The following is a 259,296-nucleotide window of genomic DNA, read 5'->3' on the forward strand; positions in this document are numbered from 1 at the left end:
CTAATTTATCAACAGTTTCCCTGGAGGTGGTAATTGGTAGCAAACTTTCCAGAGACTTCCACGAGCAACTGGTATTTTTCTTTTCCCAGGCCAATTGTCACACCAACCTCTGCTAAGAGGGAAGCAACAAAATGTGCTAAAATGATCCATAATTATAGATTGTGAAGACGGGACTAACTTAAGGAAAGTTTTCCCCTCAAACTCAGTATTGCATAAACATAGTCATGGTTGAATAAGTTACTACTGTTGAATAAGCTATGGCAGTAACTTGGCTTCCAAGTAGCAAAGCTTTTGTTTATTACTCTACAGTTACAAACTCTAGTTTTTACTATCTCTAGTTGTATATATTTCTTTAGTTCCTCAAGTTACAAAATGTCTTCATTTTTTGAAGGTCTGAGGCAACGAGAAAGAACAAGACAGAGACATTTAAATCCACCTTCCTTCCTCTGCGAGATTGTGTCATGCCATTAGCTTTCTACTGCTGTCTTGTCATGATGTAACTGGCAGGGGCACTGGGGTACTCACCCCTTCTTTTGGGGGCTTGTCGGTATCTTGTACAGCAAATACTATCAGAAACAGCAACAAAAGGCAATGGCAAAGGACCAGCATTATAACTAACAAAACCTGTGTCTTGAACACCTCAGATCTTGCCTGTTCTCTGATTACATTTACTAGTCTAAATATAAGCACAGTCTCTTCCTACAAACCTTTTTTCTATTTTGCTGGCATTTCCACCAGCCCTGATTTCTCTAACTGGTTTATATATTTAGTCCAATTAATTAATTAATTATGTTGCGCTTTGTCAACAGCTTTCCCCAAGTACCTTCCTAAGCCAGTAGCTCCCTAAGGGTTGTTCTCTCAGGAGTGGTTATGAGCCCAACAGCTCATTTTTGGAGAGGAGGATCTTGCAGTGAGAAGTGGAACAGAGGTTGTGTCACCACCATGCTAAAGTGATTTGGTGTGTTTTCCCTTGCTGATTTTTTTTTTCTTTAGCCTATGGAAATCCCTACTAAGTGGCTTTTCAAAGGCAGCTTCAGAGCTATTGCCTTGATGCTATCTTGCCTAATTTTCATTTTGGGTCATTTTTATAGCAAATGCATTTATTTGATATGTAGTTTTGATGTGGCTTTTACATTTGTTTCTGGGCGAGGTTCATATGATTAGCAGTGTAGTGTGTGCTGTTCCCTGGAAGGAGAAAGTCACCTTTGAGATTGCAGTGCAGGAAGCTACGGAAATTTGTATCATCAGGTCACTTCTAGCAAGAGAAATATGAGTGTGTGCCCTTCTCATGCCTCTGAATGGGACATAGGTTAATTCAACAGACCCGCAGGCAGCCATAGCTTCCTTTGCTTTGGTATCTCATTCAATAGAAAGGGCATGAATGCTGGAGAAATCTATTTACAGATTTTTATTTAATCTGTAAATTACAGAAATCTGTTTAATCACTGTACCACAGGACTTCACAGAGTCAAATAATCCTGATTCAAGCAATTATGAAGTAGGACCTGTGGGGTCTATTCATAATGAGCCACAGTAATTTCTGGTTATCCTTACCTGAGGTGGAGGCAATTGGCTGGGATCCTTTATCTAGAGATCTGGTGCTTATTCTGTCATCTAAGCTATGGTGTGTCAGCTAAGGACTGGCTGTCATATATTATTACATCATTTTCCTTCTCCCTGACTTGTTTCTCTTAGAAAATGAATAGAAATACAATTTCCCTAGTTTATTAAATTGATTATTTAGCTCGATAATACTACATCATCAGAATGTCAGAAGAAAACTTTTAAATCTTGAAGTCTGCAGGTTGACCTTTAAGTTTTTGTTCTTTAAAATGAATTTGAACTTTCTTGCTGATACCTTTAATTCATTGATGCATTTTAATGGAAAATTTTAATGGAAAATTGATTTTTTTTCTCCCTAAATATCACATTTACATAAAAAAAAGGAAAATGGTATTTTTAAGGAAAGATTTGCTAACAAAATGAAAGCAACGACTTTGATGTATACTCTGGGTTTCAGGATTTGAAATAGTTTTAATTAAGGAAAGGCTCATGATAATGATGTGACGTTTTCTCTCATTAAACTCTTTGCTATTGAAAGGAAGTGAGACATTATTACTAGACATTTTCTATTCTTGCTGTACAGAAGGCCAACGTCATGAGGTGCATTGTCTGTCCTTTATTTTCAAAACTAGCAGGCTGAAAAGCTTATCCAACAAACAAAAAGCCCTCAACATCTTTCTCTTTTCTTATTGGACTAGGACACATAGTATAAATCCTACAAAGCCTAAAGAGAAACTGGCAAAATTCCACTGCGATGAAAGAGCACTGCTATAAAGTCAATACCAAATGCAAGACTGCCATTAACTTCAGAAGAAGAATGAAAAATTATTTCTGTCTGATCTGAATAGCATAGAGCAGATTTTGTTTTTATGCTGAATTCTGTTAGGCAAAATTGGAATAGGGTTGTGGTGGATGTAGCAGTAGCAAGAATTTGATGCAAAGGTTGAGGCAAAACCATGTCTTTTTTTTCTGGAATCCTTCAGTACAAACAAGGGCAGCTCCCCTCTTGTTTCTCCCCTTACCTTTACTTTTGCTTTAGCCTAGATCAAACAGCTATGGACCATCAAGAGGATATTCCTGGGACAAGCTCATCCCTCTGTCTTTTCTTACAGTGAAGCTGTGATGAGCAGTTTCCTTCTGATCTTGGCCCAGAGACACCTCAGGGCCTCTTCTGACCCTCGTCTCTTTCTTCCTCTTCCCTGATACAGAAAATACTCTTATTATAAAGAAGCTGTAATCAAAACATTTTGAGGCTTGTGTGGGAGGTGGGGAGAAAGAATGGGTTGTGAAGAGAGAGGAAGTTTGGTAGCTGCATGGCTTTTGGAAGAATGCAAAAAAAATGTGAAGTTGAGGAAGCAGACATGTTGTTGGGGTTGGGGACAAGGGAACAAGAGAAACTGGCTGTCTTGGCAAAGAGAAGCCTTTGAGAAATGTAATGGTGAGGAGTTGGCCATAGCGGTGGTGTAAGTCCAGTTCCCTTGCCTGCAGCAGTGGATTAAGACTGCAGAATTTGTGGCACCCATACTACATTATGCACACATACACACACATGCACAAACACACAAGTGTTTCTATGTCTGTTTAGCCTATGTTGTTGATAAAAGGTCGCTGTCTGTATTTGCTAGCCCTCTATGTGATGCACGCTCGTGAGGTCACTACTGCCACAGTGTTTAGGAAAAACTGGCCAACTGCTGGTGAGTTAACAGGCTGCTTGTCTGGTTATTTATATGGTAGGAAGAAAGCCTTCTCATCTGGAATTAGTCATATGTGCCAAATACCACCCTGATCCTCATGCCTTTTTTTCAGAGTTGGTCCGTTAGTTTCTTTTTTTGCTTTTATTAAGGTATTCTTTTAAAATTGTTTTTAAAAAGCCTTGTGGAGAAATTAAAAAGAACAAATGTTTCTGGTTTGGCAGATTAAGACTGAAATGACAAATTTTCTACAACAAATATAATTTTTGGAAAGGAGTTAGTAGAAGTGATTTCTGAGTCTTGATAAAAACATTTTTATCAATAATACCCGGTGGAAGTATTTCATGGTGTGCTTTTTGAAAATAAATTCTTTTGAAAGCTAACAAATTGTTACAGGTTTTTAAAATGTATGATATTATTTATTTATGATAATGAAATGCTTTTTTTCATGAGTAGTGTTGGACAGAAACTGAGAAGTACTAGTACATCCACATTTAGCACCTCCAAGACTTGGAATTTAAAACCAGGCATTTTTGAAACGCATTTTAACTTCTAGAACTCAAAATAATGTCTGAAAAAAAAAACCCTAAAGTTTTTGTCACTGAGTATGTATGATTTTCAAAATTAGGTAAGACATGGCTTACTTTTGTACTGAAATTAAGGCAGCTCTGCTTATGTTTTCAGTTAAACTATTTTCCCATTACATCTATTGGCAGTGTATAGCCTGCCACTATTTGCAGCACACCTGCTCTTATATTTAGTTGTATTGGCAATCAATATTAAAACCTCATTTGTCTCCCTATATAGGGATTTGGCTCTACTCAGCTTACATCTACCCTCTTTCCCTGCCTTCCAAAATTCTGTGCGTCTGCATGTGTCTATGTGCACTCGTGTGCTCAATCATAGATATATAAACCCCAAATATTTTGACCAGTCCTGCCTTGAGACATATGTATAATATACATCGTATTATGCAGACAGGTATCTAGGAATATATACACGTATATACTTATAACAGTAACTGTTTCTGAAAATGAGTTTATTGCGAGGTATTGCAGCCAATAGAATTAAAATGGTAGTACTGAAACACAGAGCAATTACAGTTTGCTCTCAGGAGGTCTGATCCTGCTGTGCTCCTGCTGAGCACTGGAAGAAGCTTAGGTAACGTTTCCATCATAAATTTTCGTGAAGCAATGGAGAAAAAAAAACAAGATTCAGTAGAAGAGCTAGAGGTGATATGAGTGGACTTGTAGCAGGCTGTGCTATGCATATGCATTTGAAAACAAAACAGCTGCTGCAGCCAAAAGAAATGGAGTTGTTTCATGCTCTCCCAATGCAGGTAGCTGGAAACATCTACTAGACTAAAGCTTTAATTCTAAAATAGGAACTTCCCTTCCCCCCCTCCGAAGATTTGACAGAGGAAACCTCTGAGGTATGTGGCATTGTTTAGTCCAGAGAAAAGGAGACTGAGGGGAGACCTTATCACTGTCTACAACTGCCTGAAAGGAGGTTGTAGTGAGGTGCATGTTGGTCACTACTCCCAAGTACAGGCAATAGGATGAGAGGGAATGGCCTCAAGTTGCACCAGGGGAGATTCAGATCGGGCACCAGGAAAAATTTCTTCACTGAAAGGGTTATAGTGTCCTGGAACAGATTGCCCAGCAAGGTGGTTGAGTCACCACCTCTGGAGGTATTTAGAAGACCGGTAGGTGAAGTGCTTAGGGATACGGGTTAGCAGTGGACAGTTATGATTGAACTTCATCTCAAAGATCTTTTCCAACCACTCCATTCTATGATTCTCTTTATCTACCAACACACTGACAGAATGCCTGGAGGCAGACTTTGAGACAGTGTCTTTTCTTTGACAGCTGGAGGTGATTGATTATTGAAGTTTTCAGCTGTGAAGATTTTATTTCAGCAAGAAATTTTTTTTCTGGCCCAGAAAAAGTTAAGAACTGTTCTACTTATAAGGTAGATTTCCTCATCTTACTGTACCACTGCTTCCAAGTAGCCTTGGAGACATCATATGCCTATGCAATAACATTCTTTAACTTTTTTTCACTGTACAGTAGGGTCTTGAGGTAAAAGCATATCATGTTTTTCTGGAATTTAACAGCTCTTTATGCTAGAAGAGCATTATGCTGTTAGCATCAAATGTAAATTAAAGTCCTTACCTTGTAAAACTAAGAATTTGGGGTAATATTCTCAGGTGACAATGGTACATTGTTCATGAAATTGGTCAGGTTATTATGAAGTTGCTGTTGAAGACCCTTCCCTATCACTTTCTCAAATACATTTATCAGAGATGGACCCTTCTGGGTCACAGCATCTCACCATCATTACTTTCTAAAATTTAGGATGGTCCCCTCCTTGATTTGCCTGTGCAGCAGGTCCCTGTGCTGGCAGCTGCCTATAGGTGGGGCTGCCGTTCCACGCAGGCTGGGACACCAGCATCTGTGGTGCACATGTACAGATGTGCTGCAGATGCAGCCTGTGCTGAATAGCCAGCAAGTAATCATCTCCCTTAGCAACTTAGTCCATGCAAAGTGACCATAGTTTTAAAATATTTTGTTTTATTAAATGTTTAAAATAACATAAACATCATATTAACAGTTTTATGGCTGAGGTTGTCATAATTTGTAACTTTACTGTTTTATCTGATTTGAGAGCTCAGAAAGATTACACCTTAACATTAGAAACTTTGTAATTAAGATTTATAACAGTAAGTTGTTTCATAGCTAACAAGAATAGAAATAGCAGATAGAACCATATAAACTTTGGACAGTGGCAGAGTATGCATTTTACTATAAATTAGGGTCTGCCAAGATTATTTAAGAACAAGAAACGTTTTACAGGCAGTTTCATGTTAATCTGAACAAACCAACTCAATTCATAGTTGACTTTTAAGGAATAGAGAAAAGTGGGATAGCATATTTTAATTACTCCCCAAATTCCCGCACGCCCTCCCCCCACTTTTCTTTAATTCTCTTGTTTAAGCCTGTATCACTTTCATACCAATATTTAGCACCATGTAATCAGATATTTACCATTTAGCTTCTGGGGAATGTACATTATGTTATTTACTCTGCACTAGAATAAAGGGACCAATTGTATTAAAAGTTCATCCTTGCTTTCTGCAGTAGAACGTCAATGCTGGAAGAGCAACAGCATGCTTTCAACCATGAAGCGGCAGCTTATTTACAAATAAAAGGATGCCCCCCCCCTCTTTTCCCAGTTGCTTATTCATGATGAGGATTTGATTAATAGTACTACAAGTTAGGTTTCCTTTATACTGGAAACTAGGATAGGTTTTAATCACTTCATCTTAAACTGAATTGGAACAGTGCATACCAAACAACCACAGCCTGGCATGTAAATGTGAGTGCCACTATTTTTACTGTCTCCATATGTTGTATGATAAGACTGGTAATGAAAGATGTAACTATATACACAGGCATATATAATCAAGTTTTCTTAGAAAATGTAAAATAACAAATTTCTTGAGGAGATGGGTAATGTGCTGGCTACCTGTAATATACCAGCATGTCTGTTACACAACAACACGCACCAGAAAGAGTTATATTTTCATAACAAAGTTATTGGAATAGAGGATGGAGAGGGAAGAAATTTTGTTTTCTTTGTAACAAACATGCTGGAGATAAACAGGTTTTGTTGCCACTCAAAAGGCAGTTCAAACTCAAATGAACTTTAGGGATTTTTATTTTGTTGTTATTGCAAACCAATAAAAAAAGGAGATACTTCTTAATTGCAAGCTTATGCCCATTGCTCTTTGAAGTGAAATGATATTCAGTGTTTCATTGCTATCGCACAGCAGTTCATAGCTATAGCCTACAGACTAGTGTATATGCATAGTATTAACAACCAGTATATCGCGTTCAGCAAGGGTCCATGTATTTTCTGTAGCAGCGCTGCAGGCTTCTGACACTGTGAGTGGGTAGATACACTGGAATTTCCCAGGGTACAAAAAATTACAGAGGATAATCCCATTTTTCTGTCTTGTGGCAGATATTTTCTTTGTAGCTGTGCAGAATGCCTGCCAATATTATTCTCTATGCTGCCTCTTGGTCGCTGGGGAAGGACAGAGGAGCCTTTTAGTTCCTATGTTTTATTACAAGAACCCGAACTGACATAAACAAAATGGAGATGGAGCTCTTCCCCTGCTTCTTGGGAGGCAGAGTTCTCTGAGTTTGGCAGCTCATACTTCTTTAATTCCCAGTCTCCCTTTGCTGGATGCTCTGTGCCTAGAAATGCTTCTTGCAGCCTATGCGCAGAAGCTACAGGAATGTTGCTCCTCCTTCTCTCTCCTCCCCATAGCACTGACCATGCTACCTCTGTAGGAAAAAAAAGAAACCCACTTCGAGTCCTGCTTCAGCATTAAAAACTCCATGAGTAATATCCACTCCCAAGTTGTCTCTGTTCATTTGTGTACAGTTGCTGCAGGACCTCCAATTTAACTTAATAACAACTGCATTTGGCTTTTCTTTTGTCAAAAGCTTGTGAGTATACATGAAAGAGCAGGAGATAGAATAGGGAAGAAAAGAAGTGGCTGTCACTCGGTGGTTTCTTTTCTTTTAGATATTTTCCCCAAGGCTTGGGTTTCTTCAGAGCAAAATACAAATACACTGAGGAGCACACAGTAAAACATCAATGCTAAGTCACTGAATTAGGTGAGAACAAGTTCTTATGCCAGGTCCATCTCTCCATGATGACAGTCACAGCTGACACCCAAAGGCCATTGCCACATGTCAGTTGTGGTTGTTCTTAATTATTTCTGTGGTTCAGATGACCACCTGAAAACATCTCAAGCCACAAGAGAATGGATTAAAGATTCGTGTTTCACTGCATGTTATGTCTGTGTTAAGAAAAGCTAACAGATTGATTCCACCCCCAGTAAGGCCAGAACTCTGGAGCCAGCTGCTGGCAATGCTCTATGGGCTACAAAAGGTCTCCAGAAGAGCATATACCCTCTCCAACAGCTATGTTCCTCAAACATCCCAAGCACCTCCTGCTGTTTTTCAGCAAAGTGATGGCTTTAAAACATGACACCACCATTGTTCTGTGTGAAACCTGATGCATGTGCAGAAAACTGATCACCACTCACAGTAAGCAAAGATACATCTCAGACTTGTTGGGACAATGGAGCCTGTGCAAGTAACTCTGAATGCCCACAGACATATGTGAGGAATGCATGGCATGACTAGCATTGAGGAAGGGAAGGCAGGACACTCTACTCACAGTTGGGCTGATCTACATCAGTCAGCTGTTGTAAATGTAACAAGTCTGCAGTATTTAACTTTTCTGTGAGACGAGTTTTTCTCTATCATGTGCACAGCATAAGAATTCTGATCCCCTTTGCTGTTGCTTCTCTTTGTACATAAGGCAGCCACTTAAAAAGACTTCTAGGATAGCAGTTAAAATTCTTACCTACTTTTATAAATAAAGTTTGTTTCAAAATAATCTGCAGTTTTGTTTTGTTTTTCAGCCTTTCATATGAGAAGACTGGAAGCTGGCTGATGACCTGATTAATTACTTGAGGGAATGCAGTCTTTCTAGTGGAATCCCTACAGCAGCCTGCCTTGCTCCACCATGGTAGCCACAGTCTCTGCCTAGCCAAGTATAATGCAGCTGACCTTCACCATATATGCTGCTACAGAAACACCATACATGAAATATCTGGTCTGCAGTGCCCGAACCTATAGCCCCTACTTTCTAAGGTGGGGACACCTTGCTAACGTGCAACGTACAGCACACACTGACAGCTTTCTGGAGTCGGAAAACATAGCTGACAGCCAGCATGGTTTCATTTTGGAAGTATGCTTTCAAGGCAGGAGCTTAAAAAACTTGCACCTTTGCAAACTGGGTACTTGACCTAGTTGAGCACAGATCAAAAGTAATGTGGGACAGATAGAGGGGCCGTCTCTAAGGAATGCCAGAGCCTTACCATTCTGGGCACCGTGGTTTGGGTCAAGTTCTGCTGCAGGCATCTTTTGGCAACTGATTGAAACCAAACCTCTGGGGCACAGGGAGGGAGATAATTCATTGCACCTTTAGAAAGACTTTTGAAATAGCTTGGAGGCCTAACATATAAATGTATTGTCATCTTAAATTGCTTTTGCCTTCACTGCCAAAAAAACAAGTATAATTTTTGAAGAATGCCAGCTTTGTAAATACTCGGCTATTCACAGCTCTCAAAAGAGCAACTGTGTCAGTTTCTGTGATGTAGCATCACTTATTCAGACAGCTAGCATGACATGGGACTATTGAAACTGATGTTGCATTGTTTCAAAAACTAGCTGCTTCGAAGTCTGATAAAATGCTTATTCAGTGTGATCTGAATAAAAAAATATTCCAACATTAGATTTGACTCAAAATCTGATAGCACGATAAATTTGTTGCTGTTGCACTAAGGCCACTGTTGCACCAACTACTTTGAAAAAAGCTCTCTCTTTCTTTCTGTCCCTACAGAAATTCATACTTCATTAGATGCAACAAGTGCATTAGATGCAACAGCAATGAGTGTTAGGAAGATCCTCGCGTTCCTTTCTAAACTGCACTGTAGGACAAAATGTGTTACCTTCACAGTGCATGATTGTTTTAACAAAGAAGTCAATGAAACCTTTCCTATTCTCAACAAAAACAATTTTCAGGAGTGGCAGCAGAACTTGCCTGATGGCATTTCCTCCATACATGTCTTTACACTTTGCCAGTGGAAGTGATCAACTGCAAAGTGAATTAGCTGTAATGAAAGCATGAAGGACAGTATCAGGCTACTTTTGACCTACAGGGAGATAAGCTTTTTGTAGACAAATCCAAGGGGGGAAAAAAGACCTATTCTTCAAAAGTAACAAAAAGAATTTCTGAATGCTTCTTCAGTCTTTTAAGAAGTCTTCTCTTCATTCTCAGAGTAAATATAGCATTTTTCAAGCCAAAAAAAAATGTTCCAAGCAAATGTGATAACTGCAAGAACAGTGTGTTTTAATAGACTGAACCTTAACCACAGAGAGGAAAAAATACCTCTCCATAAGAAAGCAGCTTGTGTGTGAGCAGAGTTGACACAGGTACATGAATTTTATGCATGTCTTCAGCTATGGCTTGAAAGTATCAGTCCTCAGTAGCAATACAGGACAAGATCTGAAAAGTGTTCTGTGTATTCACTGGCCTAGTGTAACTGATTCCCCCCGTCCCCTAAGTTCTGAAAAACTGAAAATGTGAAATCAGTTTGTTACAGTAAGGTACCATTTCACTGAAGGAGAATGAAGAAATAACCTCTCTAGGAAGACCTCTTACAGTTCATTTCCTTGGCTGGGTCTTCTCTAATGGCATCCTTTTCTTCCAAAGGAGTATCCTTTAAATTTGCCTCTTATGAGAAACAAAATAGGATTAATATAGCCTAGGTAGTACATGGGAGGACAATGACTTTGGTTAATCTTTACTCTTGCACATCAGACTCTGGATGAATGGTTCCAGCTTGACCTGTTCCTAAATTTTCATTTATGGCTTTAAAAATTCGCCTGGTCCTATGGAAGAAAGACCACCATGTATTAAAGCATTAGTTAAAATCAAAAAGGTGAACATATAACAGTTCGCAATAAATGCAGGCTGCTGTTGGAGGGAGTGGATTTTTCTGCTACTTTCAGACCTCGATGCCCATAGTTGCTGATTAGAGGAGAGGGAGATCCCTTCTGGAAGAGGCTGGTTGCTGATGGACGGCTTCAGTGCCTGAGGGTGCTGGATGCCCTGAAGTAGGAAAGGAACTTGTAGCAGAGGCTCACCACAAAGTACCAGATGTTTCGAGCCATCTGTGACCTTGCAATGAAAATGCGCCAGATGATCACAAGGAGGGTGGTGTTGAATGCATATCGGATGTTCCTCAGCCTGAGAAAGAGAAAGAGGCATCAAATTGAGAAAAACAACAAAAAGCTTAGCAGCTTGCTTCATTTACTACAGGTAATTTTGTAAGGAATCTTGCTTAGAAGTGAGCTTTTTGCCATTCCTATTTTGGTGAAGACACTATGCCTAAAATGTCCCTACCATCTCGCCAAGGGCTGTGTGGAAGTTTCATTACAGTGAACAGTTAATGGGATAGGTGTATTGCCAGCGTCTCTTGTTCCATGTACTCTCATTTCAGACCAGAATAGACACTGAAGACATACTAAGAGTAGTTTTCTTAATGATAGTCTAGGTCCAAATATTTTCTGCTTTGATTTGGTGTATTGGCTACTTTTTACTTAGTGGGACTGGTGACAGTCCGGAAGACCTTTGCAGGAGCTGATGAATAAAGTTCTCCTTTTTCGGCTGAAACGATGCCCTTAATGTTAGGAAATCATTCAATAATCATAAATGGTAGAGGTTTTCAGTACTACAGCACTGAGTTGTTTGTTTTTTCTTTTTTTTAAAGATTCTACATTTAAATGGGATTATTGGGTCTGGAAGATGCTAATTATCTTGTCCTTTTTCTGTCAATTAAAAACTTAGGCAGTTCTCCAATTCTCACTTTCCCAGGGTTTGAGTAAGGAAAAAACCATCATTATGTACATAATGTGCCTAAGACAAATTTAATTTTTCTGAGTGTTCTTTTTTTTTGTAAACTTTATCACTGCATTATACGCCACAGTGCCTATCTGGGCTCTGAGGTAGTCACTGGCCTGTTACAGAGGTTCTCATAAAACCTTTAAAAATGAGCCATGAACAAACAACTTGTTAAGTTTTCCTTGCTATGACAACAGGCTATTTTATGATTCTAAGATTTACAGTGCGCAAGAAGGGTTCTTCCTAAAGGAAACAACCAGTTTTTTACTTCAAGAGAGCTACTCTTTCTCCTTTTGCCTGCACTTCTCGGTAAAAGGGTTGGAGAAGACAGGAAGAGCACAATCTTTAACTGAATAGGAGAAGGACAATCTCAAATAGCTCATTTGGACTCTTTCAAACTGTCAGCAGGGATTGAATGCACAAGGTCTGCACTGATTTAGCAGGAATTTTGCCCATTTCCCCCAGGGAATTAGAAGCTTCAACTATAAAATGAAACTTACAATCATACAAATGCTTAAAGTTTTTATACAGTGTCTTTGAATTGCTAAAAACTTCTAGGAGCTTCACAAAATCTAAATCTGACCCTTATATTTTTATTGTAATTCTGAATGATGAGGATGTTATGCTTTGTTACCTGGTCGTCTTCTGGGAAGGCACTATATCTAGCCCTTGACTCTTAGTGCCATTAGAAGCCCTCTTTCTCTGACAGGATGGAAAAATGAAATACTGACAACCCTCTGCCTAAGAAATAAGCTAGGCTAGGTTTCTCTCCATATTATTCAACAATAATTATTGCGAAGTAAATAGAATAATTTTCCTCAAAAGCCATTCAAGATAGCCAGGAGCTCTTGTCCCTGTCACTGGGTATGACTTACTTTCTTAAGTGCTGCTTGGCAGCTGGAATGCCAGCCATGTCCTCATTTAGCAAGTACTTCTTAGCACCTAGGCAGTAGCTTTCAATGTATTCTGACCAGTGCAGCTGACGAACATCGAAGTTGTATAACTGGAATTTAAAGACAAAGAGCAGAATTAAATGACAGACTTTGAAATAAGTTCACTTTAAGCACCAAGTCTTTGTTGACCTCCATTCCTGAAAAGGCCCTCTCTGTTCAGATCTTAAAGCCACCAAGTTTCCAAGAAGACATGAACACCATAGTTCCCAGGTCTCAATTACTAACTTACAGGGTTGGGAGTTCAGGCAAAGACGCAGAAATTTGGTGCTAGCTGGCAGGAAGAAAAAAAAAGATAGATTTGTCTTTCAGGTGACCAATGGTGCATAAATATGTGTACCCACACATACACATAAATATATTATATACACACGCACACAAAGAAGAAAAATGGTATTCCACTTAAGTAAACAGATTAATCTGAAAATTTCCATGCAGTTTTTAATATGTTATTAGAATTATGTGTAAATAAATTAACTGGACATTGAAACAACACGTGCTTCTGCATCAGTATTAACTCTGTTGTGCTGCATTCCCTCTCAGCACCTAGACTGACAGCAATCCAAGAAATGGGTTACTGGGGTTTTTTTTGGCATTCAAAAAAACTCATTATAGAGCTAATTAACCCAGTTAATTTGAAATGCTTATACTGGAATAACTGTCAGTGAGCTCGCAGGCAATTGTCTGTCTATTAAAACAAAGAAAGGATTTGTAAAGAGAAAGAGGTTTTGTTGTAGAGAATTTTTTTTTAAAATGAATGAGTGAAGTGAATCACATTTCTTATTTACAGGGTCTTACAATGGAAGATACTCAGAAAAATACCTTCCTTTCACACCCACGCCAATCCAGGGGGTTGGCTTTGGTACAAAAGCTTTGGTATCAGACCTGGAATAACTTGAGCAGAGAGGAGTTAGCTAACTACCCCAAATACAGGGGGTTAGCTACTGTGCAGATCCCGTCTGTCTGTTAGATATGGATGCAGATCTGTGCCACCCACAACTATTTAGCTTGAATACTGCTTATAATGCAGCAATGGAAACTTCAGATGTGGTGCACCTCACAAAGTTCTCTTAAGCAGCTTGGTAAGACTAAGCTTGCACTGAATTCTTCAACTCTCCTCTTTTTTTTTTTATCTTCCTCATAACTAGCTCCTATTATACCATTCAGGTTCCCTCTATATCTACTATAGACACAGTAGTGCCACTGCCCTTAGAAGTTAGAATCTGCCACATGGACTCTCTCTGCAGACTAGGGAAGGAGACTGCTGGGAGTCTGAAAGAATTTAATGATGTGAGTGAGAATGGTTTGATGTGAATTCCTATGTATTATATCTCTTTGCAAAGAGACACTGACCGAAGGTGCATTAAAGCTTATCACAGATTTACTCCTTGTATTCCTTCAGTCTTTCAGTTACAATGCCATTCTTAAGGAGCAGTATTATCAAATCTATAAAGACTACAACAGAGCTTGGCATCTGCAAAGTATTGCTCTCAGGGGACATAAACAGGAATATTTTCATATTACCTAAGTAACTTTCCCTGTGCAGTGCCCATTAAAACTGATGTGGATGAACATCTCAAAAGCTTTCAAACGATTCCCATCTAGATTACCCACCAAAAGCTGCAGACTGCCAGAAGAGATAAGGGAGAAACCGATGTTTTAAAGGAGCTTCCTTGTTTTCCAAAAGTGAGACACTTAAGAAAATTAGGATAAGAAACACTGGGAATGCTAAACAGTTTTTCAGTAATTAATTACAATGAAAATCCCCATAACACATATTGCATTACCATTGATACTGTCTTTCTGGGGCCTCTGTACAGCACACTAGTTAACATGGTCATTTCAGCCCATGAAAGGAGATGTCTGAAATTCTCAGGGCCCGGAGCTGTGATGCAAAAACTAGAACTGGCCTTTTCTTCTTCAAAAGACAAATATCACATGTCCATGAAGAAAAGAAATGTCCTTAGCTTTCCTGTCCACTGGGTATTCCAGTCTATGTAGCCATCCACATGGGATGTAGTAAAGTGGCCCCTGTTACATATAATACCTCCAACTTCTTCAACTCAAAGTGCTGAGTATAGCTGCGTCACTGAGGCTATAGATTTATGATTCCTCTGTACAGTCCAATTTGTCTGTGGAAACAAATCTAGATTGTTTATTGGCCAAAGAAACCTGAAAGCAGTCATGTTAATGGGAAAGACTCCAGTGACGGATGTGTCTCAGAAGAAAAAGCAACATTCTCTTATAATAAACAGAACGTTCCTCACAAGTTATTTAATAAAACAAGGAGGAAGTAAAGCCAATTGAAGTCATCTAGGCAGATGCCCACTGAAAACTCAACAATACACCAAAAATAATTGCTGTAAACGAACAGAACTGGAGACTACCTTTCCATATTCGGGACATACCTACCTTTTTGTCCTCTGTGCTAAGCTGACTCAATAACATATTCATATTATCTGAAGACCAGTCCCAGGACTGGGTGGAGAAATACTGCAGAAGCATCATAGATTTGTGCAGTCGATTGATAATCTTCATCATTCTGAAACAGAGAAGGGGCGTCAGAGGTGGATTATGACCTTATGCAAATGCTGGTGGTTTGCTCTGTAGGTGTTTTCACCAATCCAGATGAATAGGTATCACAATTTCTGATGAGCATTGCACTGATGCTCACCAGGCTGAGAACTTGCTCAGGAAGTCCAGCTGCTCCAGCTGTCTTAAGCCTACAGCTACCCAGCTGTTATTGTTGATTGGACCAAAATGCAAAAATGTATTTCCCAGGGCAGGACTGATACTTACTGGTCAGAAATAAACTAGGGCTGGAAGCCATATCTACATCATGTACCATGTGTGAGGTGAAAAGGCTGTCCAAACTAGTATGTATGCAACAGCTTTCAAAACCACAAAGGTATATTGCTTGCCTCCCAAGGTAGATAATTATCTTTGTACTGTCCAAATTCTCTTCTATTTTTGAGCCTGTGTTGGCTCCCAAAGTAAGGCTCTGACTTTTGGAGTTAGCTCCAGTGCAGAGGTGACTGCATCTGCAGCACGGACAAGCTCTGAAGTCAATTATTTAACTTCAGTTTTCAGCTAACAGCATGATTTTCATGACTCTGGGCTTCTTGGACTCTCTCTAAAATAAAAGAAAAATACGTCTTGCTTTTCTTAAAGGCCACTTCTCTCCCTGTATAAGAAAATGGAAGTTTGGAGGATTATTTTGTGTCCTTTCTTATACAGGAAGTGTCTGATACCACACACTTCTGGTGGATGACATTGAAAATCATCCAGTCCATATGCTTTTTGTTGTCTGTGCCTGTATGTATAATTCTCTGAATGTCTTCCTGGAGCATGAGTTCCTGGCAAAGATAAAAGCTGCTGCAGGGGCACTGCTGCTAAACAGGGACTTTGGAAATGTCAGTTCAGGTCTCTTACGTCTTGGCCTTTTTTATTATTAATTTGTTATATAAAAGGGGATGACAGTAATGCTGCGCTACCCCAGAGGATTATTTTACAGTTGTCACAATGGTCATCAGTACAAAAGGCCTCTGGGAGGCAGCTGTTTTAAAGTGTGATGTACAGTGCTCAGTCAATTTTGAGAGAACACCATGTTCTCTCATACTGGATGAAGGCAAGATAAAGCATTAAAAGGTTGATTTCTGTGGAAAACAGCGCTGTTTTCATGAGAAATCTGGAGCTGCCCAGAGGGTAACACAGTCACTGTGACAAATAAAAGGCGGCAGTCTGGGGAAGAATGGTGCCAGGCTGGCCTCTCTCCGTGCAGATGTGACTGCCACAACAATAAGCACTAAGCACAGCAGAAAAAGACACAATGAGTACATTAATTCAGAGAAGAACTGTGCAGCTTACCCAAAGAGAATTGAAAGAACACTAAAATCTTACATAGGTCCTCATAATTGTAATTAAACTGGCTTTCATTTTAGAAGCAAAGCACGCCATCAGAGTAAGCAAACCTTCACACATAGATTGAACGTTTATCTACACTGCTTTAAAATTACTTTAGATTAATCTTCCTGATTTTGCCTGTGTAGGCAAGTACAAACTTTATGAATATTTTATATTTCTTTCAGGAACTTGGCAAACGAAGTATATGGCTAGACTGCAGAGATCTGAAACTAGCCCCTCAAACTAGCTCCCCGAAAGCCACCAAAATCTTCAAAGTGCTTAGGGCTAATGGAATCCATCAGAAAAAAATAAGTGAATCAACTGTGTGTTCCTACTTGTGTTTTGAAAATGGGCCCCCCTCATGGCCTCCTGTCAATGTGGGCAGAATAAGCTCTGACTGTATATCTACCAAAAGCAACATATCTGAGTGGCTAAAGTAAGGATCAAAAGAGAAATAAAGCATCTAAAGAGGCACATATGAAAACTATGTTTCATATTAATGGATTGAGCTAAAATCTTCTGACCACATTCAAGTTATTCACTAATTTGGATGGAGGTAGGGTCCATTGAAAAACATCAACCAAGTAGAAACATGCTTTTCTGCAGCCTCTGAGATGCTATGGCAAAGATGTCTTATAGAAAATCTCATTCTCCACTGTGCAAGGACTGAGAGGAAAAAATCAAGTATTAGCTATCATCAACAGCCTTATGAGTTACACTTCAGAAATGCATCTTGCCTTCTATAAAGCTGTTTACATCAATAATTTCTTTATTTGCTGCCATACTGAGCCTTGCATGAGCAGATTCTCAGGTGTGACAGATTTCCCCAAGAGACTGCTAGTGACATAAACTGCATTATTCTCTAAGTCATGGATGGACGTACCGCAATAACAGTAAGCCATTTAGGGCAGTTTTGCTACACATCTGGCAATTTATGTGGAATGAGCTAACACCTGAAGTAAGCTTCTCAGGAAAGGCAGTATATAAAAGTCTAAAGTTGAAGGAGATGACTTATACCTACCTTATGGTAGATGGGGTACTGCGTGTGGCAGCTACAGAAGGAACTACAACTGAGTTGCCCCTAGTGCTCTGCAATTCAAATTAGTGCAGGACATAGGCAGGTCTTGAATAAATAGTAGTCTTGTGAAATCATAAGCAGCTCCCAGATGACCTATTCCATATGATAACCCATGACTTTATGATGAATTGAGTGTAGATACAGTACAGAACAGAAGCCCGAGTCTTGGTCCTACCAAGGAAGCTTCTCCTTTCTGCTTGCAAATATGGCATAGAGTCAGGGAGACAATTCATGAAAATGCTGTGAAGATGGCTTGATCAGTGGGAAGACAGTTAATCCTAGGTGCTCTTTTTGAAGCAGAGGGAAAATTTAAAGGGAAATATTAAAGTAGGTTCAGTTACACATTCAACTTTTTCATTTGAATGTGGTTTACTGCCCTTAAGAGTGTAAAGCCCTGATATTTAGGCAGCTGTAAAAGAAAGGAAAGAATGAGCTGTTACTGTGCTTTTGACCACATTGCAGGAATACCTGCATGAGCCTAAGTAGCATGCAAAGAAAAGAGAATTATATTTTAAAAGGGAAAAAAAGGACTTGGTGAACTCACAAGTTCATTGCTGTGCTGTGTTAGTTCATGTCAGAAATCTGAAAGTTCAGATTGGCTACCTATGTCAATCAACTTTATGAAAAAAAAAGTCTATCAAGTGTAATGGCAATGCCAAGATCTTGCTGCTGTCTGTTTCAACAGAGTTTGTAAATTCCAGCCTATTCTTGCCAGATAGTCAGTTTGCCTCTGCTTATAGGGTAGTTGTTGCTTCCCACATAACTGGAAGTCTTATTATGGATCAATTTCCCTCTGTAGCAGGATGTCTGAGAAAAATCAGAGCAATCCATCAGCTAAGGATCTCCCTGCAAACACCTGAAGTGAGATTTCTAACAAGGAGAGGAGCACAGAGCAGCTGACATGGTAAAGGAGGTCTTGGCTTGGTTATAGTATTTACACCAGGAATTATGCCTGTGTTCCTCCAAGCCATGACACTTCCAAGGCTCAACTATCAATTGCAACGGTAAACTGTTTCATAAATACAATTCAGTATTTATTCATACTCAGAAATGGTCTAAATTTTAGGGTTCTGAGCCAGTGCTGGCAACTGCCTGTTATACATCTGATTTATTGCACAAAAATACTAGAATGTTCTAAACTTCACCAGTCTCCAGTCTTGCACAAGCTTGAGTCTTTACTCATGACAGATAGAGGCAATAACAACAGTTATTATGGTGGAAATCTTCCTATACAGAGCACAATATAACTAGCAGTCCTCTCCTGCTGCCTTGAGAACCTCTGAAGTTTGCAAAGCTGAGTTTAAAATATGTGCTGTCTCGCAGGTACTGGAAAGGGTCGCAACCCTAGGCTACGCTTAGCTATGGCCATGCAGTTGCTTTTCTTTTTGAGCAGAGGGACCTGGACAGGCTGGATCGATGGGCCAAGGCCAACTGAATGCAAATCAACTAGGCCAAGTGCCAGGTTTTGCACTTCGGTCATAACAACCCCATGCAACACTACAGGCCTGGGGAAGCACAGCTGGAAAGTTGCCTGGTGGAAAAGGACCTAGGGGTGCTGGTTGACAGCTGACAGAACATGAGCTAGAAGTGTGCCCAGGTGGCCAAGAGGGCCAATGGCTTCTTTGCCTGTATCAGAAATAGTGTCGCCAGCAGGAGCAGGAAAGTGATTGTGCCCCTATATTTGGTGCTGGTGAAGCTGCACCTTGAATAATGTGTTCAGTTTTGGGCCTCTAAATAAAAGAAAGATAGCGAACTGCTGGAGCATGTCCAGAAGAGGGCAACGAAGCTGGTGAGGGGTCTGAAGCACAAGTCTTATGAGGAGCAGCTGAGAGACCTGGGATAGTTTAGCCTGGAAAAGAGGAGACTCACTGCTCTCTACTACTACCTATAAAAGGAGGTTGTAGCGAGGTAGGTGTTGGTCTCGTCCCCAAGTAATAGGTGGTAGGACAAGAGTCGCACCAGTGGAGGTTTAGATTGGATATCAGGAAAAATTTCTTTACTGAAAGAGTGGTGAAGCATTGGAACAGACTGCCCAGGGAAGTGGTGGAGTCGCCATCCCTGGAAGTATTCAACAAACACGTAGACGTGGTGCTCCATTTTTCACTTTAAAAAAAACAAATTTGAGAGTTTTGACATAGATCTGTGCTTATATTATAGTTTGCTCTATAACTAGTAACTAGTGTTACAAATAGAAAATGCAGTAGGCATGTTGGTATTGTGTTGATGGTTGGACTTGATGATCACAGAGGTCTTTTCCTTAACAATTCTACGATTCTGTGATAATCTCCACAAGACTCTTCAAGACGTTTTTAGAGATCTGCTTTCCATAACAGCAGCAGGCATCTGGAAGGCTGAAGACATGCAGTTTCTTACCTTGGCTTTCTCCCTGTAAGCCTCATGTACAGGTCATAGAGTAAGGCCGGTGCCTTGTGATTAACAGTTATCCAGTACTGGTTTATCAAGTAGTTAGATGTCATGTGAGCTTTGGGTGTTCGGAAGGCCTGCTCCAGTGGGTTCCTTTTGAATGTGGACATGGCATACTGCTCTGTAAGGGAAGAAGAATTTTACTGTAAAATTAAGAACTTAATTTCAGTTGAGTTGGGCACAACCATACCAACATGCTCCAGCAAAGCTCAGGTTACGGTGCTTGACATGTGTAAACTACAGTTCTGCAAACTACGTCTCTGGGGGTTGGACGAGATCATCTCATGGTCCCTTCCATCATTTAAATTGGTGACTCCATCTGTTGCTTATTTGAAACACAATCTAACTCTAGACATAATAGCAGCAGACAAACTTCTTATCGAAACACCAAAATGTAATAGAGGAAAAGCAGGCAGTTGTAGCCTGAAACGCTTCAAATCAAGGAACTGCTGTTCCGCCATCACCTACAGTAGATGTAAAAGAACTCATGTCAACATATCTTCAGATTACTGAAAGCAAACTTTGATTTGCTAGCATAAAACTAAAATAACCTTTCTAATTTCTAATCAAAAATTTCAAGAGGGCTTGATGTCAGTACTAGTCTGAGTCAGAAACAAGTTGCTTACACACATAGGGTGCTGCTACTAGAAAGTCTTCATTACATCCTTTGAAACCACATATGACCTACAACACCAAATACCTCAGCTTGTTTTCAGAGTAGCTCTGGATGCACTAAAGCAGTAAACTGTCCTGCATTCTTAACTTGAAAACTAATGATAGGCATTCCCTCTATATGTCAAGGCACAATATATGTTGGGCCTGATTTTGAGCCCTTGCAAGGGCACACTTGCACAGAAGCAGGATCTAGATGTGCATATCTGGGGCATTTGCCTATTGCAAAGGCTTAACAGAACTGCAGTTGTTGAATAAAAGACTGTCATCCTAGGGACTGATAAACAGATGGTGCTCCTATTCCTGATCACCAGTGAGCTCAAAGAAGAATATGTGGGCTTTTTTTACTTCTAAAAAAATGAATTTGAGAGTTATGATATCAATCTGTGCTCATATTATAGTTTACTCTCTAAGCTTGGGTTACAAATAGAAAATCAGATGAAAATTTGCAAGTCACAAGAAACATCCAGATCATCCTTAGACAAGCAGATTCCAATCATAACATTCAGACAGGCCTCTCATGTATCTGCAGTCAGCTCATTACTACACTTCAAGTAGTCATTTTTGCCGTATTTGTTCTAACAGCAACTACGGAAGACTTGTTAGCCACTTAGCTGCTAAGATGAGACAACAAAGACTTTTAAAACAGTACAATTTATTTCTAGTGCAAGTTCGTTGTCAATTTTTGTGTCCCATACACTGCAATGGCTGAAGATCAGTTCTCCTGAAACTCATCTTGCATGTGAATAGCTAGAACTGACTGCCATCCCTTCTGTTTCATGTAGCCACACTACAATGATGTGGCTAACTTGTGGTCACCTCGCGGGCTGTGGTATGGAAATCTTATCCTTTGCAGCATGTTCTCTGGAAATGGAAAGCTTTCCTATGCAGTTGTGCCTGGCAGGGAGGGCTTGCTAGATGTATCAAATCTTACTGAAGACTTGGAAAGGTGTTTACTTCTGGCAGGGGAATCGCGATAAACAATTTGGGATGGGCTACTGGGAAGGAAGTCACTGTCCTGGCCCAGCTCTTGGCAGCATTTGTGTCTCTTTAAGCACTGTGTGAGGAGCTTTTTGCCTCTGCTAGCATGGTCACTTACTACAATTATACTTTGACAAAGCCCTAGCTGGCTTAAATGTAAAGAGATCTGCTTCCAGTTTGTGAGAGCTGTATAGCTATACCCATTAAAGTAGCTCATAGATGAGGAGAGCAATCCCATAAACTGGTTATCCCCTTAAGGAAGTTTTTCCAAGAGGCACTCTAAATCCCAGTTTATTTACAAACTCTACTCTGCTTATCCATATTTAAGTTGATTTAGTTTCATTTGGTCACTTAATTTCCTAATGAAAACCTATTGGTTAACTGGGAACCACTGATATTTTGGAATTGTGATACTCTTGATATTGTCTGCAGCATTCATTTATATCTCTGCTTATTCAAATCTTAATGTTAATATACTGCCGATCCAGTCTTCAACTGTAAACTGGTGGAGAAGGTTTCCTTTTGGAAATGCAATAAAGATGTAATTGCCTTTCTCCCTTTGGAAACACAATAAAGATGTAATTGCCTTTCTCTCTTTGTATTTTTGGCATCTTTGGGCAGGACAGCATTAAAGACCTAATCAATAAGTGGAAAATGCAGCTTTTGTCATATCAGACCACTGGCCATACATCAAAATCACACCAATCAGCAACATCCTCATCATCTTGGTTACTTAAGGCTTGAAGTGGAAAATACAGCTGTAGTATGAAGCCCTACCTCCTGCCTCAGACTGTGACAAACCACAACGTTAGGTCTCTCAGTAAAAATATGCCAGGAAATTGGTGTGATTTTCTTATTGTTCAGCCAATTGCTGAAATCTCTTTCCTACCAGATCACTCTTCCTACTAGAACACTTGATTAAATCTAGTGGTAGGCCATTAGTACGCTTTTCAGACAAACCCTGTTCTATAAAAGCAATTATGGTCTGATTCTCTGCATAAGTAATACAAAGCAAAGGCTGAGAGGTGAAATACCAAAGCAGTGTTTTGCCAGCATCCTGTATTTAAAGCACAAATATATGAATTAACGTATAACAGAAAGCAAATCAGGTCCCACATATCTCTCCGTGAATGTACTAAATGTACGCAGTACTCCTGCTTGGCTTCAGCACGAATTTTCCACTGTATGGGTGTCAGGATTTGCCTCCTTGCCTTGGAAGCACATTCACTTGAAGAGACGTCAGCCACAAAAAGAATATGAATTCTTCTAGTGACAAAATTAATGATCAAAAGGTGAACTTTTCCTGAAACACACCTATCATTTCAAGGTTTGCCTTCTCTTATTAGTCTGCACTAATTATTTTAGTTTAAAATTTTTTTCACAGAAAGAGGAAGAAAGGCTCCTCTAATTCCTTAATATATTGGTTTTCTGTGTTGTGAAAGTTAGTACTTCCATTATAAGAACACAAAATTTACTGTCAAGGTTCTCCAAGTGATATCAAATCACAGAATAATCCAACCCAGCAACCTCAGCAATCAGAAAAGGAAGATGTCCTGTTACAGCTATGCTGAGTGTCTTCTCATAAAATTAAAAGCCTGGTTTTCTGTTCCTTTTTCTATCACTTTAATACCTCAGTGTAGCAAAGCATGTACTTTGCTGAGTTGTTATGTGATCATGCTTACAATGAAAACTGAATAGATCCTTTCCTGAGCTGAATGTTCAGCTTTTGCTCACAGAACCCTCACCAACTGCCACTGGGCCTTCCACATGCAGTTTGAATGGTGGATGCTGAATGCCACCTAAATATAGGAAACCACCTTTTCAAAGCCTGGCTAAGGAATGCCATTAAGGATGGACATGTTCTAGGTTTAAATTAGACCTTACCCATTTCTCCCCAGAAGAAAGGGTTGATTCCACCTGTTGTGCAGTTGTACACCAACAAGTTTTTTGGTCTGAAAAAGAGAAAGAAGTATTATTTTAAGGTGTGAAGGAAAGCGTCTGAAGATTTATTATTTGAGCATGAAATCTAACAGCTCAAGAAAAAGTAGCATCATCTCATTAAAAAATGTATAAGAGGTCATTTTTCATAAATATGAAAATATAGTACAGAACAAGAAGTTTTAATAAGATTCATTCAGATTCTGGAAAGCATAGGAAGTTAATAAAGACAGATGTTTAAGAAAAATCATCCATATATCATGTAACTAAAATAATAATAAGCAATAAGGAAAACATGGATATTGACAAATATCTGATTTTTTTTAATAGTTAATAGTTTCTTTCAGCATACATGCCCAAGCCAATCTCAGAGAAATACTGTGTATTCTGCAACCATTTACTTAATGCATAAGATTTCTATTACTTTTAAACTCCATTTGTCGGGGTGGTTATTACAAATCAATCCATTTCAACAAAACTCTCATTTTAGTACCAAATAAAGCTTGGTTGTTATTTGCACATGAAACTAACATAGATCACACTGGTTCTGTTTCTTACTTCGATACAATTCAAGAATTAGTCAAACAGCACAAAGGGTGCAAGTGATGCCATCAATACAGCATTTTTCTTAATCTGCCTTAGCAGCTGGAACTGTCTGCCAAAATGCTAAAGGAGCTGAAACCTGGCCCTAAACAGGGGATAGCAGCTTGGCTGGAAGATACAACATTTCAGTGTTTCTAGGGTGTTCAAAGTCTTTCTCCACCGCAGCAGGCTGCCTATGAGGAGCTTTTGTTTTCAAAACTCCTGTGACTGAAGAGACCAGGAGACAGAACTTCTAAATCTGGGATAGGATATCTCACTCAGTAATACCTGAAAACAGTGTTTGGATACTGCACGGTTTAAATGGTGCTTTTTTTAAAAAACAAAAAATGCTTTGAAATCATGGCATTTGACTGTATATTATCATAATTACTAGCAGACTTCTAGGGATGGTTAGGGCTAATAAGAAATATATCAAGCTTAGAATCCATGATCTCATCTAACTCTTAATTACTGAGTACAAGCCTGACAGAGTGTTAAACACAAAAATGTGCAGTGGTGTTTAATGCAGGAAAACTGTGCATTAGAGAAATCAATACGGCAACTTGCTAAGGACTAAATATGTGCCCATACAGAAAACTCAGCTAGTGCTGAGCCACACACACAGAGCCTGTTGCGAAGTGCACTGAAGTGAAAGCACAGGCTTCTACATACTCCAGTGAGTCAGGCCGATTAAACACCAGCTTCTAGTGAAGCACCATCCCCTGTTGATTTTTTTCTGTTCTCAAGCTGAATGGTGACCTTGATAGAGTGTAGAGCTTTGTAGAGCTTCTACACCATGTCACGAAGATTGCAATTATCTGTTAAGTTTTAGGATATAACTTCCCACAGTAATGTCACCTGCCCTGAAGAATACTGACTTTCTAATTAGACGATCTGGGAAAAAAAAATTAAACCATACGCATGATTCTTCAAGAGAGCACCTGAACCTGAAACTCTCTCAGAGAAATTAAATTTACAGAAGGCTCAGCCTCTTGAGTTTTTGTTTTAAGATTGCTAACTTTGGGGTCATGCTTAGCTACACAAAGCTTTAAATCAAGTTCCACATTTGCTTCTTTAGCTTAGTAATTATTTGTGAGGGAACCAGATTAAACGTATGTATCTTTTGCCCATGAAAAGTTAGAAAAACTGGCACTTCTCCTACCACAGCAAGAGCCAGGAAGTCTATCTGCATGCTGATATTCTGCTCATCAGCACACATTCATTTCCTTTTCCAGCTTTACATACAGACTGTAGTCCTCTTCATCTAGAGGCTCTCATGGCTGCGCGTGTAAGGGGACGTTGTTCTTATTTTCCCCACACTGTGCTGCTTTGTCTGTTGCTGATGGAAAGTCATAAAACTATAAGAAAAATAAAACCGAAGAGCTGGTGATCTGCATTTTAAAATCCTTTTAGGATTCCTGTGTTTAGGTTACTCTAAGCAGCTCTTCTCTACCCTCAGCTCAGAGGGTTTACTCTGTCTTTCAAAATAAAATAGTTCTGCCATTTATCTGCCTGGTATTGATTTCTCAGAGTTGCATAGACCTCTAGAATAGTTCATGCAGTTTACTCTGTAGCACTTCCTAATATTAAAGGTCAGAGACAGAGGTTCACAGGAAAATATCTTAAAACCTTAATGTCATTTATACATACCCTTCTTAACAAAGGGATGGAGATTTTTTAGATCATCTCCAGTATTGTATGAGCCCATATAGTATTTATATTGTGCAGTGTTTTCCCAGGAAAACATGCAGAGAATTTTCACCAAGAAAACTCCAGAAGTCACTTGAAAGTGACTCAGTGTAGCTGCCTGAGAAAGGAGACCCAAAAACCAGCAGCTGGGAAACTTCAGTAAAGCTCTTGGACTTCAGAGAGTGAGACCTGTCAGGTGAGCTTACATATACTGAGGAACAGGTCCCACACACAGGTCCCTTAGAGATTTCCTAACTCTATAGCCTGCATTTCTTCCTTCTGATAAACTCTTAGTCCTTGTTGACCTGGGGAAGAAAATATGAATGAGACAATGAATCAATGAGACTCTTGTACAGGTTTTCAATTAGCTTCTAGTTCTCTTTAAAGTCCTGGTGCAGGCAGTAAATGCCCAAATTCAGCAGAAAGAGGGCTGCCTTCCCACCTGTGCACAGCAGTGTACCACCCAGCCACAAGGGTGAGGTTGATGGCAACATCTACTGGAACCATATCTGCTACTGCTTCATTGTTAGCGATGACGGTCCGCAGAATCCCTTTGCCTGCCTGTGGGACAAAGGAAAACAGACAGTGACAGTAAGACCACGGTAAAATTTCATCAGCTTGGAGAAAGGACAGACCACCACTTACTGCAGAAGATTATTTGGCTTCTGTGAAAACAAACATAGCCCTCACATGGATCTCACTAGTTTGCATTTTCAGATGAAGTCTAAAACACGATGATGTGTGTGCTCCTTATAACGAGAAAAGCTGTGAATCTTAGTTAACTCAATACAAAATACTGTAAGAAAGAAATATATTAGAATATCTATTTTAGAATATATAGAAATACATTAGAAGTTACTGCAGAAAAATTCTCAGTGATACCTTAAGTTTTATTTTTTAAATGACACAAAGAAACAGAAGTGAGAGTGTCCCTCAAAAAACAACAGGCACTTTGGAAACAACAACAGGCTTTTTGAAAGTTTTACTCTCTTTCCTTTGGAACTATTCTCAACCTCCTCTCTTCCAAAGCTATGTCAAGACATGGCCCCTGCCCTGAAGAGTTAAATTTGAAACCAGATTCAGGATGTCAGTAAGTGAGTACACCAAGTACAGACAGCCAAAGGAAAAAGGCAGGCAAGAAAAGTAAGATTTTTATTTTGCTTTGTTTGGAAGTATCTTGCTTTGTTTTTTTTTCAGGGGGGTAGGCTTCCCAATATATATACACACACATGCACACATACACAGTTAACCTGAATGCTTATCAAAAGTTACCAGTTGGAGGTTCCACAGAAGAGAGATTGCTGGGAGAGGCTTATGCGGTCAGATGGCAAAAACATGGGTGACTTAATCAGACAGGACAATTCAGCGATATAGAAGTGGGGAGGTGAAATGGGGCAAAGGAACTTAACTTCATGTGTCAGATATGATGGCTGGATAGAGCAAACAAAAAAGAAATTCTCAATGGCAGAGTCAGGGTTGTAATCAAGTTATCTAGCACATGGAAAATAAAATGCAATGAATTTGAGTCTGATGTAGAAGCTGGGGACCCAGTGAAAAAGCTGGGAGGATGAAAGTGCTAGTAAAGCAAACAAGTAAAAAAGCTGCTTATAATTTAGAGCCATGTAAAACCAGAAGGAAGAAAGGAATGAAGGGGCAAAGGAATATGCTCTACAAAAAGTCATGGCAAAGGAAATGTTATAGCATTTTTTTTTCCTTTTCTTCCAACGTGAGAGTCCTGTGAAAAAGCTCTTCAGCTGTGAAAGATGAAGTTTTACTACAGCAGCTAGACAGGAAGTACCTAGTTGTGCAAAAGCTCTTGCCTGAAATCTGGGGAGAAGAAAGATGGGATCAAAAAACCATTTAAGACTTGATACTAACTTCCAAAGCACATGTCATTGTCTACTGGTCATTGGTGGATTTTAAGGGCACCCCCTGTTTACCTGGGTTATTTTGCTCTTTCTCTCTCCCTCCTTTCTCCTTCTATAATCAGATGATTTTGCTACATTTCACACCTTACAAGTAAGGGAATACCACTTATGACTCTAGTTTTCATGATATAAGGCTCCTGAGCAGTTACATCTCATTCTTGCTGCAGGTGGCAAATGGATTATAGATGGAGAGACTTAAATACAAGTAAATGTGTAAGTTTCCCCACGTCTCCATCTTCTTCAAACCAGTTAACTTTTGCTGCCCTAAGCTGAACCTCAGCTGAACCACATTTTTGTTTAGACATTAAAACCTTAACTTGTAACATCTCTATGGTTTTATTTTACTTCTTAATCAACGGGGAGAAAAAAGCAAAAATAACCAAAGCAGCAAATCAAGCTCAGCTATGAATTTTCCACTGCTGTGAATACACGCACACCAGAGATCATTGTGTGACCAACTCTCATGTTTTCACAGGTACACTACAGACCTTGAGGTCTTCAATATTTTGATGGATGTGCTGCAAATCTGCCTGTATTCAGAGTAGCATGTGATGGTCATATACACAAGTGAATTAAACATTTCATTTATTGTGTATTTTATAAAGATTTCAGGTTTAAGTGTTTCAAGTTACTTTTTACACTGGAAATGGTTTGGTACTTCTTTATGAAATATGGCTCAATTTCTGTTCATAGTTGCTGATTTTTTCCTCTTTGGTGAAATAGAAGGTACCGTAGCTGAAGCTCCTGAAATAATTTCCTGGTCTAAGTCTGATGTTTCTGGACAGCCTCCTAGCTGAAGTGCTTTGGAGCCAGACCCTGTCCAGAACATGAATTAAAGCATGGTTCTGCCCTACAGCTTCACTGCTGTGCAAGGAAGATGGTCTTTACATGTAATAGGAAACAGTGAGAAAATATGCCTCAATTACAGTCCAGCAGAAATATAATTGCTTTTCAGTCAACAAAGCTTCTCCACACAGCAGTTGGAGCAATTGTATGTGAAAGAAGCATAATAAGACTATCTAGAATTACTTGAACTCCCATATTTCATTAATATGTAAAATATATGTATTTGTTAAATGGGACTCAAGTATTGAGGAAAAAAAAACCCCAAACAAACTACTTGGCAAGGTTCGGAGTTCAGATTCTGCCCAGAGGATCCCAAAGATCACCTGAACCAAATCTGAATCTGTGCGGTGTTCTCCTTATAGGATGAGCTTGGGTTAGAAGTGGTCAATTAATATTTTAGTATGGGGAGGGACTTCAAAAAAATACACAATTTTCCTTCGCTTTTTCAATCCTTAATTAAGGCTAATAAAGCTACTTCACTAGTAAACACATTTTGAAATACAGTTGGCCAAGACAGTTGGTTGTAACCACACAACTTCCAGGTAATCAAGCTAACATGTAAATCACATGCTCAAGGGTTAATTTTCAAACTACCAAACAGGATTTACCAGTTCACTATATCCGAGCACATTAATTCAAAACATGTTTATTTATTTTCCCCCTCAGAGGACCAAAAGTCTCTTGGTCTCCCAAGAGAGAGATACCTTTCACTTCCAAATAACTAGTAACACTCCAACCAAGCTGACCGGGCACGAAGACTTGTGGTAAATAGAGTTAAGACCAGTTGGAGGTTGATCACAAAGGGTGTCCCCAGGGCTCAGTGTTGGGTCCAGTTCTGTTCTATATGTTTATCAATGATCTGGATGAGGGGATTGAATGTACCCTTAGTAAGTTTGTGGATGACACTAAGCTGGGCTGAAGTGTCAATTTTCTTGAACGTTGGGAGGCTCTTAAAAGGCATCTGAACAGGCTGGATCGATGGGCTGAGACCAACGGGATGAAGTTCAACAAGGCCAAGTACCAGGTCCGGCACTTGGGACACAACAACCCTGTGTGGCGCTACAGGCTTGGGGAAGAGTGGCTGGAAAGCTGCCTGGCAGAGAAGGACCTGGGGGTATACCTGAATACAAGCCAGCAGTGTGCCCAGGTGGCCACAAAGGCCAATGGCATCTTGGCCTGTATCAGAAACAGCACGGCCAGCAGGACCAGGGAAGTTATTCTGCTCTGGTACTTGGCACTGGTAAGGCTGCATCATGAATAACGTGTTCAGTTTTGGGCCCCTCACTACAAGAAGGACATTGAGGTGCAGAAGCATGTCTAAAGAGCAATCAAGCTGGTGAAGGGGCTGAAGAACAAGCCTTATGAGAAGCAGCTGAGAGATCTGGGTTTGTTTAGCCTGGAGTAAAGGCAGATGAGGGGAGACATTTTCACTGTCTACAACAACCTAAAAGGAGGCTGTAGTGAGGAGGGTGTTGGTCTCTTCAACCAAGTAACAGGTGACAGGACGAGAGGAAATGGCCTCAAGCTGCACCAGGGGAGGTTCAGGCTACACATCAGCAAAAATTTCTTCACTGAAAGAGTTATCAGGCACTGGAACAGGCTGCCCAGGGTGGTGGTTGAGTCACCATCCCTGGAGATATTTAAAAGACAGGTAGATGAGTTCCTCAGGGATATGGTTTAGTGGTGGACAGTTATGGGTAGATTTGATGATCTCAAAAGTCTTTTCCAACCAAGCAATTCTATGATTGTATAAGTTCAGTAGCAACTGAAGATGGTACAAGACAAATACTATCTGTGATGTGAATGTTGGCAATCCTCTCTCACTTCTCCACATCATGGAGTCTCTGCTCCTGACTGATGCCAGCCAATGCTGCTGCCTATGGGGAGCGATTAGACATGGACAAAAACCTCTGCTCTACACCCTGCACCTACTGGCATTGATTTTTGTCTTTTTCTTAGTTAAGTCTTGATATAGCTCCATATCAAATTGTCATATTTCATAACTGAAGAGCTCAATGCAGATGACACAAATTTCATTGTCTCTTTACTTCCTACACTGAAGAGCCTCAGAGCTTCAATCCTGGACTAAAAAATAACATCTCTATTTCAAAACTTGTTCAGTACAAGCCAAACTTTTTTACAAAAGAGAAGGGTTACTGCAGTGACCCTAGAACCTCAACATTTTTACTTTCCAAAGAGTTAATTTGGAGCTAAAGATACAGGCTGGTATCTGGGTGTGAAATGTGGCCAAAGTGAACACACTGTTATGTGTGCTATTGCATTCAGTAAGGCTAGAAATTTTTGCTTTGAAGAAAGAAAATTCCAGTTACTTGTATGAGTGGCAAAGGATAAGCATATGAAATACATGCAAGCTCCAGTGTAATATCCTAAAGTGGACACTATTAAAAAAAAGACTGATATATGTGTAACATTTCTGAACACTTATCCATGAGGTGTTTTTTACTTGTTGACAGATTAAAAGAAAAAATGGAGGGAAAAGGTGCTTTTTAAATTTTTTAAATTGCTTTTTTAATTTTAAATTACATTTGATTGGCATGTTTTTATATGTCTGAAAGCATTTAAGTGTTTCATAATATACTGGCATATGATACATGTGTGACAGCAACTTGTATTTTGTTATTTAGGTGATTTGCTTGTGGGGAATAAAGAGCAACCCAATGGAAATCTTTTGTATTGCATCTTTCTTGTCACGTAGCTGTGGACAAAGTTTTGCAACAGATATTTTAAATGCTCGAAGTAAACATAAAGAAACAAAAAATCATGAATATCATTACAAAACACAGAACCTATCACATGGAAGTGTAAGGAGTGGATCTGCAGAACTAAGGAACTGCAAAACCTTTCTTTTGTCATTATAAGAACAAAATGTCATAAGAAAACACAGAAAATTCCACAAGATGCTATGAGTAGAGCAGAGAGAGGCAGTACAAGCTTTATGAGTAGTCAGCAATGAGTAAAAGGCCGATAAATTATTGTTTTAAAGAAAGTGTGATATGAATAGGAACTAATAGCACTTTGTGAACAAAAATAATGTATTTGGAGGCTTTTGGATGTCTACGAAATGGGTAACTGGGGTTTCAGATAAAAGCATTAGCTGGGACATACCCAGTAATTTCACTAGTCCTGTGGATTCCAGAAATAGCTCTTAACACTCTCTATTTATGCTCTACTTCAGGTACAAATGAGATTTTTTTAACAAGATGATATTTGGATTTTGGTCTCCTCTCCTATGATTGTAGACTACTAATCCTCTTATACACTGCATCAGGCTGATTACAATACATTTTTTAGAATGTAATCAAGTTGGACAAATCATACATGAACAAAAATATCTGTCCACAGCTATACAGCATTGTGCATTGACAAATAGACCTAAGGCAGTGATTTTACTACAAAATAAAAATATATGCCAGGAGAAATGGTATGACCTTTACTGTTTTCATATGTTAAATTGTAATGATTGTTTTCATATTACATTGAATATTTTATCAAGTTAGTAATTATATTTCTTATGGGTTTGTTCCTCACCGTTTTGCACAGCAGTTATTTACATCAGTGTTAAGCAAGAGTATAGTGGATTATCCACATGACTAGCAGAATCAGAATTCATAGTTGCACACGTTATTTAGATGTATTCTGCATATGGAGAATTTCTGTACAAAACAATGGCAAATGAGACACAGAATTATTGTTATTTCAGAACGGTCACAAACTACAGTAGTGGACTTAGAAACAATAAATACGAAGGTAAATGAAAGTGTAAGTAATGCTGCCTTGTAGCAGTAATCCAGCCTGTAAAATTAAGTTCTGTTATAAGATTCAAATTTCGACATCTGTGAATTACCTCTACTTACAAGGATGCATCTTTTGCCCTTTCTTTGAAAATTTGGCCAAATTTGTCCAAAACTAAAAACCAGAATTCATGTTTAGTGAAGCTGCAACATGAATACTCTTTCAATGTTCTTTTATAAGTGCACCATAAATACACAGCCTTCTAGGTCCTACAGGCATATAGGTGTACTGCAATCCTTCTACTAGGTTCAGAAAATTGCGATACTTTTTTTTGCGCGCAGTTTCTAAGTGGAGCTTTAGAGTTACTTTAGAGTTGCTATTTTAGTAACTCTAACTCCACTTTAAGGGGAGCTTAAATAGTAACTAGACATACCGCAACAAGTATTCCACTTGTCCCATTGAAGCTGTCAATCCAACCCTGCAAAAAAGAAAAATGATTACTATTTCTTTCAGTGACATATCGCTTATATAGGCTTTGAAATGGTGAAAGGGCTACAAGGCTGTGGCGTAGAAAAAGAAGCAATGAGACAACAGTTAAGATGCATGCCAGCCTATCTAGGACAACTGCCAACAACCTAACCACTACAAAGTACCTAATTGATTTTAAATAGGGGATGCATTGTATGATACCTCGTACTGTCTGCAATTTACTCATCAACAACAGAAACAAATTCTGGTTTTAGAAATCACTTCTTTCCTATAATAACTTGGCTACAGGAATAAACTCTGGCTTTAAACACTATAGTGTGTTGGTGCTGTCACACTTCTCTGTGTATTGCATACCCTCTGACACACAACATGAAGATGTCACTGAGACTGATTTGATTACTCCAACTAATTTTTAAAGCAAGGCAGAAAAAAATACCACTCCACTTTTGAATCTCATCCTACTCTAGGTCTGAAAAATGCCACTTGTCGGACCTGGAATTAAGAGCTGTAATAAGCTGTCTGACCCAGAACAAGTTATGACACCTAACAGAGTTCATTCCATCTTTCCAAGATGGGGAGCTTGGCCCAGAGCCTCGGTTGTATCTCACCAGTCTTTGGCACGCTTCCAGGTGCATGAAAGAACCAAGGTGACTTTACGTTGCTCTGCCAATTTGGCTGCAATGGTAGGGCATATTATTCCTACCAGTATATTTAGCTTATTGAATTATTTCAGTCCAAAAGTACAGTTGCATTTAATTACTGTGTGGCTGACATTTGTATTTGCAACAGGCCCACACAAATGTGAATCCAGTAAATTCAATGACTACCAGTATAAGACAGAGATACTGCACATGACTTTATCAAATGTTTTCAAGGACCATGTAAAGTCTAGGGTGCTCATCAGGACCTCATTAAGATGCTGACTAGACCAGGGAGAAACTCAAACCAGAATGTATCAGGACTATGATCGACCCTCAGATCTTCTGTTTCTCCAGCTAGAACAGACAATTCTCTGTGTGTCTATCTGAGCACAATCCTCTGCGTGTAAGACTGTCAGTTGCAAGGCCAGCACCTCACACCACTATTATCCCAGTTCTTGTTATAATTCCTTAAATGAGTCCTTTTCACTTAGAGACAAGAGTCTTCCCTGAAGATGGTTTGCTGCTCTACTCCAGCACAGGTCCTCCACTTCTTCCATATGCTTCCCTATGAACTGGAGTACCTGTTTCACAAGAGGACACTGCTAAAAGCAGGGAGAGATGCTGCAGCTACAGCTTTATCAAAGGTCTCTTGGTAGGGAATTGCTATGTATGCATGCTTACTGGGAAAGGCTCATGCCAGCTAGCTCCCACGATGGATGGCCTGATGATAGCAATGTTCAAGTTTCCTTTCTCTTGCTGAATCAGATACTCTGACAGGGCTTTGGTGTAGGTATAAGTGTTAGGCCAGGCCCCGAGCAGCTTGGGTGTGATGTCTTGAATGATAGATTCATCCAACCACCTACAGGAAACAAGAGAACATCATTATCTGCCACGCAGAGAGAGAATACTGAGGCAAAAAAGACCAGTGAGACAGGAACCCTCATCTGAAACAAAGCATAAGCAAGTCAAAGCCATTTAAGACAAAGCAAGGAGCAACCGGTTTGGATTTGGAACAGCTCTATAGGGAAAAAGGGTTCCTGTGGTCTTCAATGAGCAAAATAATGCCGGTGAGCATCATGCTATGATGTCTAGCTCAACTTCAGGTATGTATACAATATCATTTAAAAAAATGTCTTATGCGTTTTATACTTCACGTCAATCTGTAATGTAAATATAGCCATGGTCTGCAGATGGAGCCTTCCAACCTATTACTTTCACTAGGCAGCACTCAGCCAACACAGTCCCTATATACTCCCAGTTACATTTCAGGGATATTATTCCAGTAGCACTACTTAGTGCTGGAAATTCCTTTCTCTTGGTTTTCTGCAGGCTTGTTCACACAGAAAATCAGGAAACTGTCAGTGCTAGATGCTTAAAAAAAACCCCCAAATAAACACACACACCCCCTGAGTATTTTTTTCAAAGTACTAAAGTATCTAATCCATGAGAAATAGTTATGCATATACCTTTTAAAAAGTTCCCCATACCACTGCAGCGCTGCAGTGAGGGCCCAAGGCTCAAAGGCTCTTCCCTGGCACACCATCAAGATTCCAGTGCTCCTGCCAGAATTTAGGTCTAAAGGACAGGAACTGGCTGTACTACCAGAGCCCTTGAACACCTCTGCCAATCCTTGACAGGCTTTCAGTAGTCTGGTGTTACACCACAGAATCGAAGATTAACTCCTATAATCCAATTTGTAATTAAGTCAATGGACTTATCAGACTGAATGGGTGTGCGCTTCACAGAGGTGTTGCAAGGATACAGTTTCCTTTAGATCCTCATTTCACCCCTCTTTATCTTGAATTTCAGAGACAGGTATAGGTCAAGGGGAGGGCAATAAGGTGGAGGTTGTCACACCTGGAGAATTACTTGATCACATAAACTTAAACAGGCAAACAGCTCATGACTGGCTGAAGCAGCACAACCCTTTTCAGATGGCTCTCATTAGACACATACAGAAATACTACTGGAAAAAATGTATGAGAAAATACTGATTCACTGGAACTGCGAAAGAGTTTGAAGAGGAAGGCTGAATTCACTGAATCTCTCCATTTTGGAATGAGTAATAAACAATCTGTCAGGTTTGGGCATAAGGATTTTTTTATTTTTAAATTTAAGAAACGCTGTATGGAGGCACAAATACTTTCCTTTGCAACCCTAGTCCCATGCTTCAGAACCAAGGCAGAAAAATAGGTTTAAGCATAAGATATGAAGCTGAACTATGCAGAGGTTCTAAGCAGCACACTATATTGACTTAACTTACAAAGCCTGTTTAGGCAGCCCTCTCCAGGGCTTCTTTTAGTTTGCCCCTTTAGGGTCTCACCTAAATTGCCATTGTTTGAACCTGTTGAGTAATTAATTATCAGCCTACCAAAAGGAGATGTCTGTTTTTGTGGAGCCTGGAGGAAGACTAGGTTCATTTGGGAACTCGGATTAAACTCCGCATAAATCTCTTTTCCCTCCTCTTCCTCTCTTTTTTTTCTTAATAATAGAGGCATACATGTTAATGTTTCTCATAAAGCAAAAATAGGTGTTGAACTACAAGGAGAAGCAATTTCCTCTTGTTCTCACCCTTCCAGACAGACCTCTGCATTACTTTAAGTAGTTACCAAGAGGACCACGCTCCTGCCTGTCTCAAGGATACCAGCTTCCCAGGTGATTTCATCTACCAGCATTACCATCACAGGAGTGTTGAGCCAACAGTTCAGCAAGGTGAACTGTCCCTACTTCACTCTGACTTTGAAGATTTTAAAATGCTAAATCACAAAGCTACTGCTTTTGTTCACTGCTTCGATAGCACTGTAGAAACAAGAGATGCAAATTAAGCAATTAGTAACCCCTTCTTTCACCACAGATACGCACCAAATTATTCTGCCATAAGAAAACATAACTTTCTGTGTTAATCATTTTGCATTAATAAGACACTCTCTTTCTTGTAAGTGATGACGGATCCACACTTTCTGCAATAATGACAATCATTCTGCTTCAGCCTACACTTCACTGTGTGCTGTGTTCCTTGCTTCAGCACACCCTTCAAAGCTGATATACCTCAGCTTTAGATTAAGGCAAACCTTTCTTGAGGTAGCCGATTATATGTTTCCTCTATTGGCCTGGCAGCAATTGTAAGTGTGACTTTTGGTTTACACAGGTAAAGCCAGTGGCTTTACTTGCAGGTTAAATATCAAAACACTGGAAAGCAGGGATGTAATAGAAAGACAAGAGCAGAAAAGTTACAGCTGGGAGTCCTACCTGGGATATCAACTGAATAAAGAATCATAAGCATATTATCAAGTGCATGACCAAAAGCATCATGAAACGGATCTTTTACTGCACCGAGTTGTGTGATCCTGCCTCTTAATGCACTTGCAGAAGAGCACTTTAACAGAACTGTTGCCTGTGAAGGGAAGCTTTCACAGATTATACATGCAAAATGTGACCTGTATTTCCTCATCCCCACTTTGGAAGGGAGTTTATATTTCCTTGCTGCTTTTTTCCCTTCGCACTTTTGAAGGTAATGTTCTGATACCTGTTAATCTCCTTACTCTAAAACGTTCTGTAACCAGATATCCACGTATTATTTCTTCCACTTGCATTGTACATAATAAAGGATGCATCTCTCACACTTCCTTCCAAGTCTACTTTGTCTTCTCTTTCTCCCTCCCTCTGTCCCTCTCTCTCTCTCCCCTCAAGTAATCCCCTACCCTTCATAGCCTCACAGAATTTTTTCTATCCCATTCTGCTTATGTCAATTCCCAACATCCCAGACAATTTCTCCATCCTGCTCCTACACATGCTCTGTAGCCCCACTGCCTTCATCTAAGTCTTTTGATTTGGGGAACACTTTCCAAATTAATGACCCTGAAGACAGTGATTTTTAACAAGGCCCACATGATTTCAGTGCCTTTGAAAGCAGCAGTTGTCTTTGCTGTGAGCAATTATAATGCTACCTGCAAACATTATAAAGAAACATATGCCTAGCTAAGTGTATGCTGTGATTTCTGACTCACTGAAAGTACTAGAAGGTGATAAACTTCTGGAGCATGAGGCACAGGAAAAACAGTGAAACAAATGGGCAAATCTAGTAAAAAAGCAAAAACCCCTAATCTTTAATTATGTGGCTAAGAAAAAAACAACCAAACATACTACTCAGATAAATACATCAAAGGACACATCTGCATGACCATCCTCTGTCACTCAACGTTTCTTTCAAACACCACCCTTTCTAATAAACCTATAATAAATATGGTAAATGAATTCTTAGTGTCTTATATGAAGCCACCGAAGTAGCAACTGCTCAGGTAACCAGGCACTTCTGCAAGTTTCTGATTAGCATTCAGTTCTTTGCTGGAGTCTCTTTCATATAAGCTATTAACATTAAATGTTTCCAAAGCTGCAAATGATGGTAAGCTACTGCGGGCAGTGAAATGTAATATTGATAGCAATGAACTCCAATAGATGTTGTAAAACTGAGTTAGTGGGCAAAAAGGTGACAGATGAGCTTCACTGTAAATAAAAGTAAGGTGAAGCATCAGGCAAAAGCAGTCTAAACTGGTCTTAGAGGCTGCTGAACTCAGAACTGGCAGTTGCAGCTCAGCAACAGCTCTTAGAAGCAGCTGACAGCTCCATGAATCTTCGGGTCGATGAGCAGCAGCAGACAAAAAAGTCAGTGAAATGTTGGACATCATCAGGTACTCAGAACAAGAACAACGGTGTAATTTTGAAGTTATTTCAATAAAAACTGGAGTGACTGCACCTAGGGTACTGAATGCAGTTCTGTCTAGCCCCTGCATCTCAAGGAGAGAGTGGACTTAAAAAAGACAGATGAAGGGCAACTAAAATCATGAAGGAGACAGGTCAGTTGGCATATGAGGAGAGAGTAAAAAGGCTAGAACTCTTCAGGCTGCAGAAGAGAAAGTCTGAGGTGAATGTAATACAGATTTACAGAAATGCAGAGGCAGTGAATAGGGCAAATGCTGCTGCAATGCTGCAACTACAGGACATGCAACCAAAGTATTAGTATGGAAGCCTGAAACAGGTAAAAGAAAGCCCATCTTTACACAGCAGTCAGTAAGCTTCTGGAACTTGCTGCCACAGGGGGTTGTAAAAGCAGAGTAACAGAAAGTTAAAAAAGGGATTAAACAAATGAATGAATTCAAAAATTGATCAAAAAAAATAGGCTCTAACACCTCTCATACTACAGTTCTGGTTTCTGGGAGGCTACAAGGGGAAGGGAGTGCAAAAATTATCCCGGCTCATGTAGTTACCTTAAACAGTACGTCCCATTGCTACTGCTGGGGCCAAGGCATTTGGTCAGACAGCCTACTGCTCTAATGCACTAGGGCATTTCTTATGTTTTTATCATGCTTCAGGTGCTGAATAAATGACGAATGACAGATGGCTACTAGCTGGAAGTAAACATATCCAAGAATATGGGCTACTTGAGAAATTCAAACAGAAAACTGAATATATACTGAATATATACTGAATTTTCTGGAGTAGTGCTTAAACAGTGAAATTATTTCTTTAGACAAACAAATTTTTTAAATAAAAATGAAATGGTTCTCCTAGTGCACGTTGCCAGAAGAAGTGATACAGTTCCTACTTACTCTACTAAATCAAAGAGCTTCTTGGGTTCAGCTGGGGGTGGGTAGATGACTTCATCTATGCATTTCCGGACACAGTTTGCATAGGCGGTGGAGATATGGATGAACGCTTCAAGATTCTGCATCTGCCGGGCCAGCTCAAGAAGCCGCTGTGTGCCCACTGCATTCAGTTGCACAGCATGTCTAAAGAGGACAGGGGAAAAGAAAGAAAAATGCATTTCACTGGAAAGAATAGATCAAAGCTGAGCATTAACCAAACCTTAAGTAACAAAAAGGCAAGTAAGGGAAGAGATGGGGTCACAGCAGAGCAGAAAGCTTCAATAAAATTGCATTCAGAGTGATGCTGTTGGATTCACAGATCCTGCCCTTGGAATGTCTCTCAAATATTTTTACTCAATTCAAAGGATCCAAAGTAACATTTCACTAAAATCTCTACATCTGACATACTTGCGATCCCTTCCTGGAACACGTATTCGCAACACTCATTACCACCGAGGGATTATGGTTCCTATGGAACCCATTCAATTTTCTCCTTAAGGGTCCACTGCTAAACCAGATAAACACATGGTTTCAGTAAGCATCAAAGGGTCCTTGGGCCCAGAATAACAGATTCATTCTCAAAGAAGACACAATTAGAGATAAATGCTTAGGAAAGGGAGAAGAGAACTGATAAGCCTAAGAGAAAAAGAGTCCTGGTTAGCAAGGATGAGCTTGAAGCACCCAGCAGAGCTAGAAGTTGTCCTAGAGACTATCTGCAATGGATCTCAGTGAAAAGACATTCAACTTTGTTGCACACTTCGTACTGAAAGAAAGACACTTTCCTGCACAGAAAAAATAAGACTAAGGAATATGCCATATGTTCAGCCCAAGAGCAGAAGCTTTCAAAAACATGCAGAAGGTTATGAATAATGCTACCAAATAGAGTCTACACTATAGAAATTAATTACACTAACATTGAAGAGAAGTTGTAAATAGTCCAGATGAATGAAAACAGAAGCTAAGAGTATGATTAATGCTTGGATCACAATACCTAAAACCAAAGATACTTATTTCATCATGCTGCTATTAAAGAACAGTATTTTCTATATATTTCTATTACCTCCTGCCCTTCTAGCAGGATGAATACTTTTACTTTAACTATTCTACATATGAAAGTTAGTCTTCTATGTACATTTCTACTTGATTGTATCTCTTCTGAGAGGGGTGAATAGATTTGCACTCAGAACATGGACCCAGCACAGATTCTGTCGAGACATTCAGACTTCGCTCAGCCTTCCAGGAGAATATAACTTTTTGTTACACTTTATTTTTTCCATTTATATTAAAACCACATCTACTAATGTTTCAATATAACACAGTGCCTCAGATTTCTGCCCTCGAGTGTTCCATCTGGAGAATTCCCTAGACGTACCGCATATTGATGCCAATAATTCATTTAGTTTCTCTGTTGCTGCTTTTGTAGTATCTTGATAACACTGCTTTTGCACCTCTCTTATCTAACGGTTTTATACATTCTGTTGCAGGCTTCGGATTTCTGCTATATATAAAAAATATTTTCATTTTGTTTTATTAGAAAGTTGCTGCTTAAAATTCTTATTTGAGCAGTAAAATTTTGCTTTCACATTTAACTTGCTACTTGCTATTTTACCCATACAATATATTTTATTATTCAGACAGGAATAGCTTGATTTCAACAACTTCTCATATTTTGCCATTTAATCATACAAGATCTTCCTTGTTCTCTTAGGGAGATTTTGACAGATCACATGCAGTCAGCCTTTAAATAGTTTCTACACTGCCTGCAAGCAGAGGACCACTTTTTCTTTTAACTCTTTTCTAGCTATCCTCCTTTTCTAAAATTTAGTTTCCCTTTGCTGTTACATGCCACTGCAATGTAATTTTATAGCACATTCATTCATGTATTGACTTAAGGCCATTTATGGCTACTAAGGCAGTGCAGCTCTTTGCTACTTACATCTCAAGACAGGTCCTAGGCGTAGCTCAAGATTAAATCAAGAGCTGCTTCCTTTCTGGTGTGTTCTCTAATTAGTTGTTGAAAAAAAGCAATTATTTATGGAGGACACGGTGGGTAAGACTGGTACTAACAATTATGTTTTCTACTCTCACAGCTTTAGTGTTTTTCAAAAAAAAAGTGAAGACCTGACAATTCAGATCATCTGTGTTGCTTTGTTGATCGTTAAGATTTGCACAGAAGCATTTACACATCTCATCTTGGTTTAGCGGCTCATTTTTGCTGTTCTTTCTTAATGAAAAACCCTCCTGGACAGGCACTCCCAAGGGAGTTCCTTCAGAAACTGAGCTTTTATTGTAAACAGTTAATCACACCGAGTGCTTAGTATTTTAAAGCTTGTGATAGGCCATTTTCATAACATCTCATTTCCCTCTTCAGTTCCCAGTAACAAAGAAAGGCCATTAACACTAGCTTTAGAGACAGACACAACATAGTTTCACTTCAAGCTGTCTCCAGCTAGTTCTGCCAAAACATCTCCCTCTTGACCTAAAACACACTTTTCCCTATTCTAATTTTAGGTCATACTTAACTCCCTTACTATATTACAACCCAGGCTTGTACTTCCTTCTGTTCCCATGGAAATCTGCCAAGATACTTCACTTTTGACGTGCATATGCACATGACATTTTCAGAACATTTACATTGTAGAACCACATATAGCATGAAAAAGTAAATGGAGAACTATTACTGCAGCTATATAAGGGTGCATTGAATGGTGTGTTATGGGCTACTGTGCATTCTGAATCATGCTTAGCAAATACAGAAAGCAGGACATACTTCAGGGGTTCATCAAAGCGAACTGTTGCTGCACAGTGGAAGACAATATTGACCCGGGTTAGAAGCTCCTCCTCATCTTCAGCACTGATGGCCAGCTTGGGCTGAGTGAGTTCAGCGTTAATAGGCTTAATCTTCTCGTGGAAATTAGGGCAATCTTCTCGGACCCTGTCAAAGACCTAGAAGCACAAACAGAGAGAGATCAGGTACAGAATTAGGCCACCAAGATCACTTTGATTAATAGCCAGTCTGATTACATCAATCAATGAATCTGGCACGAAAAAGAATGCCTGGTTCTTTCAGAGAGAGGATATAAATGAGATGATAAAATAGTTAATTCACTTGTTCCCTCCCATGGGAAAAACACACAGGGGAAACAGAACAAAAATATGGGAAGTAATACATTGCTTTGAAGAGAAGAATAAATCTTCTCTGCGCTACTCATTTCCTGGGACAGACATTGAAATTCTTTTATCTTCACATCTCTTGCAACCACTCTACAGGGCTGCTTACAGGACCATAATGGAAAGTAAAGGAGAGGGCAGAGTATGGAGTGGGAAAGACTGTGAAGTGTTAGACTCAAGAAATTTCCTTAGCAGTTCTATGAAGAACTTGAGAGGAGGGGAGCAGGGCACAATCTGGCTTCTCCTCTACTTTATGCTATTCTTTGCCTACTGTCAGTCTTTGTTTATGTCAGATGAGACCTGTGGTGAACTGTTGTTGGGATGGAACCTTAACAAACCTGTACTGCTAAAGCTGCTTTCTGCCACCAGCAGTTTTCCATGACTAGACAAGTGTGCAGCTAGCTGACTTCTGAAGGTGTCTTACAGCCCTTTTTTTCTATGACTATGATCCTTAGCTCTTTCCAATAGATCTTTTCTGCCTAGTCTTCTGCAGAACAAGACTGTGCATCTGTCCACTAAAAAGATCTCTGATTCTCTACACATTGTTCTTTCTGATGACTTGTCCAAAACCAGCATACGGCATCCTGCTTTGCCTAAGATCTGAAATAGCAAGTACTTTGAGAAGCAAGACAACTGTGCACAGTCCTGAAAGGAAAAGTCAGCACCTAAAAAGTTTCTATGTGAAAACAACAGCTCCTTCAGTTCCTATTTTTACTCTATGAGTACCTCAGGGTCACTGATAATAGTGCAGTGAGTTCTGCTTTTGCCATGAAAGCAGACAGCTACTCCACGTTTCACCAGGAGACTTTTTATTCGGCAAATCTCACAGGCAAAGAAGATGAGAAGATTTCAAAATGCTGTGTGAGTTTGCTGGAGTAGGATTTGAAAAATATCTGAAGATATATTAACGGAAGCATCTGTTCTAAACATTTTGCATTGCTGGACAGCATTATTGTATTTGACCAACTCCCAACAAAAATAATAATAAAATTAAAAAAAACCCTCTTAATGTTCCCACTGCAGATAATATCTCCTCTAATATTTCAATGCCTTCTGCTAGGTATTGCCTGCTACCACATGCCGCTTAATAGCTGTAGGTTTTCACCCCCTCCAATGATTCACTGCATTTCTCTGAAGGATGAAGGTAATTTCTAAATGCAAGCTCACAAATCAGCATAGCGCTTTGAAAACCTTCTGGATCACAAGAACATTCAGTTCATTGTCACTGTTAAATCAGATAACATGAGCAGCTGTTTCATCAAAGTCTGCCACCTCTTTTATGGCATCTGAAGATTTCAGACTTGTCAATGCTTTACAAGAAAGTGCAAGAAGATTTAAAGACAAAACAAATAAATATAAAGCTTAGACTGCAGATAAGCAATAACTGCATCTCTAAATTCTTATTAGCTCACCCAGAGCATAAATTGCTAATAACTGCATGAGGCCTAAGGATTGTTCTCCATTTCCCTTTTAGAGGTCATCTGCCAATATCAAACATATTGAATGGATAAAAGTTGGCTGGTGTGCTGTATTGTTCAAAGTGTTTGAAAACACTGGCCAAGTCAGCAATAAACCACAAGTGATACATGAATTGCCACAGAATTATAGTGAAGAGAAAGGAAAGATGTTTGGCTTCAATTTGTTTACTACTAATTAAACTGAGGGAAATCAGTAATAACATTTTGTGCTTTCGGTGTCCTTTTGAACACCCTAATGCATTCCAGGGGCAATACTGCTGCCTTGGCCAAAACAGCATAAACGAACCTAACAGCTGCTATTTTCATTTTAATCCTCAAAATAGGATGCAAGTTCTGCATAGACTGTGCTGTCCCTCAACAGAGGTAAGAATTTCCCTCTGAAATGTGCTGTATTCTTCTTGTGTTATAATCAGGTAATTTTAATTTATAAAATAATCTAACCTCAAGCACTTACTGTGAAAAGAGGAATTTCTCCCAACCTTATATTTGAGTGTGTTTGACGGACATCTCTTCTACTATTCCTCCCCACTTAAGCTTTGACCTCCCTTCTCAGAGGACATCTGTAACTCCCTGTGTTCCCTGTTCTTGCCTTAACGCATGTAATAATTCAGACAGATTTCTGCCCATCAATCTTTCAATTAGAATTTTTTCTATACCACAAAGATACAAAACCCTCAAAGAAACAGCAAACTGCACATCTACGTAGCAGCACAGCTGAAAAATAAGGGAACCACTGAATCGTCTAATTGCCAAAGGTTTTGCTTCTTCCTCAGGAGACATTTTCAGTGACGCAAACACAGAAAAATGAAAAGTAAGAGTGCCTAACTTGCTGTGGCTCATTTCTGCAGCGAGCTACTTCTTCAGCAATACCTCTCACGGCTCTCCCTCTGCCAGATCAGGGCCATATGGTTTGGTGACTGACCCAGAAATCATCCAGTTTTTAAGTGTGACTTAGGAAGGTAACCTTTTTTTTACTCCTGTGGTACAAACCCAACAAATTAAGGCATCCAAATTACCCTATTTTAACCAGATATTGCCAGCTTTTTTATTCATGAGCCCACTTTTTTATTCATGAGCCACTGATCCACAGTGGGGGCGGGTATGCTCAATACGTGCTAGGTTATTAGGTTTAATTCTAGGTTATTAATCCCTAGGAAGATTAGCAGAAGATGGTAACTTGTATTACCCTATGCACATTTCAAGGCATTACCATATGGAAACATTTAAAATGGAGAAAAATCAGAGAATTTCCCCCAAATGAATTTCATATCTGAGGAACTACTGAGAAGATGAAGGTTAAGAGAGTTCAATTAAAAAGAAAAAAAGCAAAAAGCTTCCAGCCTTTCAGATAAAGAAATGGAAGGGATTGCTTAGCATAATTCAGGATGATATAAGCGTGAATTGTCTCAATAAAGGAAATAGAATTTATTCTAAGTAAGGCATAGGCCAAGGGGTAAAAATTGTGGCAGTAATTCCTTTAAAGAACAAAGTGTGTGGAATAATTTTAAAATGTCCCTCATCTGAATAGAGCACTGGTGCTTAAATACTAGGGAAGAGGCTATATATTGATACAGAGAGTAAAACCCTTTGTGATGTAAATGGCAGTATCATAAATGGACAGGAGTGATCACCACAAATATAAAATACTGCAGGTACCTAAGTAATGAAGATAACTCTTTACAAAAACACCTGACCTCTGCAGTTTTATTCTGATGAAAAGCCGTATCGCAGTTGTGTTTGCCACTGATAAAATCTTCCAGTAAAGTCTTAAAGGAAGTAAGGTGCATAACTGCATTTAGAACTATCATTGTAACAAATTTGAGAAATAACTGGGCAGCTTCTTGACATAAAGTAATTAGCTTGCAATTAATTTTTATCCTGGCACATTCCCAGCGATAAGCATTAGGGCTCTTCAGTCAAGAAATGAGTGAGAATGCAACAGAGGCAGCATTAATGGGCATAGACCTTTTTCCCCCTCGCCATTGTGTTCTCTCTGCCTCATTTCCTCTTCAGAAAGTTAGCTTTTAAGTATGGTTCTTCTCAAGGCAAATAAAGCATAATTCATCCAATCAGTTAGAAAGCATGCAGCAGTGTTCCTCATTATAGGAAAACAAATGGCTTATGCTTCAATCTAGAGCTATTACTTTCCCCTGACAGAGCTAATGTAGTGAAAATACAGTACCCATGACCAACATCTAGTAAACAAAAGAGCCGATTATTTAAAGATAAAGACTACAGAAACAAAGAGATGAAAGACAGTAAATTTCAATCTAAGTCAGCTAAGACTAATATGTATAGCCAGCTACTTAGAATGTGGTTTTAAACAGTCAATTTCCTTGAAAATTGGCTGCTGACAAAGCCTGCTGTTTTCTAGCAAGAATACTTGGGTTATGTGTCAATTAATCTGGAACACTAGAAGGAGCTGCTTCAGAGACAGGCACTGTAGACAGAAGGATCAGGGACTTAGACATAGAAAAGCTTCTGGTAGTCTCTAGTACTACCATACAGGTGGGTGGAGAAGCCACAGACAGAACATGGAGCTTTCTTAAACTCATCACAGACGTCTCTTGTGGCTCTGTGTGGTACTTGGACAAATATCACTATCAGCATTTGATGGCATGATTAACATTTGAAACAGGGGAAGGAGGCTGGTCACACTTGGAGCTTCTCCTACAAAGAACCATTTAACATGTTTCTTCCCATGCATTTTCCAGAACTGTTTTCCTTCTCATCCCTCCTCTGTATCTATGCCCCAATGTGGGCAGACCTGCAAGGAGACTCAGTTGCCAAAAGATTACAAGAGCACTTGGCTACGATCAGAGACCCATCCATTTCCCCTTCCTCAATTCCTGCCATGCAGAAGTCACTTCTCACTACTTAGAGAATCACTCTATGTACTTGGAAATGTTGATAAGTACAGTTATCCAGACTTGTGATCTGAATCTGCTTTCCTATACCACTGTCTTAACTACAGATCTTTGAAGTTTCTCTTTGAGATTTGCTTGGGCACCAGGGAACTTCAGAGGTGTTTGCTGAGTCCCCAAGACTAACTAACAAGGAATAAAAGCTGTGTTAATTGTGTCTTTGACCTCTTCCTAAGGCATAAAGTAGAGAAGGACATCATGAAGAAGATCACGGGTAATGTGGGCAACAAAATTCACCCTGATTAAAAGTTGAAGGGAGGAAAAAATCCACTGATGTCACACATAATACAAGCTGGACAAATTGAGATGAATGACTCAAATATTTAGACCTACTGAAATAAAAATTAAAAAAAAAGAAAAAAAAGATTATTTAAACATTGTAGTTAGATGGTACTCGAGCACAGACAGCTGAACATCTGGAAAATTAGTACGGTAGAAGTCACTCTTCTCGCATGAGCCACATTAGGAGATTCTCTACAGTTAGCAAATTTTAGGACCCTTGTGCTCAGTCTCCACCACCCAAGAGATCTAATGAATTCTGTGGCAATATGTATACTTGTAAATTAAACTCTGGCAGGTTATGTCCTTGGCTCTAGTACTCAATCATCTCTATCGGTCCACCATTAGAAGGTTCTTAGCACAGTTTTGGTCTGAACCAACCTGAAAGATGAACAAGTCTTTGGTCAGAAATGAATAGTTGTCCTGGGACAGTGGCTTTTCCCACCTGAGATACCACATGCATCCATGATGTTTTGGAAGGTAAGAAAATTTAATGTCATGAGTGCAAGCCAATTCATGACAGCTCATCTTGGTGTCTGAAATTCATCCCAAGAACATTCAACTGATGCACCTTGTCAAACAATACAATCATTTAAACATGGAATTTTTGCATTTACCTAGAACAGTTTCTAATTTCATAATTTTTCTTTCATGCACACTGTGTGCTAGTATCTGCTCCCACCAGCCAAATCATACACAGAAGAAGCACCTTTTTCTGCAGATGTTCCATGGGGCTACCAGCTACTCAAGCAAGCTGATCCAAATCGCTCAACCTGCCTTTGCTTTCAATTTGCCTTCTGAGTGCTACTTCCCCACAGTGCTAAACCCTGAGGAATCATTAGCAGAAACATCTCTATAACACAGATCCCAGTTTGTTCCTTCTGTAATTAAGTCTGACAGAAATACTTTGGCCTTGTTATGCTATTGCACGTACATTTCTGTTATGCTCATCTTCACAATGTAATTTTTTGGTTGGTTCTTAAAAGAAAAGCACTAAGCCCAGGTACCTCATTTTGTCCAATAGCTGCTTCCTTTCCTTGCTGTCACTTAACTGTAATCACATTCTAATAGAAAAGCTACAGTCAGCACACACAGGAAGTAAATAAACTGGAAAATTACTGGGAGATTATTAAAAGGTAAAGCAATCTATGAGACTAATAGGAAGAGCAGGGACACTAAAAGAAATAAAGGCACTTGTGAAAAAAGAGTCTGAGTCCTGTGAAGAAAGAAACAGTTGAGATTCTATGAAAACATCTAAGGATGACTTAACCATTATAAACCGATTTTCTGTAGTGTCACTATTCCAAGCAAGTAAGGAAGTAGAGTTACATGTAATCCTTGATTTTCATCCAAGTAGCCTTCAGCTTAGGGAATTTAAAACTTCTTTAGGAAGATAGAACCATCTGTCCAAACTATGTCCAGCTACTTAGAATACAGTGTGGCTCTGCAAGTACCACTCTTACTGGTGACCAGCTGTAATTAATGTCTCTGATTAGGACTAGTTCTCCAAAGAACGCCTGGAAAGCCTTCAGAAATGGTTGCAGAAGCCCAAATACAAGACTGATATCTGGATTCACAGATCAGACCTTCTCTCTGAATGCATCCTATTTGCATGTCACACAAAATACGGACACCTTTCTGAATTTAATACCTCTTTTGATAGTGCTTGAATCAATTGGTTCTGCCTATAATCAGCATTCCTAAATTTCACCTCTTTGTGACATGGGGTATACGTAAAATATAAGGAATCCCACTGAACTGTATCAAATTACAAATTTGTTCCATGAAATCCACACCAGCCTTTTGGCATGTGTACTCCCTTTATCACTAGCTTGGGTCTCATAAAGCAGGAGGTGTACTCTCATTTCAGAACAAAGATACCTGTTTTTAGGAGGGCCATTTAAATGTCAGCTTGCGATAGTAACACTTCTCCCAGGAACAGATGTTGCTAACTTCCCGGTACAAAGATCATAGCCTTGCCACAGATGGCTCAGTTACACCACGTGAAAACCTTCTCCCTACCCTGCCGTCACAGTTGTGCCTGACTAGAATGCTCCAAGACTGTTGATGGTGAGACAAGCCAGCTGATGTTTCACACGCTCTGCAAGACTTTTCCTCTTTAAGGCAGTAAAAGATAAGAAAGCCATACCAAATGTCCTTAAGCCAGGCTCACATTTTAGATTGTTCTGGCATCTCTCAGAGATTGTTAGAGGGCAATCAATCAGTATGAGGCTGACTTACCATCTCCAGAACTCCTATTAATTATTCCAGCTAAAGCCATACTGTTAAAACTTTCTGATCAGAGGACCTGTGGCTTAAGGCATGCAGTCTTCATGTCACTCTCAAAATACCCTGAATATGGTACATATTAATAGAAAAGTTACTTCTTGCTGCAGTACATTCTCAGCTCATACTCCTTCCAATTGTGACCAAAGAGGAGAATTCATGTAAGCTGAAACAGCATTCATGTTTGCTGCAGCCCTGCTCTTACCTTCTAGATCTACATCTCACAAAATAGTTTCATGCTGCCCAGCTCACATAAGGCAGAAAAGTGAACACTTCAGCTAATTATGCTTCAAGTATAACAAACCACTTTCCCATGCGTCACCAGCATGAGCAACGTTTTCAACTAGGTTGAACAATAAAAAGTTGTTTGTACACAAAAGTCTCCCCATCTGTCTGAGTAGGGATTACTGCTAATGAGCCTATGTCCTTGGCCCTGGTCCTATGAGGTTATAAATTATTTTAATGCTTTAATCTACCGGTGAAAAACCTTGGCTGAAGAAGTGGAGAAGAAACAAGCATAATCTACCATAACCAACTACGTGAACAGAAATACATTTCTCATCCCACACAGTGGTTTCACAAGTAAGAAATAGACAATGTTCTGCAAAGGACTGCTTGCATGAGGCTATACATTCTAACTATTTATTTAACTGAGGGAAGTACAACCCATCTCTATGTTAAATCTCCACCTGTTCTGCCATATTCAGTGGAGACAGTCCATCAATTTTCCAGATTCCCTGGAGAAAAACCCTAATGCTTAAAGATTTAGAAACTACATAGCCCTTAAAGTTAGTATCTTCAAGGCATACAGCTTTCTGTAGGCATTACTACAGAGCAATAAGCTTAAGCAGCAGGTCCTGATGGAGCACTAGGCCTCATAGTTAGGGAAGGTCCCTACTGGGATTGTGGAAAGTGTAAAAGAGTTCAAGGAAAACAAGGCTACATGAGCACCAAACCACATTATTCTTGTGCTGTGGTATGCTGATTGTGCGTGAGAGAAGAATTGCTTGTGCTTAATTGGAACTAGGTAGAAGAGTTAAAATAAAATGATCTGTCTTAGGTAAACAACGTGATGCTCATATGAACTGGATACTAGTAGGAGAGTTTTGGAGTGCCAGGTCTTGCAAAGTCACCCGTACCTAGGCATTTAACTAATAAAATACAAAGTCAGGATTGCCTAAGTAACAGCACTGGGAAAAAACCCACAAACCTTGGGTATGGATACAGCCAACTAGGGACCAATTAGAAAAAAAGTAACTGGGGACAGACTTTACTTGGGAGGAGTCTGCATGAAGAAAGAGAGGTGCAAGTGTGGTGAAAAGATGCATCAAGAAACAGAAAACTGGAAGATAGACATAAAATCAACTACAGAATAAAGGAAGATGGGATTTTTTTGTCAGTAAGAATGTAGACACCTACAGATGGTGATGAAGCTTATCTTTGACTCTTGGTCCACAATGATGCTGGAGGGACCCCCATTGGACAATCTGCTGGAGCCCCCATCACATCTTCATGTGTGAGTGAAAAAAGGAGTGATAGACTTGCATCCTAACGCTAAATACTGGGAATGGAGGTAGAGTTGTAATTCAGTAGTATTCAAGTGTGATTCATAAGACTTAAGAATGATAATTAGTAGCTTTATAGTCATGTGTGCTTTTAGATTAATTATCATTTAATTGCTTTATTAGTCTCTTAGTAGTGTACTGCTTAATTTAAAAACATCATCATAGTCTCCTAATTCAGTTATGTTTTGAGCATGCAAGCTGAAGTGGAGACTCATATTCATAAAGAATCACATGGCTACCACCTTTGGCTCATCATCCTTAAAGTCCACACCTACCGATTAATCAACAGCGGCAGCCTTCACCCCATCTCCAGATGGATGCTCAGAATCCTCCCCAAGCAGTCTCCATCTCTTCCTCCGACACCTGTTATTCACAGGCTCCAAAGCACTTTTAATAGAATAAGAAAATATTGACCTTTGTGTTCTCTGACATTGTATATGAAAAGGGCAAGTGTACTGGTACATTATGATCTCAAAGAGTTTTTGGAATTGTCTCATGATGTCATCCCTGTAAGCCTAAAGGAAACCTGACAGCACAAACAGATCATCCCAACTGAGCTTGTAACTCTGATGGAGGGACTCTCTTAGCCTCTTGGTCCCTTGCCTTCCTTCATGCTTTCTGTTTTCAGTATCTTTTTCTAGTACTGTGATATCACGCACTTTCCACCTCTTTGGGGCCCGAAGTATTTAATGCAATCTCTGATCCCCTGAGCAGTGATATGGGATGCCCAAGCAAGAAAGTGGAAGTACTGCTGTGCTATACCTGCGGAAAATGATCTCTGAGGTGGTACATGCCCTAATGGTGAACTTGTGTCTTGGATTTTCCAGTAGTATGTGGTCTAATGGCTAAGTATCTCATGGATACATTCCTCTCACTTCAGAGGTATGCGGTTTTCAGACTCATTTTTGCAGCAGAAGTGTTTTTAACTCACCGATTTAGTGGGGCTCTGAGGAGAGAATAAGGACAATCCTAACCCATGCAATTTTCCCTACAATGAACATTTTATGGCAGCTTGTCCCTTTCAAATGTAAAGCATTCAGTTTTGGCATCTTCTCTCCAGGGATGATAGCGCAACTATTACCTCCCCATAATTTACTCAATTCATCACTCAGAGCATTGCAATTTTATCTAATTCAGAAACAGTAAAAAATATACTAAAACAAGAAGATCTTCTTCCCTTTTATACTGGAAAAGATGACTCTCCAAAATACTGTTTCCTTCCCTCCCACATGCCTAAAAGCATCTCCTGAAGAGGCTCAAATTATATAACAATACCTGATCATCACACTATGAACTAAAAGAAATAACGACTAATGAACAATGACACTAATAATGCTGGAGCCATCTATGTCCTGTGAGGTATGGAGATCAGTTAATTGGCATTACAGAAAACAAGCTCGGGATATCATCTCCAAGATAAAAGCTCACTTCCAAGGGATACTTATCTATGTTTGGGATTGCAGCCATGAAAATACGCATTTCTTTGCATGTTGGTCAGAAGACCTTGCCAGTTCAGATACGAATTTACAGGGCCAGATGACAATTCTGAAACATTACTGCAGGATATTTTGTATCGATAGCCTTTAACTCTGCACTTAAATATCAGTTACTGTAGCTAAGAACAGTTCAGAGTACATATAGTCATCTACTAAAAAAATGGAGATTTTTACTGTAATGCCAAAGGGAAGTAGAATTAAGTCTCAGACTGCTTAATACTGGTTCTATTAGACCCAAGTGAAACTGTGTTGTCTGCTTCGTATTTAGTAGCAGCAGTGGAGTATATTGGACAACTGTTTCATACATCTGATTGAGAATTTCTCAGCTACACTGCAGTGAGCAATAAATTAAAAAGTTCACTGTAGATAGGGTCTTTAAAATAATCTCCCCTGAGTTGTGCTGGGTGTGCAGATCTAACAGACCTAAAACTGCATTTTGATCAAATGAGTCCTGAAAAAATACTGCCAAGTTAGAAGGGGTCACTTATTTAAATGCTTTCAGCTCTCACACTGGTAAAATTGAGATGCTGTTTATCTAATTCCCAGCTGGTAGGATGCTTAAACACCCCAAAAATGGAACACCAACATATCAAACGGCTGGCATGGAGCTATCAAATGATTACTCATGACCGAGCAAATACCCCACAGTACAGGTACTTCTTTTGTAGGACCTTGAAGGAATAAGTATGGTTTTATCCACACTAGTGGACTGAAATGAGCCTAACTGAAGAATCTGTACATTTTAACAGTACATATTGGTGGGTCTACAGGATGATATTTTCTGAAACCTTTCTTTACGCGAACTACCACCTCCCAAGGGAGCTAGAGAGAGGGGCACTTCTAGCCTCACGGGCAGGTAATTACTATTACACCTTTGTGGTTCCCACTGCTCTGCAGCAGGACGCCCCTTGGACAGATGTGCAGCACAGTCTTTTGCTATTTCAATTCCTCCCACGTCTGAGGATCCACATGACAGGGCAGTTGCTTAGTGGATAGATCTGTGCTGTTGGTCATAGCAGGCAGCGCAGGCAAGGCAGTCACATCTGAATCACTACCAATGTCTCAAAGGTGACCTACCAGTCATCCCTGGTATGGTTTATCACTCTTTTTTGTCTCTCAAGAACTTTGGAGATGCTATGTAAAAACTAGAATTATGTTGACCTCCATCAGAAATTCTCAGTGGTTTCCCACACCACTTTCAAGTAGATAGATGTGAATCTGTAGAGGTAAAATTTCTGCTAGTGCAGAACTCTTTACTTTTGAGTTTCAAGTGCCTGGTTTTCTGCCCTCTTGTGCTCAATGATAAATACATCAGTATTTAAAAAAGAAACATTTCAGAGAATCATTTTGATAGGACAGCTACTAAAAAGTAATTTCTTTACCTGTAAGAAATGCCACTTTCAATTATACAACAGGTAGCCTTGCTTCGTTGTTCTTTTTGTATTTATATTATGGTTATCTTTCATATTTCTGTTCTTCAGCGAATCAGCTTGATAGATGCATTCTTTTTTGAGTGTTGGTCTTAGTCACTAAAGTCTGTTCACCAAGAACCAGCTGTACCCAAAGATTTCCCTCCCACACACCACGGCAGAATTACGCCTACGACGAGTTTCTTCTACTAAGAAAGAAATGACTGTAACAAGCTGTGTGACAAGAGTCCCTAGAGGCAACAGAAGTACTCATAATTATTATAAAGCATTTAAGACCAACACTCATTACTCAAGGACTGAATCTGGAAGGTAAGTGAACTTGTCCCTCCCAAAGTCAGAATTCAGTGCTAGAAATCATGCTCTATCATATATATCATATATTATGTATCACCATAAGCAATAAATGAGGAAATCTGTCTGGCTTCAGTTAGTCAGTCACCTGAGAAGCATTTAGGAGAGGAAACTCTGTGTTTTGATTGTCTTTCCCTTCATGAGCACTGGAGAGAGTCTGATCACACAGCCTCTGTCAATGTTCAGTCAGTGCAAACAGGAATAGCTCCACTGACACCATGTATTTCAGCTGAAGACACAGTTCTTATTTTTTTTAATGTGAAAGTTCATACTGAAGGTTGCCCTGCAGTAAAATATCCACAGTTCAGTCAGGGATAGCAGCTGGCCCAGAGGTTAACACACTGACCTGGGTTTTACATAAGGATTTACCAGCTTCATCTCCCTCCATCGTACTGATTGCTGATTCCCACTCTCTTGCTACAGCACCAAAAGCTCAAGACCTGTGCAAAGATGGGGATGGGAAGTGAGTGAATGATGCTGTGCCAGCCTTCCAACCCCTTCCACAGTCTGGGCCCTAATTTCATTGCGTATGTTTATGTGTGAGCTAGGAATGATGCCCCTCAAATTCCTTCCTTTGCCTCTGACCTTTCTGCATTCATGCAGAAGTCATCTAATCTTTCTGACAGACTCATCCCATCTACCTTACCTAAGTAAGTGTAAGGATGGGTTTAATCAGATTAAACTGAAAGAGCTAATAAATCTATTATGAAGGTATCATCTCATATCAAAGCCGTTACATCTGTCAAATAACAACAATAAAGTGTATGCCTTATCTTGGGGGCCTCACCCAAAGTACAGGACCTAGACAACAGACAAGAAGCTAGACTGCAGCCTGTGCTACACATTCATGCTTCACCAAATACCAGGATTAAGTGCATCCTGGGTAGCTGTCACCTTCAGTTATGTCACTCAGGAAGAAGAATTCGACTAATGCCCGGCTCCAAGCCTGGTGTGAGGAAAGGGGCTTTGGCTTCTTTGATCATGGGGTGGCTCATGCACCCCTAGACTTTGTTGCTAAGGATGGGACACGTGTGTCTCCTAGGGGCCTGAAGTCCTTGCTAAAAACATAGCTAAGCTCATAAATCGAGCTTTAAACTAGATGTGAAGGGGGACGGGGTTGAGACCAGGCTAGACAGTAGCGAGCCTGGATGTGGGGCAATGGTGATTTGGAGAGGTTGTGCTGGTGAGGACCACCAGTACATTACCACACAGAAAGTGGGGGAGAACACACCTGGGGGTGCTAAGGGAGATACTGGCACTCTGGTGCTAGCTACTCCAGTTACCAGGCAATTGGGAACGAACTCTGTTCCCTCTAAGAGGGCGGAAGGTTCAGCAGCTCAGCTGAAGTGCGTTTACACCAATGCACGCAGCATGGGTAATAAGAAGGAAGAGCTGGAAGCTGTCTTAGGGCAAGGAGCCTATGATGTCGTTGCCATCACAGAAACGTGGTGGGATGACTCATATAATTGGAGTGCAGCTATGGTGGGGTACAAACTCTTCAGGCGGGATAGGAAAGGCAGGAGAGGAGGCAGGGTTGCCCTCTGAGTAAGGGAGGACTTGGATACCATTGAGATGGATTGTGGTGATGAGGAGATTGAGTGCCTGTGGGTTACAATCAGAGGAGCCCACAAGAAGGTAGATTTTGTGATGAGAGTCTGCTACAGACCACCCAGCCAGGGAGAAGCAGCTGATGAGCTCTTCTATAAACAGGTAGGGATAGTCTCTAGATCGATGTCTCTCATTCTTGTGGGAGACTTCAATCTTCCAGATATCTGCTGGAAGTACAATAGAGCAGAAAAGAAGCAGTCTAGGAGGTTCCTGGAGTGCGTGGAAGACAACTTCCTTGCACAGCTGGTGAATGACCCAACAAGGGAGGGTGCCCTCCTGGACCTGCTGTTTGTGAACAGAGAAGGCCTTGTGGGGCATGTGGCAGTAGGTGGACGCCTAGGACAAAGTGATCATAAGATGATAGGGTTTTCTGTTCTAGATGAAGTGAAGAGGGTGGTTAGTAGGACAGTAGCATTAAATTTCAAGAGGGCAGACTTTGAACTCTTCAGAAGGCTGGTTGGCGAAGTCTCATGGGAGACAGTACTTAAGGGCAAGGGAGCCCATGAGGGCTGGGAACTCTTCAAAAAGGAAATCCTAGCAGAAATCCCCATGTTCCGGAAAAAAAGCCGGCAGGGGAGAAAACCAGCTTGGTTGAACAGATAGATCTTGAGTCATATCAAAAAGAAGAGACGCAGAAGGAACAACAGTGACAGGGGATGAGGAAAAGGCTGAGGTACTTAACGCCTTCTTTGTCTCAGTCTTTAATTGTAAAGAAAGTTGTTCCCTCTGTGTACAAACCCAGGAGCTAGAGGAGCAAAATGAGGCTCCCATGAACCAAGAGGAGGTGGTCAGAGCCTTGATAGACCAACTAGACACTCACAAGTCTATGGGTCTGGATGGGATTTATCCAAGGGTACTGAAGGAGCTGGCGGATGTGCTGGCTAAACCCCTTTCTGTCATCTTCCAACAGCCCTGGAAGAGCGGGGAAGTTCCACTGGACTGGAGGCTGGCTGATGTTGTGCCCATCTACAAGAAGGGTCGCAGGGAGGACCCAAAAAACTACAGGCCTGTCAGTCTGACCTCAGTGCCAGGGAAAGTCATGGAACAGGTTATCTTGAGAGCTATCGTGAAGCACATGCAAGGGAACTGGGTGATCACGCCCAGTCAACATGGGTTCACAAAAGGCAGGTCTTGCCAAACTAACCTGATCGCCTTCTATGACAAAGTGACTCGCCTACTGGATGAGGGAAAGGCTGTGGATGTGGTCTTCCTGGACTTCAGTAAAGCCTTTGACACAGTTTCTCACAGCATTCTGCTTCGGAAACTGTCAGCCTCTAGCCTGGACAGGCGCACACTCTCCTGGATGGAAAACTGGTTGGATGGCTGGGCCCAGAGAGTGGTGGTAAATGGTGTGAAATCCAGCTGGAGGACAGTGACAAGTGGCGTTCCCCAGGGCTCAGTGCTGGGTCCAGCCCTGTTCAATGTCTTTATCAATGACCTAGATGAAGGCATTGAGTGCACCCTTAGCAAGTTTGCAGATGACATTAAGCTGGGTGGAAGTGTTGATCTGCTGGAGGGTAGGGAGGCTCTGCAAAGGGATCTGAACAGGCTGGACCGCTGGGCAGAGTCAAATGGCATGAGGTTTAACAAGGCCAACTGCTGGGTCCTCACTTGGGGCACAACAACCCTATGCAGTGCTACAGACTAGAAGAAGTCTGGCTAGAAAGCTGCCTGGAGGAGAGGAACCTGGGGGTGTTGGTTGACAGATGACTGAACATGAGCCAGCAGTGTGCCCAGATGGCCAAGAAGGCCAATGGCATCTTGGCTTGTATCAGAAACGGCGTGACCAGCAGGTCCAGGGAGGTTATTCTCCCTCTGTACTCTGCACTGGTGAGACCGCTCCTCGAATACTGTGTTCAGTTCTGCGCCCCTCACCACAAGAAGGATATTGAGGCTCTGGAGCGAGTCCAGAGAAGAGCAACGAAGCTGGTGAAGGGGCTGGAGAACAGGCCTTATGAGGAACGGCTAAGAGAGCTGGGGTTGTTTAGCCTGGAGAAGAGGAGGCTGAGGGGTGACCTCATTGCTCTCTACAACTACCTGAAAGGAGGTTGTAGAGAGGAGGGTGCTGGCCTCTTCTTCCAAGTGACAGGGGACAGGACAAGAGGGAATGGCCTCAAGCTCTGCTGGGGGAGATTTAGGCTGGACATTAGGAAAAAACATTTCACAGAAAGGGTCATTGGGCACTGGAACAAGCTACCCAGGGAGGTGGTTGATTCACCTTCCCTGGAGGTGTTTAAGGGACGGGTGGACGAGGTGCTAAGGGGCATGGTTTAGTGTTTGATAGGAATGGTTGGACTCGATGATCCGGTGGGTCTCTTCCAACCTGGTTATTCTATGATTCTATGATTCTATGGTTCACTCAAGTAAAAAGACAAATTGCAGTGGAGAAGTGAGTGAGTAAATACATGCCATGCCTTCAACAGAAAACAAACTGGGACTGCAAACACCACCTCCTGTTTTCAGATTAAAGGGGATACTATCAAAGAAACAGAACTTTGTTTCCTACTTTACCTATACAGTATTTTCACTCAGTCCCAAAAGCAACCTGCTGAACCAGTCTCTAGGAGGTGTGTTGCTGTCCTTAAGAGAAAATCTAATCTCTTTTAACAAAATATTGATGTTTTCAGGTTAGAAATGGCATTTCTTGGCACTTCTTTCCAGTATTGCAGCTGAGGAACCCTAGCATCGTACCAGTGCATGGACTCAACCATGCCTTTGGAGCTGAAATCCATCTAGCCTTGCTGATGAAAAGGAGCGCTGAGTAAATTGCACGTATCCTGCCAGAGGACAGGAGCACAAAACAAGGCATAGGCAGAGAAATTACACAGGGTCCCAAGAACTACCGTGCTGCAGCAGACCTAAGGTGTATTTGTTCTTAGCCTGACAAGAACTACAAGGGATGTTTCAAATAAAGATGTGAGCTTCAAGCAGCTGGAAATCACATGTTCCCAACTAGGTCTTATCTTGATTTATAGGAGGAAGGGATTGTTTTAAATGTTTAAGCTATAACACTATTTTTCTCTATATATTTTACTTATAGTATATTTTTTATCTGTACAGCTTGAAGCCTCATTGCATTGCCTCAATAACAACATTTGCAATTAATTTCAAAATCTAGTTACTCTTTAGTAACATAGTGTTTCCTTCTTCGGCACTGAATTCGCTTTTACTTTCACTGAATGCTCCCTTTTCTAGACACTGAGTTTACCTTATCTTATTTTGATTTTATTTACTTTTAGCATAGATGCTCTTAGCCACTCCGGTTTCATGTTCTGCTGATTGTCGGGATGCCTGAGATTTGAACATCTGTTAGTGTATGAGCAATCTGTAACCAAGCATACAAAGCTGATTGCTTTCCTAGACAGCAGCTGCATTACAAGTAACTCACTGTTTCCACAGGCACATGGCCCGTAGAAAGCAAATTTAAAGATGGTCTCAAAGTTATATGAGTGGCCAGGGAACGACACTGATCAAATATCCCTGAACCTTCCAGATTAAGTTTGAGGCAGAAGGGACAGAAGGACAATTAAAGGCTCCAGACACATCTTCTGGATTGTAAATTGGTTTTTTGATTAAATATTCCATTAATACCTAGCTATTACATGGCCTTTTTCTTCAGTAACTTCCTTATAAAGAAGAGCCATATAATTCTTCAGGGGAGGAAACAGACACATAGATTTGAAGTGACTTACCCAAGGTCATATAACCAAGCAGCAAAAGAACCGGGAGTAGAATCTAGTTGTTTTAAAGCCTTAGAAGAGGAGATACTCCTTCTTCAACTATGTGCTTCTTTCCTAAGAGCTGCTATTTGAATGTCAAATTAACATTAAAATTATGGCACTGACTCAAAGTAAAACTTAGAAAAATATAGGTCACACATTTTAGGATTAGGAAAGTTTTCTCTCTGTAACAGGAGCATAAGATATTGTGTTTAATAAAGGCAGGATAGATTGGTGTCAATAGTAACAAACTTAGGTGACAGGCCTGTGAAAGAACCTATTCTTTTTGCAGGTACCATGTGCTCTCCTCTGTCACTGTTCATTGCTTTCCTGTTCAACTTCTGGGACACCGCAGGTTCCCCAGGAGAAGAAAGAGGGAAGCACATGGGTAAGGTAGAGTAATGCCAGTCTGAGAGAGCCCTCGGAAAAATATGTTAAGGTGGTGTTAACTGGAGAAAGCATCTGCTTGCCTCCAAACAGGCTGGGAAGATTTTTCTTTCCATGTTCAAGCTTATAAAGAAAGAGGGTACAAATAACTGCCTCCACCTTCAACTGGTTTTGACCCATTCTAATCCAGAGCTAAAATCTATCTGTAGGAAAACTGCCTAGAGGCAGCAACCCTAATATGCCCTACAGAATTAGTATAGTTAGGAAATGAAGGAATAGCCACACAGTGATCCTGGGTTTTCATCTAAACAAAAGGAAAGCAGTGAAAACTGTCCTCAGAGGACACATCTGAGAGGGACCGAGGAGTGACTAACACATGACTGAGGTCAACACTAGCAAATAAATTAAGCATACGTATAGCAACTAAGGCAGAAAATCAAAAGACTCTTCTCTACAATTCACAGATCAACACAGAGGCAGCTGTGTCAACTCTCATTTGATGCAGTACAGATCCCAAATCAGCACTGAAGTAAGAAGTATAATGGTACACAAAAAACACTTACAGAAACAATCTAAACAATTTCAGATCTCAAAAGCACCTCTTCCAAGAGCTTTTGATAATGCCCTTTCTATGTAAATGGATGGATAACATGCAATTGGATTAGGCTAAATGTATGTTAGCGCTATAAACAGCAGCAGGGAACTGCTGCCTTCGGATTGCTAGAGCTTGTTTTTTCATGTTCCCTTCAGCAGGAGGTTAATCTTTGCACTTTATTACAGACTTAAGTAAAGTTTAAGTTTAGCCACACCTTTGGGCCTCTAGCATCAAAAATGAATGCTCACTCTTGCAATAATTGCTCAGCCCCCTCACTCTTATGCTAAATAATTAATCAAGCACACTCTCTAAAATATCTTTTTAGAAACTCCCAAGGAAACAAGCAACACATTTTATTTTGACAATTTACATACAAGTGTATTTCTTCTGCAACTGATTCAATCCAGCACAAGTGGTAATTCAACAGCATGTTATTTCTGTGTAAAAGGTGTGGCTCCTACTTAAATTATTTGCTTTCTTCTACTGCCACTAAGGAGATGTTCACCTTTGAATCAAGGACAATGTACAGATTCACAACAAGATCCCCCCACTTATGTGCACCTACTACAGGTTATTCACTGCTATTTAAAATACACAATGGCACACATGGAGAGTTAATATCACATACAAACGGCTTTTGAGTTAAATTGAAAATTTAATATGAGAGAATTTGGGTTTTAGCCTAGTTTCCAAGGAAATGTTTCCAGCAACTATTGCTGGAGGTTACAGGTTGACTGTCAAGCCTATGCTTTCCTTTGTTCCTGGTCCAACAGTTTGACTTCTTTTATCATCTGATCTTACCTACTGAAATACTTGCTACTATAGGGAGAAGGCTTTCTTAATATATGCAGAATAATCACTATTTCCCAAACATCCTCCCGAAAGAGAGACACTCAAGGAACACTAGCAGAGATTAATGGAGAATAAATTAAATTAACGTATTTGAATTAGTTTCAAACGTGATATCCATATTTGTATATATACAAGTCTGTGCAATGTTGATAAATATCTACTGTAGATAATCCACAATTCTACTATTTATCCCCAACAAGCAGATGGGCTTCCACATTGCCATTTTCAGGAGTACAAACACACTCTGAAAACAAAAATGAAATAAGGAAGAGTTTAAGAATATGCATGCAGGTTTTTAACAAATTGTGTCATTACTATTTTATAAACCTTTAGGATATTCACATTTTCTACAATTACAGCACTAGGAGCTGATGAGGACCACAGAAAATTGATTTAATTGCATTTTGAAGGCAAGGGTAATACACATTGGAGTGCATATATGGGACAGAAAAAAGGTCCCAGCCCCATGAGCAGGTAATGACCTGGGCCAGTGGCAATTTTTATTGGTCTGATCCCTTCCCGGCTTTGTTTCTTACCAAAAAAGTAGTTGCTAGAGAGGAAGAGCGGGTAGCTGTATATCTTCATGCACACAGAAATTAAGCCTTGCTTGTAATGCTTAATGAAATTATACAGACTCAAAAGATTTATCACTGCTGCTGTTTCTGCTTTTGTCCCTGTGTTTCTGCTTGCTTGCTATTTCTTTGTGCCTCAGCAAGGAAAAACATGAGAAATCATGGTGGTTCCCCTCTTATTTCCAGGAAGAAGGGGGCTGAATCCCCCTCTTCTTCCCAGGGCATTCACATGAGCCCAGAATCCAGTAATTTTGCTCCTCTTTTACGTATCCCAAAAGCTCTGTAGGGGAAGAAGGTTACTAGAGCTCTTTTTAAGGACACTATTACTATCTTTGGACAAGAGACTTCTAGGAACCACTCCCTCTTTGCAGAAATAACACCCAGTGTCCCTTCTATTGCCATGTCAGTAATAAAATTAGAACATCACTGTAACTTTGACAGCACAGAGCCCACATCTGGAAGCAGCGCTGAAGGAAAGTTGCTTGTGGATGGGGACCACTTCATGGCACCAATGTTCCCACCTTCTACCCTGCTGACCTGCGTGGGCTCAGGAGACTGGGAGCTGACCAGCCCCACCCTTGGCACTTCCCCAGTGCCACCCAGCCAGGTCCTTGCCAGCACAGGGTGCTGAGGCACCCAGCACCCTCACTTGTGGGTGGTTATTATTCTTTTGTTGTTGTTCCAGGATACTTGTCTCTTCCTGTCCTTGTTACTGCTTTATTTTGTGGTAATAAACACTACTTTATTACCCATTTCCTTTGCAGTGGGTGTGTGGTGGTGCTGGGAAGGCACAACAGACACGGATGCAAGAGGGCTGGACCACGATGTGGATAGGGTAGGACATTGCTCCCAGGGCTTAAAGGCCCATGGTCTTGAGGAAGACAAAAGCAAAGGAAAATGTCTGATGGACAGGATAGTCTATGGTTCCTTGTGATGTTGCTTAGAAACCTCTTCGCTTTTAATTGGCTACCTAATGTTATCACTGGCAGTGCCTAAAGCTTGATTTGCCCTTTTTTGCACAATGAGTTTTAAGTAACCTATGTGGGTCTAGGGGCTTATCTACCAAATTCTGACACGACATCATGGCAGCATAATTAAAAATGGAGGTCCTCATAAATTCTCACATTGCTCTAATTTTATTCTAATGTGAATGTATCGAAATTGATCCAATTTAGATCACCCGGGATAAAGGTGAAACTTTTCTAATCATGTCCTTCAAGCAGGAATGTCAGAACATCGTAAAGGCTCATCCTCCTCTGCTGAACTGAACTCAATGAAGATACTACAATATTATGAAAAAACTGTGGATTGGGTAAGAGCAATATAATCATTTGATACTAATCAAAACTGAAATTGCTAGAGAAATAGGAAGCTGTCATGTTGCTTAAAGCCTGCAGCAGAATTTGCTTAGTTGATAGTAAAGTGAACATTACACTGGGTTATTTATTTTATGCATTTCAGTTCTCAATGTGACGTGCCATCTATCCAGAGATGGGAACATGTCCATTAAAAAATTACATGGCAGTTTATTTACTGTTAATATTTTACAGCAAATTAACATTAACTATAGTCATCTCTGATAAGATAACAATCTGAGGGCAACACCTTCTCTTTCAAGGTTCCCAATACAATTATAACCTTTGAAACATGTCAGCTGCCTGATGTAAAAACTGAGAACTGTCTCCGTCAGGCAGTTTAACAACTGATCTGTATCTTTATGACTACAGTTTCTCATTATACAGATATATATAACCTAAACACATCCAGAAAGACATGAGCAAAAGTGAAAAATTTGTTCTAGGCCATCAAGTGGGGTTAGTTCAGCATATCAAGATACTAATGTAGTTCTGCTAGGAAGTCTTCCTGACTGGACAAAACTTGAAACACACAATATTACTCTCATTAGTCACTGTGGACTGCATGGCTACTATATTTTGATAGGTGATTCTGTCCCTTTACCACATTCTTGTGAGAGCCCACCTGGAGTAGTGTGTCCAGTTCTGGAATCCTCAACATAAGAAGGAAATGAAGTGTTGGAGCAAGTCCAGAGGAGGGCTATAAAGATGATGAGAGGTCTGAAGCACCTCTGCTATGAGGACAAGTTGAGAGCGTCAGGGTTGTTCACTCTGGAGGAGAGAAGGCTCCAGGGAGACCTTACAGCAGGCTTCCAGCACCTGAAGGGGCTACAGGAAAGCTGGGGAGGGACTTTTTACAAAGGCATGTAGCTATAGGGCAAGAAGGAATGGCTTTAAGTTGGAGGGGGGATGATTTAGACTAGACATTAAGAAGAAACTCTTCACAATGAGAGTGGTGAGGCACTGGCACAGGTTGCTCAGGGAAGTTGTGGATGTCGCATCCCTGGAGGTGTATAAGGCCAGACTGGATGGGGCACTGAGCAGCCTGGGAGGTGTCGCTGCCCATGGCAGGGGGTTGGAATTAGATGATCCTTAAGGTCCCTTCCAACTCAACCCATTCTATGATTCTATATGTGCAGTGCACTTCAGCTATGTGTTTGACTTGCTGTTTTGTTGCTTTCCTTTCCATGGTGCAATACATTTTACAAGTTACAATTCTCTTTTGTCCCCTAGATCCACTAAGGATTCTCAGATTAATATTATGGCATTCAGGTAAGTGACACAGTATCTTGCATAAGGTAAACTGAAGCCCCAGTGTGCACGTTTTCTTTTAAAAAGTATAGCATTATTGACCATTCATAGGCAAAAATGAAGAAAAACATGATTGGAAGGATGATCTGCTGTCCCAATGAGATACAGGCTGACACTGTTTAGTATGGGGGTTCATGTAGCAGTTGCAGTTGGAAAACACAAATGTACTTGAGATGGTTGTTTTGTTGAGATTACAGTGGTCATTGAAACCTCACTCTGTTCCGAAACAGTTTTGTTGTTTGTACTCTGTAGTGAAATACACAATTACAGGAGGTAAGCTGTTCATACAGGTTAGGCAGCCCCAGATCATAGCAATTAAAACAGAAACTAAAAGAGAAGGACAAAAAGGAAGGTGAAAAATGAGTTTCTAGCATGGTTGCCCACATACCAGGCAGAAAGGCACACAGAAAATTCTTTACCTGTGGGAGGGAGAAAAGGAGAGCTAATAGTTAATCCCATTTGGAAAAAGGCGTGCATTCAGGAGTAAAAGATGTGTATCATACTGAGAGGAGAAAAGAAATACAAAGGCATTTGGAATAAAGGACTTTGCTTCTTAAAGGGAGATTGCCTTATTCGGTATACATTTGATCAATATCCATGAAAGTAAATATGAGATGAGTTAACACTGCCTTACAGAAGATGTCTGATACAGCTGTTAGAAAGACCTTCTTTCTAACAAGGGACTGCTGTTGAATAATTGAGGCCATTCTCCCCTTCTAATAAATGTATTGCTTTACTGAAAACTCAAGAGAGATCAATGAAGATAATGGCTGCCTCTTGCTTTGCAAACTATTATTCAACATTCAAACATTATTCAACACTCACCAGGGCATAGGCACCTACTCAAAGAAAACAGCACTCTCTCAGAAAGGTGGACAGGGTGATGTGTATGGACCAGAGGACAGTACACTGCCAAGCAGTACGTTTAGAGCCACTGTTCAGCTGCCTTACTTCAAGCGTCACATACAACCAGCCATATGTGCAGACTGCACCAGTTGAGACAACTGTGAAGTTGAGATAGGACTAAACATTCTCCTGAATATCCTTGGCCAGTAGCTGTTCCAGCATTGCACAGTCAGCTCTTTGGGGAACTCTCTGGGGGCAGGCATGCTCAGATTGGCTAGCCCTAAACTAATCAGCAGTGGCTGTGAAAGCTGTCTAGCTATAAGTGCATCAGGCAAGCTACTTTATTTCAGTTCTTCAGACTCTGCATGTGAGTGAGCAAGCGGGTGTAAACCATCAGTTCTGTACGTACAAAACTTTCCAGCCCAAATCCAAGATATACACTCATTTCTTCTAACTTTCAATTAAAACTCTGTGTTGCTGATAGGCAAGCGTGCAGCTTTTCCACCATGTTTAAAGGATGATCTCCAAAAGCACCTGCATTGTTGCTAGTGGGAAAAGTGAGCTGTGGAAGCATAGCTAAGTGAGGAAAAGAAATTTCTGGCCATAACCCAACTGCAGTGATATGCTAAAATAGCAAGTACGTTACTTACTGTTGACTATCATTGCTGGAGTATATGGGAGGGAAAGGACGGAACAGATCGCCCAAAGCAGTTGAGGATTCCCTCTCTCTGAAAGTGCTCAAGGCCAGGCTGGATGAGGCTTCAAGCAACTGGATCTAGTGCAAGGGGTTGGACAAGGTGATCTTTAGGATCCCTTCTAAATTAAACCATTCTGTGATTCTACGACAGGTGACCTGGCAATGCTGGGAGCTGGAGCAATAATGTGAAGAAGGAACTGAGCAAATGATGGCTGTAACACTCTACAATATCATTAAAGAGAAAACAGAAGTAGAGCTGGACACAGTATTTGGGTCAGGGTTGATTTGAAAACAGAATGCTGCAGCTAGAATCACCCATGTTAGAGACATGTTGTGATTAAAACCTTTCCTGGAGATTTCTGGGGCTAGTGAGAAGTAGGGAAATGGGTTGTTAGGCCATGAAGCAACAAACCCTGCCTGTCAGAAGGAAATGGAAGAAGTAACAGGTAAAGAGTGGAAAGAATTATAATTGTCCAAGCTTCAAAAGGAAGGGTCTAAAGGAAGAATTTTAGAAGGATGACAAAATGATTTACTGCTTCAATGCCCTACTGAAGGTCAAAAATCTCTGTGCTGCTAAGAATGGGATACTGTCCCCTCACTTCAATATATTTTATACATGGAAAAATCTGAGAGATCTAATTACCATTCCCTAAAGACTCAGAGAATTCCCATTGATAAATTACCTTCAAAATCATACAGCTGCTACAATAATAATTTTGAATTGCAGTAAACTTGAGTTATTCTTTATTTCTTTTGGCTACAGTGTACAGAGTCATGATGTCCTTTGGACAACACTACCAAAACTAGTATAATGCATTGACTTTGGTCACAGTTTTTATCTCTGCTCATGCTGAAACAGAGACAAGCAAAATCAGTACTCAGGATTTGCAGCAGACACCAAGCTTATAAAGGATCAGATATACTGGGTTAAAATATTAGAATGAGAGTAATATCTAGAGAGAACATTCCACAGTGTATTTTTAGCATGTATAAGTGTTTACACAGAAGATTTCCCACCCCCGAACTTCCATACCTTGATGTCTTGTGCATTCTTTCTCAGTGCAAATTCTTCAAATAGATTATATTTAAATAATTAATAATTTGATGGTTGGAAGAGATGATAAAGCAACGTTTTAGCACATATTTATGAAGTGATTAAAACCTTCTATTTTTTCCACACAGATTAAAGAAAAGATGGTCAAGAATTTTGATAATTGGTGTGAAAAGGTAAGGACTAGTACTTTAAATCAGTGGAAAGATAGCAATCAAAACCTAACTGTCCTTTCTTTAATGAACATAGCATAGCCCTGTGCAGATCCTTGAAGGGATTGTATAATGGTGTACGATGAGCTGCAGCAAATGGATGAAACAAAAAATGATGGGACATAAAGAAGACAGCTTTGTCTCCCAGTCCTTTGAGCAATTCTGTATTTTGTCTGCTTATCTTTCTGGATATTCCCAGTCATTTTACACAGCCCTCTCAAAATTCTAATCTACAGATTATGTCTGCAGAATATTTCTATATTTCCCCACACTCTTTATGACAAGCAAAATTAATAGTTATATGTACATGTATTTATGGTTCTCTTTTCAGCTTTTCTACTATCTTGAAACTAAGAAAACAACAAGCCCTATTTTCACAGAGAAATCTTAAAGTAACTCAGAGGAAGCAAGTTGTGGGTTCAGGACCCAGTTCTCAAAAAGATGTACCATTCTTTTAATATCACAATATGTGGAGAGTATGTGACATAGCAGGTAGTCAAGTGATAGTCAAGGTATAAATTAAGATAAAATTTCTGCAAGGAGTTACTAGTTCCACCTCCACATTCTTAGAAACTTAGGTAGCATCCTTTGAATACCGTACCTAGAAAGCTGAGTTGCATCTTGGGTACTTAAATAAGCAGCCACATGAATGAACTCTAAAACACATTGTGGTTATCTGTGCAATGTGGAATACTGTGGGGAAGAGTTCCCATTCACAGTATATGGAAAGATGTCACAGCTTAATATTCTTTCATTGGTATATACTTCTCTTTGTCTCACACACTTGTAACACCTTTTCTAGCTTTAGGCATCCAAGAACTAGGCATTCAGTCTAAAATGCTGCCCAGATTAGGCTAAAGACTTAAGATTAAATGCATGTGTACTTACCCTCCCTCTTTATGAGAGCCTAAGTCCAACTCTATGTTGTCACTAGCAGTCCAAGTCTCTCCTGCCTTCCTGTCTGCTGCCACCAATGTCTGATGGCCACATCAGGACCTGAACTGCTACAGGCCAGAATTAGATTTTCAGCCAGAGGGTTTGGGTTTTTTTGGTTATTGCTGCCAGGTTTTCAGTCAGACCAATTGATTACTTCGTTTGCTATAGCTGTGTATAAGGGCCAGCAGCATTATATGGGAAGTAGCCAGATAGTGGTGGTATGTGGTGAAACCATTCTTTTTGCTGGAGCCAGCAGGGACTTTCACTGTCTCAGGTCAACCATGAAACTGCTCATTTAAAGTAAAGGTCTCTTTTAGAAGCTAAAGCTAGGGAAGATTAACCCTGATCTTAAAGGTCTTTGGTTTAAAGCCACAAATCTGAACTCATGAGACAGAAGCTCCCTTTCTTGCATTCTGCTGACAGGCTGTGGACCTTGCCACAGGTCAATTAAACCTTGCTTCAGGAAAATGCCTAAATAGGTATTATATTTAAATGGACGCTCATTGTAATGGGAACTCACTGCAAGTTTCATAATAGGTCAGCTTTTGCCACACTGGGTTTGGGAACTGTACATCTATTTTGTCCCTCATTATAACATGGAAAACAATATGAAATTATTTGACGGAAGAGGTAAACTGAAATTATGGTTCATCTAGATAATTAAATAATTGTCCTGAAGGAAGAATATGAAGTTGTATGAAGCTGAAGTATATCTCTCCCATCTCTGTATCAAAGCAGGTGCATTCTCTTTTCACTGAATTAGACCTTTAATTACACCAAATCTTTAATCACACCAGGCCTCCAATATGCCACTGACACCTTTGGTTAGAAGTTACATGTTATTGTTACTGGCATTGCATCTATTTTAATCACCTTGCTGCCAGCCACTCACTCTTTACTATTACCAGTTAGAGTAACTCCTGTGACTTAAAACATCACAGCAGGATGTGCTTGATGCACTTACAAGTGCTTATCTGACTAAAGTTTGTTAACTGAGTGACCTCTTGCACACATAAACTTCCTTTGTACTAAACACTGTGTATCAGTGGCAAGAGAATAAAATCCAAGAGACCAGAGAAAGCTACCAGCCCTCAGCAGGACTGAGATGCAGAACAGGTACACTCCTGTTTCCCCTCTCTAGCTTCCTAAATACTATTTATGGAAACACTGCCAGCTATCAAAAACCCAGCACAAAGAACACAGTATAGCCTGGAGATCATTTTTTCAAGGTATCAATCAGGGCAAGTCCCTAGAAAAACCTCTAGAGAATTCTGTTTGTAACTGGCCTCCTGGGAGAACATAACCAATTAAACCTTTGCAGTCTGACTGCCCAGCTAGGTGTCTTTTCCCCTTCTTGACTCTAACATCGCAGTCTGGATGTTGGCATATTGTTGGAGACTATCCGGAAAGTTTTGCTAATGTGAAGGTAAACGGTATCCATGGCTTTCCCTTCAGCCACAGACAGAGCCATTTTATCATAGAACATGATCAGGTTGGTCAAGGCAAGGATACCAAGGGTAAATCCACGCTGACTATTCTTAGTCACCTTCTCCTCCACACAACCATAAATGTACTCCAGGGAAAGTCACTCTGTGATTTTTCCAGGGACAGAAGTGAGTATGTCTGGTCTATAGCCACCTGAATTGTCCCTCTTGATCTTTCTGATGGTGAGTGCAATATTTGCCTTTCTCCAGCTGTAAGTGTCCTCTAGAATCTAGAAAGTCTGGTGGCTTCTCAAATAAATGAAATACATAGATTTTCATATTATCTTTGCCCTGAAGGCAATGAAATTTGCTGCAAAACACACACACGAACACACATTTAATAAAGACAACCTCCTGGAGATCATATCAAGGACAGCAGATTGGGAACTACTTACATACAACAGGGAGGCAAACAGGGAGAAAATGTGCCTTCAAGCATGGATACAGCACACTAGGTAACAGACCAGATTTTTTAAAAGGCTGTTTTCTTTAAGCAAAAAAGTATTTTCTTTACACATAAAGGTGTTTTTCCTACTCAGGTTATTCAGGTGGTTAATTCCTTGGGTGTGGGTACACATGTAATGCCAGATGCAGTACAGCTGTATTAATCTGGTCTTCTGAAACATTCAGGGGTAGCCACTACAGAAAGCAGTATGGTGAAACCTTCTGTTACCCTGCTACAACCCCATTGTGTGTTCTCACAGCCTAGATTACACTTCAATACCTTGAACAGTAAGGGAAGGACTTTTACACAGGTTTAAAGAGATCAGACTCAGACATTTGCAGACAGGATCCTAAAGCTTTTGGAATGAGGAATTTACCGTGTGTGTCAACTTTCATACAGAAAATGTTAGTTTAGACCTGAGACTACTGTGGAGGCCACCTAATTTTTCAAGATACTTTCACTATCAAAGAGAAAACCCATATAACTTAATTCTTGCTTGAACCAAAGGGGAAATTTTCAATGAAATAAAAAAATGTCACTGACTAGAAATCTTTCCTGTAATTTTGACCTCTATGTTCCAGCATTTTAAAAATAAAATTCTCAAGTAATTTTCAAAATTAGAATACCTTTCTGAACTAAAAATGGGAATTGTAATTTTAGAAGACGTCATCGCAAAATATTTTGGTTGTACCCACCCACTCCCCCAGTCTTTCTATGGTCCTGGTGTTGGTGTTCTATCAAAGCAGGTAGTTCAATACAAAAATACATTTTGCTTGTTCTTATCCATGTTTTAATTGCCAAAATACACTGGAGAGGAGAGGGGGATTGTTTTTAACTTCCTTACTGGGAAGATAGTGACCGTTCACCATAAACAATTCGCTTATATTTATGCAATACTTGTAGTATTATACAATTGTAATTCCTTGTAATGCCCAGCTTGGAACCAGATTAAAGTTCCTGTTTTGCTCAGCATGGCAATAATACAAAGGCTTGAAAATGGAGTTTAGGGTTTTGCAGATACAAAACTAAAATAAGAGACCTTGCCCCCAAACTAAGCTCTAGAATAGAACCCCACTTTTAAGACAAGATGGCAACAAAAGGAGACAAGTAGCAGAGAGATGAGAAGAAAACACAGATCAGATATACACACACAGTAAGCTAGTATCAAAGGTTTGTTTGGTTTTTAAACAAGCAAAATGCTTTTGTTTATTTTTGTTATTATAATTTTCTATTTGTATTGCAGCAGTGCCCAGAAGTCCCATTCAGAAAAAAAGCACATCAAGCTCAGTCCCTGCCTTTAAATCTTGGTGCAATCAGAATTAGTAACTTCTGTTCTCAACTGCACATCGCTAGCACACGTGTAGAACCATGGAGACAACAGATTCTTGGCAAATTCGTGGCCAAGAAGGCCAATGGCATCTTGGCTTGTATCAGAAATGGTGTGACCAGCAGGTCCAGGGAGGTTATCCTCCCTCTGTACTCGGCACTGGTGAGACCGCTCCTCGAATACTGTGTTCAGTTCTGGGCCCCTCACCACAAGAAGGATGTTGAGGCTCTGGAACGGGTCCAGAGAAGAGCAACAAAGCTGGTGAAGGGGCTGGAGAACAGGCCTTATGAGGAGTGGCTAAGAGAGCTGGGGTTGTTTAGCCTGGAGAAGAGGAGGCTGAGGGGTGACCTCATTGCTCTCTACAACTACCTGAAAGGACGTTGTAGAGAGGAGGGTGCTGGCCTCTTCTTCCAAGTGACAGGGGACAGGACAAGAGGGAATGGCCTCAAGCTCCGCCAGGGGAGGTTTAGGCTAGACGTTAGGAAAAAATTCTTTACAGAGAGGGTCATTGGGCACTGGAACAGGCTGCCCAGGGAGTTGGTTGATGCACCTTCCCTGGAGGTATTTAAGGCACGGGTGGATGAGGTGCTGAGGGATATGGTTTAGTGTTTGATAGGAACGGTTGGACTCGATGATCCGGTGGGTCTCTTCCAATCTGGTTATTCTGTGATTCTGTGATTCTGTGATTCTAGGGACCAAACTTTTTTTCACGTTATTATAAGTACAACGTCTTGTGCATTGAGGCATACAGCTGCCTCGGTCTCAGTCAAGAGCCTCTATCCTTTGTTAATGGTCCTTGGTGCATCCTCTGTGTCTCTGCTATCCTCCAGTTCTACATTTTTATAATTCCATGCTCTTTTAAGCATTTCAGTATACTGCCATTGTGGGAGCAGATTAGCAGTGGCATCAGCTGGTTTCCCAATTGTGATTTTTCCTTAATGCACCTCACATTAAAAAAATTACTGATTCTCCAAACTCATGCTTTTGACCCTACCAATTACTTTTTTGGCACATCTGAACTCTTCCAACACCACTGTCCACCACATGCCAGTTAGGATATTTTAAGAAATGACAGACAAACTATTTACTTAATCCTGTGATTAACCCAAAGCGTATGTATGAGAAGGAGATAATTCTAAATTTTCTCTCTATCTAAATCATGCCCTTAAGTAATGAGCCATACACTTGGAAAAGCCCACCCATTTCAGTCTGTAGCAAGACAAAATTCTATTAACTCTTCAGTGGCACCTGCTTCAACACAAGAGTTTAGGATAAAACAGACCCAAACTACAGCACAAGTCTGACACACCAGTAAAAGACTTATAAACTTTCTTCAAAGAAAATGAATACTGCAAGGCTTGTAAAATATTTGTCATTGCAATACCCAAACTCTTCTTCAGGTGCTACAGCTTCACAGCCTCCATCAGCACAATCCATCCCATTAACCCGAGTAAGCCATAGGTTAGAAGCCACTATCATTTTGTTTGCTGCAGATTTCCAAGTATTTTAACTATCTGTGGTTAAGATGACATAAACAAACAGGCCAACAAAAATATGGGGAATCACCTAATTCCAAATCAGTCTCCTCCTCACAAGCTGAGACAGTCAGGCAGGAACAGAGAAAACCTGGTCAAATTGACAAAGACCCACCTGGCAGTGCTAAATATCGTGATGTAGGAAAACTTTCAATACCAGAAGTACATCTTGCAAGCAGTCATCTCAGAGCTGAGAACCTTACAGTAACTATAGAATCATATAATCATAGAATCACCAGGTTGGAAAAGACCCATCGGATCATTAAGTCCAACCATTCCTATCAAACACTAAACCATGCCGTCCAGCACCTCGTCCACCTGTCCCTTAAACACCTCCAGGGAAGGTGAATCAACCACCTCCCTGGGCAGCCTGTTCCAGTGCCCAATGACCCTTTCCCTGAAAAACTTTTTCCTAATGTTCAGACTGAACATCCCCTGGTGGAGCTTGAGGCCATTCCCTCTCGTCCTGTCCCCTGTCACTTGGGAGAAGAGGCTAGCATCCTCCTTTCCACAACTTCCTTTCAGGTAGTTGAAGAGAGCAATGAAGTCTCCCCTCAGCCTCCTCTTCTCCAGGCTAAACAACCCCAGCTCCCTCAGCCGCTCCTCATAAGGCCTGTTCTCCAGCCCCTTCACCAGCTTCGTTGCTCTTCTCTGGACTCGCTCCAGAGCCTCAACATCCTTCTTGTGGTGAGGGGCCCAGAACTGAACACAGGATTCAAGGAGCGGTCTCACCAGTGCCAAGTACAGAGGGAGAATAACCTCCCTGGACCTGCTGGTCATGCCGTTTCTGATACAAGTCAAGATGCCATTGGCCTTCTTGGCCACCTGGGCACACTGCTGGCTCACGTTCAGTCGCTGTCAACCAACACCCCCAGGTCCTTCTCCTCCAGGCAGCTTTCTAGCCAGATTTCTTCTAGTCTGTAGCACTGCATAGGGTTGTTGTGCCCCAAGTGAGGACCCGGCATTTGGCCTTGTTAAACCTCATGCTATTGGCCTCAGTCCAGCGGTCCAGCCTGTTCAGATCCCTTTGCAGAGCCTCCCTCTCCTCCATCAGACCCACACTTCCACCCAGCTTAGTATCATCTGCAAACTTGCTAATATAGGAAATACAGCATCAAAAATCCATCTAATAATAATTTTCAACAGAGTGCATAAGGCATGCCTTGATTTTAAAACCACTTAGCTAGACCAGTAGTCCTTTCCCTATACCAATTCTGGTCACAAACAACACTCTCTTGGAAAGCCACCTCCACAGTACACACTGTGGCAGTGAATCAACCATGTTCATAGAATTAATAGGTTCCCCTCTGCCAAATCAGACCAGTTTACCCTGAATGTTCGGCTACAGTCAACCAGTTGCTGTTCATAAGCACGCCATCATTGACATTTAACTACAAACAGAAGAGCGGCTTTGCCACAGCAGTTTTTCTTTCAAGAAGCAAAATTAATTTACAAGAGCATAACACTAAATATATCACCACCCCTGGCTCCCTCGAAAGAAAACAAAAGGCCTAATACAAGCCCCCAGAAAATTACCAAAAAACAATTCTCATGCTCGGGTTCCTTGGCACAATTCAGACATTTTGATTTGTGTATGCAATGATGCGAGTCAGAACTTCACACTGCTCTAAAGCATTCTCCTCAGTATACTTGGCAGTCCTAATGGGTATGGTAAATGAAATAAAAACAATAAGCTGGATTTGCTAGGGTAAACTGCAGTCAAAGGTGACCTTCAGTCACCTTTTAAGCTCTCTGATGCTCTGATCAATTTTGGGGTCAATTGTTCTGTGCACACTGCAGCAGTCAGTACCAGTACGAATGACCTTATGAGCACCTTGGGCAATCATGGCATTCTGGTAATGCAGGGATACCCTGCATTTGTTCTTACTCTTCCAGTCATAGCTTCACACTAGGGACTGGAAGAATGATGAAGCATAAGTCAGCAACTCTTCCTCTCAGGCAGCATGCCTAGAAGATCGAATACTCTGGATTGTGCCTATCACAACGCATCACTGTGTCACAAGTGGGAGCTTTCTTTCAGGGGTCCTAAGGCTCAGAATATTCTACCCTCCTCACCCCCCAATTCCACAATATTTTAACAACCTTTTTTTTTGTAGAAAGTATTATCCGGTGATCTGGCCTGAACGTTTTGACTGCAAAGTCAAAATAGAAGACTTAAGACTCTGCCCCACTACATCTAGGCTTTCTTCTTAAAACTGCAATGTTTTGTTGATGTAAAATTGTGTTTAGCTTCCATCATTTAATCATAGTCAGCTGCCAGATAAGGAAAAGTACAGCTAAGGAGGGCCAGGGTTAAATTTAGGAAAACAGAAACACTTTCTTTAAGAAAAACTGGGAGCAGCAGCTTAGGATAGAATGTAATGAAATCAGATATGAAAGATGAAACGTGACTTTACTTTATATTTTATGGAATGACCAAATACCAAATCCTACTCTTTGGATGCCAACTGGTAGATCCATTACTGACCCATTTAAGAAAAAGATAAGCCTCCATCCCCAACTATGACTTGCAGGCCAAGATGTTCCCAACAGAGGTTGCCTGAGGTTACATGTCCTTGTTCGGCCTCAGTTCAAAGCAAAGAATCCAAACTTCTGTATGAGCTTTGGTACACAAGCAGCCCTGGTGGTGTCAAGCATGGTTCTGAAGTGCAACAGCCCAAAAAGGAATCATGCCTACTCGCACATGTCAGGAGCCAAGTCACGAGCTCCAGCAAAATGACAGTCATTGTTTAAAAACACGTTTGCTGAAGGCCTTGTTGGTGAACGGGTCACTTGGTAAAATCATGAAAACAAGGCATGCTGTGCAGCTGCCTGAAAGCTCAGCTCTCCTGTGTGCCTGAGCAAAACTGGGATACAGCAGAAAGCAGAGGTTTACAAAGGATGCCCAACAGGACTTCTCTAATGATGTTGCTCCATGGTCTCGATACCAACAAAAGCTGATGGGAAGCAGTTCTGATTTCTGTTATTGATGTAAACTCTTGAGCATGTGGAGTGGAGCTTTGGTCTTCTTCTCTTTGTACTTTACATGTCCTCTTTGAAAATGTCATGCTGAACCACACAACCCTGCACTATGTTTCCTCCATACCTCTAATGCATGCATGCTTTCTCACTTTCTTACTTTTACCACTTAGGCTATGCAGAAAGCAGTGGTGGCAATGATGAAAGCTTTCATCTGGCAAGGAGACTGACATCCAAAACGGGATTAACTTCTTGATAGAGACATCTCTGAGTAGCATAAAAGTGAAGTTTGTGGATTAGAGAATCCAGAATCCTCTCTTCACTCACAGTTGCTCCATCCCTGAAAACATTCAAGGTCAGGCTGCAAAGGGCTCTGAGCAACCTGATCTAGTTGAAGATGTCCCTGCTCATTGCAGGGTGGCTAGACTAGATGACCTCTAAATATCCCTTCCAACGCAAACCATTCTAGAATTCTATGATGCTACTTCCGTTTCCAACTTCCCACACAGGGTCAAGTTAGATGTAATCACATGGGCAAAAGAAGTGGAAGAGATTCAGCAGTAACAATAAAACTGTTGCCTGTTGCTTTTCAAACCCGGAAACTATCTAACTTGCTTATCCTAATTTTAGGTTAGAGTCAGACAGTATTGGTTTTCCCGATGCAGATTAACTGCATCTGCATTCCTATATCAAGCACTTCTTACTACAGTTAAATTGCTGTTGTCTGAAGTTCAAAATATTGGCAGTAAAATAACATTCATACACACATTATTGCTATAAGAAACTAAGTATATAGAATAAAAAGAAAATCCAACACACTGACATATAATTGAAAGGACAACTGTAAGTTACTTAATTGGGCCCATCTTCTCCTTGAAATTCACCCTTTACAAGATACTAACTAAAGTTAAATGAAGACAGCAAGAGAAATTCCACTGATTTCAGGAACTGGGTGTTGGCTGCAAACCAGAAAGCACATGGGCATTAATACAAATTCAAGTAATGTTATGAAGATCCTTTAAAGCTGTGACACAGCTGCAATGCTGGTTTGCTAACTCCCTGGTGAGATTCCCTTTTGATCCTGTAAGACACTCCTTCATGCAAAATAAAAAATACTGCGAGGTAGATATGTCCCAAAATGTCCCAAAGTATCACTCTTTAGGGAGAACCAGAAACGCATTTCATTTTACATACAGTAGAAATGCAGCCTGACTGCAACCTCTAGGCTGTTTCTGACATGAGCAAATCTTACTATTGAGCATATTTGAAGTTGTATAACTCTAAACATACTGCCTGCTTATATGCTTCAAGAGTAGAACCTTTCTTTATTTTGTCATTTGTCAGTTGGCTGAACTCCTCACTGCAGACATCATCATTAACAAACAAATCCCTCTGCATATCCTCCATTAAATAAATAAAAAATGGCTAGCTTGAAAGAGAGTATCTTTATGCATATGTGTGCATTTGTGCGTATACAGATGTGTATATATTAATTGGACTGCAGAGCAGTTTTTTGTTTACTGCATAAGAAGCTTGTCCATAATGTTCCCTGGCTAAAATGAGGTCCCTCACCTCTCAAAGAAATGCATAAAATTAGACATGATATCTTTACAGGTTTAGCAGACTACTTGAAAATTTACATTTAAACTGGTACATAAGTGTCTTCTTAGTTGTCTAATGGGCAGCTGAGAGATTTCTCCTCTCTTTTCAGCTTTTTTTTTTTCTTTACTTTATTGCATTATCAACACATGAATTAGAATACAAGTAGCTAGAGGGATTTTTCTGGAACGTTTATATTTGAGGATCTGTATTTTCCCCTGGATTGTTGCTGTTTAGATTATGACCTGTTTAACATCATGAAGTGATTTTAAATAAAAAATCTAACCAACAAAAAGATCCTTTTAATATGTGATGAGTTATTGGGATTCCAGTCCAGATCAAGGAAAAGTTGCCTGAAACAAAAATGTAAAGATACAAATGAAAGGCAGCTTTTGCAAATCATTCTGTAGGTGGTGGGTATTTGTATGGAATAATGATATGTAAGATAGAAACAATTAACTCCCCTGCTACTGCAGCCAAGCAAGTAGGCGTATAGGAAGCTGAGCACTAGAAAGAGATCTTGCTAGACCCTTCATACAAGAAGTATTTTCTCTGCATGCACCTGGCAACGATCACCTTGCGATAAGAAGCTGTTAAGAGAGACAGAGCTACTGCACAGCAAGGCAGTCAAATCGTGCTCTGCTGAGATGGCAGCTACCACCAGGCAGGTGGCCTCTGGTCAAACAGTGATGGTGAGCCACCGTGCTTCCAAGTGCCTGAACACCTGGACAAGTATCACTGTTGCTGTCATTCTGCTGATCTCAGTGGACAGGCCATATGAACACCTGTAGCAGCTGTTTTGAATGAAAGGATAGGAAACTGATGTGTCAGATTTTGACAACAAAACATTTTAATTCACAAAATGAAAGACAAAACCTCTTTAAATGAATTGTGAAGCATTTTTGCTTTCAAAAAATAACTCATGAGAATAATTTGCCTTGATTCTACAGTTTCATTAAGCACTGTTTTTTTTTATTTAGCAACTTGTGTTAATTAAATAATGAATAACTTCATTGTGATTTATTGTGTAACTACTGAAAGTAATGTATAACTGGAATAAATTTAAAACTACAGCCTATTAAAAAAAAGAAACACAAGATGACTTTACTACTGCAAATACCTCGAGGAGCTAAGTACTGAAGACAGTTTGCACAGCTGGAGCCCTAAGCTGTGAACTCTCTTTGGCAGTGCCAAAACTGATGTTTGTATTCTGCATCACCTAGAAGAAAGAGCTTGGACTAGGAGACAAAGGCACAACCTCAAGACTTGCCTGTATTTCAGCTGCATTGCTGAAATAAAATAGGAAGTGACAACTCTCTGCAGCCAAGTCTCTGCAGGACAACTCTCTGCGGGGACAACTCTCTGCAAGGATAAACCTCCACAGGGACAATTCTCTGCAGGGATAACTGCCCATGGCGAGCCATTAGGGTTAGGCTTAGGGTTATCCTTTGGGTTAGAGTCAGAGTTAGGGTTATGGTTAGGTTAGGGTTAGAATTAGTGTCAGACTTCAGGTTAGGGATACAGTTGTTGCCATGGAGAATTGTCCCTGCAGAGAGTTGTCCCAGCAAAGAGTAGTCCCATGCATGGAGAGTTGTCCTAGACCCCAAGGAGAAGCCAGGTAATTACAGACCCAGCTTCTCCCAGTGGCAAATGTCTATGTGACCTTTATAACTCATTTGTGATTTGAATGCATACAAATATAAAAGCATTATCTCCATCTTTGCCTACTTCATATAAGATTCTCTGAAACTCCTGGTGACAGTCTTTTTCTGCCCCTGTTGCTACTGTTAAGAGTGCTTTGCAAGTCAGATTTAATGGATGGAGATCTCCTCCTAGAGAGGCACTTCAGAACTATTAGGACAACACTTAACCTGCCAGCCGCACTTCTCAAATTAATAACCCCGCGACTTTGCACTGTTGAGGCCACATGTGGAGAGCTATGTCCAGTTGCGGGATCCTCAGTACAAGAGAGAGATAGATGTACTGGTGGAAGTACAGTCAGGGGCCACAAAGATGGTAAAGAGACTGGAGCATCTCTCTTATGAAGAAAGGCTAAAATAGCTGGGACTGTTCAGCCTGCAGAAGAAAAGGCTCAGGGGAGTCCTACCTATGTTTATAAATACCTCTTAGCAGTGCGTAAAGAAGAAGGTGGAGCTAGGCTTTTCTCAGGAGCATCCACTGAGTGGACATGAGACAATGGGCAAAGAAATGAAATAGATGAAATTCTGCCTGAATATAAGAAAACACTTCTCTGCTATGAGAGTGATGCAGCACTGGGACAGGTGCTCAGGTAGGTTGTGGAGTCTCCTTCCACGGGGATTCAAAACCCAGCTGGACATGGACAACTGGTTCTACTTGACCTGTTCTGAGCAGGAGGCTGGACTAGACAATTTCCAGAGGTCCCTGTCAGCCTCTGTGGTTCTGTGATCCTATGAAAAGGTGCAGAAAGAGGAGTGTGAAAAGAAGTTTGAAATGAAAGAGATTTGCATTTTCAAGCTTATGAAAAACTAGTTGAAACTGCAGTGAATCAATTTTTTTTTAAAAATAACAAGGTACACTACAAAGATTTTATGCTGATTAATAAACGAAATAAAATTTCCTGGGAATATTTACTATACTGTAACAGTATCAAAGACTGATCTTAAGTAGAGAGACTTTATTCACCCTTGAAACTGGAGAACAGTACATTCAGACTTGATATTAGTGGCTGGGAGGAATGTAGAATTGCTAATGCCACAGGGATGTTTCACGATATTGTGACACAGGCAGAAAGCAAGAGAGAAATGGTCAATTTAACTGGCCAACAGAAGCAGAAAAACTTTAGAGCTTGTTCTGCAAAATATGATCGGCATAACTTTCAGGCACTGTAGAGAAGAGAGAACAGGATGGGCAGTTCTCATGTTTAACCTCTTCTGTTCTGCAACACAATTAAGACTGAGGGGCAGAGAACAACCTTGGTGAAGTTTAACAGACATTCATCAATAAACCACCTTTCCAATAAAAGACCGCAAAAAACTTAAAAATAACATTTAAATGAAAGACAAAAGATTTCTTTTTCCAGAATGTCTTAAATAGGGCCTAAAACCTCCTCTTCCATGCTCCTAAATGCTCACTGAAGATTAATACATTTAGCAAAATATGGGATAAGCAGGAAAACATTGTCTACTCATCTTAAGATAGCAGAAATTATGAATTCAATAGGACTATAAGACAGACACAAGGGATTTGGCTTTAAATCAGGAATATTTTTTTTATAATTAAAAAGTTATCCTGTGGATTCCCTCCTATGGGCACTCTGGTCACCCTAAACTCCTTCTCTTTCTGGTCATGATCTTATCAGGCTCTTCATTCAGACTGAACGACCTGGCAACGTAAGGCAAATAAAATTTATAATAGTTCCATATCAGAAAATAAGGTTTCCTCTTCTCCCTCATTCCTATCAACATCCTTTTCTAGTCCTGCATTACTTTTTCCCTCTATCTAGCTCCTCAAGCCCATTCTCTTCTAGATCCCTGCCCCAACTTTCACCAATAATAATGCCCCACTTCTCACACTTTCCTATGATGCTCTTCACAAACTCATTATTTTCCAAAATGTTATCTCTGATAGCCTCTGCAGACATGCTCTTTTCTCTTTTTTCCCTCTAATTGTTTCCTCAGGTTCTTGTCCCATGTTTTCATACTACTGCAGCTTTTGAATAGTATTTTTGGTTTTGGTATCTGCACCTTTTTCCTCCACTACTAAGATTTCCAGTAGTGTTATCACTATGTCATAAACGTTTCCCTTTACTCTTACTGACCCACTTCTCTCTCTCTTTGCCACCTTTGAATTTAGTTGATATCTCTCCGTTTAGGTGTTTTTACATTCACTGCAGTTTCTGATAACCAAAACGTAAGTACTTTCTTTAGCAATATCACCACGTTCATTATTTAACTGTTTCCTATATCTGTCCTTGAATGTCTAATCTGCACCACAATCCTGTCACCTATGTCTTCTCTCCAGCTTCACTAAAAAATGAAGCTCATATTTAGGGAATAGTGTATAGATATCTCCCCTCAATTTTTATGTCCTCTTGTATATACACGGAACCTTACAGAATAAGCTGATGGACCTAAAAGGAGGAGTATGGACACAGCAATGTGTGATTGTCTGTCTGAGGTGCTCCACTTTTAAGATTTCTAAATTAAAATATCCCAAAAGGAATTATTCTGCAAAAGGGCACTGATATTATTCAGACTCACCACATACCTTAGAAACTTTTAGCAAAGAAGTACATTACGTACAGAAAAGTGTAGTTACTTGTAATAATGTCATTAGTCATATGTAAGTGTAATAAAACACACATTGCATAGATGGTTTAAGTTTGTTCTAAACCCATAACTCTGACGGCATCTCTGACCAACCTGGACAGTGTGTGGAGAAATTCTGAATTATGGTGCAGCATGTAGGTATACTAAGTAGTGATGACAATTGTATTGTGACTATGAAACCATACAATGAGCCTATTTTCTCTGGGAATTGCCTCAGTCTCAAAAAGACATTCTTCCTTCCTCAGAAGACTCTGGCCTGAATTTACCTGACTGATGCAATGGAAAACACAATTTCATTTATCACCTTTCTTTCCTCTTTTTTCTTATCATGGTGTCTCCCCTGACACCTGAGTATGCAATAAAGAAAAATAAATTAAAAAAATCCTGTCATTTCCACCTAGCTGCCCTTCTAGCACTTTTGCAGAACGTAGTGTGTGCCGACAGCTGTGCAAATGCAAAGGAAGGTGAAGGAAGCCAAATTATTATGATGATAATTGATAATAACATGGACCTTTGGGCTTCTCAGCTTCTCCATTAGCTTCCTAGTAGGCATGGTCTTGCACACAGAATGGATGACAAAGTGGGCAGGACAGCCAGATCTCCCAATTTAGCTGAAAGCTGATAACTGAGATTCCACACCCTGAGCCATGACACAGGTTCGATGTCTATCAAATGAGGAGGTGCTGCCACCATACAAGGCTGCAGCTTTGGCCCAGCAACCAGAAAAGTCAATGCCAATGTACATAACTTGTTCCAGAGGCCCATGTTCCAGTAGGGCTGCAAATATCAAACAGTGTAAAGTAACACCAGAAACATGTAAATCAGTCTTCAGCTCATGACTAATGGTGGCTTCTTTTTTGTCCAGTGTCAAAGGTTATCTTGCTGGAAGCACCAGCAGCCTTGTCGGCCTTTCCTTGTGCTCTAAGGAAGCAGGCTATTAGCTGCTAACATATAAAGCAAAACCTCACCAGCCTTCTTCAAACAGAAACACAAGTTGGAGAAAAGAAAGAAATTAAATGGAACAAGGCAACAGATGGTGTTAGCACAGGGAAAAGGAACAGAATGGTTCGAGACCCTTCCCTTGCCTGCATTCACGTTAGTTATATTAACATCCTCAAGATAGGTTAGTGCCTTTCTACCACATGGTGTACAAACCATGGGGTCATGCAAGAAACAAGTTTTTGTTAAAATGACAGATTTGTTCCTTTGGTACACAAATATGAGGGTTATGTCAGATAATCTACAGACCAAAGCAAGGCAACACTAAATAAATAATAAAACAGAAAACATCTTCAGTGTTCTTTCACTCCAATTAGCAGCCTCCACACTTCCTACTGAGCGAGTAGGATCCTGTTCCATCAACTAAAAACTGTCTTTTCTCTGATCCAAGTACTGATTCATTCACCATGACAGTGATTGCAGCAGATTTAGGGGACACTGCTCCAGAGGGAGTGATGCTGCACTAGTTTGCCATGGAGAACCTTTACTACTTACGGTAAGGAGCAAGATGCACGAGCGAGAGAATGGAGAAAGAGATAGTCAAAGGAGATGCAAAAAGAGAAATCTGGCATGATTTTGTTAAGCCAAAATCCATAGGACTAACAGAGTCTTGCTGTATATTTGCTGATAAATGTAGCACACTTGACAAGGAAATGGTGAAGAGGCAAAGGTGCCTGGTAATTCTGGACTTGTGCTCAGTTTTCAGCAGTCAGCCCCCTCATAATGTGTGGTTCCAGAAAAAGCTTTGCGGGGAAAAGGCAAAAGGGATGAGGTCTACTTGTATTATCCACTGTAATCCTTGGCAGTATAACTGTGGTCAATACAAAGAAAAGCAGTAGCATTTTACAGTATTTCTAGTTACACCCAGAAATATCTGCTCCCCATTATCAGCAGCCTCAGAGTCTCCCCATATTCTCTCTGAATTATCAGAGACATTTAACAAGAGTCCTCTGATCTTTCTAATTAGGAGCACAGAACAAATGGATCTGAGAAACAACCTGGCAGCAGCGAGCAGCCTTGGTTCACTGCACACAGGGCATGGAAAAAGCACTGCTCTCAGGGACAAGGCAAAAGCTACAAGCAGTGACTCAGCATTAGCCCAGTAACTGCCCTCAAGGGAATTCGAGACAGTCCCTCCAAACATTCCTGTCTATTTCTGCACACAACAGACAACAAAAAGTACTCCTTGAAACAATTTCTTACCTCTGACAAATCTACACCTCCCACCATCTAATGAACACAACAGCGTTCAAGCTTTGCCTTGTAATCCACATCTAGGGTGAAGCTGATACTGAAATGTGGTTTTCTGCGTAACAGCTGCCTTCTGTGCCATGCAGACATGGCATTTCATTAAGCACAGGGTAATAGCTCGATTCCCTTAGGGACTCACTGCTGGAAAATAGAACATCTTTCATAAATAGGCAAGGTCACCATGCACCACACATCCCTCAATGCTCATTTTGGAGTTGATGCTGACATAATTGAGTATCTGTTCATTATATGTTTCATATTAATGCAATAATTCATCTTTATGTAAAACTAATTTTACAAGCTCTGAGGAAAACCAGTATTATATTACATTTCAATGCCATGGGTTTAGCTAATCCAGAATACAACAGAAGAATTCTGATTTATGCCCATATTATTTTTCATATTTTATTCTTCACATTGAACTCAGAACTTCAAAAGTTCCATGCAATAAACATAGAATCATAGAATCATAGAATCACCAGGTTGGAAAAGACCCATCGGATCATTAAGTCCAACCATTCCTATCAAACACTAAACCATGCCGTCCAGCACCTCGTCCACCTGTCCCTTAAACACCTCCAGGGAAGGTGACTCAACCACCTCCCTGGGCAGCCTGTTCCAGTGCCCAATGACCCTTTCTGTGAAATGTTTTTTCCTAATGTTCAGCCTAAACCTCCCCTGGCAGAGCTTGAAGCCATTCCCTCTTGTCCTGTCCCCTGTCACTTGGGAGAAGAGGCTAGCATCCTCCTCTCCACAACTTCCTTTTAGGTGGTTGAAGAGAGCAAAGAAGTCACCCCTCAGCCTCCTCTTCTCCAGGCTAAACAACCCCAGCTCCCTCAGCTGCTCCTCATAAGGCCTGTTCTCCAGCCCCTTCACCAGCTTCATTGCTTTTCTCTGGACTCGCTCCAGAGCCTCAATATCCTTCTTGTGGTGAGGGGCCCAGAACTGAACACAGGATTCAAGGAGCGGTCTCACCAGTGCCAAGAAACATTGGAAAAGCACAAACTATTTTGCCCCTTCACATCACATCACCCTTGTGTAACTTAGTCATCTTTCAGCATATCCCCATGTACACACTGTGAACAAGACAATTTACAAATGTGAAACCTCGAAGTTAGAATAAAAAGATAGAAAGTACAAAAATTTCAGACATATATGAAGAGAGAGCAAAAATGACAGGCAAATTTTTTCAAAATATTTTTTATTACTATCAAAACTCATGAGTCCCCAGAGGACGTTACCTGAAGAACCTAAGCATTGCAACTAATACCTGCCAATTTACTTCTCTGCTTTCATCTTATTTCATCCCAACTACTACTTTTATCTATTTGTTTAGAATGTTTAGAATCTGGCAACTCGTTTTTCTCTGTTCCTCTCATTCCTGGGAAACTTCACTTCTATATGTGAAAAATTAAGAAATTCCAGAGCATAATACTAGGTTACGGCATAATATAAAAGAAGGAGGAGTTACTTTCAAAGTGAATGGGTGATTGGTCAGTAGAGAAAACCACATAGAGTAGAATATGAAATTAGAAATGAAGTACTTTCTCCTAAAATCAGATGCAAATCCCAGATGGCATTCCATCCAACAGTTTATGAGCAAAAATAATATATATGAAGTAGAGAGCAGAAATTATATATACACACATAAGGAAGAGAGGAGATTTTATGCTGAATTTTCCTGTGCGTACTAAAATATATGCATTCTTCATCAGCAATTATGATCAGGGATGCCAAATGCAAATGTTGCCTGAAGACTCGGAATAAGCTTTCGCTGCATTTTTTATTTGTTATATAGCTTAAGGCTTTCCCAAACTGGTGCACATTGACATTTTCCAACTGAGGATAAGAAACATCTGTATTTGAACACGCATTCACTCACACTGAGTGAAGTGATGAAGCTGAGCTTTGTCTCACTGTGACAGGTTAGAACACGCTCTATAACTGTTTCTTTGTCTCTCCCCTCCCATGCTTTGCTCCCAAGCTATGGGGTTAGTCTTGGGCTTTTTGTGTCAAACCTGTACAGGAAACTTAACTGGAAACAAGATGCAAACATGTTAAAAATAATGTTTACTGTCCTGATAATCTGCCATCAAATTAATTGTTGCTGGAATTAACAGTTTCACTTCCAGAAAAAAAAAACAACCAAAACCTGTCAACATTTTCACATGGAAATAACCTTTGAAGAGTTGGGCTTCTGCCTTAGAGAAATATTTTTTGCTTTATCTTTAAAAGATCAGATTCAAAAAGCCACTGCTTTCCTTGGAGACCTGAATGAGATGTGAGCACACCCCTAGAGGTTTTTTTTCTTTTTAAGGCTGCAAAAATCTAACTTAGACACTCACCTCTCTTTTTTGTTCATATGAAAAACATTGAAGCAGGCTGTAAAGTTCAAGGAGAGGTTATCAAGTCCCATTTGCTGTTGGCACGTCTAAAACTGCTGACACATTCTCAGGAAAAAAAGGGTACATCTAGTACAGCTGCAACAATAAAACAGCTACTAGGGAACTTCACCTAGAGCTACCACCACTGCTAAGCAGTACCAGCCAACTGAAGAGATAATGTTTGAATATGAAGTTTTTAAAGGGGAAAAAGAAAAAGAGTTCATGAAAGCAAAATGCTGCTATTCTTGCAAGAAGGGTATCTGCTAAGGTAACATGCTTTTGAAAAAATTAGTTCTAAACAAACAGCAATGCAAAAAGGAAGAAAAACAATTGCATCGCTACACTGTAAAATGCTGCATGCTTCTCAAAATCAGACAGATCCAGGTTCATTTACATACAATATTTTTGTTTTAGACACAACAAAAAAAATACAGTGGTTAGAGCAGAAGATGGTATTCTGTTATTTGTGAATTGAGTATGACAGAAGTCCTCTGCTTCATCCAGCTAAATGGATTTTGGATTAGACTCCAGAATAAAATACAGAAACTTACCTTGCATTTCAACATGTTAGCCACTCTCTCTTGCATTGATTGTCCAGCCTTTGGCCTGACAAGTATATAAACTGCTTTCACCTCAGGGCTGGAGCGCAGAAGCTTTTCCACCAGTACTTTGCCCATAAAACCTGTAGCTCCTGTGATAAGTACGGTCTTTCCATTGTAATAAGCTGAGACTGAAGACATGATGCTTTCCTGTTCTGTCCTTCCTTTAACTTCCTGCAAGGGGTACCTGAGAAGATGCAGAAATAAAGCTTTATGGGCTTTTCAGTTAAGACATAGATCAATTATTTGGGAACTACAGTCCAAGATAACCTTTCTTAGTCAGCTATGGCAGCTCATGTTAGTCAACAGCGATTTTAAAGATGATTTTTTTTAAAAGCTTATACTATGAAAACAAACCACAAAAATTAAAAAGGTTGATCGGAGAAGCTTAAAAAATCATGCTTTGTTTTAGCCTCCGTATTACACCATAGCTGCACCCGGCAGTCACGATTCAGAACACAGCTTGTGTTATCCAAAACTCCTCACAGCAGATGCTCACTGCAGTGCTGAATACCATTTATCTCATTCACTGTGCCATGAAGATATGCAGTTATCCCTACAAAACAAAGTAGAAATATCTCTCACAATCACTGTAGGTATAAACACTGTGGTTTCCACTTGAATTCCACTGTGCCAAGCAGATGCATTTCTTGTCAGACACCACTTTGCTATGTGCTTAGCTTTTTCCTGTTGTCTAGGCTTGGAATAAATCCATGAACAAAACTCTTCATCACAGAAGACACAGTGCAATGCCATGCTCTGGTGTGTAGGTCATCACTCATGATTGGTTGTTAAGGCCAAAATTCATCCCACTTAGCTCTAAGGAGCATAGGTGTCACATGCTTTCTCTGGAGAGTTTAGCTTGTTTAGCTGCCCTTTGGAGATCCATTGACTCCATAAGGGGGCTGAAATGACTAGGCTCCCACATGAAGTGTCCCAGTTAAGTATTTTAATTAGGCATAATGTTTTCAAGCCTACATGTCCCTAGCCATCGTGATTCAAACTCCAAGTTGATTAAATGGCAAACAAGGCTGGACTGGATCTTCCTAGAATAGACCTTCTCTCGATTAAACTAACCGAGGGGAAAAAAAATTCTCCCATCTTTGAAGTGCTGCAGACTACAGCTTGCACAAACCACTTCCACTGCAAAGAAAAGGCTCATGAAAAATATAAATAAATGTTTTGGAAAAAAACTACTAAATTTGAAACACAAAGAAACAATTACTGTAGGACACTGTCAATCAAGTACTCAAGAACCTGGACAACAATCTTCGGGTACCTCAGAAAAAACTGTCTTCTTCCTGCAAAAGCTCTCGTTGTCCATTTCAAGCTTCTCAACATGACATGAGTCAAATGTATGCTAATAAAATGCAAATATACCAAAACAGAAATAAAGCATTTGCTATATTTTTGCGGTCTGCAAGGATTCCCTGTTCTCTCGATCCCTTTTCCATTTCTGAAAACTAATAAACCATACAAGGACAGTGAAGTCACTGAATGCATGTTTCTAATGGGCTATAGCCCAGACATAACCGAAGACTCAAGCTCAACAAAATATTGTTCTTTCCCCATGCTGACTGGGACTGCAGTACCAAGCATGAAACAAATGAAAATCCCCAAATGTCTTTATCGATAATGAACCATCAGGGGTACCATCCAATTTAGAAAGTGGATCAAGTAGAAATACTTCTGAAGGACACTACTTTAGAAATAAATAGCTGTGGGTATTCTGGATCTGTGAATTCAGGCATTAGCCTACTTTCAGATATGGCCTAGATCACAATTTAAATAAATATAATAGACTTGTCTAGGCCTATTAAAAATGTGTTTTTATCAAAGAGCCATTTCGGAGGTTAATCAAGCAGGTAAAAATATTAGATAATTCACTTATTTAGAATAAAATGTTACATTTTGTTCAGGTTCGGGAAAACAGTGATATTGGAAGGCAGGAACCTGCAGAACCTGGAAGTGTGGGAAAGAGTGTGCACATCCAAGAGTGAAGAAGTTTGGTATGGCACACGCCCAGCAAAGCAGGAAAAGTAATGAGAGCAGTCCTTAGTCACTAGAGGCCATACGAATTCTACTTAACATAAGGAAATGAAAAGATTAAATGTAAGTCCACTTGCAGTCACTGAATACTTCCTTCAAACTCATACTGAGAAGATCATATCTTTCTAACTCACCTAATATTCTGCTAGAAAAATGGTATATTTATAAAGTACTTTGCACCACAGACTTGGGAGATTAGCAGTGTTTAAAAGGCATTAGTTTCCTTCCCACACTTCAGTAGTACAGAACCTTTCCAACCTGCACCACTAAGCATTAGTGCTTGGTATCACAGAATCACAGAATCATAGAATAGTTGGGGTTGCAAGGGACCTTAAAGATCATCTAATTCCAATCCCCCTGCCATGAGCAGGGACATCCCACTAAATAAGGTTAGCCAAGGCCCTATCTGACCTCACTTTGAACACCTCCAGGGATGGGGCATCCAACACCAGCCTTGACAACCTCTTCCAGTGTCTCACCACTCTCATGGTGAAGAAATTCTTCCTAATGTCTAGTCTAAATCTTCCCTTCTCCAGTTTATACCCATTTCCCCTTGTCCTATCACCACAAGCCTTTATGAATAGTCCTTCTCCAGCTTTCTTGTAGACCCCTTTATGGTACTGGAAAGTCACTATAAGATCTCCTTGGAGCCTTCTCTTCTCCAGAATGAACAAGCCCAACTCTCTCAGCCTGTCCTCAAACGGAAGGTGCTCCAGCCCTCTGATCATCTTCGTAGCCCTCCTGTGGACCCGTTCCAACAGCTCCATATCCTTCTTACGTTGAGGATTCTGGAACTGGACACAGTACTCCAGATGAGGTGTCACAAGAGAGGAATAGAAGGGCAGAATCACTTCCCTTGACCTGCCAGCCATGCTTCTTGTGGTGCAGCGCAGGATACAGCTGGCCTTCTGGGCTTCAAGTGCATATTGCTGGCTCATGTCAAGCTTCTCATTGGCCAGCACCCCCAAGTCCTTCTCTGCATGGCTGTTTTCCTGAAATTTAGTGTCCTGGCTATACTCCTCAACTGTCCCATATCCCTCTGGACCTTGAACTCCACCACTGCATGATCACTGCAGCCCAGGCTGCCTCCAATCCTGATATCACTGATGAGTTCACTTGTATTGGTGACCATAAGGTCCAGTATTGCATCTCCTTGGGTGGGGGTCTCTATCAGCTGGACTAAGAAGTTACCCTGAATGCACTCCAGGAGTTTCCTGGATTGTCTACTGCTTGCTGTGCTACTTTTCCAGCATATGTCAGTGATTGAAGTCCCCGAGTAGGATGAACGCTTGCGAGCGTGAAGCTTCCTGTAGCTGGAGGAAGAAGACTTCATCAGTTGGCTCCCCTTGATTGGGTGGCCTGTAGTATACATCAACCACAAGGTTCCTGTTGGTTCTTCTGTCCTTAATTTTGATCCACAAGGCTCTCTACCTGTTCGTGGCTACTCTTCAATGACAGCTCTTCACATTCTATCCCTTTCCTGAGATAGAGGGCAACACTTCCACCCCTTCCTCCCTATCTGTCCCCTCTGAACTTCTTATAGTTTTAGGCTACTACAAAAATAACTTAGGATTTCAGAATGTGGACATCAATTTATCATATTGTTTCATGTGGATTCTCTGTTTGAGTTATTCAAATAAGGCTTCATTTATTTTGGCCAGATGTTTAAAGTGTAGAATAACTAAAAAAAAAAAAAGAAAAAAAAAAGAAAAGCTTAAAAAACCCACACTAATTTAAAGTGTCCTTAAAACCCTAAAATTAACTTTACAGTCACTTTTCATTAAGCAATTTGACAAGAAGTACACATACATAACTGACAGGTTTTCCCTATGTAGTCTGAAACCATTTTAAACATTTGTCTTAAAAAGGTCAAGAAAACAATTGCATCTCCCAAACTGTTCTGGTACGATAACAATGGCAACACCAAACACAGCCACAAAAACCTGAACTTCTGCGGCAGTCTGCTGCTCCTCTTGATTAGGGTTAAATGAAGAAGTAAGAAAAAACATGTCCTTTCTTTTTTGTATAATAAAACAATCCAAGTCAGACAGCATACTGTTCACAGGGCCAATTTCATAGTTGGATCCGGTTGCCTGTGGGCTCACCCCCAATAAAAAGCCCTGGGGAACAAGATGAATTTTGCATATTACAGGATCAGATTTATTTCTCCTTGCAGCACTTTTCTTTTCCCTTTCCTAAGTTAGCTTAGAACAAAATACAATAATCTTGCACCAATATGATACCATGCCAATTATCAGCAACGAAAATCTGTATTTGCTTAATTTGTTAAAACAAACTAATGTTTTGAGATCATGACACAAAAGCCACAATGCTGCAATCTGCTACATTTAGACAGATGCCTGAATATCCACTGTCCAAACAAATTTTTAAAAGGATTTTACTAGGTTACAAATTCAAAAGCAGATTCCAGCTTACATTTAGGATTGCTAAAATGTTTTCCCTTTAACTTTGTCATGGAATATTGACTTTTTTCAGAACCATCTTTGTTTTTTATATTTCTAAGAGTGTGATTTTATAACAATACATTTATTTTCCTCTGCTTCATATGATTTCGTTTGGCCTTTGTAAAGAAAGCACTGAAGAAGCCATGGCGTTTTTAAGGAACCATAGGATTTCTCAGGGCAAAATGTGTGACTGAAGTAACGCAGGTTGACTTGACCCTTTGGGTGTCTACTTCAAAATACAAGGGACTATATGCATTCATTTTTTACTTTTTACACTCAGTCAAAGGAAGAAAAAGTTGTTTCCTGCAGAGGCTTGTAATTTGCTTTTCGTTTTAAGGAATAAATAGTCAATAACGGGCTTTAACTATTTCCCAGGCAATTAAGCTGCAAGGGATTAAGCGTGTGGTAAGAGAAAACTATTTGAAGTCTAAATCATGGTCAGCAGTTGCAGTGAGTTGACCCTTATTGAGGTGAAAATACTGTTTCAGAGCCTGAGGTTCCCATCTCTTCTAAACTGACTGAGTGCAAAAAGGCCGTTGAATGATGGAGAAAAGCCCACATACGGGCTTCCTAAAGCACAGCTCAGACGATTAATTACAGGCAACTTTGATCGTTTAGGTACTAATCAGAGCAGGAAAGTGATCACTGATGCCATTTGAACTACTGAACAGAGCATCTTTGCAGCAGTACACATTTCACTGATGCTGACTCAACTCCAACCGTAGTGTGAAATAAACACCTTCTGGACAGCCAGCCAGGCATCACACTGAGCATCTCTGCAGGTACAAGTATGCAAGCTGCTTTAAGGGTAAAGCTCTGCTACTGATGCCTGTAACAGTCTTCTCTGGATCAGTTATGAAGGATGAACTACAGTGCTGCATTACAAACAAAGCCACCAACATAATATTTTGCTCCTGCAAAAGAAAATCTTCGTATTTTCTGACGGAACAATAAAGCAGATTATTCCCCCCAACAAGAGCTGATACAACTGAACTCATATTTAATAAAACAACTGATACACTGTACTCATCTTCCTCATACATCAACATGCCAAATCTGCATTCACCTTACAATGGCATAATGCTGACAGACTGCTATCAGAACCACAGCAATGGGAAAGGAAATGCGTATCTGAACCTCATTGACAACTGCTACTGCTGCTGCCCAGATGCAGGTCCATGGCTGCAGGATGATAAACAAGATGGCAAAATGCAGCACAAGCAATGAAGCATGGGTACACTGAAGCAGGTTAATAGGTGGCCAAGAAGGTCAGTAGCATCTTGGCCAGTATCAGAAACGTGGCCAGCACGATCAGGGAGTGATTCTGCCCCATTGCTCAGCACTGACGAGGCCACACATTGAATACTGTATTCAGTTTTGGGCTCCTCATTGTAAGAAAGACATTGAGGTCCTGGAGCGTGTCCAGAGAAGAGCAGCGAAGCTGGGCAAGGGGCTGTGGAACAAGTCTTATGAGCAGCAGCTGAAGGAACTGAGTCTGTTTTGCCTGGAGAAAGGGTGGATGAGGGAAGACATTATTACTGTCTACACCTGCCTGAAAGGAGTTTGTAGAGAAGTGCATTAGGAAAATTAAGCTGCACCAGGGCAGGTTCGGATTGGACATTAGGAAAAATTTTTACCCAGAAAGGGTTATGAAGCACTGAAAAGTTTGCCCAGGGAGGTGGTTAAGTCATCAACCTTGGAGGTGTTTATAAGACAGGCAGATGAGGTACTAAGGGATATGATCTAGTAGTGGACATGTATGGTTGGGCTTGATGGTCCCAAAGGTCTTTTCCAACGTAGTGATTCTATGATTTCACTATGGCTTGGCCCCCTATTAAGATCTCCATGCTCTACTCAACTAGGACAGCGGCCATTTCAGAAGCTTATCTGTTGAGATATTTGCCTTGTCAACTCAACAGCACAAAATGGTAAAAAAAAAAAAAAAGTTTTGTGCAAGACCAAAGGATTTTATGCCTGTAAATATATATCTAGATGCACAAATGGCCTTTCTGGCATATTTTTCTACTTAGTCTGGTTTTGATGAGTTTTTCTCACATCTGGTGCATTTTCACATGTGCAATTTTTGCAAACAAGAGGGTCAAACTGTTAAGATTAGTCTTTTATACATCATATTAAATGTAATGAACCAGCTTCAACTAAATGGTTGGACTTGATGATGCGGTGGGCCTCTTCCAACCTGGTTATTCTATGATTCTATGACAAATTTGCAATTAATGTAATGTTATTTGTATAACATTTTGGAAACAAAGCTACAGACAGACAGAGTCCTTTAAAACAAAATAATCTTTAGCCACTTTCCAAATATAAATTTTAATCTTGGGTGGAATTATCCAATCATACATAAGACAGTTTTCTTTAATCAGAATTCAGGAGGAGTCATAACAAACCTGGGACATGCAGAAAAATCAAAAAATCCTCTATCGCTTCAGAGAACTTGTATGACTCAAGTCAGAAGCAGCAATATAAAGTGGTCACAAAATAGTTCAAAGCCATCAGTTTGCGTCCTCGATCTATTAATTATTTTATGACTTTAAAATGGACTGAACACTGAAGATGCCTGAACAATGTATCTTCATATAATTCCCTCCCCCCCGCCCCGCCCCCGCCAGGATGTGTGGCTGACACTCTACAAAGAATGCACATAGTTACAACACACAAAAGCAATTCTTTCCAATATGTGTTCTGTATCTGCAAGCATTTGCATATAGTTTCTTGTAAGTTAATCACCAGCAAGTAAACAATCCCACCACTACGATTTTGTTGTTCTTAAGAACAACATGATCTTTTCACTTTGCTGATGAGTTGAGGTGGATACTTGAACAATGACCCATTCTCCTCCAATTTTAATGCACATACAGCAATTGTATGGTTTGAAGCAAATTAGTATAATCCAAGGAACATAGTACATGGATGAAGTAGCAGGAATAGTGTTAGAAACTCCACACCTGCACACCACCTCCTGTGGAGCAAAGTCCAGTCTTAAATAAGGCAACTTGCCAGCCTTCTGACTCCTGGAGTAACAGAATGCTCCATTCCATGCTTGAAGAATAAAAATTAAAATGTGAAAGGAAAATGCAGCAAGCATCTACATGTTTCATTTATGTGCTGGCACTAGAAACGTGGGACATAACAGCATCTTTCAATTCACAGTGAAATCTCAGGTGTATGCAGGTGCATTAGTTGTGCCTGCTCTGTCATTTGAGATGCTTTCTGTGGATGTCATGGTTTTGTTGAGCATCAGGCTCTGCTTCAGAGATTTTAAGAATTATTTTCAGCCCCAGGACATCTGGAAGTAATAGAGCATGCCATAGCCTTAAAGTCACAGAACAGAGCCTCCCACCATGCCTAGCAACAACTGTGTCAGTGACTTGGTTTTCATCATCGTAACTGAACTCCTGGCTTGTCAGCAACATCAGGAGGAAGCTTATGTCACTCAGCTCCATTGATTTTATTTACTGCTCTGAACTCACAATCAAGGTAGTTCCACTGCAGTGACCAACATTTCAACTGGGATTAACATTAATTAGCTTAGTTTGAGCCCTTATATATAAAATACGGTCTGCGTTTTCACTAATAGATAACAGTGGCTCAGAACAGAAAAGGGCTGTAGTTCAACGCTGCATAACATTTTTGATAACTGCACTGCTAGCATGAACAAGCAGATACCATCAAAAAAGTATGTACTGAGGTTATACAATGTATTTTCAAAGGTCTTTAGGCACATAAAGATTTGTGTAGTACATGATATTTGGAAATAAGCAGAGAAGATTTTGCTGATAGCAGAAAATGAAGCAAAGAGGATGTTAAAATCTAGGGACAAATTAAAAGATCTTTATGGTTTGCTAAATGTCCACAGATTTTTAATAACACTAACAACCAAACAACAATAAAAAACCGGCAAAGATAACCCTTCTTGCACTTAGCTACAGAAATAAAAAGGTCACAACCCATCCTTTGTACAAGCACTATAGATGCTAATACAGCTCAGAGAAATAAAATCCTGTGATTCAAAGATGGGCACGTTTACAGCCAGACTAAATTCCTGATGATAATCCTCTTTACAAAAAAGATTTTGCTCCAAGCAATTCACACCAAATATAAATGTTGTTGCTAGCAGCCTGAAGGTTAAATCACTTTCCTCCAGCTAATATATTTCAAATAATTCTTTGTTTGCCAACAGTACTGACTCAGCTCCATAACAGCATACCCAAGTAACAACAAGCAAAACTCTCATTACTCCTGGAAATTCTTCATGGCTTGAAAAATGACACTAGTTTTGAAAACCATTTCAATTTATTACAGTTAAACCTAAAAAGACAGTGCAGTGTGGCAGCATAATTAAAGGCTAGACACAACAAGCAGCATGCACAGCCACATCCTGTGAACCGCTCAATGTTACATGACGTACGGCTGAAAGCTCTCAGTCCTTTGGAAACCAAGGAGAGTTATAGTTTCTGGGCTAGAGATCTGCCCACATAAGAAGACCCAGATAGAGGGGAAAAGCTTCAATTGGAAGATTTGGTCATTTATTAGGCATAACCTGTACAACTTCACAGATCATCTGACTCTCCTAAGTAGTCCAAACTGTTCAATCACTGTTAAGAATTAGAGGAGAAAGAATGAAGCACAAGGGCCAGTGATGTAACACAACCCAGGAGGAGCATTTTGATTTTTTAGTGAAACCTGTCAGTCTCTCTCAGTCTCAATATACTCTCCCTAAAACTGATGAAAACAAGCCTATAACCATTTAAGAGCTGAGATGGGGCAATTGTGCTAAGAACATACCTACGTGTGTGCGATTTTAAAGAACAAGTATTCCTTAGTAGCTCAAGTACGGATGTATTCTGCTACATCCCTATTTAATTAGCTAACTGATAAAAACAGCAGCTCCCAGAGACATCAAAGGAGTGGCTTCTGCAGGCCCCTTTCAGCATCACACAGGACAGCATCTGTACCCACTCTTTTTTTTTCAGCATGCACTTGGAGGTAGTTGTTGCAAGGCCATTGAGCAAGTTACAGGATCAAAGCTTAAGCGCTGTGCATAAAAGAGTTTTTGCTCTGCCTCAGCATAATTAAATGCACACATATTACATCAGAGCATTTCTGCAGGCAATCCTTTCTCTTCTTCTACCAGTTCACTCTCCACAGCCATTATCACCTTGCTCTTTCTCCTTTAGCTGTGACTAGGATTTCTACAACCAGTAGTCCTTTCCTGAACCTCTAAAACAATACCCTTGCCATATCCACTGCACATCAATCACACTGCATCTTAGCATTGCAAAAGGGAGGTCTCTTGGTGCTTAAGCCAAAGGTCTATGAATCTTTCTATTATATTAGGGTGGTCGGCCACAGTTATTTCCCTTTAAAGATCCCAGCTGATAACTTTGTAATTGCACCCAGCACGTCTTAGCACAGTATAAGAAGATATTCTGTCCTTTTCCACCAAGTAAAAAAATATTGGCACTATCATTTATGACATTTGTGGGAAGAAATAAACCAAGCTGGGCAGAAGTGTTGATCTGCTTGAGCACAGAAAGGCTCTGCAGAGGAATCTGAACAGTCTGGATTGATGGGCTGAGGCCAACTGCATGAGGTTTAACAAGGTCAAGTGCCAGGTCCTGCATTTTGGTCACAACAACCCCATGCAATGCTACACGCCTGGGGAAAAGTGAGTGGAAAGCTACTCAACAGAAAAGGACCTGGGCGTGTCCGTATGAGACAGCAGTATGCCCACATGGGCGAGGCCTGCAACAAAAATGGTGTGGCTAGCAGGGGTACCAGGGAAGTGATCATCCCCCTATACTCAGCACTGGTGAGGCTGCACCTGGAATACTGCATCCAGTTTTGGGCCCTTCACTACAAGAAAGACATTAAGGTGCTGAAGTGTGTTCAGTGGAGGGCAATGAAGCTGTCGAAGGATCTAGAGAAAAAGTCCTGTGAGGAGCAGCTGGGGCTGTTAAGTCTGAAGAAAAGGAGGCTGGTGGGAGACCTTACTGCCCTCTACAACTACCTGAAAGGAGGATGTAGCAAGGTGAGTGTTGGTCTCTTCTGCCAAGTAACAAGTGATAGGACAAGAGGAAGTGGCCTCAAGCTGCACTCGGGGAGATTTAGATTGGATATTAGGAAATATTTCTTCAACAGGAGGGTTATCAAACACTGGAACAGGCTGCCCAGACAAGTGGTTGAGTTGCTATCTCTGGAGGTGACTGCAGAGGTAGTGCTTAGGGACATGATTTACTGGTAGACTTGGCAGTGTTAGGTTAACAGTTGGTCTCTATCTTAAAAGGTCTTTTCCAACCTATGATTGATCCAGTTTAAGAATACCTGCATACAGCTAGAGGGTAACAAAAGCCTGAACTGTTGTGGAATTATTTTCAAGCCCCACTTTTAGAACAGCTTAACCAGCATAGCTGCTGTGAAGGACAGCAGCAGCAGGATTGCTACCTCCCCACTGATTTCCACATTCCAGCACTTACAGAAAGTCATCCCTCAGTGGCTCCAAACGAGAATGGGTAAATGAAATTGAAAGCATTTAAAAACAGTAAATTCCTGTAACAAATCAAAACAAGTAGTGATTGATAGCAGCAATGCAAGTATTTGTGTGATTACAGCAGACATGTTGTTCACGAGCCACACACTTGAATCTGAGCTTCTTTTGACCTGTACAGCCGAAGAAGGTGATTCAATTATTTGTGCAGTGATCCAGAGGCTGACAAGGTCAGTCTCAGGGTGAAAATTAAAAGTAAAATTTGTACTGGCTTAGAACAAAATAAATAGACCAAAAACTCAGGTGCACAGCCAAGGTATAGGGGTTCAACTTCCCAAAGTTGCAAAGAACAGATATCAATCTGTTCAGATCACAATCTGGTCCCTGAACACAGCCAAGGTCACTCGGATTCAATCCGACACACACTGATGCCAGTCAAGAAAACACAGTAAGGTAGATGTGAGAGAGACAGAGAGCAATCGGGGAAGGAGAGAGAGAAGAGGAAAAGAAAGAGTAGCCACATCAATGGGCAGCAGCAGTTCCTCAGGAACATGTGGTCACTGCAGCAGCAGCTTGTTCCAGGCCACATGGTCAGGCTGATCCCATTGAAGTGATAGGTGCACACGTCCCGTGTGGCTCCTTGCGAGTTCTTTTATAAAGGGTGACCAAGGTCACAATTGTCTTTTATATGGTATACAATAGCTATACAATAGCTCTTATTGTTAACTTTTACAAGCTGTAACAGAATAAATATTCCTTTTCCTCCATATCCCCATGATGTATGAATTTGCTAATACCTTCCCTGTAAGACAGAGGAAACTGCTTATCAGCTGAGAAGCTCTTGACGTTGCCAGTGAAATCTCCTGATGAGCTCAGATAATACAGTAACATGGTCTATGCTGCTTCACAGAAAAATATGGTGACTATACTACGAAATCTAGCAGTCCTGTGACAGCAAGCTAAAATGAAATTTCCCACTTTAGATCTCAGATCTAGTAAAGTGGAAAAAAATTACCTGCTGTGTTTGGACACAGATTTACGGTTAACTAAATAACTAATTTTTTTTTTCCAATAGAAAGTTAAGCTTAGCAGTCTGACCATTTTAATATTTAGATTTTATTAAGAAATGCAGCCTAGAACCCTACTCTTGCCTTGGTTGGGGTTGAAAGATAAAAATGCTTGGAATATTTCCCACCAAGAGAAAACTTCTTAGAACTAAGACCAGTTTGATCTAAGAGTCTATACTATCAATTTCATAACAAAGCATATTTAAATACAAATAAATGATTCCAAACCCAAAGATCTAAGATACCATCAAGTCATCTTTTTACAATGTAGCATTAAAGAAAACATGGAAACACCACAGTTTCGCCTTTTACTTCACCATTGCATGAAAACCCAGATTGGCTAAATACAATCAAAATTATTGGGTTGATTTTTTTTTTTTTTATTTCTCTCACAGTTCTCTATTGTTCTTGCTTAGAGCATTTGATGGCACCTGGCAATCCATCAGACAACAGCAGCAGTCTCATTTGTCCAGCTACTGAAATAGGACAGCAGCTATCCAGGCTTCTGCTATGCAAAATTCTCCTGTCAAGTGAAGTTCTCAGCAGGGAGAGCCAGATCAAGCCCTTCAGGAGCAGGGAAGAAATGCAGCCAAAGCATATTTTGTTCCAGAAAGTCCACAGGGAATTTTACACTGCTTAGCGCATGCTGCTAGCTGGCTTATTCTACAACAAGCCAGAAAATCACCATCAGTGACTAGCTCTCCAATAACTCCCTGCATCCTCTGTTTTGTTGAAGACAATTCTGGCACTACCTGAATCAGAACAGAGACACACTGACATATTTGCTGTCAGAGTCCTTCACACTTAAAATAATGACAGCCAGCATAAGGGGGTGTACTAAGGCAGCTACAGGAGCAGAGCTGCAGCTGTTCCACCGTTTGGCAGGTTTCTGCCATGTCGTGACTCTTGCTGTGCAAATGTGATCGACTGACAAACATCTCATTCTGCCTTTGGAAATGCACAGAAACCACATCAAGGAGAAACTAGCAAGCCATTTCCTCCTACAAAACCCATGGAGCATTGGGAGGACAGCAATGGAGACACCGGTATGGGGCTTGCCTACTTCTGGAGAGAGGGTGAGGAAACACAACAGCAAAAACATATAGACCTTCTATATATAATACAGAAAAGATATAAAGCATCCTAGTTCCTAAGAAAGAAATCAGTGAGATGGCATTTTAGAGGGAGTAAGCCATGTTTCTGCCTCCCACTACACCCCACCTTTCTGGGCTGACTTTTCCCCTGTATTGTCTCACTGTCTCTGTGAGGATGTACTCCAAAGCACTTTAAACCTTGATCTACTGCTTCTAGCAAGGCAAGAGAAGCATGGTCTTACAATGCACACCTGATTCCTGCTGTTCCTCTTGAGGCTGTATGATACCTTGGGAACATCGGATGAAAGCCTCAGAGGCTCATGTGCCTTAGAAAATCTGTACTTCTCATGGAGTTTGCCAACTGTCTGCTAACGTGGATGCCAATCAGAACTTGCAAAGAAGGTAGGCTTTTTACAAGCAGGAGCTAGTTCGGTAGGAAATGCATTGAGACCTTCTCATTTCTTGACATCTGACCACTTAGTCACTAGGAGATCACTGTACGCAACAAGCTAATGCTGTAATATTTTAACATATATTTTAAAGGCGCAGTTCTTAAGAAGGTATCAACAAAATGCAGAAATCATGGTCTTATTTGCTCATATAAATATATCAGCTCTTCCCCTGCTTGACATCCAGCTACAAGCAAGCAGAACTCATTCTTCTAACACAACTTCCTCACAAAATCTTTCATAATACAACTGATTGTATTCTTAATACTAGACAAAATCTTTACTTAATTTCTGAGAGTTTAATTACTGTTCATAAAAGAGGCTGAAAAAAAAGGGTAAAATACAATGCAAAGAATCCTATTCCACGTGAGGAAAGAAAAAACGATTGTATTGCCATTTGGATATCTTGATTTATTTGATGCGAATGTCAGCTAACAAAATAGATAGCTGCTTTGCAGGGAAATGGAGAGACTTTAACAGACTTCATTATCTTATGCAGAAACTGTATTTTTAGTGATTTATTATGAAAAAATAAGATTAATTAGCAGAATACGTTTTCTGGCCACATCCCATCTGCACAGTGTGTTACTCTGCAGAATTATCTAGATCTTCTATGTTTTGCTACCTCCTGATCCTCATCAGATAGCTTTTAAGGATTTCCAACTTTTCTAATTAGTACATCTCTCACTCTTCTACAAGTATAAACAGATTGAGAAAACAGAAATAAAACTAAAAAACAACTGTTATGCGAGCCTTAGTATGCTATTTTAAAATACAGGGCTAGATGCAATACTCTAAAACATACATGCCTTCAGCTGAGACTACAGATTTGCTGCATCTCAAGCTCTTTGAGATGGGAACTATGCAAGTGCTTAGTGCCAGTTGGAACAGATCTGTGCTCTAGCTGAGTCACCTAGAAGTTACTAGAGTAGAAATATCTTTTTCTGGATTTGGATATGTAAATCAGTAATGTAGCAAACACAGTGACAGCAAACACAGAATAGCAATGTTTATTCCTCCTTTTTGTTGTCAAAAATTCTTTCTTTAATTAGAGTATTCACTTATACCCTGGTTTATACATATTAACTAATGATCTCTGAAATACCCCAGAGAAACAAAGTATGTGTATTTTGTTATTCCCATGATTAGAAGGAAGGCAATGCACAGTAGCTGGTGATGAATTCGAGTTAATGATGCAGTGCCAAGCAGTCACTTTTTTGCTCTTTTGGGGAGGTGTGTTCAGTTCTTTGACATTGTTTAGGTCATATTATAAAAGGCATCACAAGTAACTTCCATTTTGCAAGCTGAAGAGCACAACAGAAAGACCATAAATGCTGTAACATACATTGATTTTATCAAAGTAGTTGTTGCAGTATTGCAATTTCATTGGTATCATGTGCATATGCAAATAGAAAAAGTCTTAAGAAAAATTTTGTTTGTTTTTTGGTTGGTTTGATTTTTTTTTGTCACGCAGTTATTCCTCTCAAGCAAGAGCACGCAGAACAAACTGGATTCAGGAGGGAAATGATAATTATATGTGGAAGGAGCCAAACTAGAAGATCAAAATATTACCCTTCCATGTTAGATTTTCTCACAAACTGCAAGAAAAATACACTCCTTAAATCTCCTAACTCAGTTTGTGTGGAAGATAGGCAGCACAGGCTGCAGATTTCTATCCCCAAAGTTCTCAAAGAAACACAAACATTTACTCTTCAGATAAAGTGAGAAGAGCAGGAAAAGGAAACTAAAGATAATTCCCTTGAGTCACTAAAAGCTGCGTTAAAACACTTTGCTCAGCAAATCAGTGGCTCTGATTAATGAGGCAACAGAGAGCTTTGCAGCACTCGAAGCATTTGAAGCACACTTCTCCAGAAAGAAGAGACAATAAAATGTAAATAGAAAGTGCCTCTTAGCTCGCACATACTGGTGCAGAGAAAATTCTTCCTCTGTTTCCACATACAAGGACCAATGTTTTTCTTCTCCCCATCTCCAGCAACTAGACAACAAGTTGATGAGAAATGACAAGGCACATTTCTAAGAAGTTCAGAAAAATCTAGCACTGAATAAAACATAAGTACAGCATCAGTAAAGGATGGTCAGTCTGTACTATTATCATCATCTAATATATCCTCTGTGCATTGAAATGCAAGGAGGGAATGGAAAGAAGTAATTCAAAGATGATTTGATTCTAAACATCCAAGAAAGGTTTGAGCTAAGTTTAAAGGACTTGAATAATCCTGTTGTAATCAGTGTCAGGTTCAAACTAGCGCACATGTGTTTTACTGAATCACAAATTGCTTTTTCATCCTGAGGAAGCTCTGCATTCAAATTTACATGCTCCTATACTGAATAAAGTTTTTTTCATTACTTTCTTTTCTTTTATTTTTCCAGTGACTAACAGTTAAAATCTTAACTATCTAGTAAAGAAAATTATCCACAAATTTTGAAACATTGGCTTTATTCCCCGCCCCAATCTCATCATACCATGATCTATATGATGAGGAAACTCTTCCTACTTTCAGGGAATCCCACATAGTCCTCTTAAAGTCATCCCACAGTTCAAATTTTGGAATAACTTTTAAATTAAGTTAGTTACAGATGCAGGAATGCATCCTGGAAATGAGATGCATGTGCTGATTTCACATGGCTCATTACAGCCCTGTGGAGCACCTCCTGCCACCATAATAATTCTCACCCCTCAAACAGCAAAATGTTAAACCATACAGAATACCTATGGTAGTGCCTTTGGATTATTATATACATGCCCACAAAATGCACAAGATTACATCAAGTTGGTATATTAGCACGGCTTCATGTAGCACAGAAGTACAGAAATAAACAGGCAAAGATGCATGACATATTTTAGATGAGTTAGGTATTCTCCCAGATTTTTCCATGCAGCATGTTATCTACATACCTGCTGGGCCTTACCGCTAGCTGTCTGTCAAAATGTGACAGCCTTCTCTCTGGCAGCAATTTTGTATTAACATAGGTATGGCCTCTGATGTTTCAGAAAGCTAGTAACAAAATATACATGAGATTAAATATCTCAGCATAGCTGTGAGTCATTGAATTAATTACATTATGCTAGTATAAAATACTGCAGTAAATGCTGCGCTATTGTGCACCAGTGACTTCAAGCTTAGGTACAAGTACAGAGTGTAAATAGCTCCTGATTGTTTTTTTTAATTATTATTTTGGAAGCCTCTTCCTACCTTGTAGAGATAGCAAATTTTATGTTCCACGCTAAAGGCACTTAGCTGTGTGTTGTGACTATATAAACATTAATGTTTGATCAAAGATAGGAAAAGAAATAAAGGGCCACTGACAACTCTTCTAAAGAAAAGTATTTATCTATATAATTTAAGAAAAAAACCCTTATTAATCAATTCCTGTTTATAATTTTTTATTATATTTTCCAATATATGAGGCTCTTTTTGACTTCTGTATGACTTCATGATCTTGGAGATAAAGCTTCCAGACTGAGGTTATAAGTATCAAGCAAACATTACCAAGATGCTTCGGTGCTTTCAGCTCAATTACACTAAGACACCCAAAGCAGGCACACTCTATCTTAACTCTGTTTTACACTCTTAAAATATTGAGAATCACAGCAAGCTCAACTGCCCTCTCTTAAATAATTTCTGTGAAGCAGAACACAAAAGATTCACATTTTAAGCCAGGTCTCTCAGGCCTCAGATCTTTGCAATGCACTCGAAGTCCCACATCGGTTCAGAGTCTGCCCTCAGCCCAAACCCCAGAGATTCAGTGAAAAGAAGTTAAAAGTGACTCGGTATAACACATGTGCATGGCAGGCTACCTCTCAATAAAGAAACTGTTATTAGACCCCATTTCTCTGAACTGCAGCCAAAAGGTGCAGTGTCTTCTTCAAGCTATCACCAATTGTATTATTGCCTCTGTTCTGCAGACACAAATTGTTCACCTCCAAGTTTTGCAATATTTGTTGAATATTCTCCATCTTGGATATTTTTACTGTTAATCTTTGGTCCAGATAAAAATCCTTTTAAGAAGGGATAATGTGAGTTAAATGCAGATTACCAGGCTGGAAATTCTTTGCCAAAATACACAGCTTAATTGGGTGGGGACATAATATGTAGCATGTATCTGCACTACGCTTGCCACCAGAAAGAAAAAAGTTGTATTATTAACAGCCAAAACACACAATGACCTTGCCAAAAGTTAGTCTTTGAGGCAGGACACTTCCTGCAATATAGAGATTTTTACCATAGTGTGCACACAGAGTAAGGCTCCCACCCATTTACAACTCTTAGGAAGAAGCAGCAGGGAACAAACATGCCTATAGGTAGTAGAAGTCACTTTTTCTCTCCAGTTTAATAGTATATGGTACCACTCTATTCCTTGTAAAAGCAAAACAAAACAAAACAAAAAAAAACAAAACAAAACAGAAGAGGTGTTTCACTCTGCTCAAAATTTTATTTCTTGAAATCTCTGTAGAATAAATAGTTTCTCCCATTTTAGGAGAAACTTTTTTTTTTCCTCTGGCAGTGCAAAAAAACCCCAAAACTCAGCATATTTGGTTTCCTGAGCAATTTTCCTGGCTGGGTACTCACAGTCTACAGAGGCTCTCTGTTATAATTTTTGTCAGTTCCCTCTCTTGACCCCTTCCCAACTGGATGACCAGAGAAAAAAAGGTGGCAGTCAGAGAAACAGTACGACCCAAGGATCTTCAGTTTATCAGAAGGGTGTTTCAAGCCACAGAAAACAACACACTGGAAATGCCCTTAATTTGCATTGAAAGCTAGCAAAGGTTTGTGGAGATTTTAATAGTTCTGCCACCACATCTGTCTTCTTTGACCTTGTACTGAATACAAGTGAAGAAATCTGAGTCTTAACAACAGCAGGTCCAGGGAGGTTATTCTACCCCTGCACTCGACACCGATAAGACCACACCTCAAATACGGTGTTGAATTCTGGGCCCCTCACCACAAGAAGGAGGTTGAGGCTCTGAAGCGTGTCCACAGAAAAGCAACGAAGCTGGTGAAGGGGCTGGAGAACAAGTCTTAAGACGAGTGGCTGAGGAAGCTGGGGTTGTTTAGCCTGGAGAAGAGGAGGCTGAGGGGAGACCTCATTGCTCTCTGCAACTACTTGAAAGGAGGTTGCAGAGAGGAGGGTGCTGGCCTCTTCTCCCAAGTGACAGGGGACAAGACAAGAGGCAATGGCCTCAAGCTCTGCCAGGGGAGGTTCAGACTGGATATCAGGAAAAAAATTTTCACAGAAAGGATCATCCGGCACTGGAACAGGCTGCCCAGAGAGGTGGTTGAGTCACCATCCCTGGAGGTGTTTAAAAGAAAGGTAGGCAAGGTGCTCAGGGACATAGTTTAGTGGCAGACAGGAATGGTTGCACTCAATGATCTAAGAGGTCTATTGCAACCTAGTGATTCTATGATTCTAAGACACACATTTCACATACAAGTTGAGGGGCTTAAGAATGAATGCATTACAGCGACCCTGTATACACAAAACTCAAACAGTGTAAAGAGACCACTTCTAAAGAGACTGGATGATCCACTTCTTACAAATAGAAGTCAGGCATTTTTTACCTTTTTAAGAACTTTAGAAAACTTCAGCACTAAAATTCAGGTTAGAAAACCACAATTTTAAGCAGGAGAGAGAACTTAAATTGTGTATTTCATAGAACAAGTAGATCATCATTAGAAACAGTGATGGAAAATGAAAACTGGCATCTACAATCTAAATGAGAAATGATGAACTGCAAAGAAAAGTAGCAGAAAGGCACCTTTGCCTCACCAGGCTTGCCAGCTAGCTGTGAGAAGTCCAGTTAGCCAGGTCTTAAGTGTTAAGTGCTCCATAGAGGCTACTAGTATCACCGATCACTATGTAGCACAGAGATACCCATAGGTGATAGCAAAGTTCTTCGAACATCTTTACACTACAGAAACAATTTTGTTTTAATAGCAGGTTGATCCTTCCAAATTCACAATATCTGAAATTTAATGCCAAGGAAGAGCCTGGGCTAATTAATTTTCTAAATCTGAATAATCATTGGCCTTAATTGCAACATTTTTCAGCTCTGACAGTAAGACAGAAACAATGCACTGCACTTCACAGGGGAAAACTATCACTAATCCTCAGCTGCTCTATTTTATCAATCTCTGGAGTTGCACTGTGGCTGAATACAGAGCTTTTGGCAGCAGCTTTAGGTTTTTTAGAAGTTCGTACCTTTAGCAACTCAGGCCATCTTTTTCTTGCTCTTGTGTAGGAAGAATTCTTATGGGACCAAGTTGTGAGTTAAACAAACTCACTGGACTGGTTTACAATGCGGCTTGAGAGTTATATTAGCACTGCTGAGGGCGTTGTGAGACAGTGGTGGGATGAAAGGAAGGGGCTGGAAAAAGCAAGAGTTCATTTGTCCTGTATCATTGCCAAGGCTTTCACACTCTAAAATTATGGCCTCTTGGCAGGAACATTCAATTCACCTTTTTTAGGAAGTACTCCAATTTTAAAATTTAACAACCATAACAGTTACAAGCAACTTTCCCTAGGATTTCCATGAAGTCTCATCTGAATAATTTCAGGCCATCTCTCCAACTCCTCATGGGTGCTTTGCCAATTCTGTTCCCTTTCAAAGCCCTTCTTTCCCCTGCTTCCCCCCTGCCCCCACATTTATGCTTCAGTCCAACTTGCAGTGTTTTTTTTCTGAACTGGAAAGCATCTAATAGGACCAAATCCTCCATCACAGCTACCAAGGAAGGAGTAAAACAAAATCATGGTAGGCACCACCAGCCTTAATCCATTACTTCTGTAAGAGAGTCCCAGCTGAGGAATGCGAGGACATCACTTAAAAAGCAGAATTCCAGCCCAGCATGGAAGCGAAGGTCTATCATCACTTATAGAGCAAGGATCTAGGAACATGGCTTACCTGAAAAAATCATCTCTCAGAGAAGTTTATTTGCATGCAGTTAGTTTATCCAGGAAAGTCAGCCAAACTGAGGAAACTTCATAGCACAGGATGAGAACCAGCTAGCCTCTCCCTTCTGTTTTTTATAAGGGAGATACTGTAAGGTTTGCAGGAAGCAGAGAAGCCATTAGTAATTAGGAAACAAAATGGCTCCAAGATACATTGGACACACATAGTCATGGCATATCATAAAACACAGAAGAAGAATTCCAACAGCTACAGGCAAGTTGACATAATAGCTAGGATGAGGCAACACAACCAGTTTTTTTTCTGACAGCTCTTTCTAGAAGATATAGCCTGTTCTTTGCGCAATGGGCTTAGCATTTTTGTTAATTTGCAGTTGAATGGAAAGATGAGTCACTTTATCACAAAATAACTTCATCATAACTCAGGTTTCAGTCTGTGCACACAGCACAATCTATTAAGACAATTTAGCACTCCTTTCCTAATGCCTAGGGAAACGAGCCCGCTATTCCAGAGTTCACTGTATCTTCATTTTCACTGAAATACACTACCATGATTCTTTCACATTCTTCTCCACATACCAGAGCAAACAGATTTCAGGATGTAGTTCTTCCTTATGGCCTATCCTAAAGCAAAACCAGTCAGTCCAGCAAGAAAGCAGAAAAAACTCAGAATAAAATTTACTTTATCTCCCCACATAGGATGCACATATCTCAGCTATATCAAATATTTTTTCTTGAAAAGCTTGGTAAATTACAAGTGGAAATATGTACATTTTACTCAAATAATTTGTCCTCCTGCTTACAAAGGACAATACTTACACATTAAAGACACAGTAAAAGCCATAAGCTCCTTTTTTATATAAGCACCTTAAAAGACATTTCTAAGCAAGTGGACTGAGTAGCTATTGGCCTCCTTGCCTCACAGTAGGATTGTAGGGAGGAAGATGGCAGGAGAAGGGTATGAACCACCTCAAAAAGAAAGGAGCTCAATGATGTCCATCTTGGGATCAGCATGGAGAACATGCCAGCTCAGTGCCCCATGAAAGGCCTTTGTTTCCTATGGGGCTTCCAACAGCTGGATGAATGCTGGCCACCCAAGCAAAAGCTGTGTATCAAGGGACCTGTCAGCACCTGATTATTCTGTATCCACTCTAACTTCCATTTCTTGTCTTAGGAATCACCTTAGTCCACAGGCTAAAAAAATAATCTAATAAAGGCTAACAAAAATAATCAAATAACAGTGTGATACCTTTGCAGCATGACACCTGAAATGAGCTATTTGTTTTCTTTCCTGTTATTGTGACTCCTACAGCAGGTGTTTTATAGATTGCCAATGAAGAGAGAAATTTGTGCAAGCTACTATGGAGGCTTTTTTCCCCTCAATATTGCATAAAGAACACCTGATTAAATACTATCCTGCAAGAATAAACATTCCTTTCACAGAAGTATTTATTGCAGAGCAACAGCCAATAGCTGGATGGAGTACTCATGCTGATATGGATATTCATGACACAGCTGAATTAAATCTGAACCTTATAACATGTTGCATAAATGTCTTGCTTCTCTCTCTCTCACACATAATTTTAATCTCAATAACCTCAAACAAACTGTCAATTCTACTTTCCTTTATCTACCTAGACCACCACAAGTATTGTGGTTTTCCTTTAAGAGCACTTTTGCTTCCTGAGGTGGTTATATACAACATGCAAATATCCCACCGTGTCACAATATTAATTGACTTTGCTGATGCTGCATTTACATGGGAAAGCCACTTTGGGAATTGATGGGTGATTTTCTCTTTTTTGTTCCTCTTTATTTTACAAACATATTTTCAGTCATTTTATTAAAATATTAATTATTTCCATCAAAAGTGCTGAAGCCTGGAGCCACAGTCACTCAGAATCAACTAGGATCTGTCATTTTGTCACATGTTATCTCATTTGGATATTGATCTGCATCCACCTGTATTGCCACTATGCTAAATGACAGTTCTAGCTTAGGTAGCTCTTGCTCTCATCATCAGTAACAGCTGTGCCTCTTGATGTACTGCATCTCCCAAGAGAGACATGCTCATGCAAATCCTGGCCTGTGCTGTGACCTCCACTCTGCTAGAGCTCTTCAGATGAAGAGAGAGAGAAAGAGGCACATAAATGTGATTCACCAGTGCTTGGCCTGTGACCCCAGCTCATAGTGATCAACAAGGACATCCCTCAGTTGCCATTCCTAGGACGTACCAAAAGCAGTGGAGGAAGACATAATGTAACATCGACCTTTTAAAAAAACTCCACACTATCCTTTTGAAAACTAACATTTTTCATAACCCTTCATTCTAGCATGAAAATGAGATTTTTTTTTTTATTCCTTTGCAGCATAAAGATAAACGTTGAAGTTATCAGAATTCCCTAAGGAAAGGAAATACTGAGTTTTAAATCAGCTCTCATTATTCCTCCTCCTCATTTCATCTAAATCAGTGCATGCTATGTATTCTACTATTAAATTTTTCCTCGTATATCTTTCCCAGCCAAATCTTTTACTTAGGCTGCTCTTTAAAAAATCTCTCTGGCTTGCCAACTGTTATCAGAGATAGATGAGACAGAGTGACATAGCTCTCCCTCTTGGGAAGGCATCACAACGTCTTTGCTTAAACAGATGAAACTATGTTGAGTTAATCTCCATTTCCCATTTTATTCTCAGTAGACTGGGCACTTCTGCTGCCCAGTTATCGCTGAGCTGCATCTGCCTTTTTCTCATCCCTCTTCCCTCATTCTCGCCACCATCCCAAAAAGCCAAGCCTCATTTTATTACCTACCATGAACCCTTAATTTCCTTTGGAGTGCCTACATAGGAAATAAAATTGTTTTAGTTTGCTCGTAAAACCCACTGCTCAGTCTCATACAGTGGCACCTCCTCTCTCATGGCAGATAATATACATTAGAGAAACTGGAGAATCACAGGGCACAGAAATTCTCTGAGCGGTGGCCAGTGACTGCAGGTATAGTGCAATCAAAAAAGTAACATTAGCCAGGACCGCAAAGCTAGATTAAGCTAAAAGACTTCACTTTAGAAGTGGGGAAAAAAAAAAAAAAGGCTTCACAAGCCTTTTAAAACCAATTTCCTACAACTTCAAGGTCAAACAAAATTCTCCACTTTAAAAGCTTGCTTAGACCAATTTCACACAGAAGTCTACATTTAACATACAATATTTTCCATTCCATATTCTTATACAGTGTATGAAAGTACACTCAACAGAAGAGGTCTTCATTTCCTGATTACCTTTCTTGTTTCCCCACTGCCCCTTGTCTTCTCATTCCCTTTTACTTATGTACTGTGGCACATTACATTCCAGTATAATAGCAACATTTCAAAAAATCTGATGAGGTAACAGCTAATCTTGACCAGTTGGAGGAGAAAACTTGAGTTATTTGCAAAAAAATGCAAAACTCTGATGCATGTGGGCTGAGAAACTGGGGTTCCATCAATTTATTATTTCGTTTCTTGCTTAATTTCTGAAGTCCTAATGGCCATAAACAAATATTTGGATAGCATACCATAACTTCAGTAGAGGAAATATTCTGAATTTCTGCTAAATCTGTGTAGAAAATATAAGTTTAGTCTCTACTTGCATGTTCTGCCCCCAGACCTCCCAAGTGCCTGCATCTCATGGCAGTCTCAGGAAGCAAAGTGTTACCCCTGGTAAAGGAAGATGGAATGAAGGATCCAGGCACAGCAGATATACACAACTCCAAGGGACTGGATGGGATGCATCCAAGGGGGCTGAAGGAGCCTGCAATGTCATCAGAAGAAAATAGTCTAGTATTGTGGGAAGGCTGTGGAGACTGAGAACAGACCCATGGACAGCAAAAGGCAAATCTCAAGACAATCTTCATGATGGATAAGAAAAAAAACATTTCCAGAGGTGGCTTCAAGACAAGCCATTCTATGTTACTATAATTATTGATTATTATGATTATAACCGCATTTCAAATAATTTTTCCTCAGAAAAAGACAAGGAAGAAGAAAACAAACACAGAAAAGGGGGAAGGGACCCTGAAGATTACTGCTTTTTGCTGAGCTGGTATTTTTTTTAGCCTGCTGTGAACTGTATGCTGGCCTCTGGCAAATATCCATAAGCACAGGCCTTTGAAACACTCTTGTGACGATGATAGAAAAAAAATATCAAAACTTAATACAAATCCTGTATTTTAATCCTGTATTTTAGGTAAAAACAACTTAAGACATTATAGATGGACACAAATGCCGCTAGTTTTTCCAAGCTATTGAAAGAACTTTTCACAGAAAGAAATAAAAATACCTTCAAATATGCTGTGTTTCGTGGAGTTACACAACATCTCTATACATTATTTCTTAGTGCACTAATCGAGCAACCAGTTTCTTTGTACCGCAAATCCTGGTTCTGGACAATAAATTACTATGGAGCCTAATAATCATTTTGGCTAGAGAGGATTTCCTGAGATGTGTCAGTCTCCTGCCTCAACCTGCTCCCCAGAAAACAATTCTTTTTCGTCAAGGGAACACTGCCAGCTTAATGACAGGCTTATGAAAAACCCAAATGAAATATTTTTATCTTTCCAGCATCAGGAAAGTCTCCAAATAGTTACTGAATGACTAAAATCAGGGAGTGTCTGAGTAGGGAGATTGATTCAGAAAGAAAACGGCTTTGCCTTAACCCTCTGGAAGCCACAGACTGTGAGCTGGCTTTTCCTATTCCTTTCACCCTGGAAGCAGATTTTTATCTGAAGTGTTGTTTTATCAGAAAGTTAACCAAAACATACTCTTACTATTGAAGTCATACTACCATGCAGGTTTCTGTGGGAAGCTGGGATGAATGGTGGCTCTTTTGCAGACACCACTTCTGGCCTCTTCTCTCTCCTGGCCACCTGTGTCACTAGCTCTGCTTGCTTCCTCAAGGTCAGTAGTGGGGACAACTCCCAAAATACAAAAATAGACAACAAAAACTGATGGAGACTTCGACTTTCTTTGTTGGATACTCCTATCTCTCCCCATTATGTGCAGCAAGAACTATTTGTCCCTTAACTGTGAGGTGCCTCGGAAGCATGGGCAGACTGACCACATTACTAACATTTTACTGTTACTGACACTGATCCCAAAAGGGCCAAAAAGTGAGTACACAGAGTAAGAAAACAGGACCTCAGGGCAGCAAACCATCCTGGAGTCCATCTGCAAAAGGACATTCAGGGGTGTTTGTCTCCCCAGTTCTGCCTTAAGCTTCTCATCAAGAGCTGGCAATGAAGAACCATTGCTCCTCACTCAACACATATATTAAAAAAGAAAGATCTTTCAAAGAAGAGAAAAAGAAAAAAAGGAATTTGGCAGAAAGGAAATATTTTCTATAAAGATAATACTAGCAACAAAACTGCCAGGGAAACTAACCTCTAACTGCTAGCATAAGAAATAAATCAGGCTTTGTCTCACCTACAGCAGAGACGTGATTAGAGAACAGAGCTTCAGATACTGTGTAAGTAAAAGAAGAGGGTTAACCGAAGCTACTCTGATATGTCAAAAAAAAAAAGCAAAACAGTATTAAGTCAGCAAGTTCTTTTCTGAGTAGTCCTGAGAAGATTTTTTAAGGGAAAATATTTTCCTGACTGGTAAAAGATAAATAAAAAGATATATTGTCTTTGTCTTGTGAAATATTTACTTGTTATCATACTTATTACCAGTCTTTTTATTAGCCATCTCTCTCCTTTCCTTCCCCTCTGAGTGCTTTTTTCCTTACCTTTGTAGTATTTCGCTTGTAAAACAAATATAGAGAAACTGCTGCTTCCCCAGAACATTCCCATGGGCAGCTATATAGGAGTTTCAATGAAATTCTGCTTCTTGGGTCATCAGCCCGGCCTGACATTTCTGTCTTTCATTTTTTTCTTTCATTTTTTTCTCTTCTTCATAAAGTCAAACCAGAAAAGATACAACACTTAAAAGCCATGTACAGTGGGAAACCTGTATGGCTGAAACTCAGAACTCCGGGATTCCCAGCAAAAGACTGCAGAGAAATGGTACAATAATAAATTATGAAAGCTCAGTTTCCAGGTAGCCTGAATAGCTTTGGTAGACATCAAAGTTCTTTAAAATGCACAGAATGCACCTTTGTGTTTAAGAAGTACAACAGTATACATTGGAATGAGATTTAGATAAAAATTATTTCATTTCACTCCACAGCTTCAAATTTTCACCCTCTGACTTCCCCATATATTTTGAGGAATTTCATTTAAGCAGTAAGGAAAGGTATGTTCATCTACTTTCAGAACTGGTAAAGGTGGAGGATATCTAGCTGTACTTATTACAATATATGCTGTAATAATTAATTTAACCTCGTGATATGGGCTTTTCATTCAAGAATGGCCTCTGCCAGAGTAGACCCTACAAAAACTGGGCTCTAATTTTATTCACTGAACACTTGCTGGACAACATTATACAAAGCCGAATCCATAAAAATTTGTAATTCTGACTAACTTCTCCCATATTTTGTTCTTTTCTAATTCAAGAAAAACAAAGCAGTTTCCAGATCACTGCATCACTGTAAGGTAGAGAAGTATTGCTGTACTTAGCTTAAATTTAGGCATTGGGAAATTAAGGAATGTTATCAAATATGCACAGAAATAGTCCAGGAGACAGTTGGAAACCAAAGGTTTTAAAAATAGAGCAGAAAGATGTGCTACAGTGAATTTCCTTCTTCTACAGGATCAGTTCAGTGCCTAGTAATTCAGACTGGAATTAGGACATAGCTGGTTTTGGGTGTATTCCCTTCAAAGTATCAGGAGCAGTGTAAAGCAAGAAGGTTCTGCAAAACATACACAAAGCAATTTCTTACTTGCTGCCCCATTTATGAGTAAATCCTCATTTTTACTTGTTCAGAGAAAATACAGAAACTGAAAACAGCTGCTGAAGTTACTGAAGATGGAGAGAAATTGTTGGGAATAATGCTGATGACAAGTAATAAAATCAGGCTGCATCCTGCCTATGCAACAGACGGAAGGCATAGAGGAAAACTGCAGAGTCAGTGGTAGTCAAAGTAAATGTGGTCCTCTACATCTTTATTCCCCAACTACAGCTGTAAATGGGGGTCCACAGAAGACACCTGAGATGAGAGAAATTTCCAAAACTGTCTGCAGAATCAGCTCCACACTGACTTCTCATAGTGACCCTTCACAGAAGACTGAATGTGGGCAGTGGTCTTTGATATTATTAGTGATATCAACAAAGAAAGGATCTTATAATTTTTCCCATATATTTTCCAAATGCCAAACTCTGTCCTTTAGTTCTACATATGATTGAAGGAGACCGCCTTTGACCAAATGGGCACTGATGCTCTTGCACATTCTATGAGATGAAGGAAACTGCCCTGTTGAGAAAAATCTTAACATAAGCTTGCTATGTAGAGTGAATCCAGGTTTGTTGTTATCTGCATACAGCCCCGACAGAAAGCAGTGAGAGGATCTGTAGATGTGCAGCAGTAGGGATTGATTCTGCAGAAAATTAAACTTTCATATTTTCAAAACAAAGACTGAAGATAATTGGGAGGATGTGTTTTAAAACATGGAGACTTTGGACAAAAAATAAAAAGCCTGATGTTCAAGAAATATGGTTTTCAGAGTAAGATGGAGGAGGAACAAATCTGAAGTGAAAAGTAGAGGGCAAGGAATTTTTAACAGGATAGAGAGTTTAACACACCACACCAGCTGTGTACTTTGGGAAGCTGTGAAGAGAGGGCAGAAGGCTACAAAGTGAGAGAAGAGGAAAAGTGAGGGTGACTGTGAATGCAGCCATAGGTTGCCGGGGACTAAATAAAGTTCAGTGGTGAAGGGAGGGTAAGTCAAGCCACTGACCTTTGAGGAGTCTTCAGAAATAAAGAGCATTTTTCTGTACACTTGAAATACTGATTTTCTTATTGTACAAAGACTACTTAGAGGCTGTCCTGCCAAGTTAATAAGCTCAACTAATTGAGAATGCAGCTTCTTATCATTTTAGATCTCTTTGGAAGAAAGAAAATGGGAATGGGATGACAACATGACTCATGATTTTCCAATATTAGGAACCACAAATCTGTAGTTGTAGAGGATGAGACTACTTCTAACTCTGAAAGTAAAATAGCCAAAATTGCCAATGCAGCTGGATGAGGTATGTACCGTTTTGTCCATTCTTTCTGCAAAACCACACTTATTTAGAAAGGTAGCAACAGTTTCCAGCTGTAACCTACTTTGGAATTATTATAATCTGAAACAGCATTTCCTTGCCTGTACTTCTGGTTAACTTGCCCCTGTCAGAAGACATTACATCCACTTACACCAACCACCGAAAATAACATTCTATGTGCAGCTCTTTCTGCTCCTGAAGGCTATTGGTACTCCCAGGTATTTGGAATATAAGCAGATTTCATCGAACTTAGCAGTAGCAAACAAACAAACAAACAAACAATCCTGTAGATGCTAAAAAAACCCCAAAAACCATTAAGGAAAAGTGACATCAGAGTGATGTTTCCTTCAGATAACTTGTATGATCATATCTGTTCTTAGGTTGCCCCTCTTTTCAGCAAGGAATGGTGTCAATTCAGTTGAGCATCAGTAAGGGAAGCTTGCTCTGCCGCACTGCATGGAGCACTAATACTGCTATGCTGGGGGGGGTGGGGGTGGGGGGTGAAGGAAGCATGGAACAAGGAGAGCAGGCTGTAAAGTGGGGAGATACATGACAGAGTGACAAAATAAGGGTGGTTCAAAAGCATTCAACTCAAGAAAGTTGAAAAGTCAAGTGTTTAGTACCAGTGAAGCTGCTGTGGATGTGCTGATTCCAAATTCCACCATGTGGTGTGTCCACCATCCAGAGCTGAGCTCCATGCTGGCGTAGGAATGTTCCCAAGTCATTTGCTCCAGCAAATCCAAGCCTAGGGTTATGGTTGTTGTAATCCAGAATTCAAAATTCATATAGTTAGAAATAAGAATTTCATATAGTTAGAAATAAGAATTTGTTATATAACCACATTTGGCAGAATCTGTGAAAAGCCTCAAATTACTGTCACATGTGTATTAAAGGTAGGACTAGAGAAACGAGGCTTTTGCTCTGTCACAAAGTACATGCTTAAAATACAGGTTTTAATCTTTTGGAAGTATTAAGGAAACCTTTATTCTTAATGGCCAGATTAATTTAAGGTTTTATATGGGAACAGTTAAGTAGGGAGCTCTTCGAAAAATCTGATAAATATTTCATCCTTAAGTAAATCATCTGGACCTCATTCCACTATTCTCAAGCCTAGACTATATAAGCTTGGAGAAATCCAACAACAGGAGCTGTTAAGTTCTGTCCCCATTCCTAGGACATGAAAGGAACTCCATATGTCAGGTATTTAGGAGGCACATTTGCACACAGGAGATTTTGAGTCCAGGGCCCTCCATGTGCAATAAAAAAGGTTACACTCAAAAATGGACATCACAAATGGATGCAGCAGATGAGATCTGCCAGTCAAAATTCACTGCATAGTTTCACTTGGCGGCAGCACATTTAAGCCAGTACAGGATTGCTTTCACTTCAAGGTAGGAGAGGGGCAGTACTCTCAGAGATAGACAGCATAAGACAGCTTCAAACGCTGAAAAGCTTGAAAAATTTACTTCATTCATAATGGCAGAATAATTACTACTTCATCTGAGCATGTATTCTCAATCTTTCCTTGAATTTCTCTGTTCCAAATATTACTACAAAACAAAATACTTATTACCTCATTAAAATAATCTTCTTGCTTAGAAAGGGGTAGAAATAGGATAAAGGTTCTGTCACTTTTACTTATTTCATAATTGGGTGCTTACTATATTTCTTGTTGATTAAAATGGAACAACAGCAAAGGTAGCTTTAGTGAAGCTTTCCATCCTCAAGACTGATTTCTCTGACATGAAAGTTAAAGCTACCAAACAGAGTCATCTGGTCACACTTTCTGCTCAAAGGGGCTTTCCAAATTTGTCTGTGCAAAAGAACACCTGTTCAGGAAAGGCAGCTTTTCAAATGTGCTCATTTGTCTGGCTGCCTTAACAGCTATATTGTCATCTAGCACCTGCCACCAAAGATGCAAGTGACCGGGAAGTCCATGAGAGAAAAATGGTCTTATCTTACAGCTTCCCACAGACAATATTCAACTGTAACTGAAAATATTAGCAATGCTTTCTTTCCCAGTCCATTCCGAAGATTAACAGATGGTGAAACACACAAAGACACAAAAATCCTGGCTCCATTGCAGTCAGTGGTGAAGGACTGCTCCTGTCAACAGAGGCAAGGATTCACACCGTTATCTCCAAGCCACCTGATGCTTGTCACCACAATGAACTCCTCTTCAGTCTTATGCAATAGCCTGGAAAAAGGGAGATTTGCCTGTCTTCAGTTGCAACAGTCACCCTATTGTGAGGTAACTTAAAATCTTTGTTGCCCAAGAGAGCTCATGTGACATCGAACGTGCTACTTCCTCCACTTCAGCAAGGCCCTCCTTGATTCACTGTGAAGTGGTCTTCTGCCAGTGCATGTGTCCAACTTGCTTCATGCAGTGGAAGTGCTCAAGCACCAGCTGTGCTCTTCAGAGATCTGATGTCACTGAAAGCAGCTGAATTGCTGTGTTTCTCTGCAGTGATTCAGCTGTGATCCCTCACAGCACAAGGTATGCATGTGTGCAACTATCTTATCAACTGTTGGATCACTGACCAGCCTTTAAATCTTTCATGCAAACAGAAATACAACCATGTGATCTGTCCTTTTGCTGCTGCCTGCCTCCTCCTGTAGAGTACCTGTAACCTTTCTCCAATTGGAGACCTTATTGCTCTCTTCAATTACCTGAAAAGAGATTGTGGAGAGCAGGGAGCTGGCCTCTTCTCCCAAGTGACAGGGGACAGGACACGAGGGAATGGCCTCAAGCTCCGCCGGGGGAGGTTCAGGCTGGATATCAGGAAAAAATATTTAATGGAAAGGGTCACTGGGCACTGGAACAGGCTTCCCAGGGAGGTGGTTGAGTCACCTTCCCTGGAGGCGTTTAAAAGACAGGTGGATGAGGTGCTGAGGGATATGGTTTAGTGATTGATAGGAATGGTTGGACTCAATGATCCAGTGGGTCCTTTCCAACCTAGTGATTCTATGATTCTATCTTTCCCAGGCTTTTCTATGCTCCTCAGATCAAAATGCAATTGAGTGTGGAGCAGAAGCCACAGTAGGCAACCAAGAGCCCTGAATGATTGCAAAACTGAACCCATCAGGCAACAAGGAAAAAAATCTAGAATATAGGAAGAGAGGAATGGAGAAGAGAGATAAAAGCTGACCTTGCTTCTTCAAATGAATGAACAGACTGCAAACAGAAAGGAGGGGAATGTTTGATTTTAAAACAGTAAAATATAACCAACACACATCATTCCACATCCACAGTCCTTAACAGCACTCTTCGCACAATGCTCCTATTATACACAAAAAATAGATCCTTTTTTCTTTTCTAAACAAAAAAACAAAACACCAGTGTGAGGAAACAACAACCCCAGAAGACAATCCCTTCTCCCCACAAAACAACAAAAATGCCTGGAGTCTGTCCCACTACCTTCAGTAATCTAAAGACACAATATACTCACCAAAGCAAAACAGTTGGCTTTTTGTAGAGCTGTGTTTACCAGATGCTTTCATTTGTAGCACCCAAACCACCAGCCAAGGCAAGAACGCTGACTACATTCAGCTATAATAACCACAGAGCACACCAACACCTCACAGCAGAGAACTGCAGCAATGCCCTGGTCTAGCTGTGACCAAACTGCTTCCAGAACTGGGAGAGATAAAATCAGCTTGAGGCAGTGCTGCTCCTCATTTAATTAACATTGTTCCCCTAGCCCACGTGCAGTATTGCCGGCTGACACTTGTGAATGTACCTTTGAAGACATAAGCTCGTGATGTCCTGCTATGACACAGACAGAAGTACCAGCCAGATGCCTGCTCTTCACATGGCCTCCACTGCACAGCCGAGACATACTTTAACTAATATAACATCATAACCATCTTTTCTAGCCGTCTTTTCTTTCTTTCCCCTCTATCTTGATCTAACAGTGATCTCCTTATGGAAAGGGCAGAAAGCATCTCAGCCAGGAAGTGCCACAAAAGTAACAGACATGAAACAAACTGATCCTCCTGAAGTAAAGCAGAGTGATGGATTTAGATGCACGGTCATTTAGGATATGTGTCAAAAATACCATGGCTGAAAAACAAACAGATGTGATTTGAAAGGATGAATGCAAATGTGAACTTTGGAGGTTGTAAAGCCTTACAGAGACATGGACAGCATCTTAGTAACTATTTTACATTCAGGGAAATGGGGCTTTGCAACAGGGAGACAATTTCTCTTCCTGACCAGGAAAAGCCTTAATTTTCAATTATTAGTTTAGTCAAACCATACTTTGACTAGATGAAAGGATGTTACCCTATGGAGGCATCAAAATGAACTCCACGCCTCTGCCATTTCCTGGGTCTCCCTGTTGAATATCAGTGCATCCTGTTCAGCAGCAACACCAGAGAGAAAAGTTTTGTAAAGATGGTTAAAAGAACGCCAACACACACACAAAAAACCCAATCCAGATCTTGTCAGATTCTGCCAGGAGTTTCCAGGGGGAGGTGTGGGGGGGGAGGGTGTTCCCTCCTCTTTGCATTGTCAGGATTGATTCAGTCAGCAATGCAGAGACAGTTTAAATAACGAAACTTCTTTTTGCTTAGTCACGGCTTTACTTGAATCTGGTAAATGTTCTGATGAGGAAAAGCACATAAGTACACAGGTAAATTTTGCTCACTAACAAGTCTTTCCATATGGATACAGTGCAATGGCAACACGATGGGAATGAAAGATTTTCACAAGGAAAAGAAAGGCAGCTCAGTTACAAGAAATGCAGACAAGATTAAAGATGCAAAGAAATAAAATTATTACAAGAGAAGGGATTTTTAAACAACACAGTTTTACTCAGTGCTGCTGGCATTTAATTTCATTTCTGGAATATATATTTAAGGAAGAGTTTTCCCATCCTAAAGGCTGCAACCCACTTAGCAGCATTGAGTGGTGTCAGCCTGTAGCCTAAGATAATGTGTGTTTACAGTCATACCAAGGGGATGGTGACAAGGACATTAAAGCTTGTCACTACAAGTCTGCCCTCATTCTGAAGGCTCTCTCCAACTTGATTCACCTAGAAACAAGTATCTCAACTATTGAGTCAAACCTAGATGGATATGATCTGGTTTAACTACAGAAATCAGTGTGCTTTAACCACTGCAAACCAATACTTTACCAAAATCAACATAGGACTTTTTTCCTACATTGTTCCAAAAAGAACTTTAATTGACTGCTCTCAGGAACCAGTGCCCTTCAGAAAATATAGCAGGAGGGATCCCAAGCAAAAGGGAGGGAGAGATGAAGATACAATGAAGTTTTGCAAGAAAAAGGGTGTAGGACCAAGAAGACAGCTGTGATGCAATCTATAATGAAACATCATTCGGGGGCAGGGAGTGAGCCATAGTCTTATTCTCAGTTGGCAGACAAATGTGTTTCCAGCCCTGAGAGTTAGGACTGTTTCAAAAACAGCTGGCTGGCTACGTACAAGGTTTTCCTAGCTGAGCAGAATTTTCCTCGGGCTTACTGAAGGATGGAATTGGTGTTCCTTATCATCTGCTGGGATGAATTAGGTCTACATGTTTGATTTAATGCAAAACCTGGATGATGCATTTACCAGGGCAGCTATGGCACTGTCCTAGTGTGGAAGGAAGACAAGCAGATCTGCGATGCTCCCACGAGACTAAGAATCTGCTCCTCAAGCAGAAATTGAGAAATCAGAGTAGATTATTGTAGAGTACATTCAGAAACTCACAATTTCACTTGCAAAGCCAAGTCAGACAAGCATCTAAATTGTCAACACAATCTGTTTAAAATAAACAGATATTCTCAAGAATGTCTTAAGTATGTGCTGTAGGTTAAGTACTCCAGAGTAATGAAAAGAAACTCAAAAGCTAGGGAGATGGAAGATCTTACTAAGCAGATGATCCTAAAATGCTGTGTTGGAAGAGGCCTCTGTTGGACTACTAGGGACAGCTGGATGTGGCAACATGGAGCTACACAGATAGCCTTCAGTCTTTACACTCTTGATTTAGCCACCTCATGTGCTCATCAGAGTATGCTTTATTGTGTGAAACAGGCTGCACATGAAGTGTGGTTTCCTTATGGTATAATTAACTAAGTGTCAGATAAGATATGCTGGAGAGAGCACAATATACACGCACTGTGAAACAGCATCATCATCAGTGAGCATGGTCATGCTAAATGTAACAATAATCTCATCCAGCCACTGACTTCTACCCATATTTTGTTAGCGAAGTTTATTAGGAAATGCTATTAGAGGCACGCAAAAACTGTTGAATTAAAATTTCTTGGTGAAAAATGAAGATTATGGTAATGTCAGTGATTTCAGAGTTATCATAGAATAATCAGGTTGGAAGAGACCCACTGGATCATCGAGTCCAACCATTCCTATAAAACACTAAACCATGCCCCTTAGTACCTCGTCCACCTGTGCCTTAAACACCTCCAGGGAAGGTGACTCAACCACCTCCCTGGGCAGACCGTTCCAGTGCCCAATGACTCTTTCTGTGAAGAATTTTTTCCTAATGTCCAGCCTGAACGTCCCCTGGCGGAGCTTGAGGCCATTTCCTCTTGTCCTGTCCACTGCCACTTGGGGACACACTCTCCTCTCTACAACCTCCTTTCAGGTAGTTATAGAGAGCAATGAGGTCTCCCCTCAGCCTCCTCTTCTCCACGCTAAACAACCCCAGCTCTCTCAGCCGTTCCTCATAAGGCCTGTTCTCCAGCCCTCTCACCAGCCTTGTTGCTCTTCTCTGGACTCGCTCCAGAGCCTCAACATCCTTCTTGTGGTGAGGGGCCCAGAACTGAACACAGGATTCAAGGAGCGGTCTCACCAGTGCCAAGTACAGAGGGAGAATAACCTCCCTGGACCTGCTGGTCACGCCGTTGCTGATACAAGCCAAGATGTCATTGGCCTTCTTGAACACCTGGGCACACTGCTGGCTCATGTTCAGTCAGTTGTCAACCAATACCCCCAGGTCCCTCTCCTCCAGGCAGCTTTCTAGACAGACTTCTCCCAGTCTGTAGCACTGCATAGGGTTGTTGTGCCCCAAGTGCAGGACCCGGCATTTGGCCTTGTTAAACCTCATGCTATTGGACTCTGCCCAGCGGTCCAGCCTGTTCAGATCCCTTTGCAGAGCCTCCCTTTCCTCCATCAGACCAACACTTCCACCCAGCTTAGTGTCATCTGCAAACTTGCTAAGGGTGCGCTCAATGCCTTCATCCAGGTCATTGATAAAGACATAGAACAGGGCTGGACTGAGCCCTGGGGAACCCCACTTGTAACTGGCCTCCAGCTGGATTTCACACCATTTACCACCACTCTCTGGGCCCGGCTATCCAACCAGTTTTCCACCCAGGAGAGTGTGTGCCTCTCCAGAGGTTATGTTACTTTTGGCATCGGTTTCAGAGAATTATTGAGGGGAGGGAGAAAAAGCCCCCTCACCTAATTTTTTAATTTCAAAATTTAAAAAAATGAAACACCTTTGCTTTAGTATTTATCACTTGTGTATCACTTGGGGAAGGTGGAGTGGCACCCTTAACAGTTTATTTTAACCAGAATTGTTTTCCTCCTCAAATTCATAGGCTACTGATTATTCCTCTTTGATTTTTTTTTCAGAGCTAGCAGCAATCTGAACATTTACTAGCCTGAATTCTTCAGCTAGAGCAGCAAATACTCCTTATCCAATAACTGCACCTTTGCCTACGTAAAATACCCAGAGATAAGCAGTTTTCTTTCATGTTTCAAAATATTGTAGAAAACTACTCAGCCTAATGTGTGCCTAGGAGGTGAAAAGAACGAGGGGCTTTATAGAAGTGGCTCCTTTTCATTCTGCCCATCTCTCACCTGCACACGTAGACATTACCAGAAATAAAACTGGGAGTGCTGACTCAGAACGAGCGATAGAAATGTCTCCAGCCTGTGCCACAGCCTTCTGCATCAAAGTTGCAGTGCCCCTCCCCCTAGATGGGCGTGAAAATGAAAGCGCAGAACTGCTTGGGCTTTAGCTTCTCCCAGCTCATCCACATACCAGTGCAACCTCTTCATTGATCTCCAGGCTGTTGTTATCCACCAGTGCAAGTATTGCATTGTAGAGGTGGAGAGCATTTAATAGACATGTTATAATAAGCTGTAGTCTTTGAAAATGCTATTACGAGCAGAGACTGTCCTTTTCTGTATCTCCTGTGTTAACGAAACCTTCCTTTAGCCAATAGAAAATTTACACACTGTCCACTATTGCTTCTCCTATTTTAGCTTCTTGAAATAATAGGCTTATTGTATATATCATATAAGCCTTCAACACTAGTTTAAGATTGTGAAGACTCCAAAGATGCAACGATTTTAATAAAGGTCTGCTAATCTTGACTCCAGTATTATCCTTAAATATTATTAAAACACCGTCAGTACTGTATATCTCCTGTTGCATGGGCAACTATAGGCACTTTTCCTGTATATTCAGCTACAGGCTTTGTAGGTATAATGTTAAAGCCAATTTGACACAACTCATCTGAACCTTCCTTGCCTATTATGCGTTGTGGTCTGTAATCTAGAATCCAAAAATCTTTCCTTCTTAGCATTCCCACCTGTGCTGATCACCTCTGAAACAACTGGGCTATAAAGAGAACACTCACCACACACACAGTTTTAGGATTCGCCAACCCCTTACCGGTATTTACATGGTGACTAAATTGCCACCAGTAGTGTGTAACTTTGCTGGCATCGTATTTACACCCCTGCCTACCACCAAACCCCTCCAATAACATACCAAGACTGGCTGGTGATGTTACTTTAGTTTTACAAGTGTTGTTGCTCAGATGGCCTCCGTGGGTAGAGAAAGCCTCACTTATACAGCATGAAGATGCTCTCAAGTATTGCGCGCAGCAGACTCCCATCCAGAAGAATGTCTGCTGACCTTATGCAAACCCCTCTGTGCTGCACTCCCAAAAGCAGGAAAGCAGGAAAGCCCAGTGTGTAGCCACCTGAGAGGCTATGGATATTCTTGGACATGTCTGTCAGGCTTTATTAGTCAAGGCAGTAGTCTCAAGCCTTCAGGAAAGAAACAGCAATCATGCCCGCTAGATGCAAAAAAGAAAGAGAGCAGATAGAGGAAAACTAGAGGGACAGAAATTGAACCACTTAAGTACAGAACATAGCCAGTTTTCTGAAATTAAAAACAGACAAAAGGAGAACGAGACTCATCTCCACCAGAAGATAAAGAACTATGGGTACCTATCATAGACAGTCACTTAGGCTTGTACACTGCTACCCATGGCTTCACACACCTGAGGAGAAACTCTTTTTTCGTGTCTTTCGCTGACAAGATTGAGGAAACTAAGTATCCTCTCCCAGCTGTTATATCTGACATCTGGGAAGCATCTGCTGAGAAAAGTAGTTGACTGGCTATAGACCATCAAAATACAAGTCTACCAAAACTATTTTCCTCATACAGGTCTCCACAACCTAAATAGAGAAGCATTTCCACAGGAGGCTGCAGGAAGAGGAAAATGCTGGAAGCTGGTTCCCTAGTTGCATTGCTTCACCTTGGCATCATGCCTGCAACACAGCTGGTGAAATACCAAATCAGACTGAACCCTTCACACTGCATGTGGTAATACAGAACAAGGGAACAATTGTGGCACTGCCCTTAAGAAGTACTAGTGAGGCATATACTACTCCAGAGCTCACATGAAGTATATGAAACTCGTTTGGTCTCCATGTATCTTACAGCATTTGTTACATCCTCCGGCATTTCACAAGTGCTCCAAATTATGTTACAAACTTTGTTTTATCATGGGTGTGTGTGCTGCTGCACCCACAGGAAGTGGTTAGACAGAAAGGCATTTTTTTTCCAAGCAATCCCAATATTGGTGGACTGAACCCATGTATCAGTGTCCTTCTAGCATATAGCGCACAGCCCAATTATGATAGCCTTGTCTTGCTAGTGTGCAAGGATGAGAGGTTTCTTCCTGACAGCTACATCCAGATCACTTTCTCCCTTCATGGAAAAGCAGGATAACAAACCACCACATAATACAAGGATGATCGTTTCTGCTATGAGAGCTGCCTTAAGGCTTTTGCCTCAAGGAACAGCGATTATCTATGCTAGCATTCCTGTCTGCTGCAGCATGACCCCAAGTCATGCACTTTGCAAAAGGAAGGCACTGTGCCACAGAAAGATGCAAGCTACCAGTACAGTATCAAGTCTGCAGATGAACATTTTGAGGCTGATACCACTTTATCCCTTTATCAACTGCTATCATCACACCCATTGTTAAGACCATGCATAACAAACAGTGACGCATATGAAAGGGTGGAGGATGACAAGATGAAGGGTTTATCTCTTTGTTATTACTGCTGTCTGATATCAGGAGGAAAAAAGGGTGGACGAATATATAATAGATGCCTGATACAAGATGCGTAGTCTCTCCTAATTTAATTCCCCCGCAATCTTAATTCTTAATTACAGTATTACCAGTAGATTGATCAGGTGGGAAAGGAAGGAAGGAAGGAAGGAAGGAAGGAAGGAAGGAAGGAAGGAAGGAAGGAAGGAAGGAAGGAAGGAAGGAAGGAAGGAAGGAAGGAAGGAAGGAAGGAAGGAAGGAAGGAAGGAAGGAAGGAAGGAAGGAAGGAAGGAAGGAAGGAAAGATAGATATTTGGCAGGTGGAGTTTTTATGCAAACACGAGTATTTTAAGACAAAAAAGACAAAGAAAACAATGTAAAAATACGGCAGCTGTGTGCACACAGGATTCATTAAGTGTAAATATACTTCTTCCCAAGGAAAACAGCCTCTTCTTGGAGGAACAAGAAACATCTCACAGTTCCAAGAGCTAATAGTTTTTTCAGTGATTTAAGAAGCTTCCCTTCTAACAGTCTGGTATTCTCTGTGCATTTGGGCTTCACTACCTAATAAATGGAGATAACTATGAATCAGGTTATTTCATGTATGTGATTTTTGACTGCAATTTCTTCAAAGGTAATAGTGAAACTACCCCTTCCAGGAATTAAAAGGTGCAGTTCTCAGCCCAGCTAAGAATCCACACAAATCCAAAAACCAAGCAGATGACATTTTAGCTGGTAGAAAATTTAAACTCGTTTTTCTTCAGAGAAATGGTGTTTTTCATGCTGTTTACCTTTTTCACAAAGTTTTGCTGCTCGGTGCAGAAAGCTGAATTTTAAAAAGACCCCTATTTTCTAATTTGTATTGCTATATCATGACCATGGGCCCAGAACCCAATATTTAAGTCTACATCAACATAAAGCAAGCACACAGTTCTTGACCAGAAGAATTTATAACAGGAACATTGATTTCTGTATGGCAGTTTTTTAATTAAGTGTGTGTACCTATCTGACACATCTAGTGTGACACTATATCATGTGAGCTTTTATAATAGCTACCTGAAAAAAAACCACCTTACCTGTAAGTACCATCTATTTGTAATCTTCTTTTGCTAGCAGGGAAATGTGGATAGAAATGAAATATGTGTTTAATATCTGCTATTCAATTAAAAAAAAAAAAGACCCACAAGTCAGCAATCTACAGTATTGCTAAGAAACATCTTAAAACAGCATTCAATGAATGCCTCTAGCTGTCTTGCTGTTTTTTAGGTTTCATCTTTCACACAAGTACTCTAGCTACCATGGAAAGTAACTTCCTGAAGTTTAGCTCTCTAGTTTAAAAAAATCAATCACTCATTTTCTTTACAGCTGGTGCACAGATATCATAAGTGACTGAAACTGTTTCTTACCATCTCCAGCAATTAGATTTGTTATATGCACCTCCTGCACATTAATGGCAATAAAACTTTAGGTAGTAGACTTCGACCTCCAAAATCAGTGGGTCTGAAGTGGGAGCAAGGAAAGGAGCACCTACTCTGTCTTCTCTGTTGAAAATCACTCTCTGTGTACTTTACAACAGAGACGTTCTCAGCCTGACACCATCAAATGAGCAGGCAAACACTCTTCTTTCATGACATCTCTTTGCTGGTTTTCTGCCACTGATTCACAGGCCCTAGTCTGTGTCCAAAGACTACGTGGGTCTATAAATGACCAACAAAACCTAGAGGTAGAAAGAATATAGAGATAAATATGTTTTAATTTTCCCAAATAAAGGTTCAGAAATGCTGCTTATGCCAATTTGATCAATTTACTGCTTATGAAAGGAGTAAATTCATACTGTGTACCACACTAGGCATTGAGATTGAAAGGCAGGGAGAGTAACATCAGGTACCAATTTGAAGATTTTATAGATGCTGGTAGCTTGTGCTGTTTTCCATGTCACCATGCTTGGGGCAACATGAAACACTTAAAACGTCCAGCAAAGTGAGTAGCTGACAAGTGTTGGCACTTATTCGAACCTCCCATGTCTTTTCCCTTAAGTTTGATGTTGTAATTCAAGACTGCTTTCATGTTATCACTCCTACATACTCTACCTTAATATAACCCTCCTTAAGTATTTGTATCATCATTTATTCATATATATAAAGGAAAAAATTCATATATATAAAGGAAAAAAATTTCCTGTTTTAGTAGACGCACAGTTTAGAGAGAAAATTTTTAGAGAAAAAAATTTTCCCGGAAAGGGTCATTGTGCACTGGCAGAGGCTGCCCAGGGAGGTGTTTGAGTCACCTTCCCTGGAGGGGTTTAAGGCACGGGTGGACGAGGCACTGAGGGGCATGGTTTAGTGGTTGATAGGAATGGTTGGACTCGATGATCCGGTGGGTCTCTTCCAACCTGGTTATTCTATGATCCTAAATATATATGAAATATAAAATAAAACTAAAGTCTAAGATAAAAAAAAAACAGCTACCATGAAATGTAAGAAAAGCTATTGTTTCAGGACCTTCAGGAGGGAGGTCATAAAAACCTTGATATATTACCCCTACGGAGACATAAGATGAAGTTCCCATGGTGTTCCTGTTGTCACATGTGCTTTGCTTCTGTTGAGCCTGTCATGCTGGGATGCTGCATGTGCAGCATGACTTACTGATTTTCACCAAAAGGGCAAAATACCAGGTATTACTGAGGCATAAGCAAATGAAAAAATTGGCACACACCCTTCATAGTTTATTCATTTTTCACTTTCATAACAAGTACATTTCCATCCCTAAGACCTGCTAGACAGCAAAATGTGGGAGAAGGGAATTAGGGATAAAGTTTTATCAGGTTTTTACAAAAAGAGAGACAAAGCAGTGTGTCCCAAATTGCATGACCATTGCTAAAGGACAGACAAAAGTAATAAGTCAGCCTGAATACACAGCTATGCTCGCACTGCAGTTAAGTGGCAAATTTCTCCTTAATTCCAGTAACTATTAGACCTAACAACTACTCAACTGAACCAAAAATCTTTAGAGTTAAAAACAAGGATTACAATATACCCAGTAGGGGTGAAAAAATCCTCACCTTCTACCCTCTTTACATGCTACATAAATCAGGAAAGTGAAGTGTAGTATACATGTAAGTGCACATATACCTTATCCAGTTGTGCTCTATTCAGTGCTAGTCTGCAGCATTACTATGCTCCTGTAGGTAGACAGTAATTCCTAGGCAAAGACTTCTATAATTATTTGTAATTACTGTTTTTATCAGCATTTGTATTTAAAAAAAAAGCAAGTAATAAAACTCCATTCCTGCTACTGTATATTCACAGCAAAGTGTAAGGAACCCCCAGAAGCTCTCAGTTGCAGTGCCCTTCTAGGAAGGGCAGTGCCAAGCGATAGCAAAGAGCAAGTGGCACTGTAGTCCTGAGACTTAAGTCTTGGATCATCATTTCACTAGCATTGTTGCATTTATATTACAAAATCTTCTATACCTGTGACTGAAAATGAAAATGGAATTCCTACTCCAAGTAAGACCCTACAAGGACAAATAGTGTTGTGGAAAGGCTATAGTAGAACTTCATAAAGAAAAACAAGTCCCAAAAGCCTTTAGAATAAAATAAAGTGAAAAACAAGAACTAAAAAATCTTTTTCATTTATGCAAACATCTGTAATTGCAGTTTTTAACTCAGTCTACCCCTCCCAAGAAAAACAGACCAGTATCTTAATCCCCAAGTCAAGAATCCTCAGCAAGGACCCTCAAAGCTCTCTGCTCCGTCACCCCAGGCTGAGGAGATGCTTGCAGACTTGAAAGCTGAGTCTGTGAGAGCTGCAACTCCCACGGTTTCCCTCTCTATGACAAACAACCTAGTGTCTCAGGGCACGCAGTCCCAGCACTGCCCACAGAGCAACGATGTTCAAGAGCTGCAGATCCTTCTGAGGCAAGCAGAAATGTGCTGGAGCAGACAATTTGCAAAACCAGATCTCCTTTTGCCATTTATGTGAATTTACACACTGGCTTAGTGTGTAAAACAGCATATGGGTGCATGGCCAAATGTCAAAACAGTTTCAAAGGCACCAGTTAGGTAGTTGTTTTGATTCTCCCTGACACTTACGGAGAGCAGGTCTTGGTCAAATGAAATGCATGAGAAGGAATCGTCTGAGTTGTATATAAATTCAGAAATTTTTCAGAGTTAAAAAAATCAAAACAACAGTATGACAAAACAAAGTCTCTATAATCTCTTCAAGCCAAACTGAAACCTGACCTTCCTAAGGCATTTTTGTTTTGCAGAGGTGGACTTAAAATTAGTAAAATACAAATTCCTACCTTTTCTATCTCTGTTCAGAGCCCTACTTGTGAAAATGTACTTTTTAAGTAGCTGTAAAAAACCCTGTCCTGTTGTCTGAAAGGAAGCCTGCAAGAGATCTGACTACATTCCATAATGTTATTAGTTTTCAGCTGTTCTCATTAATCACAGAACTAATGCAGTAATGCTCAGCTTCAAACCCAGTTAGGAATTATGGATAGGGTGCTGCCCTTTCCAATCTTCAAATGCACAGTCTAGTGAAGGTTTAATTCTAAAAGATACAGACATATAGCTTAGTGGAAGTGGCATCTTCAGTCTTTTTCTATTTCCTTATCTTCTCAAAAACAGCTTTGAGAGCTAAGCACATGGATTTTGCAAAGCACTGAACAGCTGATATAAACTGAAGATGAGAGTGCAGCTTTGAATAGCAGTTCGGTATTTGTCATGTCAGCAAAAATGCCCTCCAGAAGCTGCATCTCTAGCCAAATCCCAAAAGAAAGAATCAGTTCTTGGCATAGGCAACTCCTCCCAAGCATGCTCTGCTTCCTACCAACCACTTTTGGTTAAGCCTCAGCCTCCAGCATGCAGCAGTAGAAGATGTTGCTGACAGGAGCACAAATGATGCTCTCAACCCTTCCAGTTCCTCTGATCTCAGAGCTACAGAAATAGCTATAAAGATCTGCAGTGACTGAGGAGAAGAGCAACTCATTTCCAGAACGATTTTTAGGGCTCTGTTGAACTGGGAGACATATTATCATAGAATCATATAATGTCCTGCGTTGGAAGGGACCCACAAGGATCACTGAGTCCAACTCCTACCCCTGCATAGGACAACCCCAAAGTTCACATCATGTGTCTGAGGGTGTTGTCTAAATGCTTCTTGAATACTGTCAGGCTTGGCACCATGACTGCTTCCCTGGGGAACCGTTCCAGTGCTCCACCACCCTCTGAGCAAATAACCTTTTCAAAATATTCAACCTAAACTTCCCTGGCACATCTTCCTGCCATTCCCTTGGGTCCTTTCATTGGTCACCAGAGAGAAATCAGCAGCGTCTGCTCCTTCTCCTCCCCTTGTGAGCAAGGGTTATAGACCTCAATGAGGTCTCCCCACAGTCCTTTTACTTTTGCCTTGGAATGAAACGTCTAGTGGAAACTGAATGCTTTTAACACTCAATCCACAAGATCATTTGTGGTACCCTTAATTTGCTAACTCAACAAGTAGAGTGCAGAATTCTTCCCTCTTATCCAGCATCTGTTTCACTTAGATCACACTGATGCATATTTTGCATGCATGCGTAAAAGCTTGGGATAAAAGTGAGTTTGCTTTAATGCACTGCTTGGCAAATGAAAAAAAGAAAAAAAAAAAGGCAAACCACATCTAAACTAGGCCTAATTGCAAATTAGCAAGGACAGCTGAGTGGCAATTAGTGCTGCCACAATTCAAGGAAAGAGACTCAATGGTATGCTAGAGACTTACTCAAAATACATAATTTTGTAATTAATGAAATAGTTTTCTCAATTTTAGGGTACAGTGTGTATCACTCTTCCCAGAATGAAACAGGGGAGTTGTTTTGTGGTTTTATTTAGACACGAGTGGCCACAACTAAAGGACAAGAAAGTATGCATATATATTTCCTCTAAAATATTTTTTTGAAAAGTCTTCCAAACTGCCCAATTGCCAGATTAATAAATCAAGCACTGCAAGCAATTCAAGCATGCTATATAACCTAACATAACAGCATGCCACTTGCTAGACTAAAACCAAACCTCAACAGAAAAGCCTCATCATTGGGCTGTTTCCACTGGAAGAGCACAGCTGAAGCAGAGGGGGGAGCAGCAACAAGCTTATCTCAGGAAGACTGGTGAAGGCCTCATGGCGTGAAGTGGAGTGTCATTTCCAGGTCCGTCTTGAACTTGTAAGTTTAGCGCTAATAATAGCACACATGAGCAAAAGATTTGGCAGGGGGTGGAAGGAAAAGAAAGGCTATTCATATGGGGATAAAGCCCTAGGTCTGTTGAAAATGATGCTGGTGGTCTACAGTTAGAGTGATACTGAATTCTCACAGGTTCAACTACTGTACCAGAACTGCAGTATCCGTTAGCCAGCTTGCTAATACCTTCTTCCTTCTAGAAATGGATGTCCTCTAATTTCTAAGCAGACAGCTAGTCATCTTTAAGACGGGAGACATTATACACAGCAGCTGTAAATGCTCCAAAACTGTTAGGATGGCTTTCCACTTTAAATATTTTTTACACTCATTTCTTTTAAAGGAAATAATGCTCCTGAATTTCTTACATATGGAAACAACGCTGGAATAGAACTTTTTAAGCTGCCCATGAGCATGAGGAGTTTAAAAAAAAAACCAGCACAGACAGGACTCTGTTGTTAGGAAACCTCTTCAAAACAATTACAGAGAAATTTTGTAACACTCCTTTTTGTCATAACTTTCTCTTTGCTTGACTACATTTCACAAACTACAAATTGGTTTAATTTCATTGGTCTTGTATCTGAAAAATCATTGCTAGACTTTCAGAATGAAAGGAAGTAAGGAAATTACAAAGACATAACATGCCATAACATTGCAAGGAATGCAATCCTTAAATTAATCATTAAATCTTTGATTTGGCAAAGTGTTCTTGTTCAGGACAGTATCTGAAGTACATCTTTCAAATGCAAAGAAACAGTAAAGTTATAAAAGTATATTAAAAAAGTATATTAAAAAAGTATATTAAAAAAGTATATTAAAAAAGTATATAAAGTTATAAAATCTCTTCAAAGAGATTTGGAACTGTAAGTGCCTGTTTAGACAATAGGATTTTACCTGAATATGAGAGGTGTAGACAGAAGACACAGAATATTCAAAAAACCAAGGTGCTTAAACATAAAACATTAATAAATAAAGTATGATGCTGTCTTTATCTCCTTTTATCATTCACACTTTGAATGAAGTTCAGCAGCATCTGTGACCTTGGCAGTCAGATAGACCACAAATATCTGCACAAGCCTGCACGAAAAGAGCAACACTGACACCCTAAATAGCTGTCGTTGCCCACTGCCCCCTTTAGTCCTTCATTCTCTTGCTGACAAATGCATGTCTGGTTTCTCTTAAAGGAAACTTGTCAGACAGCAAAATAAATCATTTCATTTGGGCTCTGGGAAACAGAACAGAGGTCTCATCACTACATGCCAGTACAGATTTGCAAGTAAAAAACATTACACACAATTTTTTAATGAGAAAGAAAATGTAAATAAGCCAATTTGTAAATCAAAACACCACATACTAGATGTGCGCATTTGGTTTGCATTGCAAGGTATTGGGGAGGAGAGGGCTACAGGGGTGTGGGGGTGGGGCTTTTATGAGAGGCTGCTAGAAGCTTCCCTCATGTCCAGTGCCAGCCAACTCCAAGACAGATCTGTAGCTGGCCAAGGCTAAGCCATCAATGATGGTGGCAGCACCTCTGGAATAAAATATTTAAGAAGGGGAACCTAACCCCCATCCCCCATAAATGCAGAGAGGAGTGAGAATATGTGAGAGAAACAACTCTGCAGACACCAAGATCAGTGAAGAAGGAGAAGGAGGAGGTGTTCCAGGTGTCAGAGCAGAGATTTCCCTGCAGCCCATGGGGAAGACCACGCTGAGGCAGGCCGTCCTCTGCAGACCATGGAGATTAATGGTGGAGCAGATATCCTCCTGCAGCTCATGGAAGACCCCACACCAGAGCTAGTGGATGCCCAAAGGAGGCAGTGATCCAGTAGGGAGCTTGTGCTGGAGCAGTCTCCTGGCCAGGACCTGTGGACCTGCTGAGAGAGAAGTCCACGCTGGAGCAGGTTTGCTGGCAGGACTTGTGATCTTGTGAGGGACACACGCTGGAACAATCTGTTCCTGAAGGACTGCAGCGCATGGAAACCCACACTGGAGCAGTTCATGAAGAACTGCAGCCTGTGGTAAGGGCTTACATTGGAAAAGTCCATGGAGGGAACCTCAGCTGGAGTAGGGGGAGAGCATGAGAATTCCATCCCCCTGAGGAGGACGGGAGTGGCAGTCAACACATGATGCACTGACCACAAACCCCATTCCTCATTCCCCAGCACCCCTGGGCGGGGAGGAGGTACAGAAGTTGGGAGATAAGTTAAGCCCAGGAAGAAGGGAGGGGTGGGAGACAGGTATTTTAAGATTTAGATTTTATTTCTCATTATGGTAGTCTGATTTGATTAGTAATAAATTAAACTAATATCCCCAAGTTGAGTCTGGTTTGCCTGTGATGGTAACTGTGGAGTGATCTCTCTGATCTTATCTTGATCCATGACCCTTTTGTTATATTTAATCTGCACTGTCCAGCTGAAGAGGTGAGTGACAGAGAGGCTTAGGTGGGCACCTGATGGCCAACTACGGTCAACCCATCGCAATATGGACGTTCTTGGAAGAGACAGTAAACATTCTCTTCTCAAAAACCACCTGAACAAAGCAAACCCCTCAGGAGATGCCTATACATAGAATTGCTAGATCTTAACTTCAAAGTTCACCATGACCGTGTTGAAACACACGATTCTAGGAGCTGCAAGGTTAATTAAGATGAAATCATCAGCAGTTAAATGGTGTTTATTAGAAAATAAAATTGCACAATCCCTACAAACTCATATTAGAAGGCACATAAAGTTGATCTGTTTTGGAATGTTAATTACCTGGACCAAATTTGCTAAAGTTATTTAGTACTGTATTTCTTAAATCTGAAATTTACAGAGGATCATAACATGAGGCTGAGTAAAACTTTTTAAATTTCCCTTTTGATCTCTGGCAACATTCAAAAGGCAAGCTTAAAATGAAAACTGACGAAAACAAGGGGTTGTAAGAAAGCTGATAAATTAAGATTCTTGTTCGTGCATGAACCAGTTGCCAATAACTAGCTCTTCTCATCCCTTTCTACTTCTAAAAAATAAGAAAACAGAGTCTAGGGTGACAGAGAGCACTTGACTGCATACCACCAAAAATTCAGTGTTATTTATGGTTTAGCTTAAAGCTAGTACTAACAAGTAACAAGTGCTCTAAGTAAACAAGGCGCTTAAGTTTCCTTAAACCAAAAGAAAACTAGAAAGATAAAAATCAAAAAGACAGAGTTCAGCTGTCCTATATCATGACCTTCTTGGGTTGGCTATGATTGTATTTTGCACCAAGAAATAACCCAGAAGACAAAATAAGCTACATTTTCTGGCACATTTTGTACCCATAATGTAATTTTTGCAATAAAGGAACTGTTAGGAGATTTCAGGGGCTTCTTCCCCCAAATTAAAAAAAAAAAAACAACAACTTTGCTTTGCTTAAAAGCCTAATGAATTGGCAGCTTATGCATGGAAAACGTTGCACACTAAAGAGTCGGCAGACATCACTCAACACAAGGTTGGTTTTAGCTATAGCTAAGCATCTGTTACAGACTATGCCCGTGTTATAGTACTCCTGTTCTTAGCAGTACTCCTTAGTGTGATTACCTTGTAGTAGTGTTTTTGTTGAATAGCCAGCTCCTGGACTGCCTGATTATATGTGGATTCTGCTTTTATAGCCTTGATTATTGCAGCAAGAAGACTGGAAATCATGAATCCAAATAGAATTGCTCATTTGCCCCTTTGTTTTCTTATTCAGTACTTTCCTGCTGTTCTGGGGGACATGATTTATGTTTCCTGAACAGACAGGCCTGGCAAAACTAGGGCCACTTGAGGATAACAGAATCCATGGACAGTGACCTCTGAAGCTAAATCAAAACATCTGTGTGTCAGGCACAGAGGAAGGGCTCCAAGATTACATGCTCCCAACTCATCTACTCAGTTTATAGGCTTTGCTAAACAAAGCAAAATTTACAGTGAATAAATTTAGAAAGAAAATAGACAATTTGCTGCCCAATTATATTTATGCAACATTTGATACACTTCTTTAAATTAGAAGATGAAGCATTTTCAACAACTTTAAAAAACCCCTAAACTACTGGAATTGACACATTTAATACCTGAATGAAAACCATTTACTTGAGTCACTTCCTAAAATCATATCCAGCATTGTAATATACTTCCCTTTCAGCTTGCAGCATACAGGAACTATTACCTACTCGCATTTGGAGGACACGCAAAGCAATTCTGAAGTACTGAATCTACCCATTTAGCTAGCAGGAAGGACAATACACTCCCCTTACCGAGGTCATAAAATCAAGCCGACTGCCTTCACAGATATGAGATGTAATAAGACGGTGAACTCTCAACAAAGAAAACCAAATAAAGTTTTGTCTTCAACCCTCCAAAATTGTGTTTCTGCAGTTTGTTGCACTTGCAGTGTACAGACTAACTCCATTTCATGGTAGTAGGCCACAGAAATGCAGACTGCTGGTATAATAATACTTCGTGGTTCGGGTTTTCGCTGTTGCTTAGCAATTATGAAAACAATCCACTTGCCAAGGTCAGAATTCATGACGAAGAAACGTGGTAAGCAGAGCAAAACTTACATATACAGCCCTGTCTTCTGAAGTATAAGCTAAGGGCTTAAGACAGAACATCGCCATAGTCATGATATTAAAGTTAGAAATATTGTATTCTCTAGTAGGAAATCAGAACATTGATACTTGTTTGCTTCACTAAACCATCCTCCACTGTTGCACAAAGCCCATTTTTGTAGCCTGGCTATTAAGTTCTCTGCAAATGTAGTCTCCTTAAAGACCTTCTTTAAAAACAAGAAAAAGAAGTAAACCAAAAAACTTCTGTCACCATAAATCAACGTAAACCATTCCTTCTGCTGAACTTCCACTGCAGATCTAATCTGTTACTCCTAAAAAATAATAACAGAATATTAAACGGCATGATCCAACTCCAATGTGAAAGACAAAGTCTACACTAGCATAGAGAAAAGATGCAATACGTCAAGGTGCCGTGAAAGTTTTCAGATCATGAAGTAAGTGAGCGTTCAACGCCCAACACCACACAGATAGGCTTTCCTTGGAGGCAAAACCTGACTTGCAGCACAGTCCATTGTAATGATGCCTCTGCAACTCCACTAACTCTTGCTATCAGGTGTGGCCTGAACCTGGAGAGAAGCCATCAACAAATACAGAATTTTAAGGAAGAGACCAATGGACCGACTCTTACACGTAAAGCAAGAGACTTGACAGACCTGTGTGATAAGTGGCTCACTGCCTTTGGGTCCCACTTTTAGGTAAGTTTTTGCACATGAAAAGTTCTGCCTACAAATGCCACATTATACTTAGTAATCCCATGCTGGTGTTTATATAAAATTTCCATTATGAACAGTGTTCAATATATGGAGCTGACTGTACACTTATTATTTGTATATAAAGTCCATGCTGACTCCTGTGAGAACTAGTTTATAACCAGCTTAACTACCAGATTTAGAGACATAGGTGACTCTCAGATGTCTGCATGGTGCTGTCAACAATCACTCAGCAACCACCTTCATTTTAAGCATTTTCAAGTTCCAAAAAACATCTGTTCAAAGTGATGTTCCCTGATGATAAAGTGCTAGCAGTATGTTGCACTCCCTCTCCTTCTTTCCAGAGACATAAGTGATCTTATTTCTATTCTACATGGTTTATGTGGCATAACAACAGTCCTTATGGTTCAGGATGCCAAGCACATTGAGAGAGGTACTACTAAGGCTCTTCACTTTCAGGAGAGGAGCAACTAAGTTTACAGCCTGATGTTTAGATGAATCAGTTCTCAATAACTCACTGAAAAGAAAGAAGGGGTGGGATCATACCAATGGTGTCACTTTGGTACAATGGGGCCAGGCACACTTCTTACCTGTACTATGTAGACAAAGGTAAACTGTCTCCATGTACAAGCCTGAAAGCCTTGAATCTTCAAATAAAAATCAGTCCAAAGTCTAAGCTCAAAGGGGAATTCAAAACAGTCCAAACCAGCAAGTCACATTTTACAAGACAGACAGGAGCAAGAGATCCAGGTAATGTTACTACTTATTGAGAAGCTATGTGTCTATCATTTGTTACTGCAGACCTGGCTGGGCTGCTTAGAGGTTTGAAGAAACAGATCATATTCAAGGAGTTCGAAAGAGAACTAAAAAGCCCCAAACAGGTTTATGCATTTGTTTTTATAACAATGACACCTCAGGTTCTAGGCCAAATTGTGATTACGTGCTACGCACTCCTACCTCACTTGATCTCACCCTGTATTTTTAAGTTGATTTCATGAATGTTCTTGCATAATGTACAGGGTTTCATCAGAATTATGTCTATATATTCTAATTCCTAGGAACTTGGGAGTTTATACACACTGTCTAACAACCAGACTCTATTCAGCCAAAGTTCACTTCCAGGCAGCATACCCAAGTTCATAGGTAAAAGGCACATTAGGGACAAGAGTACAGTGTCACCTGAACGGCAGGAGACGTGGCCCAGATGAAATAGCAAACCAAGCCAAATGCTGGCTAATGCCTGCAAAATTGACTGATCCTCTCCCAGCTCTGACTTACTGAAAGAGAGTTGCCTGGATGCAGTGCCAGACCAGACATGGCTCCAAGTTATTATAGGACCCAGAACCCAGACCACACTGCAGAAGCACCTCAGTTTTGCTGGTTGAACTGACTAGTCCCCACTAAAGACTGACGACATGTGGGTCAATACAAAACAACTGGAGACCTGCATTTTAGCCCCTCATCCCTTCTTTTCTAATGCTTCATAGTATGGAAATTCCCCAGCTGGCAGAAAGCTCTTGGCTCAGACTGCAGAGGACAGCTGCAGAGCTGCTTTTGGGCTAGCACTGGCCTCGGGGCTTGAAGAGATGCATCAGCATGGCACGGTAATGAATTAGCACGCAGGGGAGCCAGGATGCCGCTGTGGCACGGTTTATCTCAAAAGGAAAGCTGAGTAATGCATTCTTCTGAGAGGGTTGTTTCTCCGCACAATTTGTATTGCTTCTGCAATACTGAAGCTCACAAAAAAACCAGATGTCTCTCAGCAAAGTTCTCACTGCCCAGTCTAAAGCATACATCTGGAAGCTCCGGTGAAGATCACCAGAACAAATCAGATCTCCTGGTGTTTATTTGCTTTCCACAGTCTCTATTTAGACAGCTCTTATACATACACTTACTCCCTGGTTGATGCTTCTACTTCTGGATTGAAAACACATATGAACATACACATCCTCCTATTACATGAATAATGAGATTTATGTCTACACAAGAAATGTTTGTCAGGAACATATTTTCTTTGAAATATATTTTCAAGATATTCCACATGTAACTCATTTCCATTTTTCATATTTGTCTCCTCAGAGATCTAAACTAGGTCCTAATTACCCTCTTACAAAAATTTATCCAGCAGAGACAGAGACATTTCTACCAAGAAACTTTCCTGTAAGACTTCCAGAGCGAATGCCAATGCTTCAAATAAGCTGCAACAAGCAGTATTTTTTCACTCCTGAGAGTGAAAAAATGTGTTCACATCTACCAATATCTTCCTGAAAAACTGAAAAAGGCAGTTTCCTAAAAATAAAATGATTCTGTTGAAATGAAGAATCAAGGTTTGGCATGGGATGAATAGGAAAAGCAAACATTCATGTCATTTGACACTAGGGTGTTCATTGCTAAATACAGATATAATTTACCACATATAAGATTCAATGGCAACTTTTGTAATTAGAGTCATGGTTTGGAGGGCAGTGTTTCTATAGCAATACCAACCATAGAAAGGAAATCCACATCTACTCAGAGCACAATTTCTATATATCATGACTTTTTATAGCATAGCACTCTAGCAGAAAAGGGTGCAGTAAATCAATAGCAATGCCTATATCAATCACATCGAAGCAGTTTAGAAAAGCATTTCACAGAAACATAGCGAAAAAGGAAATTAAAGACTATGACTGCACCTTAAGTAAAGTCTTGTTTGTTTTAATTACCTGAGTGTTGTTCCTTGACTTAGATCAGCTAAAGTCAAGAGTTTAAATCCAGGCTTTCCCAAACTGACTCCTACTGGATTCTGAACAGGAAATATTTTGGGGTTGTTTTTTTATTCTTCTATTCTCTATGTAATCACAAGCAAGCTAAATAAGATCCAGTACCCCAAAACTGGTTTGACTGCCAGCAGTCTCAGGTCTGCAGGGTTTCTTGGCTCAGGCATTAAGTGAAAGAAATAAAACTGGTTTGAGACTGGAATCAGACCTGAAGTGACAGAGCCATATCTGCATGGCCCTACCCCTGATGCAGCTGGCATTGGAGTTAACCTGGGAGTCAGATAAACCACAAAGCATGACCACCACACGACTGCAACTCTTTTCCTTGCCCAGTCCCAAAGGAGGGCTGATGCCCAGGGCACCCTGGGACATTCCCAGCCACAGGCTTCCGGCTGTGGGTTTGGGAAACCAGGACTTTGGGTGTTTCTTTCTTGTGCAAAGATTGACCCCATTCTGTCTGTCGCCACTCCTACCATGGACTGCTGATAAAATCATACTCCCAATTATCCTGGCTTTAAGTTGACTATTTTTTTACCCTTTCCGTGACTTGGCTCCTTCAATTAAATCTTGCAGTGCTCATAGTCACAGTCATATTTAAAAGATGGAATCAACTCAATTGAAAACAATCAATCAATCACCAACACCGATCTGTGAAAACAGATGTAGTATGATCCTGACAGCTGATTTTCTCAGGTCTCTTTTTTGCTTTCTTATTTTTGACAAATTGGTTTGAACAACAGATTTTTGTACATTTCTACAACTCCTAGATCATCCAGGAAGAGAGCAGAAACAGCTAAAACTGATGTAATTCTTAACAAATAACTTTAATTCAACTGAAATAAAAATTACTCAGATTCCCATGGTCATGTGAACATCATGGATTTCCCAAAGGCATGTCAAAAGAGCAGAATATTTGAAAATGGCCACGTGATATAAAACCGCATAATATTATATGGAGTTAAGGACGTCTTGTACGTTGATACAGTTCGATCTGACAGTAGGGAGGAAATGTTAGTAAAAGAGGATCTTCCATTGTCCACCATTCCACATCCACCATTGTGGACACACAGGTGTCACAACATTACAAAATTCTTCCTCTGCATTGCACAGCCCTGCTGTCCTGGGCAGACTAACTTCTTTGAAGTTAAAATCACAGAAAATCTGGTTAGAAGGGACCTCTGCAGATTACCAGTTAAAGTCTCTGCTGGAAGAGGGGCTGTCACCAATGTTAGATGAAGTCATCCACAACTTGAATCTTGAAAATTTCCAAGGAAAGATTCCATTACCTGTCTACTTGAAACGTTAAAAGTCCTGCACTACTCCCTGGTGAAAAACTTCTTCCTAATGGCCAGTCTGAAATCCTCAGGCTGCAACTTGTGACAGCTGTCCCATGCTTTTGCTACCTGTTGCTAATGTAAAAAGTTCAGCTCCATGATCACTGTAACTTCTCTTCAAGCATTACAGGCTTCCATGAGATTGTCCCTTAGCTGGGGGGCGCAGAGGGGCAGGAAGAGGCTAAACCAGCCCAACTCAGTTAACGTCTCCTCAGATTATTGGGTTACCTTAGCAGTTCTCTGCTGAATCCTTTCCCTGTGTTCTGGTTTGACTCGAAGTAGAATCAGTTCTCTAACTTCAGCTAAGCCTCCTCTATTCAGACAGTTTTTCTCTATAAGTGATAACACGAGGCATTGACATGCACAAAGGCCATAGCTTATACTTATTCCTATAGAAACCAAGGCCATCCTTGAGCTAATGGAGGGCCTTAAGTCAAACGTGAAGAAGGATCACACCTGCAGTGAGGGGTGGCCAGGAGAGGTGGCCCTAAACTGTCAACAGAGTATTCCATCCCATATATGTCATACTTGGTTATAAAACTGAGAGATCACGAGGAGGGTCTCACTCTCTTCTGTGATGGCTGACATCCAGTAAGGACCTTGTCTGTCTGTCTGCACCTGATCCTGGATCTGTGTGTTCCTGAATGCAGTTCCTGTGTCCAGATCTCTCCTGACTCTGACCCCTTTCCCAACTTGCTCTGCAGCATTTGTGGGGATGTACAGTCATCAAGGGGTGGGGTTGTGATTTCATGTATTTGTATATATTTTATTATTTTCCTTTATTTCCTTTATTATTATTATTATTACTATTTTATTAAAGCTGTTTTAGTTTAGATTCCAACCTGCAGGTCTTTTTTTCCTCTCATTTCCCTTTCCCCTTTCCTGGAGGAGGGGTGTGGGGGTGGAATTGGGAGCCCAACTGCTTGGTTTTAGCTGCCGAAAGTGGCTGGGTCGGAGCTAAACCATGACACTCCATTTTTTGGAACTTCTTCCTTTTCCTTGGAGGAACCTCAAAACTGACTGGAGAAGCACAGTACTCAGCAATGCTGAGGAGCATAATAACTTGGATTCTGTCAGGATGTGGTTCCTTCACAGGAAAGAGTAAGATCTAGTAAGTAAGTCCCCTTCATTGACATTATAGATCCCATTGCTGTCTTGACAAACCTGCAAGATTACCTTCCTAAATGCTCAGTGCAATACTGCTACATTCCCTTTCTTCTGAGTTGACTGAGACTTGCTGCAGACTTGTCACTACTGAGTTGAGAAACAAGAGGACCCAAATGTTGCTTAGGGCATTCTTTCCAGAGGTGTTCACAGAAATCCCACTGTGCTGTTGTCAAGTCTCTGTGCTAAGTTAGAACAGAAGGCAGCAAGCTGCAGTTTCTAAATACTACTCCCTACACTATGTGTTCATATAGTGTATTTGTACTGTGTTAATCTCATTCATTGTTTACAGTGAAGCGGGAAACACAAGTGCAAAGCACCATCTTACCCTTCTTCATTAAGCATATGGCACACCAGCAGGCCTCTATATTTGTGCCTTGAAACCAACCACGTTTACCTAGTTTCCACATACCCTTGCACCATGGGTTATCACTCACGTCCTTTGCTATGTTCCCTTCACTTTTAAGTACTCACATCACAATATTACAAGGAAAATGCAGATCTCCAATAAGCATATAAGCAAACACAACCTACAGATGCAACAGACTTAGTGTATCAATAAAATCAACGTGTTCTAGCAGAAAACATTCTGAAGATGATAGAGATCATTTCACCTGTGGCCCAGCACTTTTTGGTTTCATATCAAGCAGTTCTGGTGGAGATGTATTAACTTAATTTTTATGTTTATCCTAAAACAGCTCAACCTGTCCCCTTGCTAACAATATACCTGATGCTTGTAATAAAATAGAGGGATGACTCAAACAATGAAGTGAAGTTCAACACAAAAAAAAGCAGCTTCTGCAGTTGTAGGTTTACAACTTATGAGCAGGAGGGCAAAAAAAGGCAGAAAGCTGCTACATTTTATCTTTTTTATATTTATATGTGTGTATATATATATGTGTGTATGTGTATATATATATATAAAAATGATTCTCTCAGAATTTGCTTGTTAAAGAAAAGAAGGTAAATTTTCAAACTGGACAAAGCAATGTGCTTGACCAGAAAGCTACTTTCTCCTTCCACTCTTTCATTAGGCAAGTTACAGAAAACATGCCATTTAAAGAAGATAAGGCGAGGAAGTATGACCTTTTCAACACAGAATCTTCCTGAACCTTCAAAACAAGTGTCATATAGATGCAATACCTCTATTATTGTGTTTGAGCTAAATTAGAGTCAGTTTTGTGACTAACTCAGTCGCTCTAAGTAACTTCATTCTCTGGAAGCTAACTGCATATTTTTCAGACAGTATTTTCCCTAGAAGCGATAACACAAGGTATTGGTATGCAGAAAGGCCAATGCTTACACTTATTCCTACTGTAACCAAGGTCATCCTTGAGCTGGCAGAAAAAGGCTGCACCTGCTAGGAGGAGCAGACAGAAGAGGTGACCCTAAACTGACCAACAGAGTATTCCACCCCATATACTTCACATTGGGTATAAAACTGAGAGACCACAAGGATCTAATCCCTCTTCTGTGACAGCCAGTGTCCACTGTGGACCTCGTCTGTCTGGTTACTCCTGATCTCAGACCTGTGTGTTTCTGAATCCAGTTCCTGAGCTCAGATCCCTCATACCCAAGGACCCATTTCCTCCTGTCTGCTCTGAAGCATTTGTGGTGATATACAGTCATTGAGGAGTGGGGGCGTGATCTCATACATTTGCATACATGTTATTACTTTCTAATTATTTTCATCACTATTATTATTTCATTAAAGCTGTAGTTTTAGTTTCAAGTCTTTTTCCTCTCATTTCCCTCTCCCCTTTCCCTGGGGAAGAGGGGAGAGGGATTTAGAAGCACAGTTTTAGCCAGGTCGGGGCAAAACCATGACATGCAGAATAAAAAACAACTACCTGTGGGAAACCCTAGTGAAAATTGAGACCTTTTGTATAACTAATTTAAAGGAAGCTGCTGCGAGCAATTATGTGCACTTTAAAATAAAATTATCCCAGACAGGGTATTTTGGGCACTGTATTTTGCATGGACAAGACACAAGGTGGCACATAGCAGTTAAAAGTTTTGAAGAAAGACAGAGAAAAGAAGAAAAAAGAAGTGCCAAGAGGCATCCATTTTAGTTTAGAAATGAGTTGGCAGTATGGGGTGATGTTTCTGAAGCTCTGAAAAAAAAATACCTAAAAGGACCTATGAGGACTTGCATGCATCACATGAAACAGAATCCTATCATCTTGATTACTTCCAACTATCAGTCATAATGGACTTAGCTTACTCTTGCTACCCACAGGACAAGATACAAGTTTCCTGCTATATACCCAGGAATGCTACAAGACCTACTTTTATAATCCCGTTTTTATTTGTATAGCACTTTAAGGGCTCACAGTGACAATCCCATTAGTTACATTAGATGTAGGTGTATGTGGAAAATAAGGGAACTACTCTCTTTGAGGACACCCTGTCGTTTAATGAAAGATAGCTTTACTTTTACAATATGGTGACTTAACATTTTGGACGCATGAACTTCAGATCAGCGATGAATTCATGTGAAGGGCTCTGGATCACCTTACTTCATCTCTCAGAACAAAAGTTCCATAGGTTGCCATGGAAAGTATGTGTTAGTGACAAGTAGAGTACTTGTTTCTTGATAAATGCAGATTATGTTGCTTCAGAAAGCAAGAACTTCAAGGATGCAATTTAGGGTCAGTGATGGGAGCTCTGGCATTGCATATTTTTTTGTTTTTCAACACGACTATCCAATTTTTAAGGTGAACTACTAACAATTATATGTGCCAGCCTATAATTTGTAGGACTGGAAGTTTAAATCATATTTAACTTCAAGAGCAAACCACAGATGGTCACAAAGCAACCTGTCCTCTTACACAGGTCACCGTCCTGGGCTGGGGGAAATCTAGCCTTCCAGAAAAGCATTCAGTATTAATGCAACTTCAGCCTGTTTGGGATTCACCAGCAGAAAGGTGGCTACTGAAATACAACCATTTATTACTTGAAAGTCAAAGCTCCAGTAACATTAACAGGCAAAAGGTTTTCCAAGCAGAATCTGAGAAGTAAGACCCTCCCTCTGACTGGTGTAGTAATGCAGCTAATGCATCTGCATACTGTTATTGCCTTGCCGTCAGACCAGAGTTCAGTTTTGCATATGCAGTTGGTGCAATAGTGATGCTCTGTTGGTAGAGACCAGAAAGCTTGCTGGAAATTGTTTACAGGGAGTTCAGCAGCAGCAAGAAATGCCTCATCAGTTCTTGAAAACCCCTGAGCTAGCCAAAGCACTAGGGTTTCTATTGGTAGAAAATTCAGTGTTACATTCTGCAGATAACCAACTGCTTCCACTGCAGTTGTATATGGTCCAATACAGATATTCCGCAAAAAAAAATGTTGGACCAAACCAATTGATGCTTCATGCATGGAGCATTCCAGTACCAGAAACTGAACATGTTCACATATCAACTGACCTGGACCCTGCAGCAAACAGCAGCACACTGGATTTGAGCCAGATGCCTGTAAAAGCACTCATTTCAGAATAAATACAAGATAGATTCAGAACGTGGTGGAGGTGGGTTAAATTCTCTTCTGAGCTGCAAGGATTAATGCACAGCTAGGAGTTTGCCTTGACACTACATATTAATTCAGGGTCACTGATAGGCCAAAAGGTGAAATGATATCATTACAAGCATGAGATCAGTCTTTATGGACACAGTCAGACTTCTTACCTTCTCTCTCAGCTTAGCGATAGCAGAACTAGGCAAAGGAACAGAACAAAATGCCTGGGAGAGAACACAGTGATTAGGAAACAGGGGAGACAAAAAAGATATTAACTGATAAACACATCAAGATCCAACACTTCCCAGCAACACTTCCCAACATATATTTTAGGATGCCCTGAAACCCTGAATTCAAGTATAGTAGAAACCCACAGGCTGCTTTGAGTATACACGGGACAAGACAGCAGTCACTGAACATAGGAATGAAGAAAAATTAAAACTACAGCTAGAGAGTGTTACAGCAAAAAATACTGGTTATCTGCAGAACCCTAAAGATTTTCCACTGAGTTGACAGGTTTGACTACTGCATCAGGGTGCAAGATTTGATGGTTTTTTTGGTACATACAACAGAGCATGGCATAAATACCCACAGTACCTCTGGGCTCCATGCCCACTCCTCTCTGCAACAGAATCATCAGGTTTATTTCAGTTGCAAAGAAAGGCACCAAAAAAAGTGCAGAGGGGATCACTGAAATTTTGTTCTATACTACAAGTGTATTATCTTTGTCAGTTTGCTTTGGACTACCTAACAAATACAGCAGCAACGAGGGCTTGAAGGAGGTCACCAGTAGAAGACAGTGTTATTCAACATCTGTAACATCTTGATCTGGGATTTCATTTCTTCCTGCAGACAGAGAACCGAACGGCTCCATAGGGAAGTACCAGCAGAATCACATCAAAGCAATAATATACGTTACTGGAGAAAGGATCATAGGGCACATGAAGAGCTGGGCTGAGAAGTTCCAACTGCAGCCACAGGAATAAAGTGGAATTTACTGCAACATTAGATTCCACGTCTATTAAAACTCCAGGTTTGCCTAAACAGATGTTTGCCAGAAACCCAAGCAAACTGGTTTTTTGCAGTCTGCAGGATCAGAAGTAAAGTAGTGAGGCTGCAGCTACATGAAGAGAGTGTTAACTAAGGAAATTATTGTCTGTCACATTCAGTTTAGAAATGTGAATACATGAGAGTTTGGGCATCTTATTAATGGCCTGGGGACCAACAGTCTCAGCCTGTATAAAAGATTTTTCATCCAGCAAAAGGAGCTGGGTGCTTTACAGCAATGGCATTCAATTCAATAGCCAAAGGAGATCTAGAAGTAGTCCTGGACTGTAAGGTTCCCCTTGACTTAAAGCTAAAAGCAAGGAATAAGCTGATGTCAGTGCTTACAGCAGAAGTTTTGCTAATGGCTCCTTTTGTAACAAAATTTCACCCTCAAAATTGTCCCTAAAATTAGGTTTAAACAGAATCATGCCATGCATTTCAGACCAGCCAATAAAGAAAATAAGTCCCATGGACAGCACTGTGAGTGTGTACAACATCAGAAACTGTTTTACGTTGGGCAGACAAGTCTTTCTGTCGCTCTCCCCCTCTCCATCACAACAGAGCACTTCTATAATCTCCTACTAAAGCTATGGGCATATAATGGGAGAATTCAAGAAGAAACTTACTTATTTGTATACTTAAAGAGAAAGATTCTTAATATTAATGCCCAATAAGACTGCATGTTTGTGAATAAGCAGTGACAGGTGGTAAAGGCAGATGGTTTTGACAAGATTTGTGGCAGACCCTGGCTCTGTCATCCTAGTGCTCTGCAGGGTACTGGCAGGAAAAAAAAAGTGGTTACCCTCCTCTTCTTTCCTTGCCTCACTCAAGAAAACCAGCAGCAGTCCACCTCGTTGCCTGCCACAATGCCAGGACAGAAGAAACAAAGCTCAATCACTCCTGTTCTTCATCCCATCTCCAAACTGCTTCTGCCTTCCTGCAGAAGACCAGCCAAACACAAGCCACTGATACAGACTAACCAGAGGAAGGTATTTAAGAGGGAGCATTACTGAAGACTCCAGTGCTGAATCCAGGTGCAAACACCTGCCTTCCAGTACAAACCTCTGCTAAAATCACTAGCTCTTGTTTCTGAAGGCACTGGTGACGTGGGAGGCATCTCAGATGCTTCAACCCTGCACAACCAAATGAACTTTCACAAATAGTGAAGAAACTTGTGTCATTAGTCATAGAGTGATACTGCAATGGAGAGCAAAGCTCAGAGATGCAGAATTATTCACATTGTATGTCAAAACCGAGAAGGCAGGCAAAAAAATTATTTCATATGTCAGCAAGAGCAGTAACAGAAAACTTTATTTCCAAATTAGTGTTGTGCATTTAGCCAAAATAGTTCTGACTACTGCAGCTACAACTTTCTCCAAGTTACTGTTACTTGTGCTTGGAGAGCAAAGACCCACGAATGAGAAAACAGTGCTAGCTTCAGACTGTCATTTTCTGCATACTGCATCAGCTGTAGCACACTACTAGTTAAAGTCAGTTGTAACTCTCTCTTAAAATATCACAGTACACCTATAAAGATGACTCAGGCAATTTCATACACCACCAATGAATCATTAAATGGTACCACCCCTGGTTACTATCAAACCCATCTGCAGAGCCCATTGTTAACTCCATGGTACACCCATCTCAAAAAACCTTTTAGAAGACTGCTGTGCTTTTTTAATACCCACACATTTTGTGGATAAATGAAGACTCTCTCTTTTAGGATTTACTAAGGTGTATTGTAGGAATTACACGCCTGAACAGGGACAGTACTTTTTCTATATAGCATCTCTGTTTTCCAGATTTTCCTCGGAAACAGATTTGATTGACTCAGCATCAACATAACACTTATTCTTGTCTTCCATTTCTTTGAACAGCTTATAAGGGTATAGCTTTGTAAGAATCCTTTCTTTATTGTTTATCTGTATCACTGTTTACAAAATTTCACTTACAGGACTAAGATAGTTTCTGAAGGAATATTCTGGAGAGGGTTATGATACTACAGTCTTTTTATATTCAGCATCCCTCAAATTAGAAAAGGCCATCCTAGGCAAAATAAATCCACATTTTTTACATGAAATCAAGAAACCTTTCTTTCCCTCAATTGACAGGGTTTATGTTTTCAGGAATGTGAAACAAAACAAAAAAAAAAAGGAGCTATCAATCCAGCTGGCCCCAATTTTATACAGCACTGCAGAAACAGTGGTGAAAACTGAGTTTACTATAAAGGTAGACATAAGCCATTCGAACCTGGAATCAAAAACTTACTTTTTTTTCCAGAGAACACCCCATGGTAAAACTGCCTCTCATCTCTGGGCACAAAATACATGGATCTGGGCTTGAATAAGGCAAGGTTGAAAACAGCTTTAGAAATTAAAATTGCAACCATCCAGAGCTGTTACCAGTCCTGCCATTCTTGCATACATTAACCAGTCATTAGGTTTTTTCTCTCCTCTGTTAACCCCACAGGACAACTTACTGCCTCTGAAAGCAGATACAGGGGATGGATACTAGCATAATGGCTTAAAAATGAAATGAAGTATTAGGAAAACCTGTAATATGCATCTCTTATGAGCACAGCTGCTCCACAGTTACTCTCAGGAAGGAGAAATCATTGGAATTAAACACAATAGTGGATTTTTGTGGCACAAGGTATTTTTTCTGTGAGCAAGGGTGGAAGAACAGAGCCCTATGCAATTTCAGTCACTTGAAACTGCTTAAGCATAGGTACACACAAAGAGAAACACAGGTACAAACAGCTTTCGCAAAAGACAGCTAATATAAGCTTAGAACTGAATACAATTAAACTCAAATTACAGGTATTTTTGCCAGACCTTCAATATGCCTCATGCTTTAACAAAAACTAATGTAGCCAGAGATTTGAGGGAGAGAGAATTTTCAGTTTCAAATAATTATCAATAGAATATTAATTATATGCCTACACTCAAGATCCTGCTATCAACTATTTCACTGTGTAAAGACCTAATTAGCTGTAATTTTAACACTGCATACTATCCAAAGACAGCTACATTTTCTAAAGAAATCGTGAAAGCACCATTTGGCTAAGTATAATAATTAAACAAAAAAAAAAGACAAAAAGTCTACCTCACATGGTCTTAAAAAAAATGTTACATGCTTACCATGCAAAAACTGAGTAGAAAAAAGTATAGTAAAAGACAAAGCATCCACTGTAGTATATCCTTTGCTGTGATAACAAATGAAAATGAAGTTTTGCCAGACACAGCTGCATAAAGAGAGCTGACAGGCTACAAGCGCATGGTGATCCCATGGCGGCAATACACAGCAGTTCACGAGGACTGATTCACAGATGTTCAGAAGACCTCACAAGAGTCACCAAACTACAGAAATGCTCTCCCACAACTGCTCCCTATGGCTATGACAATCCCATGCTGAGAAATTATTGTTGTCACTATCATCACAGCAACAAAGAACTCAAGACACAAACCTGGGCTTTACCAACAGAGGCCATGTGCAAACACAGAGCAAAATAGGGTCAGTGGCAAAAACAATCCCAAAGGTACCAACATCCTGAGCAGAGTGAGGTAATTTCTTGGCATAACAGATAAAGGCCCCACCTCCTTCAAGAATACATGTATTTAAAACAACTTTTTGTCCTTCAAGTTTCCTCTTGCACTTGGTCCATCAGGCCCTTGAAAAGTATATCTACACAGGTGAATGGAGACAGGCAGATGCCTCTCCTCACTCTCCAAACTGGTCAGATATAAGCCAAACCTAACAGAAGCCATGCAGAAGCATTAACACAGCACCAAGTGAGCTTGTTAGGCAGTAGGTACGTCATTATTTTAATCTGGTCCAAATGGCACTCCTACCAAGTGCAATGAGGACCAGCCTGCTCTTCCTCCAACTGCAGATCTCTGCTGACTCCTCGGTGCAATTTGGTCATGCACTGAGTCAGACCCTGGAACTCACCCAGCTGAAAACCAGGTCAACAGCAACAACAGAGTGGATTTGCATGTGGCCACAAGTGATAGTACCAGCACAAGCAAGAGATCAGGAATGTGTAGCCAGAAGACAGACAGGCAGGCTGAGGCTGACCCTTTGGCAGGAGCCCACATTTATGGTAAATTAAAATAACTGCTGAACCACTGCCTTTGCCTTTCAGAGAGGCAAGTTTTGGTTAGCCTCAGCACAGCTTCACCATAATACAGGTGATAAGGTCTGCCTTTGTGTAACGGCTTGTTGGGCCAAGGTTGTGAACATGCTTCAGATGATACTTAGTGCTTGTTACATCTGGAGATGCCTAACTCTTCTCAAAGCCTAACACTAATAACTTAGATAACGTTAATCTCATTGGACAGCATTGCTATATTCAAACTTCCATTTCTTAATGAAGGGTCCTTTGTGGACCCAGGACCCTTAGGCAATAAGAATGCTATATTTTTAAATATTTTTTTAATAACTGGATAATAATGCAGCTACAAAACAATGCTAACATTATCCTCTGCAGCAATTATCCCCAACATTTTCCTACAAACACAGCAAAACCAAACAATATAATAGATAAGCAGTATTTCCCAGCTGAGTCAAGCACTCATCAGTAGAGTTTCCTCAACCCCACTGTGCTGCCCGTCAGCTTCTATGAACTACTCAGATCTGTGGTATCAGATAAAATATAAATGGGTTTCTCCCCGTTTTTCAGATAAAATGGGTTTTTCAGATATTTTTCAGATAAAATGGGTTTCTCCTTGCTTTCCCATTTAAAAACGTGTTGGGGTTTTCCCTCCTTCCCTATGCCCTCATTTAAATGATCTTTCCCATTATTTGTCACTGGTGAAAAAAACCACAAAGTAGCAAATTAGTCAGAATTGGGAGCTTCCTGTCTAGAAGGAAAAAAAATCTGAAAAGTTTATTACAATGACAGTCTAATGCTGCAGACTGCCCACTTGGAGCAACGATCTAGACTCTGAAATCAGCAGTATCTGAGGTATTTCTGAAAACATCAGCCGCCCATTTGTGTTCCTCTACCGTACCATGCAGAACAAATGGCAGTCTCCGTGCCTTTGGTCGTATTACCCATATTCCCTGCCACAATCCTTCTGTCCTGCCATTACCCATGTTCTCCCTGCCAGCACCCCCCCACCTCACCAACTTCCCTTTCGCACCCATCCATCCACCTCCCAAGATCCTGGTCTATCAGATCTGAAATGACTCAAGGGAAAGCACAGGAAGTTTATCAGTCAGAAGTGCTCTATGAAAGAGCCGCAAACTCTTGTGCTTCTGTTACCAGGTCATTCTCTTTTACTTCTACGGCAGTCTCTCTCTATACTCTTCTTTTTTTTTTTACCCAGCTGACATGTTACAGGTTTTACTTACTCAGGCTTTTATTACATGGTCTTCAAGAAGTTTTAAAACTACATTTCCCTACCACTAATCTAAACAAGCCTTAATAGGGATTAGAACTGAAACCCAGATTGGCAGAATTGAGGAATTTGCAGCTTTGTTACAGTATCAGATGTATCCTCCAACATCCTCTAAATATAGTAAAAGGCTGGCCTAAATGTGCTATTGCTTCATGTTTAATTCAGATACCTCTGAGTGAGTGCATCTCTCGCCCCCCCCCCCCTAAAATTTCTATTCTTGTCACTCATGTGTTGAAGTTTGTGGTGACGTTAATTTAGACAAATACCCCAAACCCCAGTGCAAACGTTTTAAAAACTTTTTTCTATAAAACTACTTCATCAGAGGGAGAAAACACAATAGATTTGGAGATTAAAGCACTAAATTATAAAATGGATTTTACAACTTCTCCAGAGCAACTATCAGTGTAATTTTTAAACTACGTAGTTGCTTTCAGGAGGAGTACATTAAACAGTAAAAACAAAACTTGCGTTCTTCTAATCAAGAACATTACAGGTAAGCAGGAAATTATGATGGTTTTGATACAACAGATGCAAATGAAAACAAACCCCAGCAGCAGTTGTCTGAACTGCCAGCAGCTTCTTATCAAGTGAGATGAAGGTTCTCAAAACACCAGCACACGCAGAAATTTATACTTGAAACTAACATGCCAAAGCAACGTGAGCTTTCGTATGAAAAGCTTCTGAAAGACCATGCATTTTATATGACATTTATAGATTTGAGATCACTTAATAGTTCAATTTTACACTTATTTTAATACAAACTCAAGTGAACCAGGCTTAGAGCAGATATGGATTTTGGAGTACATTTTTCTGGCCTAATAATGACCTTCACAGATAGCAAAACCTTGGTCTAAACAAAGATGGAAAACTAGGCTTTTGACTGAATGTATAGTGTAATATTTCTGGATGAAGCAGCTCCCATTTAGTTTTACCTCGTCCCACTTCAAGATAATGCTCTGCCATTAGTTATCCATCTCTCTATTTATGCCCTTAAAAGGCTCTGAGGCAAATGTAAAAGCAAACTGTTCTGAATAACATCATTACTATAAAGAACTGTGTAAGACAAGCCAAGGTCACATGTCTCTATCCAGAAAACCAAGGATATGCTCACAGGATCCTGTAACAAAATTGGGATTAAATCTTTGTGGCGCGGTGTGGGCAGCAGGGTTATCCAGTCAAAGGGCAACTGAAGAAAAAAATATAATAAGAAAGCAAAGGAAGCATCCACTGTAGCATATTCTTTGCTGTGATAACAGCAATTTCCCAGTCGTAGGACAGAAAACGGGACCAAGGCTTAGAATAAGGAGCCCTGCTCATACGACTAGAACTCTATTGCTGCCTAACACAACTCTCTATACATATATATATATATGTATGTATGGGCCTAACAGCAGGAAAACAAAAAGACAAGCCTCCCCGAAAATTATATTAGGTCTTTCCATCTTTTTCTACGGCATCGCAGTGAGGATCCCACACACCCCGCAGCGCCGCTCCCCTCCCCATTCCCGGGGCTACGCTCCGGCTCCGACTCCGCCAAGGAGAAGCCGAAGCGCCGGCTGGGCTGGGGCCGCCGCTGCCCCCAGGGCACCGCCCGGCCTCGAGGGCTCCGTCCCCGCTCCTCCCGGCTCTCCGCTGCCCCGGGGAAGGCTCTGCCCGCGGTACCAGCCCGGCACGACCCGGCACAGCCCCCGCCACCACGGCAGCCGCCCAGCCCCATCGCCCCCGCCCGGCTCCCCCCTTCCGCTTCCCTCCCTTCCTGGGCAGCATCATCCCTCCACAGCGTCGCCTCCTCCGCCTCCTCCTCCTCCCTAACCCGTTTTGAGGTTTGTATTTTTTCTCGTTTCCCCTCTCAATGTCCCCCAGCGGGTCGTTACCTTCAATTTACCGCTTTTCCGGTCTCCAAACCGCTGCCCCCACCTTCCCGAGCACACAAGCAACTCCGGCAAAGGAAAAGGAGGAGGGGAAGGAAAAAAAAAAAAAAAAGAAAAAAAAATACAAACCTCTCCTCCCCGTCCTGTGTCTGATACTATATATCCGGCCGAGGGAAAGAGGAAGGCGCAGCGCCTCTGCTCTGACCTCCCCTCTGCCACCGAGCGGCTGCCGGCCCGGGAGTGCGGAGCGGGGACGCGGAGCGGCTCAGGCTGCCCGGGAAGCGGAGCAGGGATGCGGAGCAGGGATGCAAAGAAGCTCAGGCTGCCCAGGGATGCGGAGCGGGGATGCGGAGCAGGGATGCAGACCAGCTCAGACCGCACCGGGATGCGGAGCAGGGATGCGGATAAGCTCGGGCTGCCCAGGGATGCAGAGCAGTTCAGGCTGCCCGGGGATGCGGAGCAGGGATGCGGATAAGCTCAGGCTGCCCGGGGATGCGGCTTCTCTCCCCCGCCTTGCCCGGCCCTGGTTCCCACACGCCCAGCTCAGGCTGAAAGGGAGGCGGCGTGGCTCTGCAGCGGGAGCCGCCAAGCGCACTGGGGGCAGGGGAGAGGGCCCACTCCCGGCAGAACTCGGCCCTGTGCCCCCCTCGAGCCGCCCCTTCTCCCGCGGTCCCCTCCGCCGCCGGTATCGCCCGCAGCAGCGCTCCCCGCCGCAGGGCACCGCGCCGCAACCCTCGGGGGGAAACGTCAGAAAAAAAGCAGGCGAGAAAAGGCTGCTGCCCGCAGGGCTCCTCTCCTTACCCGGGTCGCGCGGCTCCTCCGGCGGCCGCCTCCGCGCTCCCCGGGGCGCTGGGGCGGCTGCCGCGGCTCCTCAGCCCCTCCCCGAGCCCCTGCCCTGCCCTCCGCCTTCCCCCGGCTCCGCCCGGCGCCGCGGCTGCGGGGAGCGGGGCGGCCAGGGGAGGGAGAGGACCGAGAGCTCGCTAAATCCATGGCGGAGGGGCAGGGCAAGCGGTCCCTTGAGTGTCCTCCAAGGTTATGACACGTCCTTCTCTTTTCTGCTTAAAGCAGGGGTTCTCTGTCTTTAAAATGATCAGGAGGAATGTTGGCATACTAAGTGAATTACACGTTTTGTTCTACGAGCATTAGGAAAACCAGCACGTCTACTCAGCCTCGAGTACCTACGTTTGCCACGAATAGCAATTTTCTCGCTGCACCTGTAAAAGATACACCCTTGGAAAGATCTCTTCAACCCAACATGAGAATCGACAAGATGTGGCGCTTCTGTATCCTCTTACTACTCTTGCAGCGTATACCAGGTTGTGTTCATCTAATTACTGAGTACAGTTTATTAGTGCTGAAAGAAAGCCAGCACCACAGAGGTTGAGTAAGATGCCACTGATGAGTGAATCAGCATCAGAGCTGTCAGAACTGCACACATAAAAGGATTAGGTACTGTACCCACAGTTGCAGATTTCCAGCCTCACAGCTCTTCTCTTGAGAAGCTTAAAGGCTACAGGTGCCTGCTGTTTCATATGTGAGATTCCTGCACAGAATCAGAATCACAGAATCACTAGATTGAAAAACACCTCTTGGATCATTGAGTCCAACCATTCCTATCAATCACTAAACCATGTCCCTCAGCACCTCATCCACCCATCCTTTAAACATCTCCAGGGAAGGTGACTCAACCACCTCCCTGGGCAGCCTGTTCCAGTGCTCAATGACCCTTTCTGTGAATTTTTTTTTTCTGATTTCCATTCTGAACCTCTCCTGGTGGAGCTTGAGGCCATCCTCCCTTGTCCTGTCCCCTGACACTTGGCACATGTCTGTTTGCAGAGCTGGTTTTTTAGTGATTAAACCCTAAGACTAGGCAAAGTCTCCAAAGCCTGAATGTTGTCACTTCATTCTGGCTAGTGGCCTTGAAATACACGTCCCACTGTCCTTAATATGATACCTGAGCACAGGGCTTTAAGTGGACCATGAGAGTCCAAATTGCCCAGGACACAAGATCTGCTCTCCACAGTGCACCTACACAATGGGAGGGTTTGTGTGGTGTCAGAGCTGTTCAGGGAATTTGTCCTGCACAGAGGAGTGGGATGTAGAGTATATTGACTTCCATTTGTATAGATGGAAAAAAAGTCTGCTCCCTTCACAAATAACTAGGGACTACCTCAATGGATTGGAGCACTAAACATGAGGGTAGTAGCTCTGGCTGCAATTTAAATTTTCTCTTGTGAGACCTCATCTGGAGTACTGTGTCCAGTTCTGGAATCCTCAACATAAGAAGGATATGGAGATGTTAGAATGGGTCAGAGGAGGGCTACAAGGATGATCGGAGGGCTGGAGCACCTCCCTTATGAGGACAGGCTGAGAGAGTTGTGCTTGTTCAGCCTGGAGGAGAGAAGGCTCTGAGGAGATCTTATAGCCACCTTCCGGTACCTGAAAGGGGCCTACAAGAAAGCTGGAGAGGGACTATTCATAAAGGCTTGTGGTGGTAGGATGAGGGGGAATGGGTATAAACTGGAGAAGAAGCGCAGATTTAGACTAGACATTTCTTCACCATGAGAGTGGTGAGACACTGGAACATGTTGCCCAGGGAAGCTGTGGCTGCCCCATCCCTGGAGATGTTCAAGGCCAGGCTGGATGGGGCTTTGGTAACCTGCTCTAGTGGGATGGGATGTCCCTGCCCATTTGGAACTAGATGATCTTTCAGGTCCCTTCCAACCCTAACTATTCTATGATTCTATGGTTCTAAAAACAACCTACAACTTTTCCAACCTAAATGATTCTATGATTCTAGCAAAGAAGTTTCAGATTCAGAAATGTAGCAAGAGGGAACTTGTAAGGAAAGAAACCACAGGAAGTGGTTCTTACCCAAGAAAGTCCCCAACTATTTGCAGAGAGTGACTAATGGTTGCTGGGGTGATTCTGAGTAAACAGGGTTTTGATTGTCTACATCTCAGGCATATTCTTTAACATAAACATCTGCCTCAGCAGACTGGCCAGGCCTGTGTCTAAACTGAAAAAAAAACAATACCTAAACTGCCAGCTGAAGGAAACTACTTGGCAGCAAAATGGGGAACAAGTAGGCAAAAAAGTGAACTGATAGAACAGGCAAATAGGGATGGCTTTGTTCAAAGATCATGATCTTGCAGCCTGAAAAATAACCAAGAGGTAAGTTTCTGGGAAGTACAGAGTGAGAAAGTACTATCACTAGCATTATCTTTCATGACATTTGAATAGAGAACTTGATAAGCATCAGTTCTTGCATTAGGTCTTTCAAGAGACAGTGCATAGGAGACAAAGTACATTCAAATCCATGAACCTATAGAAATTCCTTTGTGAAGTTTCGAAAAAGCAGGCGGGCTTGAAGAACAGTTCCCAACTAAGAGCCAATTAGGATGTTAAACAGGTAGCGGGTCAGAGACATGACACCTTCCCAGAAATCTCTAGGAAAACAGTGAGGCGATAATTTGGTTAGGGAAGAGGTGAGGAAACAAAGAAGAATCGTTACAACAGTGCCAACCTGAGAAAGCTACCATTTGTACTGATGAACTGAAGGTGATAATGAAGCTTTGAAATGCATCAAAGGCTGGGGAAAGTCTAGCAGCTTGACTGAAAAAAACATGTCCTTTAGCTACCCAAAGCAATACTTCACAAATACTTAACAGGAGTAAAAAATGTAAACTCTTTAGGGTACTCTGCCCTCAGGAAAAAAATGAGAGATATTACCTTTCATTGTTCTTTCTTGAGTAACCCTCTTAATTCTGCCATTAAGTGCAGTGACTGAGCTGGAAAAAGAGCTGTTGCGAGCCTGGGACTTCAGTGCATATCACAATGATTGCGCATGAGTTTGAAACAGAATTTGCTAGAGACTGCATACACCTGAACTTCTATCTAACGCAGTATAAGGAAGATGTGAAAGTTGGAAAGTTAAATTTTGCATCAAACTACCATTAAATGGTTTAATGCAAAGCTGCTTAAGGGAAGTTGCCTGATGAGGGTGGGTGAAGTTAGTGTTGGAAGACTCAGAACAGCACTTTCCTCACTTAGTTTGACAATGTGCTCTGGCTCTATGTGTAATGGACTACAGGGGGGCAGAAGATCAGCATGAAAGAGTTGACTATATAAAGCACATAACTGGGTATCTCTGGGACAGGTCAGCCTCAGTACAAACTTGCTCATCCTTTATGGATAATGAACTAAAGAACTTTACAATTGCTTCATGGAAATTGGGAAAGGCTGACAAGCTTAATTCCTGCAAGGCCAGTCAATAATCATTCTGTTGCAATTGTAGATCTGTACCAGATGCAATGATGACTTACTGTAATCTGCTGACATAGTTTTACCCAGTGTCTCATTTCAACACAGGCCAGAGCAAAAACATCACCTGGTGAGGGCTTGTGGTTCTTTCCCCTTTCATATGCCAAATTCAGGAGTATGGTTTAGGGATGAAAAGCTCTGTTTCACATAGCCTATGATTCAAATCAAAGTGTACCTCTTTTGCAGGTTCAACGCCACACACCTTGAAAAAAACGCCCAAACCCAAGACACTGATTTTTCCTCAAGGTTATTTTCACAGAATCACAGAATGGAAGGTGTTGGAAGGGACTTCTGGAGATCATGTAGTCCAACTCCCTCAGGTAATGCAGGTTCATCTAGGTTGCATAGGAACACATCCAGGCAGATTTTTAATATCTCCAGAGAGGGAGGTTCCACAGTCTCTCTGGGCAGCCTGTTCTAGTATTCTGTCACACTCACAGTAAAGAATTTTTTCCTCATGTTCAGGTGAAACTTCCTGTGTTCTAGTTTGTACCTGTTGCCCCTTGACTGTCGCAGGGCACTATTGAAAAGAGTTTGGCCCCATGCTCTTGACATCTGCCCTTAACATATTTATAAGCATTAATAAGACCCTCTCTCAGTCTTCTCTTCTCCAGGCTAAACAGACCCAGATATTTCAGCCATGATGCTCCAGTATCCTTATTATATTCATGGACCTTTGCTGGGCTGTCTCCAGTAATTCCTTGTCTTTCTTGATCTGGGGAGCCCAGAACTGGACACAGTTCACCAGATGGGACCTCTCTAGGGCAGAGTAGAAGGGGAGGATAAACTCCCTGGATCTGCTAATTCACCACAGGATGCCATCAGCTTTCTTAATCAGGAGGGTGCGTAGCTGGCTCATGGTTAACTTATCTATCAGGACTTCAGGGTGCTTGAGAATATATTTTCTTGCTCCATATTTCCTTGAGAATGTAAGCTTTGTCAGAATAATGAATGGGTTGATGATCACAAAGAATTGTTCATAACATTTTTAAGAAATTATTTTGGTAAGGGCAGTTAATGCTTAATTCTGTGGCCTCTTTCAGTTAAAAGGACTAATTTAACAGTTTGAAACTTATCAATGACTGCTGTTTCAAAAATACTGTTTAAGAAAATTCTGTGTTAGTTTTTACCTCGTGCTTCCGTCAAGCTAAATTTTAATGCTACCTTATGCTGAAATGGTGATTTGTAAATGGTGGGATGGAATGTCAACTGCAATGTGTTAAAAAACAAGATTAACGACTAACAACCCTTATGTTCATGTCACCCAGAGTCATAGAATCATAAAATCATAAAATCATAGAATCATAGAATAGTTAGGGTTGGAAGGGACCTTAAAGATCATATAGTTCCAACCCCCCTGACACAGACAGGGACATCCCACTAGAGCAGGTTACCCAAAGCCCCATCCAGCCTGACCTTCGAACACCTCCAGGGATGGGGCATCCAACACCTTCCTTGGCAACCTATTGCAGTGTCTCACCACTCTCATGGTGAAGAAATTCTTCTTAATTTCTAATCTAAATCTTCCCCTCTCCAGTTCATGCCCGTTCCCCCTTGTCCCATCACCACAAGCCTTTATGAATAGTCGCTCTCCAGCTTTCTTGTAGGCCCCTTTCAGGTACTGGAAGTTGGCTATAAGATCTCCTCGGAGCCTTCTCTCCTCCAGGCTGAACAAGCCCAACTCAGCCTGTCCTCATAAGGGAGGTACTCCAGCCCTCCGATCATCCTTGTAGCCCTCCTCTGACCCATTCTAACATCTCCATATCCTTCTTATGTTGAGGATTCCAGAACTGGACACAGTACTCCAGATGAGGTGTCACAAGAGAGGAACAGAGGTGCAGAAACACTTCCCTCGACCTGCTGGCCACGCTTCTTTTGATGCAGCCCAGGATATGGTTGGCCTTCTGGGCTGCGAGAACACGCTTCCAGCTCATGTTGAGTTTCTTATCAACCAGCACACCCAAGTCCTTCTATACAGGGCAGCTCTCAATCACATCACACCCCATCATGTACTGAAAATGGGGATTGCCCTGACCCAGGTGTAAGACCTTGTACTTGGCCCTGTTGAACCTCATGATTTTCTCAGAGACCCACTTCTCCAGCCTGTCCAGGTCCCTCTGGATGACATCCCATCCTTCTGGTGTGGCAACTACACCACTCAGCTTGGTGTCATCTGCAAACTTGCTGAGGGTGCACTCAATCTCACTGTCAATATCATTGATGAAGATACTAAACAGCACCAGTCCCAGTACGGATCCCTGATGGACACCACTTGTCATGGATCTCCATCTGGACATTGAGCTATTGACGACTGCTCTCTGAATACGACCACCCAACCAGTTTCGTATCCACCATGCTGTCCACCTATCAAATCCACATCTCTCCAATTTAGAGAGAAGGATGTTGTGGGGGACCATGTCAAAGGCTTTATAGAAGTCTAGATAGACCACATCAGTCAGTTCACCCATGTCTACTGCTGCGGTTACCCCATCATAGAAAGCCACTTACGACTTAATCCCACCTTAACGACTCTGGGTGGGATTGATCTCCTCCCCACTGGTTATTCAATGAGGTTCCAGGAATGAAGTGTGCTTGCCACTTTGGGGAAAAATATGAATATGAAAACAATTCTGTGTATATAAAGTTCTCTGAAATCACTGTTCGTCAGTCGCATTCTGAGGACAAATCCTGAGTCTTCTCCAGCGCTGTATAAAGTGTACCTGCCTTAATTGTTAAATTAAACTATCAAGCAAAGGTTTCTTTGTTTCACTACTCTAATGACAAAACTATTTTCTTCCAACTCTTTTGTGTAAAACAGAACATGGAGAATAACTCAGAAGTAGGGGCAGGTCCAGCCACTGCTCCTGAAGTGTATTCATGTGTGGTGGGGTGTCCATTCCCATTTTGGGCCTTAACATTACGCAGTGTTAATCGATATAGTTCTGCCTGTTCTCTTTTACTGCTGTAATAGAGAGAGAAGGAAGAAAGGCAGCTGATAAGACATTTACAAACAAAATTTACAGAGGTTGATGCTGCTGTCATAATCATACAGTTACTGAAGCAAGGCAATCTCCTGCTGGAGCATTCAGGAGATTCTAAGCACATTGCATATATGCAGTCCCTCATGTACGCACAGTTTAGCATGGGCTCGTTAGGTTCTTGATTGAGCTTTCCCAGCTGGCTGCAGAGAATCTTTTTAATCAAATGCTTATATGGTCACACTTGAAATATTTAGTTCAAACTCAATTTTCTAGTCATGATTTACTTAAAACACAAAGCTTTTTGCTTTGTTTAGATAACTGTAGCATTGGTAGTAGCACTGCCTTATTTTGAGATCATATTTCTGACTAGAGTAAAGTACACCCAGACGGTATGCAATGTCTCAAATAGGACTGTTCCACATGCACCATCCAGATGCTGATCATCTTGAGAAGCAGTAATAATCTGTCTGAAATCTTGTGGAACTCTGTAGAAATGAAGCGTTATGTACTCTTTTAGGATAAGATGGGCAAGGATGAACACATCAGAACACCAGGAGCAAAATAGCTGCAGTTTTCTCTGAAGAGTACTTGTGAATACTTTGATATACTGAGAAATTCATGCTACATGTTTTCAGAACTCACTCTTGAGCATCATTTTTTTTTGTTGTTTTGTTTTCATTGTATTAAAAGATTAGCTTTGTTTGGCTCCTTCCCAGACATCAGTGTTTCTCTGAATTCTTGCCAATGAAAGCAATTTAATCTTTTTGCAGTACTTTGAGCAAAACGATCATCTTCCGCCAAGCATCCAAAGGGGAAAAGAAATAAAACAGAAAGCATAAAAAATTAATTAAACTTTTTGTCATCCTTCCCCCCAAATTTCTACCCATGGCTTTAAAAAGTTGCAGCTTGACCTATGATATTTATGTTACTTCGATGATGAAGTTACCTTGTTACTTCTGTAATACAGGAAGGGAACTTCTGAGAGGAGCTGATTTTAGGTAATGCATAGCTCTACACTTATCTTTCACTTGCATTTTGACAATGCACTGCTTCTTCATTTGAAGATCCTGCACCACAGCTAGGAAGTTCACCTACTCCAAGAGCACATTTACAAAACAGACTGCAGAGCAGCGCAGATAGTTTAGCTGTCACGAAAAACCTAACTGTGGGTGGAGGCCTATGGGAATGAAAAAATATTTAAAGATCAAATCCAATAACTATTAAGGTTATTCTAAGCCCTGTGTGATGATGCCAGAAAATCATGTCTTTATTAAATTAATTTTAACCAGCCACTCACTCCTACTTATGGCTGCCAGGCTTCATTGATTTCAGGAACTGGATTGAAATTTCTTCTACATAATGCTTATTTAGCAACCAAATGTTAAATGATGACTCAGTAGCTCTGTGGCTTCCAGTACACAGTTCTGATATTTCTGATTTAGCATGTCAGCTTGCCCTCTAGTCTTTTCTGCAAGATGGTTGTTACTCTGTACTTGAAAAGGGTATATCTTCTGAAACTTCGATGAGACCCATGGTTACAACATGGCCAGTATACACACACATCATTGCACAAAACTATCATTCTGTCGGCTTTTAGAATGCTGTTAATACCATTTTTGTTACATTGGAGTTGTGATCCACGTTGCTGGTGATGGCTCAAATGAAGTAAAATGAAGCAAACAAAACTTGAGTCAGGACTGCAGGGCTTTTACTGATGAGTGTGCAACCAAACCAATATTCAGAACTGATGCTTTAGTTCTTTAATCCTTACCAGTGGAGTCCTTACTTCCAAGGCACATCAAAAGAAGCGTGGCCAGCAGGTCGAGGGAAGTGTTTCTGCACCTCTGTTCCTCTCTTGTGACACCTCATCTGGAGTACTGTGTCCAGTTCTGGAATCCTCAACATAAGAAGGATATGGAGATGTTAGAATGGGTCAGAGGAGGGCTACAAGGATGATCGGAGGGCTGGAGCACCTCCCTTATGAGGACAGGCTGAGAGAGTTGGGCTTGTTCAGCCTGGAGGAGAGAAGGCTCTGAGGAGATCTTATAGCCACCTTCCGGTACCTGAAAGGGGCCTACAAGAAAGCTGGAGAGGGACTTAAGGCTTGTGGTGATAGGATGAGGGGGAATGGGTATAAACTGGAGAAGAAGCGCAGATTTAGACTAGACATTTCTTCACCATGAGAGTGGTGAGACACTGGAACATGTTGCCCAGGGAAGCTGTGGCTGCCCCATCCCTGGAGATGTTCAAGGCCAGGCTGGATGGGGCTTTGGGTAACCTGCTCTAGTGGGATGGGCTGTCCCTGTCTGTGTCAGGGGGGTTGGAACTATATGATCTTTAAGGTCCCTTCCAACCCTAACTATTCTATGATTCTATGAAATCCTAAAATTCTCATTAATGGAGTAGTAGATATTTGAAAAGCAATAAATGAGTCAAACTCCAAACAGAAGACTAGTTGCCACATACTACAATCAAATTTAAAACCTCATTTTGCAAGTAAACTATATTTGGCCTTTTTTTTCCTTTTCTCTTGGAGGAGGGAAGTTATTAATCAATTTAAGCAATGTTGCTTTTGTTTTCTTATAATGAGGAATTCACATTTTGTAGTTTCACTTTTTTTCCCAATAATTTATTAACCTTCATCCAAGGTGCAGGCAAAGATTAAGGGCTCTGAGAAGAAACTTAAAAATTAAGCCTACAATTACTGTTTAAAAGTAAGGAGATGATATTAACAGTTCTTGTCTCTTGTTAGCCTTATGGCATTTATTTCAATCCTGGTGTTTACGAGGAAAGAAAATCATAGTTGTGCAATGGAAAGCTGCAAAGAGACTTTGGACAGGTTGATTTCTTAAATAACAGTAGTGTAACCCAAATTCCTCATGTGGTCATAATTCCTCATGTGGTCATAATACCCAAGGAGACAGAAAGGTTGGCAAGTTGTTAGTTCAAGTTAAAAAAATGACAAATGTTGATTTTTAAAAAGAATCCTGATAGTGCAGGAACTACAGCGCACAGTTTAAAGTAAATAAAAAATGTTTCAAGTAAATCAGAAATATGAGAAGGTCAGGCTGATGTGCCATGATGCATTCATGCTGGCTACACAATTTCTGATGTAAGCCAGGCCTTCTTTTTCACCCGGGCACGCTGCTGCCTCGTACTCAGCTGCCTGTTGTCCAATACATCCAAGTCTTTTTCTGCAGGGCAGCTTTACAGCCACTATTCCTCAAGCCTGTACTGTTGCATGGGGTTGTTGTGACACAAGTGCAAGACCTGGTGCTTAGATTCTGCCTCTGTAGTGGTGAGGTCACACCTTGAATACTGTGTTTGGTTTTGGACCTCTCACTACAAAAAGGACATTGAGATGCTCAAAAGCAACAAAGCTGGTGAAGGTCCTGGATTATAAATCCGGTGAGGAGCAGCTGAGGGACCTGGGGTTGTTTAGCCTGGAGAAAAGGGGGCTGAGGGGAGACCTGAAAGGACTTTTTAGCAAGGTGGGTGCTGGTCTCTTTCCCAAGTAATAAGTGACAGGACAAGAGGATAGGCCTCAAGCTGCTCCAGGGAAGGTTTAGATTTGATATTAGGAAAACATTCTTCATTGAAAGGGTCAAGCACTGCAACAGGCTGCCCAGGGATGTGGTTGAGTCACCATTCCTGGAGGTTTTTAAAAGATGTGTAGACATAGCACTTAGGTACATGGTTTAGTGGTGGACTTGGCTGTGTTAGGTTTAGAGTTGGACTCAGTGATTTAAAAGGTCTTTTCCAACTAAAATGATTCTGCAATTCTATGATTTGAAATTAGCTGCTGCTTTTCACTAATTCAGTGTAAGCACTGAATACTGAATAACCAGCAGTGAAAACGTCATAGTGCTACAAAAAATGAATGAAATAAATAACTCATGCTTTCAGATCAAAGTATACCTAAACAAAATAATGCTCTGTGCATGTCTGAAGTAGCATCACAAAATGTCAAGACATTGTGCATGAAGTGGTTGATGCCAGTCGGAAATAGGCTCCTTGTCATAAGAGCCTTAATTCTGCTTTTTTTTTTGACCGTAGACCTTACTATTTTTGTGCTGTGATCTTTCAGCTTTTTTATAGGTGTCCAAAGGTGCACTTAGTCATTTCCTGATCATCTGCTCTGTAAATCTGTAAATCTCTGGGTGACAGACACGTGTTAGCAGGTTGATGCTGTACCATACTTTTTTTACATTGTCCCAAATTATTTTGATCTTTATCTAAAGCAGTATGATCTGGAACTCAGATTAATACTTCACAGAAATAGAAGCTGACAATGCCCCGATATTTCCTTTCAGAAAGTTTCAAAACCCTTACAGAAGTCAAGCCAAAAATCAATTCTGGGCTATGCGTTTGCAAGGCTTTTCATTTTATTGCGTTTTCCCAGCCCTGAATATAATTACATACATGTTATAGGAATAAACTTACTATGAGAGGACATCTAGTGGTATTTTGCAGAAAGTCAAGAGACATACACTATATTTTCTGAAGGCACTCAGCTCTTTGTAGATATGAACTCATGGTGTTCACTATTCCCTACTGATGTTTAGGTTATGATATGGAGTACTAGATATTCTTTGAGAATACTGGAGAAAGTGTCAGATACCTTAGCAACTGATCCAAAGATCCAGTTTATTCATCTAATTATTGCAGAATATTATATCATTTGTCATTCTGTCTGCAACTTTGGGGATGAAGCATTGTTCTGTAACAAAAGGGCTTAATATGCAAGGCCACTATGCACCAGCAAGCGAGACTGAGCCCACCTGTCAGAAAGCCACATGGAGCAAAGGCAGGACAGTGTAATCTGTAGTGAACTACTGTGTGTACTTCATAGTTCCAGGTTTAAAAAAGCAACAGTGAAGAAGCTGAAGGCAACTGTGCAGCAGTGCCATATTTAGAAAAGGAGATCTTTGACAATGATGGAGCCATCACTCACTCACTGCAGTGGCACCTAGATAAGGTAGATGTCTGAACAACCCAGAGAATCAAATAAAGGAAGCAAAGTGCAACAGCACAGACAAGTCAGTTATAGTACAATAAGCATACTGGCATCAAATTCATGAGGCCTAGGAGGTCATGCAAGATGATTTTAAAACCTCTTCTGAGTTATTTGTCATAATTGCAGTGCCATTGTGAGACAAGGGCCAAACAAGAGTAAAAACTAGCACAAAGGACAAGCTAAAGTGAATTGCAAAAAGAGAGGATATTGCAGCTGTCTCACTTGAAGCTCTCCAAAACAAATGAGTCTGGTGGAACTACAAGGGAGTGAGTCAGTAAGAACATTGCTTAAGGGCCAACTGCTCTTGCACATTCGAAGTACTTCTGCTAGCAGAGATGCAAATTAGTATCGAAAAAATCCAGACCCCTATCAGAAATATGTAGTTCTACTACAATTTCATATACAAAAGAGAAAGTATTTAACATGTGCATTAATCTGATTTCCTGGTTCTCATTTCTATTTCTCATTTGGTAGTATTGATTTCTAACATGTGCAGATATTTTGCCCTTGTGTAGTTTGATAGCACAAGCTCTTCCTTCAAATATTTTCTGTTCCTTATTGACATTTCTTCCTGATGTGATCCTTGCAGTAAAATATCTTGGCATGAGTAGGAAGTTTCAGCATTTCAGCAAAAGGATGACAAGCTCTTAGTAAACCACTAGAAGCAGGGCTAGAACTCAATTATCCTGTAAATATTATTAATTAACAGGCTCCAAAACACCTATAATGTTCCAGGACAAATGAATGTTGCATGATCTACATACAGTACAGGGGCTCACCTATTCCTCACCATTAGCCCTCTTTTGAGGAGCACAGGCTCTACGATCTCGGCAAGCTTTGAGAGAAGAATTTTTTCGGTTGAGCTGTAGAAGACCATCCCATTCAAGATAAAAGAAGTAAAGACCAAAAAGAAATTGAGACTGCGATAATGACTCAAGAGAGAAAACAACAACACAGGAAGTATCAGACCTCAAGATAAAACATTATAAAGGTAGATGGCAACTCAGCAAGAATAAGGATGATCCTGTTTAAATCGTAAGGCCAACAGCTTCCCACAGGATTTTCAACTGCCCAGACTGCAGAATGAAGAACTACCTCCACGGGAGTGTGAGGTGTACTAGTGCCTAACCTAGTATCACATTAGTTCTGGCTATCTACTATGCATATTAGATAATAAATGTTTGATGTGTACCTAAAAGTATAACCCTGCTTGAAGTGGGTGAACACACTAGAAGAGGCTCACGCAAAAGCAACTAGAGAACTGGAGAACTCAGCTAAATAAAATCTCTTAGTAACAAATAATTGAACCTAATGAGTCAAATTTTCAGGCAGCTTAAATTGCTCTGATGAGCTACCTTCATTCATTGTTTTGATTGCAGTAAAATATCCTGACCTTGTGCTGATGACAGTAAACACAGCTGAACCAAGACATAGTTTAACAAAAATGAACCTTAAATTTTAATTATGCAGAACTGACAAAGTAATTTGTCATAAAAACAATTGAGATCAAGGGTTTCTCAGTTCTTGGTTTTTAAGAATCCAATAGGGCTCTCAGCTTTTTTGGCTTTTCTGTTTCAAAGTACTCTGGTCTTGAACTGGAAAAAATAAAAATAAAAATATGATGACCAGAACAAGAGGAAGAAACTACATCCAATCAATTGTGGAACTGAGACAAAGATCAGAAAGCTCAAGTACCAGTAGTAATTTGGACAGACGGACTAAGATGTTGAAAAGAAAACTGGATGGTTTTGTTTTATCTTTTCAATTATCCCTCAACAGCAACATAGTAAGAGAAACTGTATATATATCTATATACATAGATACATTTCAAACATTTCAAACATTTCAAACATTTCAAACATTTCAAACATTTTGATCCTACACATTGCATCACAGAAACTACCTTCTCAGTTCAAAGGGATAATAGTTACAGTAATCACTATTTCTTTCTCATGTGCTACCTGTTTTCTTAGTCTGGTAGCAATGTTTTGTGTCATACTGTCAAATCATTATTTTGCCTTCAGAAAGCATCAGTGATAGCATATAATGGTCACTTTGTGCCAACTCAGCCACTTAATCCTCTTCTACACTACTGTATTCAGTTACTACATCTCAGTTGAGTATTATGAATTAATGAAAGATGTAGCTTTTGGTATAAAAAATTAATTTATATTTGAACTAGTTAAACATATACCTGAAATATACCCGCAGAAAGGGCCATTGTTCCTCTACAGATATCCATATATTTTACTTATTTACACTTGATGGCAATTTTTATAGTGTTGCACGAAATCTGCTTAAGGTCCTATCTCCTAAAGTCAAGCATATTTTGGGAGGGTGGCATAGGAAAGGAAGAGGGAAGAGATTCTGGGGTAGTTAATACTCCATTAGGAATAAAGAATAACTATTTGTTGAAGCATGAGGGTCATTGTTACTAAAACTCATTTTGAGACACTAATCAAGCAAGACAAGGGGATGTCATTCATTCTTGTCTCAGGTCATCATGTGCACACATGAAATAACAGAGCACTGAGTCCAAAATAGCTCTGAAAGGCAGAGCTATTGTGTGTGAGCAATTCCATTGTCTACTAAATCCTACCATCTCTTCAGCTTCCAGTGATGCTGGTCAGCTTTGAGATGAGCTTTGTTACTTAAGCTCCCATTTTGAGTACATTGTGTTACAATATTCTGCTATAACAGAAGTTGACAGGATGGCACATCAAGTCAACATATGTTAAATCTTGATTAAGGTAACACAAGTCAGTTGTTACTGGGCAACATAGTAAGGCACTAAATAGCCATTTTCATTGAGCAAGAAGAGAGAAATGCCTCAGCCTCCTTTACACATAAATACTTTCTCATCAAGTGCTTTTTGGGCTATCAAGATACACATCTCTTGCAAAGCTTATACAGAAATGGAAACACATTTACTGATAATTGTGATGCTTGTCAGGCTCTCTTGTTTAAGCTGTACAAGCATAGCCGCAGAAGGTTTCTGAAGGAATCTGGGTTGAGTTCTAGCACTTGCAAATGGAAAAAAATTCAATGCAAAATAAACTAAAAAAGACCTCCAACCTGCATCTGTGACTTTGCCGTTGGTTATTGAGAATGCCTATCCCATCTTTCCTACAGAAAAAGAAGTTGTTTATACGTGTGAAAAAGAAGAAAAGCTTGAGAAGATGGTAAATTTTTTTGTCTAGGATCATACAGAAATAAAGGGGAAAATAACTTCCAGAAATTACAGATAGTGAGTATAGAAAGCAAGGAGACAAAGCAATAAGCTTGCAGTCATCTCACTCTTAAAGGAATTGAAAAAAGTATACTTGAAGTTAAGTTTTAAGAAGTTTTGTTGTTGTTTGCAGCTTTTTTGAGTTTAGAAGTCTGTATAATGAATTCTGGACATCAGAGGCAATTAGCAATCCAAGCTTTTTGCAGGATTACTTTTCCTACATATGAATCAAGTCTGGGAGAACTATCAGATTTCATAGCAAAGATTAATGTATATACTAATTCCAGGAGGAGGGGCAGTGCTGGAACTGACTGAATTGGTCATGTCCCAAGAGGATGCTTGGGGAAAAAAAAAAAGACTAAAACCTCCAGGAAATGCTGTTTCTAGGGGAAACAGTAAAGGCAAAAGTTTGGGGTGCACAGGGGTGCTTTGGTAACACAACTGTATTATCTTTACTGGAATAACAGTCAGAGATCTCAGTGATTGGTCATAGAATCACTAGGTTGGAAAGGACCCACTGGATCATTGAGTCCAACCATTCTTATCAATGACTAAACCATGCCCCTCAGCAGCTGATCCACCCGTCCAGGGAAGGTGACTCAACCACCATCCTGGGCAACATGTTCCAGTGCCCAGTGACCCTTTCTGTGAAAAACTTTTTCCTGATGTCAAGCCTGGACCTCCCCTGGCGGAGTTTGAGGCCATTCCCTCTTGTCCTGTCTATTCCCGCTTGTCCTGTCCAGCCTTTACTAAGTGAGCCACTGAACAGAACAAGACAAGAGTCTTTGCCCCACTAAGCTCATCATGCCCTGGAAGACTCTGCAGCAGTGAAATGCTGAAGCAGATTGCAAGTATGGAGCATGGTGATATTCAGAGTCTACAGCATTACAGCTAAATGATGTATTATTGGCTATAGGTGGCAAGATTTTGGTAGCACAGAGGCTGCAGGGGTGGCCTCTGTGAGAAGAGACCAGGGATGGCCTCATACTGGACACAGCCTATCCCAGCTGGCTCCAATGGGCCCTGATCACACACCATGAAGGAGTCTTCATCACAGCTGTGCTTATTTCTCAGCCTCTCTGCTGCTATTTACCTACCCCTAATCTGACGTCGGACCTGCTTTTCCCTGCAGTGGGAACATCCTTCCCCTTACTGGGATCTAGCCATTACCACAGAAGATGGCAAATTGAAGAAAAGCATCTCTTTTCTGAGTGTTTTGAATAGAGATAGAAAGTGGTCCAGTGTCACAGCACAGTGAAACCTTCCCAGCATGAGGCAGGGGTGTTCAGCACAGGGGCAAAGGTTTCTGTTTGGAGAGAAGGTTAACATATGCAACTGATGGTACTGCTTTATTTAAAGTCTATAAGCTTCCATTATCTAAGGTTGTATGATGCCTCCGTTGATATTTTTTAATGACATTATAACGTATAAAAAGGTTTCAAGAGAATTTAATGTAAAATTCTCTACTGCATTCCAAAATTTTGAGTCAAAACTTATGCTTCTAAAACAGGTCTAGCCTTCTTTCCGGTTTAGCACTGAACATCTACCGGCTGCCAATGGCAGTGAGTAGGGTTTGTCTGTGAGAGCGAAACAGTAGATGTTTTGAAAGTCTCCATCCAAAGGACCTTTTTTCTGTCTAATGGGCAAGGGAAAGATTTTAAAACACTAGTATGTAAGCTGAAATTTAACAGGAATCAAGATATCAGTACAGGAGGGGAGAGGCTGAAGAAACCTATGGAAGCCCACCTGGGATGGCTGGTGGAGTTCGATATTTCCTGATGTGGTCAGAGTGCCTCATCTCCATCTGCTTGTTGTTCAGATCACAGCTAACTTTGCGATATGTGGCTTTGAAATCACAACACCCCTTACAATATGCAGTGCAAAAGGCCAAACACTCTCCTTCCTGAAGGTCTGGGATCTGATGCAAAAAAGAGGGTGATTTATTATGCAGCTTTGAAAAAAGTATCAGAAAACAATGCCCTGTCTCTTAGAAGGTAAATGCGTGTCATGACTCAGCTTTCCTGTTTATTTGCTGAGAACACTTTTGGCCTGAAGGCAAAGATGCTGAAGTATTGAGAAAAAGAAAAAGATGGATTTGAGCAGCCTTGTATACTGATGACAGTAGAATTTCAACCTTTTTTTGTGTATTGGTGGGATGAAGAGCAGGGGATATGAGTCTTCAGGACATACGCAGCTGTCCTACTTTTATTTGGCTTCCAAAGTATTGAAAGATCATTCTTAGAACGCTCCTCATTGTTAGGCAGAAAGGAAGGGAAATCCCAGCGGAGGTAGGATGAAAGCTTTCTACTCTGAAGGGGAAATTTACTTGGCAACATTAGCCTCTCTTTTCCTGGACTACTCACAATCCTCATCCCTATCAGTCATCTGGCATAGGCTTTGAAATATCATCATCATTATTCACTGTATTTCTAGCATGACATTTTCTTCAGCAGAACTTCACATGGTTTCTCTGGCATTTTGTTATTGTTTCTTTTACAAATGTTAACAAGATTTTCTTGAGGGGAACTGGAAAAAAAAGAAAAAAAAAATTGAGCTTCTGAGGTAAACAGAAAGGAATAAAACAAACAAAGCAAAACAAAAAAAGGAAAAAACCAAATCAATCAAGTCAAACGTCTTTAGATTTTACACATAAACCCCCCCAGCTTTGTGTACTTAAAACTAGCATACTGAAGCATTATCCTAACATCTTACACTTGAAATGTTAATATGGAAAAGTTGAGAACTAGTATCATTTTAACAATGTAAGAAATGTAAGTAACAGAGAGATGGGTTGTTAAAATGCTTAAAATTAAGTTTGTCTTTCTTCAGTCATACTACTTTCTAGATTGAATTCACATACATGAAATGATACTACAGCTAAGAAATACTGTTTCAGTAAAAGTCTGAGGGTTCAGAATACATCTGTGAAATGTTGCAGTCCAAGGAAGAAAGGGAGGAAAACGTAACCTAAAGCTCCTGGGACTTCTGAGGGAAGAAAAAAGCGCACTCCTGCCATGACTTTAAACTGCAGTAAAAATATGCTTTCTCTATTCGTCACTGCAAAGTTCAAAGCCATATAAAGAAGAAATTTAAAAGCTTCTACATAGTACATACATACTACAGAAAAGCAAGAATGCATATACACAACAGCAGTTTGTAAGTACACATCAGGTAATCATATGATGCAGCATCAAGTATGTTTAGTAAGGATTCTGCTGATGTCAGTTCACTGGGGGAGATGTGTTTCTCAACCTTTCTGCTGTTTCCAAAGCAGTACTTTCTTGCATTTTTCTGGTGATGTGCTGTCGGTGTTTGGGGCTGTAAAATAATGCAATCTTTGTGCTGTGATGAAAATATGCTCTTGGAGTTAGCATGCTCACATAATGAATTGCTTCCAGTATACCTTGTCTGACTGTTAGCCAAAGCTTTAATCATTCTTGAGCACAGAAGAACCTTTTAGATGGTGAGTGGGGAGGTAAGGTATGTAGTTCTTATTTTTGACTGTTGTACATTTACTATGATCTCTTCACTTTGTTTTATTTAAACTTAGGTTTCTCCCTCTTGAAAATGAATATATTACAATATATCAGCCTCATAAATATGACAGGAAGATTAATCAATCTGCTTTTACAAAAACCCTCAGATGGAACATGAGGGAATAGGAATTTTTGAAATTGTTTACTTCTAGAAATATTTTTCTTCTTTGACAGCCTACCATTTTCAAATACCTTGCTCCAGCTTTTAAGAAATATTTTTTAAGCTGCAGATTATTTAAAGCAGAGGAAAGTTCTAAAAATACTCTCAATGTGTGGATATAGTTCCTCAAAGTTTATTTTCTTAGCTGTATTTACTGAAGCTATGGCACTTTGGGAATGATGTAAAAATATACAAGAAGACTTGCAGACACTTTTCTGACATATACTCTTCCTGACAAACAAAAAATGTGAACCATTACAAGTGTATCAGCTAAAACTGTACAGCTAGGTACAAGTTCCTGTGGATTTAAAGGTCTGTTGGATCAAGGTCTGAATTCTTTTGGAAAACATAAGTTATTATAAATAAGGAAGACTACCTCTGTTTTGTAAGGGTAAAATCTGTGCCCACACCCAAGCAAGCAGACTTCCAGCATTTCGCAAAAAGTCTGAAATATCTTGTTTACATCACTCTTTCTGAAATTTAAAGGAATTTCCACTTGAGGGACAGTATACAAATATGGACATGCTCTAAGGAAAGCTAGGTAAAAATTATCTTATGGTTTCAGTGGAAATATTAACAAAAGGTAAGCCTTGGACATGGTTTTTAGAACTGAGACTTCAAAGTGGTAGCTTTGGCAGCTTGAAAAAGGAGGCAGATTAACACAGAATTAAAAAAAAACCCTGCCCTAACCTCAATATTAAATAGATTAAGAAAAAATAATAATCTGTACGTCAAGGAGAAAAAAATGGCACTTGAAAAAGCCTCATTGGGCACAAGACACCCAAATGTCTTTATAACAGGCCCCAAAAGGAAATGGCAGGTAAAGATGCTATTTCAATTCTTGCTATGAGTTCAAGGGAAGAGTTAACAGACCAAATGAAGTGCACAATTCTCATTGATGATGTTTAGGCATACATTCTGGCAGCCTCCAGCTACCACAAGCTGAATCACATTCTCAGAGTCAAATTTAATATCTTCGGTTGGGACATCTTCCCACAGAGCCCCATTCTTCCAGATTCTGTAAGGAAGGTACTTTCATTCTCTAGATTAATATTTTACCGGATTTATTTTTTTTTAAATTGTTCTGCTTGTTGCTGTGAATTAGATTGCCTGGAAGCAGACCTTTTGTAACTCAGTCATTTGGGTATTCTAAACAGAGATGGGTAGAGGAGAAGGGAGTAGCATGAATAAAATATAAAAATAAAATGAATTGCTTTGTCTGACCTGCTTTAAATGCCAGATTAATGTCTGCTTGATTTAGTTATTTTTTTTCTCTTTTGTCCATCTAACAAATAGTTTGTAGAACTGTGTTGAATACAGTTTACTTTTACCGCTAAAGCCTTGGATCCCAGTAGGGGTTATTAATACTGTGACATGTTTTAAAAGCTCAGTACCATGAACACAAATCTTTATAAAGAGGAAAGATTTCACAGGCATTGCTCCTGAGTCTATTTCACTCTAAAGCACCTTCTCTAAATTGGAATTTGTTTCCTGTTCATTTCTTGAGCTATTGTGTTTAAGTAAAAGCTTCCTCATGGTCCATTTAGTTTTACTACATGTAGTGTAACCCCTAGATCAAGAAGCACAAAGACCCAAACACCTGCTTTTGTGATGCCTGCTTTCTGTACCTAGCTCTGCCATCCTCCTAGGATCCCTGCTATTTCAATGTCCTCAGCAGAAAGGGAAGTGGTGATCAACATTTCAGATATTTAAAGCAATTTATACCGCATTCGTGGCTGTTATTAAATCCCAAATAGTTGTCTGGTATTTTATATCTTATACCAAATTCCAGTGCAGATCTCAGGACCTTTTATGATATGTTTATTGCAGGTCTTCTGTGAGAAAAAAGCCAGAAGGGAACACATAAAATAGCTGTACAATAGAGAACTCTGCAAACATTCATTAGTAGACCTGACTGAAATTTGGATTTTTTTTTCTGATTAAGTTTTAAAATTTTTTTGCTCAAAATAGGAATAAAAATCAGTTGTAAAACTGGTTTTCCTTTGTTCTTGTTTTGCAGAGCTCAGAAATTGTCAGTGAAAAAAATTGCTTTAAGGAATTTGCCATTTTAAAGAGTGCACTTTGAAATATGAAGTGTCAATCAGAACATTAAGTTTTTTAAAAAAGTATTGTTATTTAGTGAATATTCATTAGTAACAGCATGAAGCCAATAACACTGCTGATGATTTACCTTGATGTGAAATAAAACAGCAGATGTTTTTTTAAAATTACAGGCAGCTGTCCCTTAATGATGACTGAGATATTTTCTTTTCTAAATCAAATAATAGTATTTTAGACCAGTTTTTACTAGCATTGCAGCAGCATCAATGTGCAAGTGTTTAGAGGGGAAAAGAGTGTTTCACTTGGTACTAATTAAGGACTGTATTTAATTATCTTGTGAAGAAAAGGAATATTCCAATATTTTAAAAAGACATTGAAATTATGCAATATATGTCATTAAGATAAAAGTCATGCAAAAATAAAACCCCATGGATAAACATCAAAGCTATTTCTGGACTGAATATTATCTATGTCAGACAATTATTTTGAAATACACACTTTTCCTCTTTATCTGGTCTGCTCGGTCCTCTTGAACCACTCCATTTATTCTTCCCTGCTATGCCTTGCTCAGAAACCCCCTCTTCTGTGGTGCGTGACATTCTTATCCAGATTCCCACGTGCAACTGTCAAATATATCTTTCTAAGTAGGAAAGTAATAATCCAAGATTTCGTCCAAGCCTCAGTCTGCAGCCACCTAATCTCATCTCTGAATCTCCATTCAGCCTCTCTTTGTATGGAGACAAATCTGTCACACTGCAGAGCACAGAGAAAATAGCAAGGTCACCTTTAACTATACATAGTTCAGGAAGAGTTCATATATGCTTAACATGTGTTGTAAAACATGACTAGTCAAGAGAACATCTTATCCAAATGATTATGATGCTCTGTGTGACATTTGAGTAAGGACAAATGAAAGAGATGAACAGATAAGAAAAAGAAAGTTGGATAACCCTCATGTCCCCCACCAGTGTTATTCATTAGATAAATAAAAATTTTCATTTAGATAATCTGTGAGCAAGTTTTTCCTTTTCTCTCTGTGTGTGTGTGATATATTTCTGTGAAGAGCAGATGATGATTAGAACTCTTCTTAGTCAGATAGAGCAGACTTGTCTTCACATAGACCTCCTATAGTTAATGAAAAGAGGGAGGCTCCTCCAAAGGCTGGCAGAACACATCAGTTCAGTCCTGAATGTCTTGCTAGAGCAACTCCTCACTTTTCCTTCTGCTATAAAGCACTAATCTCATCCTGTAATCTACTGACACTTCCAAGGGTGCTGCAAGGTGTACCCAAGAGCAGTGAAACTTTTCACAGTATATCTGAATTCAGCTTACAGGATTTTACAGCTGCAGCGAAAAATTGTTGAGGACTGAAACTGAAAGAAATCTGAAAATCGCTGTTCTAGATAAAGCCTAATAAGATTGTCCTTGTGGATCCAAAGTTGGCTGCTGTGACAGAGTCTTACATACTGCTTTCCATTTTCAAAGAGATACAAACATATAATTAACTGAATTTACTCTGCTATGTGAAAACTTAGATCATCGCACAGCACTGCACTGCACAGCCTGATGTGCTTACATAGCAGTTCTACAATGTTCTCAGTTACCAGTGCCTTCCTTTATACACTGGTTTCAGGTTATTACCCTGCCATACTTTGGCAGCCTGTTTCTCTCCTTTTATTTTTAACTCGTCAAAGGATTCTTTGCTGCCATCTACTTGGCACAGTCAATTACAGCAGCGCAAAATGCTGTTGAAACAGAATAGTAGCACCTAACCTCCACTCCAAGAAGGCACAAAACAATGGTTCCGAGTATTTTCTTCTGTTCTTTTTCTTTCCTTGAACCCCTTTTAGAGTCACATTCGCTCAGCAGAACACTGAAGTGCCTATACTGCTGATATGTAGTTCACCAAAAGCAGCTATTCATAGTGGTGGAATGGGGTACACCTCCCTTAAAACCTATCATAATTCAGTTACTTCATGCATTTTGTTTTGGGGAGATTAATTTCCTGTTTTATTTTGTTATGTTTTCAAAGCAAGGTGTACTAAGCTGCACCATGACTTGTTTTCTTAGATTTTATAACAGAGGACTCAGTGCTTAAAGCTCCCAAACAGCTTTTTGGGGAGGATATATATCTGAGCCACAGTACCTGTCCCTTTGCACACACAAGGATGCAACCCAGTACTATTGTAAATGCAGAAGAATATCTGTGCGTGTATGAAGAGCTGTTTCTTCCTAAAGCATCAGAGGGGTTAACTCACCTTATTCAGCATAGAGAAGTACAGCTATAGTGTATACAAGGGATTCACCTAACCACGTGGCCCTGAAGGTCTACCTTGAAAATGCTAATGAAGGATGAGAAGAGTAATAACTCCTTTTGTCTAGTTAACTCAGTCCTAGCCCAGACAGATCACTAACCTTCTAGCTCTCTCATCCATCATGAGCACATCTGGCTTTGTCAGTTTTTGCAGTGAGGTCCAGTTAAGTTATATGTAACAAACACATCAGTCAAGGAGACAAGGACATCTTTCCCCTTTCTGGCTCTATATTTGCAACACACAGGGCATGTCAGAACAGTCCTGTCTGATAGCTGTGGCTTGTTCTGTAGACACAAGAGGATGAATGAAATGTAGTGTTTCAGGGTATAGGTGCTTCAGAAACAAAACCAAAGGAAAAAATCCAACCCCAAACAAAAAAAAGGAGGCGCTTACCTTAAGTAAACGATAATGAAGATATAAGGCAACTCTTGATTTATCTGGGGTTCAAGACTGAGCTGTCAAAATTTATTTGATGTGTTTGATGGGTATAGGTGGAGAGAGAAGAGGTTGTGCAGCCTCTTCCTCATGATGCGACACACAGTGTGCATCCCACCAAATTATGCCAATGGAACAGAGGGAGCTAACTTTTTACATGCACACTTTGTAGCTTACTTTTCCATAAAGGTAGGTGACTTTCAACAGGAACAGGACTTTTGGACAGTTAGGTAGGCACTCAGAAGATGTGTTAGATGATAAATTCCAATGCTGAGAATGCAGCCAGGTCTATACCAGACCTCAGAGGTGTCAGACAGATGCCCCTCAGTGCCCTTTCCCTGGGGATAACAGAGCTTCCTGATGTCTCTGTAACTATAATGTGTTGACTCAGTGGCTTGAGACCTCTGGAAAGCCAAGAGAATATTTTCAAATGACCATTATCTCTGAGCTATGGAGTGGCTGGAAAACACAAGAGGATCCTGATCGACAGCAGTTTCAGGGCAGGGGGGATAGAGACCTAAACTTGGGATTCCTTGCAGCAGTTCTATACTGAGCTCCTGCTATGCATGCATATATGTGGTGTGAACCTTTATGACTTCACCTCCACGACTCAGCTTACCTTATTACTCATGCCAACATGTGAAGTCCCATGTGCTCTCTCTTACATGACCAGCAATCATAGTATGCAAACTTGTATATGGAATTATGCTAGATTTTTTCTACATAGGCACATATGGAACCTTGCTTTTAGAGAGAGACTGCTAAGATTGCCCTTGAGTCAAAATAAAACAAAAAGATGCTTTTTTTGATTGAAATTACTAGCATCATTTAGTGCACTATCTTCTCCTGTTAAGTTTACAGACATTAGGTAGAAAAAAAATCTTGTGCTACTAACTAGTATGGGAAGAAACGTAAGTATGAGTATAAAAGTGAGTTTGAAATCCTTAGTCTCATAATTAGAAGGCTCTATTCTTTGTCTGCATACTTTTGGGAATATGAGAAAAATAGTGTAACCTAGTACCGCAGAGATACTAAACATTTGACTTGGGTGTTCGTACAGCAACAGATATACATTAAACAGACATTTTTACCATTTGTTATAAAATGGCCAAGCTTCAGTATTAATTGAAAGATGCTAGATGGATAATGAAACTTCAGTGACAGATGTATCTCTGCTTTTAAATAACAGCCCCTCCAGTACCCCATCATATAACAGGTGGTGAAAACCATGAATAATAAGCACCATACCTTTCAGTAACAACTTGTAAAACACTCTGGAATTAAAACCAGCACAATTACATCAGTGAAAATTTGCACATCCTTTGTGGGTGCTAATAGACGAGCCCTAACACAGAGTCCAAAGGTAAGAAGTGCCAGCTTCTCTCAACACAGTTTTAGCAGGAGTTTCACTGGAAAGGTAACCCAGAAACAACCTTCCCCTTGCAAGGGATAAATGGTTCTGAAATGAAATGTCAGGGCAAACACAAAGGAGTTGTGCTGAAGGTTGGCACCTCCTGTCAGACAAGCAAGGAAGTAGGAGTAAACAAAATGCTGCTTAATGAACATAATGTGATGTAAAGCCACTTTTCTGCTTCAATTATCCTTATCTCAGTAAAATGATCTGTATTTCCTTGCCACTGGCAATCAGAGTCCTGCATATTTCAGGGGCATTGGAACTGGATGATCTTTAAGGTCCTTTCCAACCCAAACTGTTCTATATTTCTATTATTCTAATGTAATGAGGAGCTATAAAAATAATAAATGTTAAATAATAGTCATAATCTGCATAAACAAGTACATCTGTCATTAATTAATAGCCCAGGAATGGCACTTGAGGGGAAAAGAAAGAGAAAAAGACTATGATATGAAACAGAGCAAGAAGGAAGAGAAAAAGATGTCACAAAAACCAATGAAATCCATATGCTCCTCTAGAGATTTTTACAGTCTCTTCCAAACAAAACCAGGCATTGTATTGGGTGAGCCAACACAACAGCGCTACTGTTAACTACCAAAAAAAAAAATCAGAAAAAAGACAATAGATCCCTGTATCTGTGTTTATTTTGAATGTTAATGTACCTCTTCCTCAGAGACCTTTTTGTTTTGGAATTGTCTTTCATTTCTAGATGCATCAGGGCAGAGGTGTGCATCTAGATTCTAACATTCACCAGAAGCACTCAGTTTGCCGAAGAAATCTGATGGTTTTATGGCAGATAAAGTATTATTGTCACCAGTGCACACCAGACAGCAAATTTCTCCCACAGCCTTTAAAAGAAGTGATTACAATCATCCAGAGGTCAGAGTTCAGGGCCTGACTGGTCTGTCTGTCTTCACTTAGCCAGATTAAGTGGAGGTGGTCAGGTCTCCCACAGAATCACTTAAGTGTGACATATGGAGCACCACAAGGAAAACACAGGGAATTTCTTTCTACGAACACAAATAGAAGACTGCTTAGCTATATGTGGTATGACCACTACTGCTAGCTCTTCCAAACACCTAAGCAAAAGGAATTAACTTAAGAGCAAAAGCTGCTATGTCCCATGTCTCCCACGTAAAACTCCACACAAATGTGATATGCAACATCACATCAAGGGTCTGCATTTGCAACAGCTCCAGCTCTACCAGTACAGAACAGGCTAGAGGGGGACAAGAGTGGAGTATAAGCAATGCAGTAGGCATTCACGTAATGTGGCCCCTTGTTATTAATACCAGCCAACTACTAGTAATGAGGTTCTTAATGAGCCCAAGTATTTTTTAGATCAGTTACAATTTCCATGGTACATAAAAGAAATGCATTATCCTGGCTTCTGCAGAAGAAATTGCCCAGGCCAGGATTGGGAGCTAGCATGTACTTTTAGGTGACGTTTCATCAGGATTTGTCTTTGTGTTTTAACTAGTATGATAGGTAGCTAATTGAATATTCTTTGAGACAGCCAAGTCCATGAAGTTTGTGTTTTCAACTTTGAAGTGTGATACTAAATATCTTACAGCTTACTACAGGGGAGATGAACTTAAATTGAACACTTCTGCTGGGCATCAGTAGATAACGTCTTCTTTAAGATGCAGAAGACATAAAGCAAAGAAGCACTCAGATTTGGAGCTGAAACTTCATGGAAGTTGGGAATACTACAGACTGTATTTGTCCCCATTTTGTGAAAAAGCTGTATTAAATTTGTGGCTTACTTCGAGGAATTATACAAAATGATTTCAAATAGCATTGATTTTCACTTTCTATCCAGAGCTAATAAGGTCATGGCAGGGGGTTTGGAACTGGATGATATTTAAGGCCTTTTCCAACACAAACCATTCTATGATTCTATGATTCCAAGATATCAGCACTAGGAAAACTACTTTCTTAACATCTTCATACACAGCATGGAGAACAGAAAGGACCCAATGAAGAATGGGAGGACTCCAGACCCTGATATTACTATGGGTCAGAACTGTTGTGTGAGGGGTGGGGAATTTAGAGTGTAATGGTATAATTGCTCAGGGATTTCTGCTCCACATGTCAGATAAATAAACCAAGTATTTACTCAGTAGACTGTTGACTCATTTTCTTTGAGCAGGAAACTAGGGCTGAGTGCTGTTGACGGTGCATAATTCCTGGCAGATGGTGCAATTTCCTCAGCAAACATACATGGGCAGTGGACAGTGAAGTGAATTAAAAACTGATGAACAAATGAGCTCAAAGAGTTTTGGTCAGTAGCACGAAGTCTACCTGAAGTTCAGTCACTAGTGGTGTACCTCAAGGGTTAATACTGGGTCCAATACTGATTAACATCTCTATTAATGGCCTGGGTGATGGGGCAGAGTACATCCTCAACAAATCTGCAGATGTTGCCAAACTAGGAGGAGTGGCTGATGCACCAGATTATTGTGCTAACTTCCAGAGGTACCTTAACAGGCTGAAAAAATGGGCTGACTATGATCTGATGAAGTTTAACAAAGGGAAGTTTCAAGTCCTGCACCCGAGAAGGAATAACTCCATGCACCAGTTCAGGCTTTGGACTGACCAAATGGAAAGCAAATTGCAAAAATGACTTGGGGGGTTACAGAATCATGGAATTCTCCTGGTTGGAAATGACCCTTAGGATCATCTAGTCCAGTTGGTAACCTAACGCGGCCAAGTCTGCCACTAAACCATGTCCTGAAGTGCCACACCTATCTCCTCTTCCCTGGGCACTGTTCCAGTGCTTGACAACCCTTTTGGTGAAGAATTTTTCTTAGTATCCAATATAAAGCTCCTCTGGTGCAACTTGAGGCCATTTCCTCTCATCGCACCAGAGCAGATTTAGATGGGAGAAAAGACTGATACTCACCTTGCTACAAAATTCATTCAGGTAGTTGTAGTGAGTGATAAGACCTACCCTCAGCCTCTTTTTCTCCAGACTAAACAACCCCAGTTTCCTTAGCTGCTCCTCATAATGCTTGTTCTTTACATCCTTCACCAGCTTCATGCTTGATGAGTTGAACATGAGCTGGGAATGTGTACTTGCAGCAAGGGAGAGCAACAATGTCCTGGGCTGCCTCGGGAGTAGCATTGCCAGCAGGTTGAGGGAGGTGATCTATCCACTCTACACAGCACTGGGGGAGCTACATCTAGAGTGCTCTGCACAATGCTTGGGTCCCAGTCACAAAAGAAACATGGATGTCTTAAAGCAAGTCTAATAGAGGGCCCAAAAGTTAATTAGGAGACCGGAGTATCTGTCATACAAGGAGAGGCTTGGGATTGTTTGACCTAACAAGAGCAGCCTCAGGAGAATCTTGTCAATATGTATAAATGAGTGAATAGGGCAATTAAAAGAGATGGAACTAGACTCTTCTTAGGGGTGTCCAGTGATGAGCATGAATTGCGGTATGAAAATAAAAATCAATTTAAACATAAGATGTTTTTACCGTGGGAGTGGTTGAGCACTGGCACAGATTTCTCAGAGAGCTTATGGAGTCTTCATCCTTGGAAATACTCAACACATCACTCAGCACATTCTTGGGCAACCTGGTCCAGCTGACCTTGCTTTGAGCTGGATGTTGGTCTGATGATCTCCAGAGGTATCTCAATAGTTCTGTAATTCTGTGATTTAGATATACGTATGGATGGGGAAGTTTATGCAAGTGATTTTATGCATTGATAAAAATAAACAGATATGGAGTTCATATGTAATCATTCTAACAAGCTTGCATGCTATCAAGGGCTCATTGTAACAATCATTAGCAAACAGCTTCTCAGCTTCACTCAAAACTTTAAATAATTTGATGAAACTCACTGATTCATATATTTTTGAAAAAAAAAAAAATCTTAAAAATAATACCTGGAGGCAAAATAGAAAAAAGCAGAACAACATACCAAAAATAACAAATAAATGTACCCCTCTGAGCAATACATGCCACTTTTAAGTCTCTCTTTCTCTTAATGCTTGGTGGAAAAACTGTGGGGGCAGCTTACTGTCAACCCCTTCTGCATTAACAGTTATCTTAGAATGGTTTGATTTGGAAGGGACCTTAAAAGGTCATCTAACACAACCTCGAATCTTCCTCAAAGACTATTTGCATCAGTTTCTGAGGCGCAAGGTGTTTGCTCAGGGATGATCTTTGCAAAATGCAATCTCTCCTGAAGTACAAGTCTCCTCCAAGCTGCAGTTTCCTCCTGAAAGAGGAGCTAGCTGCGATTCTTCCTTACGAAATATTTTTTAGTGTCTTTCTACTCAGTAGGAGAACTGCCACATACTAGATCACTCACAGTTCTTACTGCTCACGGGAGTCTTAAATTTCCTCCTCTTTGCATTCACTGCTCTTGCTGCTACTGTTATGATAAATGAGGGTGTCTAGACATCAAAAATACATGTAGGCCTGGTGGAATTACTCAAACTTTTATATCTATGTAACTATCTCAGCCTTGTGATCTGATTAATTGTGAAAATATTTTTAGCATATCATAAAACAAAGAGAGTCAGACCAACACTTCATCATCCATGGTCATTTCATGACCAGTGATGGTGAAAGCAGTTTATCACTTCTGTGTGCAACAAAGAGCTAAAGTCTTCTCATGTCAGCATAGAGCACCTTAAGGGGAAAATACAGAACAACAGTTGTGAGGAATGGGGTTGAGCTCTATCATTGAAAATCCACATCACTGGATGTTGTTTAGTGAGATGTCACTAGAACTTATTTTAGCACTTCATTAGACATTCCTAGTCTATTATATGGTGGACCAGTTATTCGTCTGGTTTCTATGGCTGTACCTCATTGATTCAATCTAAATGTTCAGACTCCATAGCTGAGGATATAACCTGGAGCTCTTGAACCATCTTTAGAACTTCTGAAAGTTGATGTATGCTGTGTTGAAGCAGGAATGAAACAGTGAAAATGTTTACAGTGAATTTTAATACTTTCAACCAGTCACACTAGGGGAATGATTTGAAAATATACTAATCAATGTCTTCATTTGCCTCTGAAATGTTTCCTAGCTTGTTTCAGTCCCATTTTATCCTTTCCCAGATTGCATTTATTATTATTTGCATGTAAAACCCTTGAAGTCTTCGACTATATAGACTAAATGCTAACATCTGATAACTGCTTCTTTTCTCTTGAAAGGCATTTTAGCACATGAAGTAGTGGTTTGTTTACTGGATGGAAAATCATTTGGGAGCATGTTAAACTTAAGGAAGGACATACAATGGAATATGAATAGAGATCTCTCTCCCACAGAATCTGAAACCGTAACATCAACAGCTGGCAGACACAGCAAGTCATAAGAGAGTGTGCAATGTGGAGAAATTCAGCTAACTGAGAACAATATGTGGATGACCTGCTGTTTTATTTACCACCTCAGAATGGAGCCAACAGTAATTCGACTAATCCCTCCTGCAGGTCCCCACAGAATTGATCATTCCTCTGATCCCTTCCCCTTTATTCCGTTCTCAAGGCACTGAAAAGTATTCAAGGCATTTCTGCCTTGAAAATTATGAGGTACATCACAGCATGTTTTGATGAGCGGTCCCTACTCCATGTGTGTTGGTTTGTCTGATCGAAGGGGTATACCAGACATCCATTAGCTTACCTAGAATAATTCTGATCCACCTCCAGCGTGTCTGGGAATACAGAATAAATGTGACAACTTCTCAAATTCCTGTAAGACATGATAAATGGAGCTAAAACATTTCTAGGATACTAGCTTGTCCCATCTTTGACTTGAATATCAAAACACAAATAGATGAGTGAAAATCATTAGCAGAGACGACATTACACTTTATTTTTACCTTTGTGTCCTCCATTGTATCATCCCTGCTGCATTAAATTAATGAGGAAGTTGTGAGTAAGGGACAATAATCTGGCTATGTAGAAGTATAGCAAAACATCTGCTCAAATCATTCTTACAAGTGGATTCTTCCTTAAAAAAATAGAGAAAACATCTGCTTGGTTATAAATGGAATAAGAAAAAAAGAGGGAATAAATATTTATATTTTTTAAATAATATTGTTATTTTTATTTCTTTTACTATACGGTAGTAACAAAGAGTTAAATATGGTTAAGGAAATGCAAATAATAGGCATTAGAGCCCAGATATGGGTTATAGCACTTAGTAGTTTAATTATTTCATTTTGATGTTAATGTGAATTAGCTGCCTATTTTATGTTTGGAGACCTGGAATCCAGCTTTGATTTTCCTGCTGCACCACTGCCTGCCTTTCACTCTAGCAGACCCCTTAGCACCAGATCAGTAGCGAGGCTAGAAATGCTTCATAGACGATGTCCTGACCTGAAAGCACAGACCTTGATTTCTCCCTTATTAGTCACCACATGGCCTCTCCTGTACAAATGCTTCTAGCCACTGTGTCCAGCCACAGCCTACTGTGCCTTGAAAGAGAACAGTTACACTGAAACCAAAGGTCCAGCTAATCCACTGTCCTGTTTCTGACAATGCCTCATAGTTAATGCTTTGGAAAAAAATTCTTAGACCAGAGCAAGGATGGAGATAATCTTTATCCTGCCAAACTTTTGCAGTCTGGGAGAGGAGGCATGTTAAGTACTTCCTCAGTACAAGATTAAAGCTCAAGCATGCCAATTAAATTACTCTTTAGGCACCTATTCTCCATGAACTTACCTAGTTTCCTTTTAAATTGTATATTTAGGCTTCACAACATTCTGTGTCAATGCATTCTACAATTCATGTTCTTTGCAAATGAGCATTTCCTTCTATTTGGTTTGGCCCTTGGGCCTGCTAATTTCCTTGAGTGTTCCCTGCAGCTTGCACTATGAGAAACAGCAAATAGTAATTTCTGAACTACCTCTTTTTCTGCCAGTATCAGACAGGCATTTGCCCTGTAGAACCTCCACCTGTTTCCCATTATCTATTTTCCAGGCTGAAAAAAAACCTGTTCTCCATGGTTTCTTTACATATGTACTGTGGTTTAGATCTTTCTGTCATGAGAACTAGAAGGCTATCCTGTGATGGCCAGATATCACAGTATCACAGGCATTCCTCCTGTGCAGCTTTTTTTTTTTTTAATGGCTTTAAGATGGAGGGGGAAGATTTAGACTTCACATTAGGAAGAAATTCTTCATGATGAGGGTGGTGAAAGACTGGCACAGGTTGCCCAGGGAAGTTGTGGATGCCTTCTCTCTGGAACTGTTCAAGGCCAGGTTGGATGAGGCCTTGAGAAAACTGATCCAGTGAGACATGGGGGTTGGAACTGGGCAATCTTTAAGGTCCCTTCCAACCCAAACCATTCTAATATTCTATGATTCTATGATTCTATGATTCCTATAAAACTCAGCCATAAAGAAGATCCATAGGATGGTGTACATAATAAGTAAAGGAGAAAAGATGCACAGTACTTCAAAAGGCCCCAATGGCCATGGAGGTCAGATCCAAATTTTCATCCATTCTGCCTGATACAAGCAAAACTCCCCCTCAGGAAGCTTGCTCTGTCCTCCCTCCATGCATCTAGGAACTTATGCCTATCTCTCCACTACATTTCCACATTTCCCCTCTCTGCCACAGACCCCACATCCTGTGCCTCACAGACAGTGATATTGTGAGCATGGTGGGAAAGATGTGAACAGAAGTACAAGCAGTATTGCAAGACAGTAGTTGTATAAGTTATGCATATTGTGAGGATGCTGCTGTCAAGGACATGCAAGTGATACTTGAAGGGAGATCTTTTTATTCTCTGACAGCTGATGCTCACAGACACAGACACACATCCCCACACCCACACCCAGTACATCTAACTTAGCAGTTCCCTGTGTACAGAAATTACTCCTTTCATACCTTTTTCAGCAGTGACTTGGGTCACTGGTCATTTCAGCAGTGACACTGGCCCAGTCACCCTTCTGCTTGACAATCAAAGCTACTCAGCTAGATCTCAGCAGCATTAGATGGGTAATCCTATCAGTATCCAGTAGTTGCTGTTAAAGTTTCCTCAGAAGGAAAGACAGTGTCATCTAATGCTCTGCCTGTCTTCGCATACCTTCGCATACCAGCTTTGCAGCTGGGGACCTTACCTGTGCACCACAAGTTGCTCCTTAAAAAAATAAGAATGTGCTCAGAAGTGCAAGCTTTCCCATAGCAATTTTGGATATATCACATTTATAACGTCTCTATGGCATCTGGGCAAAATATACTTTTAGTCTGGACCTAGGCAAATGCCATTAGAGCAGCACTACTCTACAGACCAGCTGGAATTTTCAGATGAGACATCTTTCAGTGCTGTTTAAATAAAGGACGGTGCATTCTAGTATTTAAGTGGCCTACACAATTCTTTGAGTAATGTCCACCCAGTGTTAATATGAGTACCTTCTGTCTATGGACACAGATGCTAATGTTTATGTCTGCTGGTCTAAATCTTGTACTACCATTCACCAGGAAGTGATAACTAACCTGAATTTGGGAGCAGCTCCAAATTCAGCCAAGGCAGTTTATTTTCCAAAGAAAACACTGTTGACAATAGGATTTGAGTTTAGAGACTTCATCTTCTAAATGCACAGACAGGTTTAAAAGTTACTCCATAAAATAAAGAGCAAATACACTAACTGGCCTCTATGTACCATCCCAACACATCTCTGTGTATTTGTACACATTAGGCTGTACTTTTTCTGGTGCTTTTGAAAAAGATTCGAGGTGAGGCATTTCAGCAGTTCACAAGCTTTTATGTTGCATGGCACAGTCTAATTTTTGCAGATTTATATTGGCCAATATTTATTGATTTTTATTGAAGAACTGTGTTTTGTTTACATTCTGGCTGGGATTTTGAGAGCCCTTTGCCAGACAACCACAAATACCTTGCTACTTCTAAAAGTACAGGTTGTACAAAGAGAAGCAATATGCAGCCTGTCAGAACCACGTTAAAGGGAACAGCCCATTACTGAAACTGAAAAAGATCCAAGAGTCTCCCGAATTTTCCAATTACAGCATCACTAAGGGGCTTCACAGTATCTGTTCAGCCTTGGTAATTTAGCACAGACTGTAGGAGAAAGACCATTGAGCTTTCTGAAGTCTCAATGAGCACAAAATGGCAAAGAAAGAGAAGGAAGGACAACGCTATAGCCAGGGCAAGATGCCTCTTTCCTGCAGCAACAGGACTTGCCATTCATACATGCTCAATACTAACCTTTTGAAGAATGGCAAAGACATGTTGCTACCTTGGAATCTCTCAAATCACAGCAAAATCACAGCAAAACAACAATAGGAAAAGAGCTATGAAAACTTATTCTTGTTTCTCAAAATAGCTCTCCCTCCTCTCCCTCCCCTTCCCTGCACTCCTCCCCATTATTGGCAGGGAGATAGCTGTATCAAGTAATTAAAGAAGGACTTTCATGTGGGGACAAACTTGTGGAAATAAAAATATCTTACATTTTTCTTTGCCAGTATGTACATTTCTGAGTAAATATTATTGAAGATACTTGCATAAGCAACAGGTCTTCTTCTCTTGGAATCCAGAAGTCTTTTAATAGTTTTATTCTGCAGTTAATGAGGTTGTGTCTGATCACAGTTATGCCAACAGTGCAATTATTCCCTGATAAAATTATAATGCAAAACTTGATTTTAGAGCTAACTGTGAAAGGTGATATTGTATAAATCAGAAAAAGCATTTATCAAATATCAGTCACTAAAACATATTGCACAGAAGGTAAAACTGGCTTACGCTTAGCCTTGGCATTGTCGTTTCTTAATTTAATTTCATTTTCATTTTGAAATAATAAAAACTTGACACATAGAAGTCTTTTAAAAGCAGCACGTATGGCAAAAATCCTTTCTAGAAAGAATTTTGCCTGAACAAGGGAACTGGGACCAGTCCTGGTAGAACTTATGCCACATCCCTTCAGAATCATCAGTGTCCTCAAAGGATTTCCTACATTGTCATGATATTATAGCACATCCCAGTCTTCAACTTTAGTTTACAGCTATTTTTGTGATGGGAAATTGTCCTTACAGAACAGCATCATAAGCCCTAATTTTGTAAATCTAGATCTGCATAATCAATATTCATATTTATAAAAATATTTCTATTTCCTCCTCTCTGTTAGGAGAGTAAAAATTATATTTTATTATTAGGCTGTGGCAACAAACAAGATGTGTAATTGTGTTATTAGCATATGTGAATTCAGAATAGGAAACCCTGTGAAACTTTGGAAAAAAATGTCCTGGGCTTGTATAGTAGGTGATTATTTACTTGCCAGCTATTGCCAGTCTCAAAATACCAAGACTTACCATATTAGTTCACTATGGGTCAGATTCATTCCTCAGCAGTGGACATTTAAACATTAGTTAAATTTCTCTGAAGCCTCTCATTGTGAAACGTCAGTAATCCCTGGATTACCCTCATGTGGTCTCCATGAACTTGTCTTCCAGGTTTCAATGCATAAGAACAAGGAAAACATGAAGGAAGAAACATTGAGATATAATTAAAAGAGAACAGAATTAAAGGGATTTTTATTTATGTATCCGTACATATATCTTTGTGCATGTATTTATCCACAAAAACCTTCACAGTTTTCACAATTAGCTTTACCTAAGATGCAAATTCATTAATGCAGCGAGATTAAAATATCTTCCAAAACATGTCTTTATAGCTGAATTAAATTGTATATCCTTTAGTACAGCACCTAAGATCAAAGAAATGGTTCTACTTAATTGTCAGCAATTACTGCTTCACCCCAAAGTTATGACCTCTATTAATTCGTCTGATGGGCTCAGGTGTTCTGGGTGTGAGTAAGGGAACACAGCATCATCCAGGTGTGCAAGATGCCTTCAGCTTCTGCAGCTGCAGCTTGCAGAAGATCATTATGGCTAATAATATCACAAAGAATATGGACAAAAACTTGATTTATCACAATAAGAGCCTATAGTCCTGAAATGTAAGAAGGTCCTATATTACCATATTAAATAGAAGATTACAACTTGACTCTCAATCAAAACGTTTGAACCTTCAGTTTAAATCCTCCCTCTATTCCCATTGCCATCACACTTCGCACATGGCTAGAGTTAGACAGCCATTTAAGTGGCTTGCTGTGGCCTTCTGAGATAATTCATTGGTCCACATATAGATGTGATCACCAAATACTAGCATAATGCTGGATAATAGGGACTTGACTAGGAATATACTGATTTAATCAGATGTGCCTGATCCCTTTCTTCAAGCATCCTACCTTGCTAGCCATCAGACTGGCCCAAGGGAGTCAAGCTGCTGGAAGGCCTGTTAACCCAAGCAAAAAAAAAATATTCAAGAATTTTAATAATTTTTAAAAGAACTAGTATTCTGACTTTTTTATCTTAGCATGCAAAATAATTTTAAAACCTCCTGTTTTATAAGACCTGGGAACTTCTAAATATATATTTCAGAGATGGCATTCCCAGAGGGGAAATGTTATGAATCGCCATTGTTTCAGCACTTTAGAGATAGCCAGTCTTCTACACATTCTTCTCTTGGCCTTAAAATTACTTCAGCAAGTGTCCATAGGTTTTCTCCTTAGTCTTCGTAAGTGCACATAAAATATTGTCTTATCCATAAAAATATTTCTCTTAAAATTTCTTTCAAATGCTAGGACATAGCAACTTCTGTTAAAAAAACCCAACCAGATCTAAATATGTCATATTGAACCTCTCTACCATGAAGACACATGAGAAACGCCAGGATGTTAGCCTTAGCCATAAAATGGGTGCATTGAAAAAGCTATAATAGACAACAGAAAGTACATTCCTTTAGTAAAAAGGTGAGTGATCAACAGGTTTCAACCCACTTATGCTACTATGCAGCTTTGTTCCATGAAGATCATTGTTCACTTAAAGTGTCATCACCTTGTTCATATTTCAAACGCCTAAGATAAAAGCAGGTCCTTCACATTACAATTTCTAGACATAACCTCTTACACAGTAATTACACTGAGGTTCAGTCTTTTGGATGCTGCTACCTTGAATCATAGAATCATAGAATCATAGAAACATAGAATCACCAGGTTGGAAAAGACCCATCGGATCGAGTCAACCATTCCTATCAATCACTAAACCATGCCCCTCAGCACCTTGTCCACCTGTGCCTTGAACATCTCCAGGGAAGGTGACTCAACCACCTCCCTGGGCAGCCTGTTCCAGTGCCCAATGACCCTTTCTGTGAAAAATTTTTTCCTAATGTTCAGCTTGAACCTCCCCTGGTGGAGCTTGAGGCTATTCCCTCTTGTCCTGTCCCCTGTCACTTGGGAGAAGAGGCCAGCACCCTCCTCTCTACAACCACCTTTCAGGTAGTTATAGAGAGCAATGAGGTCTCCCCTCAGCCTCCTCTTCTCCAGGCTAAACAGCCCCAGCTCTCTCAACCGCTCCTTGTAAGACTTGTTCTCCAGCCCCTTCACCAGCTTCGTTGCTCTTCTCTGGACTCACTCCAGAGCCTCAACATCCTTCTTGTGGTGAGGGGCCCAGAACTGAACACAGGATTTGAGTAGCAGTCTCACCAGTGCCGAGTACAGAGGGAGAATAACCTCTCTGAACCCGCTGGCCATGCCATTTCTGGTACAAGCCAAGATGCCATTGGCCTTCTTGGCCACCTGGGCACACTGCTGGCTCATGTTCAGTTGGCTGTAAACCAACACCCCAGGTCCTTCTCCTCAGGGCAGTTTTCCAGCCAGACTTCTCCTAGTCTGTAGCACTGCATAGGGTTGTTGCGCTCCAAGTGCAGGACCCAACATTTGGCCTTGTTAAACCTCATGCCATTGGTCTCAGCCCAGCAGTCCAGCCTGTTCAGATCCCTTTGCAGAGCCTCCCTCTCCTCCATCAGATCCACGCTTCCACCCAACTTAGTATAATAATAAGCAAATAAGCAAACTTATAATAAGAATCATCCCAGCTGTAAATCCAGTGAGAACTGAGTGAACTGTGTGTGTGGGTGGCTGGCAATCTCTGAGCCCCAAAGAGAGTTTTACTTTATCTATATCTGCGGTCCTTTGTCATGTGTGACCATACATGCCCCATTTTTCAGTTTCTGAGTTGACACTCAGAGGGAGAGAGCTGCCAAACAGCAGGATCACTGCTGGTGGCTCTTGCCCTGTGTGCTCTCTTATCAATTCTCAGCTTGATCTGCAAATTCACCACCAGCAGAGCGGGATGGCTTCAGGCCCTCTGGCTCTCTAAGAGGTTTCAAACAAGTACTGTAAGTCAAACATCAGCCTTAGGCCAGACTTCTGTCCAAGGGTAACTTCACACAGAGTAACTCCCCCTGCACTCAGCACTGGTGAGGCCACATCTCCTGTACCGTGCTTAGTTTTGGGCCCCTCACTACAAGAAAGACATTGAGGTGCTGGAGCATGTGCAGAGAAGGATAAAGAAACTGGTGAAGGATCTAGAGCACAAGTCTTATGAGGAACAGCTGAGGGAACTGGGATTGATTAGTCTGGAGAAAAGTAGGATGTGAGGAGACCTTGTTGCTCTCTACAACTACCTGAAAGGAGATTGTAGCGAGGTGGGTTACTCTTCTCTCAAGTAACAAGTGATAGGACAAGAGGAAGTGGCCTCAAGCTGCACCAGGGGAGGTTTAGATTCGATATTAGGAAAATTTTCTTCACTGAAACGGTTATCAAGCACTGGAACAGGCTGCCCAGGGAAGTGGTTGATTCACCATCCCTGGAGGTATTTAAAAGACGTGTAGACGTGATGCCTAGGGACATGGTTTAGTGGTGGACTTAGTGATCTTAGGTCTACAATTGGACTTGATGATCTCAGAGATCTTTTCCAACATGAACAAAATGACAATTCTATGTATGATTCTATAGCATTCAGCCTTCTTCTGGTGGCTGGTTCACCTTGACTATCTGGGTGCGCAGAGAATAGGCTTTACCCTCAAACCTTTAAAATAAACAGGAGCAGTGGCTCTGTGCTTGCAGTCAGCATTTGAGACTCACACAGGTGCAAATTGCTCCAATCTTCAAGACTAAGCTTTATTTGCTTTTTGTGACAGGGCTGGTCAGGTTAAATTTTGTGATCTGCCCAGTGAAAGCAACAGATAGTTCGCTTGCCTGTTAACATTTAGTAGCTGTATATACCCTAACCCTAGTATCTACCACACAAATCAAGTTTCTTTTGTAACTATGTTGTTCTCTATGTGGACTTCAACACATTTCTGGTTACTGTTTTATCCTCTGGAAAGCATACTTCTGAAGAACTACCACAGGAGGGCTCCCACGTTTAAGCTTTCCAGATAAAAACATAGCATTAGTGACATTCTGCTCACATAAGTCGGGGGTCTAACAATTGTGCTTTGAGCTACTCACAGTGTCTACTATGATCAGTTAATGTGCTAGGTCATGATGAAGCTTGCCCTCCATGTCTTTCCCATCATATCTTCATTGTCCTGACCTACAGCATTTCTCAACATTTCCATACTTGAACTCCTTGGGAGGTAAGTTGGTTGATGTTCTTAAAGAAGTACATGATGGAGGACAGTAAAATTAGTTTGCCTAATTCACTTTCACTGGCCCCAGCAATTTCTCTGCCCCAGGCACACCAAGTGCTATTCCTTTACCCTCCTGGTCTCCCCATCACAGAGAAGTAACCATGCTGGTAACTCCAAAGCAGCCAAATGAACCAAGGAGTTCCACTGGTCTGTTCTATATGTTCATAGGAGAAGAGAGCTCAGCCAAGCGCTAGGGTCTGAGCCCGGACCCTCATTGTAAGGGTTAGCTCCACAGAGTGATTTCATGACACAATTCTCATCCAAAGATAGATCTGGAAATATGAACTTCTACCTGTTTTTTCCTTTTTTTTTCCTTTTCATATTTTAATTTTTTTTTGTTAATAAAAACTTCTAGCCCATCTTAAAGCTTTTAACACAAGAGCTTTTTCATGTCTTTCTCACTAAGTCAGTTTTTCTCTAGACTCAGCAAAACAAGCTCTCTTTATTAATGTGAGCTCATCCCAAGATCTGGTTTTGCCAAGTCCTGAGCATTAGAAATCCCCTAAAAATCCTTTCCTTCTCATCCATCCTCCTAGCCTTCCTCTCCCACAACATATACAAGGCACTTCCTTCAAGTTTGCTCTGAGATCAGAGTTTCCTCAGGATGTTCAGCCTCAAAGCTTGAGAAACACTGCAACACATTAGTCATCTCCGTCACCACAGTTCCCAAATACGGCAGCAAGCCAGACTTCTAGCTGATGCAATCCATTAGCATTATCCTGTCAAGTTTCACTGGAGACCAGATCCACAGTGTACACTGCATTGCAGCAAATGACTACACCATGGCCACTCACCAGCCTTGGTTTTTGGGCAACTTGAGAGACATCACGACCAAAACAAAAGGGTGCGAAACTCATCCCTTATGTTTAAGGCCACCTGAATACTACATTTTTTTGCTCAGTCAGATACAGATAAAAAGAAGGGGATGTGTGTACCTATTATTGAGATTTGTAGAAATATGAACAAAATACTATTATTCTATAGGAACATCTATTTGTCTCTTACGTCCACCGTTGCCCAGCAATAACATAAGCATATGCATAAAATGTCAACACAGGGAGTAGGCACCAAATAATATCTACTTTATCATAGTTACATGTGAGAGATCTGCATTAGCTTTAATTCACCCAAGAGGAATTAATTTTCTTTTTCATGTCTTCTCTGGATTTCCAGATTCTCAATGAAACTTGGAACTGGATAGTTTGTTCAGCACATCTAAGATGTCATGAACCACAGCACCTTCTATGCCTCATGACACAGGCCAGGGTAGGGACATACGTGTTTCTTACGCAGCGATGATATTCACGTTCCTCTAAGTAACAACACATTGACATTCACAGTACCTGCCACAAGACAATTCTCATGCTGTGGTAAATAGTATCTCATTCTATTGTCACCTGGATCGATATAAGCGAAAAGTGCAATCCAGAGAGAAATATCAGGGTAAATCTAGTAGAAGTGAAAGGAGAAACATGCCCTTAAAATATTCTAAATTCTAATCAGCTTCTTAATTGAAGCACAGCTGTGTTTTCTGCTCCTTTCTCCCTGGCCCCTCCTCACTGCGTGTGCAAGTTAACATATTTCTAAATAATTTTACAGAGTAGTTTTGTTTTGTTTTCCACTTTCACAGAATGGTCAAATGCATTTTCCTCAGACTTTCTCCCAGACGCCATTGACTGAGCTCAGTGATGGAAAATTTCTGCCTAGAAAGTAGAACCTTTCAGAAACTCAGAGGCAAGAGAAAACACTGAACTTGGAGCAAAAACTGTTTTGCAGCCTTAGATACAATACTACGCCAGCTTCCATGCGGATGCTATGATACCAACATAGCATTGATTTACATGCACAATTCTGGAAGCTGAGGTAATAATTGGTAGTTATTTTAATGACCAATAACACAAGAGAAGCAAAGATGCACATAACTGGGATATGCTACTAGCCTGATTTAACTCACTAGGCTTTCTCAGGAAATGATTGAGCATGTTTCATTCAGTAGGTGTAGCCAGCGTGCCTCAACATAGCACAACTCTTGTTTCATGTGGCCTTGTTGGGCTTGCACACCCTTTGTATCACATAGGCCTGTGCGTGCTCTGGGTAAAATTAAATTGGCAAGCATGTCTAGCGGCACCCTTCAAAAGTCCTCTGACACTATAAGAACATACAAATTAGGACTGCAGTGACAAACTAATTTCTCAAAATTCTTAGACCCCTGTAACCACATGTTGTCACAGAGCAAGGGAAAGAGCAAATTCAAGGCAAGAAAATTCACAAACCCTCTTGGAAATTATTTTCCTTCAGGGACACCATGACTCATTTTCTATATTAGACTCAGAAGAGATCTAGATTGTAGAGGAAGGCAGCAAAGTCATTGGGAGACCTCCTACTTGTGTGACATAGCCTCTATGTTTTACTTTTCAGCATCTGTGAGACACTTCTATTGATATGTTTTTAAAAAATTGTTGATATGACATGGATATTGGAGGCAGCCTAGGCTGCAGTGATCACACACCGGTGGAGTTTAAGGTCCTGAGGGATACAGGACAGGCGAGGAGTATATTCAGGATCCAGAATTTCAGAAAACCAGACTTCCATCTCTTCAAGGAGTTGGTCAGTAGGACCCACTGGGATATGGTTCTAAGGGACGACGGAGCAGAACAGAGCTGGCAAATATTTAAGGATGCTTTCCATAAAGCACAAGAGCACTCAGTCCCCAGATGCAGGAAATCAGGGAGGGAAGTGAAGAGACCAGTGTGGCTCAGTTGAGAACTGCTGGTCAAACTGAAGAGCAAGACAGAACTGCACAGGCAGAGCAAGCAAGGACAGGGAACCTGGGAAGAGTATAAGGACACTGACTAGTTGTGTATGGATGTGGTCAGGAATGCCAAGGTGCAGCTGGAGCTGAACTTGGCAAGGGAAGTGAAGACTAACAAGAAGGGCTTTTACAGGTATGTCAATCAGAAAAGGAAGGTTAAAAAGAGCGTACAGACACTGATGAATGAAAACAGTGACCTCGTATCAACAGATGAAGAGAAGGCTGAGGTACTGAACAACTTGTTTGCCTCAGTCTTCACTTACAACCACTCTCCTCACTCCTCCTGTGTCATAGAATCATAGAATCACCAGGTTGGAAAAGACCTCTTGGATCATTAAGTCCAACCATTCCTATCTGCCACTAAACCATGCCCCTCAGCACCTTGTCCACCCATGCCTTAAACACCTCCAGGGATGGTGACTCAACCACCACCCTGGGCAGCTTGTTCCAGCGCCCCACGACCCTTTCCGTGAAAAATTTCTTTCTCATATCTAGTCTGAACATCCCCTGGTACAGACTGAGGCCATTCCCTCTTGTCCTGTCCCCTGTCACTTGGGAGAAGAGGGCAGCACACTCTCTCTACAATCTCCTTTTAGGTAGTTGTAAAGAGCAATAAGGTCTCCCCTCAGCCTCCTCTTCTCCAGGCTAAACAACCCCAGCTCTCTCAGCTGCTTTTCATAAGGCCTGTTCTCCAGCCCCTTCACCAACTTCATTGCTCTTCTCTGGACACACTCCAGAGCCTCAACATCCTTCTTGTGGTGAGGGGCCCAGAACTGAACACAGTATTTGAGGTGCGGTCTCACCAGTGCCAAATACAGAGGGAGAATAACCTCCCTGGACCTGCTGGCCACATCATTTCTGATACAAGCCAAGATGCCATTGGCCTTCTTGGGCACCTGGGCACACTGCTGGCTCATGTTCAGTCAGCTGTCAATCAACATTCCCAGGTCCTTCTCCTCCAGGCAACTTTCTAGCCACTCTTCCCCTAGTCATGTGACAACAAGGTAAGAACCAGTGATGGTAAAGCTCCTCCCACTATAGGGGAGGATCAGGTTCATGATGACCTGAGGAACCTGAACATATATAGGTCCATGGGACCTGATGAGATGCATCCCAGAATCCTGACGGAAATTGGCTGATGTGGTTGCCAAGCCACTCTCCATGATATTTGAAAAGTCATGACAGTCAGGAGACTGGTGACTGGAAGGATAACATTGTCCCAATTTTTTAAAAGGGTAGAAGAGATGATCCTGGGAACCACCAATCTGTCAGTCTCACCTCCGTGCCTGGGAAGATCATGGAACAGATCCTCCTAGAAGCTGTGCTAAAGCAAATGGAGGACATGGAGGTGACTAATGGCAGCCATCATGGCTTCACCAGGGACAAGTTCTGTATGACCAAATTACTGGCTTTTTATGATGGAGTAACTGCAGCAGTGGACACGGGTAAACCAACAGATGTGATCTCTCTGGATTTCTGTAAAGCCTTTGACATGGTCCCCCACAACATCCTTCTCTCTAAATTGGAGAGATATGGATTTGATGGGTAGACAGTACAGTAGATAAGAAATTGGTTGGGTGGTCATATTAAGTGAGTGGTGGTCAATGGCTCAAAGTCCAGATGGAGACCAGTGCTGTTTAATATCTTCATCAATTATATTGACAGCAAGATTGAGTGCACCCTTAGCAAGTTTGCAGATGACACCAAGCTGAGTGTTGCAGCTGCCATACCAGAAAGATGGGATGTCATCCAGAGGGACCTGGAGAAGCTGGAGAAGTGGGCCTGTGTGAATCTCATGAGGTTCAACAAGGTCAAGTACAAGGTCCTACACCTGGGTTGGGACAATCCTCGTTTTCAGTACAGATGGGGGATGATGTGATTGAGAGCTGCCCTGCAGAGAAGAACTTGGGGGTGCTGGTTGCTGAGAAGCTTGACATGAGCTGGCAATGCACGCTCACAGCCCTTCAAGGGGCCAAACGTATCCTGGGCTGCATCAAAAGAAGCATGGCCAGCAGGTTGGGGGAGGTGATTCTGCCCCTCTACTCTGGTCTTGTGAGACTCCATCTGGAGTATTGTGTCCAGTTCTGGAATCCTGAGTGTAAGAATATGGAAATGTTGGAACGTCCAGAGGAAGGCTACAAAGATGATCAGAGAGCTGGAGCTCTCCGAGAAGACACTATAGCAAACCTCCAGTACCTTAAGGGGGCCTACGAGAAAGCTGGAGGGGGACTTTCTACAAAGGCATGTAGTGATAGGACTACGGAGAATGGCTATAAATTGGACAGGGCAAGATTTAGACCAGATACAAGGAGGAAATTCTTCACAGTGAGGGTTGTGATGCACTGGAACAGGTTGCCCAGGGAAGTTGTGGATACCCCATTCCTGGAAGTGTTCAAAGCCAGGTTGAATGAGGCTTTGAGTAGCCTGATCTGGTAGGAGGTGTCCCTGCCTATGGCAGGGGAGTTGGAACTAGATTATGTTTATGGTCATAGAATCATAGAATAATCAGGTTGGAAGAGACCCACCAGATCATCAAGTCCAACCATTCCTATCAAACACTAAACCATGCCCCTTAGTACCTCGTCCACCCATGCCTTAAACACCTCCAGGGAAGGTAACTCAACCACCTCCCTGGGCAGCCTGTTCCAGTGCCCAATGACCCTTTCTGTGAAAAATTTTTTCCTAATGTTCAGCCTGATCCTCCCCTGGTGGAGCTTGAGGCCATTCCCTCTTGTCCTGTCCCCTGTCACTTGGGAGAAGAGGCCAGCACCCTCCTCTCTACAACCACCTTTCAGGTAGTTATAGAGAGCAATGAGGTCTCCCCTCAGCCTCCTCTTCTCCAGGCTAAACAACCCCAGCTCTCTCAGCCATTCCTCAGTTGTTGGTCCCTGCCAACTCAAACCATTCTATGATTCTATGAGGTCAAAGACAAGGCTTGCTAGCACTGCATTAGCAATTTGATTGCATCTTACACTGAGCACCTGTGCTGGTTCATATGAAAGAACTCTTTAGACCAATTGTGCAAAAGTAAGTGCCCACAGAGTAGCAACTGCTGTGTCCTTACACTCTGTGTGCCAGCTATTCCTTCCTTAGAGCACCACCAGCAGCTCAGCAGAAGCCAATTTGCTGCTGATGCAGTTTGCAGAAGGAAAACTAGATAACTTCAACAGAAGCAACCTAGATGGGCATCTGACTGTGCCTTCTCAGTGGCCAGACCACCTGTGCCGTCTTACAGCTGGAACTAGAAAATGCCAAGATGCCATTTAGCCTTCCAGATTGGTGAAGTGTTTTTGGATTCTGAGTAGAAGGTGGTTATTTTTTGTAAGCTTTGATCTGCAATGAAAAAAAAAAGTCCTCTAAGTTTTATATTAAAAAAGGCAGAATATTTAAACATTCCTTTGAGAACAGGAGAGGAATTGATTCTTGCATGAAGTTTAGCATAAATACTTAGGGAAGAAAAAATTAGTATTCCCTACTGTAGCTGCCCGTGGTTGTTCTTTCCTTCTTGTTTCCATTAGAGAGTGCTCTTGTTTCAGGAATTCACCAGCCAAAGGTTTCTGCCATCAAAGAATTGCCTTTAAAGCAGGTCTTCAAGTTAGGTGGTCCAGTCCAGTTACAAAATGCTAAGCAAGGTAGGAGACAGCATGATTAAACAAGATAGCATTACTTATTTTCCCTTCTGTACAAGTCAGGAGCACTGCAGGTATTAAAGATCAAGAGGTAGCAGCTGTGTAAAAACTGTTCTCCTTCGAGTCTCTCATTACACAGACCCTGCACAGAGCCTCACTAACAAGCTAAAGCCACTTTTCACAGTTTTGTTCCATCTTTTAAAATGAGATGAAGAAAAAGGACTGTTTACATTTGCACTTTAAAGTCCATTTATACAAAAAACTTCTACTTTTTGCAGAAGATTGGAAAGAAGTTAACCTGATATCTGTAGGACTTCATAAGTAGGTGCGTTTTAAACAATCCCAATAAAGCACAAACAAGCACAGAAGGTTTTTCTGCTGTCATATTGGCCATATGACTCAACGCAAGCTATTCTCTGCTGGACAAGGAGACACTTGATCTCCGCATCCGTCCCTCTGGATAGCTGACATTCAATAACCTCCTTCCACAGAACCTTCTATCTAGAAGGAGGTAGGAGACTATTTGAGGAGATGCTGGCATTCGTGTAAAAGGTGAAACAGTCACTTGGTACAAACTTCCTGTGGTGACTCATTTCCATTCCTCTCCTCTCTTCCATTCTTCCCTTTGCTGTTTCTGTAAATCGTGAAAATTGCTCTCAGCAGTCCTCAATATCTGGCCTTTCTCTTCACCCCCGTATGTGGTGTCATGAAGCCTGTAATACAGCTCTATCCTGACAGTGCATATGGTTGCATTTTTTAAGTGCTCAGACTTGAATGATTTTAAAATAAGATAGCAACAATAACAACAGGTCCCTGGAAGTACAGTGTTAGCTAAGCACTGTCAATATTTCAGACTCTTATGGCTGAACATGTCTGCATCTGCCTCAGAGAAAAGATAGTTAACCCTTCAGGCAACTGAGGAAGGCTCACTCCCCCTCAGGATCCAGCTGCAGACTAACAAAAACCAAAACTCTCCAACCACTTCAGTTGCAGGCTGCTGCATTTACAACTGAAACTCCTGGCTGTGATTTCTACTAGTGTTTAGCAGCAGCTGTGCCCCGAGCTGGAAGCTTTCACTTTCTATTTTTAAAATCAGTGAAATTGGGAGCATATGGGGCCTATAATTTACCACGTATTTTTAATAGTAAAATCCACTCAGCAGCACATCAGACTGTAATTCTACCCTGGACATGCTTTGCTCTCTAGGAGATCCTTTATCGGGGCTTAATATACCTGAATATATTGTGTATGTGACATTCTCCACAATTTGCTATCATCAAAGTGTTCAGTGTATCACACAAATGTGTATGTCATACAGTGTTTGTTCCCCAAGACCAGCAAATAAGTGATAATAACTTCTCACTTTGTTGCAAAATTGGGAATCATGTCTGACAGCCAGTTTCCTCCAAGATACTTTCTTATTCCCATGTTACAACAATAGTTAGACAATACAATATATTTGGATTCATAGCAAATTTGTGCATGTAAGTGGTTTGCGCATTTAAATGCATAGATATTTTGAGCAAAGCTATATTTTCAGAAGGCAACTATTTTCAGCTAGAAGACAAAACTAAATTGGTGAACGAAGAAGAGAAAGAATTTGAGTACTATCGGTCTAGGGTTGAGAAGAAAACTGAGGTGGATGGTAAAGGAATAATATAGATGATATCATTTTTTCTTGGCATAAACAAGAAAACAAGTCTTTGGAAATTACAGAAACAATTAATATCATCCTGTTTTTCCTCTTGCCCCTTAAATCCAAGATGTCTTTTCTTCATTTCAGTAGAGGTCTGAGCTGAATGCTCTAAAGCCTATATGCCCATCAGAAGTAGGCCTGCTCCTGACTCAGGCTGCTCTAATCATAGAATAGTTAGAGTTGGAAGGGATGTTAAAGATCATCTAGTTCCAACCCCCCTGACATGGACAGGGACACCTCTGACCAGACCAGGCTGCCCAAGGCCCCATCCAACCTGGCCTTGAACACCTCCAGGGATGGGGCAGCCACAACTTCCCTGGGCAACATGTTCCAGTGTCTCATCACTCTCACGGTGAAGAAATTCTTCCTTGTGTCTAGTCTAAATCTTCCCCTTTCGAGTTTATACCCATTCCCCCATATCCTATCACCACAAGCCTTTATGAAGATTTCCTCTGCAGCTTTCTTGTAGTCCCCTCTTATGTACTGGAAGGTTGCTATAAGATCTCCTCGGAGCTTTCTCTTCTCCAGGCTGAACAAACCCAACTCTCTCAGCCTGTTCTCATAGCATCATCCAGCCTTTGGATCATATTTGTAGCCTTCCTCTGGACATGTTCCAACATTTCCATATCCTTCTTATGGTGAGCATTCCAGAACTGGATATAGTACTCCAGATTAGGTCTTACAAGAGAGGAATAGAGGGGCAGAAACACTTCCCTTGACCTGCTGGCCACGCTTCTTTTGATGCAGTCAGGATATGGTTGGCCTTCTGGGCTGCAAGCGCACGTTGCCAACTCATGTCGAGCTTTTTATCTACCAGCACCCCCAAGTCCTTCTATGCAGGCCTACTATCAATCACATCATCTCACAAAGTGTACTGAAAACGGGGTTTGCCCCGACCCAGGTGTAGGACCTTGTGCTTGGCATGGTTGAACCTCAAGAGATTCTCAGAGACCCACTTCTCCAGCCTGTCCAGGTCCCTCTGGATGACATCCCATCCTTCTGGTGTGGCAACTACACCACTCAGCTTGGTGTCATCTGCAAACTTGCTGAGGGTGCACTCAATGTCGCTGTCAATGTCATTGATGAAGATATTAAACAGCACCAGTCCCAGTACAGACCCGTGAGGGACGCCACTTGTCACCGATTTCCATCTAGACTTTGAGCCATTGACCACCACTCACTCAATATGACCACCCAACCAATTTCTTATCCACCATACCATCCACCCATCAAGTCCATAACTCTCCAGTTTAGAGAGAAGGATGTTGTGGGGGACCATGTCAAAGGCTTTACAGAAGTCTAGGTAGATCACATCCGCTGGTTTTCCTGTGTCCTTTGTTGTGGTTACCCCATCATAGAAAGCCACTAAGTTTGTCAGACAGGATTTGCCCCTGTTGAAGCTATGTTGGCTGCCATTAATTACCTCCATGTCCTCCTTCCAACTGCTGTAAATTCATATGAAATAAAATTACGCCAAATAGCAAAGCCTGGATCCTATTGGCAAACAGTGGGAATGGAACAAAACCAGTTAGAGCAGTGTGGACAAAGCTACTGAGCTAAACACTTTTAGAACTTCGAGCCAGAATTGTTTTCTTACTGCAATTTTCCTTGCTGTGAAGCTTGTATGAGTGCAATTACTGACTGGCTTAACCCAAAGGTTAATTGGTGTAAAATAAACAAATCCTTATAGTACCATATTTGGCTTCTGCTCAGTCATCAAGTTCTGTTGTGTCTTATTTGCTTCTCCTCTTGAATAATTTCTGACTTAATTGTCTTGGGTTTTAGTTAGTGGTTTTACAAGTTATCTGCAAAATTCACAGCTAATAATGATCACAATTTAGGGCAGCACCTATTTACAAGGGTAGCGCTCATTATCCACAGCCATCTCATCAGCTGAACTTAATAAACAAGGATCAGAAGAACCAAGCAAATGCTTTAGCTTTTAGATTATTGTCATAGAGTCATATAATCATAGAGTAGTTTGGGTTCGAAAGGATCTTAAAGATCACCTATTTCCAACTCCCTTGCAATGGGCAGGGACATGTCCTGCTAGACCAGGCTGCCCAAGGCCCCATCTAACCTAGCCTTGAACACCTCCAGGGATGGGGCATACACAACTTCCCTGGGCAACCTGTTCCATTCATCAGAATGCTCTCCTCTAACACTATCTGATGCAGATACAATCAACTCATTTAAAATACCAAGCCAGAAACTGAAAAGTAGCTTGGCTAATAAAGTCCCATACTAAAACCTGCTTTGGTAGTGGGATAGATAAGATTACTTAATAGAGCATTTCTATCTCTTTTTTTCTAAATTCCCCATTGATTTCAGAAAATGGTGAGTTAAGAAGTTAGCAGATACTTCTGTTTTGCTGGCTCGTTTCTTTACTCTATATCTCTTTTGTTACTCTGGGAATAAATGAAAACCCCAAAACATATGATGCAAACAGGAAGACACAGAGGTCAAAGCCAAATAAAGTTAAATAAAAGTTTCTTATGACACATTTCAGAAGGTAATACTTTCTGAGCTGCTCTTCAGATTATCTGGGGATCTGGCTCAGTAATAATTTCTTCTTCTTGAATCAGATGCATGATTCAGAAAGAAGAGTTTTCATCCATGCCGAACACCTTGTGTATCAAGACAGCAAATTGAGTGGCTTTCTGACCACAAAAGCAGCATCCTGCCCATAGCTGGACATGCATGAGGATTGCCTGATTTTTATTAGTTAGGACAGGAAAGTGAAGGATTAGCAGTTGGAGTAAGAGTTAGTCAAAGTGCTGGGATAGTTTGTGTACAGAGATACACACAACCTTGAGAATACACAAGAAGCTTTCTTACGGTATTTGAAGCCTGAAGCTTTCCTACACAGAGGTTACTAACTAGTTTAATTTCTCAGACACACACAAACCTCCTAGGACCTAAGAAGAAAGTAACCTAGTTATTTTCACTTTTTGACCTGAGGTGGAAGTTCAGATCACATTCCTGGCACTGAATCAGTCTCAAAGCGCCCATCTTCCCTGTCATATTTATAGTGATATTTCAAGAACATTCAATGCCAAAAGAGCCCACCCACCTCATAAAACATGACTTTGAGGTGATTAAGCCCTCTGGTAACACAGAGAAAGATGAATTGAGCTTGATTACTAAGACAGAGGCTTCCAAATGTCAGAACTGCTGGTACAAAAGAAAGAAACCAGACCAACGCACCCCTTTCTTATCTCCTCCTACACCAGGAGAGGCTACCAGTCTGATAAAGTAGTGGAAGGATAGATGTGTTGAGGAGACTCAGAGCACAAATGTGACTGTGAATATCTGCAACAGGCAAGGCAGCACATGGCAGAAGACGCCAAGCCGCTCCTCTCAGGCTGGCACATCCACATGGCACGAAGCCTTTCTGTGATATTAGATCAGGTCCAGAAGTACAGCTCAGCAGCCTTCCCTCTCCCACTCATTCCATGGAGTGGTGAAAATAAACCCATTGTACCACTAAGGCTGAAATGCTGAGCCATTATTTTTCTTTCACGATGTCCATTTCCAGGCTGTCTGTTTCTGTGCCAGGGATAATGTGGGTAATTTTCACTGTGAAACACTGGCAGTGAATGGTTTTCTAGGAGGCTCCTCTGCTTATTGGCAAAGAGAAAATGCCTCCTTCACACGACCATGCATGCCCTACCAGAGAAACAAAGAACAGAGCAGTGCCTTCTCCAGATATTCACTTGCCAGGTCAGTGCTTTAAAGGGCCTGCATGTCCTTGGGAGCACCCAAAGCACTGCCTTAAACACCATATATATTCTAGCTTACAAGATGCCTCTGTCATCTTACCAAAACTGTATGCCTGCATTCCTTTGTGAACCCCCATCTCAGGAAGAAAATGCTCCTATGCTGCATGTCCAACAAAAGCTCCAAACAACCCAGTGTGACCTTATCAGAGAGCACAGAAAATGTCACTGACTGGTTGTAAACTGTGAAACTGGAAAGTAATACCCTCTTTCTCAAGGTTACCACTTTCAACCCTGGGTTCTGGCCATGGTATGATCTGCTCAGAAACCTCTCAGGGAGCTCTGCAACACAGAGTTTTGCTTCTCACAGCAGAGGCTGGGGAGGGAGATGTTCTGTATTAAGTCTGTTTAGAAAGATTAAAGAGTAAAGAATATTAAGATAATTTGCTTCCTACCTCCCTTTGTGTGAGGCCTAAATGGCTCCTGAGACGAGGCAGAACACCTCAAACTAAGCACTTTCCAGAAAGCAAGCCCCCCTACCCACTCCCCTCTCCAAGTCTGCTTGCTAATGTAAATTTTCAGGACTTATCCTCTTACGAGATAAAGGGGAAGGAAGGCACAGAGAATACGATTATGCCTTGCAGCCAGTTTGAGAGGGGAGCTAAGCTGGGTTTGGCATAATGCCAATTTTCTGGTTCAAATTTCACCTGTAAAAAGCCCTGTAGACATTAAAAAAGCATTCATTATCCGCCCAGACACAAAAAACTCATTATGCTCTATTTTTCCAATCTTGCTAACTATGCATGAACTGTTCCTGCTGAAGGACAGTATTACCTGCTTCCTTCAGATTACTTGCCGATCATAGCAGCTCATGGGGTTTTGTTTTTAATGAGATGGAAGGTTCTTTGACTGGACTTCTCTGAAATGACCGTAGACCTACGTGTGTGGATTCCTTGTTCCTCAGTTGCAAGCATGAGCCCAAGGCTTGCTCATCTCTCCTGCTTCTTGGAACGTGCACACTCAACTGTCGAATGAGTTGTTGCTTGCAGTCATATTAGTTCAATCCAGTAGCCCCCGAGTGAGGTATTTTGCGTCACTTCTGGGTATAAAATCTTTGTGCTCCCTATCAAAGGATACTCAATTTCTTTAATAATGGATTTAGGTGGATTTTGTACAAATTTGCTTTCTGTATGATACAGAAAGGTCTGTCTGCAATTTGATGATGAATGTAGACATCCCTATCAAAGGTCTAATATAAACAAATCTATATTTAGATATTTAGATTTATTTCCATGCTACATGTATTTTGATGAACACTTTGGCTTCAAGAAGAAATGTTTTGTAGCTACTCTTAGCCATGTCATCGCAGCTGATAGAACAGCAGTATCTTCTAAGCACCACAGTTAACACTTTACCCTAATAGAAGGCAAGGGTTGTATCTCATGGTCAGATGCTAAGTACACTTTGGAAGTGAATTAGCAGGCTGCATCACACAGATGCATCCACGGTGTGCTCCCCACCAGTTACTTACAGGCTGAAACCAGGATCCTTGCCATCTGAAGACAGCAAATCCATCAGATTACACAAAGGAATGCATGCACAGGACCTTGTCTCAGCTAAGACCTGGCTTTGTCTCACTCAGATGACTAGCAAGAAATTTCTAAAGTTGCACTGTTGCAAAGTGCCACTAGTTGTTCTGTGGCTGCTATGCAAAACTCTTACAACAGAGGCACACTAATAGGAGGGAAGTGTGTGGTATATGGCAGTGATTTTCCTCCAGGGCTGGGGTTCCCAAGGAGGTGACATGTTCTTATTCTATGAGCAGCCAAATGCCTCCACCTCCTCATGCATAGATGTGACAGCTTCTGCTTGCTCTGATGCCAGAGCCAAGTGCTTTTGGGAACCCTTGCTCTAAAGCATGTTACAGCTTTTCCTTCAAGACTCAGAGATAATTTGGGACCCATTTTTTTTCTAAGGAAAGTTACTTCAGCTTGCATAAACTCTTCTGTGGAGCTTTGATTTCGAAATAGCAGGCACTAGCAGTAAGCAATGCTTAACAAAACACATAAACACTACCTAGGTTGCTGCAAAGTGAAAGCTCAACAGAAACAGAGGCATAAGGCAGGCTTTTCTTCCATGGCTAAAGGCATCCGGCACTGCAGTGTTTTTTCTCTATGTAGATTCCTTGGAAGAGACTAGGACAGTAGAGTCAAAGGGACATAGTCTCAGTAGATGACTCACTTCTTATTTGGAAACTAAAGTCCCAAACTAGATTTTTGGCAGGCCAATTTGCTCCATATGGCTGGTATAAGTGCATCTATGAACCAGAGAGAAGTCATGATGTGTGCCAGCCCTGCAGTGAGGGACTGTGAGTCAGGAGACAGCCAGATGAATCTTCAAACAGAGACAGGGAGACCTGGCAGGTCTGGGATTGGCACTACGTAACTGTTGCAAAATTAGCCAGAGTTGATGGCGTGGTGTATAAGGAATCTTGTCATCTTCTGTACTTATGGAGACTACAGAGAAACCACTATCCCCCGACTTTCTTCAGCTTTACACTGACTTGAAAACTATAGCAAAACTGTACTTTGAGGCAAAGACAAAAACCTAATGAAGTGAATGGAAGAGATTTGTTTTCCTTCATGTTTTTGTCTGTGTCTCTCTAACTAGGTGGCTGAACTATTGTTAAAGAAGTTGAATGGCAAATCATTGCACGTACAGGCATTGTGTGAGGATTAAATCAAATGTTCTTCAATATGAGGTTTATTTCCCCAAAGGGCATGGAGGGAAATGTCAACAAAGGTCTTGAACGGTGAGAAGTGTTTGGAGCTGGATCCCTTTCAGACACTTCCAAAGGTTCTTTCCTTCCAAAGCTGCTGCCTTCTCCCACACTTAGTCTTTATCTGTTTTTCATCTTGATTCCTAGAAGCCTTATTTCACACTAGTTCCCATGCTGTACATTTACAATGCTACAGTTTAAGAGTAGAAGAGAATTCCTATTTTCAGTTGTAGCATATAAAACGTTATCTAGGGACAGTTCATTTTGTCCTAAGTGATCAAGCAGAAGGACATGAGAATAAATAAAACCTTAGAAAGGATATTCTTGTGGTTAATGCATTAGCCTATTCATTCTGGAGATTTTTGTTCTTTTTCTGGCTCTCCTACAGTCTCCTAAAGCCCCTCATGGGTTAATTTCTGTCCCTCACTTCTCTTCCTGTACTATGGGGATAATGCTAACCTATCTAACAGTTTGGTGCAATGAGGATAAATTAGTAACTGTGGGACAGATTTTCAAACACTTTAGTGCTTACTGCCATAACAAAGCCTTTTATGTAAACAAATACTCCCAGGAAAACAAGAAGCTGAATTTCAACATTGCTTTTGAGGTAAATTCTTGTACCAGCACTCCCACTATGGGTATACACCCACACCAAAGGAAAAAAAATAGGACTAATATACAGTGTAATGCTCTAAAGATCTTGAAAATCAGCCAAAACGGTAAAATGCTAAGGAGACTTAATGCAATACTTGTACATCCTGGAGTTAATTCTTAGGAAAGCTGAGTATCCTCTGCCCCCCACTGACCTCGAGCTGTGGGCACTCAGCAAATTCAGATGTATAATAATCATTTTGTGAACAAAAGGCATTTGAATGAAGCCTTGTTCATCAACCTGCATATTTTCATGAATGTAAACATCCTTACCATAAGAAGTTCCACTAAGCTCAACTGCCATAGTGTCTGCATGCTATGGGCAATACTTGAATATGTGTATTTTAAAATACCAAAAAACGTAGAGGTTATCTCTTTTTTCCCCATCTGGTTGTTTACCCAGCCTACAAAAATGTCCCTGTGTGGCTCCCAAGAACATAGCTAGGAAGGAAAAAACGGGTGAGGATTTTGCCATTACTTTTTCTAGTTTCTAGGATGGCCTTGGCCCTCCCCTGCCCTTCCATATGCATCCCTAAGTCCCAAGAGCTTCAGCAGTACATGAGTGCTCTAAAACCCACTGGAAGATGGGGATTCTTCTCCTTTGCAGTGGTGTTTCTTCTTAAGGTTCTGGATGAAGAGTGTTATTTTCTACCTGGTCAAAAACAGTGTGACAGCTTTGAGTGGCAAAGGTATTCGGTCCTTTCTCAGGAAAGCAGCTGACTTGTTTCTACTTGAAAATTGAGCTTAATATCTCTCTGGGCTGAGTCAGCTTTTAAAACTCAATTAACAATAACACCTGGCTTTGGAGGATGTGATGGAACCAATGTTTCCATGTCTGAAAATGCTTAGCCTTGAGAAAGTTAACATCCAGACCTGTGCTCAATGTACTATCATGGTTAAACGCTTCCTTTAAGGGTGTGTGGAGGTTGGTTTTTATAGGTGCAGAAGAGGTACTAAGGTGTGATGGTGTGAACTGCTAAGCAGGGAAGTGGTGTGTGACTGGAGTTGGTCACACAGAGACTGGCAAGGCAGAAGGCAAGCATGACACCACAGCAGGGTGCTATGTGTCACCACTCCCCTTAGGGGCAAAGTGTCTAGCCAAGCCCAGGGGATCAAAACCTGAAAAACAAATCAAAGTCAGTTCCACCCAGAAAGGCACACAAAGCCTTTGCTCAGTACACAAGCCTCCATCCTTCATCCACACATCATGGAACATTTACTTGTAGCAGCACGCGCCGAGCACACAGTACACTGGAAGGGAAATACCAGAGGGGCAGTCAACACTATGTTCCCTGTTTGCCAACCAGAGCATGCTTCTTCAGGCTTGGCTGCATCACTGCTCCTTGCTGGTGACCAGCTTCGCCTCAGACCCACCTCAGAGTTCTCTGTTTACTTTGGCGGGGTCTGCGACCCCAGGCAACCCAGCCCAGTGTTCGAGCCTTGCCTGGCACATTGCAGAACAGAGAACACATGTTTTTTGTTTCAAAGATATTGCTTAAAATAACTTCATCTCTAGAAAGCTGAAGTTGGGCACACCCCCCTCCCCTTTCCTTTCGCTTCCCCTTCTCTACACAACTGTGGCTCCCATGAGGACCCAAAGAGATGTGCCATGAGGATCTGGTTGGTTATCATTCCTCCTTCCCCTCCCTCATCAATAAGTAAGTAAGTAAGTAAGTAAGTAAATAAATAAATAAATATTTTTCTCTCTTTGGGCTTCTGGACAACAGCAAGCATCTGTGAGAAGAAGAGGGAAGGAAAATGTTAGCTAAAAAACATCCCCTGCCCCGTCTTTCCTCTCCCTGTCATCCTGTGTGCACTTCAAACACTCTTTTAAACATACCAGTTTTGGTCTGGTTTCCTGGATGGCACATCTTCCTGTCTAGCTGGGCTCCATCCATTAACTTGTGAGACAGTGTAGGACCAAGGTGAGAAGACTGATGAAATATTTTGAGTGAGGGGAAGGGGTGAGGAAACTCTCCCAGCGCAGCAGTGGAAATAAGGCAAGGGGCCACTTTTATATTTCAAAGTCATTGAGCAAATCTCTTTCAGGAGGGAAAGGGTAATTTATATTCTAGAGAGATAATTTGGCATACCCTCTTGTTTGTCCTACCAAAATGATGAACTGGCTCGTTTAGTTTTATTTTATTTATTTTTTGATTTTAAATTCAGTCCTTGAATTTATCCATGTTTCATTTTTTTTTGTGGTTTGGAGGGAGGCGAGTAAAAATGTCTGCCTTACCTAGAGTTCAGAAGCAACCGAGTTACTTCCACTTCTGGAGGGTCTTATGTTTTATTCCAAACTGGCACAAGATCTGTTCAGTTATTCTTAGACTTGCTGACACCTCTTTTGCTTTTGTTACATTAATGCATGGATGTGAAGAGGGAAGGGACTCCGAGTACTGGATCCTGTTCCACTGAGCTGCTAATTCACATTAAGAAAGGTCAAGTCTAATAGAGCACTGCCTTATGTTGAGGCCAAGAGGAAAAGGAATTCATTTGAAAGCTCACTTTCCAGGTGTATTAACCTCTTCAAGTGTCATTGGGCTGCATATGTGTCACAGCAGCAGCTCTTTTATGGAGCCCAGATAAACTGGCTTATTACTCAGCTTTTGACTCCAACTCTCTCAGATAATAGCTCTGCTACAGTTCCTATTGCTGCTTAATCTCATCTTGTATCAGGCTGTTGCCTGACAGCAGTAAAGACACTTCTCTCTACTAGGATGTACAGTTTGTACATGTCTGTTTATCTATCAGGCCAGTCTATGCAGAGAGAAGAAAGGCAGTCAACCCAACTATTCATGTTCATTTAATCAAAACCTTAGTGGTTTTGCAGGCAAATGCAAAGGTAACCTCATAGGTGAAGGGGAAAACCTTTGCTTCTTGGGGAAGGCTAGAAAGGTGAGGAACTACTGTGTAGTGGAAGGTGACCTTTGCCACCTGTATTCCAGCACGATGTGCAGTAAAATTGCTGAGTAGCCTAGAGGCACTGGCTTCTGAGGAGCATCTGCCTGAAACTCTACATCGTTGCCAAATATGAAGAGGAAAGAGAGAGGAAAGCTAGATGTTTGCTCAGAATGTACTCAGGGCAAAGTTTACCATTTGCTGGCTGATGGGATGGAAATACTTCTGTTTATCTTGAGCAAGGGCAAGAGGTATAGAGAATGGGGAAAATTTGCTTTTGTTAAAACAAAGAAATACAGATTATGGTATTTGGCCACATCACAAAACCTGAAGCTCATTTGAACACTTTAAGAAAACAAAACTCTGGGCTCTGCCTCAAGGGAGAGAACAAACAATTTACTTTTCAGCCTATCTCAGTTCAGACCATATTAAGAAGCCCTTTACTATGGGAGGGGAAGAACATAATGAACAAAATGAAGCAGTCACCACTAGCAGAGTCTGGGTGGTTCTACGCAGAGCTTGCTATTGATCTCAGTTCTTCAAGGGGAGAGCCCTGGGCATTCCAATGAACGTAGACACGTAGCCAATTTGGGTTTGCAGTGCCCAAATTAACATGTTAAAATACAAAGAGACTGCAAAAGGAAATGAAACCAAAATGAGAGATATCCCTTCAGTGTATATTCTAGTCTTTCAGGATGTCTACTTCTACAGGGAATCTTTTTTGTTAACTTCAATAGTTAATTTTCTAATCTTCATTGAAAAGGTCATACTTTAATGGCCAATTTTTCTTCTAAACATATAAAGTTTAATTTATGCCTTCAGTGAGACTACATATGTGCATAGACCAAATTTTTAATGTATATTTCTGTGCACATGGAAAGACAACTGTTCCCGAAACACTTAATGAAAGCTGTGTATGATGTCTTCTAAAGCTTCTCTGGACTGTGATGATCCCAAACAAATCATAGAGCTAGCACTAGTGTTGACATAGTATGCCAGAAAAGCTTTGCCTTTCCTTAGAAGCAAGGACAGGGGAGAAGCCACAGTGACCAGGTGATATGATGGGAGACAGGGATGATGTGGAGCTGTCATTGAAGAGCAAAGGGATAAATCCCCAGCTGGCAGCACACGATGCTCTCAGTTGGTGCTGCCCTTTTCCAGGCACTCTGACGCCCCATGAGGCTGGCAAGCACCCTCTCTCCAGGCAGGGACTCCCTCAATGTTGGCTGGGAGAAGAAATTCAAGTCTTTGCTCTGTGTCCTTTGAGAAAACAAGAATCTCTCAGTTCCCATTTATGAGATGATTTCACATTTCATTCCAGCTGGAGAGAAAAAGAGAGACAAAAACCACTCCTTTTTCTTAGCCAGGTTAGCAGTTGTACACACAGGCTGGGACTGTAGGTTATTCCACAGCTGTTTGAGTACACCCTGCTTTCTGCCCCTGCTGAGGAAGTCTCAGTCCCAGGGGAAAGCAGCATGTCCTACAATGTAAAGGCCTCAGAGGGAGGTAAAGCTCGATGTCTGGCTGAGGGTGGCTTAATACTGTTCTGTTTGGAGCAGCTTGTGATATGGTTCCTGTTCAGTTTACCAAGAGGGCCTGTTGCTGCAGAGCACCTTCAGAGTAGCTCAGCTGTGATAATATGCATATTCGGAAAGTCTGTTTGGGTCCTACATCACAAGTTCTTAGTTACATGAAGGTTACATGAAGGTCATTTTTGTGCAGAATGAGAAAACCTAGAAGGAGTCTCAAAGCATCAAGTTGTTCAAGGTCTGAACTGCTTCTGGGGGAACAGGCTAAATTCCAACCACTGCAGACTGAGGATGCCAAGTATGGATCCAGATACAGCTTTCTGGGAAGAATGCTCAGGTCTGGGACTGTGGTCTCTTCCCCAAAGGAAATAAGGGGGAGACATGCAGTTCAAATTTTGTCACACCTTATGTGTTCATAGATGTGAAGCTCGAGGTGAGACCTCTATGCTTAAATCAACCATGGAATTCTCAAATGCCTGGACAGAACAAAAGCCAGTGGTAGAGCTGCCTTCACAACCTTCTCAAGTTTTGAAGGTCAAGGCCTGCTTTGAAGATAAGTGTGAACCAGGATGGGAACAAAATGTCAACTGAAATGAGCACTAACTGTGCAGGAGTGGAAGAAAGCAGGAGCATCCTGAATGAGGGAATCGAGTGCACCCTTAGCAGGTTTGTGGACAACACTAAACTGGGAGAAAGCACCAGTCTGCTGGAGGGTTGGGAGGCTTTACAGATGGATCTGAACAGGCTGGATTGGAGGGCTGAGGCCAGTAGAATGAGGTTTAACAAGGCCAAGCGCAGAGTCCAAGCACTTGGGACACAAAACACCTGTGCAGCACTACAGACTAGGGGAAGAGTGGCTGGAAAGCTTCCTGGCAGAGAATGACCTGAGGGTGTTGGTCAACAGCTGACTGAACGTGAGCCAACAATGTGCTCAGGTGGACAAGAAATCCAGTAGCATCTTGGCTTGTATCAGAAACGGTGTGGTCATTAGGACCAGGAAAGTGATTCTCCCCCTGTACTCCACACTTTTGAGGCTGCACCATGAGTACCGTGTTCTATTTTGAGCCCTTCACTATAAGAAAGACATTGAGGTCCTGGAGTGTGTCCAGAGAAGAGCGATGAAGCTGGTGAAGGGCATGGGGAGCAAGTCTTATGAGGAGCAGCTGAGGGAACTGAGGTTGCTTGTAGAAGAGGAGGCTGAGGGGAGACCTCATTGCTCTCTACAGCTGCCTAAAAGGAGGTTGTAGAGAGGTGGGTGTTGGTCTCTTCTCCCAAGTGATAGGTGACAGGACAAGAGGAAGTGGCCTTAAGCTTTGTCAGGGGAAGTTTAGATTGGACATCAAGAAAAATTTCTTCACAGAAAGGGTAATCAAGCCCTGGCAGAGGCTGCCCAGGGAGATGGTTGAGTCACCATCCCTGATGGTGTTTAAAAGACGTGTAGATGAGGTGCCTGGGGACATGATTTAGTAGTAGACAGGTATGGTTGGAGCTGATGATATCAAAGGTCTTTTCCAAACTAACAGTTCTATGATTCTATGAAATGTCATCGTGAAGTCCCTGTTTTTCCTAATTGCCCCCAATGTGTCACTGTGAGAAAAATACCTGGAAAGTGGCATTTTGTATTGCCTCTCTCTCTTCTCCCTGAGCACCTCCTGTCATCCCTACATGCCCCCTGAGGAAGAAGAGAGCATTTTACTGGGTGGGTAAGCAGTTTCATGCAACACCAGCTGTGGGATCCAGTATATTTATGTTTAAACTTCTATATGCTGTATTCTCTACCTTCTGTTGTTATCTTACATTCTGCCAAGGCCAGCAGCGAGGGTGGAGAGGAGGGCAGGACAATTACATTCAGAGCAATAATGAACATGATAAGAAGAAGAACCGATGCTGAATGTAATTCCATTTCTCATTACTATGCTACTGTAGCTATGGTTTGGCTCTCCTCCTGGCCTTGGCAAACACGATCCACTTCATCTCCTGCTTCTCCTGTTGGCCAGGCTCCCATCCTCCTCTTGGCTCCTGCAGCTGAACTCCTGGCTGGCTGCAGTAATCCCACATAATATTTCACGCAAATTTATATGAAGCCCGTTACAAAGCTCAGCAAGGAGACACTGTTTCTTTTTCTTGATACAATTAATCATTTGTAGCTTTTCTCCAAGGACCAGCCTGTCTCCCATGGAAATGCTCCTTTCTGTCAAGAAGGCTTAGAAAGTGCAGTACACAGGGAGGGCAGGTCAAACCCCAGCTTTCCCTCCCGCTTCCACACAACTCCAGGTGAAATCATCTCGACTCTGGCAAAGCCCCCCTCCCTCCTACCTATCTCCCCCATCATCTTGCTCCAGGTGGTACCAAAACCTTGTGCGTACACCCCTCCCTGTCCCTTTGCTCACCCCACCCTCTCTGCAGCCTTGGCTTAGCCATCTGAGTTGTCCTCCTGTCTGCATGATGACTGGGTGAACACAGTCCAGTTGCTCCAGTTTCTCATCCTGTTGCTTGGAATACTGTATAGGATTGCCCTTGCCTCCTTTGGTTCCTGTTGCTTTGTACCATATAGTTAATCTTTTGGTGTGACTCCCCCTACCCACCCCTCCTCCCCCTTTCTAAAGTATTTCTAGTGTTGTGGCTCTGTTTTCGGAAAAACAGAGAGCTAACCCACAGTATAATGTTTCTGTGGCTAAACAGGAGACCCAAGTCTCTGGGCTTGTCAATCCAGGACCTCACACTAATACTGAAATTCAGAGAAACAGAAAAAGGGGATCTCTTTTCTGCTTGTAACTGTGGGTGTCCACCCCTTCACTTGCTTGAGTCCACCTTGCATGTCACCCAGATTTCTCCTCTTCCTCCTAGTCTCAAATATAACATCAAGAAGATAATTAAGAAACATATGCTAAACAAAAAGTATCTCTGCCTTTTTAGCAGTAGGCACAGAAAATGGTTGAAAGCTCCAATCTGTTTGTTTCAGTATCTTTTCTCTGTTCTTCCTACAAAATTTGTAGTAGTCTGGTTCAATAAGAGATATTAAAGGAAAGGTAGTTTACTTATATACTTAGTAATTTTTAAGACAAATGCTAGCACAACTGGCTTCATTTCTTTTAAACTAAGTACCCAGAAGGTCTCAGTTTCCTGCCCAGGGCAGACTCAGGCCATGTGTGGTCAAAGAAGGAAGCTAAATAAGAAACTGGCCTTTTCCTTTTCTTTCCAAGCCCACAATTTCATTATGGGAGTGTGCTATATTTTCTGAAGCACAGCCACTGATTGCTGTTAAGTGAATTACTCTTGCCCAATAGCTGCAATTCCTCTGTTCAAAGCATATTTCCCAGTCCCTGAGGACTGTGGGGAACAAGTTTTGAAACTGTTATATTCCAGAAATCTTTTCCTGTTGTCAAGGGCTTACCTACCAGATAAGCATTACTTCTCAGCAGACAGTTATCTTTTACTGGCTCTTCAAGATGGTGCATTTCAGGATCCCATTTGCAAGCTGAGATTAGAATTGTAACCAAAATATTAGGAATTGTGATTGTAGTCATACCTCTAAGGCAAGGGCATTTCTGAAAGTCAAATTTGCATGACAGCTTCCTGACACTATTTTTATGATGCTACCATTTCCTCCTAAACTGGTTCAACACCTGGATGGCTGAACAGACAGTGCATGTTGGTGGCATTTCTTTACAAATTGTGTCATGGTAGATATAAGTTAGACTGAACAAACTGTGGAAGTAAGCCCTGGTATGAATTAGATATTTAGTTTCTTTCATCCTCTGGTGAGGAAATGTCTGAACTGTTGATTACCAGAGCGTGGGACAGCATTTGAAGGGAAAGGTTACCCTTGGAAAAAATATGCATCTGTTTCTTAAATCTTTTAATAAACAATTACTACTGTCCATTGCCAGAGACAAGATACTAGAACTGAGGGATCCTTTTGGCCAGCCTCATTTTTTTGATTGTCAGAGTTGCAAAATTCTTGGTGTGGTGTTGTTTTGTCATTTTGTTTTTTTTGTGGTTGTTTTTTTTTTTCAGTTGATTTGGTTCTTTGTTTTCTTGTTGTTTTTTTTTAAAGATCAGAAGCAACATACTTCTCTGCCAGTCTCATTTTATTTTAGTTGTTAAACTTGTATATCATTCAGACCATTTTCAAATTTTATAAATTAAGAAAAAAGAAATAAGTAATAACTGCTTTTCAATTTCTACCGTGTTTATAGAGCACTTTTTATCACCTTCAGAAATGGTCTACACTAGAAAATTTATTGGAGCAATTGAATTAGAGGAGTTAATTTTCAGATGAGTTTTGATAAAAGGAGAGGAATTTAAAGTATGATAGAGTTATATAAGTACTATATAGTTTCTGCAACATGTTTTTAGAGGATGGCAATTTCTTCCCACTCTTTTAGTAAATGCAGTCTTTTAGTTTAGACTTAGACATAACCAAAGTTAGGACTAAACTGGTTATGGCAGAACACTGAGTAAGGCAGAAATTTGAGAGGGGCTTGCTTGTGTATTTTTCTTAAGGCAAGAATGGCTTCAGAACACCAGAAGGAATTTCAAAACTCTGGAGCTGAGATTTATGAGAACCTATGCTAAAGAAAGAATCTTTTTACAATGTAGATAAATAGTATCTGCAGGTTAACTTGAACACAAATAAAGGAATTTGACAAGAATTTCCCCTGCTAGTCATACAAGGTGGCTGTTTCCCTCAGATCTGCTCATGGCACAGCATCATTTTGATGTTCAGGATCTACTTCTTGGGATATAGCAGTGCTGCAGGGACTTCTTTGTGTCCCTAGAAGTTGTCCTTTCTTTCCATCACCTAGGAGGCTTGACTCTGTGTCTGTTCTCTGCTCTTCTCATGGAAAAGGATTCCATGATTTTGTCCCCACTCAGAGCTGATGCTTGCAGTCCACCTACCTCAGGGCATATCTGTTCAGAAACTCCCAGGGAATCAGCAATCGCCTCACTTTCTTACTTGTCCAGCAAAAAACAGAAACCTCCTTTCACAGGATAAAAAAAAAAATAATCCTTATTTTTTTGTTCTTCTAAAACAGCGTGCTCTACATAGAACCTAGTTTGGTGTCCCTTCCACTTCCTTCAGCTTCTGATCAAAGTATCCTGCTTTAAACATTCAGACCTTCCCAAGCTAACTGTCTGGTAACTCTTTTATTTAGCAGGAAGTTCTCCAAGTGAGAAAACTGCACCAATGTCTGTGTCTGTCCAGTGCAATGACATACTACGGCATGCTTCTTTCCTGTATCTAAACACTGAAGCCTGTCTCATGCGTTCTCAAGGGCGAATCATGAGGGAGCTGGTATTCACAACAGATTTTTAAAGACATTGTTACAATATTTGACTTTTTTTCTTCTTGTGTGGTAAAGAGAAAGATAGCACTGCACAAGAAGTTGGTGATCACTCAGCTAGGAAGGAGAAGTAACTGTCTTTGATCACCAGGGCTGAGGCTCCTTTATCCTGGAGAGTAAATGTTGCCAGATGTGCTTAACCTGGACGACATATAGAGAAACTGAGGAGGGGCTCTTGAATGTAAACCAGCCAGTACAGCATGAGAGGAAGTAGTTAGTCTAGCCTCTATTTTTGAGCCAACTTGAGTGTGATTTCAGGGCTACCTAGAGATTTAGTTTGAGTGCTGTGTTCCGTACATCAAAGGTGTGAATCCTGACTGGATAATATAGAGAGCCATTGCCTGCAATATGATATACACATCCACTTCAGACATGCCAGGAAGCCTATCTGTTTATTCAACTTTTTATGAAAGCAGTTGGGAGGAAGGGCTCCTATTTGGCTGGGGAGTTATTTTATTTATTTATTTGCTCATATTTATAAAAATAAGTGCAAATGATGTGATTAAAAGAAATTACTCTTCTGGTAACAGATGTTATCAAAATAGTCTTTCAAAGAGTAGTGTGTAGCAACAGAAGTGATGCCACTAAGAACTCACAGCAAAACATAATCCGTCACTATTTGTTTCTAATGAGTTACCTTCACAAACTGCCCTTTCTCCTTCTTTTGCTCTCTTCCTTCTCTAAGACCACAGAATCATAGAATGGTTTGAGTTGGAAGAGACCTTATAGATCATCCAGCTTCAAACCCCTGCCATGGGCAGGGACACCTGCCACTGGATCAGGATGCTCAAAGCACCATCCTGCCTGGCCTTGAACAGCTCCAGGGACAGGGCATCCATGACTTCTCTGGGCAACCTGTTCCAGTGCCTCACCAGTCTCACAGGAAAAAAATTCTTCCTAATATCTAACCTAATTCTCCCCTCTTTCATCTTAAAATCACTACCCGTCATTCTATCCTTATACTCCCTGATAAAAAGACCCTCCGCACCTTCTGTAGCACCCTTTAAGTTCTGGAAGGCTGATACAGGGTCCCTCTGGAACCTTCTCCTCTCTAGACTGAACAATTCCAACTCTCAGCCTGTTGTCTAGTATGGCAAGTACTCCATCCCTCTGATCATCTTCATAGCCCTCCTCTGGACTTGCCTCAACAGATCCATGTCCTTCCTGTGCTGAGGACTCCAGAACTGAACACAGTACACCAGATGAAGTATCATGAGAGCAGGGCAGAGGGGCAGAATCACCTCCCTGGACCTGCTGGTCGTGCTTTTGATGCAGCCCAGGATATGGTTTGCTTTCTGGGTTGCAAATGCAAATTGCCAGCTCATATCTATTTTCTCATTCACCAGAACCCCCAAGTCCTTCCCTTCAGGGCTACCATCTGTTTTCCAAGACCCCAGCTAAGCTTGCCAGGCTTTCAGGGTGCTCATAAACAGGATACTACAGAAGACTGGAAGCAGGAACACATAGCATCTCTCCAAACATGGGAAAGCACATCAGAAAGTTTGCCACAGGCAGTATCTGATGTCAAGTCATTTGATGTTGAGGGACCATGGTAGTTCAGAAGATGGAGGGGAGGTACAGGGGACATTGGTAGCAGAGCAAGCTTCTGGCGGAACATCTCAATACAAAGCACTTTCCTTGGGCAGCACATCACCAGCTGCAGTGCAATGCTACCACATTTTGGTGCCATAGGCTCTATCTGCGACTTTAAGCAGCTCACTTAATTCTGTAATATTTAAACATTCCATTTACCTCTGGACACTGACAATGAAGTCCTCTGGACATAAGCTTTGGCAATTTGAGATGCTTCTTCCCCCATGGATGGCCCATCCCAACATGAGGCATTGCTGCTCTGTAGTAGAGGTAAAAGAATGGGCTACAAGCTCTTGCCTTATATCATCTTGGACTAATATTCTGGACCCTGAAATGAGTAATCTGGGCCATGGACATACGTCCTATACCACTACTCCCTCTGCTTTGCAGCAAACTCTGCCAGATGGCCACGGCACACTACAGCCATCAGTGTTTGGGAGCCTGCCCCTTGAATACCAAGTGGTGGCAGCTGACTACTGCAATGAATAATAAAAGTAATGAAACAACATACTTTTCTTTATATTAGAACATTTTTGAGTAGATTTTGGGGAAAAATAAAGAAGGTTATTGCTGCCTTTCCAGTAGGAAAAAAAGTGAGATCTCTTGTTGAGTTGTAACAGAATTTTGGACAGAAAAAAAGACTAGTTATTTGCACAATTTTACTTGTACAGACACCGAGGTACAGATGCTTTCATGGAAATTCTGGCTACCTAACTGTATTAATTTTGGCTGAATCCTGAGACTATTTTCAGAAGCTTTCAGAAATTTACAGGAAGTACCTTTCCTTTTCATTTATGTACAGTGTTATTGTTATTTTTATGTATTAAACAAATAAACAGAGATACTTTCACTTTGCTTCTACTAGATTTCACACTAAGAAAGGAGATGTGGTGGAGGGGATGAAAATCTTGGCTTACCTAGATCAAAACCAAGGCTCATGGCAACCCAAAAGTTGAATGTACTTTCTAGAAAACCTGGTATTAAGAGCAGCGGTCTCCCTTGAGATCACCTGGGCTACTGCTTGTGTCGTGGCAAAATAAATAAACAAACAGAGTAAAGTAAAGATGAGAGGGTCTCCTGAGATTTGGGTCTTTCGCTGTCTCTTTCATGAGTAATGAATGGGGTGACCGCACAGACTTGGAAAGCTCTGCAATGCTTGAATCCACAGCTGACTTTCGAGCAGGCAGAGTGCAGGATTATATGGGATTCACTGGCAGTGTTAGGGAGTCAGTTAGAGGGGCTTCAAGGTAAACCAGGAGTTTTTATTACTCACACACATGGGAAAAAAATTTAACAGCTGCTCTTTGCTCTCACTGGTGGTATGTAAGCAGAAACTTGAATTATACAAGAGAGTCCTAAGAAATTCCAGGAAAGGGTGTCTCTCCAGCTTGGGTGTCCAGATCTGCTGTTTTGAGACCCTTTTATGAGTATGAATTCAATTCTTAGCAGCAGAAGGTAAACTCCTGCTCAGCGGGCCCACCTGGGGTGACCAAATATCCCAAGGTACTTTTCCACTCACCTGTGTGGTCTCAGCCCCCTGAAAGGAAGACTCTTTCTACTGACAAATGACACACAAGGTACATGGAACACACATCGGCCAGTGCAATAACATAAGGTCTCCAAACATAAGCACACTATGTTACACTAATCATGGCTCTTTGTTCTGTTTTCTTCTTCAGTTCTCTCAGCCTGTTCTTTGAGCTCTGTAATTGAGGCCTTAAGGACTTATTGCAGCAAGAAAAATGGGAACTTTCTTCCAAGCTACACACAGATTAATGGGAAGAACTATTTACTAGGCAAAGGACATTTAGTCCCTTCCTCTACTCTTACCACAGAAGACAAGACAAATCCTTTTGATTGCATTTTGTGGCTATGGCAATGGTCCCCCCTTTACTGCTGGCAAATTACTCGGGTATGACCTCTCTTTCCCTAAAGTTTCTTCTTTTCTGCTTCATTGCATCTCCTGAGAGTGTACCAGCAAAACTTTGAAGATCATGAACAGACTTTGGATGTTTCTTTGTAATTAACCAAGATCTTCATGGAGTCTGTTTATGAACGTAAAAGATACTACCCTTCTCTTAGCTTGTGGAGGCTTATACTCTATTTGAGGTGGTTGTGAAGATGGAAAACTATAGGAGTGCCTCATGCTGTAGAACTTAAATAGGTGCTCTGAAAGTAGCAGAAAGAGAAGATTTCTGTCTCTAGTGCTGTCATGGTCTGGTACCTTCCAAGAGCAGCATATACGTTTTTCAAACCACTATAAAGAGTAAAATGTCAAAGTTGATGAACATTTTAAAATATACTATAAAATAAAGCCAGCATTAGAAATGTACCATGAAAGAAATCCAGTTCCCTTTGAAGCAGTCAATGGTATCATATATAGGGAAAAGTATAAGAAAAAATGAAGAAAACTAGATCAAGTAATTATAATTAAAAGAAAACCCAGTCCTGGGACTGAAACAAAAGGAGGCTGCATGCTGAAACCCATACATGTTAACAGAGGAACTAAACCAAAACCAAACAATAACTTTACACTCTCCTCTGCTAGCACAGAGTTTGTCCTGACCACAGTACTCTGTGCCTGGTGGGAATGTAGAACAATGGAGGGCTTTGAAGATTAATGGTTTTTAAAGTCAGAAGGGGTTTGTTGGAATATGTCATGGATCCTCAGCCAGTAAGAGGCCACAAAATGTTACTCAATATCAAGCCTAAAATATAAAGACTGAGCCTTAGATTTGTTCTGTTTTCAACTAACCATAGGTTTCCTGAAGGAAACTAGATAGCTAGATATAGGAAATTTACAATAATAAGGACTGCTGTTTATGAAGTGAATCATAATGACTAATACTGAATCCATTAGGCTGACCTTAGTCTTTTTTTCCCAGTTGCAAATGGAAAGGATTTTGTTTGGGTTTTTTTGCGTTTTTTTTTTTTTTTGTGGTGAGAAATATTTGGCTTTCAGAGGAGAATCAAGGTTGCAGACAGTCATAAAAGTTTGAGACCAGATTTATTTTGTTGATGACCACATTGTATTAGAAGACAGTTTTTTTGAAGAGCTTCTTTACCCCTAAACACATTCACCTCACTAACCACTGAGCTTAGATGAATATCAGCTATATGTCACTTGATAGCTTAGAGATAGCTATTTATTCATGTCTCCCGTGAAAGTAATAAGGAATAGTGGATCTTTGCATTACTGTTTCATGTTGTCAACAGGAACATGCTCTAACTGTGGAACAAGGTGATGCGATTACACACATACATTCAGCTCCCAAAGTCTTAGGCGAGAAAGAGAGTTTGCTCATCATAAATCTGAGCAAAGACAGAAAAACAATCAGATTTCTCAGGTTAATCCTGAGGGAGGCTAGCAAAAGTCCTGTTTGAAACACTGAGGAAAGTCTCAGCAATGTAGACACCATGATTTGATTCTAAGCCACAGACTCTCCCATCCTTGCTCCTTCTTTGTCCTGATAGAAATATGGTCTTTAGGATGCTGGCAATACTGAGCTATAGATGGAGATGGCTATGGTTAAGCTGTGCAGTAATTTGAAGAGTGACAGCTTACATGCTGGGTGATAATGTGCAACATTTAATTGCTGGGTGTTCTGGAGGATGAGGAGCAGGCATAACTGTGGCAGGCATCCTTCCTTGAATGAGGGGTTGGCATTCACCTTTATTAAGAAGCTCGAAAGCCCTCATCTCTGTCAATAATCAAAGGCACAGTACACAATATAGTCAATTTTCTGCAGTGCTTCTATGACTTTCTGCTCTCTGAACCAGATGGATTCAGAAAAAAAGATGTATTATGCTGTTTGGCATACATCCGTTGTCCGCTTTCAAGACACCGTCTCATCTCAAATGTGGATGAATTGCCCTGAAAAGTGGGACGTAAGTTTAATCCTGAACCAAACGCACAAGGCTACTGTCCATAATTCACAACATTACAGCAAACTGAAAGAAAACCAGCTTTTATTTCTCAGAGCTTACCAACTGTCAGAAGATCTCATCTTGATCCACATGTTCCCTACACTGGACACAGAGCCCTGAGTAACCTGACAGTGTCACAAATTAAAATAAGAAATACTGCTTTAATTAAAATATTGGAGTTAATTTTTGTAATAATTAGCTGTTGCATTTGTTGGGGAGGTGGTAGAATCTATAGTTTGTGTTCTAACAGGGACCACAGGCTAACATATACATTATCTGCCCCAAGGGCATGATGTAAATTGATTAAACAGTGCCACAGGTCATGCTAAGATTTATAGCTAAGGGCTCTAATGTGTTTTTTTTTTTGAATGAAAGAGCAATAGCCCTATGGTTCTCACTTCAAAATTTTGGCAAGCTCCCTATTAACTCCACCCAAATGCCAGCTTGGTGGGCAGTGCTGGGAGGGTACTTTATTCTAAGGTACTAAAATCTGTGATTAGGCAATGATTTATTGCTTTCCTTAAACTCTGAATTGACTTTTTTAATAGGAATATTTTTGGCTCAGCTAATTGAAGCAAAAGTTGACTGATTTATGATTTAATTTACAAAATCTTTTTGCCACACCTTTAATGATGAAACCTCCTTCTTTTTTTTTTCCACTGAGGCATATTTTCCATTACTATTATGCCAGTATGGCATTAGAAAAGCAGCTGCCACCTCAAACATCACTGAAAGGCTGCATTTTTTCTTGAACCTTTTAAAATTATATATTTAAATTCTTATTTCCTCACCTCCTTCCCCCCCCACAGACTGCAAAGAAAAATATTCCTGGAGTATTTTAAAATCTTGCATGAAGCCTTATCGTCTTGCATAGAGAAAGTCAGTGAGATTAAGGCTTCTTTTATTCTTTTCTTTACAGATCATGTGAACTTCTCATGCTCTGGTAGATAATCAAAGAGGGTTAAATATGGTGAGAAAACACTCAATGGTTTAATAAATCACTTCAAGCTGCTGTAAATGCATAGTAAAACTCTTTCTAACCCAAAGCCAGTTTAGCATGATAGTGGCCTCACTATTGTCACTCAGTGATTCTGGGTCAGTATGTCTGAAGCAAAAGGAGGGCACAGGGATGACAGCAGGCTGAAATATGCCAGTTGCTTTGGCCTACAAATGAAGCTCTTGAAAGTCAGTCTTGATGTGGCAAGTGCTCTACTGGATAATGACAGTGACTAATCCTTAACAGTCCCTTTTCCTGGAAGCTAAGCGGAGGGGCATGACATGGAATAGAGGATGCAAAGACTAAATCTCCTACTCCCCTACTTGAGTTGTGTCAATCCATGACTTTTGAAAATCTACCCAAATCTTTTGGAAACCTAGCAAGTTTTAACTACTCAATGCTACAGGCATTTCAGGCACCATGGAATGTAATTCTACTGTTTTGCAAACTTTTCACAGTTCAATTCTTACTGCTCATCAACATTCTTGCTATAGCCTTTAACATTCAACATTCAACCAAGCAACCACAGGGATCTGCATGTTTCAGAGACTCTGACCTAAATTTGTTACGTATGTTTTGCGAAAGGATGTTTTGTGTTCCCTGTAAGCTAGCGTTTGAAGCAGATTTCAGTGTTGGGTTATACATAGTATCTGGAGCAAAATCGACCGAGCAATTGAAGAATTGAGCAACTCTTACCAAGCCAGACCCTCTGAATTATATGCAGGACAATTGATAATATTTTGAACAGCATCTTAGTCTATATCAGTAAACTAAAAATACCAAGAGTAGAGAAATCCTCAGATGGTAATCTGATTTTTGACAGTAATTACTTTTAATGTACTTGTTGTTTTCAGTAGTTTCTGACATGACAAAGAGAAGCACAAGCAAGATGGTTTAAAAGCAGAACATGTTGTTTGACGCCTCTAAGAAAAGCTCCAAAGCTGTAAAAAATGGGCCTGGGGGTGTGTTGAAAAGAGAGATTTAAGGCAGAATGCCTTGCAGAGCTTGTCAGAAGTCACAAAAGCTAATAAATAGAGCTGTGACACACATCAGAGTCCAAGACAACGATCAGTGTTTGGAGAAAGACAAGAGGACTCTGAGAGATTTGACTCTCAAAAATGCATAGTCATCAAACAATTTGTTCATAGCCAGAATGGACTATGAGCCTGCAAATGAAATAATTTTATTTTTCATCATCCAGGCAGAAAGCCTTTATCTTTTGATAAAGCAACAAGGTAATTGAAGTTAAATATGTGAAATTATAGGCTAACGCACATTGAAGAATACTACCAACTAAAAGTAAGTAACATTATGGAACATGATTTCTAAAATTGCTTGGGGAAAAAATGAATGATGAGTTAAAAAGAAAGGAATCAACAAGGTTTTTAGTTTTATTGTGTCTGTGGGTTTACTGAAGCAGGATAGGGAAGGTTTTAATTGAAAAGCATAGAAAAGAAAGGTCTCAAATGTCCCTTATTATGCCCTTTGTGACCATAAGAAGATATAAAAAAGGTACTGTCGCAGGTAAGGTCATTTTCAGGGAACCAAAGAAATAATGAAAGAATCTACAGAATTGATACATAATCTGGTAGAAAAGAACAGAAACCTTAACTTATGTACAGATACAAATAACCTAACAATGTAACCCTCTAAATGGAAATATGTCTTTGGAGAAAAGTATGACACTAAATATTTTTCTGTTTTCTGTGCATTTCTTCGCCAGCTGCAGTTCTTTGGAAAAAAGAGCATCCACCTGTGTGCACATTCAGTTCCACTTTTGAACAGCACTATTGAGGGACTGTGGCGTTAAAACACAAAACCAGAACTGCCTGTGAGTATTTCCGGAGCTGAACAGAAAAATAGATTTAGTAGATTTACTAATTTCTTCTGTTGGACAAAGACAACACTGATATTCTAGGGAGACTTGAAGGCATACACAACAATGCAAGGTGCTGCAGGAACTCTACAAAACAGTGCTGGCTGGCTTCTTACATAAACAGATACATATATCTGGTAAGTCATATAATGTTAATTTTTATTGCTAATGACGGGTTTTTTTCACATTTGGCCTTTAAAGGAGTATATGAGGACACTGCATCCTCACAAAGCTTCGATGTGAAATTTTTGGAAGTGGCTATGGGAGACTCCTAGCACCCAACAACTACAGCTCAGACACTCAGTGAGACTCCCAGTCTGTATCCAAGTGTACACCTTATGGTGGGTTTCTTTGCTTTCATTAGCTCAGTTAGAAAGGTGAAACTCAAACCCAATTGAACTGAACTACTTAAAAGACTGATCTGGCCCATCAGTGTTCGTGAGATTTTAAAATCAGATTGTCTAGAAAAAGTAGTCTCAATTACTACACAATGATGTGAAAAAAACAAAGTCAACAAATCTTCAACATCTATATCCCTTAACATACTCAGAAAGTACACCAAGGGTAAAGAATAGAAATGGCTTTCTGTGTGCATGCAGATAATTATCTTTAACTCTCTTAATGTGATAATAATTGAATAATCTTCTCAAATTTGACATTATTTACAAAAATGGACTTTATGAAGCAACATACCTTGAAGATGTTTACTTCAGCCATTTTTAAATATACTCACAGGAATAGGATAGTGTCTATCTATATTTTTTTGTACAAGAATTCCAGAATGAGGTGATGGAAACACATTTTTATGGCATGAGTATAAGTTTTGAAAATTTTAATGTCAAAGAGCATCTGAAAAGCAATATTAGAATGGATTTTAGGATGTAACTAGAGCAGGTGTTCCCTTCATCTCTTATATTTAACACAACAAAATTTACTTTAAAGTATTCTATTTACCTGCTGCTTGTATTTAGAGATTATTCTGTGTCATTGATGACCACAGAATATTACAGAATGACAGAATCACTAGGTTGGAAAAGACCCACTGGATCATCGAGTCCAACCATTCCTATCAAACACTAAACCATGCCCCCCAGCACCTCGTCCACCCGTGCCTTAAACAACTCCAGGGAAGGTGAATCAACCACCTCCCTGGGTAGCCCGTTTCAGTGCACAAAGACCCTTTCCCTGAAAAATTTTTTCCTAATGTCCAGCCTAAATCTCCCCTGGCGGAGCTTGAGGCCATTCCCTCTTGTCCTGTCCCCCGTCACTTGGGAGAAGAGGCCAGCACCCTCCTCTCTACAACCTCCTTTCAGGTAGTTATAGAGAGCAATGAGGTCTCCCCTCAGCCTCCTCTTCTCCAGGCTAAACAACCCCAGCTCTCTCAGCCATTCCTCATAAGGCCTGTTCTCCAGCCCCTTCACCAGCTTCATTGCTCTTCTCTGGACTCGCTCCAGAGCCCCAACATCCTTCTTGTGGTGAGGGGCCCAGAACTGAACACAGGATTCGACGAGCAGTCTCACCAGTGCCGAGTACAGAGGGAGAATAACCTCCCTGGGCCTGCTGGTCATGCCCTTTCTGATACAAGCCAAGATGCCATTGGCCTTCTTGGCCACCTGGGCACACTGCTGGCTCATGTTCAGTCGGCTGTCAACCAACACCCCCAGGTCCATCTTCAGGCAGGTTTCTAGACAGACTTCTCCTAGTCTGTAGCACTGCATAGGGTTGTTGTGCCCCAAGTGTAGGACCCAGCATTTGGCCTTGTTAAACCTCATCCCACTGGTCTCCACCCAGCGGTCCAGCCTGTTCAGATTCCTTTGCAGAGCCTCCCTACCCTCCAACAGATCCACACTTCCACTCAACTTAGTATCGTCTGCAAACTTGCTAAGGGAGCACTCAATGCCTTCATCCAGGTCATTGATAAAGACATTGAACAGGGCTGGACCCAGTACTGAGCCCTGGGGAACCCCACTTGTAACTGGCCTCCAGCTGGATTTAACGCCATTTAGCACCACTCTCTGGGCCCGGCCATCCAACCAGTTTTCCACCCAGGAAAATGTGTGCCTGTCCAGGCCAGAGGCTGACAGTTTCTCAAGCAGAATGCTGTGAGAAACTGTCAAAGGCTTTACTGAAGGCCAAGAGGACTACATCCACAGCCTTTCCCTCATCCAGTAGTAGAGTCACTTTGTCACAGAAGGCGATCAGGTTAGTTTGGCAAGACGTGCCTTTTGTGAACCCATGTTGACTGAGCCTGATCACATGGTTCTATTTCATGTGCTTCATGACAGCACTCAAGATCACCTGTTCCATGACTTTCCCTGGCACTGAGGTCAGACTGACAGGTCTGTAGTTTTCTGGATCCTCCCTGCGACCCTTCTTGTAGATGGGCACAACATCAGCCAGCCTCCAGTCCAGTGGAATTTCCCCAGTCAGCCAGGACTGCTGGAAGATGATGGAAAGCGGTTTTGCAGGGAATATCCTCCAGCTCCCTCAATACTCTTGGGTGGATCCCATCCAGCCCCATAGACTTGTGTTTGTCTAGCTGGGCAGTTCCTCTTGGATCATGGGAGCCTCGTTCTGCTCCTCTGGCTCCTGGGGATGTACATGCAGGGAACAACTTTCCTTACTATTAAAGACTGAGGCAAAGAAGGCATTAAGTACCTTAGCCTTGTCCTCACCCCTGTTACTGGGACAACCGGGACTTAATATTCTCCCTGGTCCTCCTTTTATTGTTAATGTATTTATAGAAAGATTTTTTGTTATCTTTCACAGATTTGGCCAGTCTGATTTCTAGTTGGGCCTTAGCCCTCCTAATGTAGGATGTAGGAGAAAAAGGAAAGTACAGAGCAACAGCATCGGAGGTGTGAGTCAAAAAAGGGACTGTGTAGCTCAGGATAATCTCAGGACAAAAAAACTGCAGTGCTGCCAATAGGAAGCTTTAAGCGTGTTCTTTGAGAAGTCACGGGCAGAATTCCCATTGACTTTGATGCTGCCATGAATTCACTCTTTCTAGCAATCAGCTATGGTCAGGTCTCAGATTTTCAACATAACTTTTGCTTCAGTTTGATTTGGTAATTTTGAAAGACAGTTGTGGACACTGTACAAGTCTATTTTTTACCAATAGAGCAGTGATAGTTCTCTGTCTCCAGATGAAAAAAGATCCACTTCTTCTAAAACAACCCTCTCACTTGTTACAGGGCCTAAATAAAAGTTATGTTTTCATCAACTGCTTTCCAGGTCTTACTAAGGAAAGACTATATAGAGAAAGAGAAAAAAGGAGAATTGTGATCATAAGACCCTTTTAACAAATAGGGAGTCAGTATTTTCACAGGACTTTACCTCCAGTGAGTGGAACAAATCACATATTTTCCAACCAAGCAATTCAGTTCAGGCTTTTAAGGAAAATTTTATGCTGAGTAAATGAAAATGTTCGTCAGAAAGTCATAGTATTTTTTTAATGCAATTTTAAAAAAATAGTATCTGAAGAAATGAAAGCTTCTGAGAAATAGCAAAGTCTTCAGAGAAAACAACAAAAAAGCCTGATTTATCTACACTTTTCACAGGTGAAGAGTCATCTCTAGTAAGAGGCTTTTTTTGACATTCATGCAGGCAGTGGCGTACACGCACAGCACGTACATTTTGGGCAGGCAGAGGCAGATATAACCTTAGGCAAGACACATTCATATTTGACGGCCACAAGAATGCACAAGGCATTGGGTAGTGCTGCAGAACAAGATTTACAATTCTTACCATTACTATATTCACAGGAAGGCTTTTTTGCACACTGTGGTTCTTGATGACAACTTTGTTGTTCAGCTTATCAGTACCCTGTTTACCTTAGAAGACTCCTCCAGGAGGAGCCTGTGGTAACAGCACAGAGAGATTTCTCTCATCTAGACTTTCACTGTGACTGTCAGTCACTTTCCTTGGAGTGCATTGAATTGCTTGTTGAAAAGTGCACTCAGGTGCTGTGAAACAGATGTGCAATGGAGGGGAAATCAAAAAGATGTTAGACACAGAAACAACAAAAGCATCTCTATGTATTTACGAGCAAGTGAAATCTGCATGGAGGCTTCTTTGAGGCAGATCTTCTGTAAAGGCTTTTATAGTTTTTTTTTAAGGGGAGGACTGATACAACAATATCTTTTATTCCAGTTCCTTCCATTCTTTATCAGTGTTTGATATGAGAATTTTGCTTGAAATCTAGATCCTGCTTTAAGTATTTCATCTGAATACTATTTATTTAAAGGTCTTCCTGTTGAGAAAGCTCAAGGATGTGTTCTCGGTTGATTTGTTAATACTATTAGCAGTTCTAAGGACTGTAGCCAGCAAGGCAGGTCAAAACAAGGCAATTTAGCAATCTAGCTGTTTTAACATTCTGTAATCCATTCAAGGCCCATTTGTCACAGAGGATGAATGGTCTGAGGTGAACCTGGTTTTGTATTTAAACAGGGACAACTAACTTCCTATATCTAAGCAAATGAGACTCGGAAAAGAGGAAGGGGAATGTTCTCAGGAATAGACAAGAGACCAAGCAGGACAGTCTTGGTGAGAAATTCTTTCTTGTGCCACAAACGCATCCCCAGAACCAATTCCCTGTGCAATTCTTGCTCTTACTTAGCAAAATATCAGATTATGTACCTCACTGTTTACTTTAACTTGTGACCTTCACTATAATATGAATTATTTTTGCAGCTGAATAAGTGAGAGACCTTTTAGTTAAAAAGATGAACACATGGGCATAATTTTACTGAGATTAACTAAAAATAAATATAAAATAAAAGCACTGCATGATGTGCACTCTTGATACAAGATCTCTCTATCCCAACCCATTAGTAGAGGTTGCTCTTTTTTGATTCAGCCTCAGAGAGCTTTCTCATTTAATTAACTTTCTCATTTAATTTGTCATTTAATTTACTTTCTCATTTAATTTACTCAGAGAGCTTTCGCATTTAATTACTGCATCTCATTCTCTGAATAAAGAATTTATATTTCCTATTTACTAGCTGGGAGGAAGGACAATGCCCCCTAAACAGACCCAACCCAAATTTTAGAAAGGATCTTTTGGAAGTGCCCAACCTTGAAAGTTAGGTAGATGAGTACCTTTGAAAATGTTTTTGGGCTGTTTGCGTGTGTTTATGTGAATAGATATTGTAAAAAAAAATCTTGGCTTGAAATGAATTGACTCCCATTGTACAGAAAACCTTTAGAAAGTCAAGGCAAAGAAAACAGAGAATCTCCCAAGACCACAACTAGTAGTCTATTTCCTAGCATAGTATCTGAAAGAAAACCAGAACATTTAAAAACTTTTGTGTATACATCTACCTGCCTACAAATAGAGAAAGCTGCCTGGAGGAGAGGGACCTGGGGGTGTTAGTTGACAGCCGACTGAACATGAGCCAGCAGTGTGCCCAAGTGGCCAAGAAGGACAATGGCATCTTGGCTTGTATCAGAAAGGGCATGACCAGCAGGTCCAGGGAGGTTATTCTCCCTCTGTACTCGGCACTGGTGAGACCACTCCTCGAATCCTGTGTTCAGTTCTGGGCCCCTCACCACAAGAAGGATGTTGAGGCTCTGGAGCGAGTCCAGAGAAGAGCAACAAAGCTGGTGAAGAGGCTGGAGAACAGGCCTTATGAGGAACGGCTGAGAGACCTGGTGTTGTTTAGCCTGGAGAAGAGGAGGTTGAGGGGAGACCTCATTGCTGTCTATAACTACCTGAAAGGAGGTTGTAGAGAGGAGGGTGCTGGCCTCTTCTCCCAAGTGACAGGGGACAGGACAAGAGGGAATGGCCTCAAGCTCCGCCAGGGGAGATTTAGGCTGGACATTAGGAAAAAATTTTTCAGGGAAAGGGTCTTTGTGCACTGAAACGGGCTACCCAGGGAGGTGGTTGATTCACCTTCCCTGGAGTTGTTTAAGGCACAGGTGGACGAGGTGCTGGGGGGCATGGTTTAGTGTTTGATAGGAATGGTTGGACTCGACGATCCGGTGGGTCTTTTCCAACCTGGTTATTCTATGATTCTATGATTCTATGTCCACCTGTCTTTGCCAGTAACCTAGATTTATAAAATCTTCAGAAAGTACTGAATCAAATACATCCCTGCTATACTTTATGGATCTGACAGAGGTTGTGCAAGGAGTTAAACAGATTCAAAACATGTATTTTGTCATAGTTATAAAGTTTTTTTGTTTTTTTTTTCCTTCAGCTTTTAATATAGTCTGGAGATGTGTCAGCTTCTTGCATTTGTGCAATTTACAGACTAAAAAATTTCTAGGATTAGCAGGACACTCCCAGCTAGGTCAGAGCATGTTATTATGTGTCAAAGTCTGAAGAGTGAGGAGCAGTAATTGCTGAGCTTTAACTGCATCCTGTCTACGCTTTGGGCGGTTGAGGGTGTGTGTACCTGTATTTGTTTAATAAATGTCTGTCACAACTTGCTTTAGGGATTCAACCAACTGCTCATCTGCAGCCTGGGTTAGTAATAACAAAGGCAGAGGAAGAAGGGAAACATGAGGGGAAAGGTAAGACTCTACAGAAGCTTGAAAAATATAAACACTAGGAGGGAAACTTAGAGAGTTTACGCTGTGGAGTAATAGGATTAAATTCGACTGGGAAAAATTGATAAGAAAGTGAACAGAATAAAGTACTCCTGTCACTAAAGTGACATTTACAAACAGCTCTGGGCAAAAGTATTAATGAATGTACAGTATGAAACCAGTTTAAATGGATTGCCTGATTTTCTTGTACAGCCTTTATTATAATTATGATGATTTATGTTGAAACAGAGACTCAAGATCTCTTTCACGGTCAAACTACTGTCCTGAAGTTGTGCAATTGCTACATCATCCAGCTTTGCTTCATCATCCAGGCTTTACACATGGCATATCTCCCTGTCAATCCATCTATGGAAAACCACTGGCTAGTATCCATCTCTTATTTTGCACAAAAAAGGCTCGGTGGTCTAGATGTTTTCAAACATGCATGAGACACGGAGTAAATGCTCCGTGTTATTGCTCTACTGCTTGCCCTAGGCTTTCCTGAGGATTTTGTAATCCATCTATGTGTGTCACAGTCCCCTTTGAGCCAGGCAGCTCTGCTCTTATGTTTTCTGCTGTCCGTTTTTTAGCCCTTCTGGAAGAGCACAGTAATCGGACAGTAATCGGGCCCTTCAATACTGTACGCAATATCAAAATAAATCATGAGTTTCTAGTGGAGTTTAATATCTGAGTGAAAAGAAGAGCAGGCATAGCACCTCAGCCAACTGGCTCAATATCTTGTCTCAACCAGCAGTCAAACTGGATGCCTACGGAAAAGTATAATAGCACAAATACAGTGACACTTCCTCAGAATGCTCTCCTATGTCTCCAGCAATTTGTGGTGCAAACTTTCCCTGGGCCTGAGGAAGTGAGGAATACAAGAGCTCACAGCATCTCTTGGAGATATTGCCAGCAGAAGTGACAGTGGTGCACCACAACTCGTCAGGCACTCTAATAGAAGTGAGCATTGAGTGAATTAAGAAAAACAGATGTCTTTCCCTACAGCATGCAAAATAAATTAAATTTGGGGCAGTAGATTATGGGAAAAGATTTCAGAAATGGTTGAGTCTATTTGCATTCCTTCTTCCTACCACAAGGTGTTTAAAATTTTAACATATTTCCATATAAAGTAATTGATTCCTTCTGTAATTATTCTGTATTTTATGCTATCTTTTATGCACCTTCACCCATAACAGCTAGTGTACTCCCATAGTTTAAACATATAAAGAATACACTTCATTCCTCCTGAACAGTACTTTATCTACGTTATGCTTTTCCCTCTATTTTACAATGCCTCAGAGCAGTATGAATTTTTTGTTGCCTTTTTCAAATAATCCTATTTGTGTGAAGAATAGGCCAAATGGTGACTTGGTGGAATTACAAAGTAGATCCTTGCATGGGTTTGTCTCCTTCGATTATTATATAAACATTTGGTTCCAGATGTATCAAGAGCAATCATGGAAAATATCACATCTAGCTGACACCCAGGCTGCCTGAGTCACCCAGGGCAAAACTCTAGCTCTAACTCACTGGATATCTGTGAAAGGTGTTTCATGTCCCATGCTGTGCTTTCCACATGTCTATATTGAAACACGAAAGGTCACTATCTGGGGTAAGGCTCTAGTAAATTAATGGAAATAGCCACAAGTACCTGAGAAATGCTGCTAGTATCCTTCTAACACAAGTCTATGGTATTCATCTATTTGTTATGTTTGTAGGCTGTCCCATGAGCTGAGAAGTTCAGCCAGACCTAGATAGAAAAATTAGAAGAGTAACATGCAAATGTTTTAGCTACCCCTTAATAGTTTCAATAAAGTTTTAAATCCTCTTGTTTATTCTGCTGACTTCCCCTGGCAGGTTGTTCCTAATTTCCAGATATTTGCAAACACTTAAAATTATATGGAGACTTTATTTTTCTGCATTTGAGTAAGGATTCAATAGTGTGAGAAACAGTGAGTGATTTTTATTGAGAACTAGATATTCTGCTACAGATATGCTTGATGAGGACAAAATTCACCATAAAAGCAGGCTGCAGCAATTGTAAACTGAGAATACCTGAGATAAAGCCAAGACTGAGAAAGGTGGTGCTCTGTCCTGATCTAGGGGTAGGTAGGCCTGGCTGAATTTGCCATAAAGCATGGGGCAAAAGCTTTAGCAAAATGAGCAGCAGAAAATCTAACACTTCAGTTTAGGATGCAGTATTAGATTTAATATAGAATTTAACTCTACCCACAACTTTGCTCAAAGCTTTTTAATATATCAATTGCCGAAATAAGAAAAAGGAGTAGTCTAACTTCATTATCACTTGTTTCTGTCGACATTGGCTTCTTTTGGGGGGCGCACTTAACCTCCAGCATTACTGAGTAATTTCCTAGGAACTTTACACGAAGTATAAATCAATCCAGGTGGTAGGCCTATGGAGGACAAGGGGTATGTCTTCTTATTCCTACTCTGCCAAGAACACTTTGGCTTCTACTACCCAATAAGTAAAATAATACCCAAGAGGACCTTAGGTTTCTCAAAAAAGCAGTTGTAAGAACCTCTATACACTCAACTCTGCTGCTTTTCTGTGTGGCATGGCTCACCTTAAAAGAGGGCCTTAAGATGATACTGCCCAAAAGGCCAAACTCTCCGTGAGCAGTTGGTCGGCTGTTTGAAGCCACACTCTTACTCAAGCCAAGCTCAGTACCAGTCGATCATCAATGTAAGCATGTTTTCACTGTCTTTAAACTCCTGGACATACTTGTCATGACGCAGCAATGGCTGTATCAGTCCCACTAAGCAGTACTCCCTAAAGCTTGTTGTTTCCTTTATTTTTTGCTTAGAAAATAAATTTAAGAAACTAGAAAAAAATTGCAATGAAATAAGTGAGGTTTACTTATCTGTTGTGTAGGCAAGAAGTGAAGACCTAAAGCTGCGTTTACTATCTATTCGGCCCTCTTGTTTTAGGAACTGAACATATCATTGCTATGCAATGAGTTTTCTTTCCATATAATTATTTATCCAGATACAGACAATAAAGAGATAATGTCATTAAAATCTTCCATATAATCATCAAAGAATTGTCAGTTATTATTTCTAATCTTTGATATATGATAATGAACCAGCTAAAGAGCAGATAATTTATCAGTGCCTCCCCCACACCTAGATGAATAAATAGACAATTTTGCTATTAGATTATAGCAAAATATTAGATTATATATTAGATTATAGCAAAATTCCTCAAACCTCCTGCATTGTAGACATCTCTGGTTATTCCCAGCTCTTTAAATCAAAACTCAGTTATTCAGTAGTGGGTACTTCATCATAAGGATTAAATGATTCTGTCTGCACTGCATCATTTCTTGCATTACACCAATTAAACTCTCAAAGACCTGCCCAAGCATGCTTTGAACTTAATTAGTAGAAAACTTGAGAGGAATTCTCTTGAGGGGCAGTCATTGGTTTGGCTCATTCAAAGTCATATTCAAGAGTGGATATTGTCCTTAGAATAGGAAATAACTATGTAAAACTGACAGGCACATATTTCTGAGGCACAGTCATGTTGTGGGGATGAGGAGACAGAAGATAAGCAAGTAAGTATTCTAACATGGATTATCTATCTTCTACGATTCCAGCTACAGTGTCATGGAACATTGATGGCTCTCCTGGGCTTCAGTACACTGAACCAATTTGGAAAGAGTTCTGCAGAACAAGTCTTCTATTTTCCTTATTAATTTCTCTGGTAAGGAAAGAAGGAAAGAAAAGATGGGGTGAGGAATAACCAAAAAAATGCAGATAATGCAAACCGGAATACTCCTTTAGGAAAATGCCTAATTTATTGTAAGTTCTGTTTTTGTGTCGATACCACTTATTAGAATTCAAGGGACATGAAACATTGACACAGCACAATGACATCTTTTAAGACTAATTCCACAGTTAGTCAAGTAAGGAAGGCCAAGTGTGTCCAACTGGTAAATCCTTTGCTTCTGTGCATGTTAAACTGTGCATGTTAAACCGATATGCTACTGGTACAGGCATAGCAGGTGTGATGGCATCCGCAGGAAGGAGGCCACTTGTTTTTTCATGCGTAATTTATCACCACAGGTATTTTAGCCTACCTATGTGTCCTCTGCTTAAACTCCTGACAGCACGTACATTTGCAGCTGGACGTGCTGTTGCTGTAGCAATCATGCTCCACCCTTCAGCTCCCTGGCAGATCCTGAAACAGGATGTCAGCATGAGGTGCCTCTTTGCAGAGCTACTGTCTGTCAGAAAGAGACAGTCTTGAGGCACCCTGTGGGGCACTTTTTAGAGGAACATGGGTAATTACTTAGGATGTTTAAGTACAACATTAAATATTTACTTCTCCTGAGAAAACATTTAAAGTGGCAGTACTTTATACGATACCTGCACATGCAAAATCATAAGCTTGGCCGGGACATTTTTCTGTCATTCTTCATGAAAGTAGTGTTTTACCCTTTATTTCACATATATCTACATTTTTAAAGTTTACGGCTTTTCACTAGCCACCTTACCAAATTGCATTTTTTTGTATAGCAAACAGAACGTTTCTGAAGCCCTCTTTTCATCCCAGACTTGAACCTGTTTATTAAACTTCTGTGAGCTTTGGGGAGTTTTGCTTCTGATCATCAGGACAAGCTTTTCATTCTCCGTGCTTTAGCTGTAGGTGTAAGCACCCTATAATTATTGCTGTGGAACTGATCTTGCCTTGCTTCACTGTTTTTGCCTTGCCTTATTTTGAAGGCTCATGGGATTAAGTCATAAAGATTGCTCTAAATGAGATATGATGTATTTGAAACATAATTTGTATCTCCAAGTACGTGTGTATGTGCACGCACTCCTTTCCTCCAGACATAACTCACTGTTCTTTACAAGCCTAACCATTACTTACCACACTCTCTTCCCACACACTCCAAGCACTTCCAGTTTGACATGTTATCTATTATGGCTTCAGTTGTGAAAAACTTCTCCTCCTCCCCACCCTTGACCTTAGTAACAGGTGTCTGTAATGACAGGATAGTTGATGAGGAAGAATATCGTAACTTATATATAATGTACCTTCTTCCAACTAGGAAGATTTTCCTCCATCTATTTTTTTGGTGGCTTGGCTTGTGTAGGAAGATTTAGGGAGTGTTGAGACACAGAAAGTTAAATCTCCCATTATCCAGAGGTCATGACAGTCAGCCAAATTGTACACTTCCCTTTCCACCTCTACACCCACTACACTGTCCTGCTGCTGACCCTGAAATGGAAAGACCACCCTCCTTCAAAATTAAATCAGATCCTCAGAACTTGCTCATCCTTGGGTCTCTCCCAAATGCTCGTGCTGCCAAATATGCCTAATTCAGCAGTAGTTTCATAACCTGGTGGGCTCCTACTCTCTTGCGACCTGAGCTGAGGTCATTGCATTCATTTCCGTTTACGAAGTTGTCTTGTATTTAAATCCATGTTGTCCCAGAGGCAAATATGCGTCTGAGTTTTTCCCACTGTGTGTGCATTGCCCTTCTCACACAGAAGAGGTTTTTCTGGCAGCCTTCTGTCATGTTGTTATGCTTTGAATAATTATTCTTTAAAAACTTCTCCAGCCCAAAGTTCACTTTTTTCCCTTCTCTCATACTCTTTCCCCTATTCCTTTTTGACACCACCACCCCTCTCAACCCCTCTGATTAATCTCTATGTTATTCTTGGCCTGTCTTGGTGCCAGTTGGGAGCTAAGTTAATTGAGGTGCTTGTATGTTTGTATGCCTGTCAAGTTCTATCAAGTGTAAAAAGAATGGCAAGTTAATAAATTCAAAATTATGTCTGGCACGAAGCAGATTCTTATCCTATGCTGTTTATCTGGCAGCAGGTAAAAAAAAGTCCAAGAAAGGAAAAGAAATATGGCCTTTCATACACACACAGACACACACATGTACACACTTTGAAAGGAAGGCAAATGGCTGTGCATTACTGTCAGGTGGCCAGCACAGAATTAGCTGGTGGTCTCAGGCCAGACCTTATGGGGCAGGTGTCTGTATTACAGAAACCACAAGCACCATTCACAGGCTTCTTGGCAGCTGCAGCACAAGGAATGACGTGCACTCTCACCAGTTTAGGAGAGGCACTTGTTGAGAATTTTGGGATGGAAGCGGGAAGGAGAAAAGGGCAAGTTTGTTGTGCTGCTAGGCAGGCACCATTGGTGACATTAATAAAAGGTGTGGCCTCCACAACCAACAGTCTGACATCTGCTAGGAAAATGAGACCCACAGTGGTGGCCTAGTCCTCAGACAAGTGTGTTGTAAAATTATGAAATTTGGAGTCAGCACTGTTGTACTAGAAAGAAAACCCTCAAAGCTCTGCAAATTGAGCCTCTGGGATCCTGGAGATTTTGTTCAGCTTCCTTATGAAAGTAGAATCTAAGCTTTGTCAACATATATCAGGTGGTTCAGAACAGTACATATTAAGACTAATTAATAAAATATATGTTCTATGTTGGCAACATTTAGGAATAAGGTGGGTTTGAAAATGTCTAGAAATCTACCCAGATTCTTAAGCAAACAACACAGAATCACCCAAATGGGAGGATGGGAAATCCTCCCTCACTTCCCTTTTGCTTTGCTTTACTGAGCTTCACATACATAATTTCCCTTTCTCTTCACCGTGAAGAGCTTAGTGTCATAGCTCCCAGGCTTGAGGACACGGTATTTCTAAGGCTTATGGAAGCAACTCCTTCCCTCAGCAGAATTTTTGTTAATTTCTCTTCACTCACACCCTCTTTCCCTCCTTTTGCTCCAGGAAGAGAATGGGAAGCTGGGCCTTCCCTTACAGTTTTTGACAAAATGTCCAAGGTGATTTTCAGTAAGATTATTACTTCTACTTAAGGAAAAAGCTATGACCTCAGACAATCAAACAAGTAGTATACTTTTTGTTGCTATCCTTTTCCAATATCTTCTTATTTGTCTCCATTACCACAAAAAAAAAAATATACATTTGGAGTTTACACACATTAAGTGCCTACGTATTTCTAATATTCTCTTTCATATTTAAAACCTATCCAGGTGACTTGTGGCCAGTTATGGTCTTAAGAAGTAAACCATGATCTAACAAGTTCTTTTTTTTTCAAGACTGGTTTTCTGTTTATATTTGTTTTAACTTTATATTTAACTTCCTTATCGATTTTTCTTTCCAGTTCCCCAGCTATGTCCTCTATGATGGTCATGCTGATCCTTACACACCATGACTTAAAAGTGAAGAAATGGAGTTCCTAAAATCCTCCTGATTCCAAGTACTGCTATTCACTGTGATTACATATTTCAAGCATTTGCATTAATAATATCTGTCTTGCAAAACAGTATTTAAGAAGATGACAAAATTTGCTCTGAAGGCAAAAGTGATGGAACAACTACAGTGAAGGCCACCTTAGCTAAGGAATAAAAACTAGCCTGGTTTTCTAAGGAAAACTGGGACTTCTTTGCTCATGATACCTGTTATACCATCTGCATCTTTCTGCTAAAATTTGAACCCACAGGCTGAAACCATCAAGTAAACCTGACAGAGGAATAGTGGTCTCAAAGTCAGTAAGATACTATTACTTGTGAAAATTGGTATCTTGGGGACAGAAGAAAGGAAGACAGCCTGACAGATCCCCAAAGGAAGGGCTTGACCTTTACTCACTGCCTTTGCTGCATGTAACAAGTGACAAGTAGCAGGCAGTCAAGAAATCATGAAAGCTATAGTCTGAAACTCTCACAGTACTGCCCATCTCCTGCTGAGCTAGCAAGGCTTCTAATTGTAAGCAGGAGGTGAAAAGGGCTGAAAGTGTCATGGGAGTCAGTGATTCGGGCAAGGTAGAACAAATTATTGTCACATTTGGAGAAGTTCTTTGGGGAGGGAGGGAGAAGGCTGGGGTTACTGTTTTGTGAAGATATAGGGCATGTAGAACATGTATTCAGAAGAAATTAGGTTTCATCAATCCTAGTGGTCATGGACTGATGTCCGTATTCAAGTTTCTGTGCCCCAGCTCATCACAGTACTACGATGGGTGATTGTCTTTATGCAACTTAATGACAATAGTGGCAACAATGGGACTGCTTCACTGCTTACAGGCTTTCTGCAGAGCATTGTTGGATTATAGCCATAAATAACCACAACAAAGAGCTGCAATGTGTCCTACAGATAGAAAACATCAGTTCAACATGTGTAAACAAGCATAGTGTCTCTTGCATTGAATTCCACTCTTATTCAACATATCACTTACAGCAAGAGACCTCATCCCTGTGGAGCAATTTCTTTCCCACTTGGCCTGTTTCTGATTAGTGTAAAGAGAATGATGTATGGAAATGACACTGTAATAAAGATGATGGATAGTCAATGAAGCAGTTGCAGATTAAGAGAAAAGGAAACTGACTACTGAAGTTTGGCTTAGCAAAAAAAACCCAAACCAAAACAAAAAACCACACCAGCCTAATGTTCTAACTATGCATATAAACACTGCTTGAAATTCTCCTACTAGTGTTCTTACTGGTATGCCTACTCATAGCATGTAGAACAGTAATTTCCCAGTGGAAGCAAAGTATTCAAATGCATGTTAGGGGATTAAAAGTCTTTTAGATCTGGCCTTTAGATCAAGAACTTACCCTGAAAAGTTTTCCCCTCTGAAATTCATACTTCACAGGGAACAGCAAAAAAAGATTAAACAGTTTTGAAATAACCGAACAAAATTCTCTTTAGATAAAGCTTTTAGACTAGGGTGTTAGCGAGTCTGTGGCTTCGTTAAGCTCATACATGGATTTTACAGACCAGGCTGAGTCAGCCTAGCGTGGGATGACTGGATGACTTTATATCCTTAATCAGATTTTGAGTGAATAGTTATTTTCCTTCTGTTTGCACCTGAGGAAAAGCTTGCAAGTGTTTGCACTAGCTTCTAAGCAAACAAAATGGATGGGGCAACAGCAGCCTGGAGTACTTTACAGTATATCTGGTTCTGCCCAATTTTGCTGTGTTTTAATCAGAGGTAGACTTTCATTTCAGAAGGCGGTTGAGCAAGCCATTTTTAAAATAGTCAGGGGCAGTAGCAGAGAGGAGGAGATGGGGGGCGGGGATGGGGAGTGTGTGGAGGCACAAAAATTTTTACTTAATGAGTCAAATAGTTCAGCTGTCCAAAAATTTCCCTGAAGACATTCACTTCTTATGTCTGTGTGAGCTCCTACAGAAAGGAATGGAATGTGCCATAGTTTTCCATAAAATGCTCCAAACAGAGGAGTGATCCACTGCTCCGTGTTGTTTCTCCTCTGGCAACAGTAGACTATACTACTTCAGGCCATGGGCTGAAAGTTTATTGAATTTCTTAAATCAGGTATGTGATCATCAACATACTTCTTAGTATGTTGTTCTGTGGCAGAACTGGAGATGATGGTATCTCAGTCCAGTTTTGTTTCTCATTTTAATCCTTTTCACTGTACTGATGTAACAAAAGATCAATCTCACTCTGCAGCCTCTGGATGTATTGAAGAAACAAGTTTGTCTGACCATGCAAAGCAAAGAACTACACATCACATTCAAAGGGAGGACACACAGGAATAGGAAGTGTCAAATAATTTTAAATAAATCTATTTCAAGAAAGTGGTTTAGTGGTTGATAAAGAAGCTGGATTGATGGCCCAGTGATGGGAATTTGATTGACAGAACAAGGTATTGGGCGTTCATTTTTCAGCGGGTATGAGGGGTGCTACTGGCTATTTTACCTCCTTTTCCTACAATTGTAAGACATAGCTAAGATGTCATCTGTTTATTATTGCACTTTCTCTTCAAATTTCTTATGACAGTGCAGTCTGTTGTACTAACAACATTACTGTTAAGGAAGAAGCCTGGCTTAATGTGACTGTGCCAACATTTATTTCAGATAGTTTACTGGACAGCCATCATAGATTGATGCTTTTGAATCGTAAGTTTATCTGAACTTAATTAAAATATGGAAATTAAAGTCCCTTCAGTTCAACTAGTTGACTCCTATACACACAGCTGTAATAAATTTTGACATTCCAGTGGGGTTTTGTGTAGTTTACAAATGTTGTGTAATTTCTTATTATGCACTTTAAACAGTTGAGGCATTGCTTAAAGGTTGTTGGTGTTTTCTCTGTTATGATTTTTAAATAAAAAACAGTACCAGTCAACGTGTCATATCTCAGCACATATAATCAGTCCCTAAAGCAAATTGATCCTCACACTCTAGCACACATGAACAGTGTTATAACAGGCCTTGAACATCATGACAGCTGGAAGAACTCAATCTTTCTGAAGCAACTTTTCAATGACAGACTAACATCAATGCTCTACAGAAATAAAAACGTGTCTCTAAAGAGATGGATTTTTCAGTTTCAGGATTCCCAAGGGCTATTATAGAACAGTTGAGGGTGAAAAATATCGTTAACTATTTCATCAAGAATAAATAAAAAAAGCCCTCTGAATAATTCCATGCGTCATTAATAAGCAGAAGTTTTGTAGCCAAAATATCACTTCTGTTCATGGAAATTCTCCTCATGACACTGGCTGATGAAATTTTGCTGGCATTGTTACTAGTTTTGTTCAGACTCAGAAGTGGTCAAAATTGAAAAGACCAGCCTACACTAACTTTTAATTTAGAAAGTTTGTGTACTATCTGGACACTGAACACTTTTGTAATTTTTTTTTTTTTTACCCTGTTAGTTGGTTGTAAAAGGTCCTAGGAGTGGGAAGAAATTTTCTTCTCTGTTGTGTTCTGGGAAAGCTTGAAGTAAAGGGAAAGTGTATCAAGTTAGCAGACAGAAATGGGAAGCTTTGTTTAAGTCAAAGGTCAGGAGTCTATTGACTTTACTGTACTCCAGGTTTTGCCCCATGACCTAACGCATATCCCTCTGAAGTTCTTCAAAGACTTTCTGTCTCAGTGATCACACATCAAGTGTTCAAAACTATTTCTTAGATGTCCTTTTTGAGAAGACAAAATTATATTTTCTGGTTGTAAACAGATGCCGTCATAACTGGAGCACAACAAATGGGAGAATGAAGAACGCTGAACAAAATTTGATATGCCTTCTCTTTCCGGAAGGTTTGGGTTATAACCTTCCACCACTGCCTTGCTCCTTAGGCCACCTTATTTTTGAAAGTGGAGAGAAAAAGAAAGTTTGAAGTTTTTTCTGGAGTAGCTAGAGCAGAATTTGATCATAACCTCACAAGGAATTTTATTCCCATGAACCATCCCACTCAGTTCTGCAGAACAAAAAACGCTGAAAGCCTTGAATGGACTGTAAAGTTGTTAAAACAAATGTTTCATTGATTCTTTATGTTCTCCCTCTAAATCCTTGTCAGATTATTCATTATCACTGCTTGCCCACTTATGAGAACAGAGTGAAACAGATCATAATGGCTCAGTCAAAATTCCATGACCCTCAGTGACATGTTCTGACTCATATTCCTTCAGGGAATATTGAATGTATCACTGGATAGGCCAAGAGTATACCATGATATTGGAAAGCAAACAGATATGCTCCACATTTTCTCTGTACCATAACAACATTAAAATTCGACTCAGAATCTCCTGTACAGATTTACTACTGTTGAAAACAGGGGGTACTTATTAAAAAAAAGCACTATAAGGAACGTTGAAGGTAGGGTTAGGGCCAGCAGCCTGAAGTTTTCAAAGTTAAGGAACCTGACACTGAGATACTCAGCCTGTGCCAATAGCTAACTGCTGTCTTGTCTTTAAGGTGCGAAGTACTTGACAGCTTTGTCGTCCCCAGCAGCTGCTTAAGAACCAACGTATTTGATAGTATGGAAGATACTGTAATATTTTAAGCATAATCTTATGCTTCGCATTTTTTAAAAAAACTTGGCCAGTGGCTATTGGCAAAAATGCTATGCTTTTAGGAAGGGAGGTGGTAAGGTTCATAATTTGGTCATCAACATTTGATGCATCCCAGAAGAGAACATAAAAAGGTCTTGCGCTAGGAGTGATGTGTTGTTGTTGGCTGTCCTTGTCCCCAGCTGGGATTGAAATGGATTCAGCATTTTAGGGGGGAGAATAAAAAAAGTAAATTGTTAAGTCCTCTAGCTGTTTTGTACTTGATTTTAGAATTTACTAACTACTGCGATTTTCAGTCTGAGATGGTACTGTTCTGTCTGTGTGATCATTTTGAATATTTGCCAATGAGATTTCTTTCAGTGGGAAAAAGGCCATGGTAAATGTCTGTCTTTACATATTTAGATTTAAATGCAAAGTAAAATAACACACCCTGCTGCCATTCTAGACTCCATGGTACTCTCTATCTAGAAGTAACTCATAGGCAGTAAAGCAGCCAAGAATCTAAAGCAGGAAAACATAATCCATCCTTCCTCAATCTTCCAAGTCCGCCATTCCCCAAAGTTCTTCACCTTGCCTGTCTCTGCAGTGCTATTTAATTACTATGTATAACAGAAAGCTGTGTTTTTCATTGGTGTCCAGTTTCCTTCTTTGAGGTCTTGTTAGATTTAATGTGCTATTAATACATTATTAATGAAAGATGCCAAGTCAGGAGTGATGGACAGGCAAGCAAGTTCTCTAGCAAGAGCAAGTCTAGTTTTTGCATTCCAAGATGACAGTCTAAAATGATAGCCCAAGTATTTTCCCCTTCTCTCTTCCTTCTGCTATAAATCCTTTTACCCTTTCTGTGTCCTCAATTAATGTGCCCTGAAAAAGGGCAGATAATCTTGTCACAGCTGATCCTAACTCTCAGGTAACATCCTTGCTACATGCATCCCAAATGGTGGCTTTGTAACTGTAACCGCTTCTTTGAAGAATTTTGATCATTCCTCTGATTTCTTCAATTAAAGACATCCCTGGCTTAAAGGGAACTTCATCTCTTCAGATGGAACTGGTTAGAGGTCAACAATTCATTTCATATAGACCAGACAGATGATACTTCAGACAGACCAGTCATTCGATTATCAGTAGCATTTGAACAATCTAGGCAGGACCTCCAGTGTGTACTAAGGATGAAAAGCTGTACACCATTGTGGAAAACTTGTTCCCCTGACTAGCCCCGTTCTAAATATATTGCAGGATGGCTGGGACTGTTTGGACTGGTAAAGTCACACGAATGAGAACTCAGCTGGGGTGAGAATCTAATTGATCTTAGTTATTTGGAGATAATGTAGAGTAGAAATATTTAAAAATCTTCAGGAACTAGGAAAGTGTAAGAAGGCGCAAGAGTATGTTTTGATGTGGCTACAAGTCTAAAAAATGATGGTTTTTTTTTTTTCAGAAGGGTATGAGTCTACTTGTTCATTGAAATCATAAAGTCACAGAATCACAGAATCATAGAACCATAGAATAGTTAGGGTTGGAAGGGACCTTAAAGATCATCTAGTTCCAACTCCCTAACATGGGCAAGGACATCCCGCTAGATCAGGCTTACCAAGTCCCCATCCAACCTGGCCTTGAACACCTTCAGGGATGGAGCATCCACAACTTCCCTTGGAAACCTGTTCCAGTGTCTCACCACTCTCACTGTGAAGATATTCTTCCTTATGTCTAGTCTAAATCTTCCCCTCTCCAGGTTATACCCATTCCCCCTCATCCTATCACCACAAGTCCTTATGAATAGTCCCTCTCTAGCTTTCTTGTATTGGAAGGTCGCTATAAGATCTCCTCAGAGCCTTCTTTTCTCCAGGCTGAATATGCCCAACTCTCTCAGCCTGTCCTCAAACGGAAGGTGTTCCAGCCCTCGGATCATGTTCATAGCCCTCCTCTGGACACGTTCCAACATCTCCATCTCCTTCTTAAGTTGTGGATTCCAGAACTGGACACAATACACCAGATGAGGTCTCACAAGAGAGGAATTGAGGGACACCACTTGTCATGGATCTTTATCTGGACTACAAGCTATTGACCACTACTTTCTGAATATGACCCTCCAACCAGTTTCTTACCCACCGTACTGTCCACCCATCAAATCCATACCTCTCCAATTTAGAGAGAAGGATGTTGTGGGGGACCATGTCAAAGGCTTTACAGAAGTCTAGATAGTTCACATCTGTCAGTTTACCCATGTCCTCTGCTGTGGTTACCCCATCAAAGAAAGCTACTAGGTTGGTTAGACAGGATTTGCCCCTGGTGGAGCCATGCTGGCTGCCATTAATCACCTTCATGTCCTCCATGTACTTTAGCAGAGCTTCTAGGAGGATCTGTTCCATTGATCTTCCCAGGCACAGAGATGAGGCTGATAGGTCGTTAGTTCCCAGAGGCGTCTTTTCTACACTTTTTAAAAGTGGGCACAAGGTTACCCTTCTTCCAGTTACCACGGTTTTCTCCTGATTGCCATGACTTTTCACACATCATGGAGAGTGGCTCGGCAACCACATCTGCAAATTCCCTCAGGACTCTGGGATGCATCTCATCAGGTCCCATAGACTTACATATTTTCAGGTTCCTCAGGTCGTCACAAACCTGATCCTCCTCTATAGTGGGAGGGGGCTTATCGCCCTGGTCACCATCTTGCTGTCCCATGATCCAGGAGGGGTTATGAGGGCAGTTATTGGTGACGACTGAGGCAAAAAAGTTGTTAAGTACCTCAGCCTTCTTCTTGTCTGTTGATTCGTAATCACCATTTCCAGCCATCAGTGGAGGTACGTTCTCTTTGACTTTCCTTCTTTGATTGACATACCTGTAGAAGCCCTTCTTGTTAGTCTTTACTTCCCTTGCCAAGTTCAGCTCCAGTTGTGCATTGGCCTTGCTGACTTCATCCCTACACAAACAGGCAGTGTCCCTATACACATCCCAGGTTACCTGTCTCTGCTTACACTGCCTGTGCAGTTATCTCTTCTTTAGTTTAACCAGGAGGTCTCGACCCAGTCAACATCTTACCTGTCTCTGCTTACACTGCCTGTGCAGTTACCTCTTCTTTAGTTTAACCAGGAGGTCTCGACCCAGTCAACATCAGTCTCTTCCCTTCCCTACCTGATTTTCTACATAAGAGGACTGATTGCTCCTGCACTTAATGGAAAGCATCCTTGAATATTTTCCAGCTCTGTTCTGCTCCCTTGTATCAGAGGATCATGTCCCAGGGGATCCTACTGAGTAATTTCTTGAAGAGCTGGAAGTCTACTTTCCTGAAATTTAGGGTCCTGACTATACTCCTCACCTGTTCCACATCCCTCTGAACCTTGAACTCCAACGCTGCATGATCACTGCAGCCCAGGCTGCCTCAGATCCTGATATCACTGATAAGTTTGCTTTTATTGGTGACCATAAGGTCCAGTATTGCATCTCCTTGGGTGGGGGTCTCTATCAGCTGGAATAAGAAGTTATCCTCAATGCACTCCAGGAATCTCCTGGATTGCCTACTGCTTGCCGTGCTACTTTTCCAGCATATATCGGGGTGGTTGAAGCCCCCGAGTAGGATGAGAGCTTGCAAGTGTGAAACGTCCTGTAGCTGGAGGAAGAAGACTTCATTGGTTGGCCTCCCTTGATAGGGTGGCCTGTAGTATACATCAGTCACAAGGTTCCTGTTGGTTCTTCTGTCCTTAATTTTGATCCACCAGCTCTCAACCTGTTTGTGGCTACTCTTCAATGACAGCTCTTCACATTCTATCCGTTTCCTGAGACAGAGGGCAACACCTTCACCCCTTCTTCCCGGTCTGTCCTTTCTGAACAGCCTGTAGCTGTCGATAGCCGCACTCCAGTCATGGGATTCATCCCACTACGTTTCCATGATGGCAACTAGATCATAGCTTTAGATCCCCCTGTTTGTTATCCAGCCTTTGTGCATTAGTGTAAAGTCACTTCACCTGGGCTGCCAGTTGCATCACCTTCTCACTGGACCCTTTACTACCTACAAGGTGTTTTAGAGAAGTGTCCTCCCTAACACCTGACCCCTGGCACCTGTCCTCCCACTGCTTGCTACAGGCTATCTTGATGCTATCTCTCTCCCCCTTCATATCTAGTTTAAAGCCCTATCTACAGATCTTGCAAGCTCCTGGGCAAAGATCCTCCTCCTGCTCTGAGAAAGGTGGCTCCCATCTGAAACCTATAGTCCCAGTGCTGTGTAGGTCATCCTCTTATCAGAAAACCTAGTTATTGTGGTAATAACAGCCCCAGACCCTTGTATTACTTGACTGGATCCATCTGAGCTGTGCTATATCACCACCTGTAACTGGATGGTGGGAAGAAAAAATCACCTTGTTCCCAGATTCCCTCACTAGCCGTCCCAAGGCCCTAAAATCTCTTTTAATCCCCACTGGGGTTCGTACTGCTGCTTCATCCCTTCCCATATGGAGCGGTAATTAGTCTGTAGATCTCACCAGGTTGGGAAGTTTCCTGGGCACATCCCTTACCCAGGCTCCTGGGAGGCAGCAGACTTCCCTGTGAGTGGGGTCTGCTCAACATATTGGGCTCTCTGTCCCCTTCAATAGCGAGTCTTCTAGAACTATAACTCTTCTATCAGTCCTCGTGGCAGCTGTGGCAATATAGTGTTAACACCATTTTGGTCTCTGACCCTGCTCTGATGTGGGCGCATCTTCCTCCTTTTTTTCCTGTGGTCCGTCCTCCACATGAAGATCCTCAAATCTGTCGTTGGTGCAACACCTGAGATGGTGTGGGCAAGGAGGGGATTGATTTTTTTCCCCATTGGTGGACATGCTTCCTCTCACTACCTTCTTTTGAGCCCTTGCCTACAACTTCAGGCAGGGAAGATGCTAGATCCTTTTGATCGTGTGCTTTTACCTGTGTCTGTGTCTTCTCTTGTGCTTTGGAGCTCAGAGTGTGATCCCACCAGTCTATCTCTTGTTCAGACTCCCTGATGCTCTGTAGCCTGTTTCCTCCTTCAAGTCTGCCACCAGGCTGAGAAAGTATTCCACCTGCTTTGGTCAATAGTAAAATATTCAATTGACTATTGTCAATTGTCAATTCAGCAGTCAAATATTCCATTAACTGTTGGCTCTGTAGATTCATTTATCTTTGGCTACACAGCTGGAAGGAGTATAAAAAATGGTTAAGAAACCCCTATCTTGGATTGCATTTTCTTTCACATGATGCCTTTCCTTCTGAGGGATTCTATAGTGCTCTATGATATATACTTTCAGGTGAAATCACTTGGTCCATTCTCTGAGGCAGATTGGAGACTTCACCCATATAGGTCAAATTTTACTATCAGATGTGATGGCATAAATGCAGACAAATATATGTGATTCTTCAAGGTTTCCTTCTATTTATGGGGTTTTTTTCAGTGAGCTCAGTGGGACCACATTCGCTACAGAAAACTAGATCAGAAAGCTGAGAACAAACCAAGTTCAGTTAATACTTTGAGTGAGCTCTCGGTAGACAATTACAGTTACAATGGTAATATCCTGGTTTCTTTGATTAAAAGATATTATGAACTGTGGTCAGTACTTGAAATACTAGAGTTTAATCAAAGGAGAGAACCCTCTGGAAGCTTTATTCCCTTAATAACATCCCAGGGTATTAATGTTAGCAGTAAGTACCACCCACTTGAAACCCTCTCTACAGCATGCTGCGGTTTGCCTCAAAGGCCAAATGATAGCGTACTGATTAATCTGTCAGATCTGAAGAAATCCCACAGCGAAGTGGGATGCATAATAAACTACTTCGAAATTATTGACTTGAATCACAAAAGAAAAAACAACTTAGAGGATTATGCATGAAATAAAGGCATAGAAATACCTTTCATTGCCCACCTCATCTGCCCATCCACAATCCCCTCCTTCTAGTGGGGGGAAGGTGAACAGATTTCTTTTTTCCTGTGCCAGTGGTTCATCTTGTCTTGCTTGCATGACAGCATATGTGCTGGGACAACAGTAGCTTTGAGGGACAGAAACTGAGACTGGTTGTGAGAATGTATATTTTCAATGTGCAAAGATATCACAGTTCTAAAGCTTGGGGCCTCTTTTTAATCCAGTGATGTGCATTCAGTTATCTGGAGGTATGGAAGAGGGAAATATGGAAACTTCATGTGGAGACAGGCAGTACTCTTGGGTGGAATTTGGAGACTGCTCGTAAAGCTACTTTCAATGTAGGCATGTCCAACTGGCAACGCCCTTTGGGGTCCTGTTCTTCCTTTGCAATCTTGTTTGCAAGATGCTGGAAATCCACAGATGAGGCAACTACCTACATCACAGGATGAGAGATACCATAGAGGTAATTGGGCGTGTACAGGCCTATTTGCATGAGAGTCTAAAAGCTTCTTTGAGCCTCATTCTTCATCACTGAAATTTTTCCAGTCTGAATTCTGCCAACAAAACAGATCTGCTCAGCTCCTGTCCCCTGCTGTACTAATTCCCTCTGTTAAACTTCACTGCCACTATGTTCGCTGTTGTACCATGGGAAGCAATACATGCAAAACAGAATAAAACACCAGGAATCAATGGAAACACTAGGTGTCTTGCTGCCTACCTGTCTGCCTCTGCAAGCAGAGAGACTTTGCCTCCTGGACAAAGCCAGGCAAAGAATGGTATAAGAGCCCAAAGGATGCCCTGGGAAATGAGAGTCTGCAAAAAACAGCAGGACATCAACGGAAAAAATGTGTCTGTGCATTGTCACAGTGACACTACATCAGAAGGCAATGGTGAAGCCCAAATGTCCACAAAGCAATAGAGCTTTCTCTACTGAAGATGCAGAATGGTGACGATAAATGCTTGGAACTCCAGCTCTCATCAAGACATCTATTAATTTCTGCATGATTGAGATAACCTTTCTTTAAAACCAAAACAAAAAGGTTGTAGCTGGCATCATGTAAAATTCCTGTCATTTTCAGTATTTTCTGACTTTCCTTCCTCTTTTCAGTCACTTGCCTGTTTGAGGAATAAAAATGTTTTAAAAAATCAGCTGCAGTAGTTTCTCCATATTGAAAACAAACAGAAATTCTGAAATTAATCCCAAGGCAACAGCAGGCTATGAACTAAGATCTAGTTCAAAGCTGAATCTTTATCTGCTAATACAGCCAGTTCAGCCAAAATAAATCTTTATTTTCACCAGATGCCACATGTGGCTTAAGTATTCCCACACATCTCCGTTACACTAATTTTCAGAGAGAAGTCCTTGCATGGACAATATAAATGTAACTTTTGTGAACTGAAGTTGTGATGATCTTTGATTTTTCACTCTTTTACACAATCCTTTAACCTTTCAGGGATTGGAACATTCAGCAAAGGTGGGGTCACCTACTAGACAGACTAGATTGTTGTGCCCAAATCAGTACTACTCATGATCCAGATAGGTTTCATCGTGCCAGCTAACACCCACAAATACTGCTGAGTGAACCAATGTGACAGAACTAAGACTAATAATTTTGATGTCACATTTTTTGAAGTGCTTCATGTGTTGATGCTTCTAAATTGTTCTTACTTACGTTATAGAAAGAAGAAGATTCTGAATTCAAAAGCACCTTTTAAGAAAGCACACTGGGGATATGATTGAAAGAGGTGGTGGAGGAGATAGTTACCCAGGAAGCATAGTGCCCTGGTGAGTAAATGACTCAGTCAACGAGAAGGAGAAATCTTAGCCAAACCTGAGCTCTCCTGAGACCAAATGTTTGTAGAAGATTTATTTAAAGGCCCTGTCCTAAGAATTTTGCTTTTTCATGATAAACTGATATTGAATTGAGAGCAGTTCTCCTCAGGCCATCACAGCTTAATAAAGAATAGCTAGAGAAAGTCTGGAAGCATCCTTAGTTGGCTTAGAACCTTAATAAATTAGTTCTTAAAATAAATTTTCTTTAAATTATCAGTTTCATAATTGATTGCAGGATAGCAGGAATGAAGTGAGAACCTAAGAAAAAAGTATATTACTTTTTACATTAGGAGAGGGAAAGCTGGAATAACATTCAGATATACTCAATAAGAGTTTTGGAGACTTCCTGTTCATTTTAAACTGCCCTACTAGTCTGATACCTTCCTTTCCAAGGTGGCCACAGATTGTTTCTGTTTGCTGCTTCACCATAGCTTTAAATACGTTAGCAGTTATCTGCCCTAAGATTATGGAAAAGCAGACAATGGTCTCTAATTAGATATGGAAGGCAAGAAACCATGAAGAAAGCTGAAGGTGAGATAAAAAGTCCTGACTGCTGTGAGGGGGAGATGTTAGTATTACAGAGACTGCAGCAGAAAGACACAGTGTTTGAATGATATGAGCTATGTCACTGACTTCAATGCAGTGTATGGAGATGGCAAGATAGACTTTAGAGACAATCTAACTAAAAAAAAAGAAACCCAGCAATTTTGACTGACAGCTTCAACAGTGACTGAAAATCTCCAACCCTTCTGTGAGATGTGGTGACTGGAAAAAGTAAATATTAATGGAAAAGTTAGAAAGAAGGTCTTTAGGGAAAAGAGGTGGTTGTCATCTATCCAACATGTCTGTCGAGTACTCTGAAAATGCAAGTTTCAGAGTCCCCAAGCAAGACTTCCAAGCCTCTGGAATGGCCCAAGCCACATGAATGTTAGGGAAGTGTATGAAACCACTGCTTTCCTTTGGCCCATTCATGCAGAGTTGTTAGAATTTCCTGCCCAGAGAAAAAGAATCTACTACAGGGAATTCAGGAAAAATAGCTGCCTGGAACCACTATCACTTTTTTTCTGAAACTATAATGATGACGAATTCGCCAAAAAATAACCGAAGTCTTTTAATCAACAGCACTGGATCGCACTGGTACCAACACCAGCCAACACAAAAACACTGCACTTACTCAGAATGCTTCATGAATAAAATTAAGATACTTCCCTACAACAATAATGAAATGGAAAAGAACATTAAATTCTACCTTTCTCGCTCAAAAAAAAATATCATCTTTCTACACTCACTCTTTCTGCCCCTGTTTTGGACTTTGCCATGCCTAGATAAGAGGTCACATGCTCACAACTGTGGCTCAAGAAAAAAACAGGAAGGAAAAAAGGGTAAGGAAGAGGAGAAAGAAGATAGACTGCAAGGAAATAAAGTACCAAACCCTACATTTTTACTGAGAGTACTTATTTGCAAAAAGTTTTTCACATCAATTCAAGGAAACGGGGCAGTAGTCTTGGTCATAAAACCTGTTTGTTAAATCACCACAGGCAAAGCAGTGAGTAGCTACTTCGGGTTGCTAAATGTGTTTTATCCTGTCTAGCTCTTGCAGCATTCATTCTTCCCCTTATCCATATGGAGTTCAATGAAAACAGTGGATGAAGGTGACCATTGCTTTTTTGTTTAAGTTTCAGTTCATGATTCTTATTCCCTCTTCCTCACTGGATGGACAGCTTGCCTGGATTCTCTGTATCTATTCCCTGCCCTATTCTATCTCTCCTCCTCCCTGTCCCCACTTCCCATTTAACAAAGCTTTCACTTCATTAAATTTCTATAACAGCTTTCTTTCCCACCTTATCTATTATTCCTCACCTCCTGCCTTCCCGAATGAATGTGTCTAGCTTCAGCCAGGCCAGAAACTGTTTTGGAAATATGCTTCCAGCCCCTTTCCCACAATGAGTTAAACATAATGCTAAAGGGAACGCTTCAACTTTGAACTTAAAATTCTGTAGCATTCTGTCTGCTTCAGCCAAAGTGCCTGAAATAAAAAGTTTGTTCAGAGGGTAAGAGGTAGCATGTGCTAGTTTTTGTTTTCTTGCTGGGGAATGCATAAAATGGGGCTGAAATGGGAAGCTGCAAAAATGTGGCAGCAAAAATGCACCTCTGTGAAAATCTTCTGTTCACAGAAGGGGAAGTGAAATAATTGCCAGGAGATCTGAACAGCCTATTGATATGCCATCAAACTTTTCACCCTTGCTGTTCCACCACACCCTATTTTAAATCCCAGCTCAGATTATTTTTATTTTTTTAAAAATAGCTCCAGATTTTGTTGGGCCTAGAGCTCATGAAGATAACGTTGCCACTAAAAACACATAGCTAAACACGAGCGAGTAGAATTCAAAGCAACGAAGCAGATATATTTATTTATAATTTATTAAAAAGCTCTGAATACAGATTAATGTTCCTTACTCAATACTTTTTTTATTGTTTCACCTGCTATGAAGCGTTTGAGTGTCCTCTGAGAAAATGTAAACTAAGAAACCACCCACAGTAATACCTCCTAGCTGTCTTTCAAAGGTCAAGCCTCCCCATGAGAGAGCTCCAGACTCCCAAGTCACAAGTAAGCAGCTTCCCCCACACCCAGTGTCATTCTGCTAGCATTTAGAATCATAGAATCACCAGGCTGGAAAAGACCTCTTGGATCATTGAGTCCAGCCATTCCTATCAAACACTAAACCATGTCCCTGAGTACATCGTCTACGTGTCTTTTAAATACCTCCAGGGATGATGAGTCAACCACCTCCCTGGGCAGCTTGTTCCAGTGTTCCATGACACTTTCAGTGAAAAATCTTTTTCTGATATCCAGTCTGAACCTCCCCTGGTGCAGCTTGAGGCCATTCCCCCTTGTCCTGTCCCCCGTCACTTGGGAGAAGAGGCCAGCACCCTCCTCTCTACAATCTCCTTTCAAGTAGTTGTAGAGAGCAATAAGGTCTCCTGATTTGATCAGAGAAGGAGGCACAGACTTGTCCTGCCAGAAGTCTTACTCCATGCTCCCTGTAACTGTCCTTCAAAGTACTCACTATATTTTTATACATAGGTTGATTTTTGGATGCTCTGATGAATCTTCTTGCCATTCTCTGTGCTGTGAACCTGCCCCCAGAACTGATTACCTGGAGGCCAGAAGCAGCAAGCTCAAATATAGCATTCTCACTCATCCTAGCAGGCACATGCAGCACACTGTCCAATATTTACTGACTCCCAAGCAATGGTCTTTGTTCGGAGTTTTTTGTAATTATCCTGTACTATGTTCTTACATATTTCCTCCAGGCTCTGTTTTCTTTTGGTCTGTCCTATGTAGTCACATCATGATGACTCCTCTACTGCTTCTTTCTTTTCCTAAGATTGTAATGAACCTTATTTTTGTCAGATTAATATTTCACTCGACAGAGACCTCCATATTTCCCCCACTGAAAACATCCTGCAAATTCATCACCCATTGTGCACACATGAAGACTGTTCACTATTTTTGTCTCCCGGTTTCTGGTGCCATCTGTCACCTAGTAGGTGACCTTGAGGTTGTCTGAATATTCTTGGCTTTTTCTGGAGAGGAATTGTTCATTTCATGATCGGGCTTCCAATGGTGAAAAGTATTCCTTAATTACAGTCAGGAAATGTCAGCAATTAAAACCATTAGACCTTATTCCACTAAAGAAGAGGAATAGCTTGTTCCAACCTGGTATTCTATGACTTTATGTTGTGCACCTCATGCTAGCAAAGGCAGGATTTTTGTTAGAAGCAAGAAGTCCCCTTTTTGTGCTGGGACTACGGACTCTTATATTAGGCAAATGAGTTATACAGGAAAAGATTTAAAACTATAGAACAAAAACTAATGAAATGTCACTTCTGGGTTTAACATATGCTGTAACAACAGACTGATCTAAGGAGTGTCCTGCCCAACTGGGAAATTATTATTTTTTTAAAATACAATAGAAAAAATGTCTCTTGTGAACTTCTGAACCTTTAAACTTTTTTTCAACAAAACATCTAAGTTAACAGGGGAAAAATAAAGTTTCTAAATAAAGTCTTCCCCTAGGACGGCATTTTTGTCTTGCCAAATTAAACTAACCAAAACTTTTGTTTCTCTAGCAGTTTAGCTTCCCAAGAAAAATACACCTGCAGCTATCAGGGGCTTTGCTTGAGCATGCAGTCCTTCTATTTCATGAACAACTTTAGAGGGCACTTCTGCATTGTTGTAGGCTTAAGTCAAAGAAAGGGACAGACCTGACCTTGCCAACTGGATTGTACTTAAATTCAAAGGCAACCTGAGACCTGATCCAGCCTTACCCACTTTAATAACTTATTCTGCAGGCAGACACTTTGATCTCATCAAAGCTGATCCTGGAATAAGGCATGACCTGCTGTGAGGTAAGGTGGGACCTGGCACATTTCAAGTAGGTCAGTGGTCAGGGAAGTGAGGCTGAGACATGTTCTCTCTTCCTGCCCCACATTCCTCTGTCCCTGCACTGAAGTGGCTCTGCCCTTATGTGTTTCCAGCAGCACTGGGCATCCTGGATCAAGAGTGGGTGTGCAATCTACAATGCTGGGTGCAGCAGTTTTCACAGCTTTGCTGATTTTTGTTTTGAGTCTTTCTACCCCTGATGATTTTACAGCTTCAGTTGTTAAAGGCACAGTTATAATCTCAGCTTTCACTGAAAAAAATCATCAAAAAAACCCCTTTCCAATCTGTGTGATTACAGCGGAAATCTTGAAAAGGAAATCTGAAAACTTAAAAATCAGAAGGTCATTGGGAGCGAAACTAAAACCTGAAG

General features: G+C 40.8%; 1 protein-coding gene across 4 annotated transcripts; it reads right to left on the bottom strand.

The window, feature by feature from the left end:
- Nucleotides 1-5,807: 5,807 nt before the first annotated feature.
- FAR2 (fatty acyl-CoA reductase 2) lies at nt 5,808-155,807 on the bottom strand. Of its 4 annotated transcripts, none has more exons than XM_069864254.1 (12): nt 155,784-155,807; nt 87,306-87,540; nt 42,091-42,266; nt 39,285-39,464; nt 34,360-34,537; nt 32,982-33,026; nt 26,464-26,582; nt 23,697-23,764; nt 20,109-20,280; nt 15,167-15,296; nt 12,680-12,807; nt 5,808-11,150 (listed from the first exon to the last, which is right to left on the bottom strand). In XM_069864254.1, the coding sequence occupies exons 2-12, from the start codon at nt 87,492-87,494 to the stop codon at nt 10,988-10,990; spliced, it is 1,548 nt and encodes a 515-aa protein (XP_069720355.1). In that variant the 5' UTR covers nt 87,495-87,540; nt 155,784-155,807; the 3' UTR covers nt 5,808-10,987. The 4 variants fall into 4 exon arrangements, with proteins under 4 accessions (XP_069720355.1, XP_069720340.1, XP_069720349.1 ...); XM_069864239.1 differs by lacking the exon at nt 155,784-155,807 and adding an exon at nt 155,029-155,114; XM_069864248.1 differs by lacking the exon at nt 155,784-155,807 and adding an exon at nt 154,986-155,063.
- Between the last annotated feature and the right edge of the window lie 103,489 nt (nt 155,808-259,296).

This window comes from Phaenicophaeus curvirostris, chromosome 1 (assembly GCF_032191515.1).
Source record: "Phaenicophaeus curvirostris isolate KB17595 chromosome 1, BPBGC_Pcur_1.0, whole genome shotgun sequence".
NCBI classification, from domain to species: Eukaryota; Metazoa; Chordata; class Aves; order Cuculiformes; family Cuculidae; genus Phaenicophaeus; species Phaenicophaeus curvirostris.

Coding starts and splice junctions, on each gene's coding strand:
- FAR2 (XM_069864254.1), bottom strand. CDS start 87,494: ATGTCTTCAGTCTCAGCTTATTACAATGGAAAGACCGTACTTATCACA. Junction 39,465..42,090: donor CGCTTTGATGAACCCCTGAA/GTATGTCCTGCT, acceptor TGTCCTCTTTAG/ACATGCTGTGCAACTGAATG. Junction 33,027..34,359: donor GCTGGCATGAGCCTTTCCCA/GTAAGCATGCAT, acceptor TCTTTTTTGCAG/GGTTGGATTGACAGCTTCAA.